Source organism: Vulpes lagopus, chromosome 3 (genome assembly GCF_018345385.1).
Source record: "Vulpes lagopus strain Blue_001 chromosome 3, ASM1834538v1, whole genome shotgun sequence".
NCBI classification, from domain to species: Eukaryota; Metazoa; Chordata; class Mammalia; order Carnivora; family Canidae; genus Vulpes; species Vulpes lagopus.
This window is the reverse complement of record NC_054826.1, coordinates 145,678,243-145,966,600: the sequence shown is the minus strand read 5'-3', so window position 1 is coordinate 145,966,600 and position 288,358 is coordinate 145,678,243. Positions and strand designations below refer to the sequence as shown.

Sequence of the window (288,358 nt, the reverse complement as noted above, 5' to 3'; positions counted from 1 at the left end):
ACATATCCCCTTCCCCTTTCCTTATTAAGATGATATTTAAGTCTAAATTCTAAGCCACTTCAGAAAATTACTCATTTTCCCCTAGGTATCTTCCATTCATACATGAGGCATACATGCTGTTAAACTTTTTTGTTTTTATCTGTTAATATTTTATTACAGTGTCTCAGCTAAGAACACAGAAAGGTAAAGAGAAAATTATTTTTCCCCCCTATACCTATAATCAGCACAAAGCAAGAAAAAGATTTTTTAATTTGTGTAAAATAAAAGCCTATTCCTGAATGTGGAAATCTTTTATTTTTTTAAGTTTTATTTTTTAAAAGATTTTATTTATTTATTCATGAAAGACAGAGGCAGAGGCAGAGGCAGAGGGAGAAGCAGACTCCCTGTGGGGAGCCCAATGCAGGACTTGATCCCAGGGCCCTGGAATCATCACCTGAGACAAAGGCAGATGCTCAATCGCTTAGCCACTCAGGCACCCCTGAATTTGGTAATCTTTTTTTTTAAAAAAATTGTAGTTTAAGTTTGCTATCTTGTAAAAAAAAGCTTTTTAAAAAGCAAAAATTCAAATCCATGGACATGACATTTCTCCTTCCTTTCTACTTTTTTTTTTTTAAGATTTTTTTTTTAAATTAATTTTTATTGGTGTTCAATTTACCAACATACAGAAAAACACCCAGTGCTCATCCCATTAAGTGTCCACCTCAGTGCCCGTCACCCATTCCCCTCCAACACCCGCCCTCCTCCCCTTCCACCACCCCTAGTTCGTTTCCCCGAGTTAGGAGTCTTTATGTTCTGTCTCCCTTCCTGATATTTCCCAACATTTCTTTTCCCTTCCTTTATATTCCCTTTCACTATTATTCATATTCCCCAAATGAATGAGAACATACACTGTTTGTCCTTCTCCGATTGACTTATTTTTAAGTAATCTCTATACACAATGTGAGGCTCGAACTTAAGCCTTGAGATCAAGAGTTGCATGTTCTCCTTTAAAGGTGAATATGTGCCAGGTGCCCCCTCCTTTAAAAATGGGGTGCAGGGGCACCTGGGTGGCTCAGTCAATTGAATGTCTGACTCTTGAGCATCTGGATCAGGTTATATAGTCTCAGGGTTGTAGGATTGATCCTCGTGTCAGTCTCTGCTTCTCCTCTCCCTCTCCCTCTGCCCCTCCCTCTGCTTGTGCTTTCTGTCTCATAAAAATAAATAAATAAATAAATAAATAAATAAATAGATAAATAAATAAATAAATATTTTTAAAAGAATGTGGTGCAATGAGCAGAGGAAGCCCAAAAGTTGATCCATGAAAATAATAATTTTCTTATAATTATATCCCTAAAAAGGTATGCAATGTAAACATTCATTCTGCTTTTTTGTGTGTATGTCTATTTTTCCCAATCCTTTATTATGAAACTTTTCAAACAAATAGCAAAGATGAAATAAATTTGAGTACCAATATATCACTATCTACCATTCCCCTTAACATTTCTGTATACTTGTTTACCACATACCTATCCATTCCTCTATTGATCCATTAATCCATCTAATTTTCTGATGCATTTCCAAGTAAATTTGAAAAATCAGTATACTTCTCCCTAAATACTTCAACTTTTGTATAGTTGACTATCGTCAAGTATTTTTCAGTTTTAATTTCTTTTGATGTAGCATTTATATACAATAATATGTTCAGATCTTAAATGAACACTCATGGAGTTTTGACAAGTGATATACCCATGTCACATTGAACTCCATCAAAATATAGAACATTAACATTACCCAAGAAGGTTTCCTCATGCCACTTCTTGCTCACTTCCCACCCCAAGACACAGAAGCAACTATGTTTTCTGATTTTCTGCCTTCTTTCTGTTCTAGAATTTCATTCATCATTCTGCTTTTATTTTATGTATGTACATATGTATGTATGTATGTATGTATGTATTTTACCAAGACCCAAGTAGAGATAGTTGATTGGATTTATGATGCTTTATTTGGACTCTCCAAGAAACGCTAGAGTGGATATGTTAATCATCATCATTCTACTTTTAAAAAAAGGACTTTGCTTAGATAAAAATGTGTGAATCAGTAGAAAGGCAGACAGTCAAATCACTACATCTAAACTTTTTTTTTTTTTTTTTAAAAACATCTAAACTTTTTTTATTACATAAGCCATTTGTTAACATTCACTTCTAACAGGAAGGATAAATCTTAGAGGAGAAAATTTCATTTACAGAAGCATGGTAAATTTTGTATTTTATTTTTTTAAGATTTATTTATTTTAGAGAGAGGAGACAGAGAGAGCGAGGGGAGGGGCAAGAGAGAAGGAGAGAATCTTTTTTTTTTTTTTTTTGAGAGAATCTTCAAGCAAACTTCTTGCTGTATGCAGAGCCTGACATGCAACTTGATTCCACAACCAGAAACCAAGAGTCGGATGTTCAATCTACTGAACCACCTAGACACCCCAAATTTTGTATTTTTAAAATGAGATTGTGGTATAATAAAAATTAAATATTTGGTCTTTGTTCCACTTCCTGGCATAGAGTTCCTAAAATGCTTGGAGTCTTGGGAATAGCAAGTATCTTCTCTGTGGTAATGAGATGTTTCAAGGTGGACGCCCCTAGATAGATCCAGGATGGGGGGCTAGCCATCAGAAAATCCAACCAGGTAATGAAAGGGTTAGACCTTTTAGCCTCACCTCCCTGATCTCCAGCTAGGGGAGAGGAGTCAGGAGATAATCCAATCACCAATGGCCAATAATTTAATCAGTTGTGCCTATGTACTGAAACCTTGAAAAAGCCCCTAAATGATGGGGTCCAGGAGCTTCCAGGTTGATAAACACAATGATGGGCTGGGAGAAGAGTATGCTCTGAGAGAGCATGAGAAGTCTGTGCATACATAGTCCCCTCTCCCACCAAAACCTTACCCCATGCATCTTTTCAATTTGGGTGTTCTGGAGTTGTATCCTTTAAAATAACCTGGCAAGGGATGCCTGGGTGGCTCAGCGGTTGAGCACTTGCCTTTGGGCCAGATTGTGATCCTGGAGTCCTGGGATCGACATTGGGCTCCCTGCAAGGAGTCTGCTTCTCTTTCTGCCTATGTCTCTGCCCCCCTCTCTCTCTGTGTTTCTCATGAATACAGAAATAAAAATCTTTGAAAAAAATAAAATAGTCTGGTAAGCATCAATAAAGTGTTTTTTTCTGTTCTCTGTAAGTCATTTTTGGGAATTATCATACTTGAGTGGGTGGGGGGGGCCCACAGAAACCCCCAAATTTTGGTCTACTAGGCAAGAAGTGTGGGTACCTAGGCTTCTTAAAACTTTTTTTAAAGATTTATTTATTAATTCATGAGAGACACAGAGAGCGAGGCAGAGACACAGGCAGAGGGAAAAGCAGATTCTCTGCAGGGAGCCCAATACAGAACTCAATCCCAGAACCCTGGGATCATGACCCGAGCCAAAGGCAGACGCTCAACCATTGAGCCACCCAGGCACCCCTTCTTATAGCTTCTTATATGTTCACTATTAACAACAGCTTAAATTTCTGCTTCTCAGTTATGTTTTAATAGGAATATGACATGACCATTAACTATGCATTTGGTGCTATCTTTGCCTTATAAATATTAATATCAGAGAACTATATAAAATAAATAAGGTCTAATGTTAAATCTCCTGTTAGGAGATTATCAACACAGTATAAAAATAAACGTTGAGGAGTGGGTTGGGATTCAGCCTCATCCCTGACTTCCAGGAAGGGGAAGAAGGACTAGAAGTTAAATTCCACAACAACTCATAAAAAGGTATAGAGAACTTCCTGGTTGGTCAACACACCAAAGTGTTGGGAGGGTGGCTGCCAGGAGGAAGCATGGAAGTTCTGCATCGGCAACCCCAACTGCCACCCCATATCTCACTCTGCATCTTTTCCCTTTGGCTGTTCTTGAGTTTAATCCTTTATAATAAACCTCTAAATGTAAGAAAAATGTTTTTCTGAGTTCTGTGAGGCATTCTAGCAAATTATGCATCTAAGGAGGGTGGCCTGGACACCCCATTTGTGAATGGTTTATCTGAAGTATGGGCAGTCTTGTGGAACTGTGGAACCTGTTGGGTTTGTGCTTATTCTTTACAGTGTCAGAATGGAATTAAATTACCAGAAACCCAGCTGTTGTTGGAGACCTGGTTGTTGGTGTCAGAAAAATCACACATTATCTAGTTTGACTTTAAAACTTTCCTGCAAATAGGACACATATTGAAAATAATAATAATATAAACAGAATCTAAAAAGAAAATGACAAGACTGACACATTTTAAGTTTTCCAGGTAAAAACAGTGTGGCAATCAGATTAGATATTACTGGTAGTTATACAATGAAGAAGAAACATCTGCTTTTTAAGAACTCATGCTGTGGAAGAAACATTTTGAAAGTGGATGTGTAAAATTATTTCCACTGTTTGGTAATTTTTTTCCCCAAAATGATATAACTGTTACCTCTTAAGTCTCACCTGCATAGTAAAAAGATTTGGAGATGCAATTTATGATTTGTTTTAAAATTTCAGTGTTTTGAAACTATTTGTTAAAAATATTAAAAATGCAAAATTTCCCAGTTCACAAAAACATTGACTGACATCAGGAAAAAAAGAAATTTACTAGCTATGTCTTAACAAAAACTGAAAAATTGGTGTATTGAATTAAAAACGAGTATCAAGACCTGGTAAATGCAGATAATAGTGTATTTCCATTTGAATCTTTGTATCTTGGTGAGATATCTTTATTAACTAGAATTGTATTAAAACCAAATGCCAAAATAAACTGAACTAGATCTTTAAAGCTGAGACCTGAAACCATAAAACTATACAAGAAAACAAAGGCAGTAATCTCTTTTGGACATTACCTTCACAACCTTTTTCTACATATGCCTCTTCACACAAGGGAAATAAAAGCAAAAATAAGCTATGTGGGACTACACCCAAATAAAAAGTTTTCACCCAGTAAAGGAAACCATCAACAATATAAAAAGGCAACCTTTACCAAATGGGAGAAGATATTTGCAAATGATATATTCAAAAAGGTTAATATTCAAAATATATAAGGACCTTATGCAATTCAATACCAAAGGCCAAATAATCCCATTTAAAAATGGCAGAGGATCCAAACAGACATTTTTCCAAAGAACACATACAACAAAAACATGAAAAGACACTCAACTTCACTAATCACCAGGGAAATGCTAATTAAAAGCATAATGAGGTTTCAACCTCACACCTGTCAGAATTGCTAGTGTCTAAAAGACAAGAAATAACAAGTATTTGCAAGGATGTGGAGAAAAAAACTAACTATATGCACTGTCAGTGGGAATGTAGACTGGTGTAGCCACTGTGGAAAACAGTATGGAGGTTCCTCAAAAAATTAAAATAGAAATATCATATGATCCAGTAATTCTTCTACTGGGTATTTACCCAAAGAAAATGAAAGTGCTGGGATGCCTAAGTGACTCTGCGGTTAAGCGCCTGACTTCAGCCCAGGGTGTGAGCCTGGAGTCCCAGGATCAGGTCCCACATTGGGCTCCCTGCATGGAGCCTGCTTCTCTTTCTGCCTGTGTCTCTGCCTCTATCTTTCTGTGTCTCTCATGAATAAATAAATACAATCTTTAAAAAATATATAAAAAGAAAAAAATAAAAAAGGACTGATTTCCTTAAGAAAATAAGATAATGAAAATGTTAATTTGAAAAGATACATCCAACTGTTTACTGCAGCATTACTTACAACAGCTAAGATATGGAAGCAACCCAAGTGTCCAATGATAAATGAATGGATAAAGATGTGATACATACACATGTGTGCACATGCACGTGTGCACACACACTGGTATATTACTCAGTCACAAAAATAAATGAGATCTAGCCATTTGCAACAACACAGACAGACCTAGAATGTATCATGCTAAGTGAAATAAGTTAGACTGAAAAAGACCAATGACATATGATTTTGCTTATACATGGAATCAAAAAAAAAAAAGGAACAAACAAAAAGGGAGGAACAGACATAAATACAGAGAACTGATGGTTGCCAGAGGAGAGGGAGATGGAGAGGATGGGCAAAAAGGGGTGAAAGGGAGTGGAAGTTACATCCCCCAGTTATGGAATGAATAAGCCACAGGGGTGAAAGATATAGCCTAGGGATAGAGTCAATGCTATTGTGATAATGTTGTATAGTGACAGATGTTAGCTACACTTGTGGTGAGTATAGCATAACACATAGAAGTGTCAAATCACTATGGTATACCTGAAACTGATGTAATATTGTGTGTTAACTATACTACAATAAAAAAAAATTTAAAGAAGAGGCACCTGGGTGGCTCAGTTCAGTGCCTGCCTTTGGCCCAGGGCGTGATCCTGGAGTCCCAGGATCAAGTCCCACATCAGGCTCCCTGCATGGAGGCTGCTTCTCTGTCTGCCTGTGTTTCTGCCTCTCTCTCTGTGTGTCTCTCATGAATGAATAAATAAAATATTTAAAACAATTTTTTAATGAAAAAATTATCTAAAAATTAATTTAAAAATAACAAACATATGCAAATGCATTACTCTCACTATATCACTTATTACATTAAATATTGTGGGTAGATGCTAAATTTTTTACTTGATCATATACACACAAAAATTGGACTGGTTTACAATCAGGGTTTTTCCAAGTGTTATCTATGGAACTCTACAGAAGAAACCCCCAGAATACGCATTAAATGCTATTGCTTGAGCCTTGTAGTCAAGACATACCAGCACTAAACTGACCTCTCCATCTGGGTTTAATAAGTGAAAGAGAATCAAGCATAGAATAATTTTATGACGCTGTGATTCCGTTATTTATCTCTGTTCTCTGTGAAGCATCTCAAGACACTTTCTCAAGAAGTGTCTCAAGACACTGGTGAAATGCTTCCCACACTTTAATGCATTGATTTTGCAGTGTTTCAACATAGGTTCCACATTAAGTAAAATCAGTATTAATGAGAAGCCTAGACTTTATGCCATCAGCTACTTTATTTAACGGTTTTTGTCTACTTAGTGAACAAAAGGAAGAAACTAGAGATAGAGGAGCCATGAAAGAGAATAGCAGAGATGGCCCTTTCTTCCTCAGGACACTCTTGCCTCCCCATTCTCAAGCTCCTAAACTCCAGAGACTTTCATTTCTACTGCTTTTCATCCATCTACCTCAGACCTAGTCCTCACTCAGAACTGCATGACCTCCAGGGCCTCAAAGAGAGTTTGCTTTCTCTGATCACATCCCTCTTCTTTCCTCATTGCCTGAATTTGTTGACCTGCTTTTCCTTCTTGTAACTCTGGTCCCTTGCCCTTCTCTTGTTTATTTTCCCAGCTGGATGACCTCATTTCCAGTTTCCTTTTCCCTAATTTTTAGCCTAAAAAGGACCTATATTGGGCTATAAAGGTTATAAAATGTTAGAATCCAGAGTCCTTCATGCTACTGACCTCATTTTTTTGTTCAGAGTGCCTTGTAGGGTCTGGTTAGAGGTTCCCTATATTCGTAGGACAGCCACTTTGGCACAGGCATAGCCCAGGGACACAATCCAAAGCCATAAAGCTGAAACTTCTTATTTGGGATTCTAAGATTTTTTTAAAAAATTGAACTGAATAAGTTCCTTGAATGCCATTCAAAAGTATAAAAAGGTAGATATACCAATTAGATTCTATACTCAAGTATTTGTTGAATAGATTATAGTGAAAGGGTGCCTGGGTGGCTCTATGGTTGAACGTTTGCCTTCAGCTCAGGTCATGATCCTGGGGTCCTGGGATTGAGTCCTACATTGGGCTCCCTATAGGGAGTCTGCTTCTCCCTCTGCCTATGTCTCTGCCTCTCTCTGTGTGTCTTTCATGAATAAATAAAATCTTTTTTAAAAATTAAAAAATAAATAGATTTTAGTGAAAAAATACAAAGCTGTTCATTTTCAATAATTATTGTATTGGAGACTTACTTTTATCAAAAAGAAAGCAACAACAATGATTAAAGTAGAAAGGCATATACGTTTTTCAAATAGGTAGCATTAATTACCTCTGAAACTATATTACCTTATTGTACTTTTTTTTAAAGATTTTATTTATTTATTCATGAGTGACAGAGAGAGAGAGGCAGAGACACAGGCAGAGGGAGAAGATGGCTTCATGCAGGGAGCTCAACGTGGGACTCCATCCTAGGTCTCCAGGATCATGCCCTGGGCTAAAGGCAGTGCTAAACCGCTGAGCCACCCGGGCTGCCTACCTTATTGTAGTTTTGAGAGACAATTTGTTTTTTCTATTAGTCTGAGAGATCATAGGTTATAACACACTTTCTCATCACTTATAATTTCAATTGCTTCACATTCTGGCAAAACTTAGTATCAAAAAATATAAGCATTGATACTGTAATAGTGTTGTATGATGACAGATGGCAGTTACACTTGTGGTGAACCTGGCATAACATATAGACTTGAGTTGAATCATTATGTTGTGCATGTGAACCTAATGTAACATTGTGTGCCAACTATACTCAAAAATTTTTTAAAGAAATAAAGTATTCTTGGGGTGCCTGATTGGCTTAGTTGGTGGGGCATGCAACTCTTGATATTCAGGTTGAGTTTGAGCCCCATGTTGAGTGTAGAGGTTACTTACAAATAAAAAATCTGAAAGAAAGAAAGAAAGAAAGAAAGAAAGAAAGAAAGAAAGAAAGAAAGAAAGAAAGAAAGAAAGAAAGAAAGAAATATAAGCATTATTAATTCTTTACTGCAAACTTCAGCATTTCTAGTAAATACATAGAAGTTATAGACCTAGCTATATAAAAATTTTTATTTTTTTTCAAAGATTTTATTTATTTATTCATGAGAGACACACACACACACACAGAGAGGCAGAGACACAGGCAGAGGGAGAAGCAGGCTCCATGCAGGGAGCCCGATGTGGGACTCGACCCCGGGACTCCAGAATCATGCCCTGGGCTGAAGGCAGGCGCTAAACCACTGAGCCACCCAGGGATCCCTATAAAAAATTTTAAATCAAATAATTTTACCATTTTAAACATAGTCAAAATCCTTTTTTACCACTAAAAGCATGTAAAAATTTACCTATACATCAATAATCATCTCTCAAAGTACAGTAAAACAAATTAAAAGGGAAATAAACCAAAATGAATGGACAAGAATTTCTTCCCTTTCACGATCCGTGCTCCAGTTTGTCAAAATAAAATTCTTTTGTTGCTTATTTGTTTCTGAGGAGCCTTTGTGTACATCTGTAAAAATTACCTACGTTCAGTAACAATTTAGGAAGTCGTTGAGTTACAATGTGTAATTCTCCAATAGAAATGTATCCTTAGAATGTATTAGGTCAGGACAGTGGGGCCAGAATTCACTAAAATTAACACAAAGCCTCCTAAGAAACAATGAATAAGCAATGAATAGGTAACAGAGGAATTTTGACAAACAGGTTTGTTTTCCTTTGAATTTGTTTTAAATTCTCTAACTAATTTTACTATTATTGTGCTTTCCCTGATTCTGTCAGAGGGGACTTTCCCCCTTTTGAACAATTTATTTTAGTTCTGATCAAAGAACTCAGATGTGGGAAAGATTCACTGGATCAATGAAGCTCTCTTCTTCAATTTCCTAACATGAATTATAATTGCTATAAGTGGCCAGAAGACGAAGTCATTGTTTCATGCATAAATTTTTCCTTTGGTCTCTTTGCCTTTTCAGTACAATAGAAAATATACATGTCAATTTCTAGCCAATTAATAGGGGTTCAGATCCATAGGATTTTTATAATTTCAATGATATTTGAGAGCTGGTACCCTGTTTAAATTGTTGGACAACCCCAGCAAATATTTAGGAACTCCTTAATCCACTCCAGTACAAGACAGCCTCCTGCATTCAATATAGAGCCATGTCAGAGAACTTCAGGCCTCTTCTCAGGCACAAGTCAGGGTGCCATCTTTTACTTTTTACTTTGGCTAGTAGATTTTTCAACTGAGAAATATATATCCCTTTACATATTTTTCCCCTTTGGTGAAGTGGGTCTTTAGGCATAAATCATTTATTCATTATTAGGCCACTATTAATTGAACACCTGCTCTGTGCCAGATACTCTACTAGATACTGAGGATAAGGCAGCGAACAAAATAGACAAAAATCCCTTCCCTGAGCTTCCATTCCAGGGAGAGAGAGATAGATCAAACCAATAAACAATTCTGTAATGTATTAGATGGTTATATGTTCTGTGGAGAAAATGATAGCAGGGGAAATGGTTAGGGAGTGTGGGGCTGGCAGTGGTGGTTGGTTGCTCTTTCATTTAAGCGACAAGTTGACAACACAGTTGTGCTTCTTCCTTTAGTCACAGTGAGCTACAGGGCAAAGAGTAGATGTAGACCTAATAGTGGTTATATTTAAAGCTGAATAAGGATTTAATAAAAGTTGTGATCTTGCCAAGCATGAAGTAAGAAGGAAGAGGAGTTGAGAGTGATTGCAAGAAGGGATTATCATGATTGACTTTAGTATAAAAGGGATAGTGAAAAGGTGAAAAGGTGGTAGGGTTAATGGGTTACTGATTCTGGTGGAAGTGAAGGATTGCTGGAATCTACAAGTTCCTGATTCTCTTCAGGGATGGGAATTGGAAGCCCCACTGATCCTCCATTTTTATTTTGGAGTGTATGACTCACCAACACCCCTCTTCAGCCCTGTCGGAATCTAGACTTGGGCAAATGGACACTCCTTCACAATGGGTCTTCTTCTCATAAAGAGCCTGAAAATGCAATCAAGGTCAAACAGGCATCCTTGTTACTCAAGAGGGCTAGGAATTTCTGAGGACTTTCAGATTCAGTTATAGCCCTATCATAGAGACATTCTCTGTTATTTCCTACTATATCTGATTTATATATTTTATGCTAACAGAAATTCTTTAGGTCACAGAGTTTCAGCATTCAAGACGCAAAATTAACTTTTAGTGTTTTCCAATGTTATTTTATTACTTACAAAATCTTGATTGACAGTTAATGGGACCAAAACTTACAAATAAATCTTTTTAAAAAATTTTATAAATAAATCTTCTTAAGTTGATCAATTAGATTCATATTTTGTGGTAGGATATATAAAATTTATGGCTTCTTCCCTCACAGATGGGGTGCATGTTTACTGCCCATCTCTCTTATTTGAAATGATTAAATTAAGATAATTCATTGTTTCCCATACACATTCATTTACATCCAAATTTGGATCTTCTACACATTTAAGTTATATATGAGGAATATATATATAATTATATTCAATGCTATGTCTGAACTAAATGAATTTGATAAATGAAATTACAAGTTTATACCAGTGATAAACAGTATACATTTTATTGTTAACACAATTTAAAAACTCACTTTACTTTTAAAAAAAGAATGGAAAAAAAGGGAAAAAATAAAAAACAAAATAAAAAAGAATGGACAGGCCGCTAATAAAAATATTGATATCTAAGGCAAGTAAGTTAAAGTTCAAATTTTCAATCTATGAAATTGAATAGGGAGAAAGCAAGAATGGGAGTGACGAGTCATACCTATTTTTTATTTAAGTGTATGTGTTATTTGCTCCAAAGCTTTTTTTCATGCTTTGTCAACAATAGGTAGAAAATGTAGAACCTTGAAGATCACTGCAAGGACTTTGGTTTTCACTATGGGGGAAATGGGAAGCCAATGAAAAGTTCTGAGTGGGGTGACATGAACTGATTACCAAGATCATTCTGTTGCTTTGTTGAGACTAGTCTGAAGGAAGCCAAAGGGAGAAGCAGAAGAATTGGAGATCAGTCTGTTGCAAAAGACTAGATGAAACGTACATATTGACTTGGACTAGTTTGGATTCTGAACGGGTTTTGAAAATGTAGGCACAAAGACTTGCTAATGAATCAAATCCTTTTAAACTTGATTGGCTGCAAGATGTGAGATGGGATAACCGAAATTTTTAGCCAGAGTAACTATAAGACTGGAGTTGCTATGTACTGAGATGGGGAAGACTGGGGGTAGAGCAGTCTAAATAGGGTTGTCAGGAACTCAGGTTTGGACATAAACGCCAAATTTAAGATGCTTATTAAACTTCCACGTGGAGACATCAAGTGGACAGTTGAATGTATCAATCTGGAGTTTAAGAAAGGGGTTCAGGGGATCCCTGGGTGGCGCAGCAGTTTGGCGCCTGCCTTTGGCCCAGGGCGCGATCCTGGAGACCCGGGATCGAATCCCACGTCGGGCTCCCGGTGCATGGAGCCTGCTTCTCCCTCTGCCTATGTCTCTGCCTCTCTCTCACTGTGTGCGTATCATAAATAAATAAATAAAAATTAAAAAAAAAAAAAAAAGAAAGGGGTTCAGGATAGACAAGTAAATTTGGGAGTCAAGAACAGATAAGCCTTGACACTGTATGTGCTGCTCCTAGGAGTGTTTCAATAGGGAGAAGTTCCAAGGAGTGAGCATTGGATAATTCCAACATTGAAAAGAAGGAATTAGCAAGAGCTGACTTTTGGATTTAGCAACATCGAGGTAACAAATATATTTTTTAAAGATTTTTTTTTATTTGAGAGAGAGAGAGAGGGTCTTCTATGCATTCTAATACATTTCCTAATACACGTCCACAAATAATAAGGATGTAGTCACCAAGACTCAAAATCCTAAATCACTCTCTTCACACAGCTTCTGTGAAAATGCTCGAATGTCATTTTAAACCCAATGAGCTCATGTGGGCTCCAACTCTTAGCTGCTATCTAACACTGAGCATTGACTACGTGCAAGAGATGGGAGCTTTGGGGAGCACTGGAGAAAAGTATGAAAAGGACAAAAACAACACAAGCCAAAACTCACGAACTACTCTCCCCACCCCACCCCACCCCACCACACAGGGCTAATTCATCCATTCATTCATTTATTTTTTTTAAAAAAATACTTATTTAAGATAGAGACACAGAGGGCATGAACAGGGAGGTGGGGCAGAGGGAGAAAGCAGGGAGCCCGACGTGGGGCTCAATCCCAGGACCCCCGGCGTCATGACATGTCCTGTGCTGAAGACAGACGCTTAACCAACTGAGCCACCCAGGTGCCCCCGGGGCTAATTTATTTATTTGTTTTAATGGTAAACTCCTGGGTGGCGCTCCTACTCCTAACCCCCAGGTCTCTGCACGGTTCCTGCCGCTCAGTAAAGGCTCAACAGTGGTGCACTCACCCCTCGCAAGACCTTCGAGCCCCAGTCCACGTCGGGCTGCGGACCCGAGAGCTGACGCACCTTGCGGGCAGCCCGCCCCACGGCCTGGCCACGTGATGCGCTCGGGCCAATGGGACGGCCGCCCGCCGTCGCCCCGCCCACGCCCCGCCCACGCCCCGCCCCCCGCCGCCCATAAAGCCGCCTGCTGCTGCCCGCTAGCGACTGCCGCCATTAGGACGAGAGCTGGCGGCGACGGACGGGGAGGAGCTGCTGCCTCGCACCGCTTGGCCTTGTGCAAGCTGGCGGGAACGATCGGAGAAGGCCTTTTTCACACGACGTGACGGAGCCTCTGCGCGGACTGCTGCCCTGGATCCGGGCGCTCGGTGCGACGCTGAGCGGGAAACAACCGTTTTTCTCTCTTCTCCCCTCCCCCATCAGCCCTGAGACCGACAAGGCGGTTGGGGAGGCCGGCCCACTGCGTGCCTTGCTGCCCAGGTGAGCTGCCAGTTGCTCTCCTTTGGCTTACCATCTGCAAGCCTGTTGCCCCAGTGAAACCTTTTAAAATTTTTGGGCTTTTCTCTTAAATGCTTGAGTTTGGTTTTTTGCTTTTTGGGGGTTTTTTGGGTTTTTTTTTTGTTTGTTTTTGCAAGGAAGCGGTGGGAAGGAGGAGGTTGGGGCGAGGAGGTGAGGTTCCAGTTATACAACTGCCTACTCCCTAACCTGAAAAACGTTCATGGTCTTTGGGGTTCTCTTGGGTCCAGGATTGGCAGATTGTGTACCTACTGCAACTTGGGGAACACAGGAGAGAGTAACAGAGCTTTAGCAGTGGCTGGCATTTTTGTTTTTTGTTTTTTGTTTTTTTGAGGGCGGGGGTGGTATCTTCATTTGGGACAGGGAATTTCCCACCCTTGATTGATACATTTGTTTAAGCTCTTGAGCTATGCTTACCCATCTGCAGAACCTGGGCCTGAACTCAACATAGTGGCTTAGGTTAAGAATTCAGATGAAGTATGTACATGGTGCTTTGGGACCCGTGAGAAGGACCCAGGTGGGTGGAAGGGGGTGAGGGAGGCCTCCAGGTAGAGGTGATAACTGAGCTGGGTCTTGGAAGACAGAAATTGGTCAGAAGAGTAATGGGAGGAGCTCTGATAGGCAGGAGAAAATTTTCAAAAGCATGGACATGTGTGAGCACAAAGTGGGGTGGAACAGTGAAGAACTGCAAGTTTTTGAGTGTGGCTGGGGCAGTGTTGGGCATTGGAATAGTAGCAACGGAAGTTTAATGAACTAGGCAAGTGGTTTATATATGTGTCTATCATGAACAGTGATTGTAAATTACAAAACAAATCAAAATCTCACCATTATATCAATTGAGGTGGGAGTAACAAGTGATTGAATAGCAAAAAAAAAAAAAAATGTGATTTGGGGGGTAGAAAATAGAAACACCTTATTAAGTATTCAGTAAATGTAAATTTATATTCCACAGTCAGGAATGTGTTGATGGAGTTTAAAAAAAAAGAGCAAGGGAAGAACCCTGAGGGATATTCTTGGTTTAGCAGAAGATGAGATTATGAGGGAGAGAACTCACTCTGGATTTCCAATCTGATTCTATTTGTTTTCTTGGCAACCTGTTTCTATCTCTGTCAAAGCAGTAATTGTATGTATCCTGTTGTAATTACCCTACTTATAAGTCTCTATAAAGAGACCTTATCCCCAATTCCTAGTTCAGTGCCTGGTACTATTGTAGGTGCTTTATAAGTATGTAATAAATGAACAAATGGAATTTGGGGGAAAAAAGTGGTATCCCGGAAACCAGAGAAGAGTTTCAAGAGAGTCACGATAGTCTGGTGATAGATGTTGCTGAGAGGTCAAGTAAGATAAGACTCAAAAGAATCCATTTAACAGCTAAGTATGGTATTAGCCTTAGTATAAAGGGTACTTTTAGAGGAATGACAGAGAAAAAGTTGAGTGTGAGGTGGGGCGTAAAGACAATGTCATTTTTTAGGATGCTCTGGTGTGAGGTACAGAAGAGAGAAGATTGAGGCCATGGAGACAATAGGATCAAGAGAAGAATTTTTTTTTTTTTTTTAAGAGAAGAATTTTTAAGGAGATTTGAGAAAGTGTATATGGAGGGTAAGCTAGTATAGAAATGCTGACAATATAGGCAAGAGAGATCAAGGTCCTTTGTTATCTAGAGTCCCTGGGAAAAGAGTTTAGACAGGGAGGGTGTCGCATTTTTAGACTGAAGGGAGGGGTAGATGAGAAGATTGAATCATTGTGAAGAATACACATTTTCTAGAAATTATCTGTTTGGCTTTAAATGCAGCCTGATTTTTATTTTGAAGAAACCATTTTCTCCCTTGAATTAGAGACAGCTTATTTGATGATGCAGGATTTGGAATCAGTATTTGAGCTCACACTGGGTGGATTGCTTTTGACCTTTCTGAGCCCTAGAACCATCTGGTGTTCAGAATCCAAACTTTTTTAAAAAAATATTTTATTTATTTATTTGAGAAAGAGCACAAGTGAGAGGGGGAGCAGGGGGAGAGGGACAAGCAGATTCCCTGCTGAGCAGGGAGCTTGACACATGACTTGATCCCTGGACCCTGAGATCATGACCTGAGCTGAAACCAGATGCTTAACTGACTGAGCCACCCAGGCATCCCCAGAATCCAAACTATTTAGTTCTATGCTGTACTGCTTCCCTGCATGTGTAAGATCTATTACTTAAGTTCAACCAGAAGTGCCACCACACAGCAGAATAACTTACTCTCTTCCATTTATTGAAATGATGGGAAAAAAAATTTTTTTTTAAAATATTCTTAAATGATCTTATTCAAAATGTCAAAAAGGGGCAGCCCTGGTGGCTTAGCGGTTCTGCGGCCCAGGGCGTGATCCTGGAGATAAAGGATGGAGTTCCACGTCAAGCTCCCTGCATGGAGCCTGCTTGTGTCCCTGCTTCTCTCTCTCAATAAATAATATTTAAAAAAAAAAAAAAAACCTCAAAATTCACTCTATCTAAAAGAGCCTTCTAGGCTCAAGATATGTTAATTTACATTTTTCTATTTTGATCAGCTCAGTTCCTTGAGATTTCAGTAAGCACCTAGGGCAACACAATTTAATACTTGCACTACTAAATTAGTAAAAATTAAATTGTGTAAAGTTTTTTCTTGGCAAACTCAAGAAATTGATTGGTCTTGGTTTTTTTTTTTTTTTTTTTTTTAATTTTTATTTATTTATGATAGTCACAGAGAGAGAGAGAGAGAGGCAGAGACATAGGCAGAGGGAGAAGCAGGCTCCATGCACCGGGAGCCTGATGTGGGATTCGATCCCGGGTCTCCAGGATCGCGCCCTGGGCCAAAGGCAAGCGCCAAACCACTGCGCCACCCAGGGATCCCCGGTCTTGGTTTTTGAAAGTGTAAAACCTTTGCCAAAGAGATCAGACTCTTCCTAATGGTGTCTTTATGTGCATTGAATTAGAGGTGAACTTGTATGTTTCTTGTAACATTTTTAAAAACATGTTTTAGCTTGTGTGTGCGTTTCAGGAAATTTTTGGTTTGTAAGTATTTGTTAAGGATGACTGAAATATTCACAAACACTTCAAAGACTTTTTTCTTAGAAGTTTAAATTTTTACTCTTGTACATTGTTGGTAGGGCTATAAATTAGAATAATCTCTGGACAGCAATTAAAACATGTAGCCAGGGACGTGTGGGTGGCTCAGCGGTTGAGCGTCTGCCTTCGGCTCAGGGCGTGATCCTGGAGTCCTGGGGTCGAGTCCCACACTGGGCTCCCTGCATGGAGCCTGCTTCTCCCTCTGCCTCTGCCTCTCTTTCTGTGTGTCTCTCATGAATACATAAATAAATACAATTAAAAAAAATAAACATGTAGCCACATTTAAAAGCATTGTCCTAGAAATTTTTTTTTAAGATTTTATTTATTGATTGGTGAGAGAGAAGCAGAGACATAGGCAGAGGGAGAAGCAGGCTACCTGCAAGGAGTCCGATGCAGGACTCGATTCCAGACCCCAGGACCAGGCCCTGAGCCGAAGGCAGATGCTCAACTGCTGAGCCACCCAGGCATTCCTGTCCTAGAAATTAATAGAAATATATCCAAAAGGCCAGACCAAATTCAATAAATCAATAAACGTATATATCCAATAGGTATTGGCTATGTATGGAGTTTAGTAATGTATACAATGTATACAATGATGTATTTATGAGGATATTCATTGCAACATTGTATTTAATATCTATATGTCCACATTCATATGATATACTGGGCAGCCATTAGGAAAAGAGGGGGTTGCCCTGGGACAATTTCTTTTTTTTTTTTTTTTTTATTTTTTTTCCTGGGACAATTTCTAATATGAATTAAGTATAAAAAATACTATTGCTAAAAGGATACACAAGAAATTGCTGGGATTCCCCGGTGGCTCAGCGGTTTAGCACCTGCCTTCAGCCTAGGGCGTGATCCTGGAGTCCTGGGATCAAGTCCCACATCAGGTTCGGTTCCCTGCATGGAGCCTGCTTCTCCCTCTGCCCCCCACCCCCGATGAATAAATAAATAAAATCTTTAAAAAAATTGCTAACAAAATAATTTACTTGCAGTAAAGAGGGGTCCTTGTTGGCTAGGGGACAAGAATGAGAAAGGAGGGGTGCCTGGGTGGCTCAGTTAAGTGTTAGACTCTTAGTTTCGGCTCAGGTCATGATCTCAGGACCATTGGATCGAGCCCCATGTCAGGCTCCAAGCTGGGCATGGAGCCTGCTTAAGATTCTCTCTCCTTTTCTCTTTCCCTCTGCCTCTCTCCCTCTCTATAAAAGAAATAAAGTCTTCAAAAAAAGAAAAAGGAAACTTTGTTGTATACCATTCATACTACATGGATATTAAAATTCACGTAAAAGTTTTATTAAGTCTCTATATTATTTACAGATTATTACCTTTATATTGAACTATTGAGTGGGCAAAACAGATTTGATTTTCAGTTAATTTGCTCATGGAACCATAGAATGATATGACATGGTGATGCTAGTTATGTGATTATCTTCATCAAAGTAAACCAGAACTTTTCCTAACCTATTGTACATTGCTTTGAGCAATTGTAATGGGTGATTATTACATAACACCCATTGAATAATATTGAATTCTTATTGACACTAGATTTCATCTGCCCATGCTATCTGTCTTTGTAGAAATGTATCCACAGGTAAAAACTTTTGAAAGCAAAAGTAACAATAAAATGACAACTCACCATAAACATTCAAAACAACAGTAGACTTTCACAGAGACAGAATAGGCTATAGGTTATATATATTTGTCTGTATACTTATAATTCCATAGTTTAATCATGTTTGAATATAAGTAAGTGATTTTAGAGAAAACCTTGAAGTAACCAATCCACTTAAATAAATGACAAAGTGTGACACTGTTCAGCTGACTATGACCCATCATTATATCAAATAAGGTGAAAATCTTTTGAAGGGTGTTGATGAACCATTATGCTGGTATTTTCTGTTTTTTCTATTAACCTTTTTCAATAATTAAGAACAAGAATTACAATTAATAAAAGAAAGACTCTGTAGAAAGTGAAATAGTGGCAACTAACACAGAAATTTGCCAAGTATAAAAAGCCAAACAAAACAACTTTAAAAAAAAATTTTAAATAAGATTACATTGAACAGAAAGACGGTTAGTTACAAAGAATATTTTATAAAGGAAATGATTCCTAGTCCTCTATTGTAAGCTCTCTAACTAGAATCCAGGACCTCCAGCCAAAGAACACAGGCATACTTCTGAGATCCTTATCAGATTATCAAATATTAACTTTTTTTTTTTTGCTTTGCCCAGTGATAATTATCACAGCTCTTACTCATAGTCTATCTACATACAGCTCTCAAGCACAATGTACTGTAAGTTTATTGCTTAAAATTTCTAACCTAAAGAAAAAGATACAAAGAAGACCTATATATCTACCAACAATTGTCAGTATTTTGCCAAGTTTGCTTGTGTATATAGGTTTTTCTCCTACACCATTTAACCTATTTTATAAATGTTACTATTGACATCAAATTTGTTGAGCATAGATTTAGACATCTTTTTCTACGTAATCACCATACTATTCTCATACCTTTCAATGTGTTCTCACAACAGTCAAAATGAATAATTCCCTATATTTTCCTAGTTGTCCAAAAATGTCTTTAATAGCTGATTTCAAACCAAAATATGATCTAGGATGATAAATTGAGTTCAATTATATCTTAATTCAGAGCAGTTACTCCACATTTTCTTTTATAATCTTTGTATAAAAGGCCATTTGTCTATTTTCATCCTTTTTTTAAACTTGTTTTAGGTCATTTGTCTTATAGGATATTATATTGTACACTTGTCTGTTTTCTTAAGATTTTGTTTCATTTTCTCAAGCATTATCCCACAGAACTTCTTTGCAGTGATGGCCTTGCTCTATAGCTGCGTTGTCCCATGCAGTAGCCAGTAGACATATAAAGCTATTGAGCATCTGAAATTTGGATGTTTTTTTTTATTTTGGTAATATTAATTTAAACTTAAATAGTTCTATGTGGCTAGAGCTTGTCATATAGGACAGTGAAGACCTAGCCCTTTAATTTCCTGTTACATGTAAGTTAAATCTAAAAGCTTGTTACATATTTTTGGCCAAAAGCCTTCATAGGTACTGTATATATTGTATTTTGTCTAATCAGGAGACATACAGTCTTTTATCCCAATACGTGCTGTTTCATTTTATTTTTTTAAAGATTTTATTTATTTATTTATTTGAGAGAGAAAACACAGGGAGGTGGAGGGACAAGCAGACTATGCACTGAGTGCAGAGCCTGATGTGGGGCTCTATCTCATGACCCAAGAACATAATCAGAGCTGAAATCAAGAGTCGGACACTTAACCAACTGAAAATAAAGGCTCCCCTTTATTTTATTTTTTAGAACTTTAAAAAGATTTTATTCATTTATTTGAGAGAGAGAGCACTGGCAGGGGGAGAGGCAAAGGGAAAGAGAGAAGTAGACTCTTCCCCCACCTCCTGCTGAGGAGGGAACCCAACCTAGGGCTCCATCTCAGGACTCTGGGATCATGACCTAAACTGAAGGCAGAGGCTTAACCAACTGAGCCACCCAGGTGCCTCATTTTTTTCTAGAGTTAAAAAAATTATTATTTATTAGAGGGAAAGGGAGAAGCAGACTCCCTGCTCAGCAGGGAACCCAATGCAGGGCTTGATCCCAGGACCCTGAGATGATGACATCAGCTGAAGGCAGATGCTTACCTGACTGAGCCACCCAAGCGCCCTTTTAGATTTTATTTTTAAGTAATCTATACCCAATATGAGGTTTGAACCCTCAACCCCAATCAGGAATCACATGCTCCACCAATTGAGCCAGCCAGGCACCCCCTAATACATGCTATCTTAAGTTTTTACTAGTTAGTATTATCTTATAGGTACACAAAAATCTAATTTTGGGATTTGACTAATTTTGTGCAGATATTTGATCCAAGTACCAGAAACAAGAAAACAAGGACAAGTGGCGTTTGAAATATAAGGGACATATGAGGAGGTTGTATAAATAGAAAAGGATATATAGGATATAAAGGAGGAGAATAATTTTATTTTTATTTTTTTAATTTTTTTTATTTATTTATGATAGTCACACAGAGAGAGAGAGAGAGAGGCAGAGACACAGGGAGAGGGAGAAGCAGGCTCCATACACCAGGAGCCCGATGTGGGATTCGATCCCGGGTCTCCAGGATCGTGCCCTGGGCCAAAGGCAGGCGCTAAACCGCTGCGCCACCCAGGGATCCCGAATAATTTTATTTTTAAAAAATATTTTATTTATTCATGAGAGGCACAGACAGGCAGAGGGAGAAGCAGGCTCCCTGTGGGGAGCCCGCTGTGCGACTCCATCCAAGGATCATGACCTTAGCCAAAGGCAGACACTCAACCACTGAGCCACCCAGGTGCCCTAGGAGAAGAATTTTAAGAGAGTTGTTAGCCATTTTAAATACTACAGAGAAGTTTGGGAAGGTAATTGAGGAAGACAGTGAGGACTTTGGAATATTTCAAGGTGTTGGTGATCTTTGGAAATGCAGTTTCATAAGGGGGTTGGAGAAACCAGATGGATATATTTTGTACCCACGGCTGGTTGGTTGACTGTTTTCTATGTTAATAAGCATGTAGCAAGAAAGGTGTTTTCTTTAGGTCCTTATTTCTTAAGAGGTGGGGGTGGAGGGAGAGAGAGAATCTTCCGGAGATTCAATGCTGAGCACAGAGCCTGACATGAGGCTTGATCTTATGACCTGAGATCATGACCTGAGCCAAAATCAAGAGTTGGACACTTAACCTACTGTACCGCCCAGGCACCCCTAAATCCTTATTTTTTTAGAGCAGTTTTAGGTTCACTGCAAAGTTGAAAGATACAGAGATTTCCTATATACCTACTGACTCCCACATATGCTGCCCTCCCCCATTATCAACATCCTCCACCAGAGTGGTACATTTGTTATAGTAGATGAACCTACAATGATACTATCACCCAAAGACCTTAGTTTGCATTAGAGTTCACTCTTGGTGTTGTATATTCTAAGTGTTTGGGCAAATATATAATGGCATGTATCAATCATCATGAGCGAATACAGGCTTTCACAAGCCCTAAAAATCCTCTGTTCTCTTTTTATTCTTCCCTCTCCTCAACTCCTGGCAACCACTGACCTTTTTGCTGTCTCCTTAGGTTTGCCTTTTCCAGAATGTCATATAGTTGGAGTCATAGAGTATGTAGTCTTTTCATTGGCTTCTTTTGCTTATATACCTTTAAAATCCCTCCATGTCTTTTCATGGCTTGATGGTTTATTTCTTTATAGCACTGATAATATTCCATTGTCTGGATGTTGTTCCAGTTTATCCATTCTCCTACTGAAGGACATCTTGGTTGCTTCCAAGTTTTGGCAATTTTTGAATAAAGCTGCTATAAACATCTGTGTGCAGGTTTTTGTGTGGAAAGGTGCTTTTAGGGAAAAAATTTAAGACACTGACTAGAGCATATCCATAGACAGAAATACCAGCAAAAATTAATTACAAAAAAAGAATTAATTGCAGAAAATGTAGTCTTAAGAAGAGCAGGAAATAAAATTATGTATTTTATGATCTTTAAGTAGAGGAAAGCCTTCCTAAACCTAATAAAAGAAGAAACAATAATGGAAATAAAGGAATAATTAATGAAATAGTAGGATTCTGGAAAAGGGGAAAGAAGATCTTCATGGAAAAGAGATGAGGCACTTATGAAATACAGAAAAGGAAATAAGCTAAGGAAAGTTAATTTTTAAAGGGTCTCTTGTAAATTGAGATCCTCTTACATTCTGGGAAGGAGGGAGGGACGGTTGAGAGACTGTAAACAAGTAGACAAACATGGTAGTGGTGAAGCAGAGTAATGGCTGATGGATTAGCATTGGGAAGGAGGGGATAAGAATACCTACTCAAAATGAGGTTGTGAGGGAAAAGCATGGAGAAGATACTTAGAACACACAACAAAGACTTTGTATTCAGACTACATGAAAACTAAAAATAAGATAATAGTAGACAATCCAAAAGAAAAATGGGTAGGACTCTTCAACAGGTGATTGAAGAAGATACTCATGTGGTAAATAGACATTAAAAAGGTGTTTCATATGAATCCTCAGTGAAATACAATGAGATCCCTCACCAGAATGACTGAAATGGAACAAACTGATACCAAATAGGGATCCCTCGGTGGCGCAGCGGTTTAGCGCCTGCCTTTGGCCCAGGGCGCGATCCTGGAGACCCAGGATCGAATCCCACGTCGGGCTCCCGGTGCATGGAGCCTGCTTCTCCCTCTGCCTATGTCTCTGCCTTTCTCTCTCACTGTGTGCCTATCATAAATAAATAAAAAAATTATTAAAAAAAAAACTGATACCAAATATTGACAAGAATGTGGGGAAGGTAGAATTCTCAGATTTCTGTTGTGCATATAAATTGGTACATTTTGGAAAACTGGTTATCTACTAAAGTTGAACACATGTATAACCTCAGACCCAACAATTTTACTTCTGGGTTTATACTCAACATAATGCAAGCACATTTTCATTACAATCATGTTCATGGCAGCGTTATTTATCAAACATTGGACACAACCCAAAAGTTACAACAAGAATGAATAGACTGGTATAATTCAACCATAGAATACTATACAGCAATGAAGATGAATGAATAACATAGTTAAATCTCACAAACATAACATTGATGCAAAGCCAGACTGTAATATATAGTAAGTACTGTATTTATGTAAAGGTCAAAATAATCACAATTTAAGGGGATAGAATTGATCATAGTGGTTATCTTTGTGAAAGAGGGAGGATATAGTGATTGTGACACTCCAAAGATAGACCAACTTGAAATAATTATAAAACAGTAAGAACCAGTTTCAGTTGCAAGACTAAAATATCTCCTTTGTTCTTAACGACATTAAGAGTTTTAAGTTTTAGTACATAAGGTGCCTGGGTGGCTCAGTGGTTGAGCGTCTGCCTTTGGCTCAGGTCATGATCCCAGGGTCCTGGGTTTGAGTCCTGCATCGGGCTCCCTATGGGGAGCCTGCTTCTCCCTCTGCCTATGTCTTTACCTCTCTCTCTGTGTCTCTCATGAATAAATAAATAAAATCTTTAAAAAAAAAAAGAGTTTTTATGTTTGTGTAACATGAGAAGAGTGTAATGAAGTGTGATGAATTACAAGATTGATAATCACCTCCAAGTTAATTGATTTCAGCATAATGTTTCTTTTTTTTTTTTTAATAGAACAAATACCTTTATTTATTTATGACAGTCACACACAGCGAGAGAGAGGGGCAGAGACACAGGCAGAGGGAGAAGCAGGCTCCGTGCACCGGGAGCCCGATGTGGGATTTTATCCCGGGTCTCCAGGATCGCACCCTGGGTCAAAGGCAGGCGCCAAACCGCTGCGCCACCCAGGGATCCCCAGCATAATGTTTCTTGATCCTGGCTACACATCACAAGCACTAGGGAAATTTAAAAAACAAGCAGATTTGCAAGCCTTATCTCCAGTGCCTGGGCATTGGTATTTTTAAAATGATCCACAGTAACTCACACCTATTAGAACGGCTGCTGTTAAAAAAAACAAAATGGAAAGGGTTGTGAGGGTATGGTGAAACTAGAACCCAGTAGACTCTTGGTGAGAATGTGGTGTTGCAGGTGCTGTGGGAAACAGTACCAGATTTAAAAAAAAACAACTTACCATATGATCCCTCACTTCTCACTTCTGTACTTCTGAGGTCTATCCATAAGAATTATAGGTTATTGAGGTGATAATTATACACCGATGTTAATAGCACTATTCACAACAGCCAAGAGGTGGAAGTTAACCCGTGTCTATTGATGAATGAATGGATACACAATATGTTTTATATATATATATATAATGAATACTGAACCTTATTAAATGAAGGAAAGTCTGACATATGCTACAGTATAGGTTAATCCTGAGGACATTATGCTAAGATAAACAGTCACACAAAAAGACAAATACTATATGATTCTACTTATAAGAGACCCTGAGTAGTTAAAGTCATAGAATCAAGTAAGAGTGGTGGTTGCCAGGACTGGGGGAGAGATGAGAATGAGGAGTTATTTAGTAGGTATAGAGTTTTGGTTTTGCAAGATGAAAAAGTTCTAGAGATTAATTGCTCAAAAATGAATATACTTAACGTTACTGAACTGTACACTTAAAAATGGTCAGATGATAGGAGCACCTGGGTCGCTCAGTCAATTAAGTGTCTGGCTCTGTCTCAGGTCAGGTCTTGATCTGAGGGTTGCAAGTTCAAGCCCCAAGTTGGGCTCCATGCTGGGCATGTAGCCTACTTAAAAAGAAAAAAAAAATGGTTAATATGGTAAATTTTATGTTACATATTTTATCATAATTTTTTTTAAGATTTTATTTATTCATGACAGAAAGAAGCAGAGACACAGGCAGAGGGAGAAGCAGGCTTCATGCAGGGAGCCTGACGAGGGACTCGATTCTAGGTTTCCAGGATCATACCCCGGGCTGAAGGCGGCGCCAAACCGCTGGGCCATCAGGGCTGCCCTGTTTATCATAATTTTTAAAGATTCAGAACTGGTTAATATGCAGTTGAGAACTAACACTGTTTTAATGGAAACAAAGATATACTGGCTAAAAATAACACTATTCTCAAAAAATGGATGATCTATTAAATAATTGCACTTTTCATTTTGTTGATATACTTGGTAGTGCCTTTGCTTTTTTATCCTTTAATAATGCTGTTTAGGAATGTTAGATACTGGGATCCCTGGGTGGCGCAGCGGTTTGGCGCTTGCCTTTGGCCCAGGGCGCGATCCTGGAGACCCGGGATTGAATCCCACATCGGGCTCCCGGTGCATGGAGCCTGCTTCTCCCTCTGCCTGTGTCTCTGCCTCTCTCTCTCTCTGTGACTATCATAAGTAAATAAACATTAAAAAAAATATATTAAAAAAAATATTAAAAAAAAAAGGAATGTTAGATACTGTGTCTGAAATACAAAGTTCTATTTTTAATTTTAGATGTTTTAATATGCACTAAAGAGTAGCATTTAGCATGTGTCATATTTCTAATAGGTTTTAAAGTAAATTGCCTTAGGAGTGCCTGCCTAGCTCAGTTGATAAAACAAGAGTCAGTGACTCTTGATCCAAGGATCCTGAGTTCAAGCCCCACATTGGGGGTGGAGCCTACTTAAGTAAATAAATCATTTTAAGTTAGCTAGAAATATCCTTTATTTTGCTTTTCTGCTTTCAGTGAATCAGTAATTTTGGAGTAACTGTATACTACTGTTACATTTAACATTCCTGTTATTTTTTTACCAGAAACGTAAGACTTTCCCTGCTGAGACCTCAATTTGTGTTTTAGAAAGGCAGAAGTAATACTGTGAAAGTTTGAAATACCTTAAATCATCCAAAACTAAGGCACACATAATGAAACAACTCTTACCTATACAGACAAAGGTTTGTATTTGTTTACAAATGGATTTATTTATCATTTGGCTTTTTTGTTGTTTTAATCATGATGTGCTGTAAAGTATAATATTACTCTTTAACACTTTTTACTTCCTATAGAAACCATTTCAAATGTGCTTTGAAGGTAACAAGTTTTGTTTTTGTGTTTTAAGGACATGTATTTATAGGCAACATTGTAATATCAGAATTTGACCCAGTTGACAATGTCTCTGTCAAGTCGACAAACAGCCATTGTTAACCCTCCACCACCAGAATATCTAAATACAAAGAAAAATGGGCGATTAACAAATCAACTGCAGTATCTACAAAAAGTTGTCCTGAAGGCTTTATGGAAGCATAGCTTTTCCTGGCCTTTTCAGCAGCCTGTGGATGCTGTGAAACTAAAGTTGCCAGTAAGTATATCTTATGATTATGTTGGTTGTAAAAGACAAAACCCTTGTGAATCCCTGAAAGAAAGAAACTAGTCTTTAATCTTATAAAATATATTGAATTTAATAAAGACGTCTAATTTATTCTGTATCACTGAAGAATTTCCCAATGAGTATTTTTTCCTAGACAACAAAGTTCATTTTTCTGAGCATTGAAATTCTTATTTTAACAGTTTGGTACGTTATAGTCCATGTTTTCTTATTATAGAATGTGTTATCTGACTTTTCTTTTTTTTGAATGTGACTTTTTTTAAAAAGATTTATCTATTTAGAGAGAGAGAGAGAGTATGTGCATGTGTGAGCAGGGGAAGGGGCAGAGGGAGAAGGAGACAATCTCCAGCAGACTCATTGCAGAGCATGGAGCCTGATATGGGGCTTGATCTCATGCCCCAAGATCATGACCTGAGCTAAAACCAAGAGTTGGATGCCCAACCAACTGAGCCACCCAGGGGGCTCTCGCTTGACCTTTTGATGCAAGTTATCATGAAGGTGACCTTCATGAAGTTTCTCTTGACACTTCTTGGTAGACTTATGTGCATCATGTATAGAATTCAACTTTAGGTCTTCTGTTAAGTATTTTCAGCCATCTGATAACAGGATGGTTAAGTAATTTATGGCATAGTTAGTAAGTCATGGCACTGGGATTATACTCTGGATCTGTCAGATTCAATAAATTCTAGGTTTTTCTTCTTCATGCCCTTCACTTTTTTACAGGATAGTTCTACTTTTACATCATTGTCTTTGTTATTCTTTGTTATATTTTCTCTGAAAAAAAAAATCCATGGCTTAGTTTCTCAACACAAAAATTTTGGTTTAAACTTAAATTTAGTTGCAGTGAATTTGTTCTTACTAACATTTAGAATTTCTTCTTAAAAACTGTAGGATTATTACACCATTATAAAGACCCCAATGGATTTAAATACAATTAAGAAGCGCTTAGAACATAAATATTATGTGAGGGCTTCAGAATGTATAGAAGACTTCAATGTAATGTTCTCAAATTGTTATTTATACAACAAGGTATGTAAGCCTTATGTTATACTTAATAATTCTTTGCTCTTATTTATAGAAGATGTATATAAAAAGTGTGCTGATTTCGGATTTCAAATCTTGATTTGGGGTATTTTACATATTTTTAAGAATAGTGTTTATTTTTTACTGGATTTCATGATTTTCATGTATCAGTATTTATTCAATCTATTTGCCATCATTTTGCCTAAATAGCTGTAACGATTTGTTAGGTTTTGAAAAATGAAATACCAATGATAGCTGGTTTCTGTGAGTATCATTTCAGAGCGTTCTCTACCATATTTCTACCATTTCAGTTATAAATGGTAAACTTTATTATATACTAATCTTAGTTAAATGTTCATGGTATGGATTCAAACAAATTACATACATATGAACTCTGTGACAAGTTAACTTAAAGATCTGACACATTCTGTTATGTTCCAGTAGTAGTATTTTCATTTGTGTTCATGCATTGGCTTGTCTGATAATATATGTGGACATTTGGACCTTAACTTTCACTTTTGTTCTCATCTGTAAAACTGGATTTATATATTCAGCTTTTTCTCCAAATAGTATTCCTGTTTCCTAGAGTGCTGCATTCTTTTTAAGCTGTTATATATCTAAACATTTTTAAACTTATATCCCATCTATTTAAAGTCACTAGTGATGCTGAAATGTAATAGAAATTTTGGTTCCCAAACTATCAGTGCCATCTTAAATTTAAGACTTCGCCAATATGAATTTTTTAAAATATCAGAAATAATGGGATTCTGAAAGTGCCATTGGTAACTTAATTTTAATTTAACAATTCCAAGTAAACTTTTACATTTAACATTTTAAAATGAAGTTCAGTAACTTCAGGAGACTAAGGTACCTAACTTTGAAATAAGCGTTCTCTATTTTAGGCTTTCGCTTTGTAATTTCCTTAGTTTTTTATCAGTGGTGAATAAAGCAAGCCAAAGACTTTTAAGCAGATAGTTAGATTTAAAAACTGAGTTAGCTTTGCAGCATCATTCTGTCACTTAGTTAACTGAAAACTTAATCACATTAAGTCAAATCATGCACTTTGCACAGCCATGAACATATTTTGTTTTAACTTATTTGTGAAGTAGAAATTTTACTTTTTTGTATTAGTAGGATTAGTTGGATTGTAACCCCCTAGTACTAAGAAAGGTTACCTGGGTCATTTTTAGAAGTTAAAAGGGTAGAATGTTAGAATTTAAAATATGAACTGATACTTCTATTTCTTACACTTAATTTAGAAACAGTAAATACTGTTTAATAATGTCGAAGAATACTGTGTCACTGCCCTTCTAAGGTAGCCTGAATTGTTGAAATTTGGTACAGTGACCATATTGTGTAACCTTATGTTTATATATTTTCTAGCCTGGAGACGACATTGTTCTTATGGCACAAGCTCTAGAGAAGTTGTTTAGGCAGAAATTATCTCAGATGCCACAAGAAGAACAAATTGTGGGTGGTAAGGAAAGAGTAAAGAAAGGTAAGACAGAAAAGGTTTAAGTTTTCTTACTTTCTGTGTCTTTTGTATTATATATGAATGTGTGTAAGTACATGTATAAATATAATGACTAGAACTAAATAATAAATCCTTCAAAGGAGATAGACATTCAGAAGTTCTTCTATATGCTAGGACGCCCAGATGGCATGTCAGCTAAGTGTCTGACTCTTGTTTTGTAGTCAGGACCTGATCTCAGGGTTGTGGGATTGAGCCCCACACTAGGCTCTGTGCAGACTTGGCTTCGAACTTTCCCTCCCTCTACCACCACTACCATGTGCATGTTTTCTCTCTCAAAATAAATATATAAAAAAAAATCCTTCTATATCCTATTGTATTCGTATAAAATGTCCATTTAAACAGTAAGGCAGACTTTGAAAAGAAAGATGGCTATCATGCAAGATTAGGGAGGATTGTATTGATTATGGCTCCAATGCCATAGTATAATATAGTGCCATTCACACAGTAGGCACTTATAAATTTATTAGTATTTTTTAAAAGATTTGATTTATTCATGAGAAATACAGAGAGAGAGAGAGAGAGAGCCAGAGATACAGGCAGAGGGAGAAGCAGGCTCCATGCAGAGAGCCCAATGTGGGGCTTGATCCTGGGACTCCAAGATCACACCCTGAGCCAAAGACAGACGCTCAACCGCTGAGCCACCCAGGTGTCTAAATTTATTAGTATTTTTAGTGGATTTTGTATCTGTACTGTACTAATAAGAGGGCCAAAATTTTCAATGTTCCTTGTACCAAAAAATCCCATAGCTAAGAATGAAATGTTACTGTTGAGTCTGAATATCCTCCTTTTTTCTCTTTCTTAATTAAAACCAAACCAAACAAAAAACCACTTTACAGCTGATAATATTTTAATATGAGCTACAAAATAATCTTAAGTATTCAAATGGACTTATTGTAGAGGTTAGAGAGAGAGAGAGAGAGAGAGAGAGAGAGAGAGAGAGAGAGAGAGAGAGAGAGAGAGAGAGAGAGAGAGAGAGAGAGAGAGAGAGAGAGAGAGAGAAGTATGTGCATGTGTGAGCAGGGGAAGGGGCAGAGGGAGAAGGAGACAATCTCCAGCAGACTCATTGCAGAGCATGGAGCCTGATATGGGGCTTGATCTCATGCCCCAAGATCATGACCTGAGCTAAAACCAAGAGTTGGATGCCCAACCAACTGAGCCACCCAGGGGGCTCTCGCTTGACCTTTTGATGCAAGTTATCATGAAGGTGACCTTCATGAAGTTTCTCTGACACTTCTTGTTAGACTTATGTGCATCATGTATAGAATTCAACTTTAGGTCTTCTGTTAAGTATTTTCAGCCATCTGATTAACGGCTGGTTAAGTAATTTATGGCATAGTTAGTAAGTCATGGCAACCTGGATTATACTCTGATCTGTTCAGATTCAATAAATTCTAGGTTTTTCTTCTTCATGCCCTTCACTTTTTACAGGATAGTTCTACTTTTACATCATTGTCTTTGTTATTCTTTGTTATATTTTCTCTGAAAAAAAAAAATCCATGCTTAGTTTCTCAACACAAAAATTTTGGTTTAAACTTAAATTTAGTTGCAGTGAATTTGTTCTTACTAACATTTAGAATTTCTTCTTAAAAACTGTAGGATTATTACACCATTATAAAGACCCCCAATGGATTTAAATACAATTAAGATGCGCTTAGAACATAAATATTATGTGAGGGCTTCAGAATGTATAGAAGACTTCAATGTAATGTTCTCAAATTGTTATTTATACAACAAGGTATGTAAGCCTTATGTTATACTTAATAATTCTTTGCTCTTATTTATAGAAGATGTATATAAAAAAAAAATCCTTCTATATCCTATTGTATTCGTATAAAATGTCCATTTAAACAGTAAGGCAGACTTTGAAAAGAAAGATGGCTATCATGCAAGATAAGGGAGATGTATTGATTATGGCTCCAATGCCATAGTATAATATAGTGCCATTCACACAGTAGGCACTTATAAATTTATTAGTATTTTTTAAAAAGATTTGATTTATTCATGAGAAATACAGAGAGAGAGAGAGAGAGAGAGAGAGAAGTATGTGCATGTGTGAGCAGGGGAAGGGGCAGAGGGAGAAGGAGACAATCTCCAGCAGACTCATTGCAGAGCATGGAGCCTGATATGGGGCTTGATCTCATGCCCCAAGATCATGACCTGAGCTAAAACCAAGAGTTGGATGCCCAACCAACTGAGCCACCCAGGGGGCTCTCGCTTGACCTTTTGATGCAAGTTATCATGAAGGTGACCTTCATGAAGTTTCTCTGACACTTCTTGTTAGACTTATGTGCATCATGTATAGAATTCAACTTTAGGTCTTCTGTTAAGTATTTTCAGCCATCTGATTAACGGCTGGTTAAGTAATTTATGGCATAGTTAGTAAGTCATGGCAACCTGGATTATACTCTGATCTGTTCAGATTCAATAAATTCTAGGTTTTTCTTCTTCATGCCCTTCACTTTTTACAGGATAGTTCTACTTTTACATCATTGTCTTTGTTATTCTTTGTTATATTTTCTCTGAAAAAAAAAAATCCATGCTTAGTTTCTCAACACAAAAATTTTGGTTTAAACTTAAATTTAGTTGCAGTGAATTTGTTCTTACTAACATTTAGAATTTCTTCTTAAAAACTGTAGGATTATTACACCATTATAAAGACCCCCAATGGATTTAAATACAATTAAGAAGCGCCTTAGAACATAAATATTATGTGAGGGCTTCAGAATGTATAGAAGACTTCAATGTAATGTTCTCAAATTGTTATTTATACAACAAGGTATGTAAGCCTTATGTTATACTTAATAATTCTTTGCTCTTATTTATAGAAGATGTATATAAAAAGTGTGCTGATTTCGATTTCAAATCTTGATTTGGGGTATTTTACATATTTTAAGAATAGTGTTTATGCTTTGCTGTTTAGCTTTTGAGTTCAAAGAGCCACAGTTGGGCTATCAAAAGATACGAGGCTATCTCAATCTATTTGGTTCTTAAATTTTAATTAGTGGATAATGAGAACTCAGAGATTGAGGAATACAAACTCTGTCTTAAAATATATTCATATCTATTTGGTTCCTGAGTTTGTTAAGAATTCGGAGAGTCAGGAGTACCAATATGATGTATGTTGAATGTTTTAATGGCAGGAAAAAAATAAGAATGAGAGAACAAGAAAGTAATGGGGGTCAAAAGAGAGGGTTGTTTTACATAGGATGGCTCAAGAAGGTAATATTTCAGTAGAGGTATAAAGGGAATTTAGAATGAGCCATAAGGAATCTCCCAGGCAGAGAAAACAGTCTGCTATGCTTACCAAATTTGAGGGCAGCAAGCCAATAGGCTGAAGTGAAATAAGTGTAGGGGGTAGTGATAGGAAGTGAGAGTGGGAAGAGTGGGGGTGGGAGCATGCATAGGTGAGACATCATGAAGGTTCTTACAAGCCATCGTAGGGACTTTGGCTTTTACTTAGTAAGGTTAGAAGTCATTGGGCATTGAGCAGAAGGGTTATGATCTTATTTGAATTTTAAAATATCACTTTGATTGTGGGGCACTTGGGTGGCTTAGTCAGTTAAGCTTCTGCTTCGGCTCAGGTCATGATCCCTAGGTCCTGGGATCAAGCCCTGCATTGGGCTTCCTGAGGGAGTCTGCAAGTCCCTCTCCCTCTGTCCCCCCCTCCCCCCCCCACCCCCCGGCTCGTGCTCTCACTCTCTCTCTCGGTCTCAAGTAAATAAAATCTTTTTTTAAATATCCCTTTGCTGGGATCCCTGGGTGGCGCAGAGGTTTGGCGCCTGCCTTTGGCCCAGGGCGCGATCCTGGAGACCCGGGATCGAATCCCACATCGGGCTCCCGGTGCATGGAGCCTGCTTCTCCCTCTCCCTCTGCCTGTGTCTCTGCCTCTCTCTCTCTCTCTCTCTCTCTCTCTCTGTGACTATCATAAATAAATAAAAATTTAAAAAAATTAAAAAAAAATATCCCTTTGCTATTTTGGGAATAGACTACAGGATGTAAAAGCAGAAGAAGGAAGGCCTCCTACTTGCAATAAGAGAATTGATGATGCCTGGAACCGGGAAAAAGATAGAGCCAAATGGGTTTGCTGATGGATTGGGATATTAGATTTGAAATACGGTGGAGTCAAAGATGACTCCAAGGTTTTTGGCTTGAATAATTAAAAGAATAGACTTACCTTGATAGAAGGATAGACTTTTGAAATAATAGATTCCAGAGTGATGTTGATCCAAATGTTGTTAAGTCATGTTTTCTCTGGGAACATACAGGGTGGAAGAACATACACAATTGTTCTTTTGGCAGAATCACCTGAAGGATATATAGATGAGAGAATTATATTCCTATCTGTTTTGTGTCACTCAATCTCTGTCACAATTTTAAAGTTCTTGGATATTTATACAGAGCATTCTGGAGACCTCACATAGTAGTATTTACTTTGTCTCCAGGATGTCTGAAATTTTTGCTTGTATTCACAGCTACCTGAAACTAATCACAGAGCTCTATTAGTGTGAGTTTAATAAGCCAGACACCTTTTTGAATAAAACTGATAAGTCTACCATTAATAGCAGGTTTGAAGTCTCTAGTATTATATCGAAATTGGTCTAACAACTGTTACAAGTATGTATGGGAGGGTTTCAAAGGGGAATGGGAATATTGTGTTTATATTGCTAAAAAACGAACTAAGTGAATTAAAGTAGAATACTAAGGGAAAAGTAGTTTACATTTTACTCATATTGACTCTGGTTTACACTTTAATAGGCATTCAACATAATGTAACGGTTCCTTCTGTTAAAGAAAAACAATCCCCCAAAGCACTGGAAAAAGTATTTAAGCAGCAAGTGATTCCCTCTGTATTTCCTGAGACATCTATGTCTCCTTCAAACATGGCACAAGGTACTCCACTCAACTCTACCTCACAAACAGTGGCTCAAGTAAGTTCATTGTAGTTTTAAAATATTTCAGTGTAAGGGGTTGTTGTGACTAAACCTTTTTTAAGTTGATATGAAAATTGGTCTTTTACACAGTCAATCTTTTTGTCTGTGTATATTTTGTAACAGAGACCTAGGATGTGAACCAAATTTTAGAGATTTCTTGGTAAAATTTGAACTAGTTTATTATGTTTTTAGTATTAATATTGATTGCCCAACTACCTATTTTATGTGTGTTATACAACTTCTGTTGGGTTGATAATTTAAAATTGTATACTCTAGCTGATTTCAGGTATTCAGAAACTTGTTTTTTTTTCTTTTAACTGTGATTTTTTCATATACCTTTCATTTATCTCAAAGGTTTATTCAAGACAATTCTTTGGATATTAGGAAGAAAATACTTAAACTATTTTATTTTATCTACAAAAGAGAAATTAGCCTTTACTAATATTTAATATGGGGAAGACTTGGTTCTGGCAAGGTTGAAAACTTGTTCTGAATATCCCCGTAATTATAGTTTTTGTTGTTGAATTATTTCAGGTTACAAGGGGTGTGAAGAGGAAAGCAGATACCACAACTCCTACAGCTGCAGTAGTTAAAGCAAGTGGCGAATCTTCCCCAACACTTACAGAACAAAAATCAGTGAAAACACCACCTCTAAAAGAAAATGTGCTGAAGACTGTTTTTCCAGATTCTCAGCAACAATGTAAAGTTGTAAAGAATGTTAAAGTGACCGAACAGTTAAGGCACTGTAGTGAGATTCTTAAAGAAATGCTTGCAAAGAAACACTTGTCCTATGCATGGCCCTTTTATAATCCTGTTGATGTTAATGCTTTGGGGCTCCATAACTACTATGACATTGTGAAAAATCCAATGGATCTTGGAACTATTAAGGTAAATGTTGTCTTAATAAGAGGAACTTCTTTTCTTGATTATAAAAGTAACCTTATCATTGTAAAAAAATTGTATTAATTCAGAAAAAGATAAGAAAATTAAAATTGTTGGTAAATCATATCACCTAGAATGAATCATAGGAAAATTTTTAAATCTCTTTTTCTTCTATTCAAACATACCCGTGGTTCTTTGCCACAATGTTTGAGTTACAGTATTGTTAATATAACTCTGTACCCTGAATTTTCACTTAGTATATTATGAACATTTTCTCCTTACATATTCAGGATTATATTTTTAATAATTGCATGATTCTGATGCAGTGTTTTTTTTTTTTTTTGTTTGTTTGTTTGTTTTTTGGAGGGGATAAGGCATTTATGTAGTTTCCAGGCCTCTCTACATTTTTTAAATTTTTAGTTGTTTGCTGGCTTCATCAGGTTTTTTGAATTAATTATTATCTTTTTAATTTCTTTTTTTTTTTTTACTTTTTTTTAAGTAAACTGACCCCCAACCTGGGCCTCAGATTTGTGACCCCAAGATCAAGAATTAATCAACATATAGTTGACATACAATGTTATATGATTGAGATATACAATACAATGATTTGACAGTTCTGTACTTTATGAAGTGCTCACCGTGAAAGTATAGATCTGTCACAATATATAATGTTATTATGATATTATTGAGTATATATTCCCTATTCTATACTTTTCATCCCCGTGGCTTATTTCTTAAGTAACAGTTTGTACCTCTTAATCCCTGTCATTTATTTCACTTATCTCCCACTTCCCCCTTGCAATCATCAGTTTGTTCTTAGTACTTATGAGACTATTTCTGTGTGTATGAGTGTTTGTTTTTTTAGATTCCACATACAAGTGAAATGATGTGCTATTTGTCTTTCTCTGTCCTATTTCCCTTAGCATAATACTCTAGATCAGTCCACATTGTTGCAGATGACAAGATCTCATCCTCTTATAGCTGAGTAATATTCTACTCTGTGTATGTGTGTGGGGCGGGGGGAGAGAGAGAGAGAGACATCTTTATCCATTCATCTGTTGATAGACACTGAGGTTGCTTCCATATCTTGGCTGTTGTATATAATACTGCAATAAACAGGGGTGCATATATCTTTTTGAGTTAGTATTTTTGTTTTCTCATATGAATTATTTATAGATCTTGGATAGTAACCCATATAAGATACTTAATTTGCACATCTCTTCTCCTATTCAGTTGGTTGCCTTTTTGTCTTATGATATTCTTCACTGTGCAAAAGCTTTTTTGTCTGATGTTGCTTTTGTTTCCCTAGAGATAGAAAAATGTTGCTAAGGCTCATGTTCAAGAGATTACTGTGTATGTTTTCTTCTAGTTCTGTGGTTTTAATGATTTCATTTAGGTCTTTAATCTGTTTTGAATTTGTGTATAGTATAAGAAGGTGGTTCAGTGTTCATTCTTTTGCATGTATGCTAGTTTTTGCAGCACCATTTGAAGAGACTGTCTCTTTATTCTAATGGTTCTTTTGTGGAGTTTTAAGGTTTTCTATATACATTATCATGTCATCTACAAATAGTGACAGTTTGACTTTTTCCCTACCGCTTTCAGTGCCTTTTACTTCTTTTTCTTGTCTGATTGCTGCAGCTAGAAGTTTTAGCACTATGTTGAATAAAAGTGAGAATGGACATTGTTGTTCTTAGTATAGAAGAAAAGCTTTCAGTTTTACTAACATCGACTATGATGTTAACTGTGGGTTTTTATATATAGCCTTTATTTTGTTGCAGTATGTTCCCTTTAAACCCACACTCTTGGGATCCCTAGGTGGTGCAGCGGTTTGGCTGGCGCCTGCCTTTGGCCCAGGGCGTGATCCTGGAGACCCGGGATTGAGTCCCACGTTGGGCTCCTGGTGCATGGAGCCTGCTTCTCCCTCTGCCTGTGTCTCTGCCTCTCTCTCTCTCTCTCTCTCTCTGTGTGACTATCATAAATAAATAAAAATTTAAAAAAATAAAATAAACCCACACTCTTGAGAGTTTTATCATGAAGAGATTTGAATTTTGCCAGATTTTTTCTGCATTTATTGAGATGACTGTATGGCTTTTATCTTTCATTTTGTTCCATGTGTTGTGTCCCATTGTTTGATTTTTACAGATACTGAATCATCCTTGCATCCCTGGCATAAATCCCACTTGGTTATGGTGAATGAATTTTGCTGATACTTTGTTGAGGATTTTTGCATCTGTGTTCATCAGAGATAACTGATTGACTTGTGATTTTTTTTTTTTTTTTTTTTTGGTAGTGTTTTTGTCTGGTTTTGGTATCAGGGTGATGCTGGCCTCATCAAAGGAATTTGGAAGTTTTTCATCCTTTTCTATTTTTTAGAATAGTTTGAGGAAGTTAGGTATTAACTCTTTAAATGTTTGATAGAATTCGCTTGTGAAGCCATGTGGTCCTCAACTTCTGTTTCTTGGGAGTTTTTTGATTACTGATTCAATTCCATTACTAGTAATTTGTTCAGATTTCCTGTTTCATCATGATTTAGTCTTTGAAGATTGTGTGCTTCTGGGAATTTGTCCATTTCTTCTAGGTTATCTTAATTTGCTGTCATTATTATTATTAGTTTTTGCAGATGTCTTTGTATTTCTGTGAATATGTTATTACCTCTCTTTCACTTCTAATTTTAAGTCCTCTCTTTTTTTGATGAATCTGGCTAAACATTTATCAAGTTTGTTTTATTTTTTCAAAGGACTGGCTCTTGGTTTCATTGGTCTTTTCTGTTGTTTTGGGGTTTTTTTTAGTCTCTTTATTTCAGCTCTGATCCTTATGATTTCCTTCCTTTTACTAATTCTGTTCAATTTCAAATGTCTTTTCACTTAGAGGAGAATTTTAATAAAAACCTTTCATTTAAATGTTCAAGGTTGGTTTAAGGAATGTATCTTTTCATGGCTTTCCTAAGATCAAACTTGTCTAAGATGATCTGGAAATGCACTGTTTTCCTGCTTTTGTGATTTTATTCCTCTTCTTTTTTTGTTTTAATTCAGAATATCCTCCTTCCTTATCTCTACTTGTCAAATTTCACTGGATATTTTCAAAGTCAAAAAATATGAAACAAGCAGAATTTTAACATTTGTCAAATTTGGAGGGTGGGTATCTGTTTTTGGTATTATCTGTATTCTTCTGTATATTTTAACTATTTCATAATATAAATAAATAATGGAAGTTTTCAAATGATTATTGAACCATACTATTTGTGAATCCTATAATTTTTCCTTAATTTAGGGAAAAATGGACAACCAAGAATACAAAGATGCATATGAATTCGCTGCAGATGTTAGGTTAATGTTCATGAATTGTTACAAATACAATCCTCCAGATCATGAAGTAGTGACAATGGCAAGAATGCTCCAGGTAAGTTGATAGCTGTGCTCTGAAAGTGAGTTTCCTCTGAACATGGTATGGAGATTTTAGAGCCATAACTCAAAAGGTAAAGAATGCCCCACTTCCCAAGTATGAAGTGTAATTTATTAATTAGAGTATTAAAATGTGGGGGTTGTTTTTTGAGGTATAGCACACATTAGTTGCAAATCTTTTAAGGAGGCTGCCCTACACATAGAGGATATTGGGGAAATATTAGTGAAGAGGGGGTTAATAGATATCTTAGATAGGATTGACTAGAGTCCATGTCCCTTTTATGGTAAAGCTCTAGATTTTTGAGGCTGACACAGTGGGAGGTAGTGGGATGATGCACTAGTCATGGGCAGGAAATCCTTGAAAGGTCCTCTCTACAACTTGAAAGGTCTGTCTTACATAGAAGAGAGGAGAAAAATTGCTATGGTTGGCAGGCAAGGAAGCATGAGTCTTATGTTTCTTCCTTGGTAAATACCCCCCATCCTCACCCCGTTTTATAGAGATAAAATTGACATATAAAATTGTATAAGTTTAAGGTATGTAATATGGTGATTTGATGTATATATTATATAGTGATTACCACAAGGGAAAGTAGAATTATTATCAAAATATGACACTTTTGTTAAAGGGTGTTATTGTTGTATGTATTTGAAAATACAGAAAATCTTTATAATCTAAATTTCCATTATAGGATGTTTTTGAAATGCATTTTGCAAAGATCCCAGATGAACCTATTGAGGGTATGCCTGTCTGCTACATCAAAACAGATACCACAAAAATCCCTGGTAGAGAAAGCAGTAGTGAAGCTTCCTCTGAAGATAACTCTTCTGGTGATTCTGAAGATGAACGAGTTCAACGTCTTACAAAGCTTCAGGAGCAGGTATTTAATTGTATTGATAATTTTTTTGTATTTTTATGAGCTGTTGCAGCAAATCTATTATAAAATCCTTTTTGTAGATTAAAAGTCGTTACATTAAGATCACTTAGCATCTATGGCATTTACTTCTTGGCACATTTGTAATGCTTAATATTCTTTTCCTACCCAAATATCTATGTATCTTTAAATTCTGTTATTTATATTCCTCACCATCATGAGTTCATTCCATTGAAATGATTTATACGACATAATCCAGGATATTTTATGGATGAGATTTTTAACATTGCTACCTTTTGTGAGAAAATGTTAACTTACTCTGAGCTCAAGCCTGAAAAAAATAATTAACATTATCTGGAAATGTTAATTTTCATGGTCTGTTTTTAGTTGAATATCTAAATTTATGGGTTGAACACATGATAGTATTTTGATTTAATGTATGCCTTCAAAATAATGAGTTTGTGGAATGAAATAAGACCCTGACAGAAATGTAATATAAAATAAATTTCAGGATACGTTTAACTTTTGAGTGCCTTCATTTTTTTTCTAATGTCTTTAATTATCTAGAGCTATGAATGTTTAAAGAATTTTTTTTCTTTATCAGCTGAAAGCTGTTCATCAACAGCTACAGGTTCTCTCTCAAGTACCTTTCCATAAGCTAAAGAAAAAGAGTAAGTCTAAAAGGGAAAAGAAAAAAGAAAAGATTAATAACAGAGATGAAAATCCAAGAAAAAAGTTTAAGCAAATGAAATTAAAGGAAAAGTCCAAAAACAAGTAAGTATCCTTTATAATGCCTTATTCATATAATAATATTATCTGAAATAAATTTGACTAACTTTAATTTTTGGTTAGTCAGCCAAAGAAGAGGAAACAACAGGTGTTTACTTCGAAACCTGAAGATGAGGATAATGCTAAGCCTATGAACTATGATGAGAAAAGGCAGTTGAGCTTGGATATAAACAAACTCCCTGGAGATAAACTTGGGCGAGTTGTTCATATAATACAATCAAGAGAGCCTTCACTGAGAAATTCCAACCCTGATGAGATAGAGATAGACTTTGAAACACTGAAAGCATCAACACTGAGAGAACTGGAAAAGTATGTTGCTGCATGTCTAAGAAAAAGACCGCTAAAGCCTCATGGTATGTATTACTGTGTATCAGTAGAAATCAGTCTGTACTTGTGTTACTTTTTGGTAATACTCTTTTTTACTCTTAAATCACATAGGTAAGAAAATAACAAAGTCCAAGGAGGAGTTTCATTCACAGAAAAAACAGGAGTTGGAAAAGCGGTTACTGGATGTCAATAATCAGTTAAATTCTAGAAAATGTCAAACAAAATGTAGGTGGCAGTTTTTTATGTGTTTTTTGTTTTTGTTTTTTAGGATGGCAGTTTTTAAAAAAACGTTCTTGTGATTATTTAATTATACTGGCATCGTAATGTGTTTCCATGTTTTGTAGCTGAGAAAACTCAGTCATCCAAGGCTGTTGGAAGTGGTTCCCGACTCAGTGAAAGCAGCAGCAGCAGCACAAGCAGCTCATCGGAGACCGAGAGTAGTAGCAGTGACTCGAGCTCCTCAGATAGCAGTGATTCCGAATCAGGTTAGCTGGCCCCTTACGTGTGCCTCTGTTTGTGGGAACAGTTTTTTTTTTTTTTTGTATTATTGAGACTTAAACTTTTAAGAAATGTTTGTCACTTACCCAGAACCTATGGTTTGGATGCCACACTTATTTTATTACATGTTGACAATCTCACTATTTTCTTTAAAAAAAGATACTGTGTAAAATGAAACTTCATAATATATGTATATGACTTAGAGGTTTGTAATATTGAAAAGAAGTTTACTAAAGGTGGGAGATACTTTCTTAATACATAATGCCAGATCTTCATGTGAGAAAATAACAAATAATAAAATTCCAATCTTCACTTCTTTTTATAAAATAATTATTTGAGGACATCTTTTACTTTACTCCCCATGATATATTAGACCACTCTAATGTTGCAAAGTATATCCTGTTGTGACAATATATTCTAAATTGAATAATCACTTTGAATTAAGACACCAGTCATCCCAGAAAATGTTTAAGGCAGAATCTTAGTCACTTTTGTGTTTTCTTCACTATAGAATATTATCTTCCATTTATAGAAAAATGTACTTCAAATAGAGATTTTCAATTATGCTAAAGTAAGGTACCATATTACTTTAGTAGTTTATCATCAGCTGTATCAAGCTTAATTCATTCATGTTTTCTTCGTGCTCTTTCATTGATGGTTATGTAGAGTTGACAAGTAGTCACTGTCCCAGGGATACCAACTTGGCAGTGGCATTCCATTATTGTCCAGCAAAAGGCACATTCAGAATACAGGGAACTTTTGTTTCCAAAATTTTGCTTTATTTTAAATGAGATGTTTCTCGTTTGTCCTGAAATTCAGTTCTCTTTAAAAAAAAAAATCCTACACAGAATATTGTCATATCAGGCATTCTTACCATTTGTAAGAGTATCTCTCATTCAATGTGTAGTAAGGATCTGCTGGCTTGCAAGTACACTATGTTTCACTTTTGGTTCTGTTTAGTTTGCATTTACGTGGTACTGATTGCTGCATTTTGTTTTTACATTTCTGAAGTATATAGTGGTAAACGTTTTTGTTAGAATAAAAAAATTACTTTTATTGGAATTTGTCATAGAAAATTTTTAAATTAATTTAGGGCTCTGATTATACATTATTTCCATATATCTGACTTGAAAGCATAAAACAATGCTGGAAAACTCTAAATTGCATTTAGTATTTTAATTGTTATTAGCATTTGTAATTTCATCTAATAAAGTATTTGTGGCCTAATAAGTTAGAGCACTTTGTCTTTTATTTGTAGGGTAAAACTGAGTTATCCAATTATGTACTGACTACTGATTAATAAATGCCTTGAGCATTAGTGGGAAAGTGGAAAAGTACTGTATACAGAGTACTTCAATAAAGGTGTTCAAAAATACCTTAATTTTAATTGGAATTAGTTTCTGATAGATTCTTTCAATTACATTGCTTGAAGAGAAGATGTTTATTATCCACTATGTTCTTAAAATGGTGTAATAGATGTTTTCCTAATTTTCTAGCAGAAAAAAATTATAATTTTTTATCACATTTGTGTTGAATTTTTATTTTATGACTGGCATTCTTGTTTAATGTCATCTTTTTCAATAATGGACTGTTTTTGAAAACATTGTTAAAATCAAAGTAGCACATTTTTATATTTCAACTGACATTATGGATAGTGTGTAAGTTTGTGACACTAAGGTCAGTCTGTCTTCTAACATGATAGTATGAATTTGCATTTTCCTTTGAAGTTTTTGTTTTATGGACATTGAAACTGTGTACTTCATTGAGAAAACACTTATAAATTGCAAACACAATGCCTACCTCCAATGAGCATTAAGTTCTGTTTGAGTTTTTGTTTGTTTTATTGTTTCACAAAATAAATTAGGGAATTTAGGACCTCTGTCCTAAATATTAACTTCAATTGCATGCATTAAAATGCTGTGAGGTTCTTAATTTTTAGTGTGTAATCTAAGAACATTTTTTACTTTCTTGAACAACAAAAACTATAAATAAAAGGATTATAAATGATGAAAAATAATTAAGCCAAATTGTATCAATAGCAATACTTAAAGTAAAAATAAGTAAAGCATCTACCATTCCTAATTGTGTACATGACATTCTCAAGGAGCAGATGACAAATCCCAAGTCTAAGTCTCAGGGTGGAGGGAAATGGAACTACTTACTGAGAAAATACAATTTGTGAAAATCAGGAATATTAGCAAACGCTTTATCTGTTATATAAGTAAAAATTAACTGAAAATATACATAAGATTGTAGCTTTAAAATTTATTATGATTCGCCCAGAACTAAAACTTAACATTTGGAATATCTTTATTACCAAAACTCTGGTTAATAAGACTTTCAGTTATTCAAGATAGGAGATATGAATAGAAGTTCATTTCTTCAAAATTTTAATAGAGGAAAGTTTTATGGAAGCTTTGGTGAGAAATTCTTTTTTGATAGAAGGATATTGTCATAAGCCATTTTTTCTTAATCTATTTTTTATACCTGCCTTCTGGAATTTTTATAGCAGCCTGTACAGTCTTCTTAACCAAGTCATAATCTTTTGTAATTTTGGTTATCAGGGATGGAGCTCTACATTAACTTTTCTTAATTCTCCAATATTATTGACTTATATGGTTCTTTAGTTATCCTGTATAATGAGTTGGTCTGTCTTTACTGCAATAGCATCCTTTTCAGATGTGCGAAATGGGTGTGTGAAATGTTTGAAAGGTAACATCTGTGAAAAATATTTAAGTGTTGTAAACTGTGTTGCAGTTGTTTATTCCACATTATTTAAATGATTGTCTTCTATGTATTCTCAAACTTATTTTATGCACTTTTGAAAAATACAGACTCAATTCTGCTTTGCTATATAGGATTAAGTGGCAGAGCTGTGATTTCCAAGGCAAGTTTGATTTAAAAATTCTTTAACACTTCAAACAAGATATTAAGTCAGTTCCAAAATAGAGTTGGAATGAAAGCCCAAATCTTTGAAAAATATAAACGAGATATCTGTGGGGTAGAAACAGTACTTGAGTGCAGATTTGTTGTAATTTGGTTTTATTGTTTATTTTCTTGATTGACAGTAGCATATGCAAATTGTCATGTGCAGATTAGTCAAGAACATTTATTGAACATTGGAATAAATATAAAACCGTCCTAAATTATTTTTTCATAACCATCAAAATGTCATCAACTGTCAGGTTTGACAATGAAGTGAATTTCAGATGCTTATACCCTTGCTGGGGTCTGCTTGTATATACATATAACCTGGTGAGAGTTTTCTAATGTTCAACAATTTTGGCTATCCTGAGTGATATAATAGGGGAGGAATATAATAATTAATAGATTCAGTCCTGTGGATATTACTGAGAAATAATCAAATGGGAGTAGCTCATTGGTAGTAATGCTTTTGATAGAAATCTTATAGGAAACAACTTTGGAACTGTCTAAATGTAAGCTCAAATACTTGATTAGTATAGAGTAGAATATTTTCCAGGAATGTTTATAATTTTAATTGTTTAATATTTAACACACAAAGGAACCCAGTGGTTAATTTGTTGCTTCATTTATTAGACTTCTTGCTTTTATTGGCTTCAGTGTAATATTCAGAGAATGAAATTTATAAAGTTCTTTAATAGGTTCTTTTTAAAAAAATTTCCTTAATCATGAATGAATTACAGATACGAACAAAACAAAACAATTTTTCTTTTTAGTTTTACAACCTAGGTTTTCTATAGAAATGACAAGGATATGATTTTTTCCACACAAGGGGAAAAGGACAAAAAGGACTTGGTTCAAGTCTATATTTTGTTTTACCCCTTTAGGAGAAGGATGGTTTAGTGAATGTAGGACGTAATAAAATGACAGTGTGGAGTAATCTTTTCCATTTAGGAGAAATGATCAGTTTATTATATAAATTTTTAAGACTTTATGACGTCCTCATCAGTTAAAGTGTTTTCAAAGCAAAAGCACCATAGAGATAAATTCAAGGACCCAAGCTTGATATATACTTGTATATATTGAGGTCAATATGTGAGCCTTGAGTCTTAGAAATTAGTGATGAATTTTGTCTTGTGAACTTAAAATTTTTTGTCCTATATGGGCCTTCCTACCTGAATATGCAGGCTGTGTAGAATAGTGTTATCTCAGTACATTAGAATCACCTGTAAAACTTAAAAATAGTATCCAAACCTGAATTGAATGGAGAATGGGGCCAGGTATATGTGATGTTAGAAGTATCTCAGGTGACTTTAATGTGCTGCCACACTTGAGAACCATTGGCCTTGGGTTTTTTCCTTTTGTTTCCTCTTTTCAGCTCTAGTTTTAATAATTTAGTAAAAGGAACATCAGTTTATTTAGTAATGAACCTTGCTTCTCCCTCTACCCCACCCTCATGTATGTGTTTGCGCTCATTCTCTCTCCTCAAATAAATAAAATCTTTTAAAAAAATAATTGGGTATTTCTCTTATCTTAAAAAAGCACCAAATGCTTCAATAACAATTGCCAAGCAAGCAAATTTTTTAGTTCAAAAGCAAAATGCTTGATTTCTTTTTTTAAAGATTTATTTATTTATTTATTTGTTCTTGAGAGATAGAAGGAGAGACAGAGCCAGAGACACAGGCAGAGACAGAGCCAGAGACACAGGCAGAGGGAGAAGCAGGCTCCATGCACCGGGAGCCCGATGTGGGATTCAATCCCGGGTCTCCAGGATCGCGCCCTGGGCCCAAAGGCAGGCGCCAAACCGCTGCGCCACCCAGGGATCCCTCTTTTTTCTTTTAATCAATAGAATACATCTTTGGTCATAAGTTTGGGCAAATCATTTAACATCTCTGGACATTCTTTCTTACAAAATAAGGTAGCAAACCCTAGTACTGAATTCCTATTACCTTTCTAAATCATGTGCTATGTAATGCAGTGTGCTTTATTTTTCTAACTTAAAAGTATTTTTTTCCTGCTTATATGGAATAAAGTTCTGGTTTTGCACTACAGTATTATATTTATATTTAGCTTATTATATTTTTTAGGCCATACTATCTTGCTGATAATATTTGCTGTCTCTAGAGCATTCATCTCAGTGCTTTCATAGGTTATGGTATTAAACCAACTCTTGGATTGGTTTAATATTTGATTGCAGCCCCCTTTTTGTTCTATGATTGAATTTTTTGCGTTAGTTTAAAATGAAGACTTCCCAATCAAAGTTTTATATTGAAGTTCTGGGAAAGATTTGAAAATAGAACATATTACTACATAACACGCATAATATGCATTTGCATATTTGCATAACACATATACCTGATTTGATCCTCTTAAGGTAGGTATGCATATTATCACAGTTCCCTAGAGAATCAGTTGACACCAAAATGCTCAATTTCATTAATGATTGTAAAACCTGGGGCTTCTTCACTAATTAAAATGAGATCTTAAGCTTAATAGTAAAAATGTGTATGTTGGCCTTTTAATTGCAAAGTCCAGGAACTCATAAATAAATAGAAATAAACAGCATAAACTTTACTATGTTTCTGGAAAGTCAACTATGTAAGAGTAGAATAAGCCAAAAGGCTGAGTTTTAGTCTGTCATTATTCATCTCTCCATAGTCTGTAAGACTTTTATGAAACATACTGTATTGGGTGGTTTTGACATTTTTTTAAATTGAAATATAATTGGCACACAATATCCTATTATTTTCAGGTATATAAAACAGTATTCAGATTTGTATACACTGCAAAATAATGACTACAATAAGTCTAGTTACCAATCTGATTTTTTTCAATTAAAAATTCTTTGATTCCTTTTGCTACTATCTTCAGATTTGGAGATGGTAATTTTTAAAATTCTGAGTTTTATTTTTATGTATCAGAAAAATAATGCCCTTCAATTTCTTAGTAGAACACTAATGAGGTATGTCATATTTTATTGTACTTAAAGAGTTTATGTAAATCATAGAATAATGTAGTTTAGCTGCATATTTGAATAGTTAAGATGGATGTGTAGATGTGCATATAGTATATGATCATATTAATTAAGTCTGGTTTTTTTTGTTCAAAGCCAAAACCATAATGTATTCCCTAAATGTGAGAGCTACCTGGATCTATAGCCTCAATCTTTGCTGTCTGTATTTTTCCCTTCCCTTCCATCTAACCCCAACATTTAAATAATACTTAGTGGAGTGACATTAAGATGGTTTGTGTCATTTCAAATATTTGAATTCTTTAAATTAAAGCACTTCATTGAGTAGCATTTAGCAGTTTTAACAATGTCCAGCATCAAACATTTTAGGAGAGGAAAGAACAGTAACACATCCAGTGGAAACTGATGGCATTTCAGGAGGCAGAAGGTAATTATTAAAATTAGAATGTTTAAAGTTTGAATAAGATTTTATGTTAAACCAGCTTTGGTGCCCTGGAGCCTGAAGCAATGAGCTCCGGTGGCTCATGAATGCTGACCTGGAGAGATGGGTCAAGGCATTAACTGCCTATTTGGTGCTTTGCCACATTGACCTAGGCTTATGATTGGGGAGAACAGCACCAGAACCAACTGTAAGATTAAGAAGAACCTATGAGCACCATGTCAGATCTTTTTATATCTATTCTACCACCAGTGTCCACTATAAAGGTATTTCTAAAGGTAAAGAAGGTAGTGTAAAAGCCATTTTTTGCTACATAGTTGAGGCTGCCAAATAGCTAGAAAGTAAATAAAGGATTATTTGGAGTCTTTCCTATAATGTTTAGTAAACAGAGCAAACTTTACCATGAAATCGAAGCTTCACTTTTCATAAAAGACTCAGATAAGTGACATACCCTTCTCTTTATAGTATTCTTAATTATTTTAATTAAGTCCCTTATGGCTTTATTTATGGCTAATTGATAAAAGATTTTACTATAGTTCATCCTACTTGTTTAAAACCTTATCTGAAAAAAAAATAAAATAAAATAAAACCTTATCTGTGTTGTAACTTGTTCCTTTTTAAACTATTACTTATTCAGACTCTTTGCTATGCTATTCTTTTTGCTTAAATAACCCAAATTGAAATTTGTGAGTGGATATTAATTCCATTATATGGAAAAGAAAATATCCCTATAAAAAGCAAGTATCGCTTTATAATTTTGACTGATTGAAAGGTCAAAACTTGGTAACTATAATAATTTCTTGATCTAAGGTATTAAAAGTATTTTCTTGAAATGACCATTTTATTTCTAATATGAAAAACATTTATAACTTAAATGGTAAGTTTTTAAGCTGCCAAATAGTGAAATCTTTTTTTATATACATTTGCAGAAATGTTTCCTAAATTTACTGGGGTAAAACAGAATGATTCTCCTAAAGAACAAGTAAAGGTAAGTTAATTCTTCATTTTTTATCTTAGAATTTTAAAATGTATGTTATGTCACTGGTGTGATAAATCATATAAAATTTGTTTTGATTTTATTTACAATGAAGAGCTGTCACTCTTCTTCCATTTGTCAACTAAATATTGCAAGATGTCTTCCTCAAGAATATTGAACACAGGAACTGTTTGGCTACATTTTTTCTAAAAAGATGTAACTGTTCTATAAATAAAACAGAGTAGAACAAATTATAAGAGTATGGAATTAGTCTTGAGGTCTAAATACAGAGGGAAGGTCTTGCTTTTTCTATATGCACACAGTAGGATGTAGGGTATGCACAGTAAGGTAGAATTTCTAAAGGTAGGAGGAAAATGGTAGGGTTTAAGATGAAGCTCATAATTACCAGCTATTAATTTTAGGACATCTATGATTAGTAGTTGATGTGCTTTGGAAAGGATAGAAGTAATTTTATCTCTTACTAATTCAGGTTGGTCTCATTAAATTTTAATTTTCTGAACCCTTCTCAGATATAGAATTATAGGTATATATACCTTTATTAAATTATACATTTTTAACATCTAACTAGATTAGGGATGTTCAACATAAATACTTGTTTTGAGGGAGCTCTCAGTTGTAAGAAGAAATATAATCACATGGTTAAGAGGTTGTATGAGGGATGCCTGGGTGGCTAAGCGATTTGGCGCCTGCCTTGGGCCCAGGGCGTGATCCTGGAGTCCTGGGAGAGAGTCCCACGTTGGGTTCCCTGCATTGAGCCTGCTTCTCCCTCTGCCTATGTCTCTGCCTGCCTCTCTCTCTCTCTCTCTCTCTCTCTGTCTCTCATGAATAAATAAATAAAATATTTTAAAAAAGAGGTTGCATGGTTAGTGCTATAATTTATATTCATAATTTATTGAGAAAATGAAGAAGGAATATATACACTGCCTGAAGGAGAGAATGCTTAAAACAGGTTAATAACTAAAGGGAAAAGGAAGGAATGGTTACTACATTGACACAGATTAAGGACTTATTTTTTTAAAGGTGTAGCATGAAGAGAGGCAAAACACAGGTGGTGTATTCAGGGAAATGTGGTAACAGAGGGTATTTGTAAAGGATTAGTTGGCTTGGGAGATAGAATAGGGAGGATTTTGAATGCCTAGGTGAAGTGTTGACTGATTTGGTAGGCAAGAACGAGTTCTTGAAGGCTTTTGAGTGGGAACAAGAAACATAATCTGTTGTCATAGGTATTGGAGGAATCAAAATTATATCAATGAGTTTTGAAATTTTATACCTATAGAATGCTGTCTTAATGATCTGCTTGTGGCCAGAATTTTTTCAGTGCCCCTCACTGAGGAACAGAATGCCCATTGATAATAAAAAAGGGAATATATTTTTAGGAATATGAATAAATGCATATATTTTTGTGTTTCAGAAAGTGATTTTTTTTTTCTGATTTAAACCTCAGCATTTGACTTTAGGTTTTGAGCTTGGGTTTATATTATTGTAGGTATAAACATTCCTAGGGCATTAGTTTTATTCAAGCTAGCATAGGTATTCATACACTTGCCTTGTCTTTTCATTCACCCTAACTCCTTTGTTAGATGGAGGAGAAAGACTGTCTTACTCATCTCTGTACTACCTGCAACTTAAAGCTTAGTAGATAAGGTACCTAGGCTTTGGTATCTTAGCTTGCAACTGAGTAGATGTGAGATTCTAGGTAAATTGCTTTTATTATATTTAAATCTCATTGTAAACTGTACATGGGGATGATAGTTATACCAAACTCAAGAGATTATTGTGAGAATTGAACTATATGAAGGGCTTAGCCTAGTACCTCATACATTATAGGCATTAAATAAGTGTTAGCTATTATAATAGTTTTTACTTAATAAATTAATCAGAATTTGTTGATAGTCTACAGGTTAACTATCATGTGACTTTTACCCACTCTTCCCATTATGCCTCTAATTCAGTAAGGATAGGAGGTAAAAAAAAGTGGATTAGCCTCTAGATTGGGTATAAAAGCTCAGTTTTTATTTTCCATAGCTCACAGGAAAGCATTTCAAAATAAGCAGCACTATTTAATAACATGCCTAAGGCTATATTTATTATTAAGCTTATCGGTTTCAACTAACTCTGCTTAAAACTATAGGATGGACAAGCCATTTAATCTTTCCACATCTTGATTTTCTCATCTGTAAGAATGGGATAATTACACCTTATAAGTTTGTGTAACTTAAGTAATACCATTTTTTAAAGAGTATTGTTATGTTTTTTCCTCTGTGTTTTAAATTTTTTTAGTTAAACCACTTGTGTGGTTAAAACTCTGACAATTTTATTTATCTTTGTCTTAACAGATACAGCATTCTGTGCAAGATAAAACGTCTGCAAAAACTACCCTTGTTTGTCAGACTTCATATTCGTGTGAAACACCACCAAATTACCATCAGTCAGCATTGAATCATCAAGAATTAGAACATTTACAGGGTGCAAAAAACATTTCACCTTTACAAATTCCACCTCCCTCAGGTAAAAAGTTAATTAGTAAATAATAAACTCCAGGTTAGAAAAAATCACTGAAGCACATTGTTAGAGATTATCTGCTTTATACTTAAGATACTCATTACATTTGAATAAGAAAATTATGTGGACAGTTCACATGCAACTTGCTTTCAAGTAGATTATGTACATTGGCATTGGCATATGCCATATATTAAAACCTTTCACTGCCAGTCTACTACTCTACTACTACTACTACTACTACTACTACTACTGAGTTCTGAGCAGATTTAGAATTTTGCTCTAACTTCCATGATGCTTATTTGAATTGGAAAGGTAGGATGGAATATGGAAAAGATAGAGATTATATAGGTAGAGAAATTAAGTTATATACATGAGAAATCGTTTAAAACTAAGGAAACCTGGGCTAGAAATACTTGCCTAGCAGTGGTTCCCATTTGCCAAAACATCTTCGAAATCTGGCTAAATTTTTATATTGTTAGATTCATTTGACTAAATATCCTGTCTGTTAGTCTTGTCAGAAGTGAAAATATTGCCTGTCTCATCTTGATTCTCCTGCCAGTGTTTGGCACAAAGGATAATTCTCTGATACTGATGAACTCAGCCTAGGAGTACCTGAACCTTAAGATACTATTCAGGTCTAACCTAAAGGCAGATGTGAATGTTCCTTATCCACATCTCCTTCCCTTTAGGCTGCTCACTGGTTTGTATTTGGCCTTCCAATGACAGTGGTTTCTCCAAAGCAGAAGAAATTTCTAAATTGTTTTACAACAGCACAGATTAGGAGGAACAGAGAAATTTTGATACTCCTTTATTGCTTCTAGTGGTAGCTCCCTACTGTTCTTTGAATACTTCATTTTGTATTTAACTCAAGTTATAGCTCTTCCTAAAGCAACACTGGAGGGCATCCCAGAAATAAAGATAAAGATCCAAAGTATGAAATACTTACATCCATCCTTTGGTGGAAAAAAGTTTTCAAATTATGCAGAAGCATAACTGAAAATGTAGTAATTCATGAAATTACCTTGAATACAAGTGTTCCATTTGGGTCTTTTATTTTGTATACAAGTAGCTTCAAACAGGAGCATAGTGAAATCTGATTTTATATTAGGAAGTGGTTGTTGCTTAACTATGTAGAGGATGGATTAAAGTGAAGATGCTCTGGAGTAGTTGGGACCAAGTAAGGAAGCTGAGTGCTGTAGTTTAGGAAGGAAATTATGAGGACCACAACTAAGGCAGTAAGTATGGAAAGGAAATGGATAAATTATAAAAATATTTTTGTGGTGCAGCTGATAGGCTTTGTTACAATAAATATCTTGCCAAGGTATCATCCAATAGCTGGATTGAAGATAAGAGGTAGGGCTACCCGGGTGGTTTGGTGCCGCCTTCAGTTCAGGGCGGGATCCTGGAGACCTGGGTTCAAGTCCCAGGTTGGGCTCCCTGCATGGAGCCTGCTTCTCCCTCTGCCTGTGTCTCTGCCTCTCTCTCTCTCTCTGATGAATAAATAAATAAAATCTTAAAAAATAAAAAGAAAAGAAGAGGTAGTGCTCACTTTGGATGTGTTTGAGGTACTAGAGTATCTAATTGGAAATCTACAACCGTAAATGGGTTTCTGAAACTAACAGGATATAATGAGCAGTATAATTTAGGAATTACCAGTGCATAGAAGCTACTTGAAACTGAGAATGAATGAACACACCCAGGAAAATGTATAGAGCAGGAAGAGAAAGATCAAGCACAAAATTCTAAGAAACAAAACTTCCTCAGTTAAAATAGAAAAAAGTAAGGTTAAAAGATGATGTAATCAAATCACAAGAATATAAAAACACCACAAGAGTATATACTGCAAAGGATTAATGTAAGATTAGGAGTGAGGAGAGAGGATTAAAATTGGCAGTGTGGGGGCAGCCCTGGTGGCCCAACGGTTTAGCGCTGCCTTCAGCCCAGGGTGTGGTCCTGGAGACCCGGGGTCAAGTCTTGCATCAGGCTCCCTGCATGAAATGGAGCCTGCTTCTGCCTGTGTCTGTGCCTATCTCTCTCTCTCCCTCTCTCTCTCTCTCTCCATGTGTCTCTCATGAATAAATCTTTTTTTTTTTTTTTTTTAAGATTTTATTGAGGGCGGGGGGCAGAGACGCAAGCAGAGGGAGAAGCAGGCTCTATGCAGGGAGCCCGACGTGGAACTCGATCCTGAATCTCCAGGATCACGCCCTGGGCTGAAGGCGGCACTAAACTGCTGAGCCACCTGGGCTGCCCAATTAATTAAATCTTAAAAAAAAAAAAAAATTGGCAGTGTGAAGTTTTTTTTGCTTTTGCAAAAGGTTTTTTTTACTAGCCATTGTGATTGGGGTAGAAGACAGTTTTTCTAAGTTGAGAAATAATGGAATGTGGATGTACACTAGTCTTCCAGTAAGTTTATTGGTGGAGAAGATAGCTATGGCTTTAACAGAAAAATAGTTTTGGGGGCGTTTTTTTGGTGGGAGTTTTTTGGTAAGATTAGGAGACATTGTTTCAATATGTTTGAGTTTTTGAATCAGAGAGATTTGGACATGTTTAAAGGTTGATCAGAAAGAGCCATAATATAGAAACTATTTTTATTATAGTAAATTCATGGAATTTTGGTAGGCATAGCCCTGAAGAAGTAGATAGTGGAAAATAATGCAGTCAAGATGGTCCTTTGTTCCTATTTTAAGAAAACATCTTATCTATGGAAAGTCAGGCTTTCAAAATCTAAGCCTTCTGTTGGAGTAATTTTATTGTATGGATTAAATTTTTATTTATATGTGATTGTGAGTAAAAGGAATTTGTGTGACTATTATATAAAAGGAATGCGAATGTTTGGACAATGCCAGAGTGGCTATTCTATTGCACTTACCAAATTTTTCAGAATCAAGTGTTTTGCATTTTCCAACTGTAGGTGGCACAATGCCCAAGGGAAACTGCAAATGTATATAAGCTAAAGTTACTTTTCTGGAGTTTAATCTTGATGGAAATAAAGTTTTAGTTAAATCTTCTTAAACAATGAGTTTTTTCACTTAAGTTTTTTTTTTTTTTTTTTTACTTTTATTTATTTATTTATGATAGTCATACAGAGAGAGAGAGAGAGAGGCAGAGACACAGGCAGAGGGAGAAGCAGGCTCCATGCACTGGGAGCCTGATGTGGGATTCGATCCCGGGTCTCCAGGATCACGCCCTGGGCCAAAGGCGGGCGCCAAACCGCTGCGCCACCCAGGGATCCCTCACTTAAGTTTTAATAAAAGTTTGACAAAATGTTAGGAGTACATAAAAACTTTAAGAAATTGAATCACGTGTTAGCAGTTTATTTCAAAATTACTGCCATCGTTTCCACATGAACTAAAAAATGCCTTTTTTCCTTAAAATAAGTTGGTCTTAAGTTACAAAAGATTAATGGCCTTATCCTTTTAACTTCTTCATTTCCCAGATTCATTTCTCAGCTTATAAATCTTCACTCAATTATATTAAGAATTTTTTTTTTATATTAAGAATTTTTTAAAAAATCAAATGCTTATGTTGTCATATCATTGTAAATTAACATAGCAAATGAAAAGGTAAATCAGGGATCCCTGAGTGGCGCAGTGGTTTGGCGCCTGCCTTTGGCCCAGGGCTCGATCCTGGAGACCCGGGATCGAATCCCACGTCGGGCTCCCGGTGCATGGAGCCTGCTTCTCCCTCTGCCTATGTCTCTGCCTCTCTCTCTCTCTCTCTCTCTGTGACTATCATAAATAAATAACATTAAAAAAATAATAATTTATTTAAAATATGGCTTAAAGGATATAAGGAATTTTGTTAGCATATATAACCACTATAGTTCAAAGATAAGTCAGTCTTTAGGCATGATTTGACCAAGGCTTATGCTCTTTTTATGTAGTTATCTTTATCAATAATAAGTGAAATATTTGTATGAAAAATTAACAACTAATAGGATTACATGTTCTATTCTCTTCACCCCAGAGCCAACCTTTTACATTTTGTACTCTTATCTCCTCACTAGTTATTATAGGTATTTAGTGTCTTAGTTCTTCCATTCTTTGTGTTTTCTTTGTTTTTAATTTGGCCCCCAAGAAGTATCTTTCCCTGGGAGCCCTGCATTGGCGTCAGACTGCTCTTTCCTAAATGACTCACTAATGTCTGTAGGGTTACCATGATTGGTTTGGCCTAATAAAAACCTGTCTCTAGAGCTGAGCATCAGTTTGCACACTGGAGGACTGTTAGACCAAAGGGACAGATAAAACGGATTTTGGTAGGTGAGTCACAGTGTCAACTATAATGTAGATAAAACAAGAGGACAAATTTCAAGTGAAAAAATGTTTATTTTACAGTTCCTCAACTAAGAATATTCCAAAGTTAAAATAATATAAAAAATTAATCACTTTGTTTTCATAGTTTCTGACCTGGGTGGGGTGGGAAGGGAAAAAAAGTCAAATTATGGACAAACAAAATGAAATCACTTCATTATACTGTTCTAAAACTGTGTGCATCTAGGTGATACTGAACAGCATTTAAATGGCCTAACTGTGAGGCATCAGTCTGATGATAATGACACAAGAGTGTTAGAATCTGAATGTCAAGTACCTGTGCAGAAGGTAAGAGAGTGTTATTTTTTCCTCACGGATCTTGGAGGGTTTTAAAATTGAATATGGAAGTGGAACAAGGGGTATTTTAAGCCTTATCTTGAATGAGATTTTGGATCTCTAAGCTTATTTAATTAAAAAGAAATATTCTTTGGCCTCTTCAATTAAAAAAAAAAAAGTTTGGGGATCCCTGGGTGGCGCAGCGGTTTGGCGCCTGCCTTTGGCCCAGGGCGCGATCCTGGAGACCCGGGATCGAATCCCACATCAGGCTCCCAGTGCATGGAGCCTGCTTCTCCCTCCGCCTGTGTCTCTGCCTCTCTCTCTCTCTCTGTGACTATCATAAATAAATAAAAATTAAAAAATTAAAAAAAAAAGTTAAAACAAAACAAAACAAAAGTTATTTGTGAGCAACACCTCCCCCATACCCTCTACCATCAGTTCTCATGCATGTATTTAATTATAAGTTCTATAATGCTGGTATTTGCCAACTATCCTGATTTTATTTTTTTAAGATTTTATTTATTTATTCATGAGAGACACAGAGAGAGAGGGAGAGTCAGAGACACAGGCAGAGGGAGAAGCAGGCTCCATGCCGGGAGCCCGATGCGAGACTTCATCCCGGGACTCCAGAATCACGCCCTGAGCCGAAGGCAGGTGCTAAACCACTGAGCCACCCAGGGATCCCCCTATCCTGATTTTAAAACATTTCATAAAGCTATCTTTTAGAATTTGTTATGGGGGATTTCCTAATGGAGTCTTTGGTGCACTTACACTCAAACTACACATTGATCGTTCTTTCAACAAATATAAACGTTTTAGATGCATTAGGTATATCAGGTACTCTTCTAAGCATTTGAGTCATTCTCTGAAACTTAACTGTGAAGGAGATGTTTATATCTCTTCTCTATTCCCTCCCCCCTGCCTTTCTCCTACCTTTCCTCTCTTCCTTCTTTTCTTTTTTTTTTCCTTGCAGTACTTCAGAGGACAAATCTTATTATTCCTAAGTGTTTGGGCACACTTAGGAATATCTAACATTTCACCATAAGGAGCATACTGATTTGATCCTTGTGTTTTCATAATATTTTAAATTTTCTTAGGTAATGTGCCAATAATTACTATCATCAGAGATTATGTTGAACTTAGGTGTTTTGTTGTTGATAAGAATCATTTTTAAAAGTGCCCTTTTTAAAAAAGATTTTATTTATTTATGACACAGAGAGAGAGAGGCAGAGAGACACACGCAGAGGGAGAAACAGGCTCCATGCAGGGAGCCTGACTTGGGACTCAGTCCTGGGTCTCTAGGATCACAACCCAGGCTGAAGGCGGCGCTAAACTGCTGGGCCACCTGGACTGCCCAAAAAAGTGCCATTTTTAAAAGAGCCACCCACTGACTGGGTGGCTCAGTGGATTAAGCATCCCTTTAGCTCAGGTCATGATTCCAGGGTCCTGGGATCGAGCCCTATGTTGGGCTCCCTGCTCAGCAGGGCATCTGCTTCTCCCTCTGCCACTGCTCCCCTGCTTGTGCTCTCTCGCATTCTTCTCTCTCTTTCTCTCTCTCTAAAATAAATAAATGAAATCCTTAATAAAGTATCTTTTCTGATACCCAACATTAATTTTTTATTTTACTGGGTTTTAATAACAAAAGTGTTACCCATCCCCTTTAGGATGAAAAGAATAGTGCCACAGAATTTCTTAAATATTTGGTTTACTATAATCTTTATGTTTCTTTTTTTTTTTTTTTTTTTTATGATAGTCACAGAGAGAGAGAGAGAGAGGCAGAGACATAGGCAGAGGGAGAAGCAGGCTCCATGCACCGGGAGCCTGATGTGGGATTCGATCCCAGGTCTCCAGGATCGCGCCCCGGGCCAAAGGCAGGCGCCAAACCGCTGCGCCACCCAGGGATCCCAATCTTTATGTTTCTAATTTAACAAAACTATAATTTTGACTGGCCCAAAATAAAGTTTGAAAACAATAAGAAAATTTCCAAAAGGGCAAAATAAGCAGAAAAACATGCAGTATATGTCATATGGTTGCAGTTTGTGCCATAGGTAAATGTGACATGTCTACTTTATTTCCAGTGCCTAGCAGGTAGTAGAAACTAAAATGTTGAAATGAAAGCTTAAGGAGGAATGGGATTGTGTGGCTTTTTCTCTTCACAAGAGACTTTCTGTTCTTGGCATTGTTCCTTTACTGTCGATAGCAGTGTTACCTCCTATTGAGAAGATAGGTTATAGAATATCGGTGCTAGAAGAGATACTTTGAGTATTACTCTGTATGCATAAACCCTACAGCCCAGGTGGTTCAAGCATCTTGCCCAAATAAGAGCTGAGAATAAAACAAAAAATTTTGATGAACATTCAACTTCTTGTCTTCTTACTCAGAAGTCCTAGCTTTGCCATTCTCTTACTTCAGCCTCAGGAAAAGATATCTCTTATTACCAAAATTAATTCATCTCTGTTCTTTTTCTTTTTTTGTAATATTTTACTTTTATTCATGAGAGACACACAGAGAGGGATAGAGACTTGGAGAGAGGGAGAAGCAGACTCCATGCAGGGAGCCCGATGCAGGACTCAATCCTGGGATTCCAGGATCTCACCCTGGTCCAAAGGCAGGCGCTAAACCGCTGAGCCACCCAGGCATCCCAATTCATCTCTGTTCTTAATTCTTTTGCACTCAGCAGATTTATTTTGGAGGTCTCCTTCCATCTCTAAAATCTTTATTATTCCTTTTTGTCTTATTTTCCCACTACGCCAGGGTTTCTTTAGTTTAGCACTATTGACATTTTGGGCTTGGATAAGTCTGTATTGGGGGTAGGGCTATGCATTGTAAAATACTGAACAGGAACCTTAGCCTCTTCCTCACTGGATGCTAGTAGTACCCTTTCCCCCACCCCTGTGTGGCAACCAAAAGCATCCACTTACATTGCCAGTTGTCTTCCCTGGACAGAGGGGAATCACCCCCAGGTGAGAACCAGTGCCTTAATTTTGCCTAGCTGCTCCCCTATCCCTATTATTTGGCTTATCAGAGGAACCAGTAACCTCTAAAATTGTTACATCCTTCCCAAAATTGATACAGTGAGAAGCCAGAACATTCTACTACTTCTCTATCTAATTGAACATCCACTATGGTGATTTCAGTTTTAGTCTCTCTGTAAATGACCCAAATACATACTTCTAGTCCTGACTTCCTATGATAAACATTTTTGATGACTTCTCGGTCTTCTGCAGCCAAGGAGTTGCCACACAGGGGTGGGAGAAGGGGTGCTGCTAGCATCCAGTGAGGGAGGCTAAGGTTCCTGTTCAGCATTTTACAATTCTTTGATTCATTTCTAATATGTCTCCTTTTTTTTCAAACTCATAAACCAGCACTTACTCTTTTAATCTGAGCTCTTTTTAACATAACTGGTCTAACTTGAGACCCTCCTTATTCTAATCCATTTCACTTTTAACATTCTTACGTTGTTCTTCCCGATGTGTTCTCTTGATGACATTACTCATCTGTATGAAACCACCACTGGTTTCCAACTTTGACTCCAGAATGAAGATTAAACACCTTTACATTATGACCCGAAACTAACTTTTCAATCTGAACTAGATGCCTTATAACTCATTGCAACTGAACTATTCATTTCTCTCCAGATTATCCCTATTTATGCCTTTAATTATATTCATTCTTAATGAGGAATGCTTGCCATTCTCATATCTACCTTTCTAGTTGTTTTATTCTTTGTTATTCCTGAAAAACTGTCCTATACTCCCAAACCCACATACAAAGTTTACTATTTTAGCATCTGCCAAAATTTCATTGCAGTTAAGTAGAAATTTCAGGCACAAAGCTAGAGACCAGTTTTTATCCTTCCTTTATTCCCGGTTTAATATATACCATCGGGTGTTGCCATAGTTGTTTCAAACCTCTATCTGAAGATGGTATGCTTTAAATGACTGAGTAGTCAGATGAATTCTACAGTGGGTATTTAGTTTATTCCATGGGTAAAAACAAAAATAGGTTTTATTGACAACATATGGGAAACACTTCCAAAAGACATCTGGGTGACCACTGATAATGTCTGACTTTTATTAATTCATTTATAGCTTTTATTATATGAGGTACCTTAACTCAGGTACCTTAACTCAATGTTCACTTTGTTGAGAGTTTTTATCATATAAAAAAACAGCTGTTGGGATCCCTGGGTGGCGCAGCGGTTTGGCGCCTGCCTTTGGCCCAGGGCGCGATCCTGGAGACCCGGGATCGAATCCCACGTCAGGCTCCCGGTGCATGGAGCCTGCTTCTCCCTCTGCCTGTGTCTCTGCCTCTCTCTCTCTCTCTCTCTCTCTGTGTGTGACTATCATAAATAAATAAAAATTAAAAATAAAAATAAAAATAAAATAAAAAAAATAAAAAAACAGCTGTTGGGGTGCTTGGGTGGCACAGTCAGTTAAGCATCTTGACCCTTGGGTCGTAGTCCAGCGGTCATGCGATTGAGCCACACGTTGGACTTTGTGCTCAGCACACAAGTCTGCTTGGATTTCTTGCTTCCTCTGCCCCTCCCCCCAAAATAAATAATAAATCTTTAAAAAAACAAGGGTTGAATTTGCCCATTCTTTTTCTGCATCAGTTGAGATGGTCATATGATTCTTACTCATTTTGGTAATGTGGTGTATCATATTTAATCTGTGTTCATCAGGGATATTGGCCTATGATTTTTTGTGTACTTATCTGGTTTCGGTATCAGGGTAATGCTGGCCATAAAATGAGTTTGGAAGAGTTCCTCTCCTATTTTGGGGGAGAGTTGGAGAAGGATTGGTATTGGTTCTTAAAATGTGAAGCTATCTGTTCTTGGATTTTTGTTTGTTTGGAGGCTTTTGATGATAGACTCAGTGTCCTCACTAGTAATCAGTCTGTTTCAGATTTTCTGTTTCATCGTCATTCAGTCTTGGAAGATTGTATCTTTCTAGGAATTTATCCGTTTCTTTCCAGGTTGTTCATTTCTTTGATATAATCGTTCATAGTAGTCTCTTATCTTTGTATTTCTGTGGTATCAGTTGTAATATCTCTTTCATTTAGGATTCTACGTTTTGAATCCTCTTTTTTCTGACTAGTCTACCTAAAAGTCTGTCTGCTTTCTTTATCTTTTAAAAAAATCAGCTTTTAGTTTCATTGATTAGTTCTGTTGTCATTTAAAACTGCTTCTGCTCGGATCTTTGTTGTTTCCTTCCTTCTCTAACTTTGGGCTTTGCTCTTCTTTTTTCTAGTTCCTTATAAGAACTAGAAAGGTATAAATTAGGTTATACATGAGATCTTTCTTGTTTCGTGATGTGTGCATTTATCACTGTAAACTTTCCTCTTGAATTGCTTTTGCCACATCCCATACATGTAGTAGTATTTCCATTTTCATTAGCCTCAAGATATTTTTAAATAAAAAATAATATAAAATATTAATACTTAATTAAAATATTTATAAAATATTTTATATTTAAATATATAAAATATTTTTATATATTTAAATATATATTTTATATATAAATATAAAAATATTTATATATATTTAAATATAAATATATAAATATTAAAATATTTATTATGTTTAAATATAAATAATATAAAAATATTAATATTTTATTAAAATATTAATAAAAGAATATAAAAATATTATTTCTTCCTTGAGCCCTTGGTTGTTCAGTAGTAGCATGATATTTAACCTCCATGTACTTGTGTTCTTTCTAGATTTTTTTCTTGTGGTTCCCTGCTAGTTCCATAGTGTTGTCAGAAAAGATGTATGGCATGACTTTGATATTTTTGTATTTATTGAGATTTTGTTCTGTGGCCTAATGTGATCTATACTGGATAGTGCTGTTTACACTTGGAAAGAATGTGTATTCTGCTAGTTTAGGATGGAATGTTCTGAATATATCTATTGGATCCATTTGGTCATCCAATGTGTCATTCAAAGCCACTGTTTCATTGTTGATTTTCTGTTTGGATGATCTATCCATTGATGTAAGTGGGGGATGAAAATCCCCTAGTATATTGTATTACTATTCCATACTTTCTTTATGTTTGTTATTAGCTGCTGTATGTATTTGGGTGCTCCCATGTTGGGTGCATAAATACTTATAATTGTTATATTTTCTTGTTGAATTGTTCTCTTTGTGATTATATAGTGTCCTTTGTCTCTTATTTCAGTCTTTGTTTTAAAGTCCATTTTGTCCAATACAAGTAATGCTCCCCTGACTTTCCTTTCTCTTCCATTTGCATAAATGCTTTTCCATCCCTTCACTTTCAATCTGCATGTGTCTGTAGTATGAAATGAGTCTCTTGGAGACATCACATGGGTGAATCTTGCTCCTTTATCCATTCCATCATCCTGTAGCTTTTGATTGGAGTATTTAGTCCATTTCCATTCAAAGTAATTATTGATAGGTATGTACTTACTGCCATTTTGTTGCTTGTTTTATGGTTGTTTTTGTAGTTCTTCCTTGTTATTGATTTTTCTTGCTTTCTTGTTCAGTTTGCTGGTTTTCTTTAGTAACAAACTTGGATTCTGTTCTCTTTATTTTTTTACATATCTAGTACTGATTTTTAATTCTTGGTTACTGTTAAGTTTGTATATATAACAGCTTATGCATATAGCAGTCCTTATTACATCGATGGTAAGTTGACCTATTCTTTACTCTTCTCCACCTCTACTGCCCCCTTTACTATGTTTCAGGTATATGGTGTCATACCTTACATCGTTTTATTTTGTGAATCCCTTGACTAATTTTTATAGCTATACTTAATTTTACTGCTTTTGTGCTTCCTATTCTTATTCTTACTTATGGTCTTTAATTCAAGGTATCCCATTTAATATTTCTCACAGGGCTGGTTTAGTGGTAATAAATTCCTTTAACTTTCCCTTGGGAAACTCTCCTTTTCTGAATGACAGGCTTGCTAGATAGAGTATTCTTGATTGCAGTTTTTTTTTTTTAATTTCCTTTCAGCATGTTGAATATATCATGCCACTTTTTTCTTTCCTGTACAGTTTCTGCTGAAAAATCTGCTGATAGCCTTATGGGGTTTTCCCTAGTATGTTTTCTTTTCTCCTGAAACTTTTAGAACTGTAGTTTGCCATTTAACTACTATGTGTCTTGGAGTGAACTTTCTTGATTGATTTTATTATGGGTTTTCTGTGCCTCCTGGATTTGGGTTCCTTCCCCAGATTTGGGAAGTTTATAGTTATTATTTCTTCAAACAAATTTACTCCCCCCTTTTCTGTGTCTTTTTTTCTTTCTTTCTGGGATTCCTATAATGTGAATGTTTCTCTGGCTGGTTCTTTTTTATGTTTTCTGTTTTCTGTCTCTTTTTTGGTGGCTTCATTGAAGTCTCCCACCCTTTCCTGAATTCCAGTGAGTATTTTTATGACCAATACTTTAAATTCTTCATCAGTCATATTACTTATTTGTCTCATTTAGGTCTCTAGCTATGATTTTTGTCCTCTTCATTCATTTGGAACTTACTCCTCTGTCTCCTGATTGTGTCTAATTCTCTGTGTCAGTTTCTCTGTTATGAAAGTCAGCTATGTCTCCTATACATGAAAGTATTGGGCTTTGAAAAAAGTCCTGTGGTGCCCTGCAGTGCAGTGTCCCCTGTTCACCAGAACCTGGGGTTGAGGGGTATCTCCTGTGTGTGTCATGTGAGCCCTATTGTTGTGGCTAAGCCACTTTTGCCTTCAGCCTCCTCATCTGCAATGGCTTTCTCTGCCTGTTGTAGGCAGGATTTGGTTCCAGTTTTATTAGTGAGCCAGTCTTCGGTTTCTCCGGGTTTGAGTTGAGTCATACCAGGCATTTGACATAGAGGCAGTAGCACAGAGCTGTTGAGTGCTCTCCCTGTGTTTTGCCTCAACAAGCTTTCATTGGTGGTTGAGTCCTGCAGCCAGACTAGATGTCTGCCCCCCAGCCCACAGCCAGGGCTATAGTTGGACTGCTGTGTGTGTGTGTTTATCTTTCCTTCTCTCCAAGTTAGTGGTCATTTTGGAGTGGTACTGGTTCCTGTCAGGGCTGCTTGAACACTGCCCAGCTTATGGCATCACTTTGAATCACTCTCCTGCCAAGAGCATATTGGAGGGGACAGGTACATAGAATGCAGGGTGGGGTACAGTGCCAGCAAGAGCCACTTCAGTTCACTGGACTGGGACCAAGGCAAACCAAGTTTTAGGGCACAGGTTTGCGGAAGCATGGGGGCAGAGCAAGAGGTATTAATAAGTTATGTGGAGAATGTTGAGGTCATGCTGGTTCCAGTGTCTAAGCTGAGGGTGAGAGGAGGGAAATGGCATCCACCACTTCCTTTGTTCTTGGAGAAGTCTGTCATTGATTCCTGCCCCTCTGGTTCATCTCCAGCACACAATCTGAAATGAGTAAACACATCTCCCTCTCATATACACCAGCTGTTTCAAACTAGTGCTTCTATTGCTGTATCTTCACAGTGCTGTTTGTTGTGCTCTTCAAGGATTTGGACTCCACTCTCCCAGTTCTCCCATAGAGCCTTTTAATTTTTAATGTTCCAAGTGTTAAAGACCTGCTAATTTGATTGTAAGAACTTGTGAAATTCAGCCTCTCTGGTCTCCAAAGCCAGATATTATGGTCATCCACCTTCCTGTGCCTAGGGTGGGTGTCTGTTTCTTTCTCCTGCCCATGCTCAGCATCCTTCCCTCCTGCAGACAGTCTCATAGAGAGTCCAGTGGGTCTGTTTGGATCCTCACCACCCTTGGTCCTTTCTACCCTATTGTGGCCTCTTCTGTATATTTAGCTGTGCAGAGTCTAGTCTACCAATCTTTGGAGTCATTTTCTGGTATTTACACTGATGTGTATGTTACCTATTTGTATCAACAGGACAAGGTGAGCTTAGGATCCTCCTCCTTTGCCACCTTCTATATATAATTCCTATACATTTATTTTATTTTTAAAATATTTACTTATTCACTTGATAGAGCACATGCACATGAGCAGGGAGAGGGGCAGAGGGAGAGAGAATCTCAAGCACACTCCCTGCTGAGCATGGAGTGCAAAGTGGGGTTTGACCCCATGACCCTGAGATTGTGACCTGAGCTGAAACTAACAGTTGGACACTCAATGAACCAAGCCACCCAGGCACCTCTGTACTGGAAAATTTTAAAATACATATATTTCTATGGGTTGCACTGATCTAGATCATGATCATTTAAGAACAGTGTCACAATCAGTTAACTTTTTAAGAAAGGAAAGATAAAGTCATGTCAGAGGGTTCCCAGCAAATTAGTATGTCATTCTTATGGCATCATCTTTCCTTCCTTATTAATAATTTGTATATTTGATTTAGTTTTCATATAGGACCATAAATATCTTTTTACTTATTTTTATATTCCTTGAAGATTCTCATACTCTTAATATAGAGTAACCCCTGAACAACACAGAGTTGAACTGTTGGGTCCACTTATAATCCAGCTTTTTTCAATATAGTATAGTACTGTAACATATTTTTTCAGTATGATTTTCTCATTTTCTCTTTATTATAAGAATACAGTATATAATACATATAACATAGAAAATATGTGTTAATCAACTGCTTATGTTATTGGTTAAGGCCTTTAGTTGACCACAGGCTATCAGTAGTTTTGGGGGGAGTCTGAAGTTACACATGGACTTTTGAATATGCAGGTGTCAGCACTCTTCATCCCCATGTTGTTCAGTGTCAACTGTATATGTTTTACATTAAATTGAAATAATTGGTAAACATGCTATTTTAATTTGGTCTTAAATGATTAATGAATAGCTTATCTGTTGTCATATTTTCATATTTTTAAATAGTTTTTAAGTAAGATTACATAGAGACCTTTAGAATCTTAATTTGATCTATTATTGTATCAAAAATATTGTTTTCCTTCCAGTATATAGTTGACATCTGTAGACATATACTGAATCAGATATTTGTTTTAGGATATAAAGATAAAGAATGCAGACTCTTGGAAAAGTTTAGGCAAACCAGTCAAAACATCAGGTGTACTGAAATCCTCAGATGAGCTCTTCAACCAATTTAGAAAAGCAGCAATAGAAAAAGAAGTAAAAGCTCGAACACAGGAACTAATACGGAAACATATGGAACAGAATACAATGGAACCAAAAAGAGTTCAAGAAAATCAGAGGTCAGTAATTTACTGGATTAAGGGAGCCTAGGAGATAATGGACTTTTTTTCATTTATCAGTTTCTTTTTGTTCAAGTATTCATTCATGTCTGCATGCATTGACTATGTATAGCAATCTCCATTCCCAATGGTGGACATGTAATTTTAAATGTATTTCTTTTTTGTCAAGTGACCATGATTTAGCTATTTAGTAGAATACAAAGTGAATTATAATTGTAAAAAGTAAATTTTATTGATATTTTTAATTGACAAGTAGTATCTACTTTGAAGAGGATAGAAATTATCAAGTGATTAAGCTATTAAAGATACTAATATAACTAAATCATAAAGACATCATTATTTTCCAGAAATGTCTTGTTTCCATTCTATGTGTAAAAACATAGCAATATACTTGCTTAGTTTCCATAACCTTCTCTTTGTTAATATAGATTGCCTTTACAAAATATGACACCAAAAGTCAAACTTAAAAATGATATCATAACATATGAAAGGAGGGATCTAAAACATTGCTTTATGTTTATAATTGAATTAACATATCTTTGTAATAAAAATTTTTAAGGAATTTGAAACCTACTTTGAGCTATATTGTTTCTTTAAGGGACCTTGGTTTCACTCAAGAATCTTTTTCAAACAAAATGCAAAATCAGTACCTTGGAGAACAGAAAGACCATCAGCAGTCTTCAGAAGCTCAAGATAAATACAAACTCTGGCTTCTCAAAGACCGTAATTTAGCAAGGGAGAAAGAGCAAGAGCGGAGGAGGAGAGAAGCAGTAAGTAAATTTTACTTTACTAAATCTAACTAAGGAAAGATTTAACAAAGCAGTGGCTTTTACAAGTTCAAAGATATATTCAGGGTGATTTTCAGTGACAGTGAATTTACATTGTTGGTACATTTACCTATCACTCTGGGCTGTTAACTAATTACAAATTAAAAACAAATTCTTTTTTTTTTTTTTAAAGATTTACTTATTTATTTTAGAGATAGAGTGGGGGGCGGAGCAGGGGGAAGTGGGGGGATTCGAAGCCAACTCCACCCTTACCTCACCAACTCCACCCTTACCTCAGAGCCCAAAGTGGGGCTTGATCTCACATCCCTGAGCTGAAAAAAAAAAAATTTCATAGATATGGGGCACCTGGGTGGCTCAGCGGTTGAGCGTCTGCCTTTGGCTCAGGTCCTGATCCTGGGATCCTGAGATCGTGTCCCACGTCAGGCTCCCTGCATGGAGCCTGCTTTTCCCTCTGCCTGTGTCTCTGCGTCTCTCATAAATAAATAAATAAAATCTTTTAAAAAAAAATAAGTAGATTTAAAAAAATTTCATAATTGGTCAGTTTGGATGTCATCAACATGAGCATTTAGAGAAGGCTTCAGAGTATAGGAAACATTTATTTCCTTTGTTTTATTTATTAGATTTTATTTATTTGAGAAAGAGAGCACAAGTGGGGTGGGGGTGGGCAAAACAGAGGGAGAGAGAGAAGCAAACTCCCTGCTGAATAGGGTGCCCCATGGGAGGCTCCATCCCAGGACCCTGAGATCATGACCTGAGCCAAAGGTAGAGGCTTAATTGACTGAACCACCCCTGCATCCCTATTTCTTTTTATTTAATTAGAATTCTGTTTACTTTAGCTTATTTTTAATGGCTTCTTAGCATTTAATGAACATACTGAGTGTTATACATGCGATTTGGTGGATGGAACTGGAGGGTATTATGCTGAGTGAAGTAAGTCAATCGGAGAAGGACAAACATTGTATGTTCTCATTCATTTGGGGAATATAAATAATAGTGAAAGGGAATATAAGGGAAGGGAGAAGAAATGTGTGGGAAATATCAGAAAGGGAGACAGAACATAAAGACTCGTAACTCTGGGAAACGAACTAGGGGTGATAGAAGGGGAGGAGGGCGGGGGGTGGGAGTGAATGGGTGACGGGCACTGGGGGTTATTCTGTATGTTGGTAAATTGAACACCAATAAAAAATAAAAAAAATTTTCATAAATACCTATATATAAAATAAACTTGGTTAAATAATTTGCCCTAGGTTACACAGTAAGTGGCAGAGTCAAGAAAAGCCTGTAGCTTTATTGCTATGCAGTTTAGTTTCCTCAAATAGTTAAAGACACTGGTTCATTCAGAACATAATTTTATGTGTCTAGCACTATTTTGATTATAGAGATAAATGAAATAATATACTCAGTTCATGTCCTTGTTAATAGTCTGTCAACACTGATAATTTTCTCTTATTTGGAGAAGTTTAATTTAGTATTTGTGTAAGCTTTAAGTTTTATCACATGAACAATAATTTAACAAAAATCAGTATTTGTTTTTTGGTTTTTTTTTTAAAAATCAGTATTTGAACAGAAATAGAAAATTAGACTCATTACGTTAAATAAATTGTGTTCATTTTGTAGAATCTGTTCTAAATGTTGTTTGATCATTTTTATATATATCTAATGAAGGCATAGATATTTTTAAAGTAACATTGAATTTTTTTTCCTTGTTTCTACAGATGGCTGGTACCATTGATATGACTCTTCAAAGTGACATTATGACAATGTTTGAAAACAACTTTGATTAAAACATTAAATTAACCATCAACTTAAAATGAATGATATAAAAGATTAAAAATGTATATGGTAAAATGATTGCTTTAAAACACCACGATACCAATCTTATATTGTATTTGCTCTAAAATGATTAAACAATTTTCACATATATTTTTAATAGCTATATGTTCATTTTCTAAATGATATAATTTACAGGAAATTTTATAATTTTGGATCCCTAAAAATTGAATAAATTCCCAGATGTTATTTATTTTATAAATAATTGTCTGCTATGTATTATAGTCCCTGTCTAAGCACTGGAAATCCAAAAGAGACCCTTCTTGTTTAAAAATGAAAAATACATAAAAGTGTATCAAAAACAGTTCCTGTTGAGTTTTTAACTTTTAAAACAAATATCTATCTGCCTTAAAGTATTTTGAACTTCTAACAAATAATACTTGGTTTCTTTGACTGTCAGGTTATATAATATTCTCTGCTGATTCTGTATGCAAAATTTATATTGAAATTTAGTTTAAAGAGTATTATGTATGGTTTGGATGATGTTAAATTTGAGCAAAATAATAGTAAATATTATGATGTAAGTTTCTGTAGGAACTTATACAATTCTTATATGCATATGTGATAGTAATGGATGTTTTACATTTTTACTTAACTATGTAGTCTTTAAATCTGTAAATTATTTTTGTTTCATCATTCTCAAGTTGCAATTATGTATAAATCATGTGTATCCACTTCATATATTTTAGCATTTTGGACTCTTGAAGTGTAACATGACTCAGGTCCTATTATGATACCATCTAAAGTGAAAACTCAGTGTGTGTGTATGTGTGTGTTTTAGAGCAAAAGAGAAACAGTTTTCTTGACTTCATTTGTTTTTATACTCAATATAATTTTTTGAACTATCTAAACTACAGTCATTTAAAAAATATGATCAACTAGTGGCTAAATGATGGTGACACTTTTATGAAACAGCTAGAATCAAAGTAGCTGTCATACTCATTAACTACAACTATTTTTAACCAAGTGATTAGTGTGTATATACTAAATAGTATGCATTGTTATTTTCCTAAAAGATTATCTACAGATTAGATAGATCTCTATGTATTCTAGAATATATGTATTTTTAGGAAGATATATCAGGTGTATCAGGTGTACATAGTGATTAGTTCTAGGTGATGGAATTACAGGTGTTTTTTTCCTTCTCATTCTTTTTAATATTATGTAATACTTTTAAGATCTGTGGGAAATTTTCCATTTTGAAGAGAGAATGAAAATAGTAAGGATTTCTATCAAATACACATTAAATCTTTCAACAGCTGCCTTTAAACAACTAATAAAACTGATGAATCAGTGAGCTTTGGCTACATCTAAAAAAAGTTCAGTTTTGTTAACATCATTTTAAATTAAAGAATAATGGCTTACTTGGAGGTTTTCCTATTAACATTTGGAAGAGCCCTGATAGAGCTGTGTTATGGTTGTCAGTGTTTTGTTTAACCAGCTTAACACTTTTAGCCTTTGTTCAGTCAACAAACTTTTTAGTAGGTTGGTTGAAGTCAGCTTAGCAATCAAAATAATCAGTTTATAACTGATCCTTCCTATATTATGCTTTATTTTTTAGTAAAAGATTTTTGTCTTCTCTTGACTTCTGTGGAATTTACTTCTGTTAGTTTTATGCATGAAATACTGCATGTAACTTGTCTTTAACTGAACCCTTGTTTTGTGAGGACCCCTTTTCTGTCCATCTGTCACTACTTTCCAGTTTCTAAAACTTGTTCATTTTGTTTTCTGGGATTCATGATTGCTCATCCAAAACATTCCCTACATGATCAAACTTTTTGTTTGTTTTTTCCCATTTTTCTTGAGTTCTGGAAGTGTGGTCCATGGACCAGCTACATCAGCATCACCTGAGAATGTTTTAGAAATGCAAATTCTCAGACTTCAGAATTACTGAATCAGAAACACTGGGTGTAGGGTTCAGCAACCTTTAGCTGAACACTCCCTCCAGATGATTCTAATACACACTACAGTTTGAGAACCACTGCTCTAACAACCTGGGCACTCTGCTGCAGGCTCTCATTTAGTGCCTGTTTCTTTTCTTCACTAATGTTTTTCTTACCTTTGGGGTGCCACTTGAAGACCACCATGACCACCTCCACCACCCCTGCCGCCCTCCCTTTTTCATGATCACCAGACTGTACCACCCATAGTCATTTACCATCCCTGTTTCACACCATCTTTTTCCCCAGAGATTTTAGTCTCTATTTCTCTCTAAATTGACACTTGTCAGTCCCTAAACTCTGCTAATTATCTTAATAGCTAATCACCTTTAACCATTCCTTTATCATTGTCAATAACTAAAATCTTTCCTTAGTCTCAGTTTCAAGCAAGTTAGTCTCTTACTACTTTCTCATATCTTTTTCTAGTTTAATCTAGATAGGCCCTGACTCCAACAATCATTAGGCTTCACCATGACCTTACAATTCATTAATCCTAGTGCTTTTCATAGTACCTCTCCCCTTCATGCCCTTTTAAAAAAAAAAAAATTACTTATTTATTCACGAGAGACACAGTGGGAGGCAGAGACATAGAGGGAGAAGCGGGCTCCATGCAGGAAGCCCGATGTGGGACTCGATCCTGGGGCTCCAGGATCACAGCCCGAGCCAAAGGTAGATGCTCAACTGCTGAGCCATCCAGGCGTCCCCATGCCCTTCTTATGCAAGTTTGTTGGCATTATTTATACCACTCCCTTGCGTATACCCTCAACTCCATTGCTCCTTTCTTTGTTGTATTCACTTGGCAAAAAATCCTTATTAGTCTGACTGCTTCCTCTGCACCCATTAAGTTGTTTGTGGTTATAGAAACACATGCAACCATGATAACCAATCTCACTTCAAATTCATGAGCATAAACTCAAGTTAGCCATAATGCTGCCCAGAAATCTCACTACCAATGTAGAAATAAGTTTCTCTCCTCTCTATCCCAACTATTGAGAGATCAAAGCTTGTATATTTTTCAGTCTTTTTACGCTCAAAAATTGACATGTCAGGACTTTGAGGGGATTGTTTTTACAAAAACATGATCCTCTATACATGTTACTTGGCAAATGAGTTTTTCTTAATGCATCAGGAGCATCTGTATAGATCTTTAGACGGATATAGATTGATTTGATTCATTCTTTTTAAGAAGGCTGCATGACATAAATTAGAACAGATATATCATGATTTATGTGATCCCCCTATTGATACAGTTGATTCCAGTCTTTCTCTACCATGAATAATGCTGCAGTAAATACACCACGTATAGAGCCTGACATAATTGTATTGCTATTTCTAAAGAGTAAAGCTCCTAAAATAAGGTTTGCTGGGTCAGAAGTTACAGTCAGAGGGAGTAGTTTTTACTTCAATAGGAGGTACCAAATGACATTTCCAAAAAAGGCTAGAGCAGGTCACATTCCATGGAGTCTGAAAGTGCCTCTTTCTCATTATCCTCACCAGCATTGGATATTACTGCTCTCGTATTCTTTGCTAATCCAAATTAAAAAGTCGTACTCAGTTACTTTAATCTTTACTTCCCAGATATCAAGGGGGCTAACTTGTATTTGTTAGGTGTGTGACTTGCCTAGTAACCAACATCCTTTAATCATCCTCCTTTTGGGTTATCGGTTTGTACAAAGCCTTTTTTTTTTTCTAGGTGGTATAGAAACATTCTTTTTTCACAATCTGTTGTTTGTCTTCTGAGATTTATGGCCTTTTTTTCCATTTCCATAAAATTTTAAATTTTATGTAGCTGTATGTCTGGATTTTCCTTTATAGTATCTAGCTATTCAGACTTGTTTTAAATTGTATCCCCCCACATCAAAATGATAAAAGTCTCTTTTTGTGCTTAAAATCCAGATAATTTTTACACTAAGATTCTAGATGGATCAAAGACATTTTTATGTATATAATAAAAGACAGGGAACCAGATTTCTTTTTTCTAAATGAATTCTCAGTTATGCTGCCACAAGTTACTGACCCTCTGATTTGCAAGAGTTGTCATTCTGTAAGAAATTCATAATCACTTTATCCAATTTGTAAAAGTTGAGTGAAATTAAACATTGGAATTTTGTTTGGGATTAGATTAGAAATAATTTTTTAAGGTTTTTATTTATTCATGAGAGACACAGAAGCAGAGGCAGAGGGAGAAGCAGGGAATTGTGCTGAATTTATGTTTACTAGACTTTGTTCAATAAAATTATCAGCTTGAAATTCTGTACCCAGCAAAACTATTAAAATGAAGATGAAATAAATGAATGAAATTGTATCACTATAGATCCTACAACCATTAAGAAGATAAAAAGGGGGAAAAAAGAAGATAAAAAGGAATATTACAAATAACTTCACATTTGTAAATGTGAATAAGTGGGCCAATTGCCCAAAAATGATAAACTACCAAATTTCAATATGAAATAATCCAAACAGCCATGTATCATTAAAAAAATTCAATTGATAATTTTAAAGCTCCTGAAAAAGAAATTCAAGCCCATATGGTTTCACTGGAGAATTATACCAAACATTTAAAGAAGGATTAACATTAACACAGTCTCTTCCAGGAAATCTATTCCAGAAAACGCCTCTTCTAGAAATTGGTCTGTTATGTGATACAGAGGACATTTTTTTAAGATTTTATTTTCAAGGTGTCTGTACACCCAATGTGGGGCTTGAACTTACCACTTCAAGATTAAGAGTTGTATATTCCACTGACTGAGCTCGCCAGGCACCCCACAAAAGGACAAAAATATTTTTTAAGATTGTATTTATTTATTTGAGAGAAAATATAAGCAGGGGTAAGGGCAAAGAAGAGGGAGAAGCAGACTTCTCACTGAGCAGGGAAGCCTGACGTGGAGCTTGACGCCAGGACCCTGAAATCATGACCTGAGCCAAAGGCAGATGCTTAATCAACTGAGCCACTGAGGCACCCCAGGACAAATTTTATTAATAGGAAGAAGTATACTTCCCAACTCATTTTATAAGGCTAGCCAGTATTACCCTGATACTGAACCAAAGACAATATATTTAAAAGGGAAAAAAAAAAAAAAGAGCTTAAGGCCATTATCTCTAATGTACTTAGACACCAGAATCTTCCGACAAAATGTTAGCAAACTAAATACCACAATGTATGAAAATAATTATATACTATGACTAAGTGATTTATTCCAGGTATACAGAGCAGTTTCAACATTTGAAAATCAGTGTAATCCAAAATGAACTCACATTCACATTTAAAAACAACAAAAAACTTCGGTAAGTTTTTCAAGGGAATTACTTCAATTTGATATGGAGCATCCACAAAAAATCTGCAGCTAATGTTACACTTAATGGTGAAAGACTTGATGCTTTTCCCGTACATTTGGGAACATGGCAAGGATATCCACTCTCACCATTCTTATTCAATGAGTACTAGAAATTATACCCAATGTAATACAGCAAAAAAAAAAAAAAAAGTCATTCAGATTGTTTTGGTTGGGTTTTTAAATTTTATTTCATTAGCTATAATATCCTAAAATAGTACCAAATAATGGAAGCAAGACTAGTCATTCTCATTTACAATTTTAAAGTAAATGGGATGCCTGAGTCGCTCAGTCAATTAAGTGTCTGACTCTTGATTTCGGCTCAGGTCATGATCTCAGGGTTGTGAGATCAATCCCTGCACTGGGCTCTGCCCTGAGCATAGAGCCTGCTTAAGATTCTCTCCCCCTACCCCATCTTTCTCTCTCTCTTTCTCTCTCCCTCTCTAAAAGAAAAATAAAAGATAAAATAAATGGCCACAGGATTTCACCATAAGCTGTTTTTGGAGGGTTTTTTTGTTTGTTTGTTTTGTTTTGATAACTAATGTTTGAGCAGTTTCTGAATCAATTTAGCTTTAAGGACTAGCTGTTGAATTTTTGCACATGATTTTCTTTTTTTTTTTTTTTGCACATGATTTTCTATGTAGAAAATCCTATGCAATATACAAAAAAGTCTTAAAACTAGCAAATGATTTAGGCAAGGTCACAGGATATAGAATCAACATACAAAAATCAATCTGATCTCTCTATTACTAATGAACATATGGTAACTTAACATTTATAATCATTCCAAAGAATTTGAAATACTTAGGTTTATGTTGAACAAAATGTACAGGATCTGTATGCTGAAAATCACAAAATGTTTATGGAAGAAGTTAAAGAAGAAAGACTTAAATAGACATACTATGTTCATAGATTGGGAAAACTCAACATAGGAAAGATTCAGTACTCCTCAAATTGATCTGGTTTAATGCACTCCTATCAAAATCCCAGCAAAGCTTTTCATAGACACAGACAAGCTTGTTCTAAAACTCAGAATGAAAAAAAAAAAACTCAGAATTACAGTCACTAGAATAAATAATACTGAAAAAATAGAGAGGAATCATTCTGTATGATAATAAGACTTACTATAAGGCTACAGTAATCAATAAAATGTGGTATTAGTAAAGCAGTAGACCCCAGAATAAAGAACTGACACCCACACAAATATCCTGAACTGATTTTTGACAAAGGTGCAATTCAATGAAGAAAGGGTAGTCTTTTCAACAAATGGTGCTGGAGCAATTGAATATTCATAAGCCAAAAAAAAAAACCTTAATTAAAACTTACATTGTATGCAAAAATTAGCTCAAAATGGATCATGGGTTTAGATGTAAAATACAAAAAAGAAAAAAATCCTTGAGGCTCTGTGATTAGGCAAAGAGGCTTTAGACTTGATACCAAAAGTATGATCCATAAGTGAAAGACTGGTAAGTTGGATCTTGTCAAAATTAAGACTTTTGCTCTGTGAAAAGATAAGTTACAGATTAGTAAAATATTTGCAAACCACATATCTGACAAGAAATAGTATATAAGAATATATTAAAAACTCTAAAAATACAACAGTAAAAAAAACAATTAGAATGAGCAAAAGACATGGACAAAATTTTACCAAAGAGGATATGCATATGGCAAACACACATATGAAAGCATGTTCACCACTACTAGTAGCCATCAGTGACATACGAATGTAAACCACAATGAGATAGCACTGCACATCTATCAGGAAGGTTTAAAATAAAAAATAGTGACTACACAAAATGCTGGTTGTGTAAAATGGTGTACAGCCACACTAGAAACCAGTTGTTACTTCTTTTAAACAAAACATACAAAGCCATATGACCTGGCAGTTGCACTACTGGACAGTTATCCCAGATAAATGAAAACTTCCGATCACAAACCCACAAAGATTCATAGCAGCTTTATTTGTAATAGCCCAAAACTGTAAACAACCTAGATGTCATTCAGTATGTAAGTGTTTAACAAATTGTAGCATATTCATAATTTGAAATACTAATCAGCAGCAAAAAGGAATGAACTGTTGATACTTGCAATAACTTGAATTTCTAGGGAATTGTGGTGTGTGAAAATAATCCCAAAAGGTTACCTACTTCATGACTTCACTTTTATAACAGTTTTGAAATGACAAAATTTTGGAAATGGAAAACACATTAGTGGTTACCAGAGGTGAGGGATAAGGTGTGAACATGGTTATAAAAGGACAACATGAGGGACACCTGGGTGGCTCAGCGGTTGGCCACCTGCCTTTGGTTCAGGTTGTGATCCCGGGATCCGGGAAAGATTCCCACATCGGGCTCCCTGAGAGGAGCCTGCTTCTCCCTCTGCCTGTGTCTCTGCCTTCTCTCCGTGTCTCTCATGAATAAATAAATAAGTAAAATATTAAAAGAAAAGAAACTTAAAAAAAAAAAAAAAGAGGACAACATGAGACATCCCTGTGGTTAAAGAGCTGTTCTATATACTTGACTTTGGTGGTGGGTACACAAAGCTACACTATAAACAAAATTATAAAGTGTAAAGTACACTGTTTAAAGTGTACACAGTTTCTCTATTTCTCATGAGTGCATATAAATTTCTAATCATCTCATTTAAAATTTCAATTTTAGGGCAGCCCGGGTGGCTCAGCGGTTTAGCGCCGCCTTCAGCCCAGGGCGCGATCCTGGAGTCCTGGGATCCAGTCCCGCATCCGGCTCCCGGCATGGAGCCTGCTTCTCCTTCTGCCTGTGTCTCTGCCTCTCTCTGTATCTCTCACGAATAAATAAATAAAATCTTTAAAAAATGTTTTTTCAATTTTAAAAATACTCAAAATGTTTAAAAAGTATAGTTTATTGTAATCATTTTATAATATATATGAAATATATACACATATATCAAATCATTATATCATATACCTAAAACTAATACAATGATATATGCCAATCATATCTCAATTTTTAAAAATTAGGAAATTCAGGCTTCCACTTGGGATTAAGAAAGTTGGAAAAGCATTTCTTCACCATTACAACAATCTGAAAAGCCAGAATTTTTTTTTTAAGATTTTATTTGTTTATTCATGAGAGACACAGAGACACAGGCAGAGGGAGAAGCAGGCTCCTCGCAGGGAGCCCGATGTGGGACTCGATCCCAGAACTCCGGGATCAGCCCTGAGCAAAAGGCAGACGCCCAACTGCTGAGCCATCCAGGATCCTGAAAATCTTTAAATTTACGTTTCTTAAATTAATCTGAGGGCTGAGATTATGGGGTAACCAATAACCTGAAACCTAAGAAAAGACAAGTTCATCAAAGGAGAGACAGGATATAAGTACTGGCTTACCTGAGGCAGGTGTCTCCAATGCCATATAATGTGGCAATAAAAACACGATGGGATGCCCCAGTGGCTCACTGGTTGAGCGGCTTTCTTCAGCTCAGAGCATGATCCCAGGGTCCTGGGATCAAGTCCTGCATCGGGCTGTCTGTGAGGAGCCTGCTTCTTCCTCTGCCTGTGTCTCTGCCTCTCTCTCTGTGTTATCTCACAAATAAATAAATAAATAAATAAATAAATAAATAAATAAATAAATAAATAAACAAAAAAGCCAAGCAAATGAAATCATCTAGAAGTAACAATTATGAAAGCCCAGTTGTGGGCTAGTTGAGAATATAGAACCCCTGACAGCACATAAGAAGTTTGCAACCACGTGCAGATTCTTCTTCAAGTATAGACCTCATCAGTACTTACAAGAAGGATTTGAGGGACAGGATGAGGTTCTGAAAAAGCTATCCTCCTTTTTTTTTTTTTTTTCAATTTATGAGACACACACACACACACACAGAGAGAGAGAGAAAGAGAGAGGCAGAGACACAGGCAGAGGGAGAAGCAGGCTCCATGCAGGGAGCCCGACATGGGACTCGATCCCAGGTCTCCAGGATCAACGCCCTGGGCTGAAGGCGGCGCAAAACGGCTGAGCCACCTGGGCTGCCCGAAAGCTATTCTCCTGATGCAGGCCTGGAAGAGAATAGTACCAGATATAGAAAAACAGAGAGGCTTTTCCAGATCCTTCTTCCCTATCTTCCTTAAGGAATACCAGCCTTAAGCTTCTGGGGGAAGAATAGCAAACCCTGTCACCTAGACAGGGCACTGATGAAGATCTACTGCAGTGAGGAGGGAAGAAAACAGAAACCTTCTAATCTAGGACAGGAGCAGGAAATACATCATGGGTGCACACCATTAGAAAGATCTTGTCACCGGGAACAGGAAAGGATCATTGAGAAAATCCCAACTGCTATCCAAGATACCGTGATATCCTGATATCCACAGTGCCTGTCTGGGAGGAAACAGGACAGCAGAGAATGTCCCTCTACCCTCTGCACTTCCTACCACAGGGTAATAAACATTCAATAACAAAAGCAATTTACTACTATCAGAGGAACAAAAGCATGGAGAAAGGCCATCTCTGTATCACTTATCACCAAGCATAAATAAAGACTTAAAGATGAGCATGTAGCAGGTACTGAGAAAAATTCACCAGCAAACCAGTCTCCACCCTAACCACAAGGTAACACTAGAGAGATTTGAGATCTGTGCTGTGCTGAAGATAACCATAGCAATAATAAAATTCAATTCTAACTCAACTTCTGACTAGATTGACACAACCTCCATACTAAAAGCCTAGCAAAAGAAAACATCAATTACAGGCAAAAATTACATACCTTTATCTCTATTGTCTCACACAAAATGTATTTCAACAAAAATTATGAGAAATACAAAACAGCAAAGAAAACAGGAAGTTCCCTGGTAGAAGGAATATGATACCAGTCAGAAATTATAACTATATAATTAACGAAAAACACTGAGAATGGTAGAAATGGAGGTAATTATAAATTTCATTTTATCTTATTTACAAATGTCCCAAAATATAACTATCTAAAACAAAAATAGTAGCATTGGTAGATCCAAAAGAAAGGAAGAAAGCAAATAAGCAAGCAAGAAGAAAGAAATCTATCATTACATATAGATTTCAATATTCTTCTCTCAGCAATTGATAGAACAAGTAGACAGAAAATCAGTAAGGATCCTAACAGTCCCAAACAGCATTGCCAACCAATTTACCTAATCAACATTTATACCACACTCCAGATAACAACTTTCAAATGCAGTTGGAACATTCACCAAAATAGACCATAATCAGAGACATAAAGCAAACCTTGACAAATTTAAAGGAGCAGGCAGTTTTGAAGGTAAACTCTTGGAACATACCATATTTAAACTAGAAATTCACAATGAAAAGATACCAGCAAAATCCTCCAAAATATCTAGATGTTAAGCATTTCTAAATAACCCATGGTAAAAGAGGAAATCACGTGAAGAATTAGGAAATACTTTGAATTGTATGAAAATAAAAGCACAACATATTAAAATTTGTGGGATTGCTGTGGAAGCATTTAGAGGAAAATTTTTTTCATTAAATGTTTACATTAAAACAGAACAAAAATTTCAAACCAATCACTTAAGCTTCTGTCTTAAGAAACTAGAGAAAAGCAAATTAAACCTAAATCTGACAGAAGAAATGAATAAGAACATAAATGAATGAAATTAAAAGCAAAAAAAAAAAAGGAGAAAAAAACCCCAATAAAATCAAAGGCTGGGGATCCCTGGGTGGCGCAGCGGTTTGGTGCCTGCCTTTGGCCCAGGGCGCGATCCTGGAGACCCGGGATCGAGTCCCACATCGGGCTCCCGGTGCATGGAGCCTGCTTCTCCCTCTGCCTGTGTCTCTGCCTCTCTCTCTCTCTCTGTATGACTATCATAAATAAATAAAATTTAAAAAAAAATTTAAAAAAAAATAAAATAAAATAAAATAAAATAAAATAAAATCAAAGGCTGTTTCTTTGTTAAAAAGACAATAAAATTGGGATGCCTGGGTGGCCAGTGGTTAAGCATCTGCCTTTGGCCCAGGGCATGATCCTGGAGTCCTGGGATCAAGTCCCACATCTGGCTCCCTGCATGGAGCCTGCTTCTCTCTCTGCCTGTGTCTCTGCCCCTCTCTCTGTGTGTCTCTCATGAATAAATAAATAAAATCTTAAAAAAAAGACAATAAAATTGATAAGCCTCTAACCAGACTCAACAAGAAAAACAAAAGACACAAATTACAAATGTCAAGTGTAAAAGGAAGAACATTACCTACCCATAGACAGTGAAAAGTTAATAAAGGCATGGAGAGCTTTTTGGGCCATAAATTCAACAACTAACATGAAATGCATAAGATTCCTAAAGGATACAAACCAGCAAAGAAAAAAACAGATCGCCTGAATAGTTCTATAACTTTAAAATAGGTTGAATTATATTTAAAAACCTTTAAAAAATAATTAGAAAAACAACTTGAGGCCTAGGTGGCCTTTTTGGAGAATTATACCAAACTGTATGTAGAGAATCTTAACTATAGGAAACAAACTGAGGGTTGCTAGAGGGGAAGTTGGTGGGAATGGGGTAATTGGGTGATGGGCATCAAGGAGGGCACTTGATATAATGAGCAGTGGGTGGTATATGTAACTGATAAATCACTAAATTCTACCTCCGAATCTAATAATACACTGTATGTTAATTAAATTAAACTTAAATAAAAATTTTGAAAATTTTTTTATAATTAACTATATTAAAAGATTAAAGAGGGAAAACTATGATTATCCCTAGAGAAGTAAAAGCTCTTTGACAAAATTTAACCTCCATTTATGAAAAAAAAAACTTCTCAGAAACTAGAAATAGACAAGTACTTCCTCAACATGATAAATGGCATCTTTAGCTAATACTATGCTTAATAGTGACAGACTGAATGCTTTCCCCCTAAGATCAGGAATAAATAAGCTAAAGATATCCATTCTTATTAATCTTATTCATTACTGTACTTCAGGTCCTAGCCAGTGCAATAAGACAAGAAAAATAAATAAAAGGCCAATATATAGGAAAGGAAGAAATAAAACTATCTCTATTCAGGGCAGCCCCGGTGGCTCGGGGGTTTAGTGCCACCTTCAGCCCAGGGTGTGATACTGGAGACCCAGGATTGGATCCCCTGTTGGGCTCCCTACATGGAGCCTGCTTCTCCCTCTGCCTGTGTCTCTGCCTCTCTCTCTCTCTCTCTGTGTCTCTCATGAATAAATAAATAAAATCTTTAAAAAAAAAAAAAAAAAGGGCAGCCCAGGTGGCTCAGTGGTTTAGCACCGCATTTGGCCCAGGGTGTGATCCTAGAGGCCCGGGATCAAGTCCCATATCAGGCTCCCTGTGTGGAACCTGCTTCTCCCTCTGCCTGTGTCTCTGCCTCTCTCTCTCTCTCTGTGTCTCTCATGAATAAATAAATAAAATATTTTTTAAAAACTACTAGAACTAATAAGTGAGTTTATCAAGGTCTCAGGGTCCAAGACAAAAAAAAAAAGGTATTTCTTTATGCTAGTAATAAGCAACTGGACATTTTTAAAAGTATCATTTACAATAACAAAAAAAAATAATTAGGTCTAAATGTTATGAAATATATGCAATATTTGTATGTTTTGAACAATGAAAAACTAATGATAGAAATCAACAAAGATCTAAAAAATGGAGTGATACATCATGTTCATGGATTGAACAACAGAATATTATTTAAATACTAGTTTTCTCCAAAATGGTTAAGAGATTCAATGCATTTCAATTAACAATTTTTCCCTAAAATAACTAATAATAATTTTTTTGGCAGAGGGGAGGTAAGTAAGTAGAATAGCCAAAACAATTTGTGTAAAGAATAAAGCTTAAGCCTTGCTGCTGTGGACTGTGGGCCACTGGGGTCGGTGAAAGATCTCAAGATGGCTGGGTGAAAACTTGCTCTAAAAACCATTGACTAGGTAGCTTTTGGGGAGATCATACCCCGAAACCAGAAGGCCATTGCCAAATCCCTGAAATTCTGGAATGAGATGCTTACCTCCAGGTTGGCTACTCTTCCTGAGAAACCACCTGCTATTGACTGGGCTTACAACAAGGCCAATGTGGCAAAGGCTGACTTGGTAGATGACTTTGAGAAGTTTAATGCCCTGAAGTTTCCTGTGCCAGAGGATAAATACACTGTCCAGGTGGATGCTGAGGAAAAAGAAGATGTGAAAAGCTGTGCTGAGTTTTTGTCTCTCTCAAAGGCCAGGATTGAAGAATATGAAAAAGAGCTGGAGAAGATGAAGAACATAATTCCATTTGATCAGATGATCACTGAGGACCTGAAGTCTTCCCAGAAACCAAATCAGACAAGAAGAAATATCCCTATCGGACTCACAAGCCAATCGAAAATTTATAAACTTGAGTTGGGGTGAAAGCCCTTCCCCTCATCTTATAAACATTGGACATTAAAAATAATGATATAGAAAAAAAAAAGAATAAAGCTTAAGGACTCATACTACCTGAATTATAGACCTACTGTACTGCTTTCAAAAGTGTGACAAATGTGATATTGAAGAAAATATAGACATAAAGATCAATAAAACAGAATAGAGGCTTAGAAATAATCCCATATGTCAAGTGATTTTCAACAAAGGTACAAAGACAATTCAACAGAGAAAGAACATTCTTTTCAACAAATGGTGCCAAAACAATTATATATCCACACGCAAAACTTAAATGTCAATCCATACTTTGTACCCTATACAAAAATTAACTCAAAATGGATCATAGACCTGGTTCTTCAAAAAATCAAAAATAGAATTACCATATGATCCAGTAATTCCACTCTGGGGTATTTATCCAAAGAATACAGAAACAAGGGATGCCTGGGTGGCTCAGTGGTTAAATGCCTGCCTTCGGCTCAGGCTCAGGACATGATCCTGGAGTCCTGGGATCGAGTCCCACATCGGGCTCCCTGCATGGAGCCTGCTTCTCCCTCTATGTCTCTGCCTCTCTCTCTCTGTGCCTCTCATGAATAAATAAAATCTTTTTTTAAAAAAGAATACGAAAACACTAATTTGGAAAGATACATGCACCCCATGCTTATTTCAACATTTACAATAGCCAAAGTATGGAAACAGCCCAAATGTCCATCCATAGATGAATGGATAAAGATGTGATACACACACACACACACACACACACACACACACTGGAATATTATTCAGCCATAAAAAGAATGAAATCTTACCATTTGCAACAACATGGATGGATCTACAGGGTATAATGCCAAGCGAAATAAGTTAGAGAAAGAAAAATACCATATGATTCCACTCACATGTGGAATTTAAGAAACAACAAATGAACAAATATAAAAAGAGATACCCCCCCCCAAAAAAAAGATTCTTAGCTTTAGAGAACTTACAGTTTCCAGAGAAGTGGTGAATAAGAGGATGGGTGAAATAGCTGTGGGGGATTAAGGAGTACACTTATCATGATGAGCACTGAGTAATATACAGAATTGTTTAATCACTATATTGTACACCTGTAACTAATATAAAACATTGTGTTAACTATACTAGAATTAAGATTTTAAAAATAATAAATAAAACAAAGCCATAAAACTTTAAGAAGAAAACATAAGGGAAAGAAATCCTGTAGACCTTGACTTATGCAAAGGTTTCTTACATTAAAGGCCCAAAATGGGGGGGGGGGGGGCGCGCCTGGGTGGCTCAGTGTTGAGCGGCTGCCTTTGGCTCAGGGGTGATCCAGAGCTCCTGGGATCAAGCCCTGCACCAGGCTCGCCACAGGGAGAGTGCTTCTCCCTCTGCGTATGCCCCTGCCTCTTTCTCTGTGTTTCTCATTAATAAATAAATTTTAAAAATCTTTAAAAAAAATAAAGGCCTTTTTTTTTTTTTTTTTTTATGATAGTCACACAGAGAGAGGGAGAGAGAGAGGGAGGCAGAGACACAGGCAGAGGGAGAAGCAGGCCCCATGCACCGGGAGCCCGACGTGGGATTCGCTCCTGGGTTTGCAGGATCGCGCCCTGGGCCAAAGGCAGGCGCTAAACCACTGCGCCACCCAGGGATCCCAAATAAAGGCCTTTTTTTAAAAAAAAGTGATACAAAAAAAAAAAAAAGTGATACATTGGATGTCATCTGGGGGGCACCTAACTGGTTCAGTGAGCAGAGCATGTGACTCTAGATCTTGAGGTTGTGAGTTGAACCCCACACTGGGCAGAGAGCCTACTTAAAATAAATAAATAAATAATTCTTAAAAAATTTTAAGAAATTCTGCTCTTCAAAAGTCTCTGTTTTAAGAATGAAAAGACACGGTCTGGAAAATTATTTGCAAATCTCATGATGTACAATAAAGTATTTATATCCAAAATACATAAAGAACTCTCGAATTGAATAGTAGGAAAACAACACAATTTTAAAAAAATGTGTAAAAGATTTTAACAGACACTTTGTCAAAGATTATATTTGAGTGGCATAAAAGTACATAAAGATGGTCACACATTATTAGTCACAGGGAAATGTAAATTAAAATCTCAGTGAGATGCTCCATATCTCTTAGAATCGCCAAAATTAAGAAGATTGTTTGGACAATCCCAAGTTCTTGCAAGAATATAACCTAACCATAACTCTCACACATCGCTGTTACGAATTCAAAGTTGTACAGCCACTGTGGAGCCAGTTTGGCAGTTTCTCATAAAGTTAAATGCACACTTACCACGTGACCCAGCAACCCCACTTCTAAGTACTTATCCAGGTGAAAGGAAAACTTAGCTTCACACAGAGATTTCACACGAGTGTTTATAGTGGTTTTATTCGTAACCACAAAACTGGAAAAAAAAACTCCACTGTCCTCAAAATGAGGAATGGATAAACAGTACGACACCTGCATTCAACCAAACAGTCACAGGTAGTAGAAAGGAGACCATATATGCAACAGCATAGTGGAATCTCAGATGCATTACGCTGAGTGAAAGAAGCCAAAAATAAAAGGTTACGTATTCTATGATTCCATTTATGGAAGAGTCTTGCAAAGGAAAAACTTAGAGAGATGGAAAAGAGACCAGGGGTTTCGAGAGGCTTGCCTTTGGCTCCAGAGAGGCCTAGCTGGGCTGATAACCATTCTGAACCTTGCTGAAGATCAACAACTTCGGAAGATTGTTAGCAATGCAGAAAGTAACAGCATCGGTCCCACGGAAGGGACACCCTTCCCTGCCTCTCTTGCCCCCCACCCCCCACCCCTCACCCCCCATAATGCCAGGATCCAGAAAAAGGCCCTAATGAAATCCTCCCAACAGTTCCCAGGGCACTGCGAGGACTCGAACCCCGGCCCGTGTGGGAGCGGCCGTTCCGCGCGCGGTTCCGGGGAGCACTCGGGGGAGTCTCGGCCCCACCTCCCCCGCAGCCGGCCGTGCGGCCCCGGGCGCTCACCCTGCGGGCCGAGGCCCGTCTCCCCCCGCACCCGGCCCGGGCGCAGCGGCCCCGAGCGCGCTCCGCGAGCGCGGGAGCCCGCGGCGGGGCCTCCGGACGCCGGCCCAGCGCAGCCGCCCGGGGCCCGCGGGGAGGCGCGCGCGGGGCCGGCTCCCGCCGACCGGTGGCGGGCCTGGCGCGCCGCCGCGCGGGCTGTCCGGCTCCGCAGCCCGGCCGAGCGCCGCTGCTCGCGCGCCTCCGGAGGGCAGCGGGCCCCGCCGCCGGCCCCGCCCGATGGCGAGGCTGCGGGACCGCCTGCTCCGCCTGGCGCTCGCGATCCGGTCCCTGCTCTTCTGGTCGCTGGTCTACTGCTACTGCGGGCTCTGCGCCTCCATCCACCTGCTCAAACTTTTGTGGAGCATCGGCAAGGGCCCCGCGCAGACCTTCCGCAGGGCCGCCCGCGAACACCCTCCCGCGTGTCTGAACGACCCCTCTTTGGGCACCCACTGCTACGTGCGGATCAAGGTGAAGGCCGGCGCGGGCCCCGCGGGGCCGGGAGGGAGCGCGGCGGCCGGGGGCGCGGGGCGCGGGGCTGCCCCTGCCGAGACGGCGCTCCCGGGGCTCGCGGCGGGGACGGGGACAGGGCGCGGGGGCGCGGGGCGCGGGGGGCGCGGGGGGCGCGGGAGGGGTCGGGGCGGCGCGCGCGCGCCTGTGCGGGAGCGCCCGAGAGCTTCCCCAGCGGGGTCCTCGGGACACGCTGCTGCCTCCCCCCGCTCCCGCAGCCCCCCGTGAGGCAGAGCGCTCTCCTGTCACCTTTTTGCCCTTTAGAGCTCAGACCGGCCGTAGGGAGTTGGTGCTGGTGGTGCCCTGTACTGTCTCCCGAGGCTGCCTTGCCCACCTTCTAGAGGTTGAAAGAGTAAATAGAATAAGTCATTGGAAATAGGACTTTATTCAGAGTAGCAGAAGGGAGCCTTCACGGATGACCTAACCAGCATGAAACAATAAATACATGGTGTACGTTTGTGGGCAAGGAAACAGACGTGGGAAGTCAGAGACCAAAGGAATGGAATAAAAAGTAAATGTCAACCATGCGTTGAGACTGGAACCGTGCGTGCTTGTCCCAAGCCACCTGGCAGCCCACGGATATTCCATTTCCTGAGGCTCCAGGTGGTGATGGGATATGGCCCTTCATGATGCACCCTGCAGTCTGACTCACAGGCCTTTCAAAAGTAGCCTCACATGAGGGGATATTTATGTCACCAAGTGCAGGATTCCTATTAGGAGCTAATTGTCCAGCTGCTAGAGTTCAAAAGACCAAGGGCACATTTTTCTTATCCTTATTCGGCCTGCGGTTGGTATGAGAATGAAATGAATTGATATTTGTAAAACGAGAGGCTTCAAAAACAACAACAACAAATAAAACCTTAGAGCAGTGCCTAGTGCACACAGTAAGTGCAATAAGGTATTTATTTGTTCCCTAAATCCAATCAAGTGGCCGAGACTCATCACCAATAAAAGAAGTTTTTGAACTTCTGGAAGGGCATTCTGCAGTTGAGGGCAAAGTCAGGTTTGTTATCTTGGTTCCAACCTGAGGAGGAAGAGCAGGAAAAAAGAGCCATCTGGAATTCCTTGTAATGCTCTTTTCCTCTTACTCTGGACACCTAAAGAGTTTCCCCAGAGACAGAACCAAGGAGTGGAAAGAACATTGTCCTGTAACGTAGGACAAAATGGGGTTCTGGTCACAGTCCTGCACCCAATCACCTTTATGAGCCATGTTAATATCTTTGGACTTTAGTTTCCAAATATGTAAAAATGATGGGGTTGCATTAAATGACCTTTTAGGATTTTTTTTTTACATCTGAAAACCCTCTTGCTTGGGTTAACCTGATATAAAACTCAGTCTCTGTGCTCATCTTTTGGTTCTTGGTCTCTTTCTTCACTTCTTCTTCTTCTTCTTCTTCTTCTTTTTTTTTTTTTTTTTGGTTTTCTTCTTGGTTTTTTCTCCATTTTCTTCTTTATAGTTTGCTTTGTATCTGCTGTATTCCTGTCTCACCCCCATGCCGTTTATTTTCCTTGGGCAGTCTTGTCTCCCACATGCAGAGAGAAGTCTTGAGCATTCAGAGAATTCTGCTGTTAGAAATACATTGACATGACATGAGCAGGAAGCAAGGGGAGCTGTACATGCAACTCCCAACTTAAAATAATAATGTGGGAAGGAGAGAACTAAAAATAAGAAAAGGAGGTGTGAATTATATAACTGATGGCACAGCTCTTGACGGGCAAGCTGAGAAAAGTACGTGACTAGGAGGTAAACATGGCAGGAATATAAATTCAGATCAGAATTATTTACATGTCCTGTGGAATTTGGATGAGATGAAATGTGACACATCAGGAAGATGAAAGTCACAAATTGTGACATTGTTCCAGAGGCCTGTAACATATAAATTGACCTTGTAAGTAGAACAAGAAGGGAACATACTATAAAGGGAATGCCGACAAAAATAAATATAATTTACTCTATTAATAAATCATGGAATTTTTTTTTGTTTTTGAAATTTAATTATTTTATTTCATGATATTAAAGATAACGCAAGTGGACTTTCTTCTTGAATCAAGTGGAAATGCTAAATGCACTACTTTTGGCAAAATATCACTAAAATTCCGTACCCTCTATTTCCTACTGCAGGATTCGGGGTTAAGGTTTCATTATGTTGCTGCTGGTGAGAGAGGCAAACCACTTATGCTGCTGCTTCATGGATTTCCAGAATTCTGGTAAACATACCAACCAACTTTTTATTTTGCATTAAGGACTTGGCTTATCACAGTGTCATTTTCTTATGACTTTTAATCGACCTTACTTTGTGGTCTCTTACCCAATTATCCTTCCCAAATGTTCCTGAATCACAGGAACACTTTGCCTTCTATTCTAAAGAACAATGCATGGTACCAGTTTAATTTTCTTTTTCTTTTTGAGAATTAAAAGAGGTATGGTTTAATGTTTCAGATTTCTGAACCAGCTACAAAACAGTTTTTATACTATTTACTGTGGACCAAATGCCACATTGGGTAGGGAAAGGAAATTGAAAAGAAACCAAAGGTATAGAGTGCCTATTATCTGGAAGGTCTGAGCGAAGCCTTAGGTAAAGGGGAGGTGGAGAAAGAAGAGGACTCTTGGAGACTGAAGATGAACTATTTTCTGTGCATGTAGCAATAGGCTCATATGAATGCAGGATAAATTAAGGACCTAAATATTTCACATTAGGAAGAAACCTATAACCAAAAATATACAGTTGCTAGGTACTTAAGAGAAAATGTTCTGTTCTCCTTTGAACCTCACAGAGTCAAGTAAGTACAAATGAAAACAACATATGATTAAACTTTTAAAACACGAATATCTTTTTAAAAGATGCTGCCTGTGGTTGTGAAAAGAAGACTAGATTTTTGGTAACGTAGTGCTATGATCTTGAGATAGTTCACAAACTAAATGTAAAGAAATTGATGAAAAATAATCCTATTCTCTGAGCTGACTGCAAGGCAGGATATGTGGTATCTTTTGAAAGGCCTGGGGTAATGCCCTGTCCCCAAATTTCTCCCTTATTATCACTCTTCACGCCTAGAATTTCACCATTATATATTCTGCACCTCCTTCACAGTTTTAAAGATCTTGTGTTATCCAAAGTCCTGATTTAAAATGCATCTAGCTCTGAAAAAGATCTGATCCTGATACACTTTAGTTAATACTTTATCAGTGAAAGAGACTTTATTAGTAAATACATTGAGAATGCTAGTGCACGAGGAAATATTAGGCATTGAAGAAAAGACTGGAGCATGGCAACCTCATCATTTTTCCAGAGCAAAAAGTCTATAGATGTCTTTTTCTGAGATTTTTCCCCTCATGAAGATTTTTCTCCCCTCTGTATTCGCCTGCATGAATAAACATAAGTCGTTTTCATGTTAAACTTTTATATGTTCTTCCATCTGGAGACAACTTAATTAGGTGGTAAACAGCCCAGTGCAATTCAGGCATATGTATGTGGACTCATTTAGTGGAGTGCTTGACATGATTGGCTCACAATAAAATGTAAGTCTGAAGCATTAGTCAAATCTGCATAAAGTAATGTAGGCGGTGAATTCTGGCTTAATCACTTACTCTGCAGGATCCTGCACAAATCATCTGCAATAATCTTGCGGAGTTGTGAGGATAAAGAGAGTCAAAATATGCAGAAGGCCTTACATGTAGCCCCAGTGAATACTCAGTAAATGGTCATTTTTTTCCTTCATTTCCATTCACTCAGTGTGGAAATCCAGCACTAGCATCCGCCATGCATTTACTGATACAGTGCCTTTCAATGATAAAGTATTAACTAAAGTGCACTGAGATCATACCTCTTTGAGAGCTAGCTGCATCAGGACTTTGGATGATACAAAATCTTCAACTCTAAAGGAGATGAAGAATATGTAATAGTAGAATTCTAGTTTTAAGAGTAATACTAATGGGGACATTTGGAGATAGGCCATTGTCCCACCAATAAAAAAATAATTTCCTGACTCTGCTGCTGCTGCTGCTAATTAACATTTACGGACCATTTACTGTGTGCCAGGCACTCATCTAAGTGTTTTACATACATCATCTCACTTAAATATCATAGCTACCCTTCTAAAATTGGCAGCATCAGAAAGTAAGGCACACCTCATTTTTGAGCTTCAGGGCTGACCTCTCCTGCTGTCTTCAGTATATAGGAATGACAGTCTGATATCACACACTGATTTTCACCCTTCAAATTTCACACCTTACAGAAACATTCAAGAGAGTGTTAGAAGTTAGCTAACAATGTAAGAACACCTCACTCTAACATTTTGGATCATCATTCTAAATAAAATTTATGATCTGTTGGGGTGTGGTGGTTGATATTGAACTTTTTAATTTTTTACTTCTTAAAGATTTTATTTATTTATTTGACAGAGAGAGTGAGAGAGCACAAGCAAGGGGAGCAGCAGAGGCAGAGGGAGAAGCAGGCTCCCGCTGAGCAGGGAGCCCAACTCGGGGCTCGATCCCAGGACCCTGAGATCATGACCTGAGCCAAAGGCAGACGCTTAACCAACTGAGCCACCCACGTGCCCCGATATTTAACTTTTTAGAAAGAAAAGATTTAAAAGCTATTGTGTCTCTCAGCCTCATACAAACCCCGATACTTGTCCATGCTCTTTTCTCTTCTGGAACTTCACTTCTTTACATGTGGAACAGTCTACCACGAAGATAAAAATAAACCTACAATTACTTCAGCCACTTGGTAATTGTTTCTAAGAAACAGCCAATAACAATGATATCCTTTTAATATAGGACAGTTAATACCTTCTGTCATATTTAAGAATACTTTTTTAAAAAAGATTTTATTTGAAAGAGAGTGAGAGAGAGCACATGAGCGAGGGCAGAGAGAGAGAGGAAGAGGGAGAAGCAGACTTCCCTGCTGAGCAGGGAGCCTGACGTGGGGCTTGAACCCAGGACCCTGAGATCATGACATGAGCCAAGGCAGACGCTTAACTGACTGAGCCACCCAGGCACTCCAAGAACAATATTTTGTACATTTTTCACAGCATTGTCTCATCATTTACTCTTCATAAGAGCCCTTTTGCAGGGATCCCTGGGTGGCGCAGTGGTTTGGCGCCTGCCTTTGGCCCAGGGCGCGATCCTGGAGACCTGGGATCGAATCCCACGTCGGGCTCCTGGTGCATGGAACCTGCTTCTCCCTCTGCCTGTGTCTCTGCCTCTCTCTCTCTCTCTCTCTGTGTGACTATCATAAATTTAAAAAAAAAAGAGCCCTTTTGCAAAATAGAAATGTCTGGTGATTCTTGTACGTGTCCTCTAATCTTCAGTGGATGGGGCAGCCTGGGAAAGGCCCAGCACTTGTCCCTGGACATCAGCCCCATTTGCTCTAGCAAAGTTAAGTCTTGGTTGTGTTACTCCAGGAACACCCTTGCTATGATTTTTTTAAAAAACAACAGGGGATCCCTGGGTGGCTCAGCGGTTTAGCGCCTGCCTTTGGCCCAGGGTGTGATCCTGGAGTCCTGGGATCAAGTCCCATGTCGGGCTCCCGGCATGGAGCCTGCTTCTCCCTCTGCCTGTGTCTCTGCCTCTCTCTCTCTCTCTTTCTCTCTCTCTCTCATGAATAAATAAATAAAATCTTTAAAAAAAACAACAATGAACCCTCATAGCTCAGTTACTCAAAGAGCATATCGAATTAACTAAACTCTGCTGGCCATTAATCTGAGAGCTACCCAGTTGTTTAGGGAGAGTCCTAAAGCAGCTACATGGAGATTGCTGATAATCAGAAACCTCTGTTTGACTATGTCATACCCTAAACCAAGACCACTATGTTGAACCTCTGTCTTTCCTTCCATTCAGACTGTCACCTGTTAGGAGTGACACTATCACCTATTAGGAGTCTAGTCAATTCCATTCAGGAAAAAGTCAAATAAAATCTGAGTTTAGGATAAAGCTGTTTTGATTAAGCAACTTCAGGTCTCTCTCTTGGCTTCTCTTTTTCCAAAAGCCCCTTCTCTTTCATTTCTGTCTCCTTTAAAAGCCAAAAACAATAAAGCAAAAGACTTTGTCTGACATTTCAAACCAATTTAAACTTTTAAGTGTAAATATTATCCTTCTATTAATCAAGTTTTGCCTAAATACACATTAAATTATGAGCTTATTTGTAGACCAAGTAGGTCAGAATATTTGATACTTTAAAAAAGTAGTCATGAATTGGCAATGTATGTAAAAATGATTTTTTTTTAATTTTTATTTACTTATGATAGTCACAGAGAGAGAGAGAGAGACAGAGACACAGGCGGAGGGAGAAGCAGGCTCCATGCACCGGGAGCCCCACGTGGGATTCGATCCCGGGTCTCCAGGATCGCGCCCTGGGCCAAAGGCAGGCGCTAAACCACTGTGCCACCCAGGGATCCCTAAAAATGATTTTAAACAGAAAAGCACAGGACGCCTGGGTGGCTTCACCTCAGCGTGTGGCCCAGGGGTCCTGGTATCCGGTCCCACATCGGGATCCCTGCATGGAACCTGTTTCTGCCTCTCTCTCTGTGTGTCTCTCCTGAATAAATAAATAAAGTCTTAAAAAAATAAACAGAGAAGCACTATACAAATGCAATATATGATCTGCATTTGTCATCAACACCTAAGAATAGCTGTTGAGAATTGGTGACATTTAATATTAGATGTTACATGGAAACAATATGAAATTCTGGGTCTTCTTTCTTAAAATCTAAAGGAAACATCAAACAAGATCTGCATCTCTGAGACTGTTAGCTAAATTATCCCAAAATAAAGTTGTTTGTCAGGAGATGGTTTTTTCTCCCACTCTCTCTCCACCTCAATTTGCATCGCTTTTAAAAATATTTGGAGCTGATGCAGGCAGTTTCTTTGAGTTGTCTTCATCACCAGCTGTATGGAATGCATTCGTCATTACTCAAGTGCTGAGGCCAGGGAGGGCTCTTGGTACACACAGCTGAGCATAGTCTGATGACTAGGCCCTTTTCTCTGTTGTGAAGGGGAAAAGGATATTCTACATTTGACGGTGGCTATCATGGTAAACCGGAAGCCCTCTTATGTCAAGAGTAATCACTAGGAAGGGGGTTATTTTTAGCAGTGACTCTGCTATTACCTAAGGGTACTAGAAAAAAAATGGATGAAAATAGCTAGCTTTATTTGTCATATTTTTAGGAGTCACTGATTTTTTTTATGTAGGCTCCACACCCAACATGGGGTTTGAACCCAGAACCCTGAGATCAAGCATGCTCTACAGAATGAGCCAGCCAGGCACCCCTGAGTTATTGGTTTTACAAGATGTTTCATTTCTGGGTCAGGGGTTCGATTTTGTTTAATATCATATGAATGAAATGCCCATCAGTCTATCTCTGGGGTGATTTCTTTTTCAGTTTAAAGTATGAATCAAATATGCAAAGAAAGTATGAATTCAAATATGTGATCAAAAATTTATTTATGAATTCTGGAAAGGTTACATTTAAGAATTTTTGGCAATTTATTATGATAGCTTCCCTGTTTCTTTTTTTTTTTTTTTAAAGATTTTATTTATTTATTCATGAGAGACACAGAAAGAGAGGCAGAGACACAGGCAGAGGGAGAAGCAGGCACCATGCAGGGAACCCGATGTGGGACTCTATCTCAGGGCTCCAGGATCACGCCCTGAACCAAAGGCGGACGCTTAACTGCTGAGCCACCCAGGCATCCCATCTGCTGCCCTGTTTCTTAGAAATATTTAAGATATTGTTTGGTTCCTTTCATGGATAATAGCAATAGTTGAATTTATTTGTAAGGCAATTTAAATTATTAATAAGATAATGAAATATGCAGGTATTATGTTTGCATACTCTCTAATGCGATTTTAAATGTAAAATATTGCAGGATTTTACACACTACTTTGAGTCAAATTTCTACCTTGAAATTTCTAACTACATGAATTCTAAATGAAGACCCAGATACTTAAGATATTAAAACAATGCATATTTTCTTTTTTAAAAAAAGATTTTATTTATTTATTCATGAGAGACACAGAGAGAGAGGCAGAGACAAAGGCAGAGGGAGAAGCAGGCTCCATGCAGGGAGCCCGATGACTTGATCCCAGGACTCCAGGATTAGGCCCTGGGCTGAAGGCAGGTGCCAAACCGCTGAGCCACCCAGGGATCCCCAACAATGCATATTTTCATAGGCATTGGCTATAAATTCCCCAACAGGAACTTGGGGACTTTAGTTGTCCCCACCAGTTAGCCAAATTGTGAATGCTATGAAAAAGTTCTTGAAGGAAATTGAAAGTGCTACTCCAGTGAACACACAAATGATAAGAAAGTGAAATAATCTTATTTTTTGAGATGAGATGGAGAAAGTTGTAGTGGTCTGGACAGAAGATCAAACCAGCCAACACATTTCTTTCAGCCAAAGCCTACTCCAGAGCAAGTTCCTAACTCTCTTCAATTCTGTGAATACTCAGAAAGGTGAGGAAGTTGCAGGAAAAAAGTTTGAAGCCAGGAGAGGTTGATTCATGAGGTTTAAGAAAATAAGTCATCTCCATAACAGAAAAGTGCAAGGTGAAGCAGCAGGTGCTGATGTAGAAGATGCAGCAGGTTACTCAGAAGATGTAACTCAATTCATGAAAGTGGCAACAATAAATTTTCAATGTAGATGAAATAGTCTTATATTAAAAGAAGATGCTTTCTAGGACTTTCTTAGCTAGAGAGGTTAATGCCTGGCCTCAAAGTTTCAAAAGACAGGCAGACAATCTTATTAAGGTGACTTAAAGTTGAAGCCATTGCTCATTGATTATTCTGAAAATCCTAGAGCCCTTAAGAATTATATCAAATCCATTTTGCCTGTTTTCATAAATGGAACAACAAAGCCTGGATGACAGCACATCTGTTACAACACGGTTTGCTGAATATTTTAAACCTACTGTTGAGAACCACTGCTCAGAAAAAGAAAGATTTCTTTCAAAATATTACTGCTCATTGATGATGCACCTGGTCACCCAGGAGCTCTGATGGAGATGTACAATGAAATTAATGGGTTTTTTTTTTCATGACTGCTAACACAATATCCTTTGTGCAACCATGCATCAAGGAGTGATTTTGACTGTGAAGTCCCATTATTTAAGAAATATATTTCATAAAGTTATAGTGTCATAGATAGTGATTCCTCTGATAGATCTGGGCAAAGTCAGTTGAAAACCTGGAAGAGTTGCCATTCTAGATGTCTTTAAGAACATTCATGATTCATGGCAAGAGGTCACAATGTCAACATGAACAGGAATTGGAAGAAGTTGATTCCCACCCTCATGGATGACCTTGAGAAGTTCAAGACTGAAGTGGAGGCAGTAACTGCAGATGTGGTGGAAGCAGCAAGAGGACTTAAACATAGCAGTAGAGCCTGAAATGGGACTGAATGGCTACAATCTCATGATCCAACTTTGATGGATGAGAAGTTGCTTCTTATGGATGAGTAAAGAAAGTGATTCTTGAGCTGGAATCTACTCCTTGTAAAGATTCTGTGAAGGTTGTTGAAATGACAATAAAAGATTTAGAATATTGCATACATTTAGTTGATAAAGCAGTAGCAGGGCTTGAGAGGACTGACTCCAATTGTGAAAAAAGTTCTGCTGTGGGTAAAACGTTAGTGAACAGCATCACATGCTACAGAGAAATGGTTTGTGAAGGAAAGAGAGTCAATCAATGTAGCAAACTTCATTGTTATCTCATTGTAGAAACTACCACAGCCACCCCAACCTTTAGCAGCCACCACCCTGAGCAGTCAGCAGCCATCAACACTGAGGCGAGACCCTCCAGCAAAAGAATTACAATTTGCTGAAAGTTCAGATAATGGTTAGCATTTTTTGTAGCATTAAAGTATTTTTTCTCTTTTTTTGATTTTATTATGTTTTTAATCTTAATTCTAGTGTAGTTAACATACAGTGTTATATTAGTCTTAGGTGTACAATACAATGACTCAACAGTTCTATACAAGCAATACTTTTTATTTATTTATTTTTGAAAGATTTTATTTATTTAGTTATGAGAGACACAGAGAGAGAGAGAGAGGCAGAGACACAGGTAGAGGGAGAAGCAGGCTCCATGCAGGAAACCCGATGTGGGACTCGATCCTGAGACTCCAGGATCATGCCCTGGGCCAAAGGCAGCACTAAACTGCTGAGCCACCGGGGCTGCCCGCAATACTTTTAAAATTAAGATATATACATTGTTTTTTAGACATAATGCTATTATATACTTAATTTACTACAATGTAAACAATAACTTTTTTATATGCACTGGGAAACCAAAAATTCATTTAACTTACTTTATTGTGATATTTGCTTTATTGTGGTAGTCTGGAACCCAACCTGCAATATGTCTGAGATTATGTCTGTAATTAGGGATTCAAGATAAGATGTTAGGCAGCGAAATTACATGACAGAGTTTGTGTTTTTGGGACCTCAGACTGGTGTTGTATAAGATAGCACTGAGGGGAATGAAATGCATATAGACCAATCAATAGGTTGTTGCATTAATGGAGGTCTGAATTAAGGTAATGATAGTAGGGATGGACAGGAAAAGTGATTAAATAAATATTTTAAAGGTTAAATCTATAGAACTTTATTGATTGGGCATGAGGTAATCCCTGAAGAGGGAAGAGCTAGGCTCCAGTTACAAGGACATAAAAAAATCAATAGAAAATTTTAAGTAAAGCTAATGAGAAAATAATATCACATGTGTCGACAGATGAGTGTCTTTAAGGAAACCAACTGCTTTATTTGTTACAACCTAAAGACAAGATTAATAAGATTGCTATGACTTTGCTAAGAAATATACTTTTTAATAAACATTTTCAAATCTGTCTTAATCGGTAATGCTTTTGCAGATTTTCACAAATCATGGATATCCTAATAACAGATCAAAGATTTTGTAACCATGCATAATTACAAATATGTGTCTGACACTCTTCCTGATGACCTGTTGGTGGAAAGTGCATGCTTTGTTTTATTGATCTAATTGCTTTGTGACAGTTCACATCGCAGTCTCTCTCACTGTTGGTTTATATCTGAGATCCCTGTGTACCCTTGCCTATTGCACTCCAAAAATGTTTTCAGACAATTATCTCCCATTTGGCTTATGTCAGATAATTCTCTACACTGTTTCCATGAACAGATGTGCATGCAGATTCATTTTTTAAAATGCATATTTGGAGTTGCACAACATAGTCACTTTGAAAAATCCACATCTTTTTTTTTTTTTTCTTTTTCCTATTTGTTATCCTATTTGTTTGAAGAAGAAAGTCTTATAGATCAGGAAGCCTGGCTGGCTCAGTTGGGAGAGCATGCAATTCTTAATCTCAGGGTTGTATATTTGAGCCCCATGTTGGGTGCAGAGATTACTTAAAAATAAAATCTTTAAAAAAAGAGAGAGAGAAGAAATCTCATGGAAGAAAATCTCATGGATTTCATTTAATTCTGCAGTTTTATGATCAAGCACAGAGGGAATACCTGGTCCTGTGCAGGCCTTCAGGACTTGGATGTAGCCCACTGACCATTCTTTTTTTTTTTTTTTAAGATTTTATTTATTTGAGAGAGAGTGGGCACAAGTGGGGTGGAGGTTGGGGAGAAGCAGAGGGAGAGGGAGAAGCAGACTCCCCTCTGAGCACAGAGCCTGTGAGATCATGTGGAGTCTGAGATCATGAACTGAGCTGAAGTCAGACCCTTAACCGACTGAGCCACCCAGGCGCCTGCCCCTTAAATGTTTTTAATATCACACTTGCTTATACTCATTCAAGAACTTCTCTGCAGAAGAATTTTGTTTTAGCTAACAGAGGTTTATCTTAAGCAGCTGTTTTATTGGATTCTTTCAGTGATCATCTTCTTAAAAATCTTTGACCTTTTTCATCCAGAAGTAAACTGTTATTACTAAAAACTCAAAGCCCTATTTACAATGGAGTAAAGTGAGTAAAATCTACTTTTTAGGGAAATATATTTTCATCTCATAAATATTTTCAGAGAATCAAATGGTTTTGCAGTACAGAAGCATTTGTAAGTACGGATTCCCTGATAGCTGTAAGCATTATTTAAGAAAAGCCTACAAGATTAATTTCTCAAGTACATACAAAAGTATATTGTTTTTAGTATCAGATGTTTTGTAGTTTCTGTAGATACTGGCCCTTTGTACACGCTACTGGAGCTGGTAAAAAAAATTACAATAAATTTTTATAAAGAATGTCAGTGCTCCCTTTTGAAATGCATCCCTTACTCTGGCTCACACACAGCTATATAACCTTTCTCAAAATAGATAGTTTCTTACAGTTGCCCACTTAGAAAAGCTGTAATGTTACTCTCTGGATTCGCTACTGTGGTCTTTTTAATGTTTCTTATTTCCTGCAGGTATTCTTGGCGTCACCAACTGAGGGAATTTAAAAGTGAATATCGAGTTGTAGCCCTTGATCTGAGAGGCTATGGAGAAACGGATGCTCCCATTCATAGAGAGAATTATAAATTGGACTGTCTAATTACAGATATAAAGGATATTTTAGACTCTTTAGGTAGGTCAGTTTTAAAGAAATAGTATTAATCCCTTTTAAGGAACTAACATTCAACAAATTGTGAATTGGTGACTTCATTTCTTGGAAGGAGGTGTTTTCCATTTACCTGAGCTGTTACTTGAATCCTGTCACAATGGTTTTGGGTATACTGCCTCAAATATTTACAGGGGAAATAGAAAATAATACATCCGGAACGACTATTCAGTCCACTAGCCAAGAATGACTTTGAAAATTTGCCTTTAAAAGTATTTCTGATGTGTGAAATTTATTATTTTCAGAACTAATTATTGGAAATTTGATCCTTATATTCAGAAGATTCATTTCTTCAGAACCCACATCTAAATCATTTTAAAATGTTATAAGTTACAGAAGCACTTGCACTATCTTTCTTATGTTGATCAGCTGGTGCTACAACATTATTGTGTAACAGACATGCCAAACTCAGGGGCTTATAGCCATAGGCATTCATTCATTCACATGCTTATGGAGTATGCTGATCAAGTATGGGCTGGACCCCTGGGTCTTTGCCTCAGGTTACAGGTCCTGCTGGGCTTCTCCCTCCTAGTTGGGCTGGAACCCAAGCTAAAAGGGAATAACTACCTAGTGATAGCTCTTCGTCTTCTGACAATGGCAGAAATGGCAAGATGATGAGCTCAGCTGCAGAAGTGTATTTCAAGTTTCTGCTTGCAGCACATTCATCAAAGCAAGTCATATGCCTGAGTCCAAAGTCAAGTCATACTCCCACCATATGACCCAAGCAAACCACATGGCTAAGTCTAACATCAAAGGGGTAGCAAGGTATACTCCTTTTATGGCAGTGGGGAGAGGCGGGGAGTAAATATTTTTAACAATAATTGAATCCACTGGGCAGCCTCGGTGGCCCAGAGGTTTAGCGCCGCCTTCAGCCCAGAGCCTGATTCTGGAGACCTGGGATCGAGTCCCACATCAGGCATCCTGCATGGAGCCTGCTTCTCCCTCTGCCTCTCTCTGTGTGTCTGTCATGAATAAATAAATAAAATCTAAATAATAATAATAATAATTGAATCCACCACATTGCTTTTGATTAAAACCCAGCTGCTACCATGGTACGTTAATGGAGCTAATATAGTGAGAAACCCATGAAATCAAATTAAAGGCCTTTTCTACAATAATCTGATGAGAGCAGAGATCAAGCCAATATTCTAAGAGGAGAAAAAAAAAATGGATGAGGTCTGGGGGTGTCAATGCAGTGTTGTCATTTAGTCTGATTGCAATAAAATAGACTTAAAGACATTGATTTTCAGCAGCCATATTTTGTTACTCTTTTGTGGTAATTCAGTCAGATTTGGCCTAAATTTGTCTTCATGCAATTTTCTAGGCAAATCAATAATATAATCTTGATTATGACTTAATTATGTGTAATCTTTACTCAGGTTCGTGGGACAAAAGCTGAGCTAGCTATTTCAGATTTGTAAAAAAAATATATATATAGATTTCTGGGACAGATTTTGAATCTGTAGGTCTAGAATGGAGGTTGGACATCTAAATTTTCTAAAAAGCTATTTAGGTGATTCAGACATACAGGTTTTGGAAACACCAAACTTAGTATCTACATAAAATATATAATTAGAGTCAGATTATGGGAAGATTAGTTTCAGAGGTGTACTCAGTTTATGTGATGTAATGATGCATCCACCTTCAATGACATCAACATTTTTTTCCTTCATTTCAGGGTATAGCAAATGTGTTCTTATTGGCCATGACTGGGGGGGAATGATTGCTTGGCTAATCGCCATCTGTTATCCTGAAATGGTGATGAAGCTTATTGTTATTAACTTCCCTCATCCAAATGTATTTACAGGTGAGTTTAAATTTTAATTAAAACATCTTTGCTAATGTGACAATTTGCTATGGTTACTGACACTTTGAATTAAAAACAGGAAAATTTAAATAACAGTATTTTTTAAAGACTAAAATATATTAGCAAATGACAATGTCAGATATTTTGGCTTTAAATATTCCATAAGAGTCTGAGAAATTGTAGCTTCATATTTGCTTGCTTAATTTTATTATTTTTTAAGAGAACATTTTACTGCTAACTTGGAGAGTGATAAAGGGGAAAAATGCAGTAACACTACTTTGACAGTAATGAATTTTGACAACCTAGAAATAAATTCTTCTCTTGCCTGACTGCTTAGGCTATCAGGAATGACAGCATTCTTTAAAGCCATAGTTCTCAAATTTTGACTTTTAGGACTCCTTTAGACTCTTAAAAATTATTAAAGACCAAATGAGCTTTTGTTTACATAGGTCATATATAAACATATTTACTGTATTAGGAATTAAAAATGAGAAAACATTTAAATTATATATTAATTCATTTAAAATATAATAAATCCAGTACCTGTTAACATGAATAACATTTTAGTGAGATTTGGCTACATCTTCCAAACAAAAGTTTAGTGAGAAGAATGTCATTGTTTTACATTTTTGCAAACGTCTTTAATTTTTGACTTAATAGAAGACAGCTGGATTCTCAGATCTGCTTCTGCAGTCTGTTGCAATATGTTGTTTAAATTGAAGTGTATGAAGAAATCTGGCCTCACACAGATTTGTAATTGGAAAAGGGAGGAGTATTTTAATAGCCTTTTCAGATAACTGTGGATTTTCTTCTTTAACACTATACCAAACTCAAAAATTGGTGTTTCTTAAAGATTAGTGACAGTTTAGAATCTGATGTCATATTAATGAACTTTTTGTACTCTGTTACATTAAAATCCATTAGTTTCCCTAGCACTTTGAATGGATTTTTTTACCCATGCATGATTTTGCATCATCATGCATTGGAAGACCCTGTTTCATTGAGTTATGCAGATTTTTCATAAGTTGACACATTTTATTATATCAAAGAATTACATTCATTAATATTGCCCCAGTTTCATCAAAAAGCTGAGTATTGCAAAGCTGTCACACTCACAGTAGCAAATACACATCTCCAAAATTCTAATTTTCATTTGAAAGCTTGAATTTTGTCGTTGGCAACAAATAGTGTTGATTGTTTTCCCTCAAGTGACAGGCTCACTTCGTTCATTTTCAAGACATATCTGTCAAATACTTGAGTCTGACTGATAATAGTTTATTAGTCATCCTTTCAAGTAAAGATGGTATTCCATAAAAATGCAGCTAATTCAACTAATCAACTCAAAGAATTGCAGAAGTGCTGTTCCTGGAGACAACCACTGTACTTGGGTGTTCAACAGAATTGCTTTATGTATACTTTCTGTTTCATCTCCATGTTCAAAAGATGTGTGTGCAAAGGTTAAAATTTATAAAATTAATAATTTTTGCTATTTTATCTAGGACATTCCTAAGTGAAACTGGCACCTAATTTTATGTATTTATGTATCTGTTTGCTGCAAATGTGTAGTGTGAAGAATACAATGCCTACTAGTATTGTTTAGTGTCACTACCTTGATTTGTGTTCAGTCAGCAATGGTTTTATCTTCCATTGCTTTTGTACCATGAGCACAAATGTCAACCAAAAAAGAAAAGCTAATAATGTCTTAGTATTGTAATGGAATAATTTTGACTGTCTGGATTGCTTAAAAGGGTCTAGTGGATCCCAACTTGTCCAAGTGGGCTGTACTTTGAGAACCTCTGCTGTAAAGGGAACTCTTAAAATCCTCAGAATGCTTAAAGACCAATGAACATTTTTATTTGGTTTTGACAAAAAATGATAATCTTGTCCTCTTTAACTATCTTTGTCAGATTTTCTGCGTTTCAGGTACTGCTATGACCCACAGCAGCCCTCTAGGAAAGAAAAAATTCTATGTTGGGGACATGATACACAAAAGGAAGAAAGGGAACATGACTACCTAAGTATTGTACATTATAAGTGTAGGAGTTTAATTTTATTTCTTTATTTTTTTAAAGATTTTATTTATTTGAGAGAGGGTGCTAGAGCACAACAGGGGGAGCAGCAGAGGGAGAAGAAGGAGAAGCAGGCTCCCCGCTGAACAGGGAGCCCAATACTGTGGAGCTCCATCCCAGGACCCTAGGATCATGACCTGAGCTGAAGGCAGATGCTTAACCAACTGAGCCATCCAGGTGCTCTGAGAGTTGAATTTTAGATATATATCTGTCCTATTTCTGTTGAGGTGATAGCATGGATGCTTAGAATTCAAATATTAAACTGAGATTCATTATATTTTTCTGTTGCATTGGGTAGCAAAAATTGTGCTACATGCTTGTTCCATTGATTGGGATCCTTGAGTAAACGTTATTTTTATGATGTTGCTAAATAAATAAATTTCAATTGGTCATTTCAGCAAGAAGATTCTTGAAATATTTCTGGAATTGTTTTATCCAGAGTAGGTTCAACCCTAGTCAGATTAATATAAGATCTTCAACTAATATGCCTCTATTTTTTCCTTAATTATATTGATATCTCTTAATGCAAGGCTGAGTAAATTTTGTCCAATGATGACTTTACAAAAAGTATAGCATAATGATATACCACTTACCTAAGAATTATAGTTCTAAAAATTCCAACTGTGTTAACACTAGCATGTTAGTTACAAAATTAGAAATAAAAAAATAGCTCTCTAGCAAAGAAAATAAAAATATAGTGCACAAGAAACAAGTATGCACACTTAATATGTGTGATTACGCTACTCTCCAGTTTAAAGCTTTAGTGTCTTCCCAAAACACTTAAAATCCATCTCCTCTGGCCCTCATTGACTGGGCTTCTGCTTTGCTCTCTGACTCATCTCATGCCACCTCTCCCTCATTCACTATACACCAGTCACACTGACGTTCTTTGTGCTTCTTAAATGTGCCAAGCCCAGGACCTACTTTCCTTTCTTGGATATTCTTCCTAGATATTTGCATAGCTGACTCCCTCTTACCATTTAAGACTCAGTCTACATATTACATCCCCACAGAAGCCTATTCTGATCAGTTCTGCTAAATAATAGCCCCTCCACAGCACCCAAGCATTACTCTCAATCAGATTACTTTGTTTTAATATTCCGTATGGTATTATTGCTATCTAAAATGATCTTTTAAAGTATTGATTATTTATTGTATAAGTTCCTTATTAATGGGAACCTCTTCTGTCTTATTGATTGCTAAACCCCTCACACACAGTACATATTCAAATATTCCTTGAATGTTTTCTAGATACATGAATGAACTAAAAGAAACACTTTAGTGTCTGTTTGAGGCCAAATGAATAAGGTATTCAAATCTGCATGTAAACAACAGAAAATTACCTTGCCATATAACCCTAGGAAAAGTGTGAGGTCAATCATAATAACCTTGGAGAGAAAGCAGTGTTATTTGGGTTTCCTGTTCCTTAGTCAAGACTTCATAAAATGAGACTTTCTTTTCTATCTAAAGTGCTATACATTTTCCAAATACTTGAAATATCTATAACAAAATATAAGAACACAGAAATTGTCCCAAAGAGAAATATAAATATACACAAGGCTTACTTGTGGGTTCTTTTTCATCTCAGAGGTGAAATTGCCTTAAAAAGGAGTTCTTTCTATAGTAAATAATTTATACTCCTTGGATAAGGTCTAACATGGCATTTTAATTTCAGAATATATTTTACGACACCCTGCCCAACTGTTCAAATCCAGCCATTATTACTTCTTCCAAATACCATGGTTCCCAGAATTTATGTTCTCAATAAATGATTTCAAGGTAAGTCAAATATTGTGATGGATGTTAACTAGATTTATTGTGGTGATCATTTTGCATTGTATACAAATATTGTATCATCATGTATACCTGAAACATGTTATATGTCATTTATATCTTATATGTCAACTATACCTCAATAAAATTGAAAAACTGGAGCCCAAGAAGATGACAAAATTAGGAAGTTAAAACTAAAATATAGACAGATGCACTAAAAAAATAAATAAAAGAGAAAAAGAAAGTTGGCTTATGTTATTTGATTTGTTTAAAATAATCATTAATTGATTATTGTTATATGCTGTCCACTGTTAGGCATTTGTTAGGCATTTCCTCCTATGCAAGAAAAAAGGTAAGTCAAGTGAATAATGTATTAAAGTTCATCCTGCAGAAATAAAAATAGGCAAATGCTAAAATTTAATACATGCTTCTAAGACCTCATATATAGGCTTGTTATTAGGCTCATATGAGGCTTGTTATTTTTGTAGGCCCTGTATATTTGAGTGCCTGGTTATTGTTCAATTTTTTGTGAGAGCCTGTACCCCTACAGGCATACCTCTTTTCAGAGAACATTCCATGGGGAGACAAGGGAATATGAATGCCAGGTGAGAGTTTGACACAGCAGAAGTGGAGGACTGTGGGTGTAAACAAAACCCTGAAACAAAGTAAGTGCAGGAATTGGTGTACACGCACAACCAGGAGTCATGTGTTGTATCTATTTCTTGAAAGTTTATCGACTGCTTCTTGTATACCTAATATGGTATTAGATATTTAGGGAGGTTTTAAGAAAGCAATATTATTTTACCTACAAATACTTTTTTTGTATATTTTTTATTGGAGTTCAATTTGCCAACATATAGTATAACACCCAGTGCTCATCCCGTCAAGTGCTGCCCTCAGTGACCATCACCCAGTCATCCCATCCCCCCGTCCACCTCCCCTTCCACTATCCCTTGTTCCTTTCCCAGAGTTAGGAGTCTTTCATGTTCTGTCACCCTCACTGCTATTTCCCACTCATTTTCTCTCCTTTCCTCTTTAATCCCCTTCACTATTTTTTATATTCCCTGAATGAATAAAACCATATAATGTTTGCCCTTCTTTGATTGACTTACTTCACTCAGCATAATACCCTCCAGTTCTATTCACATTGAAGCAAATGGTGGATATTTGTCATTTCTAATGGCTGAGTAATATTCCATTGTATACATAAACCACATCTTGTTTATCCATTCATTGTTCGATGGACACTGAGGCTCTTTCCACAGTTTAGCTACTGTGGACATTGCTGCTATAAACCTCGGGGTGCAGGTGTCTTGGTTTTTCACTGCATCTCTATCTTTCGGGTAAATCCCCAGCAGTACAATTGCTGGGTCTTAGGGTAGCTCTATTTTTAACTCTTTGAGGAACCTCCACACAGTTTTCCAGAGTGGCTGTACCAGTTCACATTCCCACCAACAGTGTAAGAGGGTTCCCTTTTCTCCACATCCTCTCCAACATTTGTTGTTTCCTGTCTTGTGAATTTTCCCCATTCTCACTGGGGTGAGGTGGTAGCTCATTGTGGTTTTGATTTGTATTTTCCTGATGGCGAGTGATGCGGAGCATTTTCTCACGTGCTTGTTGGCCATGTCTATGTCTTCTTCAGTAAAATTTCTGTTCATGTCTTTTGCTCATTTCATGATTGGATTGTTTGTTTCTTTGCTGTTGAGTTTTATAAGTTCTTTATAGATCTTGGATACTAGCCCTTTATCTGATATGTCATTTGCAAATATCTTCTCCCATTCTGTACATTGTCTTTTAGTTTTGTTGACTGTTTCTTTTGCTGTGCAGGAAGCTTTTTATCTTGATTAAGTCCCAATAGTTCATTTTTGCTTTTGTTTCCCTTGCCTTCATAGATGTATCTTGCAAGAAGTTGTTGTGGCCAAGTTCAAAAAGGGTGTTGCCTGTGTTCTCCTCTAGGATTTTGATGGATTCTTGTCTCACATTTTAGATCTTTCATCCATTTTGAGTTTATCTTTGTGTATGGTATAAGATAATGGTCTAGTTTCATTCTTCTGCCCTTGGCTATCCAATTTTCCCAGCACCATTTATTGAAGAGACTGACCTTTTTCCAGTGGATAGTCTTTCCTGCTTTGTTGAAGATGAGTTGACCGTAGAGTTAAGGGCCCATTTCTGGGTTTTCTATTCTGTTCCATTGATCTATGTGTCTGTTTTTGTGCCAGTACCACACTGTCTTGATGATCAGAGCTTTGTAGTACAACTTGAAATCTGGCATTGTGATGTCCCTGCCTCTGGTTTTCTTTTTCAATATTCTCCTGGGTATTCGGGGTCTTTTGTGATTCCACACAAATCTTTAAGATTATTTGTTCCAACTCTCTGAAGAAAGTCCATGGTATTTTGATAAGGATTGCATTAAATGTGTAAATTGTCCTGGGTAGCATTGACATTTTCACAATATTGATTCTTCCAATCCATGAGCATGGAATGTTTTTCCATCTCTTTATATCTTCCTCAATTTCTTTCAGAAGTGTTCTGTAGTTTTTAGGGTATAGATCTTTACCTCTTTGGTTAGGTTTATTTCTAAGTATCTTATGCTTTTGGGTGCAATTGTAAATTGGATTGATCCCTTAATTTCTCTTTTTTCAGTATCATTGTTAGTGTATAGAAATGCCACTTATTTCTGGGCATTGATTTTGTATCCTGCCACACTGCTGAATTGAGTTCTAGCATGAGTTCTAGCAATCTTGGGGTGGAGTCTTTTGGGACCTACAAATACTTTTGCCTAAATCTCTGATAGTTAAGGATTGTTAAAATGATTTTTATTTACTTATTCATGAGAGACACACAGAGAGAGGCAGAGACATATGCAGAGGGAGAAGCAGGCTCCCTGTGGGGAGCCCAATGTGGGATTCAATCCTAGGACCCCGGGATTACCTGAGCCAAAGGCAGATGCTCAACCACTGAGCCACACAGGTGCCCCAGCTTTTTTAAAAACATAACTCCAGGGATCCCTGGGTGGTGCAGTGGTTTAGCGCCTGCCTTTGGCCCAGGGTGCAATCCTGGAGACCCCGGATCGAATCCCACGCCGGGCTCCTGGTGCATGGAGCCTGTTTCTCCCTCTGCCTATGTCTCTGCCTCTCTCTCTCTCTCTCTGTGTGTGACTATCATAAATAAATAAAAATTAAAAAAAAAACATTAAAAAAATAAAATAAAAACATAACTCCAGTACCACTATCAAACCTAACAAAGTGAATAATTACTCCTTACTATCATTTAATTCCCATTCAAATTTCCCTATTGACTGTCTCAACTGTCTTTGCACACTTTGTTTGAATCAGGAACCAAACAAGATCCACACACTGCATGTGATTGTTATGGTTTTTTTCAGTCTATAACAGTTCTTTTGTTAACACCATTTTTTTATTGAAGAAATTTGGTCATTTGTCCTGAGGAATGATCCACATTTTGGATTTGGCTAACTCCTTCATTATGGTGTTATTTAACTTGTTTTGCTAACCTTTGTTTTTCCTACTTCATGGATGTTATTAATCTAGAGGTTTAGTTAGACTGATTTGTAATTTGGCAAGAATACTTGTAGGTGGTGCTGTATATTTCCTAATGAATCACATCAGGGAACCACATAAAGTCTAGTTCTCTTAGTTTTACTGAACAGGGGGATCATGAATTGTCAGCCTATCTAAATTTCCTAACAACTTGTCACCAAATAATTTTAGCATACCTTGATCATCACTGCCTAGGTCCATTATTTCATTAGGATTTTCAGAATGGTGATTTCCTAATTCTATCATTTCCCCCTACTTTTATTAACTGGAATTCTTCCTTTTATTAACTGAAATTTTCCAATCTACTGTTTGGTTATTCTGAAATACAGTTCACACAAGAATGGCAGGATTCATTCTTTACCTTTATAAACAACTTCCAGAATAATGATTTGATGCCCTAGAAATCTTTGATGATAACCAATGAAGTGTTTTTTCCATATTACTATGAGCTCATGAGTTTTATTTTATTTTATTTTTAAAATTTTTAAAAATTTTTATTTATTTATGATAGTCACACACACACACACACACACACACACACAGAGGCAGAGACATAGGCAGAGGGAGAAGCAGGCTCCATGCACCGGGAGCCCGACACAGGATTCGATCCCAGGTCTCCAGGATCACGCCCGGGGCCAAAGGCTGGCGCTAAACCGCTGCGCCACCCAGGGTTCCTGAGCTCATGAGTTTTAAATATATATTTGATGTGTATCAATCAATTACAGTCATTCTCTTTGATGCTAAGATTGTCTCACATTAGGCAAGTGTAAACTCCTTCAGGTTGGATCCTGTGTCCTTTTGACATAAATCTTCAGTCATTGATAGCTTGCCTCCTTAATGTCCTAGGTTCATCTTTTATTTCCTGCCACAAATTTGGAATTAGTTATTTATTGAAGGAACTTTGGCTTCTATTAGTAGGAATTGTATTTAGAAACCACAGTCTGGGTGTCAAGGTGATCATTGTTACTGGGTTTTTATTGCTTCTAGATCTTTCCATTGGACAGAAATTGTATATACATATTTTTTAAAGTGAAAAAAATAATGAGTTCTTATTCATATTTCCAAAGCAAAACTAAGACTACAACGGTTTACTTAACTTTTATATTTTGTAAAAAACATTTATGTGGTGCTAGTCAAAACTCTAAAACAAGGTAAAGAGACGTCTTACTTAGTTCTCTGTTTCCTGTTTCTCTGGCTCCATCCTATTTCCTCCTTCTCCATAAGGAGACCACTTTGGTTGTTTTTGTTTCATTTTCTTTATTGTTCCTTTTTTAAAAAATATAAGCATATGTATATTTGTCTACTCCTTCTTATGTAAAAGATAACATACTACAAATACTATTTTTCACCCTTTCTTTTTTTTCCCTCCTCTTAAAAATATGACTTGGGGATTGGCCACTCCATAGCATGTAATCATCTCCATCTTCTCTTGCAGTATTCAGAACACATACCAACCCCCTACTGATGGATATTTTTTGTTTCCAGTCTTTTGCTATTACAAATAATGTTTCAATTAGTCACTTCTTGCATAAATCACTTCATAGTTTTACAGGTGTGTTTTGGGGTTAAGGGATCTGCATTTTACTTTTTAAAGATTATTTATTTTAGAAAGAGAGGGTGAGCAGGGGGAGGGACAGGGGGAGAGGAAGAAAAATCCTTAAGCAGATCCCCTCTAAACGTGGAGCCAGATGATGGGGCTTATCCCGGGACCCTGAGATCATGACCTAAGCTGAAACCAAGAGACTGATGATGCTTTACCAACTGAACCACCCAGCCTCCCCAAGAGATTTTCATTTTAAAGAATTCCAATGATTCTGATGCAGGTTATTTAGATCTACATTTTGAGAAATGCTGGTATAGAGCAATGTTTTTCAAATCGTACATGAGGAGCCATTGGTGGGTCATGAAATCCGTTTAGCGGCTTGCAATTTCATTTTTTTAAATAAAGTAGAACAGAAGTGAATTGAAAATATCACTATACACAGTAGTAATAAGAGTAAGGGATATTTCTTTAAACTTTTGTTTCAGAAACATGTGTGTGGGAGTATGACTGGATCATGATATAAAAGGTGTTTGTTACTCTGGATTGTGGTCAAAAAAAAAATTCAAACAATTGTGAGGGGAGGAGAGCAGATAGTTTGTCAGTAAACAGATAAACTACTTTAGTTAGAATATTAGGGAAGACTTTAGGGTGGTGATAGTGTCTTAGCTTAGCCTTGTGGAACGTGAATAGGTACCAAGAAGACAGGTTGCTCTTCATAAGGGTGATGTGTCCATGGGGGATTAGAAGGGAAGCTCTCAAAAGTAAAGCCAGGAAAGTAAAATGTGTCTCATGTGTCCGTATATAGTGAGGTATTCTATCTGAAGAGGAGTTTTCACTGACACGGACCGTTATTCTCTTTCAAAACTCAAAGGTTTAGTCCATTGTTAGGTAACTAAAAAGTTTTAATTCTTTTCCTTTAAATTAGGCTTTGAAACATCTGTTTACCAGTCAAAGGACTGGCATTGGAAGAAAAGGATGTCGATTAACAACAGAAGATCTTGAAGCTTATATTTATGTCTTCTCCCAGCCTGGAGCATTAAGTGGCCCAATTAACCATTACCGAAATATCTTCAGGTCAGTATAATTTCTTTTTAGAAATGAATGAGTAAAATATTCATTCCCTATAGAGCCAATATTTTATTTTTATTTTTTCCAAGTTTTATTTAAATTCCAGCTAGTTAACATACAGTGCAGTATTAGATTCAGGTGTAGAAAAAAAAAAGATTCAGGTGTAGAATTTAGTGATTCATCAATTACATGCGACACCTGGGGCTCACCACGCATGCCCTCCTTAATACCCATCACCTGTTTAACCCATCTCCCCACCAACCTCCCCTCTAGTAACCCTCAGTTCTCTATAGTAAGAGTCTGATTCTTGGTTTGCATTGCTTTTTTTCCCTCTTTACATTCATTTGAAATTTCTTTTAAAACTAGATCCGTAGGGCATCTGGGTGACTCAGTGGTTGAGCATCTGCCTTTGGCTCAGGTCATGATCCCAGGGTCCTGGGATTGAGTCCCACATTGGGCTTCCCATAGGGAGCCTGTGTCTCCCTCTGCCTATGCCTGGGTCTCTCATGAATAATAAACAAAATCTTTAAAAAAAAAACACAACTAAAAAAACCCCACAACTAAATATCAGATTGGATTGAGTCACAATTAAAGTATAAGGACACAAAAAGGTTGAAAGTAGGAAGGAAGGAAAAAAAGTTTTACTGGGTGTATTTTATTTTAAGATTTTATTTTTAAGTAATCTCTACACCCAACATGAGGCTTGAACTTACAACCCCAAGATCAAGAGTTGCTTGTTCCACCCACTGACGCAGCCAGGTGCCCCTATAGTGGGTGTTATTTTAAATAAAACAAATTCTCTCAAACTCTTTGAATAGAAAATCCAAGGGGAGTCATGAGATTATGTGAATGAGAGAAGAAGAGGTAAACCCAAACCTTCTTTTGTGACTAACAAAAACAACAAAATTTACAAGTATAAATGTAAAAATCTTTGCAAAACAGAGATGTTAATTTAAAAGGTATTTTTAGGTACCCATTTATCAGGTAGGGCAATGAATAGAAAGGCAGACTGACATTGCAGAGGTTACAGGTTGTATCTCTTAGGATATAGCAACGTTGTCTCAAGTCTATGTATTGTCATTTTTTTTTGTTTTTTACAAATAACATTGGTAAAGAGAATTACAAGGGAAAATAAAGAGAATGATGTAATTTCATACAAGTCAAAATTTTAAATGGGAGTTAAAATGATAGTTTTTAAATGTTCTTGATTTATCCCTTTATCAAAGCTAGCTTTGTGATACAAAGCAAGTAGCTATAAGGAAAGAGAAAATATTCTCATCTTACTGAGATTCTTTTACTAACAATTGTTCATTAGGAGGACTTGCATTCCCAAGAGTAAACTCTAGAATCCTGCTAATTAGCATGGAGAGAGAAAGAGTGAAAAAAAAACAGGCCTGTGAAGGTCAAAACTTACAATTTTACATAAAGGTGAATGACAGTTTTGAACTAGATTGCTATAGGGTAAATCTAGCTGGGTTGAGGTCACATCAAACCTTCTGGAAACTCAACTGACCTCTTCTGATGGTTCTTTACATTAGGATAATTAAGGCCAAGTACATAATTAAAAATTGTTATGTAATATATAGTGACTACAAAGTATAGTACATTATACTTGGGTATGGAAATCATCCTCATTTGTCACCTTAAGATTCCTCAGGACCATAGACTCATTCAAGGACTCTCAAAAATTTGGAGCTAAGGAGCCAAAATGAACTAGGAATTGGATTAGCTATAGGATCTAAGCTGCAAAAAGATTAACAAGTCTAAGCTTTTAACAAAGCACCAAAAATAAGGAAAAATAACAAATCCACAATTACTACTGGAAATTTTATTTATTTATTTATTTTTAAAGATTTATTTATTTATTTTTGATAGAGAGAGAGGCAGAGACACAGGAGGAGGGAGAAGCAGGCTCCATGCCGGGAGCCCGAACTGGGACTCGATCCCGGGACTCCAGGATAGTGCCCTGAGCCAAAGGCAGGCGCCAAACCACTGAGCCACCCAGGGATCCCCCCACTACTGGAAATTTTAACTCACCTCTCTTAAAAGTTGATCAGTGAAGCAGGAAAAAAAAATAATAAAGACATGGAAGATTTGGGACACCTGGGTGGCTCAGTGGTTGAGTGTGTCTGCCTTTGGCTCAGGGCATGATTCTGGAGTCCCGGGATCAAGTTCCCAGCTTCTCCCTCTGCCTATGTCTCTGCCTCTCTTTCTCTCTGTGTCTCTCATGAATAAATAAAATCTTTTTTAAAAAGACATGGAAGATTTGAACAACCCAATTAATATCTTTGATCTGATGAATAATTCTAGAATCCTGCATCCAATAATTAGAAAATATGCAATATTTTTAAGTACATAGAAATGTTTACAAAGATTGATTACATACTGGACTGCAGAGCAAATCCTAACCAATAACAAAGGATCAATATTGTATAGATTGTATCCTCTGAACATAACACAGTTAAAAATTAACAATAACAATAAACTTTTAGAAAACTCCATATATCCAGAAATTTTAAAAACTTAAATTACTCATGGCTACAATCCAGCAATTGCACTAGTAGGTATTTACCCAAAAAATAAAAAATAGTGATTCAAGGAAATACATTCATTTTTATAGCAGCATTATCAACAACAGCTAAATTATGGAAATAGCCCAAGTGTCCATTGACTGATGGATGGATAAAGAAGATGTGGTTTACATATACCATGGAATATTACTCAGACATTAAAAAAGAAATGAAATCTTGCCATTTGTAACAATGTGGATGGAACCTAGAGAGTATGATGCTAAGTGAAATAAGTCAGAGAAAGACAAATACCATATGATTTCACTTACATGTGGAATTTAAGAAACAAAACAAATGAGCAAGGAGGAAAAAAGAGACACAAACACACAAGAAACAGACTCTTAAACTGATGGTTACTAGATGGGAGTGGGTGGAGAAAAAGGTTAAATAGGTGATAGGGATTAAGGAGTGCATGTGTCATGATGAGCACCAGGTATCGTATGGAAGTGTAGCATCACCAAATTGTATACCTGAAACTAGTATTACACTTTATGTTAACTGACTGGAATTTAAATAAAAACTTTAAAATTTTTTTTAAATTACTCATGGATGCCAGGTGGCTCAGTTGGTTAAGCATCCAACTCTTGATTTCAGCTCAGGTCTTTTTTTTTTTTTTTTCAGCTCAGGTCTTGATCTCAAGATCATGAATTCAAACCCCATATTGGGCTCGATGCTGGGCATTGAGCCTACATAAAAATTTTTTTAAAATTACTCATGGATCAAAAAAAGTCATAATGGAAACTAGTAAATACTTAGAAAAAATAATATCAAAACATGCGGAATACAGTTACAACCATAGTTAGAACGATAACATGGTTTTCCATGCTTATATTAGGAAAGAAGAGAGAAAAGAAGATTAGTGAGTTAAGAGTCCAATTTGAAAAGGGAGGAATAGAGCAACATGTAAACAAAAATAAACTGGAAGGAAAATAATTTAAATTAGACAAGAAGCAGAAATTAAAGCAATCAAAAGTAAAGATACCACAGAGTCAAAGAAATCAATAGCAGATTCTTTTAAGATTACTAATGTAGGTAAAAATTTGCCAAGATTGGCTTAGAAAAAGCATGAATAAACAATATTAAGAAACAGAAAATAGGGCAGCCCGGGTGGCTCAGCGGTCTAGCGCCGCCTTCGGCCCAGGGTCTAATCCTGGAGACCTGGGATCGAGTCCCACGTGGGGCTCCCCGCATGGAGCCTGTTTCTCCCTCTGCCTGTGTCTCTGCCTCTCTCTCTCTCTCTCTCTCTCTCTCTCTTTCTCTGTGTGTGTCTCTCACGAGTAAATAAATCTTTAAATAAAATATGTAAATAAAATCTTTAAAAAAATGAAGCAGAAAATAGATTTAAGTATAAACATAACAGATGAAAATATAAATTTAGGTTAACAAACTGGAGAACTTTGACAAAATGGGCAGTTTTTAAGAAAAATCTAGCAACCAAAACTGACTCATGAAGAATTAGCAAACCTAAATAAATAAACATAGCCATTAAAGAAATGGAATTATTAATTTAAAGCACATCCACAAAAACATAATACCCATCCACACAAACAGGCCTAGGTGGTTTTAAAGGTAAGTTCTGACATAGAAATCCCTCTCTTTAATAAACATATTTAGACATTATAAAAAGAAGGCGTATGCTTGGGACGCCTGGGTGACTCAGCCATTGGGCGGCTGCCTTCTGCTCAGGTCGTGATCCAGGGATCGGGGATCGGGTCCCACATCGGGCTCCCTGTGGGGAGCCTGCTTCTCCCTCTGCCTTGTCTCTTTCTGTGTCTCTCATGAAAAAAAAAAATCTTAAAAAAAAAAAGAAGACATATACTTTAGCTCATTTTGTGAAGCTGATATAACTTTCAGTACAAGGATTATATAAAACAGGAAAATTATAGGTCAGACTATGTTATAAACAGATCCAGAAATGCAAAATGAAATCTTTTCAAGCTGAATCCAGCATGTGTTAAAAATTTATTGGAAGTAGTAAAGAATACAGGGTCAAGGCAGTAGCTATTTACTAATCAGTAGAGAAGCATTTTAATATTTTAACAATCCAAGGTCGCCTGGGTAGCTCAGTGGTTTAGCACCTGCCTTCGGCTGTGCTAACAGGATCAGAGCGTGATCAGAGCGTGATCCTTGAGTTCTGAGATCGAGTCCCATGTTGGGCTCCCTGCATGGAGCCAGCTTCTCCCTCTGCCTGTGTCTCTGCCTCTCTCTCTCTGTCTCTCATGAATAAATAGATAAAATATTTAAAAAAGTGTTTTAACAATCCATACAGACTTGCTGTTTTAAACTAGTGAAAATTAGCCCTGGTTTATCATGTTCATGATTGGAAAACTTCAATATCACAAAGTTCTTGATTCCCCACAAATTGATCTATAAAGTGCTTTAATTTCAATCAAAACTGTAAGAAATTTTAATGAAACTTAAAAAACTGATTCTGAAATTTTTATAGAAGAGCATAAGGCTGAGAATGGCCAAGATAGTTTTAAAGAAAAGGATAGATGGGTGCCTAACCCTATCAGATATTAAGGCTTGTAATGAGACTATAAAATTAATAAAATATGCTATTGACTCTGGGTTAGACAAGTTGATTAATGGCACAGAAAAGAAAGCCTCAAGATGGAACCACACATATAGGAACTTTCTCTAACAGAGAACATTTTAAACCAGTAGTAAAAATATTCAGTACATGTTGCTGGAACAATTGGATATTCATATAGAATAAAATGAAATTAAAAAAAAAAAAAAGAATAAAATGAAATTAGATTCCTCTCTCTTACTAAACAAGAAATAAACCTTAGGGAAATAAAAAACCTAAACATGATAAGCAATACTTTCAAATGTTTGGAAGATAAGAAAAAATTTTCATGACATCAGGTAGGACGGATTTCTTAAATAAGACACAAAGAGCTTAAATTATGAAGGAGACTGATAAATTTGACTACTTTAAAATTAAAAACATCAAAAGATATCATAAAATGATAAGGTGATCTTAGATGGGGAAAAGTTATTTGCAATACACAATCAATCATGAATTAATAATATCTAGATTTTATAAAGAATGCCTCCAAATTGATACAAAGGTAGGTCAATCAAAAAATGGATAAAGGATATAAAAAGGTGATTCACAGAAGAGGAATTTAATGGTCAATAACATGAAAGATGCCCAGCCTTACTAGTAGTCAGATATAGAACATAGGTTTTACTGCTTTGAATAGAGACCTAAAATAACAGAAGCAGAAAGAAAGGAAGAGATTTCTCTCACAAGTGAAAGTCTAGTTCGGTGTGTTGGCTGTGCTGCATGAAATCATCAAAATGGTTAGGTCACTCTTTGGTCAGAGACCTAGGCACCTTATGTCTTGTAATTCTGCTATCCCTGGGGTGTTGCCTTTGTTCTTGTGGTCCAAGATGGTTTACCACCATGTCTACATTTCAGTCAGTGGGAAGATGGGAAGGGAGGGCATACTGGGCACAGCTTAGAAGTTGTGCACATAGTTTCGGATAAGCCACATATCCTCACTTTGCTGCAAGCACTCTGGTTAATGTAACCAGTCTTTATTCTGGGTGGCCCTTGGTCCAAATGAAAATTGGATTTTCTATCACTGTAGTGGAAAGGAAGAAATTTTACGGAGCAATCTCTACCATAAGTAAAAGGTAAAAGAAAAAGAAAGAAAAGTATTCCAGGTAAAAGAAAAGTATTCCAGTCTCATTAGAATGGAAAAATTAAATCTTTTGAGAACAAGTGTTGGCAATGGTGTGGAGAAAAATTAATTCTTACATGCTGCTTTGAAGCATACAATCAATTTGGAAAACAACTTGACAATAAGGTTGAAGATGTGCATACTCTCTGAGGAACCATTCTGTTTTAGGGAATATTCTGTAAGGAAGCCTTTCCCTGTGTGCACAAGTGGACATGTATAATAATAAGTTCAATATTATTTGAATTATCAAAATAATTGGAAAAATTTTAACAGCCATTAATGGGAAGATGGATCAATTGTGGTATAATCATAGATGAAATTCTATATAGGAGTGAAAATGGAGTAGAACTAAATGTATCATTAATGGATAATATTAAAAATATAATAGGCACAAAAGCAAGTTTGGAAGAATAGGTACAGTATGAGACCATTTATATAAAGTTCTAAAAATGCAAAACACCTCCATATATTGTTTATAGAAATATATGTACTGTTTTGGGGAGGTCTGGCAAATAGTACCCCATTTTTCCTGCCCAATTTCTGGACCAGTTAAGAAATAAAACAAGAGTCAGCAAATGAAAACCAAAATATACCTTCATTACTGATAAAGGATAGATTGAAGACTATGGCTTAATATGAGAAACAGAAGTCTTGCTAATTCCCTAGTGCCAGTCTAAACTTTAGAACAGATCACCTGTGAGAAGGATTCCAGAACAAACTTGACTTCCCCTGCCTCTCAGGTCACTACCTGCCACAAATCTGGTAGAGAGAGGAGGAGAAAGAGATTGAATGTCTTACCCTCAGGACATATTTGATAGACACACCTAGTTCAGCACCCTGAACCAACAAATGTCACTCACTCTTTGGGGGTGGGACAAGGATGTGGGGAGGCTTAAGGAAAAACACTCCTCAAAGAAACCATAGGAATGGGGGAGAGGTATCTTAATACATATAATAAAAGTTTAAAAACATCATGGGGAGGGTAAGAACTACATTCACTAGTCATTCCTCCTATGGTAGTGGTTCTTCACTATGGCTTGTATCAGAATTACCTGGAGAGCGTGTTAAAACATGCTCCAGATGTCTGGACCCCACCATTCAGTCAGTCTGGGATGGGTCCCAAGCATTGTCATTTCTGACAAATTCACAGGTGATATTCATGCTGCCACTCTATTGACCACACTTTGAGAACCACTGCCTTAGGGTGAATAGAAGAAAAATGGTATCAAGATAAGGTCAGCAGAAAGATGTAACCATGTTTGCAGTGTTTTATTTTTCAAGCTGGTGGTGAGCATATATGGGTGTGATTATTTTCTACATTGTCTTCTTAAAGTAATAAAATATTTCCACATACAAAAGTTATGTGGAGTATACAACACTCTGGAAACTGCTGTCTTGATACTTATACATCAGTTGATAACTCAGAGTTTAGAAAAGTAACATGGTAAAATGAGACTTAGCATACTCTCCTAAAATTATGTTTTACTTTATTTGCTTATTTTATTTATACTGAGGTATAATTGACTTCAACCATTACAATAGTTTCAGGTGTACAATGTAATGATTCAGTATTTGAAATGATCTCCACAAGTCTAGTTAACATTGTCCCTGTACATAGTTACACATTTTTTTCTTGTGATGAGAATTTTTAAGATCTATTCTTCCAGCAACTTTTAAATATGCAATACAGTATTATGAACTATAGTTACCATGTTGTCCATACTTTCTTTTGTGATTTTATTTTCTTTTCAAGCTTTTATTTAAATTTTAGTTAGTTAACATCTATGGTAAAATTGATTATAGGAGTAGAATTTAGTGATTCATCACTTATATACAACACCCAGTACTCAAAACAATAAGAGCCCTTCTTAAAACCCATCACGCATTTAACCCATCCCCAACCCACCTTCCTCCATTAACCTTCAGTTTGATCTCTATCATTTTCTTCCTTACATATGTTCATCTGTTTTGTTTTTTTAAATCTCATATGAATGAAATAATATGGTCTTTTTCTTTCCCTAACTGACTTATTTCACTTAGCATGATATACTCTAGCCCAACCATGTTGTTGCAAATGGCAAGATTTCATTCCTTTTTATGGGTGAGTGGTATTCCATGTATGTATACATATATACATATACATTAACAAGAGATGATGTAGAGATTCTCATGTGTACGTATATATACATACATACCACATCTTCTTTTTTTTTATTTTTTTTTTAATTTTTATTTATGATATTCACAGAGAGAGAGAGAGAGGCAGAGACACAGGCAGAGGGAGAAGCAGGCTCCATGCACTGGGAGCCCGATGTGGGATTCGATCCCGGGTCTCCAGGATCGTGCCCTGGGCCAAAGGCAGGCGCCAAACCGCTGCGCCACCCAGGGATCCCCACATTTTTTTTATACATTCATCAGTTGATGGGTATTTGGGCTTTTTCCATAATTTGGTTATTGTTGATAATGCTGTCATAAACATTGGGGTGCATGTGCTCCTTTGAATCTGTGTTGCTAGGTCATAGGGTAGTTCTATTTTTATCTTTTTGAGGAACCTCCATACTGTCTTCCAGAGTGGTTATGCCGATTTGCATTCCCACCCACGGGGTAAGAGGGTTCCCCTTTCTCCACATCCTCACTAATACCTGTTGCTTCCTGTGTTGTTAGTTTTGGTCTTTCTGACAGATATGAAGTGATATCTCATTGTGGTTTTGATTTGTATTTTGCTAATGATGAGTGATGTTGAACATCTCTTCATGTTTCATCTGATGTCTTCATTGGAAAAATGTCTCTTTATGTCTTCTGCCCATTGCTTGCCTGGATGGTTTATTTTTTTGGGAGTTGAGTTTGATAAGTTCTCTACAGATTTTGGGTCCTAACCCTTTATCTGATATGTCATTTGCAAATATCTTCTCCCGTTTTATAGAGGAACACAGCTTTGTTGTGCAAAAGCTTTTTATCTTCATGAAGTCCCAATAGTTCATCTTTGCTTTTGTTTTCCTTGCCTCTGGAGATGTGTCTAGCAAGAAGTTGCTACGGCTGAGATTAAAGAGGTTACTACCTGTGTTTTCCTCAAGGATTTTGATGGTTTCCTGTCTCACATTTAGGTCTTTCATCCATTTTGAATTTATTTTTGTGTATGGTGTAAGAAGATGGTTTAGTTCCATTCTTCTGCATGTTGCTGTCGTGGTTTTCCAACACTATTTGTTGAAGAGACTTTCTTTTTTCCATTGGATATTCTTTCCTGCTTTGTCACTATTTGTTGAAAAGACTTTCTTTTTTCCATTGGATATTCTTTCCTGCTTTGTCAAAGATCAATTGACCATATAGTTGTGTGTCCATTTCTGGGTTCTCTATTGTGTTCCATTGATCAGTGTGTCTATTTTTGTTCCAGTACATACTGTCTTAATAATTATAGCTTTGCAATATAGCTTGAAATCTGGAATTGTGATGCTTCCAGTTTTGTTTTTCTTTTTCAATATTGCTTTGGCTATTTGGGGTCTTTTGTGGTTCCATACACGTTTTGTGATTGTCTATTCTAGCTCTGTGAAAATGCTGGTGATATTTTGATAGGGATTACATTAAATGTGTACATTGCTTTGGGTAGTATAGACATTTAAAAATGTTTGTTCTCCCAATCCATGAGTGTGGGATATTTTTTCATTTTTATGAGTCCTCTTTAATTTCTTTCATAAGTGTTCTATAGTTTTCAGAGTACAGATCTTTTTACCTCTTTGGTTAGGTTTATTCCTAGGTATCTTATTGTTTTTGGTGCAAATATAAATAGGATCAATTCTTTGATTTCTTTTTCTGCTGCTTATTATTGATGTATAGAAATGCGACAGATTTCTGTGTATTGATTTTATATCCTGTGACTTTGCTAAATTCATGTATTAATTCTAGCAATTTTTTGGTGCATACTTTCTTTTATATGTAACATATTTCAGGAGCATATTTCAGGCTCAGTCAGTTAGGCGCCTAATTCCTGATTTCAGTTCAGTTCATGATATTAGGGTTGTGGGATCAAGCCCCACATCCAGCTCTGTGCTCAGTAAGGAATCTGCTTGAGATTCTCTCTCTCCCTCTCCATCTGCACCTCCCCCCAAATCATGCACACACACACTCTCTCTCCAAAATAAATAAATCTTTAAAAAATATATATACATATAACATTTTATTGAAGTTTAGCAATTTAAAACCTCAGGACCGAAGAATATACTCTTCTTCTTTTTTTTTTTAAAGATTTTATTTATTTATTCATGAGAGACAGAGAGAGAGAGAGAGGCAGAGAAATAGGCAGAGAGAGAAGCAGGCTCCACGCAGGGAGCCCGATGTGGGACTCGATCCCGGGACTCCAGGACCATGCCCTGTGCCAAAGGCAGCCACTAAACCGCTGAGTCATCCAGGGATCCCCATATGCTCTTCTTTTTATTTTCTTTTTTTCCCAATTTGATCTGGTGAAGAAGTTTTATTTTTCTTGCTTTCTTCTTTTTAAAAAATTAAAAACATTTATTTATTGTGTTAATTCAACTATAATTACCATAGTAATTATTTTAGTCTCAGGTACACAATATAGTGATTCAACAATTCAATGTATTACTTAGTGCTTATCACAAGTATACGCTTAATCCCCATCACCTATTTCATCCATTCTCTGACCCACTTCTCTTCTGGTAACTACCAGTTCATTCTTTATAGTTAGGAGTCTGGGTTTTTTTGTTTGTCTCTTTTTTTGTTTTTTGTTTTGTTTTGTTTTTAAATAATTTTTTTAAAATTTTTATTTATTTATGATAGTCACACACACAGAGAGAGAGAGAGAGGCAGAGACACAGGCAGAGGGAGAAGCAGGCTCCATGCAGGGAGCCCGACGTGGGATTCGATCCCGGGTCTCCAGGATCGCGCCCTGGGCCAAAGGCAGGCGCCAAACCGCTGCTCCACCCAGGGATCCCTCTTTTTTTGTTGTTCATCTGTTTTGTTTTTTAAATTCCACATATGAGTGAAGAATTTATATTTTTCTTTGTTTTTTGACTAATTGTCTTTTAACTCCCCTCACCTTACTGATTCAATTATTACATGCTCACAAATTGTTAAATATGCAGATAAGTTAGAAAATGTTTTACTTTTGAGTATTTTACGAGTTCTAGAATTTGGGTGACTTATAAGTTTACATAGAAATCCATGTATCAAAATTAAGTATAGAATATTTTTTTCTATCAGTTTACCCATTCACGAAGAACTTAATTTTGGGGAGCATTATAACCAAATGATGGCCACGTACATGGGAGTCAAAAGTTAAGCCCTTAGTGGACATATGTGATATCCTGCACATTCTAGCAGCATTCTATCAGGCCCAAGTAGCCACGAGTCATGAGTTTTGATAACTAACAAAAATAGAAGTTAGTGCTCGAGAGTGTCTAGGTGTAGGTTCATTCTTATGCTTAATCAACAAGAGTATAAGTATGTGTAATTAATACTATCCCACCTTTCTGAAAAATAGTGTAGCAGTAGGTGTCAAAAAGCTTTAAAAATATTTATACTCTTTAGCTCAGGAATTCCACTTCTAGGGCTCTAGCTGAAATAAATGATCTGAAATGCCAAAAAAAAGAGCTAGGCACAAAATTTTCATTATAGCATTACCTAAAACATTCCCTTGTTTTATAATCTAATATTCAGGTATAGGAGAATAGTCATTTATAGGTTATTATACTATCTTTTACAATTATTTTTTTAAAACATGAAATGATAACATTCTCAAGTTATAATTCAATATGAAATTTGAGTATGGATACTGTATATAAATTGTGTGTGTTTACTGCATTTTATTTATAGTGTGGTTTTAACTATATATGTAGAAAATGACCAAAAGGTTGTTTTTTAATGATGGAATTATGCATGGTCTTATTCTTTATACTTCTTTAAGAAAATACATACTTGAACATTGTTTAAAAACAATCTTCTTGCAAAATAAATATAGTATCATTTAATGGTAAAGTTCAGTCCATATATATTTTCTGAATTTTTAGTTCCAGTTTCACATAAAATGTACTATGTTATCTAACAAGCAATTTAGAATATATTTAAAGTAACACCATTTAAACTCTAATTACACCATTCAGAAATTCTGGTATCCTTTTAAAGCAAGTCATTCCTCATAGTGATGAATTTCATATATAATTTACAACCTTCAGTATAAATTTTGCTAACCTCATCCAATTAAAAATTTTATTGAGCCCTTTCTTAAATAGCCTTTTAAATTTTTTATTGTATAGATTGATTGCCTAATGCAGTGTTTCTCAACCATTTTTTCATCATCACTTCCTTAAGGAGCCTTTTTAGATATTTTTTCTTAATTGCCCCCCACCCTATGAAATTTTAATACCTGCTTAGGTACTATGTGTATATACATGACTTATACATTAAAAAAGTAATTTTTTTTCACTGTCCCGAGAATCAACTTTTACTCCATTGGTGGTGATATTGCTTCTTTTGAGAATGTATGGCTTAAAAGAACATTATGGAAAAATGTTATTTTAGCTTTTACAATGAGTCTCAAGTCCATGTGTTTTGTTTTTATAGCTGCCTGCCTCTCAAACATCACATGGTGACCATTCCAACACTACTACTCTGGGGAGAGAAAGACGCATTTATGGAGGTTGAGATGGCTGAAGTCACAAAGATTTATGTTAAAAATTATTTCAGGCTGACTATTTTGTCAGAAGTTAGTCATTGGCTTCAGCAAGAACAACCTGACATAGTGAACAAACTGATATGGACATTTCTGAAAGAAGAAACCAGAAAAAGAGATTGACTTTTCTATATCTTCTATGAGGGGTCTGTAATGAATCTCTAAATTTTTAATAATTGTTCATCAACCTCTTAAGCTTCATTAGGAAAAAATTGTTTTAATATGCTTTATCATAAATATTCTGACAAATGATATTAAAAAAATCTAAGAATGTGCGAACTTGTAACATGATGTTGATTTTCTTCTGTTGAATTTTGCACAGAAAAGCATCTGCCTTAAAATGTGTACATTGGTACAGAAAGGAAGTTGGGGAAAGTAGCTCAGTTTTGGTTTCTTGCCCCGTTATCTGGTGCCTTTTATAAATGTATATTAAAGATTAGGTGTGCCATATTAAAAAAGGCAAACCTGCAATGGTATAAATTTTCATTTTATTATTCAAAACTTCTTTTTACTATTTTTCATTAAAAAATTATGTTGTCAAATCTCTCAGATTTATGAGTTTGAAGGCAAATATGATTAGAAGAATATGATTCTTAAAACAGGCCATAAATACTACTTATACTGGAAAGATTAACAAGAGATGATGTAGAGATTCTCATGAATACATATATATACATATATGTATACATATGTACATATCTAATATGTACATATTTAATACGTATGCACATATGTATTTAATACATATACAAAATAGGAAAGCACATCCATCAAATTACTTGTCTTCATTTTCTAGCTAAATTGGTGAGAGATTGAAACAAAAGATCAAAATATCCTTTTGACCCATTATTGCAGTCAGAATTGAATTCTATACTTCCTATGTGCACTAGAATCTAATCTCCACAAAGCATAGATTTTTTTACTGTTTTATTAACTGACATATATACAACATCTAGAATAAGGGCCTGCTCGATTATAGGCACTCACATATTTGCTTAATGAATAAATAGCATATCTGACACACTGCTAGGCACTGTGGGGGAAATATAAAGGAAATATGGTAATACGGAACTTTTCCGTAAGAAGTATACACAGCATGCAGTTAAATTAAACAAGGATTCAAGAGTGGTAATGAACATTACAAATAAAAGTGGGAAGACTTACAGAGTAGAGACTGATACAAGCTCAAGGGAATACTCATTGTCTTGGGTTGCTCTCATTTGGCATGGGCGATAACCAGTAGCATTGCCAAATCATGGCTCCTTAGAGACTACAACTGTATTCCCAAATAAGACTAAGTTGGTAAAAAAAAAAAAAAAAAATTGTCTCTCTCACTAAGTGTAGTTCTGCTAGTGACAGAAGAAAGTGGAATGTCCTTAAGAGTTCTCATCATTGTATTGTAAGCAACTTGTATTTACTAATAAAAACTCAATTTTCTATATACTTTGTGTTGTGCCTCATAACATTGCAAGGTAGAGAGTATTACTAATTTATAGATATGAAAATGAAGTTGGCCAATGCCCATAGTATAATTGTTGGAACCAGAATCTGATTTAAATTCATCTAGTTTTAAAGCCTCTACTTTTTCCACTAAGATAACAGGCTCTAATATATACACTGCTCTATTTTATTGGTAACCTGGTGTGCTCCAATAAATAGAAACATCTCTCAGAAACCTACAATTTGACTTTTAATTCTGGGGAAAGCAATTTAAATCAGTAATTAGCAAATTAGCATCGTCAGAATTGCAAATGTTACAAGTTATAGAAAAAAGAGAGCCTGGTTCACACCAACTTGGATTATGTTTCCCTCTTGATCATTTCTGAAGGGCAGCAACAAAGGGAGAAATAGGACTTTGTATATTTTGAACCAGTAAAATAATCCTGACTTATTTTACTGAAAACAGGTTACTGACAAAGGTGATTTTAAGGTTTATTGTTGTTACTTACATCAGTTTTGAATGCTAACTGGTTCATGTGGACTCATAAGAATATGAATCAAATGTGCCATGGCTAATTCTGGCCAACGTTAATGGATGTATTCTAATTTTCTATGCGTGTGGAAAAGTGCTTGTAACATATAAAGGCTCAAGGGTGCCATCAATTAAACCTCTTAGCATAAAGAGATATTATGGTCTCTGTAGAGATCAATTTGTAGGGAGAGTAAATGAATTTGACTACCAGGTCCCAAAGCATCTCACAGTAAATAAACTTTACTGGTAATGGCATTTAAATGAAAAAGTTGTAATTAATATTCATCTATTTAATATATTCCTAGTAGTAGTAGTATATAATATATCCTTAATATAAACGTCAGAAATCATGTGAAGATAATTTATTAAGCATATATGTCAAAAGGAAGACATGTACAAAAAGCAGAAAAGATTGTACTATTGATATGATTCTATTATGCCATTTATCATTTTTAATGTTTCTGATTTTAAAAAATAATTAAGGGTAATACATCCTCATTTCCTATTAATGTTGTATCCAAGAGTTCTAATTATGTGTGAATAGGAAGAGTACTTGAATATGGGGAAGGGGTGTGCTCTAGGGGCTGCCCTCAGATCTAATCTACTGGCATCCCGAGATCACTGAGAAGTTGGCCTCATAACTTAGCCATCCTTGAACTTTGAGATGAAGGTGTGAGAGTCCACCTTCTGCCACAGGATGAGCAAGTCCTAATGCCTGCAAGTGACTAGCCCCTTTATGCAGCAGAGGCGCATCAGCCCATGGCACTGGGCTACATCAACCTCACTGGGATTGTGCTGGCCAATCTGTGAGTCCTGCACTGCCTTCCTCTTCATCATCCTCTGGCCAATTCTCCTCACTTTCCATCAAGGGCGGTTCTGCTTGACCAGTCAACTCCGCGAACAGTCAGGGGATAAAACTGGTGCAGTCACTCCTCAAATTCATGTTTCAGGGAATGTTCTGTTTAGCAGCATTCCTAGTTAAGGTGAAAAGGAAAAAGCAATCTGTAATGATGCCCTCATCTGTATTACAGCCCCACACTCCACTGTCTTTGACCAAATCACCTGTGTGGTGGTGGGGTTACCATTGGTGGCAAATCAAAATGGGCAGATTCAAGTGGCTGAAAGCTCCTACTGTCAGCATGGCCTGTTCTTGTGATCCCAGAGGACCTCAAATTCCAGGAAGAATACCCAGGATGAAATCCTGAAGGAAGTGACATTCAAGAGGACATGGCCACAGATACTGATTTTCTTGGAAGGAGTACATACCAACTGCACCTCTCTGGTCACTTTTAAACTAGGGGACTTCTCTCCAGGTATTCCTGTGTAGTGGGTGCTACAAACACACTGGGCACAGTGACCTAGGCCTGGCAGGGGTTTGCAGGTTCTTAAGTCTATATGTTGATCTTCAGTCAGCTCTTTGCCAGAAGAAAAGTTGTGTTTATGCCTGTTTATACACCAAATGACCAAGAAAAAAAAAGACCCATCTCTTTTGCCAATATATTGAGGATCAACATGGCAAATGCTTTGGGGGTTGTCTTTGATAGACCACACTTATGAAGATTATAGACTGATGATTTTCATATGTAACCTTCAACTACCCATGGAAGCTAGTTTAATGGAATTACAAAAATTAGGCAGAAACTGAAATTAGATTGGAATAATATTCATTAGCAACTGGATAAATGTACTGCAATTGCAGTTCCTCCTAAAGGAGTCGCCACTATAGGAATTGAAGAATTTGCAAATTACTTAAAAGTCCTAATTTCAGAGTCCTTGGAACAATATTTTTGCTTCCTTTGACAGGAATAATGATGGAAGCATAGAATTCAGAGCATATGTGACAGATCTGACTATCCTATGCAATCCTGCCGATACTGAAAAATATTCTGCGAGTGTTGTTTAAGCTTTTCGATCTTGTTGAGGAAGGTTTCATGATAGAGCAGGAGTTAGCTGCTATACTTTGGACAGAGTTTGGAGAGTCAGATCTTGATATTTCCAGACTCAGGAAATATCTGGACAGAATTCAGAGTACATTTCATACAAAAACTTTAAGAAATTTGCCTTGAAGCATCCAGAATATACCAAATTATATAATTCATAGTTACACCTCTAGACATCCTCTATATATTCATTACCACATTAAGTACTGGTTTAACTGCTGTATTCAAATTTAAAGTCAGCCCTGAAAATAGTGAATGTACTTTCTAGGTAGAAACTATGATTGAAATAAAATTATCCTTGAAGAAAAAACACAGCAGTTTTTATTCTAGGTGGCTTAAGCACTTAATTATGATATGTAAAATGTGCTTGAGAAATATATATTTCGATTAGATCTTATAGTACCAATTTTTCTTAAGATATGTTTATATCAACATGACTAAAGTTAGAGAATAAGAGATCTATTTATAAGGGGAGTTAAGGTGTCAGTATAGTAGGAGGACCCTAGCCTTGCCTTGTCCCTAGAACACACCTAGATAATTATCAAATCATTCTGAATACCCAAGAAATCAACCTGAGGATTGATAGGACAAATTGCACAACCAGAGGGAGAGAAGAGGGCACACTGGGAAAAGCGAGAGGTGGAGAGGCTCAGTTTGGGGGAGAAATGGATAGCGAGTGCTGTGGAGGGGAGGAGCCATGGTCACAGAAAAAGACAAGAGAGAGTGGAGCACAGAGGGGAACACACAAGGAGAATGTTTCTCCAAAGACATTGGCTGGGGAAGTGAGAGGAGCTGATTTTCTTGTTTTTGCAATCAATGGGGGCTCAAAGAATGGAGTTTTAGAGGTTGGCAGGTTTGGTTACAATAGTCTTGAAGGCGCTATCCTACTGGAGAGAAGGCAGGCAAGCAACGCCAGGGCAGATATTATGATCCGAGGCTCACCTAAGGAGCAAAGGGAGGGACTGTTTGCTCTTTTTGGAGCATACCTGTGAAAGGTGGCATTTTCAGAGTCACCTCTCTGGGGACAAAAGAGCCAGCATGTGCCACTTTCCTCTGTGCATAGGCACAGAGACACCTGCTTAGGGTACCTAATCTGGACACTGGCTGTTTAGCCTGCTTTGCTCCAAATCCTATGCCTCTATATTCTGGCATGACTGAAAATTCTTTGGTCAAACCTGCATCCATCCCAGTGCAGTGTAAACCTCCCCCCACAAGATCAGTTCAGGCCCCTGCCACAGCATGTCCCTAAAGTTTGGAGTTTTAAAAGTCAGCAGGCGTGGCTGCGATAAAGCCAATGGGCACTGCACTGCTCCAGGCAGGTGAGGAACCCAGAGACAGATTGCATGAAAATAGCACAGGAGGGGAAATTATGTGCTCTTCTGGGAATGCTTCCCCAAGAGCAGCAAGCACAGAGACCCCTCTCCAGGGGACAAAGAAGCTGGCTGGCACCATTTCCCTCCTTCAGTAAACAGCACAGCACCAACACTGGCTACCTATCCTGCTTACGCCAAGTCCTATCCCCCTGCACTCAGCTGGTGCTGCTTTTCTTGGGCTAGTGTTCCTAAGGACCACAGCAGGCCCCCTCCCCCAGAAGATCAGCACAAACCCCCCACACACAATGTCTACTGATCATAGAGTTCTGCAAGGCTTCAGTTCTAGTGGAAGTAACATCAGGTCTTATTTAACAAGCAGACCAGAGCATGCCTAGTTAAAACTCCCCACACTCTGGCTAAGGTCCAAACACTGCCCACTGTAGGCATGGAGAGCCTCTGCAGATGATTGACCTGAGGGATAAAGTTGGCAAAACACAGCAGCAGAATGCATACAGCACACATCAGAGACACTTCCTGAAGCACAAGGGCCTGACACTGACACTATATGACCTCTTCTTCATAAAGCCATCACTCTCCAGGCTTTTCTAACATCAAGACAAAATAATCCATCCCCAAAGAAAGAACAAGAATAGATCATGACCAGAGATCTAACCAAAACAGCTGTCAGTAATATGCCTGTTGGAGAATTTAAAGGAGTAATCATAAGGATACTCTCTGGGCTTGAGAAAAGCATGGAAGACATCAGAGAAACTCTTACCACATAAATAAAAGAGTTAAAAAAAACATGGTAATGATCATAAGGATGGAAGAAGCAGAGGAATGAATAAGTGATACAGGAAATAAAATAATGAAAATTAATGAAGCTGAACAAAGAAGAAAAAACTACAGAGAGAAAGAATAGTTCATGGATCATGAGAATAGATTTGGGGAACTCAGTGACTTCATCAAACATAGTAACATTTGTATCATCTAAGTCCTAGAAGAAGAGAGAAAAAAAAAGGGCAGAAGGTTTACCGGAGGAAATTACAGCTGAAAACTTCCCTAATCTGGGGAAGGAGACAGACATCCAAATCTAGGAAGCACAGAGAACTCCCATCAAAATTAACAAAAGCAGGCCAACACCAAGACATATTATAGTTACATTTGCAAAATATAATGATAAAAAATCCTAAAAGCAGCAAGACAAAAGAAGTACTTAAATTGCAAGGGAAGACCCATAAGGCTAGCTGCAGGTCTCTACACAGAAGCTTGACAAGCCAGAAGGGAGTGGCATGATATATTCAACATGCTGAAAGGAAAAAGAATACTCAATCCAGCAAGGCTGTCATTCAGAATAGAGGAGAGATAGAATTTCCCAGACAAACAAAAACTAAAGGAGTTCATGACCCTAAACCAGCCCTGTAAGAAATATCAAAGAGGACTCTTTGAGAAAGAAGGACCAAAAGTGACAAGGACTAGAAAAGAACACAGAAAATTTCCAGAAACAATGATAAAACAAGTAATAAAATGGAACTAAATACATATCTATCACTAATTCTTCTGATTGTAAATGGAAGAGTGTCAGAATGGTTTAAAAAAAACAAACAAACAAACAAACAAAAAAAAAACAAACAAAAAACATGACCCATCTATATACTGCCTACAAGAGACTCACTTTAGACCTAAAGACACCTGCAGATTGAAAGTGAGGGGTTGCACAAACATCTCTCATGCAAATGGATGCCAAAAGAAAGCAGGAATAGCAATACTTACATCAAAAAAACTAGGTCTTGGGATCCCTGGGTGGTGCAGCGGTTTGGTGCCTGCCTTTGGCCCAGGGCGCGATCCTGGAGACCCGGGATCGAATCCCACATCAGGCTCCTGGTGCATGGAGCCTGCTTCTCCCTCTGCCTGTGTCTCTGCCTCTCTCTCTCTCTCTGTGACTATCATAAATAAATAAAAATTAAAAAAAAAAAAACTAGGTCTTCAACTGAAGACTATAACAAGAGATGAAGAAGAGCACATAATAATAAAGGGGTCTATCCAACAAGAAGATCTAACAATTGTAAATATTTATGCCTCCAACTTGAAAGTGCCCAAATATATAAAACAATTAATAACAAACATAAAGGAACTCACTGATAATAATACAATAATAGTAAGGGATTTTAACACCCTACTTACATCAATGGACAGATCTGAAAGCCAACAAGGAAACAATGGCTTTGAATGACACACTGGACCAGATGGACTTGACATATATATTCAGAACATTTCATCCTAAAGCAACAGAATACACATTCTTTTCAAGTACACATGGACATTCTCCAGTATAGATCACATACCAGATCACAAATCAGGCCTCAACCAGTACAAAAAGATTGAGATCATACCATGCATATTTTCCAACTACAACACAATGAAACGTAAAGTCAACCACAATAAAAAATTTGGAAACACCACAAATACATGGAGGTTAAACAATATGCTACTAAATAATCAATGGGTCAACCATGAAATCAAAAAAGAATAAAAAAAGTAAATGGAAACAAATGAAAAAGACACAATGGTATAAAACATCTGGGATGCAACAAAAGTGGTCATAAGAGGGAAGTATATAGCAATACAGGCCTGCCTTAAGAACCAAGAAAAATCTCAAATAAACAACCTTATCTTACACCTAAAGGAGCTAGGAAAAGAACAATAAACGAAACCTCAAGCCAGCAGAAGAGATATAATGAATATTAGAGGAGAAATAAATGGTATGTTGGGATACCTGGGTGGCTCAGTTGATTAAGCATCTGACTCTTGATTTCGGTTTAGGTCATGATCTGAGGGTTGTGAGATTCAGTTCCACATTAGGCTCTGCACTGGGCGTGGAGCCTACTTAAGATTCTCTCCCTTTCCCCCTACCCCTTCTCCCTTCCTCTCTCTCTCTCTAAAAAAATAAGGAAAAAAAAGGAAAGAAAGAAATGGTATAGAAACTAAAAATCAATAGAACAGATCAATGAAACCAGGAATTAGTTCTTTGAAAAGATTAATAAAATTAATAAATAAAAACCCCTAGCCAGACCTATTAAAAGGAAAAGAGAAAGGACCCAAAATAAATAAAATCAAAAATGAGAGAGGAGAAATAATAACTAAAACCACTGAAATATTATTATAAGAGAATATTATAAAAAGCTATATGCCAACAAATTGGACAATCTGGAAGTAAAGGGTAAGTTCCTAGAAACATATAAATTACCAAAACTGAAACAGGAAGACATACAAAACTTGAACAGACCAATAACCAGCAAAGAAACTGAATCAGTAATAAAAAAAATCTCCCAACAAACCAAAGTCCAGGGTAGGTGCCTCACAGGGAAATTCTACCAAACATTTAAAGAAGAGTTCATACAGGGGCATTTGGGTGGCTCAGTCGATTAAGTGTCCAACTCTTGGTTTTGGCTCAGGTTGTGATCTCAGTTTCATTTGATCGAGGCCTATGTTGGGCTAGACATGGAGACTACTTGAGATTCTTACTTCTTTTGCTTCCCCCATCCCTTGTGCATTTATATACTCTCTGTCTCTCAAATACATAAATCTGGTTAAAAAATGAGCAGAAATATGAATAGACTTTTTTCCAAGAAAACATACAAATGGCTTACAGATATATGAAAAGATGCTCAACATCATTCATCATCAGGGAAATACAAATCAAAACTACAATGAGATATTACCTCATGCCAGTCAGAATAGCTAAAATCAACAACACAGGAAACAACAGGTGTTAGTGAGGACATAGAGAAAGGGGAACCCTCTTACCCTTTTGGTGGAAATAATAAAAATGAAAAGATATAATATTGGGAATACCATTGAAACAATTATAAATGGTATGGCTGCCATTTAAAGTTTTCTGTTGTTCTTGTTATGAAAGTGATTATTTATGTATGTATGTATTTATTTGAGACAGTGAGAGAGAAGGAACAGGGTGAGGGGCAGAGGGAGAGGGAGAAGCAGATTCCCCTCTGAGCAGGGAGCCCAATGAGAGGCTTCAACCCCAGGACCCTGGGATCATGACCTGAGCTGAAAGGCAGATGCTTAACCGACTGGACCCCTGAAAGTGATTCAGAATGAGTAAAGAAATTACAACAGAGTACAATTTCTGAAAAGCTGACTAATATTGCAAATATAAGTTATAAATACAGGAATTTGACAAGTTCTACTTTGTATGAGTCTCATCAAAGGGGAAATTTGTGTTTATAATTGCATATTCTGCATTACTAATAATGCCCCTTTCACTCTGACTAGACACCAATGAGAACTGAATCCCCTACTTACTGTTGTATACCTCCTAACTACCGATATACTTCTAGCACCCTTTGCTATGAGACATCTTCACATGTGATGTGATGGGACCTTGGGCCCTATCCTTTCATGTCACTATGCAGGATGAATCAATGAAATATTCCTGGAAGCCATTCCTGCACCAGAACAGGGAGAAACAACATATCTAGATATGAAAATGATTGTGAACCAAAAAATATGCCTTTCTAACCCAAACTACTATATCTTCAACTTAGTTTCATTATGGCCATATCCCAAAAATGCCTATAGGCACTCAGTGCCACTATATGAGGGGACATTTGGCTAAGAAGGAAGTCTTGATCAAATGTGGCATAATTTCTTACCTTTGCAAAATTTACAAAAACATACCCCCAAAACTGCAGAAAGGAAATAAATTCTAGGGTCTTCCAATGGAATCTTGGGAGGGGCTTGTACAAGTAGGCCCCCTAAAGCTTACATTTCATTAGTTAGCTTCCTAGTATTTTGAGACGGAAGGAAAAAGAGATGAGTGAGGGAGAGGTGAGCAGAGGAGGAAAGTTTAAGGAAAGTGACAGAAAAAAATTAAATATTGTTCTGAGATAATTTACATGCATTTCTCACCTGAGAAAGGACAGGATATGTGATATTTTATAATCCTGTCTTATTTCAGGCTGCTATGACAAAAATACTAGGGACTGGTGGGCTAAAATATCAACATTTATTTCTTATAGATCTGGAAGCTGGGAAGTCCAAGATCAATGCGCTGGCAAATGGTGTCTCATAGGAGCTTGCTCCCTGGTATGTAAACAGCTGTCTTCTCACAGTGTTCTCTTATGGTGGAAGGGGCAAGGGAGTTCTTTGGAGTCTTTTTAAAAAAATTTTTTTTTTAACTTATTTATTCACAAGAGGCAGAGAGAGGCAGAGAGAGAGAGAGAGAGAGAGAGAGAGAGAGAGAGAGAGAGAGAGAAGCAGAGAGGCAGAGACACAGGTAGAGGGAGAAGCAGGCTCTATGCAGTGAGCCCGACGCAGGACTCAATCCCGGGTCTCCAGGATCACATCCCGGGATGCAGGCGGCACTAAACTGCTGCGCTATTGAGGCTGCCCTCTAGGGTCTTTTTTATAAAGAAACTAATCCCATTCATTGAGGGTTCCATCCTCATGACCTGATTATCTCCTGAAGGCCCCAACTCCAAATTCCATCACATTGAGGATTAGGTTTCCACATATGAATTTTGGGAGGACACAAATAGTCATCCTTAGTACCCACCTAACTTGATATTTCCATGATAATAATGCAAAAAACCTTAAATTGAATATAGTCTAATTGTTATTAGTAATATTCATCTTATGATACTCTGATAACTTCTATAGGAATGTATAGATAAGTTATTCTGTTAATGTTGTTAGGAACCAAGAGTTTTTCAGTGGAAGAAAAAAATAGAACAGAGTTTAATAACAAAAAAATCTAAAAACTCATAATATTAAATTTGAATCAGATATAGTATAAATTCAGCAACTTTTTTTCTTATAGAAATGTGTATTGCTTAGAAACAACCCTTCCAATATCACACTTAGCACACTTAGCACCCAGATTGTGGCCTATACCTACCATTCCACAGTAAAATGAACTGTAGCTCTTTAGAGGAATAGCTGGGGTGGGAAATAAACAAGGTATCTGGTATTTGGTTGTGCCAGAGAGCAAGGAAACTATCACAGATTAAAGAATGTGTCAAAAGGACACAGGAGCCAGTATAAGGAATTCCCATGGGCCAGATAAGGCTATTTGAGCATCAAAATAAATAAATAAATAAAAATAATCTTTGCATATATAAAAATTAATGAGTTCATGAAAATAACAAAAATAATAAATCAAACACATTGGAATTAACGAGGGTACCAACTCCTTTCTTTGAAAAGTGATCATTTAAATAAGAGAATTAAGTATTTATCCTGCTTTTGCAGTGTGAAATGTATCTCTGGATATCCAGTATTTCTAACTGATGAAGAATGGTTCTCCTTTAAGGAAGATTTCCAGCAAATGAATCTAGATAATGATAGAATTATAAAATTATTTTGCAATGCCTAGTTGGTTCAAACAAGAATTATCAACAGATAAACTATCAGATGAAAATGTATGATACATTTTAGCAACATTAAAAGGAGAATAACCAAACATTATGTGCCCCCTAATATGATACAAAGTAAATTATCATTTGTAGTAGGCAGATTAATGCCTGCCTCCACCTTCCCAAAAGATATCCATGTCTTAATCCCAGAACCTGTGAATATGTTGTCAGGTTACATGGCAACGGGGTATTAAGGTTGCAAATAAAATTAGGTTTGCTAATTAGCTGACCTTAAAACAGGGAGATTATCCTGGATTATCCAGTTGGACTATCCTAAAGGAAAGATGGAGGCAAAAGAAGAGGTCAAAATAATGCAATGTGAGAAGAACTCAACCTGCTGGTTTGGAAGATGGGAGAAAGGATGTCAAGAGCCAAGATATATGGACAGCCTCTATAATCTGCAAAAAGGAAACTCTCCCTTAGAGCCTCCATAAGGGAATGCAGTCCTGCTCAAACATTAATTTTAGCCCAGTGAGATCCATGTAGGACTTCTAACCTACAAAACTGAAGGAAAAATTTTGTGTTGTTTTTGAGCCATTAAATTTGTGGTAGTTTGTTAAAGCAGCAATAGAAAATTAATAGACCACCTGTTAAGTATTTTTTGCTAAAGAATTGAGCCTGAATCTAATCAAGCCTCTGAAACTAACATTGGCAGGAAATGTACAGTATAAATGAACATAGTAAGTGATACTACAAGGACACAAACAGTAAAATTTAAAATTCTCAGTTGGCTGGGCTTCTACGACATCAATGGCATGAAGATAAAAATGGGAGAGCAAACTGCTCTAGATTAAAAGAGACAGAGGGGACATAAGAACCAAACACAACCTCTGAATCATTTGAAAACTGATTCAAACAAACCAACTATAAAGGATATTTTTTAGGACAGTTGGGAAAATTTTATAATGGGTTATGTAGTAAATGGAATTATTGTTAATTTGTAAGGAAGAAGTTAGTGGATAGAAAAATCCACTTTTTTTTTTAGAGATGCATATTGAAGTATGTAGGAATGAAATTAAACAATGTCTGTGGTTTGATTTTCAAATATTTTAGAAGGAAAAGAAGGAAACATGAGAAAAGATGAAAAGGAGAAAAGACTTGATAAAGCATACATGCCCAAATTGTGATAATTGTTGAAATCATGGTAATGGGTATGCTGGGGTTCATTGTATCTCTCTTTACTTCATATATTTGAAATGTTTCAAATGAAAACATTTTTATTTTTTAAAGATTTTATTTATCCATTTATGAGACACAGGCAGAGGGAGGAGCAGGCTCCATGCAGGGAGCCCGATGTGGGACTCCATCCCAGGACTCCAGGACCACGCCCGGGCTGAAGGCAGGCGCCAAACCCCCTGAGCCACTCGGGGATCCCCAAATGAAAACATTTTTAAAGAAGGAAAAAAGAATGCATCCAAAAAAATCACTTAATCACTTTTCTTTCATGAAATTGTAGTTTTTGGAAGAGTTTCTTTTGCCTCCCAAGGATTTTACCTAAATTGATTTTTCACACGTGAGTATCATAGTTAACGCCAGCCCAACCCAAAATTATGGATTTAGCTGTATCTACCTTCAATGCTCCCTTTGCTAGTTACTTAGGATTCTCTTTTCTTCCTAAATGTCTTTCAGGGAAAAAAATCTGATAACGTCACTCAAATTAAATGACCTCATAGCCTGAATTAATGAAAATGAATATGCTTTTTTATTTTTAACAGAAAATAATGCTTTAAGTAAAAATTCTCTGATGGTGAAATGTGAAGCATTATTGACAAGATCTTCGTTTAAAATTTTTATTTATTTGTAAGATTTTTTTTAAAGGCTCACTTTTTCTTTAATCACTTCACATAGTCAATTGCCTAAGGTGTTTTTAAGAGAATTAAATTATATGAACCAGAAAACCATTCTGTCAAAAATTCTGAACCAGTGAGTTAATAAATGCAATTGTGCATTGTAAAAATGCCTGTTACTTCCTTGATGAAGGGACATGGCGGAACTCTTGCAGGACTTTGAAGGGGAAGAGTTGGTTGCTAGTCAGCCTACCCTTTAATACCTAGACCACCACTAAATGGGCTGTGTGACCTTTCCGAAGTTACCTGTCCTGTCATGCCTCAACTTCCTCACCCGCAGATTTCGCTCATGTTAGTATCTACCTAAGTGGTGGCTGTGAAGACAGAGGTAATATATATAAAGCAGTTCTCTCACCTAATTAGCCTTCAGTAAATACTGTTATTATTTTTGACACTCCTCTTTTCCACAGGAATAGAGATTCGATTATCCAGTTTGTTTATTTATTTATTTATTTATTATTTTTCATTATCGTTGTCTGAAAACTTCAGAGGGGCATTATTTGGCCAAACAGCCACTTTTGGGCCAATCTTATGGTACAAGGCCCATCTATTTTTCCAAATACTTGGTATTTGGAAGAGAGACGCAAGAACCAAATGTAACTTCTGAATCGCTTGAAAACTGATTCAAAGCAACCAACGATAAAGGATACTTTGTGCGCAGCTTTGGAACGAAGCAGAACTATTGAGCTTTCTTCCTTGGGTCAAAGTGTCAAAAAAATTTTTTTTAAAAAAATTATATCCAGTCCAGATATTTTCTTCAGGCCAAAATGTTCAAAATTCCATGGCCCACCAATCCACTCACTGCCCTGCCCCTTCAGCCTTGCCTCCTTCCTTCCTCCCCATAAATATTCTGGTTTTATATGCAAAGCGCTGGAATACGAGCCGGTATTTCTCAGCTATCACGTCCCCGAGCGGTTATCTGAGCCACTCCCTGGGTTAGAAAGCGATGCGGGGCCTTGTGGACTCTGTACACACCCTTCGCAGAGGACTCGGGGGTGTTCTAACTCTTGACGATTTCACGCAGTCCTTTCCCCGCTCCTCACACCCCCGGCTTTTCTCGCCCAAAGCAACAAAACGAGCGAGCGTGACTCGCCACAGAAAAGGTCCTGTGAACTGTTCTTTCCTGGGGAAGAAAAGAAAAAAGAAAAAAAAGCGCGCTGACGTCCCAGGAGGACACAATGTGGAAAGGCCCACAGGTTGATATGAACCCGGCCCGCAGTAAAAGCACCCGCCGGGCAAACGCTGCGAGGAAAAACAGCCCGAGAGGCCGGTCCCTACCTCGAGACGGTTTGCTCCCCGGGCAGTGGGGGCGGGGCGCCCGCGGGCCGAGGTAAACAGAGCTACTGCGCCTGCGCACAGCCTTCCCGGGTCACGTGTCGCCGCGGAGAGCCGTCCCGCGGCCGTAAGGGGCCGAGTGCAAACCCGGGAGGCGTCAACCTTTCCCTGAGGGGCGGACTCGGGCCGGAGCCGAGCGTTCGGTCGGAAACGCCCCCTTCTTCCACAGCCGGAGGTCGAGGTGCTGTACCGGGCCTGCGGCTGGGCGCGGTGCGGCCGTGGGACATGGCCGGCTGTGGGGAGGGCAGCGCGGCGCCCGCGGTACTCCTGGGGTCCCCTGCAGTTTGCAGTAAGGGGTTGCAAAGGAAGGGGCCCTATGAGCGGCGCCGGCTGAAGGCGGTGGTATCGGAGCAGCTCAGCCAGGATCTGCTCAGGTAGGAGGAGGCGGGAACTCTGGCTACTTGCATCCATCTCCGCCCAAGAAGCCGTGGCTCCTTCTCGGCCTCTCCATCCCTCCCCTCCGCGCTCTCCTCGCCTCAGGCTTTTGTGGGACGTGCACCGATCTCCTCAGACGGAGCGGTTCTCTCGTCTTAAAGCAATCGCGAGCACCTCGGAGAGCACGTACGCGATTTAAAAAAAGGAAATCACCAGGAGTATCGTCGTGACGTGCAGCACCAGTTTAAGACAGAATAACTCGAATAGGCTTACATCTTGAAAGACAGATCGCTAAGGTCGAGATGGGTCCAGGCTTGGGGGTCCTGAAACGTACACTTAAATAAGTTTAAACAGTTTGAGAAACGTGACAGATTAGGTGTAAAAAATGAATATATAGGCTAAGGAAAAATAGAACAAATTAGTGGAGTCACGGAGGTCTCTTTCTTCTGAACTCTTTAAACAATTTACTAGAAATGCTTCCATAGAAATTCTTCCTGATTGCAACCTGTCTTCCCCTCTCCACCTAGAACACTCCACAGCTCCCGACAACTCCCAGCTCCCACGAGGATGCGAGCAAACGGAGGGTTGTTTCCGGAGCTTAAACTCAGGCTGTGGTGAATCCAGTTGATGACATCTCAGTTTATAAAGAAAATGAAGCTTGGAAATATTCCCTAGCCAACTGCTGGCTGATCAGTTTTGATCAGCCAAAACTGATTTTGTGAGCATTCGTGTGCATCAGAATCACCTGGAGGGCTTGTTAAGATTTAGATTTACTGGGTCCCAGGCCATAGTGCTCCTTCAGTTGGTCAGGAATAGAGCTTTTGCATTTCTCACAAGGTCCCAGGTGATGGTGATGCTGATGCTGGCTGCTTGGGTCAGACTTTAAGACTGAACTAAAGTAAACATAATAAGTAGTAACCAACAGTGGTACAGCATTCTACATTTTTAAAAGTGATATCACCAACACTTAGGCTCCAGCGGCTATAGACTAGGCTTTCTATAAAGTAAAAAAATTTCCTTTTAATTTGGGCCTATCCAGTAGAGATGCTCTTTTGTCTCCACCAGTGGGGGATTAATGTAGAAGATGGAAAAATAAAGCTGAAGTTGTTCTGTTTCCAGGGTGAATCTGGAAGGAGACAATCCTCTTCAGTGGCTTTATTCTCCTGGCTGTATTGTGAGCTTTAAGGTGCAAGGCATTTAAGGAAGATAACAGATCTAATTTATATAAAGAAAATGAGGCTAAAGTATTATCTTTATTCTCATCTGAGCAGTAATTAAGGATAGGAGCCTGAACTCCTAAGTTCCTCTTACAAGCAAAAAAAAAAAAAAAAAAAAAAAGTAGCAGTTTTTTTAAATAAGAAAATTTCATTTGTGTTCCCAGCCACCCTAATTGCTGTGCCAAATTAATCCTTTCCAAACACAACAAAATAATGGATTTATTTTGCAAATATTAATGAAGTATTAGCACCCACTATGTACCTAGATTTGTACTAGGTCATGAAAAATCAAAGATTAATAAGACATAGCTTTGATTATTGTGCTTACACTTTAGTAAGAGAAGTAATAGCCAAACAAAAGTTATGGGGACTGGCATGAGTTTGGGGAAGGCTTTTTAGGGTCACATTTGAGTGATCTCCTGAGGATTGATTAAAAGTTGACTAGGTAAAGATCAGGAAGGGAAAATTAGGATATCTAAACAAAGGGAATGGCTTTTACAAAGGCACAGAGATTTGAAAAAGTTTGATTTATTTTGGGAAAGCAAGTTGTGTTAGATTCTTCCAAACAGCAAGGAACAGAAACATCTCTGGGTTACCTAAGATAATAGGGTATATGGAGAAGTGAATAAAATAGGAAACTGTTTCAGTGGTCAAAAAGCCAGATCGGAGCTAATGTAGAATTGGAAAGTTGCTTGGAATATGATAGCAGCTATACTGTAAGACCTCATTGAGAAATGGACCATTATTCAGGACAATTGTAAGAAAAATAGCTAAACTTACTGCTATTCTACTATTAGATAGATGCTGGGTTGACATGTTTTAGTTAGTACCCTGTGAGGTAAGTCTTGGTAGTATTCCCATTTATTTATTTATTTATTAAAGGTTTTTATTTATTTATTCATGAGAGACCCACAGAGACACAGGCAGAGGGAGAAGCAGGCCTCCCGCAGGGGCCTGATGCGGGACTTGATCCCAGAACCCTGGATCACAACCTGAGCCAGAGGCAGACTCTCAACCACTGAGCCACTCAGGTGTCCCAATATTATTCCCATTTAACAGATAAGGAAATTGAACATTGAGGATGAAGAGATAGAGTGAATAAAAACCTTGACACTCTGACTCCAGAAACATTAAAATGATTTGCCCAAGGTCCTATAACCAGAATATGAGCCAGTCAGTGTGCTTTCTTTGCAGTAGTTTTACAAACTGATCTTTCAGTAATTTTGTTCCTTCATCTCTACTTCTGTCCTTAGCCATTCCTTTTTCTTACTCTTAGATTTGCTTTGAAACTCTCTTACAGTGTTATCAGTTGGTTTCTGTTTATTATAGAACATTTCTGTTAGAGTTTGCTGCTTTAACTACCATATTGGCTCTTGGCTAACCTTGGCTTATTCCATTTTCCATTCAGATGTGGTTAAGAGCATCAGGGTCATGTGCTACTAAGCTGAGCCATATGTAAAGGATAAATGAATTTGGTAGCTTTTTGGGAGGGGATTGTGGGTATGGCCTGCAACCAAAGTGACAGCAGATGAGGGTGAAATGGGTAAACTAAGAATAGACTGTGGAGGCCTTCTTTCTTCAGTGAAAAGTTTGGAATGTATTGTGGAGATAGTGGAGAGCCATTGGTGTTTTTTAAATAGAGGATTAACATATTTAGATTTTAAGTTGAGAAATTAGGAACAAGGAAACCAGTTAGGAGATTTTGTAATAGTCAAGAGATACATAATGGCAGGGGCAATGGAAAAAGTGAAAGGGATTCACATGTATTATTGATGGGCTCAGTGACCAATTACATGTGGAGATACAGAGAAAGGGAAACATAGAAGATGGCACCAAATCTTAGGGCACTTGAAAGGGAGGAGTAAGGTGAATGTTGAGGAAATCCTATCCAGGAGACAATTGGAAATATGTCTGGAGTTGAGAATGAAGATTGGAGTAACAGATACACAGTAAAGGTTAGTGGTATCATCAGTACCCAGTTGTCCAAGCCGAAAAAGAGAGGTTATTCCCTTCTGTTCACTTTCTACATCCAGTCACCAAGTCCTGCCAATTTTATTATCAAAGTATATTTTAATTCCATTCCTCAGTCTCTATCACCATTGATCTCTTCTAGCTCAAGCCTTTACATCATTCATCTGTGTTGTACAGTAATTTTCTCATTTCCTCCGAATTCCTCGTCTACACAACTAATAGGTGATATTTTGAAAAATGAATTTGTGTTTCAAAACGTTTGGTGATTCGCCTTCAACTGTAAGATGGAGTTAAACTCTTTTCTTCTTACATGTCTTTATCCCAGAAGCTTCCTCTGTCGCTTAGCACCACAGTACTCTATGCTGACCAGTTTGTAGCTCCATACTCACACATACCTTAGCAAGGAATGTGGAGCCAGTAACTAACTCTATGACCTTGCCTTCCCTGACCAACTCTTGTTTGATCTTTAAAATCTCATTTGGTTTTCTTGCCCTCTGTAAGGTCTTTTATGTCTGTCTCTGAAAAAAATTTGTGTTATCGAATATATCACACTCCTTAATTTTCAGGCATATCTTCCCTACTATTTAGTAAAATCCTCAAGGGCACATATGTTTTAGTCCTCTATCTGTCCCCAGTGCCTGGGGACATAGATATATACATAGTTCATGCTCAGTACATTTTTAGTGATAATCAGCAGTCCAAAATGCATTAGATAGGTTAACACAATAGTTGGCAGAGAAATGAAATAGAAAGAACCTGGATCTTGACATGGTTGAGCCTTTGCTCCAACCTGTCCTTCCTCTAGACTTTACTTTTAGATAAGCAAATAAATCCCTTTAATATTTAAGCCAGTCTGAGTCAGATAATTCTGTTAATTGTAGCACACAAGATATGCTTGTAACTGATATAGTTTTATAAAATAAAAGGCACTATAGTTTCATATTAGCAATTTTTTAAACACATTAAATTTTTTTATTTAACAAATACTCATGAGCATGTATTAAGAACAAGGCAGATTCCCTAGTGATGGTTATATGGCTACCAGCTGCATTGATTACTTACTTGGGGAGGAAGGGAGGATGAAGAGAAGGTGGGTGGGAGGAAGGAACAAATTGAGTATTTGTCCAATTTGAGTTTTTATTAATGTTTGAGAGACCGGTTGCATTTTTCCATAGCTTTAAAAGCCACTTATGAAAATTATTGATTAAGATATTGACTAAAATGCTTCTGTTTGCTTATTGTTTCCAAGGATCTGAAAGTTTTGTGTTCTGAAGCCTTTGTTTTGTTAAGGGTAAAATACAACAAAATTCAACAAGCAGATATTGAGCTCTGTATACTGAATATACAGTTTTTGCCTTTGGGAGTTTATTGCCTAGTAGGGAGAAAGACGCATAAAAATAATGATGCAATGACAGAAGTGCTATAATAGAGGTATGCATTGAGTGTTTTGGGATCAGAGGAAGAAGCCATTAACTTGGTCTTGGGGGAGTGTGAATGTCTATGGCAACATTCTGAGCTTTCAGTGTAATGGATATCTTTATCCATTACTTGTACCTTTGTACCCACTATACTGTACTGGTGTGATTGCCAGTTATATCCTGTGATATGGAAGTCCTCTGAAAATACATACCTTGCCAAGGATAATGATATAGTGATATGAAATATTATTTAGTGTTTAGAGAATAGAAATATATATTTACCACAGGGACAAGAGATTATGACAGTTTGTATTATGATGCTGATTTCTGTTCTTCCATCACTTTACATGTAATCAGTGGGCTTTACCATAACCATGTGCATTAGTAAAGGGTTTTAAATGGGTTACCCCATGAGCCCATCATTTTAATAATAGATTAGAGCATGGTTTGTACTCTTTGTGTGAGGAAAAAACTGGAAAAGGACTTAAATGTCACATTCTTGATGGCCAGGCCTGCATTTCAGACTTGGTATTTAACAATAGTCAGAACAAAGTGTACCAGTTTCTAATCTGTATTGTCTATTATACTCAGCTTATTTGTTTTGTTGACATTTTCCTTTTTTTTTTTTTTTTTGGCTTCTTTTAATAAGATTTAAAAATTTTTATTCTTTTCAATAGTCAATGACCATATGACTTTGTGTTCTTGTTCTGAAATCTAATGTAGGTACATTTTAAAGGAAAGTCCACATAAATAGCCAGAAGATAAATTTTATTATTGCCAGAAGGAATTAAAAGATATTTTTTGAAAAAATAGTCTTACTCTTTTTAGTGTGATCACCTTTTGTTTTCACTATAAATTTTAGAAAATTAGATTCTAAGCCAGTATTAAACAGTGTTCTTTGGAATGAACTGAGAACAAACTCATTTTCATATTAACCTTTTTAAATTTTGTTATTTACCTCTATATTTTTAGTTTGTGCTATTTTGAAAAATTATTTTATATTTTTGATTATCACTAAACTATGGTTCCTTTTTATTCATTACAGGCTCCTAAGGGAAGAAATCCATACAGATGTTACTTTTTCTGTAGGTTGTACTTTGTTCAAAGCGCACAAAGCAGTCCTTTTAGCAAGGGTTCCTGATTTCTATTTTCATACTATTGGACAGACATCTGGTAATTTAACAAATCATGAGTCTATTGCTGTGGAGAACTTTGAAGCTTCAGAATTTAGAACATTTTTACAGTAAGTGCTTACTTTATCTTTATTCTCTTATATTTAAGTCTAATATATCTTTATGTTTTAAATATATATGTGTGTTTAATTTCCTGTATTTTTGTATCTTTTATAACCTAAAAAAATCTATTCATTTAAATAACAAATTATCTTAGTAATTAGTATTAGTAGAGGCTAAATATTAGAGTATTAGAAGCTTAGTGTTCAAAAAGACTAAGTAAGTAGTAATTTGAGACTGAGCCTAAAGGAGGAAAAATGGTGTTTTCTCTAGTAATTTGAATGAGTTACTCTGTGCCAGGATTTTTTGACAGTGGCACTATTGATACGTTGGGTTGGATAATTCTTTGTTTTAGGGTCTGTGCTGTGCATCTTAGATGTTTAGCAGTATCCCTGTCCACTAGCCCCTAGATGCAAGTAGCATTCTTCTTGAGCCCCCACCCCCTGAATTGTGACAATCACAATGTCTGCCAGATGTTGCCAAATGTCCTCTTGGGGGTAGAATTATCTCCTGTTGAGAACCATTGCTATATACTGACTTCTATGTTATTGGTATGCAAAACTTCAAATAAATTATGTTTGTTAAAATATGAGATCATAACTTTTTATTCTTTTGGCTTGTGTGTGGTCAAAATTTTTGAAAACAGAACATCCATTGAACTCGTTAGTGATTTTAGGGACTTGTGTTTGCTGAACTTAGAATTTTAATCACCTAAGTAATGGGAGAAATTAGTTTAAATTAATCCCCATTCTAATTGAATAGAATTTCATTTTAATGCTTTACTATTATTTTCATGTATGTATAATTATTTGACACCCATTTTTGCTAAATGTATCCAGGAAGGAAGTCTTTTTTAATGTAGTTTCTCAAGATTCTATCTCTTTGTGTGGGTTAAATAAGATGCTTATAAAGCACTTAGCACAGTGGTATGGCATATTGTAAGCACTGAATACATTTTAATAAGTGTTATTTATAGTAGTAGGCCTGTACTAGGCCCTATGAAATGATGTATTTCTGGAGTGTATGTTTATTTTCTTTTTTTAAAAAAATATTTTACTTGTAAGTAATCTCTGCACCCAATGTGGGGCTCAAACTCACAACCCCAAGATCAAGAGTTGCATGCTCTACTGACTGAGCCAGCCAGGCACCCTTTGAGTGTATGTTTAGATGAAGATGCATAGGATATATCAAATTTTTATATATCAGAGAAAAGAAGAAACTAGACCACTGTTTTCCTTTATTTATTGTCATTAAAAGTAATAGAAAAAAAGATAAAGAGACAGCATAGTAAAGTGGAGGAGGCACTGGACTTGACAACAAGGCAGAGATCTGCCTTCGGGCTATGCATTATCTTGTTTTATTTCTTTGAGCCTCAGTTTTCTCATATTTAGAACAAGGAGATTGGTTGGAGTAGATGGCTTTGTGCTTCATAGCCCTTCACAGGCCTCTATTTAAAGCACTTAATCACATTTTGTATTGTATTAGGTTAGTCATGTACGTCTGTGGTTATGTAAGCTTTTTGAAATTAGATCATCTCATTGATGTACACATCCTCAGTGGTATCTTGTGTAGTGTCTTGCAAAAGTGCTTGTGATGTACCCCTTATTTTTTAGCAGATTGCATTGAAATCTCATCTATATTAATATAAAGTATAAGAAGATTATAATGTAAAATATTAAGATTAATTTTTTAATAGAACTTCAGAAAAAATAATTTAAAAAATTTTACTTATGAAATTCAGTTATTATTAGTGGCTTTATTGCACATCCTTTCTCTTTAGACAACCAATAAAATTTTTTGAGATACTGTATTGCTACTGACTATAGAGTCCTTTGATATTATGCACTTGAGTTAAAGTGGAAATAACAGTCTGTGAAAAACTGTTGTATATACAGCAGCATCATATATGATTCAAATGATTGGCAGTGGAATATAGTTCTTGCTTCATGACTTCATTACTAAAATTTAAAAATTCAACTTAGGGCAGCCCCGGTGGTGCAGCGGTTTAGCGCTGCCGCCTGCGGCCTGGGGTGTGATCCTGGAGACCCAGCATCGAGTCCCACGTCGGGCTCCCTGCATGGAGCCTGCTTCTCGCTCTGCCTGTGTCTTTGCCTCTCTGCCTGCCTCTCTCTCTCTCTCTCTCTCTCTCTCTGCCTCTGAATAAAAAATAAATAAAAATTAAAAAATAATAAAAAAATAAAAATAATAAAAATTAAAATTTAACTTAGTATCATAAAAATCTTTGATTTCCCAAGAAGACTTAACACGTTGTCATTGTCAGAGTATGTATATTTGTGTGTATGCGTGTGCTAGGAAAGACTTTTTTTTACTCTCCGATTGTTTATTACATAGTCTGTTTTTGTTTTTAAGAGAAATGGTCTTTGAATTTTTTCTTTTCTTTTTTTTTAAAGATTTTATTTACTTATTCATGAGAGACACAGAGAGGCAGAAACATAGGCAGAGGGAGAACCAGACTGCTGGGAGCCTGATGGGGAACTCATCCCAGGGCCCCAGGGTCACGCCCTGGGCCAAATGCCAGTGCTCAACAACTGAGCTACCCAGGTGCCCTGACCTTTGAATTTTCAACTGAACATCAATAACTGGGGAATGCTAAGATAACTTGTCAGTAAGATAAACACATTGAACAGTACAGAATTTTTTCTTTTCTTTTTTTTTAAAGATTTTATTTACTTATTCATGAGAGACACAGAGAGGCAGAAACATAGGCAGAGGGAGAACCAGCCTGCTGGGAGCCTGATGGGGAACTCATCCCAGGGCCCCAGGGTCACGCCCTGGGCCAAATGCCAGCGCTCAACAACTGAGCTACCCAGGTGCCCTGACCTTTGAATTTTCAACTGAACATCAATAACTGTGGAATGCTAAGATAACTTGTCAGTAAGATAAACACATTGAACAGTACAGAAACAAAGATTCTGTTTCCCTGGCAGCGTTTTCAAGTGGTGGTTATTTTCTTTCTCATATTTCTTATACTAACAAGACTGAAAGTGGGTGGGATAGATGTCTTGTATTAACTGTATTTAACTATATTTTCTTATTTTCTGTATTATTGTTGCTCTGGCATCTGGGGCCTCACTGACAATAGAGATTGTTCCCCCCAGGGTTAGGTAATTCCTATTGAGCACACCAAGTAATTCTGCATTCATTCCAACACCCACCTCCTCAATCTCGTTCTTACATTCCACAAGGCAGTATTTCTCTGCCTTAATCTTCCCAGGGCCAAGAACTAGGCAACTAAAGGCCATCCTTATAGCCTAGAGTACCCCCCACCCCACCTCACCCCACCCCACTCCCATCCCCAATTATTAAAACTATCTAATATTAAGCTTCTTTAGCTGCTTATTTTGTCTCACTCCTTGTTTCCCACAGAAAACCCAATAAAGGCTTTTGCCTGTGCTTTGCCCTCCCTCCTGCTTCCAAACCAACCCTATTGCTTCCCCATGTGGCCATTCCTGGTGTGGTGTGCCTCTTTCCAATTGGGGACTGTAAATTACAAACTATCTTTTCAATGGCAGTCATTTCCTCATCATTTGGCCTCAGCATACTTGAATAAATCGAATTCCCAGGGACATTTTAAAACATTTGAAAACCAATTGCTGCCTTTAGATCTTTCTTCCTCCCATCTTCCTAAACTGCCTGTCTTTGAATCTCATGAGCCAGTCCTCTGTACTCCCCCAAGTCAGTCCTCCTCATTTCTTCTTTCTTACTTTTTAAAAATGTTAATTAATTTTAATTTTAGTTCCTTAGTTAACAATACAGTGTTATATTAGTCAGGTGTACAATATAGTGATTGTACGTGCAGTAATTTTGTACATTACTCAGTGCTCATCATGGTAAGTGTACTCTTAATCCCCTTAACCTGTTTCATCCATCCTCCTCACTTACCGCCCCTCTGGTAACCATCTGTTTGTTCTCTGTAGTTAAGAGTCTCTTTTTTGGTTTGTCTCTTTTTTTTTTTTTTTTTTTTTTTTGTCTCTTCTTTTTCTTTGTTTTGTTTCTTAAATTCCACATGTGAGTGAAATTGTATGGTATTTGCCTTTCTCTGACTTATTTCCCTTAACATGGTATCCTCTTGGGACACCTGGTTGGCTCAGTGGTTGAGCATCTGCCTTCAGCTCAGGGTGTGATTCCAGGGTTCTGGGATTGAGTCCTACATTGGGCTCCCTGTAAAGAGCCTGCTTCTCCCTCTGCCTGGGTGTCTCTACCTCTTTCTCTCTCTCTCTCTCTCTCGAATAAATAAATAAAACCTTTTTAAAAAACCCATTATATTCTCTTGATCCATTTATGTTGTTGCAGCTGACAAGATTATATTCTTTTTTTATAGCTCAGTAATATTTCATTATGTATATATACCATACCTTTATCCATTCATCTGTTGATGGATACTTGGGTTGCTTCCATAATTTGGTTATTGTAAATAATGCTGCAGTCAGCATAGAGGTACATATAATCTTCCAATTAGTACTTTTGTATTCTTTGGATAAATACCCAGTAGTGGAATTACTGGATCATATAGTAATTCTATTTTTAACTTTTTGAGAAACCTCCATACTGCTTTCCACAGTGGCTACACCAGTTTTGCATTCCCACCAACAGTGTACAAGGGTTCCTTTTTTTCTACATCCTTCCCAACACTAGTTTCTTGTCTTTTTGATTCTAGCCATCATGAGCAGTATGAGGTGATATTTCATTGTGGTTTTGATTTGCATTTCCCTGATGATGAGTACTGTTGAACATCTTTCTATGTGTCAGTTGCCATCTGTCTGTCTTATTTGGAAAAATACCTACTTAGGTCCTCTGCACATTATTTAATGGGATTTTTGAGGGTTTTTTGTTTTTTGTTTGTTTTTTGTTTTGGTGTTGAGTTGTGTAAGTTCTTTATATATTTTGGATACTGACCCTTTATCGGATATGTCATTTACAAATATCTTCTCCCATTCACTGGATTGTCTTTTAGTTTCATTGATTGTTTCCTTGCTGTGCAGAAGCCTTTTATTTTGATATAGTGCCAATAGTTTATTTTTGCTTTTATTTTCCTTGCCTCTGGAGACATATCTAGAAAAATGTTGGTATGGGTAATGTCAGAGGTATTACTGCCTGTGCTCTTTTCTATGATTTTAATGGTTTCAGGTCTCTCATTTAGGTCCTTAATTCATGTCAAGTTTATTTTCATGTTGGTGTGAAGTGGTTCAGTTTTCTCAACACCATTTTTTAAAATTTTTTTATTTTTTTAAGATTTTATTTGTTTATTCATGAGAGACAGAGAGAGAGAAAGAGAGAGAGAGAGAGGCAGAGACAGAAGCAGGCTTCCTGCAAGGAGCCTGAGGTGGGACTCGATCCCGGATGCCAGGATCATGCCCTAAGCCGAAGGCAGATGCTCAACCGCTGAGCCACTCCGGAGCCTGATGTGGGACTCGATCCTGGATGCCAGGGTCATGCCCTAAGCCGAAGGCAGACGCTCAACCGCTGAGCCACTCCGGCATCCCCCAACACCATTTATTGAAGAGACTTTTCCCTGTTGCATATTCTTGCTTCCTTTACTGAAGACTGGTTTACCATATACTCATGGTTTTATTTCTGGGTTCTCTATCCAGTTCCATTAATCCAGTACCATACTGTTTTGATTACTATAGCTTTGCAGTATATCTTCAAATCTGGGGTTGTGATACCTCCAGCTTTGTCTCTTTTTCAAGATTGTTTTTTGGCTATTCGGGGTCTTTTGTGGTTCTATCCAAATTTTAAGGTTGTTCTAGTTCTGTGAAAAATGCTATTGGTAATTTTGATAGGGATTGTTTTGCATGTGTAGATTGCTTTGGGTATTGTAGATATTATTTTTATAGACTTTATTTTAAAAGATTGATTTAAAAGCACAAGTACAGGGTGGGGCAGAAAAGGAAGGAGAGGAAGAGGGAAGAATCTCAAGCAGACTCTGCACTGAGCTTGGACCTGATGCTGGGCTCAATCTCATGACCCTGAGACCATGACCTAAGCCAAAATGAACAATTAGACACTTAACTGAGCTACCGAGGCATCCTTGGTAATATAGACATTTTAACAATATTTGTCCTTCCAATCCATGAGAATGGAATATATGTCCATTTCATTGTGTCATCTACAGTTTCTTTCATCAGTGTTTTATAGTTCTCAGAGTACGTCTTTTACTTCCTTGGTTTAACTTATTTCTAGGTATTTTATTATTTAGAGTGCAATTGTAAATGGGTTTGTTTTTTAAAAAACAAATTTCTCTTAATTTCTCTTTCTGCTGCTTCTTTATTATTGTATAGAAATGCAATGGATTTTGTATCCTGTGACTTTACTGAATTCATTTATCAGTTCTAGTAGTTTTTTGGTGGAATCTTTATTTTTCTATGTATAGTATCATGTCATCTGCAAATAGTGAAAGTTTTACTTCTTTACCAGTTTGAATGTCTTTTATTTCTTCTTCCTGATTGCTGGGGCTGACTTCCAATACTGTGTTGAATAAAAGTGGTGAGAGTGGACATCCTTGTCTTATTCCTGATCTTAAGGGAAATGCTCTCAGTTTTTCCCCATCGAAGATGATGTTATCTTTGGGGTTTTTATATATGGCCTTTATCACTGAGGTATGTTCCCTCTAAATCTCCTTTGTTGAGGGTTTTTGTCGTGAATGGTAATTATACTTTGTCAAATACTTTTTCTGCATCTATTGAAATGATCATATGGTTTTTATCCTTTCTCTTGTATTACTTTGAGTTATGAATATTGAATCACCCTTGCATCCTGGGAATAAATCCCATATGATCATGGTGAGTGATTTTTTAATGCATTGTTAGATTTGATTTGCTAGTATTTTGTTAAGGATTTTTGCATTTATGTTCATCAGACATATTGGGGGGTTTTTTGGGTGTCTTTATCTAGTATTGGTATCAGGGTAATGCTGGCTTCGTGGAATGAATTTGGAAGATCTCCTTCCTCTTTTATTTTTTGGAAGAGTTTGAGAAGAATAGGTATTAACTCTTCTTTAAGTGTTTGTTGGAATTTCCCTGTGAAGCTGTTTGGTCCTAGAGTTTTGTTGGGAGATTTTTGATTATTGATTTAATTTAATTGCTGATAATTGGCCTGTTTAAATGTTCTGTTTCTCCTGATTCAGTTTTAGGTAGTTATATATTTCTAGGAATTTATACATTTCTTCTAGGTTGTCCAGTTTGTTGGCAAATGATTTTTCATAATGTTCTCTTATAATCCTTTATGTTTCTGTGGTGTTGGTTATTATTTCTCCTCTTTCATCTCTGATGTTTATTTGCATTCTCTCTTTTTTTTTCTTTTTTCATGAATTTGGATAAAGGTTTACCAATTTTGTTGATCTTTTCAAAGAACTAGCTCCTGGTTTCATTGTTCTGTTCTATTATTTTTTAGTTTCTATTTCATTTATTTCTGCTTTAATCTTTATTATTTCCTTCTCATTTTGTGTTTTTTTTTTTCCCTAGATCTTTAGGTATGAGATTAGATTGTTTATTTGGGATTTTTTTTAAGATTGTATTTATTCATGAAAGACACAGAAAGAGAGAGGCAGAGACACAGGCAGAGGGAGAAGCAGGCTCCCCACAGGGAGCCCACTGCAGGACTCCATCTTAGGAACCAGGAATCATGCCTGGAGCCAAAGGCAGATGCTGAACTGCTGAGCCACCCAGGCATCAGCTATTTGAGATTTTTATTGTTTCTTGAAGTAGACCTAAATTGCTACAATGTTGCCTCTTAGGATCTTTTTTTGTTGTATCCCAAAGATTTTGGATCATTGTTTCATTTAGACCATTGTTGTTTTCATTTGAATTTGTCTCTATGTTTTTTGTTTTCCTCTTTGATTTCTTGGTTAAGCCATTTAATGTTTAGTTTCATGTCATTTAACCTCCATGTATCTGTGTTCTTTCCAGATTTTTTTCTTATGGTTGATTGCTAGTTTCATAGCATTGTGATTGGAGAAGATGCATGGCATGAGTTTGATCTTTTTGAATTTGTTAAGATTTGTTCTGTGACCTAACATGTAATCTATACTGGAGAGTGCTGTATTTGTACTTGAAAAGAATATGTATATCTAGTGTTTTAGGATGCTATGTTCTGAATATATCTGTTAGATCCATTTGGTTTAATAGGTCAAAGACACTCTTTACTTGTTGATTCTGTTTGGGTGATCTGTCCATTTATGTAAGTGGGGTATTGAAGTCCCTTATTATTATTGTATTATTTTTGATTATTTCCTTTATGTTTATGATTAGCTTTGTTATATATTTGAGTGCTCCCATGTTGGGTGCATAAATATGTAGAATTGTTATATATTTTTGTTGGATTGTTCCCTTTGTGACTATGTAGTGTCCTTTTCCATCCCTTGTTTTAAAGTCTATTTTGTCCAATATAAATATTGCTCCTTTGGCTTTCTTTTCACTTCCATTTGCATAATGATTGCTTTTCCATTCCTTTACTTTCAATCTGCGGGTATCTTTAGTATGAAATGAGTCTCTTGTAGATGGTTCCTGCTTTTATATCTGTTCTGTCACTCTATATCTTTTTATTGGCACATTTAGTCCTATTTCATTGAAAGAAATTATGGAAAGGTATGGACTTACTGCCATTTTGTTGTATGTGGGTTGTTTTTGTAGTTCTTCTCTGTTTATTTCTTACTCTCTTCCCTCACTGTTTCTTTAGTGATATGCTTGGATTCCATTTTTTCTTTTGATATGTATTACTGGTTTTTGTTTTCTGGCAATCAATAGATATGATATCTACACATCTTACACATATAGCATTCTGTATTAAGTTGATGATTCCTTAAGTTTGAACCCACTCTTAACTTCTCTTCCCCCATTCCGGCTATATTTTAGGAATATGGTGTCATACTTTATATCCTTCTAGTTTGGGAATCACTTGACTGATTTTAGTAGATATACTTAATTTTACCCCCATGTGCTTTTGTACTTCTGACTTTTTTTTTTAACAACTATTTGTGATCTTTCCACCAAAGGAGTTACCTTTAAAATTTCGTGTAGAGCTAGTTTAGTGGTTATGAATTCCTTTAACTTTTGTTTGCCTGGGAAACTCTCTTCTTCAGTTGTGAATGATAGCCTTGCTGGATAGAGTATTCTTGGCTGCAGTTTTTTTCCTTTTAGTACATTGAATATATCATGCCATTTTCTTCTGGTTTGCAAAGTTTCTGCTGAAAAATCAGCTGATAGCCTTATGAGGTTTTCCCCTGTATATAACTGTTTTCTTTTCTCTTGCTGCTTTTAAAATTCTTTATAACCACTTTTCACCATCTTAATTACTATGTGTCTTTGTGTGGACCTCTGTGGGTTGATTTTGTTGAGAGCTCTCTATGCCTCTGGATCTGGATTTCTGTTTCCTTCCCCAGATTCAGTAAGTTTTCAGGCATTATTTTTCAAATAAATTTTCTGCCCCCTTTTCTGTATCTTCTTCTTGGATCCCTATAATGCAAATATTATTATGTTTGACTATGTTGCTGGGCTCCCTTAATCAATTTTAATTTTTTTTAATTATTTTTCTCTCTCTTGTTTAGCTTGATTGCTTTCCATTACTCTGTTGTTCAGGTTGCTGACTAATTTTTTTTTTTTTTTTTTGCTTCCTCTAGTGTACTATTTCTTCTCTCTACTGTATTTTTAATTTCAGTTGCTGAGTTCTTTGATTGGCTCTTTTTCATATTTTTATCTCTTTGTTGAGTGTTCACTGAAGTCTTCCACTCTTTTCTCAAATCCAGTCAGTATCTTCATGACCATTACTATAAATTCTCTATCAGGCATATTACTTATCTCCATTTGTTTAGCTCTCTTGCTATGATTTTGTCCCGTTCTTTCATTTAGTACATATTCCTCTGTCTTCTCATGTTATCTAACTCTCTGTATCTGTTTATATGTGTTAGGAAAATTAGCTATCTCTCCTCCTTGTGAAAACAGTACCTTATGAAGAAGAGGTCTTATAGTGCCTATTGTGCAGTATCTCCTGTTCACTAGAACCTGACACTTTTTTTTTTTAAAGATTTTATTTATTTATTCATGAGACACACAAAGAGAGAGAGGCAGAGACAGGCAGAGGGAGAAGCAGGCTCCATGCAGGGAGCCTGATGTAGGACTCGATCCTGGGACCCCAGGACCATGCCCTGGGCTGAAGGCAGGTGCTAAACCACTGAGCCACCCAGGTATCCCCAGAACCTGGCACTTCAAAGGTATCTTTTATGTTTGGTGTATTTTCCCCTGTGTTGTGGCTGAACCATTTTTGCCTTTATTGTAGTTGTCTGCAATGGCTCTCTTTGCCTGTTGTGGCCAGAGTTTGGTCCCTGTGTTGTTAGTGGGCCAGTCTGGGGCCACTTTGGGCTTGATTGAGTCATATCAGGCATTTGCCAGATATGCAGTAGCATGGAACTGCAGGTACTTTTCTGCGTTGTCTCCTGAGAATTTTTCATTGGTGAGTGGACTACGCGTCAGACCTGATGTCTGTCCCCAACCCATGCTGGGGCTGCATTTGGACTGGTATGTGTGATTAATTTCTCCTCTCCCCCAGAGCAGAGGCACATTGAAATGTTGATGGATCCTGTTAGGGCTGTTTGCATACTGCCAGGCTTATGGCACTGCTTTGGATGGGCTTCAGCCAAGGACGTATTGAATGGGGCAGGTCTGCAGGAAAATGTGGGATGGGTTGTGAGGAGCCAGTAGGTCTGTGTCAGTCAGTTGTGGGTAGGGGTCTGTAGCCCCTGGGAAAAGTCTTGGCTAGGATGTGATGGAGAGGGCATTTCTGTAGGAGAATTGGGGTATGGAGTATACTTAGTATACTGTATTATACTGTAGTATAATTGGAGTATGGAGTATGTAAGAGGATAGTGTACATGCCCTGCTTGTTCCTGCAGGTGCCCATGTAGCTAGACTTTGGTGTGGGGGAGGGTAATGGTGCTCAACAGCTGTTTTGTTCTTGGAGAAGTTCCCTAAGATCCCTACCCCTCCAGCACACACTCTGATATTAGCAAATAACCCCCCCCCCCTTTTTAAGGTTTTTATTTATTTATTCATGATAGACAGAGAGAGACAGAGAGAGAGAGAGAGGCAGAGACATGAGACATAGGCAGAGGAAGAAGCAGGCTCCATGCTGGGAGCCCGACTCGGAACTCGATCCCTGGACTCCACGACCACGCCCTGGGCCAAAGGCAGGCACTAAACCACTGAGCCACCCAGAGATCCCCCAAAACCCCTTCTTATATACCCCAGGTATTTTTCAAACTGCTGCATTCTGCTGTATTTCATTGTGGCTGTTGTTGTGCTCTCTTCTTAAATGAGGGGACTCCTGACTCTCTCAGAGCTTTGCTTGCTGATTTTTAAAGTTCCAGGTGTTAAGCCCCACTGATTGTTGAGTCCATCTGGTTTTTAAAGCCAAATGTTATGGGGATTCATCTTTCCCATGTGGGTCCCCCGTGGCTAGTGTCTGGTCATCTTCATGTCCATGGCATCCTTCTTTCCCACAAACAGTCCCAAGGGCCATTTGGCTCCTGACAGCATCTCCACCCTTCCTGCCCTTTTTGATGTGTCCTCTTTTCTACATTTAGCTGTGGAGAATCTGTTCTGCCAGTCTTCAGTTTATTTCCTAGGTTATTTTCATAGATGTGAGTGTTATCTACTTGTATTCATGGGAGAGGTGTGCTTAAGATCCTCCTACTCTACTATTTTCCCTAGAAGTCAGTCCTTTTCATTTCCCAAAGAAATTCTTGTTAATTTCTCTAGTAATGTAATTCTTGGTAATTACATTTGTCACATAGGTAATATTTCCGATACCATGGCCTTTTGGTTCTTTTAATTCTTCTACCTCACTACCGTGTCAAATCCTAAATCATGTCATTATCAATAACTGCATTCCTCCATAATCTTGATTCCAAGCATCTCAACCTCTAATTTTCACCTTCTGTCTTTCTACCTTACTCCTTTAAAACTCCCAAATATAATAATTTATCAACTCCATCCGGACCTGTAATGACTCTTACCTCAGTTTTATTATTGTCTCTTATCCTCTTGTCCTTACTTTAGCTTAAATTTGTCTATCATTATATCACTTCCTTTACATACAGCCTCTCTCTCCTTGCCCCCTCTGAATTTGCCTTATTTGCATGTCAAAACCCCAAACCTCAAATCCAGTTCTTTGACTATTCTACTCCTGCATCCACACAATTAAATGACAAGAGAAAAACATAGGCTGTTTGGTCTCACTTTAAATTATGACCATGAACCTCAGGTAGGCACTTAGTGCTGACTGTCAATCATACTGTATGCAGTCATACTATATCTCCCTAGTCCCATTTGCTCTCCTACTCTCCTAGATGATTTCACACCTCCTTTTTGTTGAGCCATCAGCTGTTCTTCCCCATCTTCATTCTTACTTGATGACCTTTCTTCCTATTTCACTGAGAAAAATCAAAGCAATTAGAAGAGAACTTTCACAAACTGTTCCCACATCTATTCATTTAGTTCCATTTACACCATATGCTTTGTCTTCTCCCCAGTTACTATTGATAAACTGTCAGTGCTTCTAAAACCGTTCCCTCCACTTGTGTGCCAGTTGTCACCCTATTTCTTTTCTCCTATTGAGGAACATTGCTCCAGCAATTTTCATTTTCCCCAAAAGAAGTTTCTTTTTTTTTTTTGGACCTTCTCATTGTTATATAAACATGATATTTTATCCCCATTTTAAAAATAAGAGAAGCCCTTCTTGACCTCACTTCCCTCTCAACTAATACTCTGCCAGCTAGTACTCTAATGCTCTGCATCCTTTTGTAATAAAGCTCAAGAGTTATCTATTACACTGCCTCCAGTTCCTCTCCTTCTTTTCTCAGTCTTTTAAAAAACTGAGATAAAATTCACACATCTTAAAATTCACCCTTCTAAACTGTATAATTCAGTGGCTTTAGTATATATGCAGTGTTTTGCAACTACCACCACTCCAATTCCAGAATACTTTCACCACCCTAAAAAGAAGTTTCATGTCCCCAACAGTCACTTCCCACTCTCTCCTCTCCCATTTCCTGGCAGTCAGTAATCTACTTTCTGTCTTTATGGTTTTGCTTATCCGGGGCATTTCATATAAATAGAATCATATAATAAAAGACCTTTTATGTTTGGCTTTTTTTTTTTTTTTTAATTTATGATAGTCACAGAGAGATAGAGAGAGAGGCAGAGACACAGGCAGAGGGAGAAACAGGCTCCATGCACCGGGAGCCCGACGTGGGATTCGATCCCGGGTCTCCAGGATCGCGCCCTGGGCCAAAGGCAGGCGCCAAACCGCTGCGCCACCCAGGGATCCCTATGTTTGGCTTTTTAAACTTAGTGTGATGTTTTCAAGATTCATTGATGTTGTGGTGTTTGTCAGTTCTTCATTTGTTTTCATGGCTGAATATTTCATCGTATGATGGATAAAGGATCATCACAACCATCCTCAGGTTTGATGATTTGGTGAGTCATAGGACTCAGCATATAGTCTTATTCTGGGCTATGATTTATTACAAAAGAAATAAAAAGAAAAGGCATATGAAGTGAAGTATGGGAAACTAGGCACAACCTTCTAAGAGTCTTCTCCCAGTGGAGTCACATAGGACATGCTTAATTCCCCGAGTTAATGAGTTATGACAACACTTCTAAAATGTTGCCAAACAGGGGAGCTCATTAGAGGCTCTGTCCAGAGTTTTTACTAGGTGTTTGTCATGTAGGCACCCTGTATCTATTGTGCATCCATATTGCAGACTCCTGGAAGGAAAGCAGGTGTTAAGCATAAACCATATTATTTATATAAATAGTTCAGGCAGAATGAGCCATGCTTGTCATTTATAGAATGCCAGGAACACTCCTGAAATCATGTTCCCAAATGTCCGCCAAGGACCAACCTTATAATTAAGTCTTTTAAAAGATAGTCAGGGCTGCTATGTTAAACCTCTTCTGTGCATATGGATATACCATATTTTGTTTATCCATTCATCAGTTGATAGACATTTGGGTTGTTTTGACTTTTTGGCTGTTATGAATAATTCTACTATGAACATTCATGCACAGAGTTTTGTATGAACATATGTTTTCATTTCTCTTGTGTTATAGAAGTGAAATTGCTGGGTCATATGGTAAACTTTTGAGGAAATGCCAGAACTCTTTTCCAAAGAGGCTACACCATTTTACATTCCTACTAGTATGTGTGAGGATTCCAATTTCTCTACATTCTTGACAACACTTGTTATTATCTGTCATTTTGATTATAGTCATCATAGTGGGTGTGAAGTGGTATCTCATTGTGATTTTGATTTGTATTTCTCTAATGGCTAATGATGTTGAGTATCTTTTCATGTGCATATTGGCTACTATATATCTTCTTTAGTAAACTCTATTCACATTCTTTGCCCATTTTAAATTGGGCCATTTGTCTTTATATTATTGAGTTGTATTGTTTATATTTTTAAATTATTTATATATTTTATATTCTATACATAGTCTCTATGTAAGAATTTTATTCTGGGGCTCCTGAGGGGCTCAGTCAGTTAAGCATCTGCCTTCCGCTCAGGTCATGATCCAGGGTCCTGGGATCGAGCCCCATATTGGACTCCCTGCAAAATGGGGAATCTGCTTCTCCCTCTACCCCTCTACTCTGCTTATGCTCCCTCTCTTTCACCAGCATTCTCTCTCTCAAATAAATAAATAAAATCTTAAAGAATTTTATTGTATGTAAAATGATTTTATTTTATTTTTATTTTTTAATATTTTATCCATTTATTCATGAGAGACAGAGAGAGAAAGAGAGAGAGAGGCAGAGACACAGGTAGGGGGAGAAGCAGGCTCCATGCAGGGAGCCTGACATGGGACTCAATCCCAGGCCCCCAGGATCACACCCTGGGCTGAAGGCAGTGCTAAACTGCTGAGCCACCCAGGCTGCCCTGTAAAAGGATATTAAAATTCTTTACATGTAGTCTCTTATCAGATATGTGATTTGCAAACATTTTCTCTGATTGTGTGAGTTGTCTTTTAACTTTCTTCGTAGTGTCCTTGAAAGTACAAAAGTTTATAATAATTTCTGTGATTTTCATTTCCTTTTTTTTTTTTTTTTTGTCACTTGTGCTTTTGGTGTTATGTGTAAAAAACTGTTGCCTAATCCAGAGTCTTGAAGATTTATACCTGTGTGTACTTTTTTAGTTCTTACTTTTAGATCTTTCACCTTCTCCATTTGGATATCCAGTTGTCTCAGCATCGTCTTTCTAAGAGACTATTCTTTTCATATTGGATTGTTGGATATCTGTAAAGGAAAACCACATTACTGTGTATTTCCATTACTTTTAATACTCTACTCATAGTATACCTCACTTCCTACCCTCTGGTCACCATATGTGTGGGAGTTTTCCCCCACACCAAGCAAGTCTGAGATTCTCTAGATACCAGCTGGGTGTCTACAAGTACAACTCAATTCTGACACTACCTGGAGATATTACTTGATCCCACAGGTAAACAGTTCAGTCCTATAAGATTGTCCCCAACCCTTTTCAGATGCCAATTGTGAGTCCAGGTTGTTCCCTGTGCTCCTGAACAACCAGCCGTGAATTGGAGGTACCCATGACTCCTTTCTTAGGTTCAGTTAATTTACTAGAATAGCTCACAGAACTCAGGAAAAGATTTTACTTACTATATTGCCAATTTACTATAAAAGGATGTTACTTAATAACAGTCAGATGGAAGAGATGCAAAGGGCAAGTATGTGGGAGGGGGAGTGGAACTCCCATGCCCTCTCTGGGCACACTACCCTCCCAGCACCTCCACGTGTTCACCAACTCAGAGGTTCACCAAATCCCATCCTTTAGGGGTTTTGTGGAGGCTTTATTTCCTAGGCATGATGGATGGAATTATTGGCCATTGATGATTAATTCAGACTCTTTCACCAACTGCCCTATTTCCTTGAGGGTTTTCCAAATGTCACCTAGCTCATTAATGTAAACTCTGTTGTGGTTCAAGGGCTTGTTGTTATGAGTAAGAAAAGCCATCCATTCCACTTCCATCCATCTGGAGCTACTTCAGAAGCTGGGAACAAAGTTAAGTATTTTTTTTTTAAATTTTTTTATTATTATTTAATTTATGATAGTCACAGAGAGAGAGAGAGAGAGAGAGGCAGAGACACAGGCAGAGGGAGAAGCAGGCTCCATGCACCGGGAGCCCGATGTGGGATTCGATCCCGGGTCTCCAGGATCGCACCCTGGGCCAAAGGCAGGCGCCGAACCGCTGCGCCACCCAGGGATCCCCAAAGTTAAGTATTATAGCAAAAGATGTCTCTATGACTCTTGCATAGGAAATTACAAGAGTATTAGGAAATATGTGCTAGGAACAGTGGACAAAGACCAAGTATGTATTTCATATTATAAATCACAATATCACAAATCTGTTGTCAAAAGTTAGTTGCCCATATATGTAGTTCTAGACACTAAGTTCTATTCCACTTATCTATATGTTTATCCTCATGCCACTACCACACAGTACAGATGACTGTAGCTTTGTAGGAAACAGAATTTGGGAAGTGTGAATCCTCCATCTTTGTTCTTTGTCAAGATTGTTTTGACTATTCTGGGTACCTTGCATTTCTATTTGAATTTAAGGACTGACTTTTCAATTTCTGGAGAAAGGTAGTTGAATTTTGATAGATATTGCATTGAATCTATAGAGCAATTCAGAGAGTATTGCCATTTTAACAATATTAAATCATCTGCTGTGTGATGGGCATTAAATAGGAGGGTGCATGATGAGATGAGCACTGGAAGATGTATGTTGGCAGATTGAATTTAAATAAAATTTAAAAATCAAAAGTCACCTAGAATGTTTCCCTTTACATAATTGCTTTCAGCATTGTTTTGTAATTTTTTTTAAAGATTTTATTTATTGGGATCCCTGGGTGGCGCAGCGGTTTGGCGCCTGCCTTTGGCCCAGGGCGCGATCCTGGAGACCCGGGATCGAATCCCACATCGGGCTCCCGGTGCATGGAGCCTGCTTCTCCCTCTGCCTGTGTCTCTGCCTCTCTCTCTCTCTGTGTGACTATCATAAATAAATAAAAAAAATTAAAAAAAAAAAAGATTTTATTTATTTATTCATGAGAGACACAGAGAGAGAGGCAGAGACACAGGCAGAGGGAGATGCAGGCTCCATACAGGGAGCTCCATGTGGAACTCTATCCTGGGTCTCCAGGATCACACCCTGGCTGAAGGTGGCGCCAAACCGCTGAGCCACCCGGGCTGCCCTTGTTTTGTAATTTTGAATGAACAAGTCTTATGCTTTTTTGTGAAATATATTCGTAAGCATTTTTTTAATCTATTGTAAATGGTATTATTTTCTAATTTTATTTTAGATCGTTCATTTCTAGTATTTAGAAATACAAGTGATTTTTGCATATTGATCTTGTATCCTGCAACCTTGTAGAACTTGTTTAACAAATAGGTTTTGGGGTGGATTTCCAAGGACTTCTATATACAAGTTTGTCATTTGTAAATAAAGATAGCTTTACTTATTCCTTTGTAATCCAGATGCCTTTTATTTCTTTTTCTTGCCTAATCCCCTGGCTACAGCCTCCAGTTAAATGTTGAATAGAAGTAATGAGAACAGGCAGACATCCTTTCTAATCTTAGAAGGAAAGCTTTCAGTCTTTTCCATTAAATATGATATTAGCTGTGGGTTTTTCATAGATGTTCTTTATCAGGTTGAGGACATTCCTTCTATTTCTAGTTTGTTGAGTGTTTCATCATGACAGGGTATCAGATTTTGTCAAAGGTTTTTTCTGCATCTATTGATGTGATCATGTGGTTTTTGTCCTGTTGATATAGTGTCTTAGTCCTGCTAAGAGAACTAAATTTAAAAAGTTTTATGATGTCTTTGGGCTGTTATAAAAAAATACTACAGACTGGATGGCTTATAAACAACAAAAATTCATTTCTCACATTTCTGGAGGGTGGAAGTCCAAGATCAGAGGGCCAGCATGGTAGGATTCTGATGAAGACCCTATTTTGGGTGGTAGGTGCTGACTTCTCACTGTGTTCTCACATTTTGGAAGGAGACAAGGGATCTTTTTGGAGCCTCTTTTATAAGGGCACTAATTCCATTTATAAGGGCTTCACCTAATTAACTTCTCAAAGGCCCTACCTCCTGCCTAATGTTACATTGGGCATTAGGTTTCAACATATGAGTTTTGAGGGTCTACAAACATTCAGACCGTAGCATGTAATATATAGCATTGATTTTCATTTGTTTAGCGACCATTGAATTCCTGAGATAAACCCCAGTTGCTTGTGGTGTATAATTCTTTTGAAATGTTGCTAGATTCAATTTGCTGTTACTTTGCTAAGGAATATTAATCTACGGTTTTCTTATGGTGTCTATCTGCTTTTGTATCAGGATAATAATGGCCTCAGAATGACTTAGGAAGTGTGCCACTTTCTAGTTTTTGGAAAAGTTTGTGAAGGTTTGGTGTTATTTCTTTAAACATTTGGTAGATTCACCAGTGAAGCCACCTGGTCCTGGATTTTTCTTTGTGGAAAGTTTTTAATTACTAATTCAGTCTCTGTAGTTAGTATAGGTCTGTTCAGATACTCTGTTTCTTCTTAAGTCAGGTTTGGTAGTGTGTGTCTTTCTAGGAATTGTGCATTTTATCTAAGTTATCTAGTGTGATTGTATTATATATTACTTTCTAACATTAAAACATTTTCTACTTTTAAAACTTTATGCTATTTGAGATCTTTTTCCAGTTAGTCCAGATAAAAATGGTTTTAAAATTATGTCATTGGGAGATCCCTGTGTGGCTCAGCGGTTCGGCGCCTGCCTTTGGCCCGGGGCGTGATCCTGGAGTCCCGGGATCGAGTGCTGTGTCGGGCTCCCGGCGTGGAGCCTGCTTCTCCCTCCTCCTGTGTCTCTGCCTCTCTCTCTCTCACTCTATGTCTATCATAAATAAATAAATAAATAAATAAATAAATAAATCTTTAGAAAAATTATATCGTTGTATTATATGAAAGCAGCACTTGGGAGACTAGGTTTTAAGAATCACCAACATTATTTTTATTAATATTTTACATTTTCTTTTAGGATTGTATATTCATCAAACAGAAGCATAAAAAACTATGAAGAGGAAATTCTTAAGAAAAAGATAGTGGAGAGGGGAGTACCACAAAAGACACACGACTTCAGTTTTGGAAAGTGCACTGACAATGGTGGAAGATCATCTGTCGAGTTCTTAGATAAAAAGTCATCTCATTGTTCTCTTCTGAAGCATAAAGTTCCAGAGGATATCAGTGATGGAGACAACAATTTAATTTCTACTGGTGAGGCATTTTTTTGTGGATTTTTATAAAATTGCAATGCCATGATAGTAATTATATTCTGATACAATTGGAGAAAAACATACTTCAAAAATCAATTATACTGGTTCCTTTCTAATAGGTAAATGAAATAAAAATAAATGAAGGTAAATGTAATAAAAGTAAGTGAAAGTAAATTTATATGGGTAAGTGAAAGTAATCCTATAGTCAACTCCTAGTTTTCCCAAACAATTGGAGTTGGGGTTATTATGAATAATACACATATAATTCACAATTGTCCTCTTAAGCCTCCACATGTCATCATCATTATTCTAATCTACACCAGTAAAAGCTTTAAGCAGACTATAGATTCAGTTGTTATAACATATGTATTACTTAAAAACAACATGCAACATAAAATCATCATTATATTTTGTCACAGCACAAAATTTACAGTTTTGTTGTGACATGTTGTAAAAAGATGGAATATAATAAAAACGGTATGGTTTTACACAGGTTGAATTGTTAAGAAATACATTACTACAATAAATATGGTATTTGACCTTGAAAAAGAATTTCAGTTTGTTTGTAGAAGTGGTTATCAGAAGGGTTGCAGCTTATGAATTATTGTGAATTGGCAGAAGGAGGATGTTAAGGACATAGGAAGGTATAGATAAATATAAGTATAAAAAAAGATAGAAGTATAGATGATATAGTTAGAGACATATAGTAGATATTCTGACAGGAAACTCGAGACCTCTGGATCAAGAAACCGACTGCTTGTCAGTTACAGAGCATCTAAGTTCCCAAACCCCAGTCCCTACAAGGTTAGGTGGTGAGGGCCTGATGTTACCCTACATGTGAAGTGGGATTGCACTATAAAAGAGGAACACTAAAATTAGGAGACTCTGATAGACTACTGGCAGATCTGCCCATCTTCTTCAGAGAAAGAGAGAGTAGGAGGGAGGGGTCTTTACTTTGGAAGGTAAATAAATCTTCCCTGATGAACAGAGAGGAACATATTAGCTTCACCACCCAGGAGTATAGGGAAATGGTTTTAAGGGGAAGAAAACCTGTAAATCTTTCTGGAACCTCACAGTTATCTCTAGCTTCCAAACCTGTTTGTTCTTTAATCATTCTTTGTCCAAGTTTTCCAATGCTTTGCTCAGAAAGGTCAGACCATAGGGAAACACAAAAATATTTATAGAAAATGGTCTCCTAACAGTTGGTTATCTGAAATCAGATGGAAATGTATAACACCAGATATGGAGGTTGTGGCTCATAACATATGCAGTGAATTGAGGTATCTGGTAGATATTTAAGATGTTTCTGTGTATTTTGTGTATTCTTACATGGCTCCGTTCAGCTGGGTGCGGTTTTTTGCATTGACCTAGTATTTCTTGTGAATGAGCTGCGAGGAAGTGAAATGCACATAAGCAAATGAAAATTTCACATTACATTCAGATTGTTTCCTAATATATCAATTGTGTTAGATCAAACTGGTATTTTCAAAACAGGGACTGTAGCAGAATGTATATGAAAGTATCTGTTAACTAAAGGATTTTATTACTGATATTTAGTACAACAACAATAATAACTAAATTGATTTAAGCCCACTTAGAATCCTCTTTTGTGTGTTAACAACATCTAACTGTGGTGAATAAATGAATGGATGTGTCTTCTAGGCTTTAAGGTAGATCCATTCATACAGTTTATCTCATTTAGTCTCAGATAACTCTAAGGAGTAAGTGGCTATAAGCTGATTTATAGATGAGAACTCTAAGAGCATAAAGGACTTTCTCAAGGCCACCCAGAGCAGTTGGTTGAGCTGATATTTAGTACTCATTTTTCCTGCCTCTTGTCTAGAGTTCTGTCACAGCCCCACGGCATCCCATTAAAGTGGCCAAACACATTGCAGTTGTAAGTGAAAAGAGTTCATTTACTGTTCAACCCCCGTCTTAACTATTTCTCTATTCCTCCGTGGAAAACTCCCATGTTGACCAGTTTAGCAGATACTCGTTGTCCACATCTTACTAACTTCTTTGCAGGCTTTCCTACTGTGAGTGTCACCCTCCTTGAAGCTTCCTGTGTTCTATGACACTGTACTCTCTTGATTCTCCTTCTTGGCCATTCGTCTGCCTCCTTCACTGGCACATTGTCTTTATACCCCCTAAATAATTGGTTTTCTCCCATTTTTTTAAGCTTCATATCCAACCACTGACTAGACATATCTGTCTAAATATACCTTAAATATTTCAAAATTTAGTCTGCCTCAAACCGACTTAATCATCTGCCTCGAACATAATTTGTTCTTAAGTACTCTATCATGTAAATTTTATCACTATTATTCTACTCAGTTACTCTTTTACCCTTCATTATATTCAGAACCATGTTTGTTGATTTGTCTTCTAAATATTTTTTTAAGTTTATTTATTTACTTATTTAAGTAATCTCTACACCAACATTGGGCTCAGACTCAGGACCCTGAGATCGAGACTTATGCTCCTCCAGCTGAGCCAGCCAGGTGCCCTTAAGTATTATTACACACTTCTCTTTTTTATCCTCCTGCCATTTCTTTATTTCAGGTCTTTGCAATTTTTCTTGAACATTTGTACCCCCTCTAGTTGCTAGGCCTTTCATTGTGCCACCCTCCATTTATACCGTGTAGAACAATGTTTATTAACTACAGGTCTGATCATGGCACTCCCTTTATTAAAATTCTTAAGTAGTTTCCCATTGATTTTAGTTGGATATCTATTGGTTCAAATGTTATTTTCACCAAAAAAGTCATGAACAGGAATAGGAAGGTAATAGGTAACAAGAAAGGGCATCAAAATTGGAAAATTTTCTAACTTCTTATGTCAGATATTCATGAAGTGGCTTTAATTTGGGTATGTAATTTTGTGATAATATTACCTATATTTAAATGTAAATCTGTATTAAAAGGTATATTTCATTATTTAAGTTGAAATTTATATTTCAAAGCAAGATATATATGACTTTAATGTTGTTTTATTTTGAAATTACCAGTTAAATATTTTAGTTACTATTGCTCTCTCTTAGTAGCTAATCATGATAACTATATGGAAAACCTTTAGTTAATATTAAAACACATTTTTTGGGATATTTATAAGAAAGAAACTATTTTTTAGTTTTGTTTTTCTCTTTTAAAGATAATTATGACTTGGATCCTGCATCTGAATTAGGAGAAGATTTATTGAAACTTTACGTGAAACATTGTTGCCCAGATATTGATATTTATGTTGATGGAAAAAGTTTTAAAGCTCACAGGTAAATAGGCATGTGATTGATTTGGTGTCGTGGTTTGTGAAAGTAAAGTTTAAAGGGGTGGCTGTCTCTTTCTAGCACAGTGGTTTTCAAGCTCTGATTCATAAAAGTCACAGAGGTGTCATGGTTGTACCTCAGGGAGCCCCTGACAGGGGAAGAGGTTGTACATCGGGTAGAGTTTTTTGCCCGCAGGTTCACATAGGCACACATATCCCTTCCCCAGACATGTTCGCATGTTTTAGCCAGAGCGAATTTCTACTTTGCATTGGGCATGAACCTAAGATTTCATTAGAAGGAAATATTCTATTGCCTAAAATAGGTTTGAAAGCCACTGTCACAGAAAATGTAATTAAATGCAATTTTTAATTTCACAGGCATTATAGTATTGAAAATTATTATTTCTATTTGAATGACATATATTTTCTCTGGATGCATTTTGGTTCAAAGTCTTTGATTCAGAATAGATATTCTTATGAATAGCATTGATTAGAAGGCTTAGTATTTCAATGTACTTTGAAAAAACCATTATCATGCTTTAGAATTGGGTTGCTTCAACATTCTGGGCTTTTAGATTTCAAATTAAAGCCTGCTCTTTTTTGCAAGTAACTAAAATCTGCTTAAAAGAAGAAAAATTTTTAATAAGAAATACAGATTTTTGTTTGGGAACTCAAGGGAAAGACGTACATCTGAGCCTCACAATGGACAAAAAATGGAACCAGAACACTGAGGAGCCCAGTGTTCTTCCTCCCTCTCTTTGTGTTTAAATAGAATGTCAATAAGTTATTCTGGTGCTTCTGAAGAGGAAGAACCAGGCTATTTGCAATGGCAAGAACCAGTCTTCTAGGCTCAAGGGTGCACATTCTTAGTGAAATTAGCAATGGGTTTAGATTATAGGATTCAACTATGCCAACAGTACTGATGTTTGTGCTCTCAAACTTCATATTGGCTTTGCCAGTTAATTGACAGCATTACCTTGCTAAACTCTAGGATTCCCAGTTTCAGTCAGACTACCATTCACAATTTGAGCTTTTCTCTGGGGAACATGTATTTTATAATTATAAGTACATACATATGCACATTTTTCCAATTTTTATGAAATCTGCATTATATATATAGTAAAATACAGGATATAATACAGATTTAGTAATATGTTTTCCATATCATGGATATATATTTCCAAATATTGTGTGCATATGTGTTTGTTTGTTTGCTTCTCTCATTCTTTTTTATGGGGGGGCAACACAGTTTTATTTTAAAAATTAATTTAATTTTATTTTGTGTTCAGGTTTTTCTTGAAACCACAGGGGGATCATACCAAAGTTTTACTTATAGAGCCCAAAGGTTATTGTTGTCATACGGGGAAAGCAAGACCTTGTGATCATTTGCAATATATCCTCAAACAGTGTCTATATTTGGCCTCTCTGTGTGCTGCCTGACAGTGGACTGTTTTAGGAACTGGATCTAGAATATTAGGTTTGCATTTCAGGAGAGCTCTTGCTCACACTTCTGGTTTATTTTGTTCACCTAGCAATAAAAAATAAATGTATATTAACTAGAAGGGCAGTTTCCTGAGCACATGTTACAAGAAGATCTGGCTTAATGTTTTCTACTACTTAGTACACTTCTGTGAGTTACAATGGCAAAATCTAAATCTCATTACCTTCCTACTCCAAACTGAACAACTCTCTTTTAGTACATAATTTTATTATTCAATTTAAGGAATATTATGTCAGTAGTTCAGAAGACATATATTCATGTCATGTAATTTAAAGCCCAGCATCAGACCTTTCTGAATTACTTCTTGTTCTAGCTGGTCAACGTTCACATTTATCTTAGTGGTGTGGCTAAAAATCTGTTTGTAATATGGCTGTTTTCATTTTTAAATTATATGTACTCATATATTGAAAGATAAGTGGAGGTACTAATAATTATCAGGATTTATGATCAGAATTATATTCACATTAGGGGTCTATTTTATAAATAGTTTGCTAGTATAATATGTCTAAATTGATGTGGTAATGAGGTAGTTTCTTCTTTTCTTGAGTCCCTGTCTGTTTTTCATGCTCTCTCTATACCTGGTTCTTCCAAGATTATCTCTCCCGTTGCTAGTTGCTCTGTCCAGTCTTTATCTTGATCCCTAGCTTAATGCCTGGAGCCCTTGATATGCAGTTTGATGCCAGTCACTTGCTTGTGGTGGCACAATTAAGCCAAAGAAGTTATTTTATAACAGAGTAATTAAGAGTGTGTGAACTGTGTGTGGAGCCTTTCTGTCTGGTTTTGAATTCTAGCCCTGCCGTCTTTTAGCTCTGTGAATTTGGGCAAGTCATTTAACCATTTTGTGCTTCAGATCTTCATCAAACAGGATATTCTCAAGGTACTCATCTCACAGGGTGATTATTAGGATTAAAATACTTTAAAGTACTATATAGGTGTTCGCTATCATCATCCAGGCAACAGGCCTTTGATAACAAGTTTTTGTGTAGAAAGTAGCAACAACCTGTATGCACTTATGGGGGACAAGCAGAGAAATGTGGCTTGAATCACTTACATTTCACCCCAATCCAAGAAGGGATGGAACAGCAGTGGGCCTTCAGGAAAAGTCAAATTTACTTTACTTTTTTCCATCTACACAGGCCTTTTCCCCTATGAAGCATATTCTACACTCTTCTCACATCTTTGTCCTTGTTTATCTCTAATACTTCTATTCAAAGGAGAAATGAAGAGAGCGCTTTTTATTTGAAAGGATGGGGGTTATAATAAATGGAGGACCCCCTTAGAATTCATTGATCCTGTTTTTATGTTACTCCTTTTCTGAGTACTGCTTCCTGGGATGCTACTACACATTACCTACTTTTGTAGACCTCTGTAACATTACTTTCCTGCCTGAATTGCTCTCATTCACCAGATGAGTAGTATCTGGATATTGTACATTTCTGTCTTTATTTCCTCCTATCATCTTCAGCCTACCCCTAAGTTCACACCTGACCCACTCTATTGGGGATCTCCCATTTTATGGCATTATTTATTATTGTAGTGTTTCCAGAGAAATTGAATCTGTTTCATTTTTAAGATTGTCTGTTGTACTTCTGTGTTCCATAATTAAGATTTTCTTGGGCTGATTTATTGAAATAGCATGGCAGTGATTCCTGATTTTAGCTTTGATGCTCAATCTGATATTCTTTCCAAAATGCCTTTCTTTTCAGTGCCTGATATTATAACATTAGATTTTTCATTCAGTGAGTTAAAGTATCCAACTCCCCTTTTAAAATGTAGATTTTTTTCTGAATATTTAGCAAATTGGCACTCAGTCAGAAGGTCAGTGTTCTAGTTTGTGCCATAGTATTAATCAGTTATATGTTTAACTGGAAGCTTTTCTAGAAGTGTATAGTTTAGTAATTCAGAAGTTAGTCTGGGTTTAGATTCTGACTCCATCATTTATGGAATGGTCAAGAAGTGCCTTCAAGTCTCAATTTCTTTATCTATGAAAAGAATAATAATAGTAATTATAGCATGGGATGGCTCTGGGGATTGAATGAGGTAATGCACACAAAATAACCTAATAGCTGGCACATTATAAGCTTCTAGTGAATGTTAGTTGATATAAATATGTATTGGGTATCTGGAAGGGAGACACATTGTTGTGTCTTATACTTTATAGTAGAGGCTGGCAAACTATGGCTCAGATCTGGTCACTGCCCTCTTTTTATATAAAACAACAAAAAACAAGCATATGCAACAGTAACCTGTAAAGCCTGATATTTAAATCTGATATTTATTATCTGTCCCTTTACAGAAAAAGTTTGCTATCTTACTCAGATTGCCAGGAAGCCTTAATAATTATAAAATTCCAAATTACCATGCAATGAAGTGAGTCACTAACATCTTAATATTAATTACTTTGTTAGTAATAAGTGGTCAGCCATGTCCACTTGTGAGGTTTGATGTGATAACAATAGAAGGAAAACAGAAAATTCCTGAGTGCCACAGGCTTTTTTTTTTTTTTTTTTTTTGCCACAGGCTTTTAAGGGAGGTTGCAGTGGTGTACCAAAGCTAAAGGCACTGGGTGCCCGATGCAGTACAATCTCCTTGATTGAACTTGACAAAACTGCTCTTTAGATATTCTCTATAGAACATATTAACAGCACAGGAGGCAGAACTGTCAAGGTTTAGGAGGCTCTTCTCTGTATTTATATTTTTCCGTTCTTGTCATTGAGTTTGTGTCTTCTAAGAGTCACTTGGGTTGTTCCCAAACCTGTTTAATGCCATTTAACTTATCATTTTCACAGCATAACTTAATGAAATATTAAATAAATCAATGATATATGAGTATGAAAGAGTTTTTATGGGGCACCTGGGTAGCTCAGTCAGTTAAATGTTTTACTCTTCATTTTGGCTCAGGTCATGATCTCAGGGTTGTGGTATTGAGCCGCGTTGGGTTCTGCACTCAGTGTAGAGTCTGTGTGAGATTTTCTTTCCTTCCCCTCTTCCCGCTGGTGCGCTCTCTCTCTAAAATAAGTAAATCTTAAAAGTATTTTAAAAAGTTAAAAAAAAGTTATTCCAGTACAAAATAAAGTGAATGAGAAGATTTAATAAAGAAGAGACATTTTAAAAATTGTTACTGAATTTAGTATAGATGGACAATGTAAAAGTTTGAGGGGGAATTTACAAAAATCTAAAATGATTCTATACATCAGGTGCTTCACAAAAGTTTTAGATTTCATTCTTCATTTTAGAGAAATTTGAATTCGAAATTATAGATGTATATACATATGGTTTTTGTGAGAAAAAAGAGGCTCTAATCAGTGAACTCACATTAAAAAAAGGATTGGCCTTATGGTGAAAGATTTGTGAATGAATCCATATGTATTCTTTTAAGAATTGGCAGATATTTTATTAAGATACAGTTTTTGGAAGTGGGACAGACATTCTAACTGGTCTTCAGGTACATTTGTTAATGATTGGTTGGTTGCAAGTGAGCATGAAAACAGTTTGGAGAATTTCAAAAGAGAAAGGATTGTTCAGTGTTAGGGGTAGAGAGGCTTTTTCTTTTCTTTTTTTATTTTTTATTTATTTTTTATTTATTCATGAGAGACACAGAGAAAGAGGCAGAGACATAGGCAGGGGGAGAAGCAGGCGTCCTGTGGGGAGCCTGATGTGGGACTCGATTCTGGAACTCCAGGATCATGCCCTGAGCTGAAGGCAGATGCTCACCACTGAGCCACCCAGGCATCCCCGGGTAGAGAGTTTTTTGAGACTGCTAATTTCCTGCAAGAAGTTAAGGTCATTATCAAGTGATTACTGGTGGTTTTCTCTCCATGAAGAGTATAGAAGTTTTTTTTTTTTTTTAGCATACTTCTACCTGTATAATTTGGAATTTCTGGAATTTTAATGCTCAGTAAAATGATTGTTTTATTGACATACAGTTGACTAATACAATATTGTATTAGTTTCAAGTGCATAACCGTGATTCAACAACTTATGTTATGCAGTGCTCACCACAATAAGTGTAGTTACCACTGTCCCCATACACAGTCATTACAATATTAGTGACTATATTTCCTATGTTGTACTTTTCCATATTTATTTTTAAGTTATTATAAAATGATTATGACATATACAAATAATTAAATTCTCTTAATTATTTTTGATTAGCCAAACAACTATCAGTTCTAATTTTGTTGGATAATAGGGCATCCATCCATTACACTTTACAAATAATTTTTTTACTTAGGAAGGCTAATCTTATGAAAGCTTTAATCAATGGATGTCAAAATGGATGTCTTAAGAAAAAGCTCTTTGCTTTTTTGAAAGTATGTGTTCTCTAAGATGCTTGCAAAGATGTGCAGTGAGTAATAGTGACAACTCCAAAAAGTTTGATTCACTACCCTGGGTTTAACTTTATTTAGTTATATAGAAATAATTTAAAAAGTATTCTTGGAGCAAGAGTACTTAAAAAAACAAAATAACAACAACAACAACAAAAACAGTCTTAGTGAAAAATTCCTTCTTTAGAGCTTCCCCAAGTAATCCAGGCCATTATTCTGCCTGGAGTAGTGAATCTAGTTCAGCTAACATCAGGAAGTATTGAATAGCAAGCAATGTGCTAATGCAAGAGCAAGGGGGAAATTAGGGCATCTTGACAGAGCCAGAAGCAGAAGCAGCCTTGTCAGTTGAGATTAAATTTAATCAAAAGGAGAAAAATGTTTTTTGGCATGTTGAAGAATGAAAAATCTGGCAAAGATTTTTAATATGCTGTGCCATCTCATAGCACTTTTTTAAAAATGTAGGCTCCACGCCCAGTGTAGAGCCCAGTGTAGGGCTTGAACTCATAACCTCGAGATCAAAACCTGAGTTAAGACCAAGAGTTGGATGCTTTACTGACTGAGACACCCAGTCACCTTATACAGCATTTTTTTTTCATGCAGCTTTCTTTTCTTTCTTTTCTTTTCTTTTCTTTTCTTTTTTCTTTTTTTTCTTTTCTTTTCTTTTCTTTTTTCTTTTCTTTTCTTTCTTTTCTTTCTTATTTTTCATGAGATACACAGAAAGAGAGAGGCAGAGACATAGGCAGAGGGAGAAGCAGACTCCATGCAGGGAGTCTGATGTGGGACTTGATCCCAGAACTCCAGGAGCCGAAGGCAGACCCTCAACTGCTAAGCCACCCAGGCCTCCCCATATAGAATTATTTTTAAACTGAGGCTTGTATCTAATTAAGTAGGAATATTTTCGAAGTTTCTGTCTTAAAGTTGGGGAAATTGTTTAAGTCTCAAATGCTTTTAATCTTACTTAAAGGAAATAGCATGCTGTATTAGTGCAAATATTCTGAGAAGCAGACATGAGGATAGGGTTTATACTTGCAAGAAATTTAGTAGGCTAAATGCATGTGAGAGAACATGGTAAGGAACCCAGGGGTGACTGAAGGAGCTGTCAAACTTCTGTGTTGATCTGCCTATGGAAGGAACAGGAAAAGGAAGGAAGCTTGGGTAGTATTTGTCTTAGGCTACAGTGAAGTTCTGAGGAAAATCAGCAGAGTGTTAGAAAGTTCCCAGGCCAAGGTCACCCATCAGAAAAGGCCCTATCTCTCTGGAATAGTGTCCTGGATGTCCTCAGTCACTAGTAGAGAACAGCCTGTGGGAAAGCCTTGGTACCCATGTGGTAACGAATGCAGGGTGCCCTACTGGAGCCATTGGTCAGTTATGCAGTCAAAGATCAGAGAGATGCATTCTCATGCCTGCCACACATGTAAGTTATGACATGCTATATGTTTATACAGGTATACCTCCTATTGCGTTTGGCTTTATGGTGCTTTGCAGATGGTATGAGTTTTGTTGTTATTGTTGTTTTGTTTTGTTTTGTTTTGTTTTGTTTTAAAGGAGAAGACTTTTTTTATTTTTTTTTTATTTTTTTTTTATTTTTATTTATGATAGTCACAGAGAGAGAGAGAGAGAGAGAGGCAGAGACACAGGCAGAGGGAGAAGCAGGCTCCATGCACTGGGAGCCTGATGTGGGATTCGATCCTGGGTCTCCAGGATCGTGCCCCGGGCCAAAGGCAGGCGCCAAACCGCTGCGCCACCCAGGGATCCCCTTGTTTTGTTTTTGTTTTTGTTTTACAAATTGAAGATTCATGGCAACCTACAGCAAACAAGTTCAATCAGTGCCACTTTCCCAACTGCCATTTGCACACTTCATGTCTCTGGTCACATTTTGGTAATCCTTGCAATATTTCTTTTTTTTTTTTTTCATTATTTGTTGTGGTGATCAGTGATCTTTGATGTTATTATTATAATTGTCTTGGAGTGCCACAAACTACACCCATAAAAACATGGCAAACTTAATTGATATGTATTGTGTTTGTTCTGACTTCTCTCTCAATCAGCCATTCCCTTATCTTTCTCCCTTTCCTCAGGCTTCCCTATTCCTTGGGACACAACAGTATTGAAATTAGGCCAGTTAATAACCCTACAATGGATTCTAAGTGTTCAAGTGAAGGGAAGAGTTGCACATCTCTCACTTTAAATCAAAAGCTAGAAATTATTAAGCTTAGTGAGGAAGGCATGTTGAAAGCCAAGACAGGTTGAAAGCTAAGCCTCTTTTGCCAAACACTTAGCCAAGTTGTGAATGCCAAGGAAAAGTTATTGAAGGAAATTAAAAGTGCTACTCCAGTGAACAAACAAATGTTAAGTGAAACAGCCTGATTTTTGAGATGGAGAAAGTTTTAGTGGTCTGGATGGAAGCTCAAACCAGCCATCACATTCCTTTAAGCCAAAGCCTAATCCAGAGTAGGGTTTTTTTTTTTTTTTTTTTTTAAATTTTTATTTATGATAGTCACACAGAGAGAGAGAGACAGAGACACAGGCAGAGGGAGAAGCAGGCTCCATGCACCGGGAGCCTGACGTGGGATTCGATCCCGGGTCTCCAGGATCGCGCCCTGGGCCAAAGACAGGCGCCAAACCGCTGCACCACCCAGGGATCCCCCAGAGTAGGGTTTTAACTCTCTTCAATTCTATGAAGACTCAAAGAGGTGAGGAAGCTGTAGAAGCAAATTTTGAAGCCCGTAAAGGTTGGTTCATGAGGTTGAAGGAAAGAAATTGTCTTCATAACATAAAAGTGCAGGGTGAAGGGAATCCCTGGGTGGCTCAGCGGTTTAGTGCCTGCCTTTGGCCGAGGGTGTGATCCTGGAGTCCCAGGATCGAGTCCCATGTTGGGCTCCCTGCATGGAGCCTGCTTCTCCCTCTGCCTGTGTCTCTGCCTCTCTCTGTGTGTCTTTCATGAATAAATAAATAAAATCTTAAAAAAAAAAAAAAAAAGAAGTGCAGGGTGAAGCGCCAAGTGCTGGTGTAGAAGCTATAGCAAGTTATACAGAAGATCTAGCTAAGATAATTCATGAAGGTGGCTACACTCAACTACAGATTTTCACAGATTTTATTCTTTTGGAAGATGTAATCATATTTGCAAATGATATATTTGGTAATGGATTAGTATCCAAAATCTATGTAGAACTTATCAAATTCAACTCCCAAACAACAAATAATCTAGTTAAGAAATGGACAGAAGACATGAATAGGCATTTTCCCAAAGACATACAGATAGCTAACAGACACATGAAAAGATGCTCAACACATGACTGAGGCGGAGCAGCAGTAGCTCATCGACAACCACTTCCTCTTCGATAAGCCCATGTCACCCCTGCTCCTGGCCTCGGGCATGGCCTGCGACTGGCCAGATGCCTGTGGCATCTGGCACAATGACAATAAGACCTTCCTGGTGTGGATCAACGAGGAAGACCACCTGCAGGTCATCTCCATGCAGAAAGGGGGCAACATGAAGGAGGTGTTCACTCGGTTCTGCAACGGCCTCACCCAGATTGAAACACTTCGAGTCAAAGAATTATGAATTCATGTGGAACCCTCACCTGGGCTACATCCTCACTTGCCCATCCAACCTGGGCACAGGCCTGCGGGCAGGTGTGCACATCAAGCTGCCCCTCCTGGGCAAGCATGAGAAGTTCCTGGAGGTGCTCAAGCGGCTGGGGCTTCAGAAACGAGGCACAGGTGGTGTGGACACAGCTGCTGTGGGTGGTGTCTTTGATGTCTCCAACGCAGACCGCCTGGGCTTCTCAGAGGTGGAGCTGGTACAGATGGTGGTGGATGGTGTGAAGTTGCTCAGCGAGATGGAGCAGCATCTGCCACCACCACCAGCCCCGCTGCTTCCTAACTTATTGCCCGGGCAGTGCCCACCATGCATCCCTCTGTTGTTCGCCACTTGGCAGCTGAGCCCTTAGCCTTGCTGTAGAGACTTCTGTCACCCTTGGTAGAGTTTATTTTTGTGACGGCTAAGATGTTGCTGATGCTGAAATAAACTAGGGTTTCGGCCTGCTACTACCAGTCCAAAAAAAAAAGATGCTCAACATCATTCATCATCAGGAAAATACAAATCAAGTACAATGATATATTACCTCACACCTGTCAGAACGGCTAAAATTAACAATACAGGAAACAACAGTTGTTGGTGAAGATTTGGACAAAGGAGAACCCTCTTACCTTGTTGGTGGGAATGCAAACTGGTGTAGCCACTCTGGAAAACTGTATGGAGGTTCCTCAGAAAGTTAAAAATAGTACTACCCTATGATCCAGCAATCATACTAATAGATATTTATCCAAAGGATACAAAACTACAGATTCAAAGGGGCACATGCACCCCAGTGTTTAGCAGTAGTATCAACAATAGCCAAATTTTATGGAAAGAGCCCAAATATCCAGCAACTGATGAATAAAGAAGATATGATACACACACACACACACACACACACACACACACACAATGGAATATTACTCAGCCATCAAAAAGAATGAAAGCTTGCCATTTGCAATGATGTGGATGGAGCTAGAGTGTATTGTGCTAAGCAAAATAAGTCAAAAAAAGAATTACTGTATGATTTTACTCATGTGGAATTTAAGAAATGAAACAAGTGAACATGGGGTGGGGGAGAGAGAGAGGCAAACCAGAAAACAGGCTTTTTGTTTAATTACAGAGAAAAAACTGAGGATTACTAGGAGGGAGGTGGGCAGGGGATTATATACAGACAAAACTTAATTCCTGTCATTTCTGGAGCTCTTTTTCTCATAACTCCCTCCTCCATTGTATTGTGCCCCATAAATTCCATCTGACTTATCCTCCTGAAGCTCCTATATTAGTCTTCTCAACTCAGGAAGACAACCAGGCTCTTCTTGTGTTTGTTCTCCCTATGCCATGATCTACAATTTGTTTCCAGGAAGAAAAGTATCATAACTATAGGACTTACCTAATTAGTTTTCCCTCTTTTAGGAATCAGTCCTATACTACCTTTTTTTTTTTCCAGTGTCATATTTTATTCACTTTTCTACTTGTTAATGTAGAAAAGTTACCTTTCAAAAGTGGAAGCAGAATCCCTAATATTTTTAAAAAGGTTTTATAAAAAAAAATAAATAAATAAAAAAATAAAAAGGTTTTATTTATTCATGAGAGACACAGAGAGAGAGAGGCAGAGATATAGGCAGAGGGAGGAGAAACAGGCTTCATGCAGTGAGCCCGATGTGGGACTCAATCCCAGGATTCCAGGATCATGCCCTGAGCCAAAAGGCTGTCATCCAACCATTGAGCCATCCAGGCATCCCTAATTTTTTTAAGACTTTATTTATTTATTTATTTATTTATTTATTTATTTATTTATTTATTTATTTTTATTCATTCATTCATTCATTCATTCATGAGAGACACAGAACGAGAGGCAGAGACACAGGCAGAGGGAGAAGCAGGCTCCATGCAAGGAGCCCAATGTGGTACTCGAACCTGAGCCAGAGGCAGATGCTCAACCACCCAGGCATCCCTTTAATTTTTTTCTTAATATCCTTTATTTTTTAGGACAGAAAAACTGGGAAGAGTACAGAGAATTCTCATATGCCCTCACGCAGTTCCCATATTATCAACATCTTTTATCTACATTTAGTGTAGTACATTTGGTACAATTAACCAACATTGAGACCTTATTAACTAAAGTCCATAGTTTATTCAGAATTCTATAGTTTTTGCCTAATATCTTTTTTTCCCCCGGGTCCCATCCAGGATGCCACATTACGTTTAATGGTCATGTCTCTTTAGGCTTCTCTTAGCTGTAACAGTTTCATAGACTTTACTTGTTTTTGATGACTTGGACAGTTTGAGCTCTGGGCAAGTATTTTGTAGAAATATTCCTCAATTGGAGTTTATCTGATTTTTTAAAAGATTTTATTTATTTATTCATGAGAGACACACAGAGAGAGAGAGAGAGAGGCAGAGACACAGACAGAGGGAAAAGCAGGCTCCCTGTAGGGAGCCTGATGTGGGCCTTGATCCCAGGACCCTGTGATCACAACCTGAGCCGAGGGCAGACGCTCAACCACTGAGCCACCCAGGCGTCCCTATCTGAATTTTTTCACCATTAAATAGGTTATAGGTTTTGGTGAGGAAGTTCAAAAGGATAAAGTGTCATTTCTTATTATATCATTTCGTGGGTACATGTAATGGTAGTGACTTATTACTGTTGATGTTAACCTTGATCACCTGGCTAAGGTAGTTTTTGTTTGATTTTTGCACTGTAAAGTTATTCTCATCACCATCCCCAATCTCCCATTTGCACACTATACTCTCTGGAAAGAACTGTATATAGCCCACACTTAAGGGATGGGAGTTAGGGCTCACCTTCTTGAGGGAATAGTATGTATCTAAATTATTTGGAATTCTTTTGCACAAGAAATTTGCATCTTTTCCCCATTTATTTATTCAGTCATTTCTATATATCAGTATATACAGAAATTCAGGAGTGATTCAGCAGATCTTATGATAAAGGACAGAACAGAGTGGACAAACAGAAACTAAGCTGCAGAGCACTGAGCAGAGGCTTTTGATGAAAAAGGAAAAGTCTTGCACACTGAACTATAATGATATGGACAGTACAGGATAACCAGAGGTGGAGCCAGGGCCTCACCACTATGGAAGAGTATCTACTGAGGCTGCAGACTGGCCCAGGAGTGGCATCATGCTGTTGGGATGGCCATCCTCAATAAGCTTCTCCTTGAAACACAACTGCAGCTGTATTCTGCATCACTGGAAATGGCAATATTATATTAACTCTGTTGGTCTATGGAAAAAAAAATTTATTTTGTACTTTGACTTACATTTTGTGCTTTGGTTTGTAATTTGGCTTATACTTTACTTTAGCTTATTTATTTTATTGCTGAAACTGTTCCAGCTTTAGCTACAGGAGTTCTTTCAATGTGTTCTTATATCCCTTTAACAACCCCCACATCATTGTGTGTGTGTGTGTGTGTGTGTAGCATTTCCTTACTTTTTGACACTAAAAATACTCTAAGCTCATCTGTCCTAGAATCAACCATTTCTCTAATGAACCCTGGTTCTTTTATTCTAATGGAATTAGAAACTAGTATCTGGATACTGGGTGTGCTTGTTGCTGTTTTCTTTTAGGTCCTCTCAGCCGACAGAGCAAAGAAATATATGTGTTATATTCACCGGCATATATGCACGTATCTATAAATATTTCTATATGAATCCATCTTTATATTAAGCTAAGTATAAATTCATATTGATGTCTCCAATACTAATCTGCCACCACATAGATCATCCTAGTCTACTCCCTTACTTGTTTGTAATCTTCTATAACAGTGACAAGCTTGGCTTTCATATTCCAATATCTAGTACTTAATTGTTCTAGTATACACACACACACACACACACACACACACATATACATACATACATAATGGTTTTAGAATTGATAATCTCAGGGACACCTGGGTGGCTCAGTGGATTGAGCATCTGCCTTTGGCTCAGGTCGTGATCCCGGAGTCTTGGGATGGAGTCCCACATCTGGCTTACTGCAGGGAGTCTGCTTCTCCCTCTACCTATGTCTCTGCCTCTTTCTTTGTGCCTCTCATGAATAAATAAGTAAAATCTTAAAAAAAAAAACAAAACAGAATTGTTAATCTCTATTTTATGAGAAACAGCTTCACCAACTGGTGTACAGTGTTTGTATTTGGTTCTTTTGTCTTTATTCTTGTAGTCTGTACTCATTTCCAAAGTTATTTAGGCCAGGACCTTCCTTCTCCACTCCCTTCAGTGAGGTTATTTCATACATTTGTAATGCAGTTAGATTCTTTTGTAACAGACTGCATTTCATCCCAGGGTCCCCTGACCTCCTCCAAAATATTTTGTCTTTACATACCTTAAAGTTCACTTGTGCTTAAAGTTTTTTTGGTTTTTATAAATGGATATTGTCCTACATCTACCATTGCAGTTATCATACAGAATAGTTTCACCTAAAACTTTCCTGTGATTGATGCCCTCCCCAAATTTCTGGCAATTTTCAAAATTGTCTTCACAGTTTTGGCTTTTCCAGAATGTCATATAATACAATCATACAGTATGTAGCCTTTTCAGAATAGTTTCTTTTGCTTAGAAATATGCATTTAAGATTCATCCATGTTTTTGTGTGGCTTGAGAGCTAATTCCTTTTTTATCACTGGATAATGTCTGTTGTTAAGAATATACCACAGTTTATTGATTCACCTGTTGAGGGACATTATAGTTGCCTTAGACTTGGTGATTTTATTTTATTTTATTTTTGACTTTTTTTATTTTTAAGATTTTATTTATTTATTCATTAGAGACACAGAGAGAAAAAGAGAGGCAGAGACACAGGCAAAGGGAGAAGCAGGCTCCATGCAGGGAGCCTGATGTGGGACTTGATCCCGGGACTCCAGGATCACGCCCTGGGCCAAAGGCAGGCGCCAAACTACTGAGCCACCCAGGGATCCCTGTTGCAAACATTTGTATGCAAGTTTTTTGTGGGCGTAATTTTCAGATCAGCTGGTTAAATAGGATATGATTATCAGATCGTCTGATAAGATTATGTTCAACTTGGTAAGAAACTGCCAAACTATCTTTCAAAGTGGCTGTGCCACTTGCATTCCTTCCTTCCTTCCTTCCTTCCTTCCTTCCTTCCTTCCTTCCTTCCTTCCTTCCTTCCTTCCTTCCTTCTTTCCTTCCTTCCTCCCTTCTTTCCTTCCTTCCTTCCTTCCTTCCTGTTTGTTTATGAGAGAGAGAGAGAGAGAGAGAGAGATTGAGAAAGCAAGCATACCCATGAGCTGGGAGGGCAGGGGGAGAGGGAGAGAGAGAAAAGAATCTTAAGCAGACTTTACTCCCAGTGCGAAGCCTGATGTGTGGGGCTCGATCTCACAACCCTGAGATCATGACCTGACCTGAGCTGAAATCAAGAATCAGTAACTCAACTGACTGAGCCACCCAGGCACCCCCTACTTGCATTTCTACTAGCAGTGAGTGAGAGTTCCTTTTGGTTCTCATCCTCATCAGTAATTGATACTGTCGGTTTTCTGGATTTCAGTCATTCTAATAGATGTGTACTTATATCTCATTTTACTTTACTTTTTTTTTTTTTTTAGTTTTTAAAAGAAATTTAAGTAGGTTCCACACCCAACATGGAGCTCAAACTCACAACTCTGAGATCAAGAGTCATATGATCTACCAACCAAGGTAGCCAGGCGCCCTCATTTTACTTTTTATTTCCCTAATGCCAGAGGATCTTTGTGTTTTAGTTCTTTTTTAAAATTTTATTTATGAGAGACACACAGAGAGAGGCAGAGACATAGGCAAAAGGAGAAGCAGACTCCCCGATGGAAGCCAGATGCAGGACTTGATACCAGGGTCCTGGGATCACACCCTGAGCCAAAGGCAGACGCTCAACCACTGAATCACCCTGGCGCCCCAATGCCAGAAGATCTTGAGGATCTTTTCTTTTTTTTTTTTTTTAATTTTTTTTTTTTTTTAGTTTTTATTCATTTATGATAGTCACAGAGAGATAGAGAGAGGCAGAGACACAGGCAGAGGGAGAAGCAGACTCCATGCACCGGGAGCCTGACGTGGGATTCGATCCCGGGTCTCCAGGATCGCGCCCTGGGCCAAAGGCAGGCGCCAAACCGCTGCGCCACCCAGGGATCCCGAGGATCTTTTCATACAATCAGTTGCCATCTGTATATCACTGGGAGTTTTTTGTTCATATCTTTTGCTCATTTTTCAAGTGGGTTGTTTGTTGTCTAATGTTGGGTTTTAAGAGTTCTTTCATATTTTGGATAGAAATCTAGTATCTGAAATGTGATTTGTAAATACTTTCTCCCTGAGCCCTGTCTTTTCATTCTCTTAACAATGTCTTCTACAGAGGAAAAGTTTTAAATTTTTTTGAGTTAAAATTGACATGTTGTATTTGTTTCAGATGTTCAACAACCATTTAATATTTGTATACATGGTGAAGTGATCACCACACTGAGTCTATTTACCATCCGTCACCATGCAAAGTTACAAAATTTTTTTTTTTTCCTTGTGATAAGAACTTTTAAGATTTACTTTTCTGGCAACCTTCAAATATATAATAAAATATTACTGACTAGTTTCCATGCTTAAGTTTTTAAGTTTAATAGAATCCAACTTATCAGTTTTTTCTTCTATGGATTGTACTTTGATATTGTACTATATTCTTCACCAAACCCAAGATCCTATGTTGGTGTTTTCTTCTAGAGGTGTAGGGTTTTATATTTTACATTTAGATCTCTGATCAATTTTGAGTTAATTTTTGTGTAAGTTAAAGATCTGTATCTAGGTTTACTTTTTTGTATGTGGGTGTCTGATTGTTCCAGCACTATTTGTTGAAAAGACTGACCTTTCTCTATTGGTGTTTTCGTCAAAACTCTGTTAACTATATTTGTGTAGCTCTATTTCTGGCCTCTGATCTGTGTTGATTCTGTCTTGAGTACTGTTACTGTACAGTTACTCTTGAAATCAGGTAGTCTGAATCCTCCAACTTTGTTCTTCTTTTCCAGTATTGTTATAGCTATTTTTGGTTCTTTGCATTTCTGTATAAATTTTAGAATCACTTTGTCAATACCTACAAAATAACTTTCTGAGATTTTGATTGGAATTGCCTAAATTTTTAATTTTTAAAATCATAAATTGGTGTTGAATTTTGTCAACTGCTTTATATCTATTTTAATGACCACAACTTTTTAATTTTGTTAATGTGCTAAATTATATTGCTTGATTTTGAAATATTAAAGCAATCTTGTATTCCTACAATAATTTCAACTTGATTGTGATGTTTTATTCAATGTATTTATTGCTGGATTCAGTTTGCTAATATTTTGTTGAATATATTTGCATCTATATTTCTCTCTTTTTTTTTTAAATTTTATTTATTCAAAAAAAAATTTTATTTATTCATGAGAGACACACACACAGAGAGAGAGAGAGGCACAGACACAGAGAGAAGCAGGCTCCATTCCATGCAGGGAGCCCAATATGGGATTCGATCCCGGGTCTCCAGGACCACACCCGGGACTATGAAGGTGGTGCTAAGCCACTGAGCCACCCGGGCTGCCCTGCATCTATATTTCTGAGAGAAATTTTTAGGTTTAGGTCTCAAGGTTATGTTAACTTATAAAATGAGTTGGAAAGTATTTTTTCTTGTTTTTCTATTTATTATTTTAATAAAACTTTGAGTAAGATTAATTTTATATCTTCCTTAAAAGTTTATTTGACTTTATTGGGGAAGCCATCTTGGCCTGTAATTTTCTATATTAAGTTTTATTTTTATTCTGCTTTTTACAATTAAGTTTATTATATTTAGAATTAACATATAATCAAATTCAGAGAGTTAAAAGTCTAATTTGAGGAGTTTTTTAAACTAAAAAATATTTAAAGATTTTGTTTATTTATTGGAGAGAGAGAGTGAGGGAAACAGCATGAGTGGGAGCGTGGGAGGAGAGTAGCAGAGGGAGAAGGACAAGTAGACTCCCCACTGAGCAGAGTCCTGGATGTGGGGCTCCATCCCAAGACTCTGGGATCATGACCTGAGCCAAAGGCAGATGCCCAGCCAACTGAGCATGTAGTTATGTGAGCATGATATATGGTTATCATACAGGGTTACATTAATTTCAGATGTACAATATAATGATTCAACAATTCTGTACATTACTCAGTATTCATCATGATAAGTGTACTCTTAATCCCCCTTAGCTACTTCACTCATCCTCCTCCCCTCCTCCCCTCCTCCCCTTCTCCCCTCTGGTAGTCATCTGTTCTCTCTAAGAGTTAAGGGTCTACTTTTTGGTTTGTGGATTTTTTCTTTCTTTCTTTTGTTTCTTAAATGCTACATATGAGTGGAATTATACGGTATTTGTCTTTCTCCAACTGGCTTATTTCACTTAGCATTACACTGTCTGGCTCCATCCATGTTGTTGCAAATGGCAAGATGTCATTCCTTTTATATATAGCATATATATAAAAATACACACTTCTTCTTTATCCAATCATCTATCAGTGAAAACTTGGGCTTCTGCCATAATTTGGCTATTGTAGATAATACTGCTGTAAACATTGGGTGTGTATATCTCTTTGAATTAGTATTTCTGTATTCTTTTTGTAAATACCTACTAGAGTAATTGCTTTAATATTGTAGTTTAGTAGGGTTGTAGGGTAGTTTTTTTTTTTTTAACTTTTTTAGGAACCTCCATACTGTTTTCCACAGTGGCTGTACCAGCTTGCATTCCCACCAACAGTGCACAAGGTTCTTTTTCTGCATATCCTCATTGACACTTGTTGTTTCTCATGTTTTTTATTTTAGCCATTCTGACAGGTGTGAAGTGATATCTCATGTGGTTTTGATTTGTATTTTCCTGATGATGAGTGCTGTTGAGCATCTTTTCATGTGTCTTTTAGCTATCTATATGTCTTCTTTGTAGAAATGTCTGTTCATATCTTCTGTTCATTTTTAACTTGGATTATTTGCTCTTTTGGTGTTGTGTAAGTTCTTTATATATTTTGGGTACTGTTTATTGGATATATCATTTACAAATATCTACTCCCATTCTGTAGGCTGTCTTTCAGTTTTGTTGATTATTTCCTTTGTTGTGCACAAGTTTTTATTTTGATGTAGTCTCAATAGTTTTTTACTTTTGTTTCCCCTGCCTCAGGAGACATACCTAGGAAAATGTTGCTATGGCCAATGTCAGAGTAATTAACCACCTGTGCTCTCTCCAGGATTTTTGTGGTTTCAAGTCTCACATTTAGGTCCCTAATCCATTTTGAGTTTATTTTTGTGTATGGTGTGAGACAGTGGTCCAGTTTCATTCTTTTGCCTGTAGCTGTCCCATTTCCCCAAACCATTTGTTAAAGAAACTGCCTTTTTCCCATTGCATATTCTTGCCTCCCTTGTTGAAAATTAATCTTTGTCCCGATTACTTATGGGTTTATTTCTGGGTTTTCTATTCTGTTCCATTGATCTGTGTGTCTGTTTTTGCCAGTACCATATGTTTTGATTACTATAGCTTTATAGAATATCTTGAAATCTGGGATTGTGATACCCCCTATTTTGTTCTTCTTTTGCAGAATTGCTTTGTCTATTTGGGATCTTTTGTAATTCCATATACATTTAAGATTATTTGTTCAAATTTCATGAAAAATGCTGTTGGTGGTTTGATAGGGACTGCATTAAATCTATAGTTTGCTTTGGGTAGTATAGATATTTTAACAATTTTTGTCCTTCCAATTCATGAGCATGGTGCATCTTTCCATTTGTTTGTGTTATCTTCATGTTCCATGTTTATAATTTTCAGAGTACAGGTCTTTCATGTCCTTGGTTAGGTTTATTCCTAGATATTTTATTATTTTTGCTATAATTATAAATGGGATTGTTTTCTTAATTTCTCTTTCATATACTTCATTAGTAGTATATAAGAATGCAGTGGATTTCTATATATTAATTTTATGTCCTGTGACCTTATTGAATTCATTTATCAGTTCTAGTAGGTTTTTGATGGGCTCTTTAGGGTTTACTATATGTAGTATGTCATCTGCAAATAGTGACAGTTTTACTTATTCCTCATCAATATGGATGCCTTTTATTTATTTTTTCTTGTCTGATTGCTATGGCTAGGACTTCTAGTACTATGTTGAATAAAAGTGGTGAGAGTGGACATCCTTTTCTTGTTTCTGATGTTAGGGAAAAGGTCTCGGTTTTTCACCATTGAGCATGATAGTAGCTGTGTTTTTTATATATGGCCCTTATTATGTTGAGATATGTTCCCTCTAAACTTACTCTGTTGAGGGTTTTTATCATAAGTGAATGTTGTACTTTGTCAAATGCTTTTTCTGCATCTGTTGAAATGATTTTATGGTTTTTATCCTTTTTCATGTTGGTGTGATATATCGCTTTGATTGACTTGCAGTTACTGAACCACCCTTGCATTTGCATCTTGGTAATAAATCCCACTTGATCATGGTGAATGGTTTTTTAAAAATATATTTTTGATCTGGTTTGCTAATTGTTGAGGATTTTTCCATCTGTGTTCATCAGAGATACTGGCAATTGCCTCAGTGGAAAAAAGTTACCTAAAATACTTGGATGAGCTCTTTTGTCTTCTCTCTTAGAAGTTGTTTCAAAATCTACCATGATGGTATATTCCTGATGCCTTCAAATCAATCTTGCTTAAAAAAAAAACTATATTTATATATTTATATATTTATGTATATGGCTGTATTTATATGTATTTCCCTTTTTTTCTTAACTATTTTTAAAAAGATTTATTTATTTATTCATGAGAGACACAGGCAGAGGGAGAAGCAGGCTTCTTGCAGGGAGCCTGATGTGGGACTCGATTCCAGATCCTGGTATCATGCCCTAAGCTAAAGGCAGACGCCCAACCACTGAGCCACCCAGGCATCCCTTTCTTAGCTATTTTGAAGAATGTTGGTCTGAGATAACCCAGTAAGGCATTGCCAGAAGTGTATTTTTCTTCTCCATGTCCCTCTCCATTCTTCTATACCATCCACTAGAATATAATATTGTTTTGTGTATCTCATTTACTGCTGTATTCATAGCACTTAGAATAGTGCCTAGCACAAAACAGAAGTCAGTAGACATTTGTTGAATTAAAGAGTGAATGGACATTTTATGTGAGAATATAGAATAGAAATTCAAAAGAAAATATCTATCTTGTCATTTCTCCCATCTAAGATATGGGTGTTCTTTAGCATAATTAGGTGAGTTCTGAACTTGAACTCAGGACCTTTATAGTTTTAGTACCTTTCTTGTTGCTACTCTCTTAAAATGTTAATAAATAACATCTTTTGTTCTTTATTTCTCCATTTGCAAATGATTTATTACTCTCTTATTCATGAAAATAGTTTCAATCATTGAAGGTAAAGAGTTTTCAAGGGGAAAAAATAAAAACATTAGAATTAACGTTTTAATTAAGTGATCAAAATATTTAAGTATAATCGGTTACCTGGATTGTTCAGTTGGTTAAGTGTAGAATTCAATTTCAGCTCAGGTTATGATCTCAGAATTGTAAGATCAAGCCCAATGTGAGGCTCCCTGCTGGGCATGAAGCCTGCTTAAGATTCTTTCTCTTTTCTCCTCCTCCTCTCCTTCCCTTTCCCACCCCCCCACCTCACGCATGCACATGCGCTCATTTTCTAAAAAACAAAATAAAAAAAAATTTAGGTATAAATATAGATGTGTAATTTTATTATTATTATAATCCTACCAATAAATGTAAACAAGACAAATAGATTACTATATTTTAAGAGGTAAAGATGAGTTTCATAAAAAATTATATCTTGCATAGTACATAAATGTTTACCTGTGTTTTCCACTCTCTTCCCTTTAGGGCCATTTTAAGTGCCAGATCTAGTTATTTTGCTGCAATGCTGAGTGGCTGTTGGGCTGAAAGCTCCCAAGAGTACATTACTCTTCAAGGGTAAGCATAATTTTTATAAGGCAACTTGACTACAAATACTCCTTCATACAAAGCACTTTTTATGGATCTTATTTCCCCATGTGTTCAATGGAATGTTTCTCATGTTTGTGGAATTCATTAAAGTACATCTTCTGAAAATGACATAGTAGGAAGCATTTAGTAATAGAGATAATGTGTTAGTCTTCTTAGACTGCTATAACAAAATACTACTACTGGGTTGCTTAAACAACAGAAATTTATTTTCTCGCAATTTGGCAAGATCAGAGTGCTAGCAAGTTTTGTGTCTTTGAGAGCTCTTACCTCAGGTTGCAGACAGCTAGTTTTTTGTATGTGCTTAATGGCCTTTCCTTACTGCATGGGGGCAAGGGGAGATGAAAATAGAGGGAGAGAGAGAGAACTCTCTGGTGTTTCTTCTATAAGGACACTAATTTTAGCACATTAGAGCAGGGCCTCACCCTGTTACCTCATTTAATCTTAATCCTTCATAAACCCTATTTCCAAATATAGCCACACTGGAGGATTAGGCCTTGGTATATCAATTTGGGTGGGTTGGGCTGTAAAAGGTAGTTTTGCTTCTTCTTCTTTTTTTTTTTTTTTTTAAAGAATAATTTGGATAGGTGTGGATTTCATTGACCTATTATGAGGCAATGGTGAATCTACACAATTGGTGGCAGTTTATGTAAACTGCCAAAATAGTTATTAAGAGATGAACTAGTACCTTAAATGATAAAAAGCAACCTTTTTTTTTTGGTCATAGATGATCCCTGCAAGATTCTATAGTATGGGGGAGGGCTTTCTCAGTAGGAAAATTGCCTAGGAGTTCTGAGGGAACCTCTCAGCTCTAGATCTTAGCCAGAGATTTGGGTGTGGAATAGTGATAGTGGTAATTTCATGACAATTGATGCACAGAAAGTATTGATAAATTCTTACCATTTATTTTGTCATCCTGACCTATAATCTTGATTCTTGGTTGCAGTCATCTGGTTCTCTTACTCTCTAGAACATATCTACAAATGCCTATCATTTTGTAATTTCTCACTCTATAAAAAAATGGAACTGTTATTTGTAAGAATATATAATGTGTTCTTATTTTGTTCTTTTTTTTCATATTTTATCCATTTAGTAGAAATGAAACATCTGCAAAAGGTCCTAACCCTGTTTTCTTCATACTAGGGCCTTTGAGATTATGTTTTAATTATACTACCACAGTTTTAATACACATATCCCTGTATTTTGCAACCTTTTTTTTTTTTTTTTTTTAAAGATTTGTAAAATGTATTTATTCATGAGAGACAACACACAGAGAGAGGCAGAGACACAGGCAGAGGGAGAAGCAGGCCCCATGCAGGGAGACGTGGGACTCCATCCCAGGTCTCCAGGATCAGGCCCTGGGCTGAAGGCCGCGTGCTAAACCGCTGAGCCACCCAGGCTGCCCTAAGATCTCTTTCTTTATGACAAATTTAAAATATCCACTGAATATAGAAAAAAAGAATAGTGCTAGTAGAGGCCAGAGTTTAAGTGTGCCATTCCTAGGGATAATCACATTGGTGTAATTTTGGAAACTTGTCCAGGGTCTGTGTTTCAGATATTTTAGACGTCATTTAAAAAAAAACCTGTCAATCCACTCCCATTAGAACTGAATTCAATAGAAATGTAAATGGAGAAGTAACAGTAGTTTGATTCAAAATGCAACTTTTGACATTCATTAAAAATCACATGATCCTGTGTAGTGAGATAAAAGTCAACAGAAGAGTATGATTATGAGATTTTTTTCTACAGCAGGGGAAAGTAATTTACAGAAAGCACATGTCTAATTTTTTTTTCTAGCAGAAATCTTAGTTCCTTGTAGGTTTAGTGACAGTTTTTATTATCTGATACCTATTATGTAGCTCTTTCTTCCTTTCTCCAAATAGATTCTGTCCACACCAGTAATAATAATACCTTATAGTAACACCATGTCTTTTTCTGGGCTTCTTCCACATTTACTATGCCCTTTAATTTTTAGAATCAGTCTTTGAGAGAGCAGGTGTATTCATATATTGCAGATGAGTAAAAGCAAGATCAGTTAAGTTAAATGTCTTCCTGGAGTCACCTGGTAAATAAGAGCTTATCCTGAATATAAATCACATGATTTGGGGGGACTTAATTCAGTGTCCATTCCACCATAGTCACTAAAGAATTTAAAAGTTTCCTATTGGAATGAGTTGGGTTCTTGAGCTAATGCACTAATTTAAACTAATTGTTTAAATCAATGATTTTTAAACTTCATCCCATAGGACCCTAAATGTTCCTGGTAGGTATGTTAGGGAACAGATGGCATGGGATAAGGATCTGAGGGAAAACTACATGGGGAAGGGCACTCCTTCGACCAGATATATTCCGCTTCTATCTGTTTTGTATTATTTAAGATGACCTCTGAGTTTAGCTATGGGAATAAGGGAAGTCCTTAGTCAGCCCTCATGAGTGATCAGATTAAACATTCAAAATACAAGGCTTTTAAAGATGAAGTCTGTTAAGAAGTGAGTAGACAAGAAACAAGTGGTATCATTAACTACTGGTCTCTACGACTTTACCTGTAATTTTCCATCCTTGATTATGATGGATGTGATGGATAATCTCCTGTTATAATATGGCTTGACTACCACTGACCAACTTTAGTAGCTTGCCCAAGAAAAAGCCAAATAGAAGTAGCCAAACTTGTTTCACAGTTCAATTTGTTTTTCCCTGGAATAAGCTACTGAAGTTGGTCAGTGGTAGTCAGAGAAAGACAAATATCATATGATTTCACTGTGAAATCTAAAACAAAACAAAGATACAGATGCAGTGAAACACCGGAACACCTGCACCCCGATGTTTATAGCAGCAATGTCCACAATAGCCAGACTGTGGAAGGAGCCTCGGTGTCCATCAAAAGATGAATGGATAAAGAAGATGTGGTCTATGTATACAATGGAATATTACTCAGCCATTAGAAACGACAAATACCCACCATTTGCTTTGACGTGGATGGAACTGGAGGGTATTATGCTGAGTGAAATAAGTCAATCGGAGAAGGACAAACATTATATGGTCTCATTCATTTGGGGAATATAAAAAATAGTGAAAGGGAATAAAGGGGAAAGGAGAAAAAATGAGTGGGAAATATCAGAAAGGGAGACAGAACATGAGAGACTCCTAACTCTGGGAAACAAACAAGGGGTGGTAGAAAGGGAGGTGGGCGGGGGTGGGGGTGACTGGGTGACAGGCACTAAGGGGAGCACTTGATGGGATGAGCACTGGGTGTTATTCTGTATGTTGGCAAATTGAACACCAATAAAAAATAAATAAAAATCCAAAAAAATAAATAAAACAAAGAAATAAACAAAAAGCAGAAACAGACCCATAAATACAGAGAGCTGATGGTTGCCAGAGTGGGAGGGCCTAGGAGGATGGGCAAAATGGATAGAAGAGTGGGAGATACAGGCTTCCAGTTATGGAATGAATAAGTCACAGTAATAAAAGGCACAGCACAGGGAATATGGGAGCTATACTTGAGAGCATAACATAACATACAGAGTTGTTAAATCATTGTGTTAGATTCTTTTTTTTTTAAGATTTTATTTATTTATTCATGAGAGGCAGAGCGAGAAAGAGAGAGAGAGAGAGAGAGAGAGGCAGAGACACAGGCAGAGGGAGAAGCAGGCTCCATGCAGGGAGCCTGATGTGGGACTTGATCCTGGGACTCCAGAATCACGCCCTGAGCCGAAGGCTGGCACTAAACCACTGAGCCACCTGGGCTGCCCAAGCTGCTGGGTTTTGTATACAACCTTTATTCTTATTACACAATATGTTTGCTTTTCCCTCTTGCATCACATATCAAATTTGCTGTGTCAAATTATCACCTAAAATGTTATTAGTATCATGGGATATAAAGCTATAGGAAGGCTAAAGGGAATTTAGGAATTTTGGTTTCTAAAACATCACATCTTTTCAGGCACCTGGGTTGTTCAGTAGGTGGAGCAGCTGGCTCTTGGTTTCAGCTCAGGTCATAATCTCAGGATTGTCAGATTGAGCCCCACATCAGGCTCCCTGCTCAGCTTGAAGGATTCTCTCTCTTCCTCTCCCTCTGTCCCTATCCCCACTTATGCACATGTGCTCTCTTTCTCTCTCTAAAACAAATTAAGCTTTAAAAAATAAATAAAAAATCACACCTTTTAGGAATTTTTATAACAAAGCAATCTACAAAACAAATTTTTTCCACATTAGCATATATTGTAAACCTGGATAGCTGTTTCCATGGGTAGTGTAGTTTAGATCATGGACTTTGATGTCATTATAGGCAGTCCAACATCCAGCCTTAACTTGTTACATGACTTTAGAGACATTGCTTACCTTCCCTGAATTTCCTGAGCTTATTGAAAGGATTAAATGAGATAGTGCGTGGTATATAGTATATAGTGTTTATTAATATTTGTCTTTTCTTTTTTTCCCTAGATTAGATTGTTCTCATTTTCTAGAGAGAAATGGGTTCAAGCAAGGGCCATTACCAATACCAGGACAGCAATACTTGCTTTGCTTGATCAGCAGCCTTTTTTTGGAACTGTACCACTGTTGTATGCCTGTGGGATATTTTCTGCAGTAGATTAGAATGAAATCCTGTCTGTCCTTATAGAAAAGAACCATAGGGTTTTAATGAGTTGGTAACTCATAGATGTAACACATGTGATATTTTTCAAGAGGGATAACCTTCAATAAATTGAGGTAGGAGTAGTAGAGTCCTATAACCCTAGTTCTACCTATGCCCTAGGGTTGGAAAGTGTAAGAAACTTTAACAGTTTTGATGGAAGAAGGGGGAAGTTTTCCACACCCTGCACTGCAAATCGAACCACAGCCAATATTTCTGTAACTCTACATATTTACATTTTATGTAAATAAAAGTCTTTGAATAGTGGCTTGGGGTTCCAAATAAATTTGGATTTTCTCATTTCCCTTAGGAGATTCCAGGGATTACACTGAATTTTCAGGATGATCTTTTGAAATATAAATTAGATATATTTCTCTTCTGACTAAAATTGTTCAGTGCCTTCTCGTCACAGAATTCAACCCAAATCCTTATTACAACCTAGAAGACCCTATGTGATCTGGCTCCTTGGTTTTTCCAGACTACCCCACCTAAAGTAACTATAATCCAACTCTCCAGTTACCCTCATTTATATTATCTTGTTGTGTTATATTCATGGCACTTTTCACTATTAAAATTATCTTCTTTATATATTTGTTTATATATTTAATGTCCATGTTCTCCCTCTAGAATGTAAGCTTCTTATAGCCTCAAGGTCTAGAATAGAGCCTATCATTCAGTAAATATTAAATGTGAATGAATTAACTTATGGATGAGTCCTTAGGTTACCTTAGCCCACACACATCGAACCCTAAAACTTTAGGAAGCACACATTAAGCACAAAGAGTTTAGTAAATGAGGTGCATGTTTATTCTCTGGTCTTAGAGCTCTCATAGGTTTTTCTCCCTGGAGTATACATAAAGTTTTCATCTCCTAAAAGCTTTTATTCTGATTACATTTAAATGGAGATAGTGCTTTCAGTCTTTCCATTTAAACTGTAGGCTATTGAAGTGATTTGTTGTTTTTCTAGGTCAGTTGAATATGTCTTTATAAATAATTTTAGTAAAAATACATATGACTTACAACACTGTAATGAGAATGCAGTTTAGTAAAACATATGTAAAACTGTAGGAAAATGGTTTCTTGTCATTTTTATAACATATATTTATATATACGCTCAAATGTCTAGATTTTGCTATTTATTTTAATAACACTACTTTTGTTTTTACTTAATTATTATTATCTTTTGCTTAAATATGTCAAATCTTGAAAGAAACCATTATTAAACTTAGATGACCAGTTCTCATTAACAATAATAAGAATGCCTCTTGAAATTTTGAGGGAAAGCACATGGCATATACATTGTAGTAATTATGCTAGTGTCATAGATTAACATACTACAGATAATGTGGCATAATTAGTCTGAGATCAAATTTTCTCATATCCATAGTACATAAATGAGAATATGTAGAGATTTGACTTTTTTCCTAAGTATTAAAGATGTGGGATTTTTGAATCAGCAGAAACCAGTACTTAGCCATAGTGGGGGCCAGTAAATATATATTAAATTAATTGAAAAATGCTTTATATTTTCAACTCAATATTCCTCTGAAGAGTCAGAAAGATGCTATAAGTGTCCTAATAAGCCATTCACTAAACATTTTTCAAACATTTATTGAGCATATGTTATATAAGAAATAGAATCAAACACCTTTCTGAGTCCTGTGGGGCTCTATTTCTTTTTTTCTTGCCTTCCTTCTTTATTTCCTTTAGCAGATATTATTTAGCAGATATCCTTTAGCATAGATACTATGCTTAATGAATTGTGGAAATCTTATTAGCATTGTTCCCACCCTGATTCCACTGCAGAACTGCAATATTATATGGGTGAAGAAAATTCTTCTCAACCTGGGGCTACTGAATCATTGCTGACATTTGGCTGCTATTAGAAATGCAAGGATAGGGGATCCCTGGGTGGCGCAGCGGTTTGGTGCCTGCCTTTGGCCCAGGGCGCGATCCTGGAGACCTGGGATCGAATCCCACATCAGGCTCCCGGCGCATGGAGCCTGCTTCTCCCTCCGCCTGTGTCTCTGCCTCTCTCTTTCTCTCTGTATGACTATCATAAATAAATAAAATTAAAAAAAAATTTTTAGAAATGCAAGGATAAATCTAAGGTATAGCCTGCCCTAACAGAACTCAGTCTAGAAGGAGAAACAAATGTGTAAACAAAGATATTACAAGTCAGTTTGATAAATGTGATAATGGAAGCATATAGTATAGTGTACTGCTTAAGAGTCTACACTTTGGAGTCAGTCGGCCTGGATTTAAACTATAGTGTATCACTAGCCATTTGGCCTTGGGCAAGTTGCTTAATTTCAGTTTTTCACTTAAAAAATAAGACTTATAATTGTATCTATTATTAAGTTATTATTCAATGAGCAAATGGCATTCAAAATGCTTATTAGCTCAGTAACTGGCTTATAAGTACTCAATAAATGTTAGTTATTACTGTTTACTATTTGGTGATTTTTATTTTTTGGCCTTTGGGATATTAAGGAAACAATCAGAGATAAAGAGCCACATGTCTGGTGTCTGGAAGATGAAATAAGTAGAGAGAGAATTTTAAGCAGTAAACGGATGTACTAAGGCATAGACGTATAAGGAATTATAAGTAGTTCAAGTATAGGAAATGAGTAGTTCATTCATCTCCCTCTTTAGAGGGAGGGAGAACGAGGTCAGTTGGGAAAGAACACTATACACCAAGCTAAGGAATTTGTACTTTTTTTTTCAATGGGCTATGGAGAACTGTTGAAAGGTTTTCACTCTAATAGCAGTGTGGGAAATGGGATATGAAGAGATTATTTCAGGTAGGAAACCCACATGAGAGAGAAGATAGTCATAATACAGATGAGAGAAAATAAGAGGCTAACCCAGAGCAGTGAGAGGAGAAAGAGGGAGCAGAGGCTAAATTCAAGAAGTTTTGAAAGTGATGGGATATAATGAGGGAGATGATTAACATGAATCTCAGGCTCTAATTTAGGTATGTAGGTGATAATATAGATGGTATTAGAGTTGGGGTGGACAATAAATAATACACTTTCTTCCTATTCAAAATAATATGAAAGAACTAGCAGATGAAGTAAGAAAACATTTCCTTTATTATTATTATTTTTAAAGATTTTATTTTAGAGAGTGTGTGAGCAGGGGGAGGGGCAGAGGGAGAGACAGGGAGCAAATTTCAAGCAGACTCCCTGCTGGACACAGATCCCTATATGGGCTCCATCTCATGACATTGAGATCATGACCTGAGCCAAAATCAAGAGTTGGATACTTAACCAACTGAGCCACCCAGGGGCTCCAACATTTCCTTTATTATCGATAAAAACTGTTAAAGCAATAAAATGTGTGTTAAAAGGAAGAACCACAGTTTACTTGCTTACTATGTCCCCTCTATAACAACCCACCTGAAAGAAAGTCTGAAACTGTATAGTAGTAGATGCAGTTCTTCCCAATCACCTCTTCACACTTGTTCAATAGAGAAGAAAGGAAAAAGAAATCCAATTACCTCTCATCTCAAGTTCCTCCTGACCAATGACCAGTGCTTGTTACCCACAAACCCGATAATTCAGTCCCTTTGGTACAGAGGCAGAGGATAAGACAAGATGCAAGAAGCCCTATTACAGTGCTATGAACAAATTAGGAATAGCATGAAGAAGACTGAATCTGGAGTACTGGGGGAAATGGGGAAGAGGAAGGAGGCCATGAATTCAGTTTGAGATCCAGTAGTCAGTAGGACATAAAAATTATCACTCTAGACTACTTAAGTCTTATCTTTACTTTTCATCTGTAATGAAGATGTTGGTCAAGCTAGAGCTGCTGGATAGGTATTACAAATTAAGAAATCTATACAGCATAACAAGAATCTTTCCAGTGAATAGAGTTGTTCATGTGAGGCTTTAAGAAGATTAGAGGCCATTTGTCAGCGATGATTTCCTAATGAGCCAGAGGTTGTATTGTGACCTCTCAGATCCCTTCTAACTCTAAAAGTTCATTACAGAAGATGCTCAACAAGTAATCAGTGATTTGATAACATACAAATAACATTTTATAACTTATATAAAAATCTATAGCTACAATTATACTTAATTTTAAATTAATGGAATAACTGTATAGATGTTATTTGAATAATATATTCAGATAAAAGTGTGATTAAAACTTTATCTTGGCTAAAATTTTGCAAGAAAATAGAATGTATCATTGATATCAGTCAAACCTTAATTATTTCTGGATTTGAATTAAGTTTTCTTTTATTTTTCAGTATAAACCATGTAGAAATGAATGTTATGATGCATTTTATATATGGAGGAATTTTGGACTTTCCAGACAAAGCTAATGTTGGGTGCGTATTACTTTTTAATGATTTTAAATATAGAAGTATTAGGACTTAATGGTTTCTGCTTTATTGAGCTATGTTTTAAAGTGTCAATGAAATAAAAGCTTCACTTTTATTATTTTGCCATATCTTGTTTGTGTGTGTTGGGAATATCTAAAAACAGTAAGTCACCTTAGTTAGAAGAAAAGATGATCTAGCAACTCACAATGATAAGATTAGGAAAAGTATTTGACTTAAATTTTGTTAGGAAAACCTTATATTTGTTTGAAAAATGACAGGTTTTTATAAAGTTGAATCTTTATCAAATTTGGAATAATTATCTTACTACTTTATTTTTAAATTTTAGGATTACTCTCTTAAGCAGCAAAAGAAAAGAAAAAAAAAACCCTAAAATTACTTTAAGAATATAGGTATCCTAAAAAACCACAATGGTTCTTCATTGCTCTTTAGTGAAATGCTAAGTTGCTGAAATCATACTGGAAAGTGAAATCTACCTTGCTCTTCTAGTTTTTTTAATGTTCTCTTCTTTTATTGCTGTTCTAGTATCAAACAAATGAAAGCTGCTTCTTTAATTTAAATATTCATTGGTTCCTTTAATTATAAACTGATTAATATAATTTTGGAGGGGAAGTATCATAAGTCAGGGATTAAGTACTGAAGTTTTCCTGCCTGGAAATCTATATGGAATTTTATCATGCTCTTAAGGCTTGTCTGTTTCCTAACTACCTAAAGTAAGTGTGGTGCTGGGAAATACTTACCAAATGAAAGAAGCAATGGAAAGTCTCTTTGTAGGCATTTTCAATATGATAAGCATCAATTACGCTTCTCCCAAGTAAGTTTTTATTGTACAAATTTGTTGCAAAGAGTTTCATAACTTTTACAGCCTTTGAAGCAGCTTCCTGAACTTTGCTGTATATGTCGCTGAAAATATGAGGGGAATTTGATTGAAACATCTCCAAATTTACTTCTTGTTATCTCCACTAATCAAGTCATGTAACAGTGCTTTCAACTTTTGACCTGTGTCCTTTTTATTATCCATAAAGAAAAAATATAGGGCAGAAAGTTAGAGTTAAAATAATTCAGATTATTATTTTTTTAAAACAGACTAATCAGGAAATTACTATGTATTATTTCTTGATTTTTAAACTGGAGAATTAACAGTGTATCTATTTTTATTTTAGTCAGATACTCAATATGGCCGATATGTATGGACTAGAAGGATTAAAAGAAGTAGCAATCTATATTTTAAGAAGAGATTACTGTAATTTCTTTCAGAAGGTAATTATTGAGTCTCAGAAATCTTACCCAATGCTTAAAGTCACCCATTATTACCTACTAGATTTTTAACTCTGATAGTGAATAGTGCTTTGAATCTTAAAAATATTAAGTCAATTTAACTAATGGGAACTCTGGTTAAGAAATAGCTCATATGGTATGTCTGCAAAAAAACTAATTCAGATCATCAGTAAAATAAAATTGACATGGGGTTTATTAAAAGGATAAAAGGAGTATCCTTTATAATTCAAAGGTAGAAGGTATAGCTGGGACTCAGTCAGGATTTGGAACTAAGGAAGTCAGGAACCAAAGTTACCTTCTTCATTTATCAAAACACATTTATTAGAAGTGTTTCATTGGTTCTTTTTCCTGAAAGTGCTCTTCCTTCCTGTGACTTCTCTTTGTAGCATGTACTTGGGGTCGAAGATATTCCTCTCAGTCTCCCCAGATAGAGTATGAATACTAACTTTTAACTTTAGTTTATGCAAACATAAATTTATTTTCTAAAGAAAGATATCATACTGTGCATTTGTACAGATCCCGTTTTGTACATTATTCTTATATTTTCCATTGTCTTAATTTATTCTGTGACTGATAGGTTATTTATTCTTTTTAAGATTTTACTTATTTATTCACGAGAGACACAGAGATAGGCAGAGGGAGAAGCAGGCTCCATGCAGGGAGCCTGATGTGGGACTTGATCCCTGGTCTCCAGGATCGTGCCCTGGGCTGAAGGCGGCGTTAAACCGCTGAACCACTCAGGCTACCCTATTTTTTATTTTCTAATTATGCTTTTCTACATTTTCTACAATGGTCATGTATTACTTTAGTAATAAACAGAAAAATCTTAACAGAATTGTTTTACATCATTCCCTTCTTATTGGGTACTTGAGGCAACAGTATGCATTGTATGAATTTTAATTAGGTAATTTAAATAATTTAAATAACATTTAAATTTAGATTTTTGTGTTAGGTAAGACTTTTCCTACCTCTATATAAGTTGTAGCTGAGAAAGCACTCCATGTACTAAAACAGAGCCATGAATAGTTGCATATAGCACCACCTCCACTACCACCCACTCAGGGTTTACTGAAAAAGTTAAACTTCTCAGCCACCTTTAATCAGCCATTCATTCCAGCCTCTAGAAGTAAGGGAACTAGAGAAGGAGGGTAGTAAGTGGTATCCTCAAATATGTAGAAGGTGAAGAATTTTGATGAAAGATTTTCCTTCTCATTCATCTGCTTCCCTCATCTCCCAGCCAAGTGAAAGTTAGGAGGAAGATACAAGCATATCCTGAATAAAGATTAAAGATAGAGGGTATCTGCAATGAGGAGATATGTCTTATCTCTAACATGGACATATACCATATCTCTAAAACCAGCCCACTCTGGAGCTTCCATTAAAGAATAAAAGAAAATGGTAAGAGATTTCTTCCAAGAGCCTGGAATATGCCTCAGAAACCAGTGAGAGTATACTCTAATATGGAGATTTTTAAAGGGAGAAGCCAGTATAAGCTTGGTGATTAGGGACTATAGCTATTGTCATACATTGAAGAAGTATGGGACGTCCACCCTACCCCAGTTATGCATGGTACAATGGGCAGGAGGAGAACCCTAGTGGGTATGTGAGATTAGAGAATGCTGGTATAGGGCCAAATGATGCTGTATCCACCTAGGGAAGCATTGTGCATCATGAACCACTGGAAGAATCTTTATCCACTAAGAGACTAGGGTGAAATTCAGTCTGCTCCTAAAAGAGTCATCAGCAAAAGTCATTGACATCTTAAGTAGAGCAAACTAAGTGACGTCAACCTACTACCATGTTGCATCTGGTTAATTATATAGCCATTTATAGAATCATAGCATTACATTACATATTTTTTTGCCACCTTTTTTTTTTTAAGATTTATTTATTTACTTGAGAGAGTGAGAAGGGAGCACACGCAAGTGCGCGAGTGATGAGAAGGGTAGAGGGACAGAATCTTCAAGCAGATTTCCCACTGAGTAGGGAGCCCCACATAGGGCTTGATCCCATGATCCATGAGATCATGACCTGAGCCAAAATATAAGTGTCCAAGAATTGGACGTTTATAATTGAGCCAGCCACACGCCCCTTTCCACCTCTTAAAAACGTATTTTAGGTAGTAATTTAAATGCACATCTTCCCAGATTCTGCAGGCAGATTTTGAATGACTAAAAGTCAGTCATCCTGTTACAAAACCCTTGGGAATTGGCATTTTTATATAATTACAATTCTCAGAGAGCTAAAGTTAACCTAAGCCAGTGGTCAGTAGACTTTTTCTGTAAAAGGCCAGATAGCAAATACTATAGGCTTTGTGGGCTATTTGTTCTCTATCACAGCTTCTGGGCTCTGCCTTCTGGAAGAAAAGCAACTATAGACAATATGTAAATGAAACAGTGTAACAGTGTTTGGATAAAACTTTATTCACAAAAACAGTGGTGAACTAGATTGGCTCACAAGTATAGTTTGCTAGTCTCTGCTTTAAGTAAGTTACTTTGTATTTTAATATTTTTTATGGAAAAAAATTTAAAGTTATACATCAATTAATGGACTTCACATTGTAAATGGTTGGTTATTCCTAAATAGAATTAGATTGCTAGACTTTTTTTAACTATTGTGTTTACTTTTGCAGTTTTTTAGACTCTGAGTGTTTTTGTTTATACCAGTTGTTTCTTCGCATGAGTTTGATACTCTTATCTAAAGTGGCTCAGAAAACCAAATTATTTAACTTTGTAGAATTATCTCTGTATAATCTATATAGTGACAGACATTTCTGATTTTAGAATAACCTAGAGTACCTCCAGTTATCTTTTTTTTTTTTTAAGTTTATTTATGATAGTCACAGAGAGAGAGAGAGAGAGGCAGAGACACAGGCAGAGGGAGAAGCAGGCTCCATGCACCGGGAGCCCGACATGGGACTCGATCCCGGAGCCCGACGTGGGATTCGATCCTGGGTCTCCAGGATCGTGCCCTGGGCCAAAGGCAGGCGCCAAACCGCTGCGCCACCCAGGGATCCCTACCTCCAGTTATCTTAAAGGGGATAATCAAATTGTTAATATACAAAGCAAAATATTTATATTCGATTTATTAAACACTAATATACTTTTAGGAGAATTGTATTAGAAACTCAAATAATAGCAATTCATAATTTTAAAAGTTGGAAATCACTGACCTTATTAGAAATACAATGCTGGATGCAATTCAGAAGAAGCTTCTGCTCTTCTCTGAGAGCAGGGGATCTTCAGAAGGACATATTTAGAGACTATATCTATAAATTGACTGATTAGTGGTCTTTATTAAGTGTATAAACCTCGCATTACAACAAATGAATGTGTACAGAGAGAAACTGAACTCTGTTCACCCTAATAGGCAATAGATAGGCTTAGGAAATAATCCAAAACCTGAAAATAAATGATATGGGCTATATGTCGCACAGAGACTTAACACCAAGAGCAGTGAGTTGTCACTATTTATATCTACATTTTATTTGATTCTTTACTTCTGTATTTGAGCTTTTAAAAATGTGTTATATAATTATGATCTAATTAACTTCTATAATTTTGTCTGAGGTCAGTGTAGGACCTCCCCTTGCATATATACTTAGAGTTATGTTTATACGAAGTGGATTAGACCATATGGTTGCATTGCACTGAGATGTGCTAGAAATTATTATACCATTTTACAAAAAATTAAGCTAAATGTAAGCAAAGTAAGTCAGAGACAAATATCATATGACTACTCATATGTGGAATTTAAGAAACAAAACAGATGAACACAGGGAAAGGAAGGAAAAATAAGATGAAAACCAAGGGAGACAAACCATAAGAGACTCTTAACTATAGGAAATAAACTGAGGGTTGCTGAAAGAGAGGTAGGTAGGGGGATGGCATAACTGGCTGATGGATATTAAGGAGGGCACATGATGGAATGAACACTGGATGTTATGTGCAACTGATGAGTCCACTAAATTCTACCTCTGAAACTAATAATACATTATATGTTAACTAAATTGAATTTAAATATACACAACTGATGAATTGTTGAACACTATATCTGAGGCTAATGGAGTACCGTATGTTGGCTAATTGAATTTAAATAAAATTAAATGGAATTTAAATAAAACAAATAAAATTAAGCTAAATGAAATTAGAATAAAACTTGTAGGAGATCCCTGGGTGGCTCAGCGTGTTAGTGCCTGCCTTTGGCCCAGGGCGCGATCCTGGAGTCCCGGGATTGAGTCCCACGACGGGCTCCTGGCATGGGGCCTGCTTCTCCCTCTGCCTACATCTCTGCCTCTCTTTCTCTCTCTGTGTCTATCATGAATAAATAAATTTTAAAAAAATCTAAAAAAAAAAAACAAAAAACTTGTATGCATTCTGACACTGAGAGCTCAAATGCCATTCTATAAAACTAAAAGTTGTTAGTGATAATTTTGAAAGAACAGATTTTTGAATCATAAACATTTATTCTATAGTTTAGGTATATAAATCAGGTCATCTTTATGAACCAAACACTTTTACCTCTGTAAATTGAAAAATAATACATGTGTTGTTTTCTATCAATTTTAGCCCGTTTCCAGAAGGTTGGCGTCTGTATTAGAATGCCTGATTATTGCTCATACAGTTGGAGTGGACAGTCTTTTTGCTGAGTGCATGAAGTAAGTGATCTGAAGTAGTGTTGATACTATTGATGTAGGGACTTTGTTCTTCCATCTCCTAATTTTCTGAGAAATTTTGGAATTGGCCTATTTTCTTGGGCACACTATGTAGCTTAGTGCTTAACTCATTGTAACAATTGTGAGGAGAAGTATTGACTTAGATATTACTCAAGGTGCTTGGGATCAATTTTATTTTAGCTGAACCATAATTATTTATGTTAAAATCTGTGCCTATAACTCGGTGGATTTAAAATGTGTTCACAGAAAAGGAAGGATAATTAAGTCCATCAGAGAACTCACAAAATTAATTATAAGGATTAGTCATCCACATATATGTGTACAACTTATGTCATGGAAAATAAAAGTATTATTTGAGTATCATAATTAAAAATATTTCTCTAACTCAGGATTCTTTGATTTTTTTTTTAACAGATGGATTGTAAAGCATTTTGCAAGGTTTTGGTCTGAGAGAAGTTTTGCAAATGTACCTCCTGAGATTCAGAAAAGTTGTCTTAATATGTTGATTCAGTCTTTAGTAAGTATAACCTGAATATCCTTCTTTGTGTTTGTCATCAAAAAGTTTATTTGGTTTTATATAGGTACTTTCAATGTTTTAAATATAAATATAAAATTATATTATAAAAACAAGATGAGAAAAGCAATTCCAGATAACACAGAACCAGTTGAAAACCTGTCCTTAAGATTCTGTTCCCCTGTACCAGATTCATTAGTTAGGGTTCAGAGATACAGAACCACTGAGAAGTATATTTTGATTCATGAACAAAAGGAGGATGGTGCCATAGATGGAGATTGTACATTGGTATCAACAACATGGATTTTCACTCACTAAGGTAGATTGGGATATAACACTGAAACTTCTCTATGGCAACATTTCCCAAGAGGATTTACGTGGCGGCCAGTTAATTATATTGGACCATTTCATCATGGAAAAGGCAGTGCTCCGTTCTCAGTGGAGTAGACATTTGCTCTGGCTATATATTTGCTTTCCTTGCCTCCAGTGTTTCTGCTAAAACCACTATTCATGGACTTAAAGACAGCTTTTTTCACAATCATGGTATTTCATACAGCATCACTTGTGACTAATAAACTCCACAATAAATCAAGTCTGGCAGTGAGCCGATGCTCCTGATTTCAATGGCCTTTCCATGTTTTATATCATCCTGAAACAGCTGGCTTGATAAATACCAGCTATAACCAAGTTACCAGTTACAGAAATGAGTGCTATAGTGGTGATGATATAAATACTCATTTCCCTTTTTTATTTGAATATTTGTTTATATAAACCAGTATTTGTGTATACTTTTTCTACTGTCTCCTATCTCTACCATCTAATATAAGAGGCATTAATAATAGTTAATTTTATATTTCCATGTTAAAGTTATAGGATACCAAAGGGAAGCGTGAATCAGTCTGGAAACAATAAATATCACCCAAAGACAAAAAAGGGGTTTTATATCCTCTTATAGGGAAAAGGTTAGCATATTTGTTGTATAGAGGATAGTTATACTAAGTTAGGTAAAAACACAACTTTGTTATTGTTTCCATTTGAGAATTAAGTATTGTATAAAGAGAAGTGTATGGGTGCCAAGCTGACAAAGGGCAGACTACAGTGGTTTTGTAACATTGTCAGCTTGGCTCTGATGAACTATGCTTCCCAGAATTTTCCTCTTTGAATGTTTCCAGTTGAAGTGGCCGCGAGAGACAATTTGGCGTGAGATTTGAAGGGTAAAAGTGAAGCAGCAGCCTTTTTTTTATTTAAACACCAGGACTGTTGGGGTAGGCACTTTTATCTCATACATGTTGCTTGTTTACTGGCTCACCTTGTTGAAATGAAACAGCAGACAGGCTGCAACTGCTCCACCATGCCGTGTGTCCTTTTTTGGCTTTCGTTACCCCTCTGCTGGGGATATGTTTAGTTCCATGATGAAGGGCACCAGAATCTCCTGAAGGACATCCATCTAATCCAGGTTGGAGGAACTGAGAACTGAAATGAGTCCATTCTTGTAGGTTTTAGCTTGTGCACTTGGATGTCAGCTTGTTCTTGCTGTCCTATATCTGTCTTCCCTTAACTGCCTTCCCTGTGGTCTTCAAACTACATCAGTAGCCAGCTCCTGCAATTGAATATGGTCAAATCCCTGTAACAGATTCATATATATATATATATTTAACTCCTAGTGGTTCTCTTTCTCTGATTGAACCCTAAATGATACATCAGACTGGGTTACATGGAAGATACATCTAAATCTAACTGGGGTAGGCCACCAGCTAGTGAGATACCATTGCAAAAAATAAATATAAATCTATATTTATGCTAATGAAGGACTGTGTAGTTTTGTTGCTTAATATTTTGGATTAGTTTCTTGATCAGTAAATAGTTACTCCCTGTTCATGAAGGCAAACAAATGGCCTAGCTATAATTCAGTTTACTAGAAGTAGAAACATCACTTACTACTACTACTACTGTCATTATTATTTAATAGGTGTTTTTAGATCTTCACAGTTCAAAAAATACTTTCATTTTAAAAATTTTAGGGATCCCTGGGTGGCGCAGCGGTTTGGTGTCTGCCTTTGGCCCAGGGCGCGATCCTGGAGACCCAGGATCGAATCTCACATCAGGCTCCTGGTGCATGGAGCCTGCTTCTCCCTCTGCCTATGTCTCTGCCTCTCTCTCTCTCTCTCTCTGTGACTATCATAAAATAAATAAAAAAAAAAAAAATTAAAAAAAAATAAAATTAAATAAATAAAAATTTTATATAAGACAGGTACCCTTATCTCTCTTTTATATATCAGAAAAGACAATCAGAGAAGTAAGTGCTTTATTTAAGTTCACAATATCAGTAAATGACAAAGCAGATATTAAAACAAATTGCTGCCATTCTAAAGATAATATGCTAGGTCTTCACTGTGGGCAAAGATTTTTTCTGAAGAAGTGTGGACCTTGACTTCATCATTTCACAAGTTGATAGAAAAAAGGCATTTTTTTAAAAAAAGATTTTATTTATTCATGATAGACATAGAGAGAGGGAGAGAGAGAGAGAGGCAGAGACGTAGGCAGAGAAGCAGGCTCCATGCCAGGAGCCCGATGTGGGACTCGATCCTGGGACTCCAGGATCGTGCCCGGGGCCAAAGGCAGGCGCTAAACGGCTGAGCCACCCGGGGATCCCCGAAAAAAGGCATTTAAATAACTAAGTAAAATACAAATTAGACTATGTGAGTATTAACATTAAGTTCAAAATATAGCATCTATTCTTGATAAAAACCTTCAACAAAGTAGGGATAGTTGGAACATACCTCAACATCATAAGGGCCATATATGAAAGACCCACAGTTAATATCATCTTCAGTGGGGAAAAACTGAGAGCCTTTCCCCTATGGTCAGGAACAAGGGTGTCCACTCTCACCATTACTATTTAACATAGTACTGGAAGTCTTATCCTCAGGAATCAGACAACACAAAGAAAAAAGGCATCAGAATTGGCAAGGAAGAAGTCAAACTTTCCCTATTTGCAGACATCATGATACTCTATGTAGGAAACCTGAGAGTCCACCAAAAAACAAAACAAAACAAAACAAACAAACAAACAAAAAAAACTGCTAGAAGTAATACGTGAATTCTGCAAAGTTGCAGGTTATAAAATCCATGTACAAAAATCTGTCACATGTCTGTATATCCATAATGAAGCAGAGAAAAATCAGGGCATGGATCCCATTTGTAATTACACCAAAAACAATAATATACCTAGGAATAAACCTAACTGAAGAGGTTAAAAGGTCTGTACTCTTAAACTATAGAACACTTATGAAAGAAATTGAAGAGGACACAAAGAAAAGGAAAAATATTCCACAATTGTGGATTGGAAGAATAAACATTTTTTAAAAAGATTTTATTTATTCATTCATGATAGACCTAGAGAGAGAGAGAGGGGGGCAGAGACACAGACACAGGCAGAGGGAGAAGTAGGCTTCATGCCGGGAGCCCAACGCGGGACTCAATCCCGGGACACCAGGATCATGCCCTGGGCCAAAGGCAGGTGCTAAACCGCTGAGCCACCCAGGGATCCCCCAAGAATAAACATTTTTAACTGTCTATACTACCCAAAGCAATGTCCACATTTAATGCAATCCCTATCAAAATATCACCAGCATTTTTCACAAAGCTAGAACAAACAATCCTAAAGTTTGTGTGGAACCACAAAAGCACAAAATCCTGAAGAAAGAAAACAAAACAAAAGACATCACAATTCCAGATTTTAAGCTAAATTACTAAGCTGTAATCATCAAGACAGTATGGTACTGACACAAAAATAGACACATAGATCAATGGAACACAATAGAGCACCCAGAAGGGGACCCACAACTATATGGTCAATTGATCTTTGACAAAGCAGGAAAGAACATCCAATGGGAAAAAGAAAGTCTCTTCAGCAAATGGTGTTGAGAGCAGCAACATGCAGAAGAATGGAACTGAACCATTTTCTTATATCATACACAAAAATAAATTCAAAATGGATGAAAGACCTGAATGTGAGACAGGAAATCATCAAAATCTTTGAGGAGAACACAGGCAGTGGCCTCTTTGACCTGAGCTGTAGCAAATTCTTCCTAGACATGTGTCCAGAGGCAAGGAAAACAAAAGCAAAAAAAAAAAAAATGAACTATTAGGACTTCATGAAGATAAAAAGCTTCTTCACAGCAAAGGAAACAAGCAAGAAAACTAAAAGGCCCTTTATGGAATGGGAGAAGATATTTGTAAATGACATATCAGATAGAGTTAATATCCAAAATCTATAGAGGACTTATCAAACTCAACACCCCAAAAAACAATCTAGTTAAGAAATAGACAGAAGACATGAATAGACACTTTCCTAAAGAAAACATGACTAACAGACACATGAAAAGATGCTCAACATCACTATCAGGGAAATACAAATCAAAACCATGATGAGTTACCACCTTGCACCTGCCAGAATGGCTAAAACTAGCAGTATAAGAAACAACAGGTGTTGGCAAGGATGCAGAGAAAGGGGAACCCTCTTACCCTGCTTGGTGGGAATGCAAGCTGGTATAGCCACTCTGGAAGATAGTATGAAGGTTCCTCAAAAAGTAAAAAATAGAACTACCCTACAATCCAGCAATTGCTCTACTAGGTATTTACCCAAGGGATAAAAAAAAATACAGACTTGAACAGGTATATGCAGCCTGATATTTATGGCAGCATTATCAATAATAGCCAAACTATGGAGAAAGCCCAAATGTCCATCAACTGAAGAGTGGATAAATAAGATGTATATATACACAATGGAATATTACTCAGCCATCAAAAGAATGAAATCTTGCCATTTGCAATGACATGGATGGAGCTAGAGTGTATTGTGCTAAGCAAAATAAGTCAGTCAGAGAAAGACAAATACTGTATGCTTTCACTCACATGGAATTTAAGAAACAAAACAGATGAACATAAGGGGCAAAAAAAAAAAGGAAAACTATAAGAGACTCATAAAAACAGAACAAACTGTGGGTTGATTGAGGTAGGTGGGGGTGGGCTAGATATGTGATGGGTAATTATTAAGGAGGGCACTTGATTTGATGAGCAGGTGTTGTATGTTAGTGATGCATCACTGAATTATGTTCCTGAAACCAATATTGAACTGTATGTTAGCTAAATAGAATTTAAATAAAAATTTGAAAAGGAAAAAAGTTCTGTGTTCTAATTTATCCTGGTAACCCCAGTTTAGGCCATGCAATATGAATTGTCAAATAGGTAAATAAATGAATGGATAAATATGTTATAATTCAGGTATGTACTGGGATCACAGAGGTAAAAACAATTGATTCTGATTAGAAGGATGAGAACAGTAATTTGAGATGAAGCTGAAGATGAGGATAATTTCAAAATAACAGAAGTACATTAGGATATTCCTGACAAACTTCTAAATTATACCAGAGAGCTGGTGGCAGGCAGTTCCAATATTCTGCTGTTACTGGAATGAGAAGAGCTAAGTCTGGGGAGAGGGTAAGGCCAGATTGGGAAGGATCTTAACTAGATGTCTTGTTAAAAAGTCTATTTTTTTACAAGTGGTAAGTATGTGAATTTAATTGAAGAATAAGCCCTCCAAACTATGCCTCTACCTCTGTTACAATATTTTATTTTATTTTTTTAATTTTTATTTATTTATGATAGTCACACACACACAGAGAGAGAGAGAGAGAGAGAGGCAGAGACACAGGCAGTGGGAGAGGCAGGCTCCATGCACCGGGAGCCCGACATGGGATTCGATTCCGGATCTCCAGGATCGCGCCCTGGGCCAAAGGCAGGCGTTAAACCGCTGTGCCACCCAGGGATCCCTTTTTTTTTTTTTTCAAATTTTTATTTATTTATGATAGTCACACAGAGAGAGAGAGAGAGAGAGAGAGAGAGAGAGAGAGAGAGAGGCATATAACTCTAGTTAGGTTCTTATAAACTTTATGAATGTTCATTTTTTCCTTTCACAATAGATGAAAAGGTAAACATCAGAATAGCCAAATATCCAGTGGCCTTTGGTATCTTGGTGATTATAATGAAAATGCGAAATTATGTCTTTCTTTGTGAATAGTCAAGCTTTAAGAAACATTAACTTCATAAACTCTTCATATTTTATCAGTAAAATATACTTAGCTTTTGATTTTAAAAAATAGGATATTTTTAAGCAGTGCTGGGAAAACTGGACAACTACAAGTGAAAGAATGAAACTGGGCCAGTTTCTAACACAAAAATAAACTCAAAATGGATTAAAGACCTAAATGTGGAACCTGAAACCATAAAAATTCTAATGGAGAACATAGGCAATAATGTGTCTAACAGGGTCATGGCAACATTTTTCTAGATAGGTCCCTCAGGGAAGGGAAACAAAAGCAAGAATAAATTACTAGGACTACATCAAAATAAAAAGGTTTTGCACAGTGAGGGAAAGCATCACAAAAAACAAAAAAAAAAACAACACAACCTACTGAGTCAGAGAAGATACTTGCGAGTGATATATCTAATAAGGGGTTAATATCCAAAATATATGAAGAACTTCTACAGCTCAACATCAAAAAACAAACAGTCCAATTGAAAAATGGGCAGAAGACCTGAATAGGCATTTTTTCCAAAGAAGACATACAGATGGCTAACAGACACATGAAAAGATGCTCAGTATTACTAATTATCAGGGAAATGCAAATCAAAACCAGAATTAGATATCATTTCACACCAGGCAGAATTACTAGTTACCAAAAAGATAAGAAATAACCAGTGTTGGAGAGGATGTGGAGAAAAAGAAACCCTCATGCACTATAGGTAGGAATGCAAACTGGTGCAGGCACTGTGGAAAACAGTATAGAGATTCCTCAGAAAATTAAAAACAGAAATACCATATGGTCCAGTAATTCCACTGCTGGATATTTACCCAAAAGAAAATGAGAACACTGATTCGAAGAAGTTATGCACCTCTGTGTTTACTGCTACATCATTTACAATAACTAAGATATGGAAGCAACCTAAATGTCCATTGATAGACAAATGGATAAAGATGATATACAGACATACACACACACTTACACACAGGAATGTTAGGCAGCCATAAAAAGGATGACAATGTGAATGGACCTAGAAGGGATTATGCTAAGTGAAATAAGTCAGACTAAGAAAACCAAATGCCATATGATTTCACTTATATTTGGAATCTAAAAAAAATGCATAAATTTTTAAAAAGCAAGATCAGACCTATTGGGGGTCGCTAGAAGGAAAGGATAAGAGGATAAGCAAAATGGGTAAAAGGGAGTGGTTGATACAAGCTTCTAGTCATGGAATGAATAAGTCATGAGAATAAACGGCACAGTTTAGGGTGTATAGTCAGTGGTATTATAATAGCATTGCTTGATGACAGATGGGAGCTATACTATGGTGAGCATAACAATGTTTAGGAAAATTGGATCATTATGTTGTACACCTGTAATTAATGTAACATTGTATGTCAACTATATTCAAAAATTTTTATAGAATATTTTTAATTTTTTCAAATTTAAAATGGAAATAAGTTATTCAAAACGTGAAAGAGCAGGCGATCTTTGTAGTCTCCTTTAGTTCTAATTCAGTTCAGGTACATGTGCTATGGTGGGCACTTTACTCCATTGATGACATGACCAACACTGTCATATACCAAGGGAGATAAGAAAATGCTGCATTGAACTATATTTTGAGGGTTTTGTTTGTTTTTTATTAATTTGAGAGACTTTAAGGTTTTTCTCTTTCTTGATCAATTTGCAGCAGTTCAGTAAGATGTGATGTATGACCATTGCTTTTGAGAAGAGAAAGCAGGGTGGAGGCATGAGTATAAGAGAGAGGTGTCAGAAAAGTTATGATTTTATAATGTGTAATTACTTGAACTATTTCAAAACATTAAATTTTTCTGTGTCAAAATACTTTAAGCCCTTTATTTTTTTTTAAGATTTTTTATTTATTCATGAGAGACAGAGAGAGAAGCAGAGATACAGGTAGAGGGAGAAGCAGGCTCCCTGCAAGGGTCTGATGTGGGACTCGATCCCAGGACCCCAGGATCATGACCTGAGCCAAAGGCAGATGCTCAACCACTGAACCACCCAGGTGCCCTGTTTAAGCCCTTTAAAACAAATTATGAAGAGTTTTTAAATTTAGGAAAGTTAAAACAAAAGTAGGTATGGGCATGGTCCCTAGGGTGAAAAACCAAAGTTATATATATTATGCTATTAGTCCTAAGGCCAAAGGATAGCTTAAGACCTATTTGATTAATGCAGTATCATAAGGATTAGGAAATGATATGAATCATAGTGTTTTTTCAGTATAGGATATTAAGACAACCAGGAAGCTAGCTGGAAAAATTTTAAGTTGGATCTATTCTTCATATCCTGGTATGCCAGTGATATATTCCAAATAGATCAAAGGTTTGAATATGAAGGGGAAAAAAATTAAAATAGTACAATAAACTCTGGGAGAATTATAACCTTGGCAGGTGAGTAGAGATATACAATTCAGAAGCCTTAAATATTTTTGTTTACATAAAAATGGAAGATTTCTATGTAGTAAAAATGACCATATGCAAAGTCAAAAGACAAATCACGGTTCATATCATACTTTTGATTCTAATTTTCCTAATATAGAGGATTTCTACAAGTTGATTATTAAAAATAGGGCAAAATTAGATCATTTGCAAAGAAAATACAAACACTTCTTAATTTGATGAATAAATCTCACTTCATTTAAGAGAAATGGACATGAAAATTACAATATCAAACCATTTTCTATCTTTTAGAATGAAAATAAGTAGTATAACTTTTGCTGTGTTTTTCACACTTTTTTGACTGCGACTAGGAATTTCTTTTTTACATTGTAACCTAGTGTACTCAAACATACAAAACAAACAAGTTTTACAAAAGAATACTTACTATTATTACACAATGTACTGATATTTCCTATTTTTCTCTCCGTTTTGTTTTCTAATGCTGATCATAAGCCACGAAAAATATTTCCCTAGGTTGCTAGGAGAGAAATCTGCAGTTTGGAAAACAGTTCTTTATTGAATATATATTGGCAATGTTTAGGATACTTCTGGTGCCCCACCTCATATCCTCTTGGCCAATGTGTGAACTCCAGCCATTGCTGCAGGATCCAGCTGCATATGCGTGCAGTCCAACAGCACTTTCCCTCAGGCACATCACATATTTCTCACTTTCTGTCCTAAGGCTTCACTATCACTCCACACAGGGTACCTACAACTCAGTAATTCTGGCATGCAAACCTGGAAGTAGAAGGAAATTAACACCACAGGGGATAAGCCTTGACTAATGGGAGATGGGAGCCAGTGGTTAAATGTTTCCTTGTTTTGTCCCTTGGGCGGAATAATTCAAAGTGCATTCTCTGTGGCTCTTCAGAGGGTCCCCAGGAAGATTGAGCCCCAGTTGCCTGTAATAGTGAATGCTATATTAGTGCTCATCAGACTTCAGTATATACACAAAACACTTCAGAATCTTGGTTACAGGGCAGCCTGGGTGGCTCAGCAGTTTAGCGCCACCTTCAACCCAAGGCGTGATCCTGGAGACCTGGGACCGAGTCCCACGTCAGACTCCCTTCATGGAGCCTGCTTCTCCCTCTGCCTGTGTCTCTGCCTCTCTCTCTCTCTGTGTCTCATGAATAAATAAATAAAATCCTTTAAAAAAAAAAAAAAAAGAATCTTGGTTACATGTATATTCTTACTCAATAAGTCAGAGGTAGAGCCTGTGATTCTATTTCTAACAAGCTCCAGGTGATGCAGATGCTGTGGCTCACACTGAGTTGTAAGGAGCTAGAAAACATACCCTTTCTTTGGCTTTCCCTCCTCTGTTTCACTCTTCTAATGCCTCAGATTCTCTTGGGATCACTTCCCAAAATAAACTATCTTCATATAAGCCTGTTTCTCAGACTCAGGGTTCAGGCAGAACTTAGGCCAAAACAAATAGTATTGACCCAGCAATTCTGTTTCTAGGAATTTATCCTATAGAAATATTCACATCTGTGTGAAATAATTTCATCTACAAGATATTTTGTTACAACATTGTAACAGCAAAAAATTAGAAACAATGTAAATCTACGTAGAGGATTGGTTGAATGACATATCCATATTGTGGGCTAGTGCTAGCTGTTAAAAAAATAAAAAGGCTCTTCATATTCAGATTAGAAAAATATTTAGGATGGACACTGAGTTTGAAGGACAAGGTAGAGAGTATTATGCATATTGTTGCCTCATTTGAGTAAAATTAAGGCAATATTACATATATTTCTTGGGTGAGTATGTATGAAATAGCTTTGGAAAGATGCAGAAAATAAATAATATTAATTGGGAGGAGGGAAAATGGGTGGCTTGGGGAAGGAAAAGGAAAGAAACTTAGTACTGCCCTTTATATATTAAAGTTTGGAGCATATGTTATATTAGCTATTGGATTAAAATTTTATATATTTGGTCTAGAAAAGTATTACATTTTCTTCCTTTGAACTCTAACATTTAATGTTGTATATTCAGATCTGCATGGAATAAGATCACATACCACTTATATTATCATTTATTTCCATATTTTGGTTTTCCAGTAGGTTCCAACCTAAATTATTATAACTATGTATCTGTATTTTTAAAAAATTATCAAAAAATTATCATAACACATGACATTATGTGTATAGTAAGCACTTTGTAGACACTTACCACGTTTATTTGAATACCCTACATTTGGCTTCACCACCAGAACAATCCCTACAGTAGAGCAAATTGGACTTACTGCCTAAAAGCACAGTTATTCAGGATGTCATAAAGGAGAAAAGGATGATGATATCAAAAAAAAGAATTATATCAATGTATGATTTTTTTTTACTCTAATAAGGCAAGGAATTATATAATATATTTAAAAAGAATTCTTGGTAAGTGGGTAAAATGTTAAAAAGTTTTGTTCAAGGATTAAACTTAATTCAGCTTAGGAATTCACATATAGACTCTCACTCTCTGATGATGCTAAGAAATGAAGAAATATTTGAGGGTCTACTATAACCCAATTCTATACTAGGCCCTGGGGATATAGTGGTGAGCCAAAACAGACATGGTTTTATGCTCAGTAAACATACAGCCTAGTGAGAAAGACAGATATTAATCAAGTAGTTGTGTTCATGATCGAATAATTACAAAGGAATCAATTACCCAAAAGAAAAGGGACAGTTCTCTGATGGCATGTGTCAAAGGAATCTGACGTAGGGCCAGAGATGAGGGAAGATAGAGTTGAGATCTGAAACATACAGAGGGTGTGCAAAGTTTACATCATGCAGCCTATGTTGAGGATTTCAGCCTGTCACTTCCAGATTTATCAGTTATTTATTGTTCTGTAACAAACTACTCCAAAACTAAGAGATTTAAAATTATAATTATTTCTCACAATTCTGTGGGTTGACTGGGTGATTCTTCTGATTCTTCCTGAGTTCATTCTGCAACTGCTTTCAGCTGGTGGCTAAGTTGGAGCTTGGGTTTCTACTCTATAGGGTCTCTCTTACCCACCTTCTTCATGGCCTTGTGGTCCCACAATTGCAACAGCATAAAGACAGAATCCGCAGGGCTTCTTAAAAACCTTGGCTCTGGAACTTGCACAGTGCCACTATTTGTGTAAGCAAGTGAAAAGGCCAGTCTAGATTCAAGGAATGAGTAAATAAATTCCAAAGAATTTTTACAGATGAAGCTACAAAGAATTTGTGGCCATGTTTTTTCAGTCTACTACAATCTATCAGGTTTAAATAACTGTTAAGCAGTTATTTACTAAGGATTGTTTTAAGAACTAGAAATCAAATATGAATAAGATACAGTAATGTGTATGTTGTCATTTTTTCCTTTTCCTTGGAGCACATAGTATTTGTAAATTGTCATTCTACTAGAGAGATCAGTATTCATGAATATTTTTTTCCTGTGGTATAAAAATGAATCATCATTAAATGAATAAAATATAGAGTCTTACCTAATTAGAAGGAGAAAGAAAATCACTGGAGAATATAAGTAATTTTTAGCCTTTCTAAATTTGTAACAACATGTATTTTATAGTCAGAAAAGAAGGTTTTGTCAGTGTAGGCATACAGTTATGAATGATATCTATAAGCACAAAAACTAATTTAATAGTCAAAATCTCAGAGAGGTCAAGTTTTTCTTTGTAGTTATATCTCTGCTCTCAGGCTTGTTTTAGTCATCTTTTAGAGGTAGTTTATTCCCAGCTCAAAGTTTGCCCTTTTGGATAATTCTGAATGGATGAATAAATAAGTATTTTAATTAATGACAAAGACATTTGCTACCTGGAATTTTGGGATTTTTTTTGCAGGAAACATCATAAGAAAAGTATTTTCGTAGAAAGTTATATTATGAATAGTAATCTAACTTTTTTCCAATTTTTAAAAAATTATAAGAATGATGAGAATGCTGCTTTTCTTCTGATGGAAAGCGACAGGCTAATCATCAGTTTACCCAGAGTGAAGTGGACAGAAGTAGCACTGACTATGGCATCTCAGCTGCAAGAAGAATGTATTGCATTTATTATAAAAAATTTCTCCACGATTATTCAAAGTGAAAATTTTGCTCTTCTCTTACAGGTAATGTGTCTAAAATTATATCCTATATTTAGCCCCATCTTTGTGTTCTGATTACAATTATGTAAGAGTTTTTAAATGCAGGTTGCCTTTGATTAAATTAGTGTGACTTAAATAAATTCCATAGCAGATGGCATGCTTGTATAGGATTTAGAGCAATGATGGACAGGATTTTTGGCTCACAAGATAATGAAGGCAGGAGGGGACAGGTTTGAGTGCACTGGCAAGATAGAATGTAACTCTGGCCAGCAGTGGCCCTCAATTAGCATAAGCCATATTTTAGAAATCAGTCAAAAATATATTGTTTTGTCAGTAATACAGTTATGATCCATGCAAAATTCTCAGTTTTACTGGGGACTCACTATTCCTAAGTTTAGTTATTGAATAAAGAATTTTGATTATTTCTAGTTCCATTTTTGGCACTATTTTGGCTCCTAGGAACAGTGTGTGCGTGTGTGTGTGTGTGTGTGTGTGTGTCTACAGATTTTTTTTAAAGGAAAAAGATTTTTATAATAACGGCTATGATTATAATTATGTGATTATAATTATTATTAACAGAGGAAATAAGATTTCTGGTTGACTGCATATGGCCAGTTATGATGAATGGCCTATTGTTAAGCCAGACTTTCACATTTCTTACACATTTTACATATATTCCTATTAAATATAAATTTCTGTGTTTTGTAGTCACAAGCAATGAGCAGCACAGCTGATCTATTGGACAAAATTTTAAAAGCAATTGAAGAAAATATTACCACTGAGAATAGTTGCTCTCTTCTAATGGCTTTGGACATGTTACTGAACTCTGACAATACAAAGGAAATGGTATTGAAAATGATAAAGTTCATTTAAATGATATAATATTGAATTGTTTCAAGACTTTAAAATATATGCCCATTTTAAATGTTGCATGGTTCATTGAAACTAGGTGATGGGGGTTGGTTATAGGCTCTAGTTTTGTATCTGCTTAGAGCTTTTTATTAAATAAAAAATTTTAAATTTCATTTACTTCTCAATAGACTTATTGTAAAAGTTCAGAACTTGGCATTTGACTCACTAATTCTAAAGTTAGTTTGGTACTAACAATATTAATTGGTACAGCATAACTTGTATTTCTCCCCTGTCACTATTAAATTGCCTAAATATAAAACTTACAGAAAATTTTAAATAATTTTTTAGAATTTTCAATACTCCTTGTTTTTTATTTTAATAGTATATTTTAATTCCTTTTCATCTTCAGAAAAAATCATATTTAAAATTGGATTGACTAAGAAAAAGCAAAATTAAAATATTATTTTTAAATGTAATTAGTGTTAGCTTATTGCAAATTATTGACATTTTGTATTTGTTTAACAAGAATGATAAAAATTTCATCATATTTATTACTATTACATAGAGTATTTGACCTTGTAATGTCATAGTTGACTTGCTGTAGAAGGTATTCATGTAAAGGCCATTGGTGATTTAAAATAATGTTTGGTTGAAAGGATAAGGTTTAGCTTCGTGTTCACTATAAGATTCTGTTTTTGAAGAGTAAGCCTTCATAAATAACATGTACTCGACGATTTTAAAAATCTAAGTGATGACATCATTGATCTAGCTTAGGAGTAAGTAGATTCGGAAAGGAATAATGACTGGTTGCTATGACAATGTGGCTCTCACCAGCTGCTGATTTGTTGCTTGAACACAGGGTTTTACGTGCAAGATCCAGGCTCTGCGTGATAAGCTGTGGATCTTCCTGGTTCAGTCTTTCTATGCTGTTCGTCACACAGAAAGCTGGAAGCTGATGAGCACAGATGATCAACAGAAAATCCAAGCAGGTATGTTAGCCTTGGGATTTTTTATTCTTATTTTATGATCTTTGTGCAAGAGATATTTTGAGAGGATGCTAATAAGTGGTAGGATTAACATTGTTTGCTTCTGTTCAATAATAGCTTGCTAATTGAAACTAGTGATAGTATGTTTAGGCAGTTTTAATAAATCATGCTTTGCTGTTCTTAAAAAATGACTCATTTCCTTTACATATATGTTTATCAGTTTTTAACCCTACTCTATATTAGCAACAATATTCCAGCCAAATTTGCTTAAAAAGCATTCTTATGAAGAGATTAGAAGTATAGGAAATGTAATCCACATAGAACATATTACTAAACATACTTTCTCTTCCTTTTTAAATATATTTTGTCATAGAGCTTTTCCGTGTTTTGTATAATGTATCATTTCTTGTGGTTTTGTCTAAATTAGATGGCTTTATTTCACAATTGATTGATTCAGTGATACAATGTGTGCTATTGCGGAGTGTCCCTCAGGAACTGCACAGTGGTCTCTGACATTTAATAGGTACCATTTGAAATGTTACCATTAAACAAAAGATGTATATTGCTCAGAATATATGTTTGTTTCAAAAACATTAAGATAAAAATTTTGAGGGTGTGGAACTAAAAATGGCTTCATGACTATTTTTGGGTTTAAGCAGGTGCCTTAGAAAAAATATTTGCAGATTCAGCAAGTATACTTTTAAAAACATTCTAGGAGACTCTATTTTAGGAAGCGAACATTTTGCACTATAAAACATGAAAGCCATATGTGATATATTTCTTGATAGTACATAGATATGTTAAATTCTTTAATGGAATAGTCAGAATATGATTTGCTCTGTCTTGCATTTTGAGCATAACATGATAGTGTAGCTAGATGTGAACTGAAGAGCACTTTTCAAAGACATTCCAACAAAATAATGAAAGAACAAAATCATGAAATAATGAAAATCTCAGGTCTTCAGGAATTTGAGATTTTTCCTTGTAACTATTTCTGTACTGATTTTTAGATGACAGTTAATTTTTACTATGAAATTATTCAATATGAAGAAATAGGATAAGATCAGCATTCCAGGAGTAGGTGTCATTCAACTCTCTTCTGATTGGTAGTAAACTTTGTTTTTCTTCATTTTAAAGGATTTCATAGTTAAGTTATGCCTTAAACAATGTTCTTTATTTTAATTCTATAAGATGTTAATTAAAAATAATGCAAATACATATAGGTACACACATATGTAAAACAAAATTATTGGTAATTGTACTAATAGTCAAAAAGAACTTTTCAATCTATCCTATCAGTGTAATAATATTTTTTTAATCTTCAGTATGCTGAATTATAATGAGTCCTGACTTACGGATAGTTACTGCATTGGGAAACCCCAGAAAAAGGAGTGATTCTAGGTTGTCTTTGTTATAGCATTTCTTATAGTCTAATTGAGTTACTGACCTTTGGGAGAAATCCTATATTAATTTCTTTTTGTATAGGATTGTGCAAAGTCATTTGCTTACTGTAAATCAGTCCTTATAATGCCATTTTCTAGGATCCTGCTTTGTCTTGTAGCACAGATTCTATAAAACACAAATAGAAGATACAAAGGGAGTGTTACGTATAATTTAATATATTTTTATCAGCTGTTTTAATAAATATTAAATAATTTTTGGAGACTATATTCAAATTATGTTTTAAATAGTTTGAACTATAACCTTCAAAAGAAAGAAATACATTAGCTGAACTATATTTATAGCTCTCATCTCATTATTTCTATATATTTTCCTGACGTCATTCAAATTCTTATTTGAAGAACATAAAAACATGAGCTCTGCAATAATTCCCATATAAACCCAATCTAGAAAGTGAGTTTTTAAGTAATTCTAAAAAGAATGATAATGGGTTTGAGGGTTGTTTGTTTTATTTTCCAACAGTATCTTATTTTTTTCTCTTTTCTTTCCTTTTTCCTCATGAAAAACCTGCAAAACCAGGAAATATTTGTAGTCAATTTCAACAGAGTATTTTTACATTTTTTTAGGATAGACACTTTCTTATATTTAATAATTTATAAAATATTAATTTGCCACAACCTGAGATTTTTTGAAATTTGGAAAACTTAATGAAACCAATTATAATTTTACAGCTTGATAAAATTGTTTTTTTGTAAATGTATGAATCTTCTCATAAGATTTTACATTTACTTATTCTAATAATGTAAAATCCAGAGACGAGAAAATAAGATTGAAAATGAGATTCTTAAAAAAAAAATCTAAAATATAATATGCAATTATTTAAGTGTACTAGATTGCTTTTAGCCTTTTTAAAGTTACTTCCACTAAAATACCACCTTTTTCTGCTAGCATACTATTTTCCTTCTAGTTTTATGGCAATGATAGTGTTTTCTATAAAAATAAATTGTTTCTTTCTACAGCTGCATTTGACAAAGGTGATGATCGAAGACTTGGCAAAAAGCCTGTATTCAGTAGTTCTCAGGTAAACTTAAAATTTTACAGGTCTGAAAAAAGATGCTAAATAATTTAAAGTTTATTATTTTATATTTCAGTGATTTCCTTAAATATATTCTTTAAGTAAAGCTGATTTTTTTTAAAGATTTTATTTATTTATTCATGAGAGACACAAGAGAGGCAGAGACACAGAGAGAAAGGGAGGCAGAGACACAGGCAGAGGGAGAAGTAGGCTGCCTGCAGGGAGCCTGATGTAGGTCTCAATCCCGGATCTTGGGATCACAACCTGAGCCAAAGGCAGATGCTCAACCACTGAGCCACCCAGGCATCCCAAATAAAGCTGATTCTTAATGAAAATAATTTTGAGTCTTTCTCTAATCAAGTAAATATTCTATACATTTTTAAATGATGTGAATCTTTAATATCCAGCTGGCATATTCAGCCTTTTTTATTTCCTTGAAAACCTTTTTGGCAACTAATGTATTGGAGCTATTCCGACAGATCAGAAATTGTCTAAAATCCTAGACCTAATTCAGTGTCTAATTTTCTAATTAACCTACTTCTTACAAAAGATTTTAGTTGTCCCAGTTTTCTCTATACTAAGATTTTAATCCATATAACACATTTTTGGTGTGAAAAAGGCAATTAATACCAAGAGTATAGTTGGTTGTGTTTTACTTTAAAAGTTACTTGCTGTATTTATGTGATCAAAAGTAGTCAAACTCTTAGAAACATGAAGTAGAATAGCAGTTCCCAGGGCTGGAGATATAAGGAAAAAGGCAATTTTTCAGTAGGTATAGAATTTCAGTTTTACAAGATGAGAAGGTTCTAGATATTTGTTGCACAAGATCTATATAGTGAGCATTTTTGTTCTTCCCACTTAAAAATGGTTAAGATGGTTAATTTTGTCTTTTTTTTTTAACCCCTTCCCACACACAAATGACTTGCTTTATTTGTTATAATGTTGAACATTTTTCTTCCCTAAGCATGGAACACTGCTAGACTCCCCCTTGACCATTCTTAGGTATATTATACAGTTCCACAGAACATACTCTGAAGTGGTACATTAGAAAATTTTTCTCTATGTACTAGTTCCCTGTTATCCCCAGTGGGTTTTTTTTAGGCTCCCCTAGAATTATCCTACCTGCCTTTCTTTCTGCTGTTCTACTAGCTGTTATCAACCAGTCTTTTCCTCTTTCCTTGCCTTACAGTGAAATAGAACAAAGTCTTGTTGCTCTTCCTTACCTTCCTGACTTTCTGGTTGTCCATGGATTTATACTGTTAACCACAGTGGGAAGAAAACAGGGTAATACATTTCCCTTTGAAGGACAGTATACTGAAATGGGTGCTGGACATGGAATAATAAGAGTTAAAATCTTGACTTCACTTTTTTTTTTTTTTATCCTTACCTAGATTTTTATTGGTTTTGTGAGGAAGTGAAGAGGAAAATGTGTGGCCTCCATGAGGCCAAAAGGCTGAATGCAGGGTACAGGTTTCCTGGGGTCTTTCAGCATCATTCTTTACCTGCCTAAGGTGTTTTTGCCTACCCCTACACAGAGGTGGGAAGTGTGTGTGCGAGTGTGGGAGGGAAGGATGGGTAGAGGAGGAAGGTTTTCTAGCCAAGTGCAAGGGAAGCAACTCTGCTGCCTGGCAGTTGCCAGGACAATACAGCCTTGATTTCACATTTGTTATCTCTGCCATATGTGAGTCTTAGCTTTCTTGTCTGTAAAACGGGCTAATAAAACCTAACAGAATTATTGTGAAAATTAAGTGAAATAATTTATGTGCAATTGATTGATATGCAGTAAATGCTCAATAGGTATGGAATGAGTAAATGTGTTTTACAAAAAGAGATGAGATCTTCTGGAAGTGGAAGAAAGTTAATGAGATAAGACAGAAAGATTTAAGGAGAGTTCTGGTACCATAATACTTAAGGTAATGATGTCTGGGACTTGTTTCAAAATAAAATGGTAGTTATATATGAAATAAATTTGGCCAAGAACTGATCATTGTTAAAGCTGGTAATAGGTCCATGATTCATTATACTATTCTATCTTTTGATTATGTGTGAATTTTACTACAATAAAAAGTTAAACAAAAGGAATAATAACTGGAACTAAAGGGTGTGTAAGGGGAATTCTTTAAAAGGTTGACTCTTTTTCTCATTTTTGTCAATAGCATGTGGTGATCTTCCCACCTGGCCATTCGTATATAAGAAATATATGTAAACTTTGCAGATGGAAGTTAGAGAATACGTAGAGTTGATGTGTGTATATATTGTATCCTCATCATGCTATACCATGTTAATATAAAGTTTCTTATGGTTACCCCATGTACTACATAGATCTCACCCATAGCATGATGCTTTAAAATAGATTCAAGGATACAAAAAATTAAGTAGGATCAATTTTAAGGGTGAGAAGTCTAGAATCAGAAGTCTACCTGGTATTTATTTATTTATTTATTTTTTAATTTTTATTTATTTATGATAGTCACACAGAGAGAGGGAGAGAGAGAGAGAGAGAGGTAGAGACACAGGCAGAGGGAGAAGCAGGCTCCATGCACCAGAAGCCTGACGTGGGATTCGATCCCGGGTCTCCAGGATCGCGCCCTGGGCCAAAGGCAGGCGCCAAACCGCTGCGCCACCCAGGGATCCCTCTACCTGGTTTTAGATATTAAAAATAGGGAATGGTTATTTTTTGAGCTAAGATTTGATCAAGAAAACAAAAAATGAGGGCCAAACCTATTTGAACTTTATAAATATTACATAGAATCCTAGAACATTACACTGAGTAGGACCAAGTCTCCACCCCCTAGAAATAAATAATATGAGGCCCAGACATGTCAATGACCTCTTAGATATCCTAAGTCAAGTAGGTAAAGCCATGACAGGAACACAGTAATTCCTTTATTAGTACCACACCTAGCTTTTCCTTAAACTTAGCCAGGTTATAACTTTGTGCGTGCGCGCGTGTCTGTGTGTGTGTGTGTGTGTGTATGTGTGTATTCCCACTCCCATATATATGTTATCTTTAACTTAGGCAAATTTCTAATGTAAAAAAAGTTTTTTATATTCAGGAATATTAGTCCTTGAACTATATGTCAGGATATGTTCAGATTTGACAACATGCATCACATTTTTTTGAGTACCCAGTATGTTATGGGCACAGTGGTAAAGGACACAAAGACGAAGACAGCACAGGTTTTTCCTCAGACCTCTGCAGTTTCATACAGCTTTTCAAAGCAGGGGGACGTATTTCCTAAAGAGTAGCAATGTAATTTTAAAATTTTATTCTGCACTTCCTACCACTTTTTAAAATGTTGTTAGGACCTGTTAGAAGGACCTTGAGACATTGGTCCTTCTCTTTTCACCTTTTTGCCTACTTCATCTGTTTTTAGAACCTCTTTTCCTCCACTTTCTCCATATAGCCAGTGCTGTATTACTATTTTGTTTCTTGCAAAAGCCAAACTTGTCACATGTACTGTCTTGTATCCCAGAGGCTTGTGGCCCCCAGCCCCCACCCCCAAAGATTAAATCTTCAGTGATAAAATTTCTGGCATTTGGGGTAGGATTGAAGAGACAGTTTTTGGTGAAAATCTTTATAATGTCCCTCAAATTATACCATGTAGATGACTGCCTGCTTAAAGCAGTAAATCATGAGCTCAAGTCCTACTTCCATCCTACCAAGCATGTAACCTTGGTAAATCACATACCAGCTTTAATTCCCAGTTTCTTGTCTACGAAATATAGATAGCAACAGGAGCTTATTGTTGCTTCATACAATACGAAGAGTTTTAGCAAGGAACCTGGGAGTGGGCCCTCAAAAAACGTTGTACATAGTTATCATTGGCCCAAGGCATCCTGACACCTTTAGGTGTTAATCTCTAGCATAACTTCACAAAGCTAAATAGTATGCCTTTTTAAAATAGCATTGCCTTTTGATTTTTTATGCTGTATTTTAGATTCAATTAAGGTAATGTCATGAAAGACACATTCAAATGATCAAAAATAACCCAATTTTGAGTGACCCTATATCCTTTTTTTACATTTTTAAATATATTTTTAAATTGGAGTTCAATTTGCCAATAGCATAACACCCAGTGCTCATCCTGTCAAGTGCTCCCCTCAGTGCCCATCAAGTGACCCTATATCCTAATGTGATCTTTACTTTTTCCTCTTTGAAAAGCTGGCTTATTGAGACAAAGTTTTATAAGTCAAAGACTTTAAAGAAATTTTTTTTCTTCTTTGTAGCAAAGGAGACAAGTTTCTGACTCTGGTGTTATAAAAAACAAATCTTGGAGAGGAAATACCAAGGATTGTTGGAGTTATCCCTCTACTAAGCAAAAGATGAAATCTGATGGATTGGGAGCAGCTGGACATTCATCAAATACTAATAGAAATACTGTAAATAAAACTTTGAAACATGATGATTTAAAGGAAAAGGGTAGTACAAAGGTAGCATCTAAAGTTACAAAAGAGCTTAAAACTGGGGGGAAAAATGTCTCTGGAAAGCCCAAAGCTGTAATAAAGTCCCAAACAGAAAACAGTGATAATGCTAAGTCCGCAAATGCATCACCTAGACAAGCTGTGGAAAGATCAGCAGGAGCGTCAGCAAATGGACAGAAAAATTCATTAAATGAGAAAGGAGTGAGAAATCAGGAAGGGCACATTACAGGTGCCAGACCCAAGGTACTCACTGGAACCATAAACGTGCAAGCCAAACCAAAGCCTTTGAAGAAAGTGACAGGAAAAGATTCTCCATGCCTCAGCATTGCAGAGCCTGCTAGCAGATCAACCAATTCAAGTATGGAATTACTGATTTCCAATGAATGTCTGGATGAACCAAAAGAAAATGGAGCAGTAGGAGAAGAGAAGCCTTCTGGTGATAAATTGTCCTTTTGTGAACCTCCAGGACAGACAGTGAAAAACAATGTGGAAAGTATCAAAACTTCTTCTGTAGGTGGGTTTTAGTACCCCTATTTTTAATAGCTCCTGACAGTTAAAGTTCCTAGAAAAATGATTCTATGTTTGGATGTTTATTTAGTTTCAAATGCCAAGAAGCATTTATTTACATGTGTTCATGCAGACTGAGAGAAAACATACTTCTTCCCACATTAACATTTATTTTTGGATATAGTGTCTGACCAGTGAATTTATGCATGACATTCACATATTCAGTGTTCAGTTTCATGACTGACTTTTCTTAATTTACAGTAGTAAAATCTCGACCTGTTTCAAAAGTTGCCAATGGAACTTCAAATAAAAAAAGCATTCAAGAAGAAACTAATATAAATAACAGGTAAGTTTTCATTCATTTTTTTTACCTATACATTAGCTTTCTCTGAAAGTTAATTATATGCTAACTTCTAGCCAAATATTTTTAAAATATCTTTTCTTTTTTGTTAGAAAATTTAATGTATTTATTTATACAATATTTTAAAACTTTATTAGAAGATAGTATATTTATGAAAAATGATTATTGATACAAAATGATAGATTACACTTGTGGCACTTGATTATGTATTGCTTTATCATACTTAATTAACCTACAGGTTTATAAACTTAAAGACCTATGAATATAAGGTTTTCCGATTTTTAGAAAAAAAGGTATTTTTTAAATTTCTTTGAAAAAAATGTATTTCATATATGGGTCTTTTAAAAAGTGCATGTGGTGCCATCTGAGAATAATACTGAATGCAAATCATTTTTCTTAGTGTGCTAAAGAAGGTCACTAGCAAAGGATATAGTGATCCAGTACCACAGGCTATTATAAAGAAAAAAGGAAATGGCAGTGGATGTGCTACAGCTCAACAGAGAACAAAAAATGCCTCATCTAATCTTGCTAAAACTCAAGGTAAAGCTGATATGGTCCTGGGTATTACATCTGTGTTTAAATTGAATAAACAGAACTCTGATTTGGAACTTTAGCAACAAATAAGAATATGACACGGTTTCACTCATTTTATATTTGTATCATACTATAGAGATAAGATTTTACACTTTAACTTTTAGATAAATATTTTTTTTAAAGATTTATTTATTTGAGAGAGTGCCTGAGTGCATGCATGGGGAGGGGCAAAGGAAGAGGCCCAAGCAGCCTTTGGAGTGCAGAGCTGGGAGGAGGCAGGCAGATGGATTTATAGACCTGAGTCTAAGCTGAAACCAAGAGTGAAACCGAGCTGCCCCTAGATAAGTATTTTGGTATTTCAGGGTGTGGGTTTAGTTTTAATGGTCTTTTATGAGAAATGAGTCACTAATTTATCTGCATTTTTGGTCCTTTAATATGTTATGCCTAGGTTTTTTCAGTTTCATTGACAACTACAGAAATTCCATACAGAAAACCAGCACTAACATTAGAGCCCTTTACAAAAGCAATGCTATAGTTTTGAGAGCTGTATTATATAGGGAAGAAGAATTTTCCTTCTGTTCTGTGCCTGTTTTGCCGTGTTCTAAGAAAGAAAAGCATAATGATCAGATTGCATAATCTGCTGACCTAATAACTGATCTTAAAATTAACTTGCTTTATGCATTAAGCATTCACATAGGTAAGAGCAGTTTGTTAAAACCTAAAATCGGAATCCCTGGGTGGCGCTGCGGTTTGGCGCCTGCCTTTGGCCCAGGGCGCGATCCTGGAGACCCGGGATTGAATCCCACGTCGGGCTCCCAGTGCATGGAGCCTGCTTCTCCCTCTGCCTGTGTCTCTGCCTCTCTCTCTCTCTCTCTCTCTCTCTCTCTCTCTGTGTGACTATCATAAATAAATAAAAATTTTTTTAAGAAACCTAAAATCAATTTTGAGTTAGATAATGAATTAATACTGAAAGTATATTTTAAAATAAGCCAGAGAAAAATTATTCATGTTCTAGTAATAGCTAAAAATTAAACATTTAAAAAGATTTGGCAATTCTTTTTGATAGATTTAAATATCATCTCTAGGACTTAACCAGTGTAAACAAATAGAGTCTCATAATTAATCCTTTCCCTCCAATTATCAGTTTTAGTTTCTATTACACATCTAAGTCGTTAACCCAAATGATCTACAATAATAATGATTTAGTTATGAAAAGTAAATTAGTTTTGTTCATGTTTGACAGAAAAAACTGCAGTAATTTCAACATTTCTATTTTATATATTTTTTTAAGATTTTATTTATTTATTCATGAAAGACATAGGCAGAGAGAGAGAGAGGCAGAGAGACATAGGCAGAGGGAGAAGCAGGCTCCATGCAGGAAGCCCAATGTGGGACTTGATCCCAGGGCTCCAGGATCATGCCCTAGGCCAAAGGCAGACACTCAACTGCTGAGCCACCCATGCATCCCTCTATTTTATATTTAGTTTGATTCTCCTTTTTCAGCTGTGTGGAATAGTATTTTTTCCCCAGAAAAACTTCAAAGGGAAGACCCTTCCTGTTCTTTTGTGATATAAGAAAATCAGATTTTTCCACCCTCATATATTTATGCAAATCCAATTCTAGCATAAAGATCAAAACTCTTTACTTGAGGAAGAAAGATCCGATTTAAATAATTTTACTAAGATGCTGGAATAATCAACCTATATTTGTAATAAAAATATTTTTTATTTTATCATGTTACTAACACCTAATCTTTTGTTGTCCATTGTTATGGACATATCATTTCATTGTTTATTTTATTTCTTATAAAGTAATTTGAAAATAAATATTGCATTTCATTCACAAATTGTAAGATACATTGTATTTTTAAATTTTCTTTTCTTTGGATTCAAGGAGACTCACCAAATTCAGTAAAATCTTCAGTCTCTTCAAAGCAGTCTGAAGAAAATGTGACAAAATTGGACCTCAATACAACTACAGATAAACAAACACCTAAGAAAAAGATTGTCAAGCAAGGACACACACCTTTGCCCAAGGTTAATGCAAAAATAGGGGCAATGCCTAAAAACTTAAATCAGTCTAAGAAAAGTGAAATTTTGAGTAATAAAGATTCAAAACAGAAAATGCTTCCTGGACAGGTTATATTGAAAACTCAGCCTTCTCAAAGACCTTTAAAAAGTGAAACATGTGTTGTCCAAAAAAGTATGCTTCATGATGTACATGAAAATAATAACAAGGATGATATTTCTGAACAGAAGCCTCATGAACCTCTAATTAATCTCACATCAGAAATCAGCAGTACAGAAGCTTTCCAGTCATCATGCAAACCTAAGCCACAAAAGCCATTAAGCAACCAAGGGAAAGAGAAATTAGTATTAGAATGCCAAAGTATTTCAAATCTGGATAAATCAATAAAACATGAACTGGAATCAAAACAGACTGGTTCAGATAAAAATGAAGCAAAATTTTCTGGCAAAGAATCAGATCATCCCAACACAGCTAAAATATATTGTCATTTTGATGGGAGTGCTAATGTAGATTCAAAATTATATACCACCACTGTCCTAAAATCCATGATTTCAAATCCCAGTGAAAACTCTTTGAATTCTAATCCTGTTTGTGATTTAGACTCAGCAAATCCAAAGCAAATCCATTCAGTATCAGACAGGGAGAAGCAAGGAGAGGAACAAGATACAAATAAAAAATTAAGCATTAAATGTGTCAAAGATGTTTTACCATGTGTTCCTGGAAGGACAAATGGCACCTTAAATTCTGTCCAAGATGACAGAAAATCTAAAATTCATGTAGAAGAACAGAAAATTCCTAGGCACTTATCTGATGATTCTGCTATGAGTGAAATCAAACATGCTACAGCAGACTCAGATATTTCCTCCAAGTGTGTTTTGGAACATACATCAGGAAAAAATTCTCCTAAAGATATGGAAACAACAGAAACTCCAGATAGCCATGAAACTCCAGAAGTTCCATTTATGAGCCACTGGAATTTGAGTACCAGTGGTCTGCATCAGAGAGAGAGTCCTGAATCTGATACTGGCAGTGCTACCACATCCTCTGATGACATAAAGCCCAGATCTGAAGACTATGATGCTGGAGGGTCTCAGGATGATGATGGGTCAAATGACAGAGGTATTTCTAAATGTGGCACTATGCTGTGCCATGATTTTCTTGGAAGAAGTAGTAGTGATACCAGTACTCCTGAGGAATTAAAAATATATGATAGTAATTTAAGAATTGAAGTGAAAATGAAAAAGCAAAGTAGTAATGATCTTTTCCAAGTCAATTCAACAAGTGATGATGAGATTCCTAGGAAAAGGCCAGAAATTTGGTCTCGATCTACAGTAGTCCACCCTAGAGAAAAAGAAAATATTCTACGAGGCAGCATCCAGTTTGCTCAAGAAGTAGATCAAGTTTCTTCCTCAGCAGATGAAACAGAAGATGAAAGATCTGAAGCTGAAAATGTTGGAGAAAATTTCTCTACATCTAACTCAGCTCCTCAGCAGTTTCAGGGAATAATTAATTTAGCTTTTGAAGATGCAACAGAAAATGAAAGTCATGAGTTTTCTGCAACTAAGAATTTTAAAAGATCAGTTTTACTTTCAGTAGATGAATGTGAAGAACTAGGATCTGATGAAGGGGAAGCCCATACTCCCTTTCAGCCTTCTGTAGATTCTCTTTCCCCTTCTGATGTTTTTGATGGCATTTCTCATGAACATCACGGAAGGACCTGCTATTCCAGGTATACGCATGGAAGTGAAGGTAGTATTTTAGAATGTAAACAAGATAAAGGCAAGAGTGTATATAAAAATGAAAGCTCTCTCTTGGGTCCCAGTAGCATTGACTCATCAAGAAAAGATAAACAGAGTGCTTTAGCCACAGGAAAAAAGTACACAGCAGATGTCTTGTCCAAAGGAGGCAGACAGCTTCTTCCAGAAGATAAAAAAGTAAACAGTGGAAACGATGTGGATAATGACTTTCAGCAACGCAGCAAACTCTCAGATAGTGATATAAAATCTCAAGAAAGACCGTGTCATTTGGAGCTTCATCAAAGAGAACCCAATTCTGACATACCAAAGAACAGCTCTACAAAATTTCTAGACTCCTGTCGGAGTCAACTTCTGCCTCAGGAAGGTCAAGTGAAAGAGAACCATTCTACTGCTACCAAAAAAGCTAATATTGCTTTATCTGCAGGTAATGTACAGAAATAGAAATACTAAATCCATAAGAAAATGAGTTTATAGAATTTTAAAGTTGTATGTAGCCCTGAATGTTATATTTTAGTTAGAATAATTAAGCAACAGATTTGAAATTCAAATGAAAACTTAAATTTCATAATAATATGAAAACTAGCTAGTTAATCTTTATTGTTCACTGAAAATCCTAGTGCAGAGTTAAGATCTAGTAAAATTTTGGTTATTATTAGAGTTAATCTATTAAGAGATTTTACATAAAAGAATGAAGAGAAAAACTTAGTTTGCTATTATTTAGTTATTATGTCTAATTTAACATAAAATTCTTGACTATTAGAAATTTTATTATACATTGGATATGATTTATGGACTATGCTAAGTATATATCTAAGAGGGCTGTGCAATAACTATAGTAATATAACTAAAGCACTGAACTATTTTAACTAGATTAATTATTATAATTTATATGCATTTTACAGAGATTAAGACTTTAAGCATCACTATAATTCTAAAATTTTCAAGTAAAAAGATAAATTTCCTAAAAGAGATTATATTTAGAAGCAATGATAATATATGAAAAAAGCCCAGGCTTATTTCATATGAATAGATGATTTCCTGTCTAATTGTTTTGTGTGTTTGTCTTCCTTATTACAGTAATTTGAACTAATGACCCACATTTAAAATATGCAATAGTGGCTGACTGCATAGCTATTGTATATCAGAACTAAGAAAGATACTGATCAATAGCCCTTGTTCAGCAAAATCACAACAGGGAGCTCTTTAAAGTTGTACTTTTTTGTTTGTCCTTGCTTGCATCCTCCTTTGCATGTGCAATATACAAATAAGGCTTTAGACAAAATGTATGTATTCCCCTTTTGGAACTGACTCACCTTAAAAGTCACCATCAAATAACCATGTCTTTTTTTCTTCTTTAAGTTCCTATTGTAGTGAATTAGATACATGTGCATATTCTATGTTTATGTTTAAATAATTTTTGTTTTCTGTATCACAAGTTTTCAAATTAAAGTATGGAGAATTATTATTAGTTGCCTATGTTAATTTGCTGCTAAACATTCTTCGGTTGGTTTTTTTGTTGTTTTTTTTTTTTTTTTTTTACATAGAAAAAGAAATGCCTCAATAATCTTGTCAATTTTGTATAAGTGTTATTTTTTCCATTCTGTTTTTTGGGACTATATTATATTAATATTATTCTACAAAACTCTGAGGGATACCAACATGTGCAATTTTTACATTGTGTAGTATTATGAATTATTTCAGGAGACATAGATGATTGTGATACACTGGCACAAACCTACATGTATGACCATCGGCCTTCAAAAACCCTCTCTCCAATATATGAGATGGATGTAATAGAAGCATTTGAGCAGAAAATGGAATCAGAAACACATGTTACAGACATGGATTTTGAAGATGATCAGCACTTTGCAGAACAAGATTGGACACTATTAAAGCAATTGCTCTCTGAACAGGATTCAAACTTAAATATTACGAATTCTGTTCCTGAAGACTTAAATTTAGCACAGTATCTAATCAACCAGACACTACTTTTAGCACGAGATAGCTCAAAACCTCAGGGTAAAGCACATGTTGACACTTTGAACAGATGGAGTGAACTGACCTCTCCCCTTGATGATTCCTCAGCAAGCATCACCATGGCTAGTTTTTCCTCTGAAGATTGTTCACCCCAAGGGGAATGGACAATTCTGGAACTGGAAACTCAACATTGAGAGTATTAACACTTTGGAAAATTTTGAACTATGCCACCATTTTATTTTTTGATGCTTATATTATATCCAAATAATTGCATTAGCCAGAGATAGACCATCCTTAATATTGAGGGAGTCTTTCTAAATTTATGGGGTAAACATAATTTATTATTAATATGATATCACATATAGGGAAAAGGTGTTTTTCTAAAATTTGAGCATGTTTTATTAATTATTAGACAAATTAGTAGACTTATAAAGAAAACCTTCAGTTTTCCTTTCCTAACTGATCATTTGTTCACTTGTTTATAATTCAAGAATTTAAAATGTGAATGCACAAGTAGATCAGTCCCTTTACTTTTTGCTCTGCATATGGTAATAATAATTTAAAAATAAAAACTTATTGTGCTTGTGTCAATTTATGTAGAGTTAATCAGTGAGTAACATTGAAACTCAGGTTGGTGTGATTGAGCCTGAGAGCTAAATATTAGGAAAAAAAACCTTCACTTTCCCAACAGTGCAGGTCCAAGAAATTGTAAAGTAAATGCACCTCAAATTTCAATCATATTGATACTGAAACGGAAATAGAATCCCTTGTAACTCTATTTTTGGAGTATTTCCAGAGAGAGACATCTGCCCTTGTTCAAAAGAAGCAGGAGAACTGTCCATTTGTTTCATCTATATAGACTTTATAGTTAGATAATTGCTCTTCATTTTCCATTCCATATTAGAGATATTTTGGAACTGTTCCAGCAATAAGCCTGCACTAAATACTAATTGTAAAATGGGTACATGAGGCAATTGAGTTACTGAGTTAAACTGTATGTATGTGTGTACATACACACGTGTTTGCTTTCTCCACACCTCTATATGCTCTAGTTCCTTATTTCCTTGATTACATTGTCTTTTAGTCTGTAATTTTGGTAGCAAGGCAGAAATAATAATCTTTTTTACAAAATGGTACTGGAGAGCAAACACTTGGATACCTACCTACTTGATCTAAGCGGACACTGCCCTTAGGATGATGAGATTTAGTAGAATTAGCCTCTCTCCTCAAAGCTATATAACTTACATATAACTTCTCTAAAATATGTCAAAAGTAAGGAAAACTTTTGGTTTAGAATTCCTTTTTTAAAATAACAGTTCTCAACAAATTAACAATAGAATGAGTCTGTATATTGAATATCCACATCATATTAATGCACGATCATTTGTATTCTTGTATAATAACATTAACATTAGCCACTAACCTGTTAGTGTTTGCTAACTTAAATTTGCTATGCCTTTTTAAATTAGAAGCTCTGTAGGGGCACTCATTCATTCAGTCGAGAAACAGGCATTGGTTCTAGGCACTAAGGTACAAAAATAAATAAGGTTTGATTCCTGCTCCCCACTCAAAAAAAGAGTGTTTAGTTTCTAATGAGGTGAAAAACCATGTAAGAGAAAGGTTAAAATATAGTATTGTAAGAACATTGTATTTTCAAGCTGGATGGCAATTTAAAGATTGGTCTAATCCTTTCAAATTCTAAAGAAGAACTCTGAAGGCCAGAGGAGTTAAAAGATTGCCCAAGGTCCCACAGCTAATTTATGGACTAGAATCTAATATTCCTTAATTTTAATATGTTATTTCTACCATACAACATACTCATTTGATTTTTGTCATAAAACCTGAAAATAAAGTATATTTTATAATATGAAGAAGTAATGTATGATGGAGTCAGAAACAGTGCAAATTCCCAAGACATTGTGTTATTTCCTTTTCTCCAAATGTGAAATTGTTTTATGTTATTTTTAATAAATAGCTCAGAAGTTCAAAACTTTATAAATGAAACTTCTTTCCCAGTTTTAAGGTCTTAAAGACTTTCTTCTTAAACTACTATACATTAAAAAGCCATTCAGTTTCGTATCACATCTGCAAGGCATTTTGCTTAAGTAGTGACCTCTTAGGCAATTTCAGGACGTGTGTGTTTTCTTATGATGCTCTTTTGTGAATGACACATCTACCAGTCTGTTTCCTGTGGGACTCTTCAGGCTAGAACTTCATGATCTAACAAACACAAAGGGAAAAAAATTGCTAACATTTTATTATGTTATACACTGTGCTGGGTGCTTTAAATATGCAGTAACATTTAACTCTCACAATAATTCTATGAGATTTATCTTCTTATCATCTTTATTTGACACATGAGGAAACTGAGAGAGTCCTTACCCTGGACTAGTTACCCTAGTGGAAGAAACTAAGAAATAATATACTATATCATTGTTTAGTAAGATAAGAGTTGTATATGATCAGAGTGTGTGAGCCCAGAAGGAGAAGCTATGAACAGCTTGTCAGGAAGAGAAGATTAGAGAAAGCTTCTTAGAGCAACTAGTATTCTGTAACTCCTTCAGAATTTCTATAAAGGGCTTAGTGACTGCAATCTAGTTGGAAGTATAGGCCAGGGGACTTAGAAGTTGTACTTGTATAGAAAGTACTTTGTTTTTATTTCAATTGTATGTTATAGATCTATAAAAATAGAAATGTCCTTAAAAGATGCTTTTATACATAGTTTACATCACATTGCAAAAAGTCCAATTGAACATACTCCCCAAAAATCCTATTTTTACTTTGATTTGGCTTGCTTTGAAGGACTGATAAAGATTACATAAACAGTTTGAAGCTTCTTTATACCATTTCTTGGAGCAACCGGGTAACCAGATGCTGGCTTTCAAGGATGAGTAAGAATTTGCTTGGTGATAGGGCATACTAGACACAACAGTGCATCAAAGAATGGTATCCAGGATGTGTGTTGAGGATGAGGAGGAAGAGTGAAAGGAGATAGAGCTAAAGAGCTGAGCTGGGGTTGGATTCTCAAAGTTATTAAATACTATGCTATAATGTTTAAATAGTAAAAATCCTGAATTTAGTGAGAATTGGGTCTCCTTCCATTCTTCTATTTTTAACTCCATAGAAAAGCATTCTGTGCTTTTTCTTCTTCTTTTAATTCCATAAAAAAGTGCATTCTTCTATTTTTAACTCCATAGAAAAGCTTTCCATGTTTTGAGGAAATACCCACCTATAATCAAAATGAGTAGTCATCAAAGTTGTTTTCTTAAGTAAAGTAACATAACCAGGTGTGTTTTAGGAAGGTAACTGTCAGCTCTAGTGACAATGGCCTGGTTTGGAGAAGCACCCAAGTCTCAGAATACAATTAAAATAGTTTAATCAACCTTAGAAATGGGAAATGGAGGAGGATCTGGTAACGGAGATATCAGATAGATTGAAATTATAGAACTTGGTGAATAATTAGATGTTGGGAGAAGATTGAAAGGAATTTTATAATTGCTCAAAAATGGCATTTATTTAGGGGCACCCGGTGGCTCAGTTGATTAAGCATCTGCCTTCCACTCAAGTTCTGATCCCAGAGTCCTGGGATCGAGCCCTGAGTCAGGCTCCCTGAGTCAGCTTCTCCCTCTCCCTGTGCCTATCTCCTCCTGTTTATGCTCTCTCTCAAATAAAGTCTTTTTTTATTATTATGAAATTGTAATGTTAAGTGTCATAATAAAACTCTGTATAAAGTGTAATCTGTGCATAAAGGAGAGGGAAGTGATGGAATGATACTTGGATAGGCTCCCTTACTATCGTGGGAGTTCACAAGACAAAAGAGGCATATACTCTTGGCAGAAAGAGTTTAGAAGCAGTGGGGAATTCTAGTTGTTCCATATGGCTAGAGAAAAGGGAACAGATGGTAAGGGCAAGGGATAAAGTTGGATGGGGATGTAGAGTCCAAGGAGTAACAATCAGATTTGCATTTTATTTTTATTGTTTGTTTGTTTTTAAGTAGGCTCCATGCCCCACATGGAGCCCAATGTGGGGCTTGAACTCGCAACCATGAAATCAAGACCTGAGCTGAGATCAAGAGTCACACACTTGACCAATTGACTCTGGGTGTGCATTTTATAAAGATCATTCTGGGGGCACCTGGGTGGATCAGTCAGTTGTGTAACCGATCTTGGTTTTGGCTCAGATCATGGTCTCAGGGTCTTGAGTTCAAGCTCCTAGTGGGGCTTCATACTCAGCAGGGAATCTGCTTGGAATTTTCTCTCTTCCTCTGCCTCCTCCACCCCTTATTCACACTGTTTCTCTCTCCCTCAAATAATTTTTTTAAAAAGAGAGTGAGAGCGATCATTCTGGAAGCAGTATATAGAATGAAATGGAGCAGGGTAACAAGGCAGAGGGAGTCCAGTCATGAGTATTACAGTAACCAAGGCTTAGACTAGAGCAATGGCTATGGAGAAAGAGAGGTGTGGACATATTTGAGAGATTTAACATGTGGGTTGGACTGATGGGATGAGAAGAGGGAGTCATCTTAAAAGACTCAGGTTTCTGACTAGGGTGCCTGGGTGGTTGATGATATCATTAGCCAAAAATTGAAGCAAGCTTAGGATGAGTTTAATTTTGGACATACTGCATTTGAGCTGCCTGTGGGACATTCAAGAGACTGAGGAAAAAATACTGTGGAATAGAAAAAAGCCTGAGAAAGAGAATGAAAAAGAATATTCCGAAGAAAACTAGAAGGCTAAAGTGAGGAGGAAAGAGTGATGAAAGTTTAATCTCACTATAATCAGAAGGGCAAATGAATGCTACAAGATTCCATTTGAACCTATCAGACTGAAAGTATTTTTTAAAAAACTACAATGTTAGGAAGAGAATGATAAATTTCAGATACTCATACATTGCTATGGGAATGTAAATTACCTTTCCTGTAAGTAATTAGGCAACTTATATCATGAATGCTCATTACTTATCCTGAACCTAGTTTTTTCCCTTCTTGGGATCTCCTATTAAGAAATAAGATCTGAGACCTAGATATATTAGTGAAAAAATTGAAAACTAGCTGAATGTCAACAGTAGCAGAAGGCTAAATAAAGTATGATACATCTATAACACATTATGCAATGATTAAAATTGTTTCCAGAACATTTGTCTAATGCCAAGGGAAGATGCTTAAAAGAAAAAACCCAAAATACATATTTATAATATCCCAATTTTCCATACTTACAGTATATAGAAAAAGAGACAGAGGAAATAAATAAAAATGTTAATGATGGCTGTGGTTAAGTGGTACTGATTATTTTATCTTTTAAGTCACATATTTTCCATGTGTTCTACAAGGTGCAGAAAAATAAGTAGGTTGGTTTGTTTGAGGGTAAGTAATAGTTAACAGTGTTAAGTGCTGTTTGAGATGTCAGCTAAGGTATGCACCTAGACTAGTTCATTAGATTTGGACATGATTTTACTGGCAGCTTTTGTCAATTGGTGTTTTTTTAGAGTAGTAGGAAGGGCAAAAAGATGAACAGGAAGTAAAGAAATAGAACTTACTCTTTCAAGGAAGTTGCCTGAAAAGGAGACAGTGGTAGTTTGTTTTTAAGTTAGAAGCAACTTAAGCACTTTGAAAATAAGAAGTTGGGAAAAATCACTGAATCAGGACCATTAAGGAAGAGGCAGGAAGCAGTGGGATCAAACACAAAGAGTTCTAACTAACACAGGGCACTTCAAGGAACTTCAGGTATTTAATATAACTAAAGCACTGAATGCCAAGTACAGCATTGGAAGATAAAGCTGGAAAAATACAGGCAGGCCAAAACATAAAGAATCCTGTAAGTCATGCTAAGCACAATAAACAAGCCATTTAGGCAAAAATATTTAAATTTTTTAAAAAGTCAAATACATTATAGGACTTTTATTAAGATTACTTTCGGTGGGGGCCCTGAGTGGCTAAGTTGGTTAAGCAGCTGCCTTTGGCTCAGGTCCTGGAGCTCTATGTCAGGCTCCCCACTCTGCAGGGAGTTTGTTTCTCCCTCTTCCTCTGCTTATGCTCTCTCTCAAGTAAATAAAATCTTTAAATCTTAAAAAGAAAAGATTAACTGTAGAGTGTGAGTATATTTTGGGATGAGAAAAGGCTGGAGGAAGGAAGGCCTGTAAGGGGGTCATTGGAAAAATTAAAAGCCCAAGCTTAGGAAGTAATAGCAAGAATAGAAATGAGGATGGATTTGAGATATAATCAGAGGTAGAAAAAACAAGATGTAGTTGCTAATTGAGGGTGAAGACCTGGGAGAAGGGATAAGAATGATCCCCTGCCCATGTCCCATAATTATAACAAGTTAAAAAAAAGGAAGGCTGATGGTTCCTGATAGGAAAAAAGATAATTTTAAATTTGGACATATCACAATTGAGATAACCAGGGTATACAGTATAATGTCTTTCAAAATTCAGAAACCCAACAAATTATGACCTTTCTTACTTCCATCCCATCTTCTGCAATTTTTTTGGGGGGGTGGCGGGGTTTGGACAAGTGGAAGTGAGGACTTATTTTGTCTCAGTTTAATAATGATCTATTGCAGGAGCTATTTTCAACTTGGAATTATCTACACACTCTTCTCCAGTGATAATTATATTATTTTCATATTGTAAATTCTTATACCAAAAGTACTTTGAATCTGTCCTACATATGAGAAGTATACATTTTTATCATGTTAATATTGCGTGAGTTACTTTTAGTGCTCATAATTCATCTTCCATAAAGTGGTTCCTTAACTACTAATTTAGCCAACATTAACGTAAGAATTTTAATTCTGAGAATTTCAATTCTACTCTGATTCTACATTTTTATATTAAGATCCCAGACAATTTCCAAATCAGGAAGATACTAAGAAAAAAAATACTTTCACACAAAGACATTTTCCCTGAAAGAGTTTTCATATAAAATGTACCTTTTAGTTTTTGCTCAAATTTAGCCTTGCAAGAGAACTTTATAAAAAAACTGAAATAGAAATATGCCTACATTTAAACTACTACATGCTTAGGGAAAAGATGTCTAACACCCTTATAAAAAATTTTTTTTACTTAGATTAAAATGCAAACAGCTGGTAAACAATGAAAAGATGTTTAACCGACTCATTAAAGAAGCATTAGAAAAAACCATAAAAGGTTTTTAAAATATGAATAGATTCAATAAGTAGTAAAAGTAGTAATACATTTGATAAGTGAGACTATTATAAGTAAAATAAATGAATAACCATTAACCCATTTTATTTTTTTGTTTTTTTCACAATGTTCATGTAGTAACTTTATTCGTAATTAAAAAGTAGAAACAACTCAAATGCTCATCAGCTAACAAGTAGGCAAACAAAATGTTGTGCATGCGCACAATGGACTATCAGCCACAAAAGGGAAGGAAGTACTGATACACACCACAGTGTAGATAAACCCTGAGAACATTATGCTGCACACACAAAGGGCCACATGTTGTGCAATTCCGTTTTCATTAAATGTTCGGAATGAGAAAATCTATGGAGACAGAGTAGATTAGGGGCTAGGGCCAGGAGGGAACAAGAAGTGGATGTCTTTCTATGATTGATTTATTTCACTTAGTGTAATACACTCCAGTTCCATACATGTCAAAGTACATGGTAGGTATCCATCCTTTCTGATGGCTGAGTAATATTCCATTGTGTATATATACAACATCATCTTTATCCATTCATCTGTTGAAAGACATCATGGCTCTTTCCATAGTTTGGCTATTGTGGACATTGCTGCTATGAACATTGGGGTGCAGGTGTCCTGTCATTTCACTACCTCTGTATCTTTGGGGTAAATACCCAGTAGTGCAATTCCTGGGTCATAGGGTAGCTCTATTTTTAACTTCTTCAGGAACCTCCACACTGTTTCCACAGTGGCTGCACCAGCTTGCGTTCCCACCAGCAGTGCAAAAGGGTTCCCTTTCTCCACATCCTCGCCAACATTTGTCATTTCCTGTCTTGTTAATTTTACAATTTTACACCATTCTCACTGGTGTAAGGTGGTATCTCATTGTGATTTTGATTTGTATTTCCCTGATGGCAAGTGATGTGGAACAATTTTTCATGTGTCTGTTGGCCATATGTAGGTCTTCTTTGGAGAAATGTCTGTTCATGTCTTCTGCTCATTTCATGACTGGATTGTTTGTTCCTTGGGTGTTGAGTTTGAGAAGTTCTTTATAGATCTTGCATACTAGCTCTTTTTCAGATATGTCATTTGCAAATATCTTCTCCAATTCTGTAACCTGTCTTTTAGTTTTGTTGACTGTTACCTTTGCTGTGCAGAAGCTTCTTATCGTCATGAAGTCCAATACTTCATTTTTCCTTTTGTTTCCCTTGCCTTCATAGATGTGTCTTGCAAGAAGTTGCTGCAGCTGAGGTCAAAAAGGTTGTTACCTGTGTTCTTCTCTAGGATTTTGATGGATTCTTGTCTCACATTTAGATCTTTCATCCATTTTGAGTTTATCTTTGTGTATGGTGTAAGAGAATGGTCCAATTTCATCCTCCTGCATGTGGCTGCCTGTCCATTCTTCTTCCCAATACCATTTATTGAATAGACTGTCTTTTTTCCAGTGGATATTCTTTCCTGCTTTGTTGAAAATGAGTTGGCCATAGTTGAGGGCCCATTTTGGGGTTCTCTATACTGTTCCATTGATCTATGTGTCTGTTTTTGTGCCAGTACCACACTGTCTTGATGATCACAACTTTGTGATACAATTTGAAGTCAGGCATTGTGATGCCCCCAGCTTTGATTTTCTTTTTCAACATTCTTCTGGCTATTCAGAGTCTTTTCTGGCTCCATACTAATCTTAGGATTATTTGTTGCAACTCTGTGAAGAAAGTCCATGGTATTTTGATAGGGATTGCATTGAACATGTAAATTGCCCTGGGTAGCATTGACATTTTTACAATATTTATTCTTCTAGTCCATGAGCCTAGAACGGTCTTCCGCCTCTTTGTGTCTTCCTCGATTTCTTTCATAAGTGTTCTGTAGTTTTTTTTTTGTTTTGTTTTTTCTGCAGTTTTTAGGGTGTATATCCTTTACCTCTTTGGTTAGGTTTATTCACAGGTATCTTATGCTTTTGGATGCAATTGTAAATGGGACTGATTCCTTAATTTCTCTCTCATCAGTCTCATTGTTAGTGTATAGAAATGCAACTGATTTCTGTGCATTGATTTTGTATCCTGCCACATTGCTGAATTGCTTTATGAGTCTAAGCAATTTTGGGGTGGAGTCTTTTGGGTTTTCCATATACAGTATCATGTCATTTGTAAAGAGGGAGAGTTTGACTTTCTTTGCCAATTTGAATGCCTTTTATTTCTTTCTGTTGTCTGATTGCTGAGGCTAGGACGTTTAGTACTATATTGAACAACAGTGAGAGTGGACATCCTTGTCGTGTTCCTGACCTTCCTCAGGGAAAAGCTCTCAGTTTTTCCCCATTGAGAATGATATTCATTGTGGGCTTTTTGTAGATGGCTTTTATGATATTGAGATATTTTCCCTCTATCCCTAACTTTGAAGAGTTTTAATCAGGAATAGATGCTGTATTTTGTCAAATGCTTTCTCTGTGTCAACTGAGAGGATCATAGGGTTCTCGTCTTTTCTTTTAGTGATGTGATCTATCATGTTGATTGATTTATGAATTCCAAACCACCCTTGTATCCCAGGGATAAATCCCACTTGGTCATGGTGAATAATCCTCTTAAAGTACTGTTGGATCCTACTGGCTAGTATCTTGGTGAGTATTTTGGCATCTGTGTTCATCAAGGGTATTGGTCTGTAATTCTTTTTGGTGGGGTCTTTTTCTTGTGTTGGGATCAAGATAATTCTGCCTCACAGAACGAATTTGGAGGTTTTCTTTCCATTTCTATCTTTTGAAACAGCTTCAGTAGAATAGGTATTATTTCTTCTTTAAATGGTTGGCAGAATTCCCCTGGGAAGCCATCTGGCCTAGACTTTTGTTTCTTGGAAGGTTTTTGATGACTGCTTCAATTTCCTTGCTGGTTATGGGTCTGTTCAGGTTTTCTATTTCTTCCTTTTTCAGTTTTCTTAATTTATAAATTTCCAGGAATGCATCCATTTCTTCTAGATTGCCTAATTTGTTCATATATAGTTGCTCAGAATATGTTCTTAAAATAATTTGTATTTACTTGGTGTTGGTTGTGATTTCTCCTCTTTCATTCATGATTTTATTAATTTGAGTCTTTTCTCTTTTCATCTTAATAAGGCTGGCTAACGGTTTATCTATCTTATTAATCCTTTCAAAGAACCACTCCTGGTTTCGCTGATCTGTTCTGTTTTTCTGGTCTGTCTTTTGTTAAGTTCTGCTCTAATGTTATTATTTCTCTTCTCCTGCCTGGTTTAGGCTTTATTTGCCATTCTTTGTCCAGTTCCTTTAGGTGTAAGGTTAACTTGTATATTTGAGATTTTTCCAACTTTTTGAGAAAGGCTTGTATTGAAATGTACTTCTTTCTTGGGACCACCTTTGCTGTATCCCAAAGATTTTGCATGATTTACTTTCATTTTCATTACTTTGCATGAATCTTTAATTCTTCTCTAATTTCCTGGTTGACTCATTCATTTTTTAGTAGGATGCTCTTTAACCTCCAAGTGTTTATGTTCCTTCCAAATTTCTTCTTGTGATTGAGTTCTAGTTTCAATGCATTGTGGTCTGAAAATATGCAGGGGACAATCCCAATCTTTTGGTATCAGTTGAGACCTGATTTGTGACCCAGTATGTGGTCTGTTCTGGAGAAAGTTCCATGTGCACTTGAGAAGAATGTGTATCCTGTTGCATTAGGATGGAATGTTCTGTGTATATCCAGGAAGTCCATCTGATCCAGTGTGTCATTCAAAGCCTGTTTCTCTGTTGATCTTCTGCTTAGAATATCTGTCTTTTGCTGAGAGTGGAGTGTTGAAGACTCCTACTATTAATGTATTATTATCTATGTGTTTCTTTACTTTGGTTATTAGTTGGTTGATATAATTGACTGCTCCCACATTAGGGGCATAAATATCCATAATTGTTAGGTCTTCTTGTTGGATAGATCCTTTAAATATGATATCCACTAACCCATTTTAATTAGGAATTATGAATGAAAGAATTAGATGCTTTGCCAACCTTATAAAAAATTATTGGAACCAATTGTACTCAACTAACCAATTTAAATATACTAAAGTAGAAAAATAATTCTAAGTATTACTATACTATGCAAGTTTAAATTATTGGTCAAATTAGATAACTTTCTTGGAATTCAATTTCACCTTGATTTTGAAAATAAAGCTAGAATTCTGGGCAGATTACAGTAAATTCAAGAACATTGCGTGGGATGATTGTGCTTTTCATAGTCAATGAGATAAGAAAATCTAAAAATTACCAAGGAGGAAATGAAAATATTTTGGGCTGTCATATGTGCAACAAATGCCTGAGTCAATTTATATTACCACACAGATTTATTTGTAGCATGTCAATGTCAAGCAGCTATTATTACCATCACAGATTTAACACCCTTATTTGCTTTTAAATTTTTATTTTTTTTAATTTTTTATTTATTTATGATAGTCACACAGAGAGAGAGAGAGAGGCAGAGACATAGGCAGAGGGAGAAGCAGGCTCCATGCATTGGGACCCCGACGTGGGACTCGATCCCGGGTCTCCAGGATCGCGCCCTGGCCCAAAGGCAGGTGCTAAACCGCTGTGCCACCCAGGGATCCCACTTTTAAATTTTTAAAATTTATTTAGAAGGAAAAAATCATAAGTTCATTTTTGTTTATTCTCCCATGTTTTTCTTAAAAATTACTGATCATCTTAAAATTTATTTGAACATAATTGTGACACCTTAGAAATGATCAATAGATTCTAAAGTCAATAGATTCTAAAGTTAGTAATACTACTAAATGAAGAAAAATACCATATAAGTAAGATATCTCAGGGGGGGAAACTGAGTTTTCCCAAATATGTTTTTTGGAAAGACATGATTAGTTACCTGAGTCATCTGTGGGAGTGATGCTTCATTTGTATATGAAAATAATTTCATTTTCATGTTTCAGTTCCCTTTATTTTTATCATCAATATATGACTATATCTTTATTAATTTTGATCAACTGTTTAAGTGAAAACCTGAAGGATCTATAGTTTCTTCCTTTACTTAAAGGAAAGATTTACTTAAAGTAATGGATTTTATATTCTAAAAATTGTATAATAAAAAACTAGAAAAGCAAATTAGGAATCATTTGCAGGAAATATGACCAATATTTATATTCATAATATATAAATACTTCATATTTCAATCAGAAGAATGCTAGTAGCCTCGCAGAAAAATAAGCAAAAAGTAAAAACAACATTAACAAAAGAAAAAGTAGAAAGGATCAATAAAGATAAAGTGAATGATTAAATGTTTTACATAGCAGTAAAGAGATACAAAACATTTTAATTTATTTAATTGATAAAATTATGAAACCTGATTTTATCTAGAGTACAGTGACATTGGCATTGTATTCATATAATGTTGGTGTAAGTGTAAATTGGTACAAAGCTTCAGGCAATAGGAATATGGGCCTTAAAAATCTTTATAGTCATTCACTTGGTAATCCCACTTTTAGAAATTTATTTATTTTTTAAAGATTTTATTTATTCATGAGAGACACAGAGCAAGAGAGATAGAGAGAGGCAGAGACACAGGCAGAGAGAGAAGCAGGCTCCATGCAGGGAACCTGACGTGGGACTCGATCCTGGGTCTCCAGGATCACGCCCTGGGCCGAAAGCAGATGCTAAACTGCTGAGCCACCCAGGGATCCCCTGCTTTTAGAAATTTAATGAATAATCAAAAATAGTTTAAAAAATATATATGCATGTATACAATATTTTATAGTATATGAGATATATATACATGTATACAATATTTTTAGTCCTTAAATACAGGAATAAATAAGTTATTTTATTTTGATATGTTGGGATATCAAACCACTTTAATAAATAGCATGTTTTGTATGAATATCTGATGATTTGGGGAAAGCTCAGAATAAAATAAAGGTGATATATGTAGTATAATCTATTTATGATAAAGACTGCTATGATAGTCTTATGTATGAAATCAGCTAGGCTTCAGTACCCAGTGATTTAATCAAACACTAACCTAGGTGTTATTATGAGGTATTTTATAAATGTATTTAGCCACTATAATCATTTGACTAAGTATAGGAGATTATCCTTGATAATATGAGTGGGCTGTATCCAATCAGATGAAGGCCTTACAAGCACAAACTGAAGTTTCCTGAAGAAGAAGAAATTCTGTCTCAAGACCAAAGCATCAACTCCTGCCTGAGTTTCCAACCTGATCTACAAATTTCAGACTTGCCATTTCCCACAATCCTGTGGGATAATTCCTTGAAATAAATCTAATATATATCTCTAATTGGTTCTGTTTCTCTGGACAATCCTGACTGATGCAACTGCTATATATTACCCTAATATCTATTCTTCTCCTTTCCTTCCTAGTTGAACCCTGAATTTTACAGTGGGCACTGGGGCACTCAGAATAAATAGTACATTTCCCAGGCTTTCTTGCAGCTATTTATAACCTTGTGACCAGGTTCTTTCCAATGAAATATAAATGAAAGTGTTGAGTAATATTTCCTAAAAGTTTACCTAAAGAGGATGGGCTTTCCTTCTGCTTTGTCAAGCTGTTTGGAACATAAATGTATTCTATCAGCCCTCTTTTTTACCATGAGGGTGAGTGCCACACCCTAGTGATGGCAGAGTAGAAAGCAAGCAGAAATCTGGGGCCTAAGGACGCCTGGGTGGCTCAGCAGTTGAGCATCCACCTTTGGCTCAGGGCATGATCCCGAGGTCCCAGGATCAAGTCCCACATCGGGCTTCCTTCATGGAGCCTACTTCTCTCTCTGCCTACATCTCTGCCTCTCTCTGTGTGTCTCTCATGAATAACTAAACAAAATCTTAAAAAAAAAAAAAAGAAAGAAATCTGGAGCCCTAAATACCTCATGCTATACCAACCATGGACTACCTATCCCTGGACTGATATTACATGAGGAAAGAAAATTTCATATGTTAAACTTAGCATTTTAAACTACTATTGATTGAATTTTCTCTTACATGCAGTCAAATCTAATCCTAATTAATATATTACATGTGAATATATAACTAAAAATAACTATACCAATATATTGGTAGTAGTTAGCTCTGAATTTTGAGACTTATTATATTATTCTTTTTGCTTTTTACATTAAGCATGTACTGGAGTACCTGGGTGGCTCAGTCCATAAAACATGCAACTTTTGATATTGGGGTCATGAGTTTGAGCCCCACATTGGGTGTAGAGTTTACCTAAGAAAAATAAATAAAAATTAAAATAAAAATAAAAATATATTAATTACTTGTATGCTAGAATTTTTAATAAAAAATACTTAAAACAGTGGAAATTATTTTTCCTAACAGTTTTGATCATAATTGACACACTGACACATAAGGGATGACACACTGAGATTGATGAACACATAAAGGATGGATCTCATTATATCTTTAAAAGATAGATGATAGGGACTTCGGGGGAGATGGCAGAGTAGGAGAATCTAAGCTCACCTTGTCCCATGAACACAAATAGATAATACCAATGTCAGTGTAATAACCCAAAAAATGACCCAAAGCCTGCCAGAGCCAACTCTCCACAGCTAAATGTAAACAAGAGGCCACACTGAAGATAGTATGAAGGACAGAGACATAATCAGGAGCTAACAGACTCCACAGGAGACTCTGTAGCAGGGAGGGACAGAGCAGGTATGGAGAGGAAGAGGACCTGATGCCCACACCAGGCACCCCAGTCACAGGGAACCCATATGGGGAAGACAAATCCCCATAATATTTGGCTTTAAAAAGAAGGGGCCTAACAATCAATGAGGCTTAATACCTGGAACTTTAAAAATCAGGAGGTTTGGTTCTGGGAGAGCTGGAAAGGTGAAGTCCCCACCCTTAAATACATAGCACAACAAACAACCACGTGGAGATATAGCATAGAAGTAGTAGTTTAAAAAACACCTGAGGTATACAGGAAGGAGATTTATTTACTAATCACAGAACATGTGGTGGAGGGGCAGGGACCTTTGGGAACCTTTTCCAAGACCAAAAGAGCTGGCAGGTGCCATTTCCTCCCACTGCCCCACAGCCTAGATACACAAGCACCTGCAGGAACCAGCACAGCAGGAGTATTCCCAAGTGGATATAGGTCCCTTGTGGACCTTGCTAGCACTGTGCACTACCCTCCTCATGTTCCCCTGCAGACCTGTCTCCTCCAATATGCCCTTGCAGGAGACTATCCAAAGTGGTGTCACAGGCCTACCAGTGTGTAAGCAGTCCCAACAGGGGCCAGTACCACTCCAAAGTAATTCCTGCCCCAGAGACAAGGGAAGATAACCACATACACCAGTCCAATGGCAGCCCCAGGAGTGGGCTAGTACGGACATTGGGTCTGACTGAAGGCCCCATTGACCAAAACAAACAAACAAACAAAAAAACTCAGGAGACAACACGGGGAAAGTGCCCTGCAGTTCCATGCTACTGCATCTCTGGCAAATATATGACTCAACTCAAGCCTGGGAGGCCCCAAACTGCTCCACTAACAACATAGGGACCAAACCCTGCCCACAACAGTCAAAGACAGCCAACATGATAACCAAATTGAAGACAAAAGCAGCACAGCAACAACAGTAGGGCACATGCAACACACCTAGGAGACACTCCTGAAGCACCAGATTCTAGTGAATAGGGGATATTGCACTGCAAAGCACTACAAGACCTCTTCTTCATAAAGCCACTACCTTCAAGAACAGGTGACATAGCTGACTTTCCTAACATATATAAGCAGACACAGATAATTAGACAAAATGAGGAGACAGAGGAGTATGTCCCAAATTAAAGAATAAGACAAAATCACAGCAAAAGACCTAAACAAAACAGAGATAAGTAATATACCAGATGGAGAATTTAAAGTAATGGTCAAAAGATACTCACTGGATTTGAGACAAGAGGGAAAGCCTCAGTAAACCATTAACAGAAAACACACACAAAAAAAACAATCAGAGATGAAGAACTCAATAACTGAAATTAAAAACAAACTAGATGGGGGCATCTAACTGGCTCAGTTGGAAAAGCGTACAACTCTTGATCTCCATGTATAGAGATCACTTAAATAAATAAAAACTAAAAAAAAAAAAAAAAGATAAACTAGATGGAATAAATAGACTAGAGGAAGCATAGGAAGGGATCAGTAAGCTGGAGGACAGAGTAATGGAAAACAATCAGGCTGAAAGGAGGGGAAAAAAACTAATAACAAAAAAATGAAATGAGACTTAAGGAACTCAGCAATACCATCAAGCATAATAACATTCTCATTATAGGGATCCCAGAAAGAGAAAAGAGATAAAAAGGGTGAAGAAAATTTATTTGAAGAAATAATAGAAAACTTCCCAAGTCTGGGGAAGGAAACAGAAATCCAGTCTAGAAGAGACAGAGAGCCCTAAGCAAAATCAACCCAAGGAGGTCGATGCAAGACACATGATAATTAAAATGGTGAAAAGTGGCTATAAGGAGAGAATTTTTTTAAAGATTTTATTTATTTATTCATGATAGTCACAGAGAGAGAGAGAGAGAGAGAGGCAGAGAGAGAAGCAGGCTCCACGCAGGGAGCCCGACATGGGATTCAATCCCGGGTCTCCAGGATCGCACCCTGGGCCAAAGGCAGGCACCAAACCACTGAGCCATCCAGGGATCCCTATAAGGAGAGAATTTTTAAAGCAGCAAGAGAAAACCCCATAAAGCTATCAGGCCTACCTCAAGAAGCAAAACAAAACAAAACACCAAACAAACAAGCAAACAAAAAAACCCTCAAACAACCTAATCTTAGACCTAAAGGAGCTAAAAGAAAAAACAAATAAAATCCAAAACCAGTAGAAGGAAAGAATAAAGGTTAGAGTAGAAATAAATGAAATAGAAACAAAAACAATAGGTCAATGAAACCAGGAACTGGTTCTTTGAAAAGACCAACAAAATTGATAAACCTTTAGCCAGATTCATCCAAAAAGGGGGGTGGGTGGGATTTAAATAAACAATATCAGAAATGAAAGAGGAGAGGGATACCTGGGTGGGTCAGTGGTTGAGCATCTGCCTTCAGCTCAAGTCTTGATTCCTGGGTCCTAGGATCTAGTCCCACATTGGGCTCCCCATAGGGAGCCTGCTTCTTCCTCTGCCTATGTCTCATGAATAAATAAAATCTTTTTTAAGAAAAGAAATGAAAGAGGAGAAATAATAACTAACACCACAGATAGACGAAGGAGTATCAGAAAATATTATGAAAAATTATATGCCAAATAACTAGACAACCAGGAGGAATGGATAAATTCCTAGAAACATATAGACTAACAAAATTGAAACAGGAAGAAAATAGAAAATTGGAACAGACCTATTGCCAGTAATGAAATTGAATCTTAATAAAAAAAAAACTCACAACCAACAAAAGTGCAGGACCAGACAGCTTCACAGGTGAATTCTACCAAACATTTAAGGAAGTTTTATACCTTTTCTTCTCAATCTATTCCAAAAAATGAAGAAGAAGAAGAAGAAGAAGAAGAAGAAGAAGAAGAAGGAGGAGGAGGAGGAGGAGGAGGAGGAGGAGGAGGAGGAGGGGAGGAGGAGGAGGAGAAAAAGAAGAAGGAGAAGGAGGAGGAGAAGAAGTAGAAGAAGAGGAGGAGGAGAGGAGCTTCCAAATTCATTCTGTGAGGCCAGCATTACCCTGATACCAAAACTAGATAAAGATACCACAACAGAGAGAACTACTGGCCAACATATCTAATTAACATAGATATAAAAATCCTAAACAAAATATTAGCAAACTGAATCCAACAATATATACAAAAATCATTCACCATGATCAAGTGGGATTCATTCCTGAGATACATGGGTTGTTCAGTTTTTTGATACATCACATCAACAAGAGAAAGGATAGAAACCAGATGATCATTTCAATAGATACACAAAAGCATTTGACAAAGTACAACATCCATTCATGATAAAAAAGAAAAAACAAAACCTCAACCAAGTAGGTTTAGAGAGAATACACCTCAATGTAATAAAGGCTGTGTATGAAAAACCCATGCCTAACATCCTCAATGGGGGAAAAACTGAGACCTTCTTGCTTAAGGCCAGAAATAAGATAAAGGTGTCCACCCTCACCACTTTTATTCCACATAGTACTGGAAGTTCCAGCCACAGCAATCAGATAAGGAAAAAAAGAAAGAAAAGAAAAGAAAAAAGAAAGAAAGAAAAGAAAAGAAAGCCAATTGATGAAATAAAAACGTCACTTTGCAGATGACATGATACTATATCTAGAAAACCTTAAAGACTCCACCAAAAAACATTCAAACTAATAAATTCAGGAAGGTCGCAGGATATAAAATCAATATACAGAAATCTATTGTATTTCTATACACAAATATTGATGTAGCAGAAAAAGAAATTAAGAAAACAATATAATTTTCAATTGCATCAAAAATAACAAAATACCTAGGAACAAACTTAACCAAGGAGATGAAAGACCTAAACTTTAAAAATTGCAGAACACTTATGAAAGAAATTCAAGACAACACAATGGAAAGATACTCTACCAAAGCAATCTACATAGTTAATGCAATCCCTATCAAAATACCAACAGTATTTTTCATAAAACTAGAGCAAATAATCCTAAAACTTGTAGGGAATCACAAAATACCTCAAATAGCCAAAGCTATCTTGAAAAGAACAAAGCCGGAGGTATCACAATCCTAGATTTCAAGATGTACTACAAAGCTATAGTAATCAAAACAATATGGTACTGGCATAAAAATAAACACATATATCAATAGAATAGAATGCAGAGCCCACAAGTAAACTTATGGCTATATGATCAATTAATCTTTGACAAAGGAGGCAAGAATATGCAATGGGAAAAAGTCTATTCAACAAACGGTATTGGGAAAACTGGACAGCTACAAGCCAAAGAATGAAACTGAACCACTTTCTTAAACGATACACGAAAATAAACTCAAAATGGATTAAGGACCTAAATGTGAGACCTGAAATCATAATCTTAGATGAGAACACAGGCAGTAATTCCTCTGATGTCAGTCATAGCTCCATTTATGTAGATATGTCTCCTGAGGCAAGCAAAAAAGCAAAAGCAAAAATAAACTATTGGAATTACATCAAAATAAAAAGCTTCTGTATAGCAAAGGAAAGAATGAACATAACTAAAACACAACCTACCGAATAGGAGAAGATATTTGAAAGTGACATATCCAATATTTATCTAAAATATGTAAAGAACTTATATAACCCAATGCCAAAAGAAAACCAACCCAAATTAAAAATAGGCAGAAGATATGAACAGACATTTCTACAAAGAAGACATACAGATGGCCAAGAGACATGAAAAGATGCTCAACAGCACTCAGCAACAGCAAAATACAAATCAAAACCACAGTCAGATATCACCTCACACCTTTCAGAATGACTAAAATCAAAAACAAAAGAAACAACAGGTGTTGACAAGGATATGGAAGAAAAAGAACCCAAATGCACTGGAGGTGGGAATGCAAATGGTGCAGCCATGTGGAAAACAGTATGGAGATTCCTCAAGAAATTAAAAATAGAAAAAAAAAAAAAAAAAGAAATTAAAAATAGAAATACCACATGATCCAATAATTTCATTACTGGGTATTTACTCAAAGAAATGGAAGCAATCTGAGTCTCAATCAATAGATGAATAGAAAAAGATGTGGGGTGTGTGTGTGTGTGTGTGTGTGTGTGTGTGTAGTGGAATTTTTAAAAAGATTTTATTCATTTATTCATGAGAGACACAGAGAGAAAGAGGCAGAGACATAAGTAGAGGGAGAAGCAGGCTCCCCACAGGGAGCCTGATGCAGGACTCAATCCCAAGACCCCAGCATCATGAACTGAGCCAAAGGCAGACACTGAACCACTGATTCACCCAAGTGTCCCATGTGTAGTGGAATATTAATCAGCCATAAAAAAGAATGAAATCTTGCCATTTGCAACAACATGGATAGATCTAGAGGGTATAATTCTAAGTGAAACAAGTCATTCAGAGAAAGACACATACTATATGATTTCACTCAAATATGGAATTTAAGAAACAAATGAACAAAGAAAAAAAGAGACAAACCAACTACGAAGTAGACTTTTACCTATAGAGAACAACTGATGGTTATCAGAAGGAAGGTAAATGGGGACTGGGTGAAATAAGTAAAGGGGATTAAGAGTACATTTATCATGGTTATCATTCAATAATGTATAAAATTGTTGAATCACTGTATTGTACACCTGATAATATAATACTGTATTGTTAGCTATGATGGAATTAAAATTAAAAATAACTAAATGAAATATAGATGATAGCCTTTAATATTATCATTAAAATTGTTTGCACACTGGGGTGCCTGGCTGGCTCAGTCAGAAGAGCATTTGACTCAGGGTCATGAGTTCAAGTCCCAGGTTGGGTGTAGAGATTCCTAAAAAAAAAAAAAAAAAAAGTAAATAAATGCTTACAATTTGAAAAAAAAAAAGTGAGTTTAAGTCACAGACTAACTAGGAAAGGATTCATTCATTTTATTTTTTATTTTCATTAAAATTATATGGGGCCCTGGCTGACTCAGTTGGTGGAGCATGTGACTTGTGATCTCAGAGTTGTGATTTGGAGCCTCACGTTGGGTGTAGAGATTACTTAAATAAAAATCTTTTTAAAAATTATTTATGCATATAGTTTATGCATATAGTTTAAAAAGTGAAATAGTTCTGCAAATCTTAGTAAAAAACAAACAAAAGTTCCCTGCCTGGCTCCACCCCCTCAGATCTCACTTTCTATAGCCACAACTTTCAAGTCTCTTAGCTATTTCTTGTTTGTGCTATTTCTTTAAATAATATGAATTCCCTTTGACAGATCTGTCACAAATTAACTTTTCAGTTTCAGACATTATCTATTGTTGTCTCACTTTGGAAGATGAGAACTTAGTTCCATTCACCCACCCTGATGACTCAAAATAGTTGTATCATAATTTTAGTTGTGTCAGAATTTAGAGTTTACATTATTACAATTATGAAAATACTACTCAATTGCTAAGTCAGTAAGTAATGTGATTACTTTCTCTTCCATTCTGTTTTTCTTCTCCCTGAATTTGTAACTGTGCTTTCTGTCTGCTTCACTTTCTATGTAAATATAATTTATTATTTACTCGTAGCTAAACCCTACCTCAGTTATCTAAGTAGTCTTTCAGTATGTTCAAATACATTAGGTATTCATTTCAATTTATGAAATGTCTCTGAAAATGTCTCTCCTAGAGCCTTCTAACCTGTTCTAGTCTGGATAGTTTATTCTCTAGGAATTCTACAAAACTGTCTCCTTGGATCTCCCTTCATTTTCAACGAAGATTCCTTCACTTCCCCTCTTCTTAAATTCCCCATTGTCTAGGTCCCACATCTTCCTCTTTGTCTCATTTTGGTGGAATACTTTCTCCAAAGGAATGCATGAGAGGCATAATTTTTGAGAACTGAAAGTCAGAAAACACCTTTATTCTACCCATGCACTTTACAAAGATAGTTTAATTGAATACAACATTCTTGATTGGGAATAATTTTACTTCCAAATTTTGAATATGTTGTTTCCAGTGTTGTTGTTAGGTCCGATGCTATCCTGGTTCTTTATTTTTTGCAAGCAGTCTGAAGAATTTTAGGATTTTCTCTTTGTCCTTTGGCTTTGATATTATAAAAGATTATGACCATGTACTTGATGTGGGTATATTCTTATCCATTGTCCTACACATGTGGGAGGCCATGTCAGTTTGGAAATTCATGTTCTTTCATTGTAGAAAATTTTCTTATATTATTCCTTGAATGATTTCTTCCTCCTCTATTTTCTCTGTTATGTCTTTTTGGAACTCCTATTACTAGATATGGGACAACTAATACCTTTTCCCTCATATTCTCTTTGTCTTTGTCTTTTACTTCTTGGGGCATTTTGTCAACTTTATCTTTTGGTCCTTCCATTCAGCTTTGCATTTTCATTATTGCTGTTTTATTTTTTATTTTGCTCTTTGAAATTTTCATGTTTTTTTAAACATTTTTAAATTTATTTATTCATGAGAGACACAAAGAAAGGGGCAGAAACATAGGCAGAGGGAGAAGCAGGGTCCCCATGGGGAACCCGAGGTGGGACTCAATGCCAAGACTCTGGGACTACAACCTGAGCCAAAGGCAGATGCTCAACCACTGAGCCACCCAGGTGCCCCTGAAATTTTTGTTCTTAATAGTATTTTGTTCTTGGGGCATGTGAGTGGCTCAGTTAGTTAAGCTCTGCCTTCTGCTAAGGTCATGATCCCGGAGTCCTAGTCGAGCCACACATCAGGCTCCCTGCTCAGAGGGAAGTCTGCTTCTCCCTCTGCCCCTTCCTTCGCTTGTGCTCTCTCTGTCTCAAATAAATAAATAAAATCTTGAAAAGAAAAAAAAAATAGTATTTTGTGCTTGTTCCTTGGATGGAGTTTTTTCCTCATCTGAAGGCATAAATTATTATTTTGTGGTTTTAGACTCTCTACACAGTGAATTTCTTCCAATTTGCTTTTTTCTATTTGTTTCAGTTTCTATTTTTTACATTAGAGGCAATTTTTTTTATTTTTTTGTTCATATTTTAGGGATTCAAATCTTTTTTGGAAACTATATGTCAACCAAAAAAAAAAAAAAGAAAGAAACTATATGTCAGTTGGGCTTGTAGATGGCAGGCTTCTCTGCAGCATCATGTGATTGGGTTCATTTGAAACACCAGTGTCAGCATCTTGAAGTCTTTTCACCTAATCTAGTTAGATCCCTCATAGAACAACTTTCCTATCCCCTGCCTGGAAGAAATGATCTTGATACCAATATTTTAAGAGCAATTGTGGGAAGAGAGTATCACTTTCTGTGTGCATGCGCTCTCTTCTCCTGTTTCCAGCAAAGTCCACTTCAGTTGCACCTGTGGTCCCCCAGTCAATGACTGTCAGGTTACCCTCTCCAGAGAAAGAATCCCTGATTCTGCTGAGTTAAGGGAGGAGTCACATGGCTATTGGCAGAGCACCTCAGGTTCTGAATGCTTCTTAAACAGGACTTCAGTAATTATTCTGCCTTTTAGTCACACATCTGATAGACCAGAAGCTCTGAAACAAATTCCTCAGCCTCTGGGAGTTCTGGGTTGCTTTCTGATGCTCTCCCATTGCCAGGCTGGGTTTTAGCTTTCTTGTATTTATTAGGTTAGTTGTCACTCCTTTTGCTTCCAACTTCGAAAATTGTTCTGTCTTCTCTACCATTCTCTTTATTTGTAGTATATACTTTTATTTTTCTTTAAATAGCTTCAACATCATTTATAAGATTAAATTGATTAATTTTGTTTTAGTTTTTTTGACATTATTTATTTGAGAGAGTGAGAGAGCACAAGCAGGAGTGAGGGGTAGAGGAAGAGAGACAAGCAGACTCTCCACTTAATGGGGAGTTTACATTACAAACCCAAGACCCAACCCCTGGGGCTTGATCCCAGGACTCCAAGCTCATGACCCAAGCTGAAGTCAGGTGCTTAACTGACTGAGCCACCCAGGCACCCCTTATTTTAGATTTTTATGTTTTAAACTTCCTTCCTGTTTTTTGTGTCTTTTTCTCTACAAATCAGATTTCATTGGCTTTTCTATAATGTTTAAAAGTTTTTAATATTCTATTTTTAATTTCCATACAATTAACACTATTTTCCCTAAAATGTTGTTTACCTTATATTTCTCCAATTCACAAGAATCAAATGTGTAATGACATCTTTTAAGATTCCCCTCTTGGAAATGAGAAATTAGCATACCTCTCTCTCCATTACTCTCCTCTGGCCTTTGTCCTTTTCTTACTCCTTTCTCTGATAATGTTTAGATGTTTTGAGTATTTGGATCCAGATTATCATTCAGAATTTTTACATTATGTGTCTTCCCTTTTAAGAGTAACTTTGTTTTTTAGCCTAGTTCTCCAGAAAACAGAACCTAAGGTGAAGTTTTTGGAACTAATGTTTTATCAGAGGGTTCAATCCCCGGGAAACAACGCTGAGGGAAAAAGTAAAGTAAAACAGGGAAGGAGGTAAGCAAATGTAAGATGGCAAACTATGCTCAGCTTCATGAAAAATAGCTGCTTGCTTGGTTACACAGGACATCTTTGGAAAGGCCAAGGGAGCTTTTGAATCTTAGACCAATCAGGGGGAAGAAAGGTGAAACTTTATCTGCTTTCTTTTCCCTCTCTTCATTGCTCAGAGTTTGCCCCACAGAAGTTAACTCCTCCCTATTTACAGGCTGTGATATACGCCTCTCCTGGCAATTACTGGAGAAGCCAGAGGCTCCCTCAATGGATCTCACAGGGTCAATGCAGTTCCCTCTGCAGCATGTAGGATGGAGCCCATGCCAAAGCTAGACTTTAACATCTGCTTGGGAAGACTGAGTCAGCTGGTGGTGTCAGGAGACAAAATCCAGTTGGAGTAATCAGGACTTACTACTGTAAGAACAAGAGACTCTGACAGGGTTGCTTGGCCTGGGAAACTGAGCAGGTGTTGAGACCAGGAAGGCAAGGTTCAAAAGGACGTGAAGAGGGCATAAATGAATGCATTGCATTTCTGTTTAGTTTTGTGGCTATCTTTGTAATTCTTTAGATTAATGCCTTTATTTAACTTGAGTGCTCATTGCCTGTCCTTCTCTCTCAGTTGGCTAAAAATAGCTTGGAGTAATTATCTCCTGTAATTTAATGGGACAGCAGAGAAGTCTGAGGTGAACATGATTTTTTCTGCTTTCTAGGAAACATCTTTTATTTTCTTCATAGATCTTTGTAGAACTTCTTCTGTAGCTTGTAATTTAAAAAATTTGCAGGCTTGTCTAGATGTAGGTCTTTGTCATTTACTTTTGCCAAGAACATGACTACTTCTTTCCATCTATGGGCTTTTTTTCACATCAGGAAAGTGTTCTTCCGATCATATATTTGATTTTCTTCCATTCGCTTTAGCCTCTTCATGAATACCAATTATTTTTTTCTCTATTTTCCTGCTTTTATCTGTTCTACCTACCCCCAACCTTTATCTCTTCACCAGGAGTGTCTCAAGTAACTCTCATCATTTATTCAATATTCTTGCAGAATCAAGTCTTTCTTTTTGCCAATAGGGATTTTAATTCTGTGGTTGCATTATTTTTGTATCATTCCCTGTCCTCTATTTCATTCATAACATTCTATTGAGTTTTCATTTCATCCTGTTTATATCTTTCCTCCCATACTTTATAGATGCATGTTTATAGAACGTTTGTACTCTGTTAGGGATGCAAGCGGTCTCTTGAACTTTTCTTTTGGGTCCTGTAGTAGATCATTTTTACAGTTTCCTTTCTGTCTTTATGATGTCATTTCCTTTCTCTTGTTCAGAGATATTTTTTCATAGGTTCCATGTTGATTTTTTTCTTCTTACACTCACTTTCTAGAAGAGTTCTCAGACTTAAGTGTTTGTCAACAGATAGAATGTGTATATTTCTTTTGGTTCTGTCCCCTATCCACCTGTATATATGTCAGTTCTTATTTCAATTTCCACATCTACTAGGCATTGGCCTATTAAACTTCCACTCTACTGGCTTTTCTTATCTTATTGCCTGATCTTCTGTTACTCTGAAATGATGGAGCACATGAAAAACTACAAAATTCTGTTTACATTCCTCTTGGGTTCATCTTCTCTGTGCTCTACCTACAGTACTATATATTGGAACCATACATTTCTCAATATGCAGCCTGCTCCCTCCCTGCCCAGCTGTTTCCTTTTGGAGCTCTCTATGGATGTAGTACAAGAGAGAGATAGTGGAGGTGAAGGTAATTAGCATAAATCTAGCCACTCCTTAGGCAAGTAAAAAGCAAAAAAAAACAAAAGTAAAAATAAACAGTTGGGATTACATTAAACTAAAACATTTTGGCACAGAGAAGGAAACCATCAATAAAACAAAAAGGCAACCTACTGAATGGGAGAAGATATTTGCAAATGATATATTTGACAAGGGGCTACTATTCAAAATATATAAAGAAGTTACATAATTCAACGCTAAACAAATAAACACAATTTAGTTTAAAAATGAGCAGAGGCTCTGAACAGTCCTTTTTCCACAAAAGACATACAGGTGGCTAACAGACACATGAAGAGACACTCAACAGCACTAGCCATCAGGGAAATGCAAATCAAAACCACAGTGAGTTATTACTTCACACCAGTCAGAATAGCTAGTATCGAAAAGGTAAGAAATAACAAGTATTGGGAAGGACATGGAGAAAAGGAAACCCGCATGCCCTGTTGGTGGGAGTGTAAATTGGTGCAGCCACAGTATGAAAGTTGTTCAAAAATTTTCAAAAAATCATATGCTTCAGTAATTCTACTGCTAGGTATGTACCAGAAGAAAATGAAAACACTCATTTTAAAAAATACATGCACTCCTATGTTTATTGCAGTATTATTTATAAAAGCTAAGATATGGAAGTGACCTAAGTGTCCATCAATAGAGGGACAGATAAAGAAGAAGTGGTGTGTGTGTATGTGTGTGTGTATGTATATACATATATCTGCATATTGTATATGTATACAGTATACATACACACAATGGAATGTTAATCAGCCATAAAAAATGAAATTCTGCTATTTGCAATAGCATGGATGGACCCAGAGTGGGTTATGCTAAGTGAAGTAGATCAGAAATAGACAAACAGCATATGATTTCACTTTTATTTGGAATCTAAAAAACAAATGAACAAATAAAAACCTAAAAAACCAGACTCAGAAACTCATAAATACAGAGAACAAACTAGTGGCTACCAGAGGGGAGGGGATCGTGAGGATGGGTGGAAGAGGTGAAGAGGATAAAGAGATACACACTTCTAGTCATAAAATAAGTAAGTCATGGGCATGTAAAGCACAGCATAGGCAATATAGTCAGTAATATTATAATAATTTTGTATGGTGACAGATGGTAATTACACTTGTGGTGAGCATTTTGTAATGTTTGTAACTGTCAAATCACTGTGTTATAGATCTGAAACTAATATAATATTGCATGGCAACTGTATTTCAATTAAAAAAAAACAAAGAACTCTGGCTGCCTCAAAAAGCAGTGCATACCTGGTAAAGTGATAACCAAATTTCTAACTAGTGCACACCCTTGATCTGATGTAGGGGCAAAGAGATAGGTATTATCTATTTTTCATTCGTTTTCATATGATAAAACTTGACTATGCTTTGAAGAGTAGGAATTTCTTTATCCAGTTCCAAATGCCTTAAATTCAGGTATTTTCATGTTCTCAGACCTAGTTTTTGCTGGTGTGTTGAGTTTTTGTCTTAGTTGCTTTTATATTATGACTGTGGGCTGAAGACGGTTTCTCTTGCCAGAAACAAGAATCTGTCACAATGTCAAGATTTCAAGGAACTCATTTTTAAATTACAACTATGCTCAATAATCACATTAAACCCAAAGTAGCTAAAGCACAAGGGATTGCCATTGAGAGTCAGCTGAGAACCGGGAGAGATATAAGTCAGAGGGTGAACAGAACCAGTGTGGTGAGAGGGTGTAAAGATTCTTTCTTAGTGCCTGCAAAAAGAACTGAATATGTTTTGCTTTGATTTTCTAAGCCTCTCCATGCCCAGGATTGGATGTGGTCTTCCACATCCAATCCTGGGCATGGAGAGGTCGGTGACTCCATTCTTCAAACAATGGGACTTTGGGTATTTATGTATATATATATAAATACCCAAACCTATTTGGAAATAGAACAGATTTTGAAGCCAAACAACCAGCTATTTTTAAAACATCCTATGGTTTTATTATATTGAACCTGTTGTTTTCAATACAATAAATTGTTTAAATCCAATCATTTAAAAATAAGAATTTATATATATGGTGAGGCTTGAAAATATAGTACTGTATCAGCTCCTGTATCAAAGAAAATTGGTGAAAGGCTAGATTTGAAAACAGGCACTTTTCTTTCATCAGATTTCCTCTACAATTCCCTTAGTCTTTGTGTGTGTGTGTATTTCCTTTTGATAGTTTACAACATCAAGGTCAGAACACCAGGAACAAAGCCGACAACTAAAAGAACATATAGTAGAGTCTCCAAAGAAAATGCTTGTTCAATATTTGCAATTGACTAAAAGGGAAAAATATTGAAGTACATTGATTATCAAAGCATTCAAGCCACTAAGTAGATTAGAGGGTTTGCTGCTGTTTATGAAACTGAGGCATCTCACAAAAAACACTAAGCTATTCTTCACACTGTCTCATAACAGATTGTCATGATACAACTAATGTGGAAATACAGCATTGCAAGGTTTATGAAATATATATATTTTATTGATTCTATGCTTTCAAGTTCAAGCTTACATTTTCTATCCAGGAATAAATAATTTATGGAATTAATTTTTCATTATAACTTTCTCACAGCTGCTGAATTAGGCATGTTCTGACACTAAACGTGAATGTAAATTGAACATATTTCTGTATAGGAATTCTAGGGAGTAGTAAATCATAGAGCTGGGCTGTTACAGAGTTGCCAAGTGTATCTATGTAGTCAGTTTCAATATATTTGGACCTGAATTGTGTAGACAACTTTTAAAAGCACAACTCAAACACCCTTATTTGTTCTGGTAATGACTGAATCACAGTGTTACTTAAGCCTTCCAAAGGTAAACTCCTTAGCAGGATTAAATGCTAAACATTTGTTTCCAGTATATACCTCTCAGACAAATTAGTTAGCCAGGACCCAGAAGACCAAAGCTTGAAATAAATTAGTTCGAACCTAATAGTAATAATGCTAAGAGTTTTAATAAAAATATATGTCTCCATTGGTACTATTCATATTATGGCTACTAACATTCAATGAAGTCTGATATGTTATTATTGAGACACAAACTAGAAGGTGCCTCATATGTTAGGGCAAATGATACTTCAGCATTTAACTATATTTATTAGTCCTTATGAGGTAGCAGACATTGTTTTAGGTGCTGGAGATGCATCAGTGAACAAAACAGACAAAAGTCCATGCTCTTGTGTAGTTTACATTCTAGAGAGAGAAGAAAAGCTATAAACAATAAACATAATAAGTATGTATATTATATAGTATGTTAAAAGGTGGCAATGATATGAAAAAAAAACAGCAGTTTAAGAGGGATCAGGAGTGGTTCTAATTTTTAAATGAGTAAGTCAAAGTGGGCTTTATTGGGAAGATGACAGTTGAACAAGTAAGATGAAGGAGAGAGAGTGAACTATGAATACATCTGGGAGGAGAGCACCTTAGACAGAAAAGCTGTTACAAGGCAGGAGCATGCCTGAAGATAGGAGGACAGGAAGGTGGCCAATGTGTTTGGAACAGAAGGAACAAGTTAGAAAGGTAGTAGTAGAAGGGATTAGGGTAGGTTAATAGGGTAACTGGCTCACTTAGGCCCTGTGGGTCATCAGAAGGACATAAGCTTTAATTCTGACTTCTGTTTTAACAGGATTACCCTGGTTACTATGCTGAAAAAGGACTGCAAAGGGCAAGGCATAAATAGGGAGATCTGTAAGAAGGTAATTGCAATAACCCAAGTTATTAGTGATAGTGGGTCAGACCAGGGAGGTGGTGAGGGTCTGGATATATTGCGAAGGTACAGGCAACAAAATTTCCTGATGGAGGAGATGGGGCATATAAGAAACAGGCAAGGTATTTAAATTTAGCAACAAGAAAAGTGTGAGTTATTAACTGAGATAGGGAAGACTATGGACGGTAGAGGTTTGCACAGGGAAATTAGCTCAATTTTGGAAGTGTGAAATTTGAGAAGTCTTTTGGTGGAAATATTAAATAGGAAGTTGCTTATACCAATTCAGAGTCCAGGGGAAAGGGTAAAACTGGAAGATAGAAATTTGGGATTTGTCAGCATATGGATTATATCTAAAGCCATGAGTTGATGAGATCACCGAGGGAGTGAATATAGCCAGAGAAGAAATGAGTTCCAAGGACTGTACTTGGGGTACCCCTAAGAGGTTGGGTATTGAAAAAATAAATAGTAACATTGTTGAAAAGTGGCCAGTGAAATTACAGGAAGACCATGACCATAGACACATGCTATTGGGTAACCAAGAGAAGAAGTGTCTCCGCGAAAATAAAGTGATCAACTGTAACAAATACCATTGATTGACTAAGTAAAATTAGTATTGAAAATTGTCTACTAGATTCAACAATGATCATGACAAGAGCAGCTTCTGTGGCACACTAGAAATGAAAAAAAAAACCTCATTGGCGTAGGTTTAAGAAAGAATTGAAGAAGAGGCATTACAACAGAAATTATAGGCAATCCTTTTGAGTTTTACTATAAAGTAGAGTAGAAAAATGGGATAGTTAGCTGCAGTGGGAAGACGGAACAGAGATTTTAAGATGGGAGAAATAATGAAATATTTATTTCCTAATGACAATGGTCTAGTGGAGAGGATAAAAGCTATGTTTTAAGAGAGACAGGAGAAAACTGTTGGAACTATGTTCTTGAGTAAAAAAGAAGAGATGAGATCTGGTGTCCACCTGGATTGTTGACTTGATTTAAGAGCATTCACAGTTAATTAATTAATCTACCATGATTGGGTGGAAAGCAAAATCTGCACATAAAGATGACGATAGATGGCTAGATGTCCTTGTAGGCCTTGGTGGAAAGTTCACTTTTAAATGCTTTTGTTTCTCTCATATAAATAGTAAGGAAGGCCTTTAGGTGAAAGTGAGGAGGAGGAAGAGGTGCTAGATATTTGAAGAAAGGAGAGACGGTATGAAACAATTATCTAGGAGAATGGGAGAAGGAATGGATTGGGCAAATATCATATAGCTGCAAGATAACATTAAGGAAACATTTAAATAATAATGATAGCAAGTAAACATATTGAGTGCTTATATTTTAGGCACTGTTTTAGAAAGCTTGCATATATCGACCTATGAACTGGCACAGTTATTCTCATTTTAAGATAAAAAAAAACAAGAGGCTGTCACTTATCTGTGGTCACAGAGCTAAGTAAATGGTGGAGGCATGATATAAAGCCACTACACAAATATTTGTTGATGGAAAAAATTAAGGACGGGGGTGCCTGGGTGGCTCAGGCAGTTGGGTGACCCATTCTTGATTTTGGCTTGAGTCATGAACTTGGGGTTGTGGAATCAAGCCCTGCATGGAGCTCTGTGTTGGGTGTAGAGCCTGCTTGGGATTCTCTCTTTCCTTCTGCCCCTCCATGTCTCTCTCTAATAAAAAAAAAAAAAAAAAAAAAAGTAAGGATACATTTAAAAAAGGAAGAATGAACAATCAATGCTATCTCCACAGTTTGTGGCTTTCTGCTAAATCATTTTTGCACTTATGTGACCTATGATGTTTTCCAGATCTTTGTGTGGTCTTTTGTGTGGAGGAGGAGCTGTAGGTAGGGATGTGGCCTAGACATCCGATAGACTTAGGTTTGAATCTCAGCTCTTTTTTTTATTAGCTATATTATCTTGGCCAAGTAACTTAATCTCCAAGCCCTCGTACCTCTTCTTTAAAATGAGAATAACATATACTTTACAGCATTTATGGAGATTAATAGAATCATGTATTCTATTAATGTATCTGGTATAGTACTTGGTACACAGTAGGTTCTTGATAAGATTAGTTTTCTTTCCCTCTCTAGTCTGGTCAGTTGCTCAGAACTCCAGTTCTACCCCTCCCCAGAATGGACCATTCTTTGCACTTGCCAGTTTCATAGCCAGAACTGGAGTCCCTGCTCTCAATCCAGCTACATCTCCTTACAGTATAACAAGTAGATAGGAAAGGCTATATCCTGCACTCTTCTTTGTTGAAACTATATTGTTGCTTAATTTTGAATGCCTCTCCTATCCCTCTGCAATTAGCATGGTCAAAATAGGACTTTTCAAGGAGGGTCCTCTAGCAAACCCAAACCTTCTGGCTCCTACCAATAGTTGACTCAATTCCTTGAGTTCTGAAATCCACACAATATCGCTGGAGTCATGTCTTGATTAATCTGACCTGTACTATCCTGACTCTACTGTCCAACAGGGCTATTAAAAGAGCGCCCCTAATTTTAATAATATAATAAAACACAACTCTAAATTTACAAAATGTTTGTTGCAGGGAATAATTAATCCATAAGACAAGGGTGTTACAAAAGATTTTTTTCCTGGCGCAGTATTCTTTTCCCCCCAGCAATATGTATTTTCCAAAGGAAGACATGGTTTTGTATCCTAACAATACGCTCTGTGCAAGTGGTGACTTTTCTTTTTCTTTTTCAGTTTTTGCAGTTGTGAACATCAACGCTTAATAATTTGCTGAACTTCAGTCAGGTCTGAAAGCCATGGATTCCAAAAGAGTAAACACACATGGTATATGTACAGCCCCTAATGAAAAAGTGAGCATTTTTTTTCATAATTTGCATAAACCTGAGGCCACTTTGATTTTATACTGTCGGTAATAATAGTAAAAGAATGAGCCTAAATTTCAGAAAGCTGTAAAAAGTCAACTCCAGGCAACTAAGTCAAATGCACAAAACAAACCCCTTACTTTTTCCTAACTACTTAGCAGTGTGTGCAAACTGCGCAATCTAAACAGCAGGCACTGGGTGTTACACTAAATGTCAGCAAATTCAACTCCAATTTAAAAAAAAAAGACAAAATGACCATACCTTGGAACATTAAATAAATAGATAGAGAAATAAGTAAGTATGTAAATAAATAAATAAATAAATAAATAAATAAATAAATAAATAAATAAATAAATAAAATAAGTAAATTTTAAAAATAAAGGAAGGGAAGATTTTAAACAAACAGCGGGAAAGGCGGGGCCACGGTTAGGTAGATGTGCGCCTGCGCGGAAGCACCGGAAGTTGGGAGTTACGCTCGCCACCCGGGTGCCTGGCGCTCCGTGCGTCTTGCTACTCACAGAACGTTCTGGAAGTTTGGGAGGCGCCGTGGCCCCAGGAACCTCCTGATCTGGTAGGTGTGTTTGCAGCTACCGAGGACCTGGCTTTTGAGGTTTCTGTTGCTTCGTACTTCGGAGAGTGTGCGTTTTAACTCAGACTTGCGGAGGCACCGTCTTTGCCTCAGGGCGTTGGCAGAGTGAGAGGGCGTCCTCCTCACCCTTTTCTTCCTTCAAGAGTTGTGGGGAAAGGACTTTCCTCATGGTTTTCATGAAGAGTCGTAGAAGTGCTTCCTTTTCAGAAGCGCTGTTGTGGTGCAGGCTTTGAATTTGTGTTTTATTTACTTCAGGTGTTGTTTGTAACCTGTCGTTCCCCACCCCAGACCCAACCGCAGCGGGGGTGTGGGGAGGACAGAGAACCTCAAGAATGGAGGCGGCGGGGAAGATCTCGGAGACCAACCTTTCACCTGTCAGTTGAGGTGACCGACCGGGAACGAGAAGAGACGTACGGGAGACTTTCGTGCAGTGTTAACACTGATTTGATTTTGAAGACTTGGGGAAAATAAGCAAAACCCTAATGGCTGAAAATACTAGGGCCTTGAGTCCGAGCTTTATCTTTTCAGACGAGAAAGCCGGCCAACTAGAGGTGAAGTGATTTGCCCCAAGTCCAGGAGCTTTTCCCCAGAGGAACCGGGGGACAAAAGGGGGGGGGGACCTTGCTGCCTCAGCCCTAGTTTTCTGGTTCATATCTCGTCGTCAGTTGTACACTCTTGTGGGGATTCTACTGATCCCAGTTCCTTTAGCACTTTTTATATAAGTGCACAAAATTACTAAACCTCTTACAGCCTCAGTTAAACTAGTTTAAATTGTAAGACCTACAGGGAAGGGTATGAAGAATTAAATGATTCCATTTTATGTGAGTGTATAATCAGGAGGATGGTCATTAGCTAAGCAGTAAATTGAATTGTGTAAGAGGGGAAAGAAAAGTTGCAGCCCTTCCCCTAGCCATTTACTCATTCAAAAGAAAAATGTTTTTTGGGTATGTACTGTGTGCCACGTACTGCAGATACAGTATTAGGTAAAACAGAAGATGTTCCCTGCTCTCACAGAGCTAGTTGTCATTCATTCATTCATGCAGTAAATGAGGAAATTATGGAACATTTGGTTTCAACCCAGCAGGAAGAACTTTCTAATTATTAGAGTTGCTCAAAAGTAGAATGAAACTGCCTGAGGAGATATTAACCGTAACTTAAAGTGACTTTCATCTGGATTGGTTGGTTTCTCGATTTTGCTTTGAGCTGATTTTGTATTAAGTAACCTGACAAACATAAATTTGATTGATGTTAAGATGCTTTTGATCTAAGGGAAATGAAATATGTTTATAAATAATTTTGTTGGGCAAAATATGGTAGGTTTCAGCAGAAGTGTTGTAGGGTACATTCTGTGGAAGGAGAGATCTCATTTAAGTTGGGGGTGGTCAGGGATAGTTTCTTGCAGAAGACAGGATTTCTTTTTCTTCTTTTTTTTTAAAAAATATTTTTTTTATTTATTCATGAGAGACAGAGGGAGAAGCAGGCTCCTCACAGGCAGCCCAATGCGGGACTCAATCCCCCCAACCTGGGATCACGCCCTGAGGCGAAAGCACACACTCAGCTGCTGAGCCACCCAGGTGTCCCAGAGACAGGATTTCTAATGGGCCTTGAAGGAGAGTTAGGATTTTAATAGAAATTATTTTTTAGAAAAGTTTTAGATTTACAGAAAAATAGACGTGAAAGTCCAGAGTATTCCTACACACTGTTTAGTTTATCCTATTACTAACATTTTGTATTATATGGTACTTTTGTCAAAACTAAGGGACCATAATTATTATTAACTAAAATTCATAGTTTATTCCGATTTCCTTAGTTTTTTACTTAATGTCTTTTTTTAAAAAATATTTTATTTATTTATTCATGAGAGACACACAGAGAGAGAGGCAGAGACACAGGCAGAGGGAGAAGCAGGCTCCATGCAGGGAGCCTGATGCAGGACTCGATCTCTGGTCTCCAGGATCAGGCCCTGGGCTGATGGCGCCGCTAAACCTCTGAGCTACCCAGGCTGCCCTAATGTCCCTTTTTTTTTTTTTTTTTCTGTTCCAGGATTCCAGTAAGTATACCACATTACATTTAATTATAATGTTTCCCAGGATGCCTGGGTGGCTCAGGAGTTGAGCGTCTGCCTTTGGCTCAGGGCGGATCCCAGAGTCCCAGGATCAAGTCCCACATTGGGCTCCCTGCGAAGAGCCTGCTTCTCCCTCTGCCTGTGTCTCTGCCTCTCTCTGTGTGTCTCTCATGAATAAATAAGTAAAATCTTTAAAAAAAATTATAATTTTCCTTAGGTTCCTCCTGTCTCTGACAGTTTCTCACACCTTCTTTGTTTTTGATAGCTTTGATGGCTTTGAGGAGTGCTGGTCTGGTATTTGTAGGATTTGCTACTATTGGAGTTTGATGTGTTTCTCAAGGTAGGAGTAGGATATGGATTATTGAGAGGAGGGTTACATCATATCAGTGGTACATATTGTCAACATGATTTATGACTATTAGTGTAGACTTTGACCAGCTGATGAGGTAGTACCTATTATGTTTCTCCAGTATCTCTTGGAGACAGTGTCAGGATATTTGTCTCTTCTCCCCGTTTATTTTTATCAGTATGGATGTGTGGATATTTTATACTTGGAATTATAATAAATATTATTTTACTTATTTTGCTACTCACATTGTTCCACCTTTGGCCATAGGAGTCTTTCAGTTGATTACTCTTTTTGTCATACTCCTCTCAATGTGAGCTTTTTCTTTGTTTTTGTTTTTAACCACTTCTTTACTTTCTGTTACTTCAGAATACTCTAGGCTCAGCTTGTTGTCCCATTCCTAGAATCAGCCATTTCTCCAAGGAGCCCTGCTTCTTTTTATTGGAGAATGGTATTAGAAACCAAAGTCTGGCTGGTAGGTGTGATTGTTGCTAAGAGAGTATCATTTCATTTAGGCCCCTCTCAGATGACAGAGCAAAGAAATATATACATGTGTGTACTAATCCATATATGCCCACATGTCTATAAATATTTTTCTCTATATTCAGTTGTATCTATGTTAAGCTAACTGTAATTTCATACTGATGTTGCCAACTGTAATCCATTGCTATATGGATCATTGTAGCCTCAAAAGGTGGATGAAAAAGAAGATTTAAGCAAAAGTATGAGGAATAAAATTTAAAAATGCTGTTAAAAATATTCTTGTACAAATATTTTAATACACAATGCATGCATTTCTTTTCAGTATAAACTTAGGAGTGCAATTGCTTAGGAGTGCAAATCTTCACTTTGGTAGATAATTCCTGTCAAGAAGTCTGAAAAGTCTGAGATTTTATACTACTTGCAAGCTAACAAATTGGCTTGGCATTTGTTTGATGCTGGCAGAAGATACTTGATCCTGGACCAGACACAGGATTTAAAAGAAAATCATGGCAAAAGTAGTAGCCAAAGATTTAGGTTTCTAATGGTTTCCTTAGCTTTCATATCCCACAAGAGGTAGACGGGTTGGAATAACGTAGGTGGATTTAGATGGGCATGCATGCAATTGGTTACGTTAACAGAGAGGAACACTTATTAATGAGTGGTGACAAGCCTGTTCAGTGCATTTCTCCGTATTGCTCATTGCAAATGAAAAATGACCTGGGTAAAGAGTCAGGGCCTGATATTCTTGGCATTTCCAGAAAAAAAAAAAATGCTGGGACACTAAGGGCCCATCAAAGATTACCCCAACAATGTCTATCTCCCAAAATGGTTGGTTGCATTAGTTTACATTTCAGCTACCCATGTATGAAAGTCTATTGCTTCATATCCTAACCAGTTTTTTTTTTAAGATTTTATTTATTTATTCATGACAGAGAGAGAGAGAGAGAGAGAGAGAGAGAGACAGACAGCACCGTGCAGGGAGCCCGACACAGGACTTGATCCTGGGTCTCCAGGATCACACCCTAGGCTGAAGGTGGCACTAAACCGCTGGGCCACCCGGGCTGCCCCCAATTTTTTTTTAAACACTTAACTTTTGTCACTTATATGCAGCCATTTTTAACTGGATTCTATAAGAGAATTAAACCTATTGAACATGATTTGAGTGATTATTTTTTCATTTCTTCCGATGATGGTATATATCTAGTACCATTCTAGATGCATGGGAGAGAACCAAAGTCATGAAATACCATGAAGGTCTTAGGGAGGACTTGGCAAATTATGGCCTATGAGTCAAATCTGGCCTTCCACGTTTGGAGCCAAGAATAATTCTTTATAGGGATGCCTAGGTGGCTTAGTTGGTTAGCAGCCAGCTCTTGGTTTCAGCTCAGGTCATGATCTCAAGGTCCTGGGATCCAGGCCTGCATGGAACTCTGCAGTGAGTTTGTTGGAGGATTGTCACTCTCCCTCTCCCTTTGCCCCTTCCTTGACTTGTGCTCTCTTTTTCTCTCTCAAATAAATAAATAGATCTTTAAAAAAATAATAATTCTTTATAGTTGTGATTGGAAAAAATATTTGTGATGCATGAATATTATGTGACATTCATATCTTCATATGCTTAAATGCAGTTTTAAGAAACCCAGACACATTAATATACTTATTGTCTGTGGCTGGCTGCTTTCATGCTATAGTAGCAGAGTTGAGTCATTGCAAGAGACTTGTGTGGCCCACAAAGTCTAAGATAGTTGCTATCTGCCCTTTACATAAAACACAAATCAATGGAAAGATACTCTGTGTCCATGGATTTGAAGACTTAACTATTCTTTTTTTTAAAAAAATATTTTATCTATTTATTCCTGAGAGACAGGGAGAGAGAGAGAAACAGGCAGAGACATAGGTAGAGGGAGAAGCAGGCTCCTTCTGGGGAGCATGATGCGGGACTCAGTCCCAGGACCCCGGAATCACTACCTGAGCTGAAGGCAGACACTCAACCACTGAGCCACCCAGGTGCCCTAGAATTAACTGTTCTTAAGATGTCCATACTACCCAAAGGTGTACATAACCATTGGTATGATCCTCTCTCAGCCAGAATTTCCTGAAATGTAAAATTATATAAATATTTTCTTTTTCTTTCCACACTGGTTGTTCAGAACCTAGCCAAAAATGTGTAATGTTCAGTTGCTTATGTTCTCTTTTGAGCATTCCACACACTTAAACGTGTGTGTGTGTGTATTTAAATATATGAATACATCATTCTCATTCCATTTCTTTTTTTTTAAATATTTTTTTTAATTTTTTTTTATTTATTTATGATAGTCACAGAGAGAGAGAGAGAGAGAGAGGCAGAGACACAGGCAGAGGGAGAAGCAGGCTCCATGCACCGGGAGCCTGACGTGGGATTCGATCTCGGGTCTCCAGGATCACGCCCTGGGCCAAAGGCAGGCGCCAAACCACTGCGCCACCCAGGGATCCCTCTCATTCCATTTCTAACTGATCTTTTGTGATAGTTTGTCTCCACTCTGAGCAGCCTTTAATTTTACTACCAAATTAAATCATTTCAGCTTTCTCTCTCCTATCTTGTCTCCCTAAAGAGCCTATGTTGGAAGGAAAAGCCTGGGATATGGATGTCTTGGTTACCCAATTAAATCAAGTAACATAATGTTTATTAAATATCTACTGTGGGACTAATATGGAAGGAGACCAAAATTGAAATATAGTCTGAGAATTCTTCATGGAAACATTGAAGCATAATCTGAACTACAAAGTAACCATAGGCTTTGAACATTATAAGAGGAGTAGAAATAACAGACATCAAGTTCTGTTACTTCTGAGAAAAAAAAAGAGCCAGCTCTCCTTTTACTATGTTGACCACCCAAGCGTTCTCTTTTTAAAGAGTAAAAACTAGGGATCCCTGGGTGGCGCAGCGGTTTAGCGCCTGCCTTTGGCCCAGGGCGCAGTCCTGGAGACCCGGATTGAATCCCACGTCGGGCTGCCGGTGCATGGAGCCTGCTTCTCCCTCTGCCTGTGTCTCTGCCCCCCCCCTCTCTCTGTGACTATCATAAATAAATTAATTAATTAAAAAAATTTTTAAAAAGTAAAAACTATACATTTAGAAATAACAATTTTAAGTGCATTGTGCCTCTTGCCTAATATTAGTAATTACCATTTATTGAAGCTTAATATTTGCAAAGTGCATTTCAATAATGACTATTTCACTTATGTGCTCTTCTGTTTCATGTGCTTTATGCACAATAATACATTAATCCTCTTTTTTCAAAAAATTTATTTATTTGAGAGTGAGACACACACAGCATGAGTGGGGGGAGGGACAGAAGGAGAGGAGGAGAGAGAACCCCTAAGCAGATTCCACACTGAGTATGCAGAGCCCCATGGGGAATGTGATTCAAGGATCTTGAGATTATAACCTAAGCTGAAATCAAGAGTCGGACGCTTAACAGACTGAGCCACCCAGGTGCCCCCATTCAATAGCCTTATGGGGTAGGAAGTATTATCCACATTTTACAGATGAGGAACTAAGGTGTGGAGAAGTGATTTGCCCAAGATCAAATCATAGCTGGTAGGCAGCAGAACCAAGAATTCAAATCAGGGAGCCTGGCTCGAGGCTACATATTGATTTTTTTTAATTTTTATTTTTTAAAGATATTATTTATTCATGAGAGACGGTGAGAGGCAGAGACAAAGGCAAAGGGAGAAGCAGGCTCCCCGTGAGGAGTCCCATGTGGGACTTGATCCAGAAGCTCTGGGATCAGGCCCTGAGCTGAAGGCAGATGCTCAACACTGAGCCACCCAGGCGCCCCTCGAGGCTACACATTTAAATGGTAGGCCATAATTCTACTTTACGATGTGATTTAATCCTTTGAAGTGTTTTGAAAGTAGGACTGCTACTTGAATTTTACAAATGAGAGCTGAGGTTTGGAGAGGTAAAAATGACTTGCCGAAGAGCACATAACTAGTAAGTGAAGGAACCAGGATTTGAATCTAGGTACTCCCACCACAGAATTTGTGCCTTTTTTTTTTTTAAATGATTAGATTTCAGGTGTATTTTATTTATTTATTTATTTATTTATTTATTTATTTATTTAATTAATTAATTTTTTATGATAGTCACAGAGAGAGAGAGGCAGGGACACAGGCAGAGGGAGAAGCAGGCTCCATGCACCAGGAGCCCGGCGTGGGACTCGATCCCGGGTCTCCAGGATCACGCCCTGGACCAAAGTCAGGCGCTAAACCGCTCCGCCACCCAGGGATCCCTGTGCTCTTAATTATTATGTTATATTGGTCTGAAGATGACTAGATGGTCTCTTAATAATCTTTAATACCACATACTTTAGTCTTTTAAAAATCTAGATACTCTTAGTCTCATTTATTCTAGGTTTTGATTTAATGTTTGAAAATTTCCAGTATCTGTACCTCCCAAAGCCATGCTGGGTAAATTGCCAAGCCAGATAAACGTTGTACTCTCCTGAGTTTTCCTCAATTCCCAGTATAGAAAGGCTTTCTGGGGCTTCCTTTCTTCCTTTAAGGACTCATTTTAATGCTGCCCTCTTTTTCTCTACGTACCTAGAAACTTATCAGTATATCCTCACCTTGGTGATTTCTCTGCTTTAAGAAATGAAAAATGGCTGCTTCTTAGAAAAACTTAGGAGAACCCTGTTTGATAATTAGAACTCTTCTATTTCATACTATCGTAAAAGATGTTTCTACTGAAGAAAGACAATACTGAAGTAAAGATGTTTTTTCTAGCCATATAAGCAAGGCAAGTTATTTATTTAATCTAGAAATTCAATGTGTTTTTCCTTTTGGAAAATAATTGGGATATAATAACTTCTGGGACCATTTTCAGTAACTATCAAGGTGTTTCAAAAAGGTTAATTTTCACTTATCATAACAAAGGATTAGTTTTGTTTTCTTTGCTTGATTTAGCTGCCTGGCCTTAATTTTGGTTTCCCTAGCAGCAAGAGGAGGCTATTAGTAACAGAGTCGCTAGAATTCCAGCAGATTTCACGACTCCAGCATAAGAAATATTTTTAATAACTTCACTGTTGAACACTTATGGTTCTTACACGACAGAATTTTTTAATTTAAAAATGATACAGGGCAGTCTGGGTGGCTTAGCGGTTTAGCACCACCTTCAGCCCGGGGTGTGATCCTGGAGACACTGGATTGAGTCCCACGTCAGGCTCCCTGTATGGAGCCTGTTGCTCCATCTGCCTGTGTTTCTGCCTTTCTCTCTGTGTGTCTCTCATGAAAAGATAAATAAAATCTTTTAAAAAATAAAAAAAAATGATACATATCATTTTAAATATTTTTGGAACTATTTAAAAGCTTTTAAGAGATTCAGGCATATGCTATATATAGGATATTTTTAATATGTATGTTAAATTTATAATATATATGCTTACATAATATGTATAATTATCATGTGTGTTATATAGCAATAATTATATAATACATATTTTATATACTGTAATACATATAATACAAAATATATTTTTAAGGTATAATTGATACATAATGAATTGCACTGAGTGATGTGATATTTTGTTACATTTATACACTTGTGAAACAGTCACCACTAATCAGTATAGTGAATATACCCATCATCCCCAAAAACTGCTTCCTGCCTGTTTGTAATTTTCCTTTCTTTCCCAGTTATTCCTTCATCATAACCATGGTTCTGTTTTCTGTCACTGTAAGTTAGTCTACATTTTCAGGAGTTTTATATAAAGGGAATCTTATAGTATGTGCTTTTTTCACCTTTCAGCATAATTTTTTAGGTTGATTCAGGTTGTGTGTATTAATAGTTCATTCCTTTTTATTTTTTAAATTTTTTTCATCCCCCCCCCCTTTTTAAACATTTTATTTATTTGTTTATAGAGACACAGAAAGAGAGAGAGGCAGAGATACAGGCAGAGGGAGAAGCAGGCTCCATGCAGGGATCCTGATCTGGGACTCAATCCCAGGTCTCCGGGATCACACCCTGGGCCAGAGGCAGCACTAAACCCGCTGAGCCACCAGGGCTGCCCTCATTCCTTTTTATTCTTGATTAGTTGTATGGATATATATCAAAGTCTATTAACTTTTTGAAGGGTATTTGGGTTGTTCCTAGTTTTGGGCTTTTACAAATAAAACATGTGATTAAGACTTTATATGGATAGATGCTTTCTTTTTGCTTTGGTAAAATACCTAAGAGTGAATTGGCTGGATTATATGGTTGGTGTGTGATTAATTTTTAAAGAAATTGCCCAACTCATTTTCAAAGTAGTTGTGCCATATACTTTCCAAATATCAGTGTATGAGAGGTCCAGTTGTTCACATCCTTAGCATCAATTAATATGTTTAGTCTTTTAAATTTTAGACATATTAGGTATATTGTGTTCATTGTGATTTTAATTTTCCTAATGTCTAATGATGTTGAATATCTTTTCATGTGCTTATTTGCTATGTATTTATCTTCTTCAAAGAAGATAACTTTTTGCCTATTTTTAAATTGGATTGTTTTCTTGAGTCTTGAGACTCTCTATATATTTTTGGTAAAAGTCATTTACCAGATACATGTTTTGCAAATATTTTCTTTCAATCTGTGGTTTCTCTTTATTTTCCTAAAAGTGTCTTTTGAGGGGGAAAGCTTTTTTAACTTTGATGAAGTCCAGTTTATCAACTCTTTTCTTTTATGGGTTACAGTTTTGGTATCATCTAAACATTTTTTCCCTGACCCAAGAGCATAAAGATGTCCTATTTTCTTCTAAAGCATTTATTATAGGTTTATGTTTTACTGGTAGATCTGTGATCCATTCTGAGTTAACTTTTGTATATGATGTGTGGTAGGAATCCAAGTTTTCTTTCTTGGGTCCTGGGATTGAGTCCTGAATCATGCTCCCTGCTTAGCGAGGAGTATGCTCTCCTGCTACCTCTACCCCCTACTTGTAATCTCACACACTCTCTCACTCCCTGTCTCTCTCAAATAAATAAATAAAATCTTTAATTTTTTAAATTTATTTATGATAGTCACACACAGAGAGAGAGAGAGAGAGAGAGAGAGGCAGAGACATAGGCAGAGGGAGAGGCAGGTTCCATGCACTGGGAGCCCAACGTGGGATTCGATCCCGGGTCTCCAGGATCGTGCCCTGGGCCAAAGGCAGGCGCCAAACCGCTGCACCACCCAGGGATCCCTAAATAAATAAAATCTTAAAAAAAAAGTCCATACTAACCCAGGCAATATACAGATTCAGTGCAGTCCCAATCAAAATACCAACAGCATTCTTCACTGAATTAGAATAAGCAATCTCGAAATTTGTATGGAACCATGAAAAATCTTAAATAACCAATGCAGTCTTGAGGAAGAACAACAAAGCTGGTGGTATCTCTATCCTACATTTCTTTTTTTTTTTTTAAGATTTTTTATTTATTTATTCGTAGAGACACAGAGAGAGAGAGGCAGAGACACAGGCTGAGGGAGAAGCAGGCTCCATGCAGGAGCCTGACTTGGGACTCGATCCTGGGTCTCCAGGATCACACCCCAGGCTGCAGGCAGTGCTAAACCGCTGCGCCACCGGGGCTGCTCTCTATCCTACATTTCAAGATACACTACAAAGCAACAATCATCAAAACAATATGGTACTGGCACAAAATTAGACATGTAGATCAGTGAGTGGAACAGAAGAGAGCCCAGAAATAAAGCCATGCTTTTATGGCCAAATTCATCTACAACAAAGAAAGCAATAATGTACAATGGAGAAAAGACAGTATTTTCAATAAATGGTACTGGAAAAACTCTCAACTACGTGCAAAGGAATGAAACTGGCCCACTTTATTATACCATACACAAAAATAAACTCAAAATGAATTAAAGACCTAATTGTGAGACCAAACCATAAAAACTCCTAAGAGAAACACAGACAATAATCTCTCAGACAGTGGCCTTAGCAATATATTTAGATATATGTCTCCTTAAGGCAAGGGAAACCAAACCAAAACAAAACTTTAAGCAAATAAAATGCTTTTGCACAGCAAAGGAAACCATCAACAAAACAAAATGTCTTTTATTTCTGTTTCTTGTCTGAATGCTGCAGTTAGGACTTCCAATACTATGTTGAATAAAAGTATTGAGAGTGGACATCTTTGTTTTGTTCCTGACCTCAGAAGAAAGCTTTGTTTTTCACCTTTGACTATGATTCCAGTTGTGGGTTTTTTCATACATGGCCTTATTATGTTAAGATATGTTACCTTTGGATTCACTTTGTTGAGAATTTTTATCATGAGTGGATATTGTATTTTGCCAATTTTTTTTTTGCATCTATCAAGATGATTATATCGAGATAATGTGGTTTTTTCCCTTTCTTTTGTTAATGTGATGTATCATATTGATTTGCCAATATTGAACTATCCTTGCATCCCTGGAATAAATCCAACTTAATGATGGTGAATATTTTTTTTAATGTATCATTGAATTTGGTTTGCTAACATTTTGTTGGCTATTTTTGCATTTATGCTCTTCAGAGACATTGGTCTGTAGTTTTCTTTTTTAGTAGTGTCTTTGTCTAGTTCTGTATCAGAGTAATGCTGGCCTTGTGGAATGAATTTGGAAGTTTTCCTTTCTCTTTTTTTTGGCATAGTTTGAGAAGAATAGCTGTTAACTCTTTTCTATCTATTCATCTACGTTTAGGAAAGTTTTTGAAGTTTTTATTTTAATTCCAGTTATTTAACATATAGTGTTATATTGGTTTCAGGTGTACAATATAGTAACTCAGAAATTCCATACATCACCCAGTGCTTATCATGACAAGAGTACTCCTTAATTTCATCACCTTTTTATTTTTGTTTAATTTTTGAAAAAGATTTTATTTATTCATTCATGAGAGACAGTAAGGGAGAGAGAGAGGCAGAGACACAGGCAGGGGGAGAAGCAGGCTCCATGCAGGGAGCTCGACGTGGGACTCGATCCCGGGACTCCAGGATCACGCCCTGGAGCCAAAGGCAGGCACTAAATCGCTAAACCACCCAGGCTGGCCCATCACCTTTTTAACCATCCCACACCCTACTCCTCTCTGGTAACCATCAGTTTGTCTATAATTAAGAGTCCCTTTCTTGGTTAGTCTCTCTCTGCCTCTCTTTTTTCCCCTCTTTGCTCATTTGTTTCTTAAATTCCATGTGTGAGTGAAATCATGTGGTATTTGTCTTTCTCTGACTGACTTCACTTAGCATTATACTCTACTCTGTTCATGTCATTGCAGATGGCAAGATTTAGTTCTTTTTATGGCTGAATAATATTCCATTGTGTGTGTATACACACCACACACACACACACACCCTTTATACATTCATCAATCAATGGACATTTAGACTGTTTCCATATCTTGACTATTGTAAATAATGCTGCTATAAACATAGAGATGCATGTAACCCTTTGAATTAGTGTTTTTATATTCTTTGGGCAAATATCCAGTAGTGTGTTTGCTGGATCACAGGGTAGCTCTATACTGTTTTCCATTTTCCACAGTGGCCACACTAGCTTGCATTCCCACCAAGAGTGCATGGTGTTCCTTCTCCGCGTCCTCGGCAATACCTGTTCTTTTTTGTGTTGCTGATTTTAGCCATTATCCCTGATGAGCATAGATGCAGGATTCCTGAACAAAATGCTAGCAAACCAAATTCAGTAATACATCAAAACAATCTTTCACTACAATCAAGTGGGATTTATTCTTGGGATGCAAAGGTGGTTCATTATTTGCAAATCAATCAACATAATGCATCACATCAATAAAGGAAAGAATAAGAACCATATGATCATTTCAGCAGATGCAGAAAAAGCATTAGACAAAGTACAACATCGATTTGTGATAAAAAAAAAAAACCAACAAAGTAGGTTTAGAGGGAACATACCTCAATATAATAAAGGCCATATATAAAAAATCCATAGCTAACATCATCTTCAATAGGGAAAAACTAAAAGCTTTTCTCCTAAGGTCAGGAACAAGACAAGGATGTTCACTCTCACCACTTTTAAACAATGTAGTCCTGGAAATTCTAGCCACCCCAAGCAGACAAGAAAAAGAAATAAAAGGCATCCAAATCTGTAAGGTAGAAGTAAAACTTTCACTATTTGCAGATACTCTAGAAAACCTGAAAGATTCCATCAAAAACTGCTGGAACCTGTAAACAAATTCAATAAAGTCACAAGATACAAAGTCAGTGTACAGAAATCTTGCATTTCTATACACCAATAATGAAGCAGTAGAAAGAGAAATTAAGAAAAGTATCCCATTTACAATTGTACCAAAAATAATAGGATACCTAGGAATAAAGCTAACCAAGGAGGTAAAACACCTGTATTCTGAAAACTATAAGACACTAATGAAAGAAGTTGAAGACAACACACAAAAAAATGGAAAAACATTCCAAGCTCATGGATTGGAAAAATAAATATTGTTAACTCCTAAAATGTTTGGTAGACTTCATCTGTGAAGCTATCTGGTCCCAGACTTTTGTTCATTGGGAATTTTTTGATTACTGATTCAGTTTGATTTCTAGCGGTCAGTCTGTTCAAATTTTCTGTATCTCCTGATTCAGTTTTGGGAGATTGTATGTTTCTGGGACCTTATCTATTTCTTCCAGGTTGTCCAACTTGCTGACATGTAATTTTTCATTGTCTTCTCTTATGGGAGTGCCTGGGTGGCTCAGTTGGTATAGCATGTGACTCGATCTCAGGGTTCATGATTTGGACCCCCAATGTTGTGTGTAGAGATTACTTTAAAAAATTCTCTTTATGTTCGTTCTCTTTCTTTATCTGATTTTTTATTTTTTTGAATCTTCTCTATTTTTCTTGTTGAGTCTGTTAATAGTTTATCAATTTTGTTGATCCTTTTCAAAGAAAAAACCAGCTTGTGGTTTCATTGATCTGTTCTATTGTGGGGTTTTTTTAAGGCTTTTTCATTTATGTCTGTTCTAATCTTTGTTTCCTTCCTTCTATTAGGCTTTGGGTGTTGGTTGTTCTTTTTCTAGCTCCTGTAGGTGTAAGATTAGGTTGTTTATTTCAGATTTTTCTTGCTTCTTGAGGTGAGCCTATATTGCTGTTATCTTTTCCCTTAGAACATCTTTTGCAGCATCCCAAATATTTTGGACCATTGTGTTTTCATTTTCATATATTTCCATGTATTTCTTTATTTCCTTTTTAATTTCTTGATTTACCTATTTGTTGCTTCATAGCATGTTCTTTGCCCTCCATTTGTTTGTGTTTTTTCCAGTTTTTTTCTTGTTATTGATTTCTAATTTCATACCATGGTGGCCAGAAAAGATACTTGATATGATTTAAGTCTTAAGTTTATTGAAGTTTGTTTTGTGGCCTAATATATGATCTGTTCTGGAGAACATTCCACGTGGGCTTAAAAGGAATATATTCTGCTGTTTTGGGATGACATTCTGTATAGGTCTGTTAGGTCCCTTGGTCTAATGTGTTGTTCAAAGTCACTGTTTCTTTGTTGGTTTTGTGTCTGGATGATCTATTCGTTGACATAAATGGGGTGTTAAAGTCCCCTATTGTATTCCTGTCAGTTTCTCCCTATATATCTGTTAATATTTGCTTTATGTACTTAGGTGTTCTTGTATTGGATGTTTATATACTTATATTCTCTTATTGGATTGACTGCTTCATCAGTATGTAATGCCCTTATTTGTCTTTTGTTACAGTCTTCATTTTAAAGCTTGTTTTCTCTAGTATTGCTACCTCATCTTTTTCTGGCTTTCATTTGCATATGTTTTTCCATCCCTTTTCTTACAGTCTTTGTGTATATTTAAGTCTGAAGTGAGTGTCTTGTAGGTAGTGTAATAGATGGGTCTTGTATTTTTATCCATTCAGTCACCCTTTGTCAATAGCCTTCTACAGCAAAAAGATTACAACTCACTGAAAACTCAGATTATGGTTAGCATTTTTTACGAAGAAACTACTTTTATGAGAGAGAGAGAGAGTGCACAAGCAGGTGAGGGGAAGGACACAGGGAGAAAGAGAGAAGCAGATTCCCTGCTAAGCAGGGAGCCCAATGTGGAGCTATTCAAGGACCCTGAGCTCATGAGTTGAGCTGAACACAGATGCTTAACCAACTGATTCACTCAGCCCAAGAAAGTATTTTTTAGTTAAGGTATATACGTTGTTTTTTAGATATAATGCTCTTATTGCACATCTAGCAGATTAAGTATAGTATTTATAACTTTCATATGCACCAGGAAACCAAAAAATTCATTTAACTTGGGACGCCTGGGTGGCTCAGCAGGTAAGCATATCTGCCGTCAGCTCAGGGTGTGATCCTGGGGTCCCGGGATCGAGTCCCACATCAAGCTCCCTGCATGGAGCCTCTGCTTCCCTCTGCCTGTGTCTCTGCCTCTCTCTCTCTCTCTCTCTGTCATGAATAAATAAATAATAAAAAAAATCTTTAAAAAATTTCATTTAACTTATGTGATTGTGATACTTGCTTTAATTGTGGTGGGTCTGGAACCAAATTCACACTTTCTCTGTAGTATGCCTGTATTTAGATTTCTCTTTTTTTATTTGTCTTTTATCCTTATTGATGATTTGTGTCTTTCTAGAAAAGTGGCCATTCCCCAGCCTGGGGCGCAAATGTTGGCACCAGGCCCCGGCCATTTGGCCCGGGGGCACCCTGCGCCTCTCAGAGGAGGCAGACTCAGACGTATACCTGTTCCAGGACTCTACGGAGCCATAGGGCTTCTCGGGTGCCATCCTCAGATGAGGAGGTGGTGGAGGAGCCTCAGAACCACAGTGCACGGATGTCCTTGGGCACCAAGGGGCTGAAAGTCAACCTGTTTCCTGGCCTGAGCCTGTCGCCCTGAAGGCCAATCTGTGCCCTCGGAACCGCTCAGCTGAGGAGGGGGAGCCTGTGGAGAGCAAGCCAAGCCAGGAGGAGTCTGTGGTGCAGCATTCCAAGTCTTGCAAGGTCCTGGGGCTGGGGAAGCCCCTTGCGTTACCTCCCAAGCCAGAGAAATCCTCAGGGTCAGAAGGATCATTACCCAACTGGCTACAAGCCCTGAAGCTCGAAGAAGAAGGTCTGAGAAGTCCTCGAGGTCCTTCCATCTGGCAGTCTCAGGCAATGCCCATTCCTGTGAGGTCCCCGGGGAGGAGACAGCTGGAGCCCCACCAGGCCCCAGGCTGCAGCCTCTGTCCCCTCCACATCTGAGGAGCAGCTGGGGAGGCACATTTATGCACTTTGTATCCCTCCGCCCTTCTTGACTCTACCCCCTCCCTCCTGACCAGATTCAGGTATTAGTGGTAAAGGTTTGGTCCCTCCTCCCTCAGTCTCTTGACAACCGCCCCTCTGCTTCCTCCTCCAGCCTCCGTTGGGTTTTCTTTTGATATCAATTTATAGCATTTTTTATAAAAGCCTTTCATTTTTGTAACAGGTGGAGCCCTGCCCCCTCCCAAGCCTCCCTCTGTCCTGCCAGGTGCCCCACAGAGACCAATAACATTTTGCCACTTGAAACAATAAAGTTTTTTGGGGAAAAAAAATCTTGGGATTATAATATGTGTTTTATTATTATTATTATTTCAGATTAATACTTCTACTTGGCATAATAAAATGGATTCTCCCACTGAGAGATATTAGAAGTTAAATATATGAGATGTTGCTTACAACCAAAATAATTTCTTTTGTTACTAGAAGCTCACTCTTCATATTGTCAGCATATCTTATCAGTAATGTTATGGGAACATAATTCATTGACCAACTATTTAGTAAATACCACTGTGCTAAGTGTTAAAGGAATATGGTAAGGAGGTGAATTCATATCTCAAACAAGTAGAGGGAAATCCCCTAGTAATATTATTTAGAGAAAGATAATTGTGAGATAATACTTGTCTTAAGGTTTTGTAGTTTGAGATATGAAGTTTGCAGAGATAAGAAGGAGGATTTTAATTAAAAACTTGAGAGAATTTTGGAAGAGTTTAGAAAATGAATGACATATGTAAGTGAGTGCTCGCTTTGGCAGCACATGTTACTAAAAAAGATATATGTAAGTGATGGCAATGGAAATACAGAATTAATCAAAATACCACAGGCTTCTTGTTTTAAAATGGCAGACTGACCCCATTTGTTTATTTTCTTTTCTTCTCCAAACACTTGAAATGATAGGAAAGATTTTTTTTTAATTAACAAACACAAATAAGGAGTAAAATAGCAAATGAGAAATGTATTCATTTATGAAAAACATATATAGAGAGTGGCAGAAAACTGTGGAAGGAGCCTCGGTGTCCATCGAAAGATGAATGGATAAAGAAGATGTGGTTTATGTATACAATGGAATATTACTCAGCAATTAGAAACGACAAATACCCACCATTTGCTTCAACATGGATGGAGCTGGAGGGTATTATGCTGAGTGAAATAAGTCAATTGGAGAAGGACAAACAGTGTATGTTCTCATTCATTTGGGGAATATAAATAATAGTGAAAGGGAATATAAAGGAAGGGAAAAGAAATGTTGGGAAATATCAGGAAGGGATACAGAACATAAAGACTCCTAACTCGGGGAAACGAACTAGGGGTGGTGGAAGGGGAGGAGGGCGGGTGTTGGAGGGGAATGGGTGACGGGCACTGAGGTGGACACTTGGCGGGATGAGCACTGGGTGTTTTTCTGTATGTTGGTAAATTGAACACCAATAAAAATTAATTAAAAAAAAAAAAAAGAGTGGCAGAGACACAGGCAGAGGGAGAAGCAGACTCCATGTGGGAAACCCAATGTGAGACTCAGTCCCAGCACTCCAGGATCACGCCCTGAGCCAAAGGCAGATGTCCAACCGCTGAGCCACCCAGGTGTCCTGCAAATGAGAAATTTAAATGAGTATGAGGAAATTGGAAGACAGAGGAATGATAATTTGGTTATAAAAGAAAGTTATCTAAGTCCCTACTGAGGGAGAAATTAATGAGAAGAGAAGAATTACGCCTCATGGGCCTCCTGGGATCTCCTGAGAGGCTGAGTACTGTACTTGGAAGCATTAAATATTGGTGTACATCAAGAGCAGAATGTGGAAGAAAAGATTGTTGAAAGTTTACATGCACATCCATTAGAACCTCCTTGGGTTCTCTTCTCTATCCTGAACATTCAGGGAAACTCGGTTTTCCTGTGGAGGAGATTGGAGGTTTGTTTTCTGGAGATGTTCGCCTGGGAAGATGGATTTGGGAATACCAGGCACAACCTCTTATCTTATAAGAGATGTCTTCTCTAACCATCCAACATAAAATAATAGCCTCCAGCACTTATTCCCTGTGGACTCTGATTTTTCTCCACAACACACATTGCTACCTTCCATCACTCCATGTTTGTCTTTTTTTTTAATTGCTGGAATCATCTCACTAGAATGAAAGAGTCATGAGGGTGGAGATTTGTTCATTATTACATCTCTAGCCCCTATAATATCAAATCCATAAATATTTTGATTAATAAACATATAAATAAGAACAATTAAGGATCACTAGACATTTGAGGAAAACTTCCAACATGAAACAATCAAGAAAAGCAATCTGTAGAAAACTGATAATGTCAACAGAAGAAAACTTTAAGAAAATGTAGTTAGTTACCTCACAGAGATGAGAGATACTGAATTCATAAAACAAAGGGATGCCTTGAAGAAGAATGAGCAGAGAATAAGAGCTTTTAGTAACAAAAAATATGTACTTACATGTTTAAAATTAAAAAAAAAACAAACAAAAATCTTGGCTTTTGTTTTCTAGTCTAGCATGAAACAGCATGGAACTAGTAACTCTATCCTAACAAGTAAAAAGCTGAACAAAGTGAAAAAATAAAAACTCTTAAATCTGTCAGAGAAGTGAAGTCACAGGGCAAACCTCTGCACCCAAAATTGTAGAGACAGAGGGATGGATATGAAGAATCATTTATTGGAGTAGAAACCAATAAGCAGCGACCTCTGCAGGAACCAGTATGAGATAGGAAAACCTAAAGTGTAATTGAAGAATTGCTGGAGGTGCTGTCAATAAGTAGGGAGACCCACTAATTAGGGTGCCCTGTCTTAGTGTGAGCTGCCATAGCAAAATCCCATGGACTGGGTGGCTTAAACAGACATTAATTTTCTTACAGGTCTGGAGACTGGAAGTCCAAGATCAGGGTGCTATCCTGAATGAGTTCTGGCAAGAATTTTTGTCCTAGCTTGCAGACAGTGGGCCACCTTTTTGCTGTAGCATTTCTTTTTTTAGGGGCCCTGACCCCATCATGAGGGCCTCACTCTCTTGACCTCATGGGAGCCTAAGCATCTTCCGAAGGACCCATCTTGAAATATAATCATATTCGGGTTGGGGCTTCATTATATAATTTTGGTGGAACATAATTCATTCGATAGCAGGCCCCTATACTTTTGTGAGTTCTACCTCTGCAAGCTCTACAGAGGTTCTCACAGTGAATATTGTAGGCAAATTCCTTCGTGCTTCTGGCAGGAGAAGGAGAAAAAAACTGAAATATGTGAGAGCATCCTGTTTTTTTTTTTTTTTTTTGAGCACCCCTTTCTTAAAAATTCTGCCCTCAAGGCAGGGCACCTGGGTGGTCAGTTGTTTAAGCATCTGATTCTTAATTTCCTGATCAGATCATGATCTCAGGGTTGTGAGATAAAGTCCCTTGTTGGGCCCTGTGCTGGGAGTGGAGCCTGCTTAAGACACACACACTCTCTCTCTCTCTCTCTCAAAAAATTTAAAAAAAAAAAAAATTCTGCCCTCAACAGAAACTACTTTGCCAGAACCTAACCCTGTTGGTATTTTATCATAGATTAATCAACATGGGAGGAGGGAAATACCTAGCTTTAGGTCCCTCCCGGCATCCTGTCCCACCTAGACAGGGGAAAAATCTGAGAAACACTAGTGAAATTTGCAGCTCAGGGTGCAGGCTCCTGAAAAGACTGAAACCTAATAATAGGATTGCAGAATCCTCCTTCCCTTACACATTATCACCATGTCATCAAAGGCCTATGTACCAGAGTTTCTTTTACCAAGTAGGTCATTTTAGGCTTATAACAAAAAAACTATAAGACATACTAAAAGGGAGAAAGCATAGTTTGAAGACACAGCATCAGAGGCCCAGATATAGCAGGGATGTTGGAATTTTCAGACTAGGAATTTAAAACAATTATAGTTGATCTGTGAGAGGCTCTAATGGAAAACATAGACAATATAACAAGAACAGATGGGTATATAAGCAGAGAGAAGGAAATTATAAGAAAGAATAAAAAAAGAAATGTTAGAAAAAGGAATGTAATAGAAAGGAAGAATGCATTTGATGGGCTCATTAGTAGAATTGACACAGCTGAGGAAATAATCTCTGAGCTTGAGGATATGGTAATAGAAACTTCCAAAACTGAAAAGCAAAGAGAAAAAAGACTGAACAAAACTGAGCAAAATATCTGTGGGACAAGTAATGTAACATATCTGCTGTAATGTGAATACCAAAAAGAGAAGAAAGAGAAAAGAGAAAGGATCAGAAGAAATATTTGAAGCAGTGACTAAGAATTTCCATTACCCCAAATTAATGCCAGACACTAAACCACAGATTCAGGAAGGGAACACCAAGGATGATGAATGCAAAAAATAATAATAATAATAATAAAATAAAATAAAAATAATAATAAATAAAAAATAAAAAATCCACTAGACATATCAACTCAAACTGCAGAAAATCAAAGATAAAATATCTTGAAAGAAACCATCTTATCTATAAGAGGAGCAAAGATACAAATTACATTATACCAGAGCTTACTTTTGCTGTCACTCTCTGTGCCGTGTGAAGACACAGTAAAAAAAGGTGGCCAACTGTCTATAAGCTAGGAAGAAAGTTCTCACCAGAACCCATCTGGGGTGGCATCCTAATCTTGGATATAATTGCATGTGAAACCATCCAAGTAGGAGAGTGGAGTGAAATGTTTAAATTATTGAGAGAATAAAACCACCCACCTGGAATTCTCTGTCCTGCTATGTCCCCCTTCAAAAGTGAGGAGAAATAAAGATTTTCTCAGATAAGCAGAAATTGAGAGATTTGGTTGCCAGTTGATCTCTTTTGCAAGAAATGTTAAGAATTTCTTGAGAGTTACATCACTGTGTGTTAATGAACTGGGATAAGAATAAAAGCTTTTAAGAAAAACATATTGTACAACCAAAAAAAATGTTTTGAGAGAAGGGAAATGATAGTGTCAGAAACTCAGATCTGGGGATGCCTGGGTGGCTCAGTGGTTAACTGTCTGCCTTCGGCTCAGGGTGTGATCCTGGAGTCCCAGGATCGAGTTCCATGTTGAGCTCCCTGCATGGAGCCTACTTCTCCCTCTGCCTGTGTCTCTGCCTCTTTCTCTGTGTCTCTCATGAAAAAATAAATAAATAAATAAAGTCTTAAAAAAAAAAGAAAGAAAGAAACTCAGATCTGTATGAAGAAAGGGAGAAATCGAGAAGGAATAAGTGAAAGCAAAATAAAAACCTATTTCTCTTATTCCTGATTCATCTAACAGATAAAAATTTGTTCAAAATAATAGTAACAATGTATTTGATGGTTATAGCTCATGTAAAAATGAAAAGAATGACAGCAATGACATAAAGGATAGGATGGAGGATTTAGGAATATTTTTTATTATAAGATACTTGTATTATTTATGAAGTAGTATACTGTTACTTGAAAATAAACTTGGATTGGATATAAATGTATATTGCATACCTAGGGCAACCAGCAGGAAAAAAAGTTTTAGAATAAACCTTTAGAGCTTGTTAGGAAAATCATCTGGAAAACAACCCCTCCAAAAAAAAATTGAAAACAGTAGAAGACTAAGATCAAGCTATAAGATCTAAAACCCAACTAATAGCAATTGTAAAAAAAAAAAAAAAAAATTGGGAATATTAAATAAGTTTACAAAATAGTTTTCTAGAATTGAAGAACATGAGTATCCAGATTAAAAGGTCTTGCTGAATACCTAGCACAATGCAGGTAAAAAGATCTACCTAAAGGCACATCGTTGTCAAAGTTCAGAACACTAGAGATTAGGAAAGACACCAAGCTTTAAGGTACCAAAAAAGCTTCTGGAGAAAACAAATGAAAAATAAGTCACTTATACAGGAGGAATGGGAATCAGTATGGTATGTTCACAGCCAACACTGGTTGTCTAGAAGACAGTATAGTAATATTTATAAAGTTCTGAAAGAAAACACATCTATTAGGATATATAGATACAAACACATAAATACACACACATGAACATATATATATATAAATATTGATCAAATATGAAGATAGGATAAAGATTTTCAGACATGCAAGGGCTCAAATACAGTTACATCTTTATATTATTTGCCATGCATATTTTTAAGGGAACTACTAAAGAATGCTTCAGTGAAACAAGAATAAACCAAGGAAAGGGAAACAGCTCTAACACAGGAGAGCGGTGCAGGGAAGTCCCAGGATTAAAGCTAATGAATCAGATCTAGAGAAATATCCAATTTTTATCTGGAGGGATGGGAAGAGTTCTCTAGGGAGAAGACTGTAACTGAAGGATTATTTACATTGGAACATTTGAAAAAAGTAGCAAAAGTCTCGTAAAAATAGTTTATGGTTCTGTTTTGGTCAAAAGGATTGACTAAAGTTATATAATGATGGTAATATATTTGCATTTTAATATGTGTTATATAATTTGATTTTCCTAGCTACCCTGTGAAATAATGGCAAGCCAATATTACTCGTCTCAGTGTATGTAATTATACATGTAGAAATAGGCTTAAAGACATTGGGTGATTACAGTGGTAGAGGTTAAGACTAGAACCCTGGTCTCACTCCCGTTGTATTTTTTTCTGCTACACTACAGATCTTTTACCAAAAGGTCTGAATGTATGCCTTATATTTGGCATATATTCTGCATAAACTCCACATCCTCACAGAATCATAAAAACCATAAGCACCCATTTTGTCTTTTACAATTCCACTCCTTCCTACCCAGACACACCACCAATATTCTAACATAGTCTTTATTGTTGCTAAAATATTTTTACTTCTTTACCTTTGGCCAGACATTAAACTAAACTCAGTGACAGGAACCTTCATTATTCTAGAATTTGCCTTTATATTTGATCTCCTTGGCTTTTGACTTGCATCTTTCTCTTTTATTATTTTTCTTTTAGTTCTGTTTAGAAATTTATTTTTATACATTTAACTATGCATGCAGGTTTTTTTCTCTTTTACTCTTGACTAGACTCTGATGCAGTTCATGAAACTCAACCCCATCTACCTCTTTTAGTTTAAAACAACTTTGCATCTAATTATTGGCCTTATTTTAGGCAAGAATAAGCATTTGGCAACTATTTCCAGAGTTCTTCAGGGATGATCCTTAAATATATGGAGTACCAGGTGCCTACTTCCCAATGGCAATTTGCTTCTGCTATTTTGCCAACAAGTCAGGTCACTGCATCCTCTTCAAATTATTTCTTGTTAGCCAACAAGATGTTTTGTAAGCATGTAATTCTGTTTGTGTATTTTTTCTATTTGTATATTGTTATGAACTATGACATATGTGCTCAGGGTCAAGACCCAGAAGGTCATTTAATTCACTTCGGACTACATATCATTCCATTTATTCCAGGGACTCTGATCATCATGAGATTTTGGTAATAGAAAAAGCTCTCACCAAGAAGACAGCCTCTGTGGAATCTAAGTTTATTCATTACC

The 288,358-nt window shown here is 36.6% G+C and overlaps 3 protein-coding genes and 1 pseudogene across 9 annotated transcripts; all 4 read left to right on the top strand.

The window, feature by feature from the left end:
• The first annotated feature begins 26,417 nt into the window (after positions 1–26,417).
• Positions 26,418–69,578, top strand: BRDT (bromodomain testis associated). The gene is made up of 17 exons (XM_041749562.1): positions 26,418–26,609; positions 27,528–27,665; positions 29,043–29,157; positions 33,949–34,121; positions 34,659–35,012; positions 38,277–38,405; positions 39,097–39,285; positions 39,884–40,053; positions 40,132–40,421; positions 40,507–40,620; positions 40,740–40,880; positions 48,155–48,213; positions 50,559–50,730; positions 55,222–55,322; positions 65,261–65,466; positions 66,065–66,236; positions 67,970–69,578. The coding sequence occupies exons 1-17, from the start codon at positions 26,421–26,423 to the stop codon at positions 68,036–68,038; spliced, it is 2,781 nt and encodes a 926-aa protein (XP_041605496.1). The 5' UTR covers positions 26,418–26,420; the 3' UTR covers positions 68,039–69,578.
• Positions 69,579–81,216: 11,638 nt separating this feature from the next.
• On the top strand, positions 81,217–81,695 carry LOC121488183 (annotated as a pseudogene).
• Positions 81,696–84,887: 3,192 nt separating this feature from the next.
• On the top strand, positions 84,888–135,869 carry EPHX4 (epoxide hydrolase 4). Of its 4 annotated transcripts, none has more exons than XM_041748616.1 (8): positions 84,888–85,230; positions 87,392–87,477; positions 97,647–97,804; positions 99,516–99,644; positions 103,389–103,492; positions 109,515–109,663; positions 132,869–132,935; positions 135,522–135,869. In XM_041748616.1, the coding sequence occupies exons 1-8, from the start codon at positions 85,000–85,002 to the stop codon at positions 135,717–135,719; spliced, it is 1,122 nt and encodes a 373-aa protein (XP_041604550.1). In that variant the 5' UTR covers positions 84,888–84,999; the 3' UTR covers positions 135,720–135,869. The 4 variants fall into 4 exon arrangements, with proteins under 4 accessions (XP_041604550.1, XP_041604549.1, XP_041604552.1 ...); XM_041748615.1 differs by having other exon boundaries at positions 135,516–135,869; XM_041748618.1 differs by lacking the exon at positions 135,522–135,869 and adding an exon at positions 134,504–135,430 and having other exon boundaries at positions 84,890–85,230.
• A 1,647-nt stretch (positions 135,870–137,516) lies between these two features.
• BTBD8 (BTB domain containing 8) lies at positions 137,517–232,191 on the top strand. 4 transcript variants are annotated; one of them, XM_041748610.1, is made up of 18 exons: positions 137,517–137,819; positions 143,472–143,669; positions 162,780–163,015; positions 166,165–166,282; positions 187,546–187,635; positions 196,554–196,634; positions 197,810–197,906; positions 202,493–202,581; positions 203,014–203,116; positions 215,558–215,740; positions 216,425–216,562; positions 217,428–217,557; positions 219,975–220,036; positions 224,261–224,969; positions 225,224–225,308; positions 225,724–225,863; positions 227,751–230,066; positions 231,344–232,191. In XM_041748610.1, exons 1-18 carry the CDS (start codon positions 137,671–137,673, stop codon positions 231,811–231,813), a joined length of 5,394 nt encoding a protein of 1,797 aa, XP_041604544.1. In that variant the 5' UTR covers positions 137,517–137,670; the 3' UTR covers positions 231,814–232,191. The 4 variants fall into 4 exon arrangements, with proteins under 4 accessions (XP_041604544.1, XP_041604545.1, XP_041604546.1 ...); XM_041748611.1 differs by lacking the exons at positions 137,517–137,819; positions 143,472–143,669; positions 166,165–166,282 and having other exon boundaries at positions 162,914–163,015; XM_041748612.1 differs by lacking the exons at positions 137,517–137,819; positions 143,472–143,669; positions 162,780–163,015; ... (1 more) ...; positions 187,546–187,635; positions 197,810–197,906 and having other exon boundaries at positions 196,616–196,634.
• The last annotated feature ends 56,167 nt before the right edge of the window (positions 232,192–288,358 follow it).

Bases quoted from the DNA above. Each gene is read 5' to 3' on its own strand.
- BRDT (XM_041749562.1), top strand. From the start codon at position 26,421: ATGTCTCTGTCAAGTCGACAAACAGCCATTGTTAACCCTCCACCACCA. The intron at 26,610-27,527 runs GTAAGTATATCT...TAAAAACTGTAG, and splicing joins CTGTGAAACTAAAGTTGCCA to GATTATTACACCATTATAAA. The intron at 40,054-40,131 runs GTAAGTATCCTT...ATTTTTGGTTAG, and splicing joins AAGGAAAAGTCCAAAAACAA to TCAGCCAAAGAAGAGGAAAC.
- BTBD8 (XM_041748610.1), top strand. From the start codon at position 137,671: ATGGCCGGCTGTGGGGAGGGCAGCGCGGCGCCCGCGGTACTCCTGGGG. The intron at 143,670-162,779 runs GTAAGTGCTTAC...ATTTTCTTTTAG, and splicing joins GAATTTAGAACATTTTTACA to GATTGTATATTCATCAAACA. The intron at 220,037-224,260 runs GTAAACTTAAAA...TCTTCTTTGTAG, and splicing joins CTGTATTCAGTAGTTCTCAG to CAAAGGAGACAAGTTTCTGA.
- EPHX4 (XM_041748615.1), top strand. From the start codon at position 85,000: ATGGCGAGGCTGCGGGACCGCCTGCTCCGCCTGGCGCTCGCGATCCGG. The intron at 85,231-87,391 runs GTGAAGGCCGGC...TTCCTACTGCAG, and splicing joins ACTGCTACGTGCGGATCAAG to GATTCGGGGTTAAGGTTTCA. The intron at 132,936-135,515 runs GTATGTAAACAG...TCCATTTATGAG, and splicing joins TCATAGGAGCTTGCTCCCTG to ACACAGGCAGAGGGAGGAGC.